Genomic DNA, 210,947 nt, shown 5'->3' on the forward strand with positions numbered 1-210,947 from the left:
GGAGATGTGGACAGATGGAAACAGGTCTTTGCTCGGTGTCATAGGCAAACCCTCTTCTTACCTGCCTCGCCTCTCCAGGTGCCCTTATACAATAAGCTTAAGGCTCTGAACTCCAAGGACAGGTAATGTCTCTCGATGATATCTGAAAAGTCGTGGCAGTCAGGTGACGTCCCAGCGACTGGAAAAAAGCATCACCACATCCATTTTGAAAGTAGAGTAGAAAGGAAGACCCAGGGAACTACTGACCTGTCAGCCTCACCTCTGTGCCGGGGAAGATCATGGAGCAGATCTTCCTGGAAGCTATGCTAAGGCACAGTGTAGAGGAGGTGATAGGGATAACCAGCATGGCTTCACCAAGGGCAGGTTCTGCCAGAGCAACATCACTGCTTCTCATTATGGCACCAAATCAGTGGGCAAGGGAAGAGCCACTGATGTCACCTATCTGGACTTCAATAAGGACTTTGACACGGTCCCCCATAACATCCTTCTCTCCAAATTGGAAAGATGGATTTGACAGGTGGACTGTTCAATGGATGACAAAGCAGTTAAGAGATCGTACCCAGAGAGTGGTGGTCAAAGGCTCAATGCCCAGAGGGTGACCAGTGACAAGAGATGTCCCTTGGGGGTCAGTAGTGGGATTGGTGCTCTAACATCCACATCAATGACATCAGCAGCGGCATCGAGTGCAGCCTCAGCAGTTTGCAGATGACACCAAGCTGTGGGTGTGGCTGACACACCTGAGGGATGGGATGCACAGACATAGACAGGTTTAGACATAGACAGGTTCCAGCAGTAAGCCCAGAGCTTCTTGAGGTTCAGCAAAGCCAAATGCAGGGCCTGGCACCTGGCTTGTGGCAACCCCCACTATCAGTACAAGCTGGGGGTATAAGGATGAAGCTCAGCCCAGCGAAAAAGGACATGGGGGTACTGGGTAGTGGTCAGCTGAACATCAGCCAGCAATGTGCTCTCACAGCCCAGAAAGCCATCTGTATCCTGGGCTGTGTGAAATGCAGTGTGGCCAGCAAGGCGAGGGAGGTGATCCTGCCCCTCTGCTCTGTGCTGTGAGACCTCACCTCGAGTACTGTGTCCAGATGTGGAGTCCTCAATACAGGAGTGACATGATCTGCTGGGAGTGTGTCCAGAGAAGGGCCAGAAAAAATGACCCGAAGGATGGAACACCTCCCTATAAGGACAGACTGAGAGCAGGGGCTGTTCAGCTTGGAGAGAAGGTGCCAGGGAGACCAGAGAGCAGCCTGACAGTATCTAAGGGGGCTGTCAGAAAGAACTCTTTAGTGGGGTCTGTGTGATAGGACAAGTGGTTTCAAACTAAGAGGGCAGATTTAGATTGGATATAAGGAAGAAGTTTTTTACAGTTAAGGGCAGTGAGGCACTGGCACAGGCTGCCCCGAGTTGGTGGATGCCCTGTCAGCGCACCCAAGTCAGGCTGCACGGGCACGAAGCACCTGATGGAGCCGACGGTATCCCCATTCATTGCAGGGGAGCTGGACTAGATGGCCTGCACAGGTCCCTTCCATCTCAAACAATTCTATGACATTTCTCAGGGTCATTAACAGGAAATCTTAGGGCAGAACCAGTGCTTTGTGAGAACCCTTTGCTAGCACACAGACACACTGCACCTCAGTGCTGCACCATCTCTGCACAACTGGCAGCAGAAATGAATGCAGAGAAGAGAGAACCACCAGCTATACACGGATCAGCTGCCTCAATTGCAAGCAATAAAAATTGTGCTGGCTCTTCATTTGAGACCCACGTTCTCAGTTAGGGCACCAGGGAGCGCTGGTACCCAGTCTCCAAGCACCTCCCAGCTACCAAGAGCTTGTTCTCCCTGCTCAGTGTCCAGCAGCCCTGCTGCCAGGAGCCAGGCACTTCAACAGGCCACAAAGCAAGGAAGTGATCCAGGCGTTGTGCACAAGTGTAGCACAAGCCAAACTTTCATCATCATTTGTGGAAGAAATCAATGCTTTTTGTTACACGTGGGGCAATGATCTGGATCACTTTGGCGTACCTCCACATCCTAACTTTAGCCATGCTCATGTGGATAGCTTGTCACCCTCTGGTGCACGTGCAGAGCTTGGTGGCTTGGTTACAGAACAGAAATGAGTGAAATGACCGTCCTTCCAGCACATGGCACACAGGTGACATCTCCCATGTACTTAACAGTAGCCAAGATTTATTTTTATTGACATCACTGCACGGCAGTGCCTGGTTTGTCTCTGCTACTGCAAAAGGAGGTAAATGATGCTTTGGAACCTCACTGGAACATGAGCTTGGCTACACCTCCAAAACAGACAAGTGAAGAATAACACAACATGGATTCCACTATGTGAAATACTACGTAGGTAGAAAGGGACATGATCCCAAGAATTTAGGCAACATGAGCCCCAGCATGGCGGCTGCTACACCAGGAAAACTGCTCCCCTCCAGCTCACTTCGCTTCTGAAGGGAGAGATGAAGAACGATTGCTGTAATTTGCACAGAACACAGCTGCACTGCTATAAACTGCATCCACGAGAAGCGCAGAGCTGCTAATACTGCTCATGTAGACACAACATGAGATCAAAAACGCTCAGGGCAAGGCTGTTTTTAACAATGTGTGTCAGGCACTAGAGTAAACAGATGAACATTTAGATAGAGACAGCAGACAATAAGGGCGGGCCCAGACAGAAATGCTATTTTGCTATCAACCAAGTATAAATGAGTAACTATTCGTGTTATGTCAGTGCGATCCATTATGCAGAGAAAGCTCCTGCATAACTGCATCATGTGCTCTCAGCGACAAGGAGCAGAGCTGATCATCTTACATCTCACACACAACACCGAGGCACCTCTGCAAACATCCGGGGCTCTTTTTCTGCTTAAACTCACTGCCCACGGCATTTCCAAGGAACGCTTCCATCTTATCAGCTACGCTGCACTTCAGAGCGGGCGTCTGAACAGCAGTGACACGAGGACGGAGCGCTGCTCCGACCAGCCGTGTGGCTTCCCAGCACGGGCAGCACGTGGAGGCCTGCTGCTGCTCTCCACCTGCGGCTCTCAGGACAGCGCGGACGCAGTCTGCTAACTCAGGTGCTTCGTTTGGGCGTAGGAAAACCTTTATTTACAGCACGTACTTAAAAAAATATTCGACAAAAAAGGCATACAGTATTTTATACTAAAAGAATAAAGATTTTTATTAAGCACTGTAAGTTGCATTCAATAGCCTTCAAATACACCACACCACAATCCATCTACAACCAATCAAACCCAACAGTAGTTCATTCTTGCACAATCCATGAGTTGGGGCAGAACTCCCTTCAACTTACATTAAGATACCTACTTAGCTCTTGCGGGCAGGGAATGGGGAATTACACCTCATTTCTGATCACTAATGTGTGATGAAGAGCATCAGGAGAATTATATGAAAACGAATATAAAGAAATGATTCTGATTTTGAAGTACATTAAGTTTGGAAACACTAACAAAAACATCAAAATGATACAGGTATATTTGCTTATACTAAATTCTTGATGGGAAAGTTCTCAAGAACAAGCCATTTGTTTCCTGCTACAGAAGGGGGGTACTTTTTTTTTTTGAAGATTAAAGCTTTTTTTTTTTGTTTTTCACAGAATTTCATATTTGCTAATATGAAGGCATAAAACAGCAACAGAGAACAATAATGCATACAGCAATGAGTACACCAGGGTAACGTTGATATTCAAAACGGCTAGATAATTTTTTTTTTTTTAAGTTTTAGAATAAATGCAACAGAGGTCAATAATCACAAAATTTTAAGGTTAGAGCAAGATCAGTCAATGACTAAACATAGTTAACATCTTTTATAGGACTATTACTGATTATTAGCTTTTTGTTTTGCAAATGGGCACAGTACTTGTAAGAATGGAAGAAAGAGGACAATAACATGCATAATATTAACTACACACTTTAAAAATTATGAACCATGCAGAAGTTTAGCTCAAATAGTAGTACTAATGGTCTACGTCTGATTCAAAACCACATAGTTCATTGATCACGGATGCATGGTATTAGTCACAAAAAGTTTCAGAACACATTGTGTTTATTTTGAAAGGTCATTTGCATCTTCTATGATTTCAAGTTTATCTCCATTTAACTTGCTTGTAAAGTATGTATGATGTATATTTAAAATCAGCAGAACTGCAATATTACTCTATAATTTTTAGTTTCGATAGTTTGCACATTTTAACACAAAAGAACCACATCAACGGTGATGAAATTTAAGAAAGAAAAACTGTGGTTGTGCCTTTTTCCCCCCATAATCATGAAATCAAAGCCTTAAAGAAAGCTTTATTGTGACACAGTAATGCAAAATCAAATATAATGGCATACATATGGTGCCAAGTACTAAAAATTATATTTTAAGCTATATATACTTAAAGACTGCCAAAATTTGTTTTCTTTATATTTCAAAAAACAAAACTACAAGCTTTTGTCATAACCAGTTTAAACTTTATGTATACTTCATTTTAAGTGCGGGAGTCAAATGCTCTTCATTCTCTTTCTTTTTTGTTTTATTGTAGCATTTTGACTACAACTGGTTAAAACTAAAAATGTGTTGTTTAAATCTCTGACATCAAAGAGGGATCCGAATTTCCAAAGTCCTCATTTTTCTCTTACGGAAAGGAAAAAATGTACGTAACTGTAGGCTCTCTTTCTTTCCAGATATTCCTAATCCTGACCCTTCCCAACATCCTTCACCCTCTATAAAAAATAAGTTTACTCTTCTTTTTTTAAGACAGTGGCCTCAAGAGCATCATCTTTATGGCAAACACTGTCTGCATTTAGTGCATTTAAGTGAGGATTTGTATTGCACATTTTAGAGTCATTACTCAAGGCACTTTCAGACTGATTGGAAGCCCTGATGTCTCCTGTATTCCCATTCATCTGGGAAGCTGGTTTTTCCTCATTCACAACTCCGTTTTCAGCCAGGGATCCATCTGAAGACACAATTGAGGATTTAGATTCCTCTGATTTTGACTTAAGTTCTTTGGCTACTTCTTCTGCTGAAGCAGCATAAGGAGGTTTGCCCTATTTTTTAAGAAAAGAAGAAAATTACTGAAGACCCACCACCACCATATGTTTACAATCCCATACAAGGCACTACGAAAACAGGCAGCATGCAGAAGTACCACAAGTGAGCACCGACCACTGAAACAAGAAGGGGCACACAAAAGGAACGGCACAGCACAGCTGTTCAAGCAGGCTCAGTGTCTGAGTGCTGCCTGGCCATGCCTTCTGGTGGTCAAATGGTGGTCCTGTGGTAAAATGCTCTTTCTGCTCTGACACCTCCCTTATTCCACAGCACAGCAGCTACAAAAGTGTATGGGAATATCAAAACAGAGAATCAACATACAGCTTAGTTCTGCTTCTTGCTTCATCTACGTGATAATTTTATGATTACATGTTACTCAAATACAAACCAAGACTCATCTTTGCACAATTTTTGGAAGGTGCAAAAGGCACCGTGCAATATTCTCTATTCTAGTCTATATTCCTGAGGGTAGAAAAGCAATTTCATACAGTGAGTGTAGACTGCCTGTAACAACAGAAATCAGACTTATGCAACTTAAGAATGTATATTTAGTTTTTAAGCATCTGTAACAATGAATCTTAGTGCTCCAAGAACCACAACAGGCTTTAAACGACAACACAAGTGGGCTGGGTTGCTAAGAAGCAACGTACTTATCTGGTATGCTGTTAACAAAGTCAAATATTAAGAAATGACTAAGATCTGGACATCTTACACAACTCACTGGCACACAGCTTCATGCTTCAATAATCTTAATTTTTACATGCTGAAATCAGCATGGTCATTACTCTCCTGAACTGCCTCAAGACTCTGAAGGTAAAATACAGATCAAGACAGAAAGACCTTATCTTGGGAAGATACAGGCACATTTTCTGTTTGATGAATAGAAATTGCTTATTTCAGTTGCATTCTCCGACCTTCCTCATGTCACCTCACAATTAGTGACAGTAAAGCCACTGGATTCTCCAGGGAGGACCTTGCGCATTTCTCAACCTGGCCCTACGAAAACATTCTTCCCTTAACTGCTCAGGTTTGTAGGACAGAGAAGTATACTGTTGCCAGTTAATCTTTACTAGGTAATAAAATCCACTTGTTATGCATTAAGCTTCCCAAGTTATCCCTTCCTGTTAAAATGAACATACACTGCAGTATAGTGACTGACGATGGTGGAATCTGATGAGCTCAGGACTAGTTTGTAGAAAACGTCACTATCTGTCCTCTCTCTCTAGATCACAGGCACAATTTTAGATTAAGATACATGTAATTAAAAATATTTATCATCCAAATTACATATTATTAACTGTGACTGCTCAAATTTGCTGTCTGTTGAGACTGTCTTCTTATCTACAGGTACTTCCTACACTGCACTTACACACGTAAGCCTGCAGGAAGCCTGGCGTACTTGGGAGCTCCTACTCTGGGCTTCCTTTGTTTTGTGGGTTTAGGTACTTGGAAACAAGATGCTGTAATTAACGTAGTGCTTTCTCTTCTATTCAAAGTACACCAGATAGGTACATCTGTACACAATACACAATCTGAGTGAACAGGAATTTAGCAAGGAAGAAAATTATTTCAAAATATTTCAGTTTTTACACCTGGAATAGCATAAGTTGCTGTGTTATCTGCTGGAGAACATTTCTGCCTCCTATCTGCAAGTACTTCCCCAGACTTAACAATCATGTCTACACGACAAATTGAAGAACCATATGTATATTTATTGTGAAAGTTCTCTGCCTGTTTACTACCCACTCATCCATTACCCCTGGGATCAATAACATTCAAAACTGCATAGCAGCAAGAACAATGAAAAAGGGAGGAAAACACAACTCTGAAGCAACTGGCATTTAATATGAAACATCAGTTTGCTTCAGCTATATTTAAAGGATCCATGGAACAGACAATAATTACAGTCCACAGACTCTTCTTATATTGCCACTAAAAATGAAACTGTGTTCAAGCGACAAAGGTTGCTGGGTTGTTTCCTAGAAGTTTAGAGTAACTTCTTAGATTGGAGCCATGGAGCAGCAAAACGATTTCCTACTGCTATTATTTGTTTGTTACGACTTTGGACTGTGACTCCACAAAAAAAAACTGAGAAAGAGCGGGGGCGGGAACAGGAACTGCTAATTTGTTTCAGCTTTGTATTTCTCTCATTTTTCCAAATTACATTCTATTCCCACAACTGGTTAGAACTATGCAGGCACAGCCTTCACATCCACATTTTCCACTTGTGTTTTTATAACCAAAGTGTGCTGGCGACTGAGATACAAAACTAGCCTGCCATCCACCTCTGGTTGTGCAGCTTATAGCTTCAAATTGTAGGCAAGATCATTGCAATAAACACATTTGTATTTTGAAGCTGTGCTTGTCAGTTTTAGCTAGTCTGGAAATCCATGCTACACTAGCCTGTAAATGAGTGTCAGGCACATGGCTTTATTACCTGAATTGCTCCCTGGCTTTTATAGCCTCTCCCATAGTACCTTCCGCCTCTTCCAAAAGTTCTTATCACTGGAGTGGAAATAACTCCTCTCGGACGCCTATAAGCATTGAGAAAGAGGAAATAAAAATAAACAACAGATTCATACACAAGTACTTTCAATTTCATTTCACTTTCAGAGCGCTTTTTTCCAGCCTTGCTGCCCAGTGGCTAACATTTTCATTTCTCTAACTAACCAGCATGACTGCCTAAACAAGAATTAATGTTCTACTACCTGCAAGTGCAGGAAATGTAACAAACTTGTTCTGCTAGCAGTAAGATGATGAATTCTGTGTTTCACTTTTTGAGAAACAATAACTGAGCACTTTCAAGCTTTGCAGAAATATTTTCAAAGTATCAAATTATCCTTACAGTACTTTCAAAACAGAGCTCAAAGTACTTTTACATTAAAAAGGGGGCAAGAATTTTGAACCATTTATAAACACTGTGTCCTCCATTCACTAACACTCCCCACGCACAGATATGCTCACACATCTATAATTTTGAATTTCCCCCATCAAACCTGAAGCAATTTTGTATTTTGCCTTTCCTTCATTCAATTTCTTCCAAGAACATGGGAGAAAAAAAAAAAACAAAACCACAAAGCTTCACAGCCAACATGTAGCCAAGTTTGGATTCTGTTGAATGAAGTCAGGTGGTGCTTTTGTCTGTTTTGTTTTTAATTGATTCAGTAAAGATTAGATCAGATGGAAACAAGTTTTCCATCAGTTACAACTATTTTAATGCAATCAATTACGGAATTACAACTTTCTTCATCGCTGTGTCAAGAACCACAAATCATCTGAAAATTCTTTTTGCTACCTCTGCTGAAAATACACGACTGCTCTACTTTCCTCCAGTTCAATGCCCAATACGAGGCAGTCACAGCACGAAGACTGACTCCTCTGAAGCGAGCACAGAGTAGCTGTATGCTGCCTGGTGCTCCTACATACCTCATGTTTCCTCATACTTACTGTTCATGTATTTATTGTTGCATTCCTACATGCCAGTGAAGTCCTTGTGAGCTGTACAAAAGACAGCCTAAGCAGCAGCTAAAGGTGTTGCTCGGTTCTGCTGCTTCCTGCTGCGCTACAGCAACCCAGTTACACTGAACTGATGCTGCAGAGAAACACTGAGCTGTGCCATGCAAGTCTTTCCGCATTACTAACCCCCCCACGGAGCAGTATGAATTTAAATAGTGGGTATTCAAAGCCAAAGCAAAGGACACAGGTTAGAAATGTGTTTTACGACTCTTACTACGCTCTTTCCAAAGATTTTAACAAGAATTACCCCTCCCTTTTACTTTTTATGTGGCGAAAGTACGTCCTTCAGAGGGCTGAATAATAGATTTTTCCAACTCAGATTCACAGCTCACTAGATATACTGATGGATCAAAGCTAATAAAAAGCAGCTGGTATAACCTTAAGAACATTCAAGTTTAGTGTTGCAGAGACATAAGACAATGCTGTAAACAAGCCTGACATGATACCCTCTGCTGAAACAGATAAAAAAATGAAACAGAAGTGTGAAGAGCTACATGATAAATTGCAGTCAGTGAACTGTGCACCTTCCTAGGAAAGTGCTGGTTAGTAGGAAATCCACAAAGAGCCCAGGCTTCATAATACATGGCCTTAGATGGAGTAACAGCAGTAACACTTTCCTACTAAGAAACAACAAACAGTAAGAGATGCCCATGGTAACCTCTCATCTTTGAAGAACTCTTTAGTAACACTAGACTTTAAAAGTTTAATGCCAGTTAGGACTTGATGGAGACAGGAAGATCTAGCATTGACAACTTCCTTGTCTTTCTGAGGTGACAACTTGAATTCAAACCTACCAGCCCCAAGATAGTGCTTCTTCAGAAAGAAAGGGTCAAATATTTTATACTCCGTACTCAAAAGCTACAACTGGAGAACAGCATTTCCTCTGCCACGAGGGCATTTTATGGATCAGAAAGGAGCAGCAACACCCCTTCGTATTTCAACTGATACTCGGCCGAGGAAGAAGCTAACTTGGGACTTTTCAGTGCTTGTCTCTGGTTACTGATGTTATCCATAAATTCAGGTATTTACTTCTTCATAAAATGGAGGAGCTGCTATTTTATGAAGTCAAGGGTAGGTATGGATGTAAGACAGCTCTGAGCCTGAAGATGCCTCCAGATAATCACTCAGGGGGCCTCAATCCGACAGCAGTCTTGACTGTGGCAGTACAAATTACCTGGACATTTTTCACAAACAGGCCCACAGCCAGTGCATTCCACTGAAAAGTAAATATGCAGTGGAGTCGTGTGCCTCAGCATGTCCCTGAGCTTACTCTGTCTCCCACTGCTGCTGTGGAAGAGCAGAGGTGTCCTATGGGTCCTGCTAACCTGCACAGCTGTTTACCTTAGGATACCTGCCTGAAGTGCCTGACACAACACTAGATGCATGTGTGCACCACTTTAATGTCAGCTCTGTTCTTATACCTATGCTGTTTTCTGCTCATGAGCTCTTCTTCCTTGTTTCTGCTGTTCTTACCTCTCCCTGTACACACATCAGTAGATCACTTCTGTCCCTGCTCCCACACTGCCAGTGCTTCAGGTCTGACCATTTTCTCACTCAGTCCAACAAGACTGGTGTTCCAACAGCTCATACTGACTGTAGCACCATGCTTTTGATACTGCACATTTCTTTTAATTGATGAATAGAGAGGAATCTATACAGTTCAAAACTTAATTCTTCCAGATGCTTCCTAGGTCATGATGGCATAAATATGGCTACTTTCCTCCATTACTTTAATGCAGTCGAACAGTGATACAATACACAAACTACATAACTTCACCACCATCGACCATAATGGATGCAATCTTAATTACAGATGGCAGCTCTGCAATGCACAGAACAATAAACCCAGGGAAAAAAATATAATCTTAAAGTAAAAGACTACATATTTTACACAAATTACTTTGTTTTCAGAAATGCTGTACACCTGTAATTTCAGCTGTAGTGAAATGGAATGAAAGAGCTGAAGAAAATATTCTCTTAAGCACATCTCCCATCATGACTGTAGCAGAGAACTATTAAACTGAGAAACATCCTTGTTTGCTGCTTTGCAGAAAAATTACATAATGAAGTTATTAAAAAATTTATCACACTTCATTATAAATGCTCTACCGTGACAAAGAAAATAATTGAATGCTGTGACAGTTTTGATCAGGTATAATGTATTTACTGATTTCATGTAAGGAAAAACCCTCGAGCCACTTCCTCGCACTTTCACATTGTGTGAAACAATTCAGTGCATCTCTCAGACTACAATTTTTTTGTGTGCACAAAAATGCTTATGCTCATCTGAATAACTGATTAAAAACATCTTAAAATGAGTGTAATTGCTTTTCGTGAATACTTAGTGGGCTTAATTTACCCAATGTATCTTCAAACGTATTGCATGAAAGAAAAGCACATCGCACAGGCGGCACTTACCCTCGCGCTGGTCCTCCCACAGAAACGACCTGCAGAGGGAACGGCCCTCTACCCCCTCGTCCACGTCTGCTTCCAGCCCAATGGCCGACTACAGTGCCGGCAATTTCAAGTTTCCCTCCCTGAGAAGGAATAGGTTGGACTCCTGCACATAAAAGCAAAACCAAAACTTGATCTTTTGCAACATTGAAGTTAGTTGAGCACAAAGCTTGCTGGACCAAATTTTATTACTTGTACACTTTCCTCTTTTTGGCAGTGGTAAATTATTTGTTCACACTACGGCCTTTCAGAATAATTGTAACTTCAAGAGTCCTTCTCACACAGCCTTTTAGAAAAACATATACAGTTTCTGAAAAGCAAAGTAATTGAGTACTTCAGTTTCAGGAACTAAAAATGCAGTTTAGATAAGCATCAAGAAACTGAAGGGAAATGTAAGATACCTGAAGTTTCTCTCCTGCACTCCTCATGAAGTACTTTTTGAAAGTTTAATAACTCATTTTTAGTGAACACGAGCTATTAGCCTAATACACAAATAGCAGCCTAAGATACCTCCATAAAGAAGTTACTAGGCAGAATTATCTGCACTGTTGCCACGCTGGTACAAAAACACAGTGAAATAACTGATCTCACTGTAAATGCAGGTTGACTCTTTCACTCCAAAAAAAGTGGCTAAAATTGCAAATGCCCAAAATCTGATACTAGCTATTACTCACGCTGCTCATCTATACCTGTGTTTTGCACTTACAAGTCAAAGCCAGGGTAAAACATGTATTCCAAAAAGCTAAGTGCAGCTGAGTCAGGAGTTACTGGCAAGACCATCAGCACCGAAAGGGTTACAAAACATTGCGTTTACACAGCCACAGTTAGTCTCCAAATGTTAATCAATGATTTAGTTCCCACTATATTAAGTTCAAAAAGGTTTGTACTTCCCTGTGTAACTCTTTCAGTTTCAAATATATATTGTTATGAGTTACACAATGAAGCGTTAAGAGCTACGCTTGCTTCCAGAATAAGAGCTCACGGGCCAGAAAAGAACAGCTACATGTACGGAAAAATTCCATCCTAAACGAGGGATCGGAATTTACAGATCTCCACTGTCTCACCTAGTGTAGCAGAAAAGCAATGGACACACAAATAGACCAGCCTCACACCTATGTCCAGACTGACGCTAATGAGTTAGCAGGAACACAAGCCGGTAACTTCTACACTACGTTGTGTTGCAGAAAGCTCAAATCGTCCCCACATTTTAGGAAAGGACTGTTAATACAATCCAGCACAGCTCAGCGCACGACAGGCTGCACCCTCATGTTTCAAAGCGCAGGAGACAGAAGGGCTCGTTGCGTTTGCAGCTATTTATTCTGTGCCCAAAGGAGGATTTCTAGGCGCGAGAGGCTGCCGCTGAGAGGTGTGCGGGCCGGGACAGGCCGGCAGCAGAGCAGAGAGCGCGGCCTCGCAGCAGCCTGAGGCTGCGGAGGGGAGAGCCGAGACAGTTAGGGAGAGAGGGAGACTGGAGTCAGTAGGAAGCCTCAGACCAAACCATGAAGTGAAGGAAGCTGTTGGCAGAAGCTCTAAGAAAAGGGTTCGGGGTATAATTACCGCCCTGAAACTTGCTAGTCCTGTTGCTGTCATTGCCAGAGAAGGCTCCGGAGTGTCCTGCCGCTGCCGCCACCCGGAAGGCCCGGTAAGCGCCTGTGGCTACTGTTTCCCCATAAGGGCCTCCGAAGCCATAGACTCCTGTTAGACCCAGGGTAAAGAAAGACAGGGGAAAAGCTGTGAGGGGAGCAGGCATCAGGGAAAGCCCCTAGCAGAGCCGCTGCCACCTCCTTCCTTCCTCCCAGCACGGCGCAGGGCAACGCAGTGCCTCTGGGACAGCCTGGCCGAAGCCCTCCCGCTGGGCTCTGCCACCTGCAGCCCTTCAACTGGCTTTGGAACAGCCATCCCAGCCTCCGCAGCGTGATGAGCACCAGGATACTCACAGCTACTTTTTGGTTACAGTGGTGGCACCTGAATGACGTCCTACTCATAAAGCCCAGCATCAATACATCTAAGGCCCTCTGTGACCGGGGGTGGTTTTGAGGAAGGAGATGATACCAGAAACAGCCAGGAATGGTTTAATCAGTGCCCTCCAGTATTTACGCTCGAGGGTGCCAACTGCCCACAGCCAAATGGCTGTGGCAAAACAGAGGAGAGGGAAAAGCTGTCTTCAATCCTGTCAGACCACGTCCCCATCATTTATGAATCAACATGAACGTTTTGAAGCAAAGTATGGTTCAAGTAAGAGTCTTCTCAGATCATCCAGTGTTGACTTGTTCATCTTATTTTTTTGCTTTTTCATACAGTAGCTGTATAAATATTTTGATCTGGCACAGCTACTAAAAATTCTGACGGAAATATGCAGCAATACAGCACATTCCATAATGCCAGGCTATAGCTAATAAAAGTAACAACAAAACGCAGTGACTGGCACAGGACAACGCATGCCAATCACTTCTTTTTACATATCTTTCCTATGAAACCAAACACCAAACCAGTTTGGTTTGGGGAATGCGAAGACAAGATAACCCTTCACACCAACGAGCTTTACACTGCTGTCCCATCACTTACCAGCAAAGCCTCTCCCCCTGCCCTGAGGTGGTGGGACTGGCCCAAAGTGTCGAGGATACATAGAAGCTGGATAGAAAGGCATGGCAGGTGGAGGTGGGAAAGGGAGAGGATGGTTCTGCCTGGAGAAATTTAATCCTTCTAGGATGCTCTGACGCATCTTTTCAACCTTGGCTGCCTGCTCAGCCTACGAATAAAAAGAAGGTCATAAATGGATGTTAGCATTCTGATTTCAATTCTCTAAAGCTATATTTATGAAACAAATTCAGACAAAACCAAAAGAACAGAAGGGTAGATAAGTACTGCAAAAAACTTTCATAAAGCCAGCTAGTAAATTACAATCATCTATCTTGCGTATCTTCTAACAGTTCAACAACATATCAAATGTTCACAAAAAAATCACTGTGTATCAGCAGAGATGAAAGTCTGAATTCTGAGACAGTTTAGAAGTTGGCAACGTAGGAATCTTAAAAGGAACTGAGAAACATCAGCCTGTAGCGTCCTGAAAACTTAATGCAGTCCTTTAAGCTTTAAAGGGAATAATCATCATAAACTTGGGCTGCAAAGCCAAATTTATGTCTGGAGGCTAAGGAGTCCGAGTGTGACCACAGCCTCCATCAAGATTTAATCTAAAAGGGGTTTCCCTTGAGTCAGAAATAACAAATAATCTCTTTTGTTAAAAGACTTCTTATCTCCCTAACAGTCAGCAAAAATAAAATGCTTTGGACATTCCGTAAACTATCAACTTCATCTATCTCCTGCTTTCACAGTTAGATAATAATTTTGCACAAACTACGTACATCAAAAATCTAATTCGTCTTTATCTTATGATGGGTGCAAGAATTGTGAAGGAATTTTGAGCTTAAGAATCCTAAGATGACCTCACAACCTGTAAAATAAATTAGAAATTTTCATTAATTGTAAAACTCCAGCAGCTTAGTCCTTTGTGACGCTACCTTGGCACAGGAAGATGACTTGAATGAAGGAACAGAAAGTTTTCAACTCAGAGTAAGTGCTTTAGATCATAACTGCATTCAAATTTCAGTTTGCAGAGACAGAAACATTAAAAATGGACACCAGTTTACTTTTCCAAAGCCTACCAAAATGCCATTTCAACCATCAGCAACAGAGCCAAGATTAAATAGAGCTGACAGGTCACTACTGACAATTCATTTTGCATTTCCCTCTTGAGGAGAGATGAAACATGAAGTAAACAACTGATAAACCAAAATTCTGTACACCTAATATTCTGCCACACTTTTGCAACTACACACCTGACCATCACAGAGGTCAATGAGCGGAACTTTCTCCCGGCTTGCTTTGATGAGCTTGGTCTGGAATAACTTTCCATCAAAATACATCCATGGACAGCAGTGCTCCCATGGAATCGGCTGTCCGCAAGCATCGTTTGCAAAAAGTGCCATATCGACACCACTCATAAATAAAGCAGACAGCTGAATTCCTCGGGGATCGAGATTCTCAATCTGTTTTGGAAAGAAAAACTAGTTCAGTAAGAAAATAATGCGATGCAATTCAGTTATTCCACCAGTTGCATTATTTGCTAATTGAAAACATAGCGATTTTAAAAAGCTGTCAGACTTTTCACATGTAAAGGCCAGTTTGACCAGAAGAATCCATGTGAAGCTATAATCTGCATACGCAAAACTGCAGTGCTCTGGAAGGCTGTTCCCATCCCTTCAGTCTGTAGGTAAGAAATAGAAGTGAGAAACTATTTCCTTAACAACAAAGCTTGATAAGCAATTTGAATACAACTCATTATCAAGAAGCCAGCAGAAGTTTTACGTAAAATACACACCTTACATTTGTGGCACACAGTGCCTGCAACACGTACAGTGCATATTTAAGCATTAAGATCACCGATAAATACCCAGTGCAGGGTTTTTCTAAACAATGCTAAAGCTATTATAGCAAATAAAAGCTTTAAAACACGTACAGAAGAAATCACAAGTAGACATTTTCATTGAAAAATTCATTCCTTCTGAGATACCACTTTTCACAAAGTTCCAGGAACGAGCTCAATGTTAGCATTCAATTTTTCTGCCCATGTACCACACTTCCTTTCCAATGTTTTTAATAATGGACGTTATAACTTGGCTTAAGACTATGTTATTTCAGAATGTCTCATTGATGATGTTTTAATGAATACAACAACTTTATTTGGGACAGATACACAAGGGCAGAATTACAGAACAAACAACTGCTGACAGTGATAGCAAAAAAGTGTTTGCTTGCAGCAACTACATTCTTAGCTGTAGAATAAGGAAACAGCAGCAATGATGTTTTCTAAAACACTTTTGGAAATACCAGCAACTTCTTGGGAACACTTTAAACATCTTGGCATTAAATTCTAAAATTAAACTGCATTACCTTCCGTATGCATAACCTTTTATGTCCAAAAGACTATCCAATCATTTTGCAGATATACAGCTGGGATCAAACTCAGCTTCTTTCTGTCAGCAGCGAGAGAATGACCAAAGAAGTTTTTCCTGCTTATTTTGATGTTGTTATTTGGTATATGGAAAGACTATTCAGTTGTCCAGTTAACTCTGCCACTAACATTGCTAACATGAATTATCTACTTGCTGTGTGACAAGTTCAAATAGATTCTAACGTGTTTTCTTTCCCTAACATTTATAAGTACTTCTATGGCTAAGTGTTGGGGTTCCACAAGCAGAGTGATTTGGTTTACTTCATTGAGACTGAGAAGTCTTTGCCAGGTTGCCATAGGAATGCAAGTCAGACTCTGCTTTCACACACAGAAAAGAAACTGTCAGTTGCTGGTTTTGAAAATGCTCTTGCTGACCAAGTTGTAGGGGCAAATCATTACTTAGAAAAAACTTATAGCTGAAGTCCGCATGAGCTTAATTATAGTTTCTTTTAGGAAGAACTCTGCTAGGATTGCTGCTTTTGTCTGTGCCCCTTGGCAGTGTATATACCCATGAATATGAATAATTCTGGGATGTAAGTACCACATCTTCCTCCCTAATTTAACTAAGGAGAGCATATATCCAAGCATGGCTCAGAACAGAACCAGTCACTCATCTTTCCTGACTTAAGTCTTGCATAAAAGTACCTGCAAGACTACCTGAACTGACTTCAACAGGCTATATGACAAGGTGATCAGCATCTCCCCTCCTTCACTACACTGATTAAAAACGAAGAGGGGTTATTAAGCTCCCTATACATCCAGACATCCCTCCGAGCTTCCATTTAGGAAATACACTGCCAGGGAAATAAATGTTATGTAGAAAAATGTAATTATAACTGTTTCCATTCAGAAAAACGTTTACTTCAAATTAAGTAATAAATTATACTATTTTGAGTACAGAACTTAGGTTCAGAACAAATTTCTGATAGCAACATAAAAGCAAAGAACAAATCTTGTTTATTTAGTTCAAGGCTAAAGGCTAGAAGAGGAAATTTCCATGTGAGCATGTGAAAGCTAGGTGAGGAAATAGCCCAGAGTAAGATGTGGCACAGAGTGATAGGCATTGCGGATTTACAGTTACAACAGCACACCAACAACCCTATTTGTATCTACTTCCTATAATACCGTTGCATTAGAAAAAGAGAAACTTTGAGATCTTATCTTTTAAAATACTGAAATTAATTTTTCCTACAGTTCTGCATTTAATACTTACTAGGTAGGACCCACTAAATTAGCAACGTGGGCAAGCTGAAAACAAATCTCTGAAGTTACGGCAGTGAAGAATTACCTTGAGTTCCTGAAGCTGGTCAGGTTCATAGAGCTTTGGAGACAATGCTTGGGCAAGAAAAGCATCAAGTTCCTGGCGACGAAGTATACGAACCCCTGGCCACTGTACCATGTACCTGCAGATGAAGCCAGCTGTTATCCACAAGCTTCCTTCCATTGACAGATGACAAATCAAGGAGCATTTTACTTGATCAGAAGTCAGCAGAAGGCAACAACAACAAGAATTTTTTTTTTGGTTGTCTAGACTTGAATAATTAAAACAGACAAAATACCAAAGAGATTTAAAGATTAAATTAAAGATCGCACTGAAGACAGACTAGCTGTGAATGAATTATGAAATTCACAAGGCAGTCTGCTTCCAAAGAAGGAGAAGATAGGCCACCAAAACAGATAAGTGATAAGCCTTGTGACATACCTAAAAATTAAAAAAGATTGCCTTTACAAAAAAAAAAAAAAAGAATAATGGTAAAAAGGCTTTGTGAATGTGGTCTCCAGATAACATATTAGTCAGAAATTACCTAATCAGTGAATTTAATTCTCGTCATTTATAACAAGTGTCCAATAAAACTTCATGTCTTAATAAACAAGAACTTATACACGCCCTATGCTACAGGAAAGAAACACTGCCCAAATGAAAGAGGAGCTCCACTTTGTTCAAGATGCTATTAAGTCCGTTTGTTGTTTTTTTTTGTATTCTTATTATTCAATGAGGAGAAAAAGAAACAATCTTTAGTCTTCCAAAGGCAAGACAAAGTAAGGTAGAACTGGAAACAAACCTACATTCATCATTCTTAAATGGCTTAAAAATTCTCCTGTGCAGCAAGTTAGCTTGTAAACCTGGCTGAAGCCAGGGTTAGTCATACTGACACAAACCTTCCCAAAAAGAGCAGCATCTTTCATTCTCAGTTCAATTTTCTATCTGAAAATTAAACACAGCGAGTGATTTGAATCTTGTCACCTTCTCTTTAATAGTATACTTCAAATGTTGGTTATCACCATCTCAACCAGATGAGTAACTACCACAAAGAACCTGACAGAGCATCATTCACATGAACCATCTCAGCAAGCTGCTAAGCAGCTGCTCTCTGAAAAGCTCACTCTTTCACTTTACAGCCTCATCAACCTAAGATGCCAAATGTATGGCTTTTTTTTTTTTTCGAAGCCAAAACCATGAGTACAGTGAGGGTTAATTAATTCAAATGCTACAGAGGCCTCTTAGCAACACAAGATTTTTTCCTTCTTCAGTTCCTTAGAGACTGAAGAAAGAAGCCTTGAAGGATACAGCACGCTTTAAAGACTACCAAAAGCGACGTTCTAAAAATGATACAAGACCCTTCTTCCAAAGCTGCAAGTGTTGTGTTAAATATATCACAGACATTAACCTGTACAGTAAAAACTTTATTTCATTCTGTTTTACCTTCAGATAACACTGACCTTAGTACACAACAAAGCACCATAAGATGAGTGGGCACATTAGTTGGATTGAGCATTGCTGGTGTATCTGATCTCATACAGGCCAAAAACGCCCTCATTCTTCGGTTCTTGTCTTCTACTGCTTTTCCCAGCCACAGCTTCTTCAGATTAGGACACGTCCATTCCCTGAAGGCAAGAGCTTCCACCAGCTCAGGGGTTTGCGGAGACTTTCCTTTGTAAGCAGCCCATTCCTTAATTATCACTGGTGAAACTATAGAATGATAACAGATGAGAAAAGTTAAAAAGGTTTACATATTTAAAACCTTGTACGCAAGAGATCCTGATCTGAAAAGTATCCCTTGGACATCGCTCTGGATCACACTGTTGAACTGGCAAGTCAGACTCCGTGTGGACCATTTCTAATTGCCATCACTTACAAAATAAGTACATGCAGCCAAGAGTACACTAAGAACATTACATTAATAATTCCAAGTTGATAAGCAACACAGAAGAGACACATTCATTTTCTAAAAGAACATAATTTGAAAACGCAACTTTCCTCTAAAGTTGATTAAAAACCTACAGAGATACAACACATTCAATACAAATATTTTCCATTTCCAGCCTTTTAGGAACAATATGATTGTACTGATGATAACTTAAATGAGATTTAAAACTTCAGCCACGCTTGCCTGTAATTCAAGTAATGCAAAGGAATTAAATCTCAAATATGGGCTTAATTAGTTGGGTTTTTTTAACCTAAAAAGATCAGAACACAGTAATTTTTGTAAGCCTTTCGATAAAAAGCAGTGCTGTAAATTAAGGGGCTACTGTTTTTGTGTGTGCTGTGCTATCATCTATAAGAACAGTGTTTCACTCTACACAGATGCTAAAGCATCTCCCTTTTTCACATATGAAGACAACTAAACCAGAACACAAGTTTAAAGTCAGGACTGATAAATGATACCTTTGGCCTTGGAGCGACCCCAAGTTTGACACAGCCCCAAATTTGTTTGCACTCCTCTTAACTCAGAGCCCAGTTATGCAGTGTGGAAAGATTCAAGGAGCTTGTTAGTGAAGCTTCAGGTTACAGCCCAGACAAATCGCTTTGCTAGTGAAGCAGTGCATGAGACCAGACCTGCTCTTTCTGCTAGAAGCCTCCCTGTTACAGATTGAGAAAAGAATACTGCTGGTGCCAGGATAGCTCTCACAGCTACAAAGTCTCCATCAGCAATCAGACGGCAGCCTTACACGTGATTTTATGATTAAGGTCAGGCAAACCATGGCAGAGGCCACCATCTGGATTTAAAAAGAAGCTCTGGACCATCTTAAAGCAATCTCTCCTGCTTATCTGGACTAGAACTACTACAGCACTGTAGCTACACCTCACAGACAGCAGGCTAACTTTTACAAAGATAATGTGCAGCAATGAAAATAAATATGCTGATATATTTAGTTGGTAGCCTCACTGCAAAATCACGTTCTATTTTGGTTGCTACCAGATTTTATATGCTGCTAAGCTATTCAAGATGGGCTTTAACAGCCAGCAGAGCACTTTGTTATTTGCAAAGGATCTATCACACTGGTGTTTACTTCTTGTTTAGGCTTGGGACAGCAAGCATGAACACGTAAGATGCATCTTCTGAAGGCTTTCAAATAATAGGACTGTTCCAAAAGTAATGCCTCCTGTTTTATGAGTTGGCCCACGATGTCAAAAGTAGATGGTCATAAAGCAGTAGAGGCTGAAACTTTCTGCCAATATTCCATTACATTTTGTTGCCGTATGACAGATGGCAGCAAAGGGGCAGTCTGACAAAATGGTGCCTGACAAAGCAGTGCAGATGAAGCAAAGGGGTGTCACTGAATTCCTTCATGTGGAGAAAAAGGCCCCTACGGACATTCACTGATGCTTGCTGAACATTTATGGAGATCAAGGAGCATACCATAGAGCACACTGCCCATCCTGGCTGTACTGTCCTACAGGCCAGATTTGGTGCCTTCCAAATTTGATCCACTTGGACCAATGAAAGATGTACTGCATAGGCAACATTTACCCTAGCAATATCACCACTGTATCAGCTTTGAAATGGGAGTAACCTCTGCTGCTGCAGATTTTTACAAGCATGGCATGCAGGCCCTTGTTTGTCACTGGCAAAAAATGCAGAGCTAATGGTGGTGAATATGTTGCGGAATAGTGTTCTGCAGCAGATAATTTACTCTACCAAGAAGTGCTATTGCACTCTTTGTGCCTGTTGTAATTTCCATGGAAACAAATAGGAGGCATTCCTTTTGGAGCAAGCTACATAATTACTCTGTATCTTGGAAGCAAGAGATTCTTTCAGACCAAAACTTCTTAGTCCTTTCATAAACAGCTAGGGATCACAACGAGGCTACTACACAGAACAGTTCCAGTCAAAGACCTCAGTTCAGCAATGAAAAAGCCAACTGCTGACAACTAAGTTGTGTTCTGGAGTTCTACTCTTCTTCCCTTCAAGCTCCTTTTGATACTAGAGGCACTATTGCTAGCTACACTCCACATCTCTCTTTGGATGCCCTGTCAGAGCCAACCAGATGCAAACTCTGTAAGCGCCACATTTAAAGCATTCCCAGAAGACCACTTACCCAGCTTCCATCACTTCCTTACAAAAGACAACTGCAAGGATAAAGACCTTTGCAGAACACAAATGTTTCATTACCTTCATAAACTTTTTGCTAAAACAACCCCAAGGTTAAAAGAAGAAAATATTTTGTCTATAATTTCTATCCGAAATCTTATCCTTCAACATTCAAGTGCTGTTCAAAACTTTTAATCTTCGGTATGGCAATTTCCATGCTTCTATGAGATCAAGATCAAAGAGTGAGTTGGTTTGCTCTCAAAAGATACCTTCTTCAGTAATACACTACCTGTAGAGGTTACACTGAAGAGGTATCTTGCCTTCAGAACTGTGCAATGCACTAGTTATTTTAGGAAAGGCAACCATTCTTTTTGGAGAATTGTTCAATATGGAGTGGCAAACAGCCTCCCTGCAGTGAACAATGGGAGGACAGAATTACAGTTGTATCAGCTGACAAGCAGTCGCAGTACTGTTCACTCACATTTAGCATTTAACAGATGAATCTAGGACTAGTCCGTATCTACTTATTTCACCAGAGCATTTCTTACACATTGACAACTCTGCACTGGGACTGCTGCCAAAAACACCATCTTCCTCAACTGCTGAGTATCTCTGTCCTCAGAGGAACGTTTTGTGTTTTCCTTCCAGGACTTCCTCTTTGAGATAAGAAACGTCTACCCTGAAGACGACATGAGCTACAACAAACACTCAGGATAAGTGCACGTTCAGTCACAACACCACAGAACTAATTATACTGTTTTTCATAATAAATTTCCTCCTGTTGCTGATGAGTAGATTTGAATACTCACAGTAGCCCAAGGAATGGTACAATACACTGATGCCTGTTTTAAACATCAGCGTCAAGACACTTGAAGGTCAGTCCAAGTGCAGAAGTTCAGCATCAACCTGCATTAAGGTAACCTGCTTCATAAACATGCATGAATGTCACAAGCTCCAAAGTCATAAGCAACAGCATGCAGCATGCTCCAGCTGCATGTTAAAACCTTCACTGCTACCCGTGCCTCAGATGTTTTCTGACAAATTCTGACTCAGACATTCTCTCGAGAAATTACAGGACAGGGCAATCACCAACTGCATGAAGTTTATCAAAATCATGCACCAGATTCTGCATCTGGGACAGGGCAACCCTGGCTATACTACAGGACATGGGACAAGAGGCTAGAAAGCAGCCCCATGGAAAGGGATCCATGGTTCTGGTTGACAGCAAGTTGAATCTGAGTCAACAGTGTGTCCTGGCAGACAAAGGGTCACCCGTACCCTGAGATGTATTGAGCTCAGCACTGCCAGATGAGGGAAGGGAATGTCCTACTCTGCTCTGGTGCAGCCTCACCCTGAGCACAGTGTGCATGTTTGTGTGCCACAATATGGGACATAAAGATACCAGAGCTCATCCAAAGGAGGGCTGTGAAGATGGGGAAAGATCTGAAGGACAAGATGTGTGAAGAACAGCTGAGCTCCTGTGGTTTGTTCAGCACAGAGCAGAGCAGGCTGAGGGAGGACTCAAGGCCCTGCAGCTCCTCACAGGGAGCAGAGAGACAGGGCTGAGATCTGCTCTCTGGGGACAGGGTCAGAGCCCGAGGGAACGGCTCGGAGCTGTCAGGGAGGGTCAGGTGGGGATTCTCTTTCATCAGAGGGCAGTGGGCACGGAGCAGACTGCCCAAGGCTGTGGGCACAGCACCAAGCTGCCAGAGTTCAAGGAGCGTCGGTTTGGGTGGTGCTGTACGGAGCCAGGGGGGATCTTGATGAGCCTCATGAGTCCCTTTCCACTTAGGATGTACTATAATTCTGTGATATTCTCTTAGCATTTTTTTCTCCCCACAAACTGACCATGAGCTGTGAGACATCTCGGCAAATGAGATAGCTAATGCGGATTAATCAGGACTCTTTTAACCTCATAATCTTCACTGACAGTACAGCTTGAGCAAAGCATGTTTGATTTTGCAAAAGGGCAATTGCTCAAGATACTGTTTTCCTTCTGGCAGAAACAGTGTCAGCTGAGTACATCCTTGATGGAGAACAGTACATCACAAGGTGGCTAGGCTTAAAATAACAAATCCTCAGATCCAACCAACAGTTATGGCAGCTTGTACAAGCGTGCATTTCTCCACAGAGTGGAAAGGGCAGATGGTTTCAGAACCTGAAAAGAAGAGCAAGTCAGACACTTTGACTACCTCCTCTCACAAGCAAGGGGAAAGGAGCCAATAGCACGCCCTTGGCACTAGAAGCACAGTGAAAAATGTAGCAATTCAGCTCTTCATGTCCCCTGGGAGCAGACATGAGAACGCGTCCAGAAAAGGCATTACTTAGCAGACAATTATTACTAAAAAGCATCACTACTTCTAAAAACAACTGATCTGTTGTTTTTAATTGACTTTTCAACTACATAAAAATAATGATAATAAAAGACAGAAAAGATCTATGTTATGATAGATCCATTATCTTACTGTCTATGTATTTAGTAATAATACCGACACCCCGAGTTTATTATACACTTTTCACAGCTTCCTATAACTCTCTCACACAACACACCTACTAATTATTCATGTACAATTACTATGTTCCCAGAATTTTAGATATATAGGATCACATTACAGAAATACATTACAGAATTTTAGACATATTTGTACAACTGACTGTCTGCATAAACCTAGAGACAGCACATATCTTTTAGAAATTTAGTTAATTGTTCTGATTTTTCTTTCTGCTCATTACTCTTGCATGCGTACTTGTTTTTTGAGAGCACCAATAAAAGCAGAATCACAATCATTTGTCTGTTGTCGCCTGTGCTGTAGCCCTCAGAGAAGTCAGTAGGAGCTACTGAGTGTGACAAAGGATGTTTCAGAAATCAGCTCTTGCTGCTTAGGACACCATTCTCTGTATCCTGCACAATCTGCCCAGTTCTTGCTATTCTGTAATTGAGATGACCAAATGAAATTCATTCCTGTAACTTACCCCCTTCCAAACCACAAGCTACCATCTCAGCTAAAATCTATCTTTACCAGCAATTGAAGCTTTGTGGTGAAACTACTAGAGTTCAAATAGATGCTCCAATTTTATTTTATTTTATTTTATTTTTTTTAAGTTTATAAAGAATGGCCAGTTCTAAAATAGAAGTAGGTCAGGTAACTGAATGCATCCTGCAACAATATTTGCTGGAGCTCCTGTCACTAAACAAAGTTAGCAGTAGCGTTCTTAGTCTCCACTGAGAATAAACCTCTGAAAAGCAGCATAAATGAAAAGACCAATTAGATGGGGATTCCAACAGTCTACAGAGAACATTTCAGGTTTACAAGGTGAAAATATCCTGAAAAATCAAAGCAGACCTTCAGCAGTTAGTTACTTTGCTACTACAAATGTTGTAGTACACTTAAGGACAAAACTAATGAGGGCAAGTTGGTGCTGCAAGTAACTTCATTATTTTAGTCCTGAAATAACCTCATAACCTGAAATACTCTTATTTGAGATAAGACTTCAGCTTTTGACACTGTGTGATGAGGAAATCGAACAGGGTGAATATTAATTCCCACAACATAACTAAGAGCAATAGTTTTTCAACTGCTGGAAGATTGTCACTTTCCTCATGAATGTACACAACAAATGATTATTCTTTTATACATCAAGACTGTAAATAATGCTTGCAGACATTCTCAATATCTGCTTTTTAAGTTTCGTACATAGACAGCAGACTTACATACAAATACACACTTCTGCTGCTGCTATCCACTTAGTGCTTCAGCAACGCTGTAACCTTTATAAGATGCTACTGTAAAGTTCAATCATTTCGTTGCATGCATTTCATTATAAATAAGTAAAACACTCCAGAATGAGGAGAGTGAATGTTCTGGAATGAAAGTAATTCCTGGAAGCAGAGAAGTTAAGAAGATAACTTCCAGATTAATGTAGGGATTAACACTCACCTTTTTGACTGAACCAGCAAAAAGATCTCTTGACAAGCCTGTTCACAAGTTTAGTTTGCTTTTATTTACACCACACCTAATTTCTGCAGATTTTAAACCACGTATTTATGTTGACACTTGGAAGTTCCTACACAGAACTGCTCAGAATGCAAATTTTCTCAAATCAAGTTCTAACATGTACACAGAAAAATCCATCAAAAATAACATTACTTGCTGCAAGTCTGAGAGCAGTCTGAACACACTTTTTGAAAAACAAAGCCTGCAGCTTGCTTAGAAAAGGACAGCACTTAAAGTTCTTAAGCTACTGCAAGAAATAAAATCTCAAATTAAAAACATCTTTTTCTATTATCCATGGATCAAATAAGCCACAAATTTCCCCAGTTCTACAGCTACATTCATGAAACCTTATTAACTATTCTCGTTCAAATTACAGCACCAATGAAAACACAGCAAAAGGGGAGAGCAATAAAGAACGGATTCCACAGTACGTACATTCTGGTGGAAGTCTGTTCTTTCTAAAAGCGAGTCTTTCCGTTTTCTTTCTGCTTTCTGCCAAACTAAACAGGACTCCGTAAACATACTGACGAACTGGCCTATAAAGCAGAGCAGCAGGAGGCAGGTCTTTGTTGGCTTCATCTTCTATAGAAACGGCAATTTTGATTTCACCCTTTTCCATGAAAGAAATGAGAAAAATAAGAGACGTTAGAGTGAGCAAAAATGAAGCATTTAGGTATGCTCAGTAATTCAATCCAGCTCTAAAGCGAATCCCATCTTGTCAGGAACATGATTCAGCAGTAATGAGGATCTTACGTACGTGAAGGTAACTCCAGAGAAGGATTACCCTGCTACAATCCACTTCCTTTCTTCCATTAAATATCCAGGCTCCAATTATTCCCATCACTTACCTATTGTTTTTTCACATTTGTTTTAGTTTTGCTTTTTTTTTTTTTTGGCCTGGATTACCTAAATACTGATTTTTACATACAGATACTTCTAGGAGCAAAACAGTATATATGACAGTAACATAACTTGCCTATAGAAGCAAGACGCTCAAAGCACATTTGAAGAATAAATGACTATTTGCAATCTAGACTGATTTTTAGCCTTTAAAAAATATTCACGCTGCTTAAAAACACCAGTTGGAGGTTTTGGTGCAAACAATACTAGGGAATCACTGTAAAAAATAACATTATGAGAAAGCCTGGCCAAAAAACTGCAACTGGGGATTACATAAATAATATTGTTTTATATGTGGGTAAAGCATTTTACAGTTTCTTTTTCAGAAACAAAACATGGAAGACCTTCCAGCTCTCTTAAAATAGCAGCACCATTCTACATTTTCAGTATCTGTGCATCCAACCATGCTAAGTTTTTCCTGGAAAACAACTCATTCCTATTACTGAAGGTGTCAAGAATCAATAATGTCTTTGAAAGCTTATTCATCATTCTCCTTTTCTTTCTGGCATCAGTGATATCAACAAAAAACTCCTTAAGAACAAACCTCATCCTTTGCCAGAGATGCATCTCACAGACTAACCTGCTGTTTCCTAAAAGGGCATTTTCTTTCCATTTTAAAATGCCACCAATTTGTCCTTTTTATGCAGTAGAACAATGAAAACCTGTAATGTAATTCATTAAAGTTTAATTCCTTCTCAAGTAAACACAACCTGGAGAAGATCTCCATCAATCCAATTTCTTTTAGTGTACAAGAAATTTTTAAGCAAATTAACAAAAGTTATTTCATGTAAGGAGAACACAGATTTACAGCAACACTTAAAGGAGCCACATTCGTGACATTACCAAATCAACTCTCCAGTCAAGTCATGAGGTACAGGAAAACACCATAGCATTCTGTATGCCCAAAGCCTTTATAATCAATGTAAACCAGATTAGAAGGCAGAAACCGGTGGAAGCTGTAAATTGCTGCAGGTGTATATTTACACAGAAGTTACTAGCTTGCCTCACCCTCTTTGTATCACTTTAGCTTACATAAAGATCTCTACCATATCCACAGCATTGGATATATGGTTAAAGTACGGGTAAAGTTAAAGTATGGGTAAAGTATGGTTAAAGTGTTTTTCTTGTATACAGACAACATTAAGTTAGATATAAAGGATGTGTAAGAAGTCTCTCTGTATGTATAACAACAGCATAATCCAGGCAATCTTTGCGTGCCAATTTCTAAAGCATCTCAAAATCACTCAATGAGGTACCTGCCAACATACTGCTGGCATACCTGAGGTCCCTAGCGAACATTCAAAAGCATTTCAGGTAATAGAGAAAAAAAAATTAAGCAGTACTGATTTGATTTATATTGCAACAGTCTCTAGATTTATTTTTTCTGCTAGGATTGAATTCCCAAAATTCAGTTGTTTAATTAGTTTCTTCCCATTGTGAGACAGGAAACTTCCAGTAGTATTTAGATGTACTGAGAGTATATGGCCAAACAAACTATGAAACAGAATTGGCACTAATGGTCTTCATGGGTCTCTTGTTTCTTCTCCACTTTTCCTTGATAAACATGAAATGTACAGGAACATGACAGCAATACCAACTATGGTGCTAGATGTACAGGAACCAGTACTGAGTATTTTGAATGCTACAGTGGAAAAGGATTAGTTGTCTCATTCTGGGACTCTTCTGTTTGCGCACAGAAGGAACAACGAACAGAATTCATTTCTTCTGGAACTCGTGTAAGTCAAACACAGGGCTGTGCAGAACACTGCTGCTCTGCCTCCTTCCACTACTTACTTTGGCAAGAAGCCGTCCCATTGCTTTTCAAGATGTTTCTATGTGGCCACCGAGATAATTTCCCCGCCCCCCCCCACTTAACCTACTGCAGAAAAAGCAGCCTAAGCTGCATGGAAGGGCTTGCAGCTTACCTGGGATCTAGCACATAAAATAAATCAGTGACCAAAGAACTCATAGCATCATCAAGTTCTATAATTGCATTTTATGAGACAACAAAAGGGATTTATTACAGGTGCTACGTCTTTATTGGGGTTGGCTATTAAGGATAGGAAGGATCACATTACAAGGGAAAACAATCTAATTATTTTTTAACACTGAAACCAGAAGAGACTTGGCAGAGACACCAAAGCACACATCACACTCTAAAAATGGGCAATACATACGTACACACATGCACAAACAAGGACATGTAAAAGTACAAAGATAAAATATTAAAGACAAAAGAGGTTTGTTTTTTTCAAATAAATAGTGATTACAGTCATCTCATACCTAGAGCAACAATGTACGAGCCAGATCAGTGGCTGCATATCGAGTGAAAGAAGTGCTAGAAGCACTAGAACTAGACCAAAACTCAAAGCTTAAAATGGGATGTAAAACTACAAAATTATTTAGCCAGATATATAAGTGCAATTATCTTTACAGAAAGATTATTTTTTAGCACATAATTTTACAACGTCGTACCTTGGTTAGGACATGAAAGATGTAGGGGTACATTAACCCCTTCTTGTGCCTGTGTTCTGCCACTCTTAATACTTCAGGTGCTACTGGAGGTAATGGAGGGGTAGTAATATCCATGTGGTTTCTGGTGGGCATTGACAACAGGCATGGGATTTGTGGATTACTGGTTTGATTCCCTTTGACATCGGCTGCCTGGCTTCCTGAAGAAGCGCTAGAGGAACCTTCTGCCTGTAACAGAACACACAACATCAAGTACTTTTTAATGCTTACAGAAGATAAGCCAAGAGAAATCGCAGATTTTCTTCTTCATCCACAATGAAAACAGTGAAAACTCACATCATGTTCTAGCAACATGCAGAATACACCACATAGTGCTGACTAAAAGATTTTCGGAGAATATAGGCTTTTAGTCCTTGTCTGCTGGCAGAAGACAATTACTAAATATATAAATATTACCCACAGTGAATAAACCTTTTGTAAGCAGCATTTGTGTTACACCTCTCACAGATGCTATTGGAAACAAACAAACAAACAAACAAAAAAAAAGGGACTTCATTCCTAAAAATCCTCATCTTCAGAACTGAAAGCTGCTCTTAGCTTCAGAAAAGAGTTCATACTAGTTTCATGTCTATAAGCTACCATAATAGTTTAGGGATTACTTCTGAGACTGCCATTCACTTCATGCATGTGATGACACATTATGCATGAGTATTTTCATAACTTGCACATAACATTTCAGATTTTACAAATTCTACAGAAAGTACAAGAATGGGGGGTGGAAGAAGTCCTGAACAAGCTATGCTTGTTCACCAGGCACTGGTGGAAAATACAAACCTGTGTAAAACAAGAAAAAGCTCATCCTCCAACAACCTCCTAAAAGAAGGCGAATTTAGTAAAGTAGGCTCTAAAATACCAAAGGGGAAATAGTATCTTAAGAGTACATTTAAGCACACAATAGAAGAGGATGCTACTGTAAGATTATACTTCGGAGTTGGTAGACTGGACTTTTAATTTATGATGATAATATAGGGAATAAATGGTTAAAGCCTGTGGTACAGAACCCTTTAACAGAATGTAATGTTTTCACAAACACAGATTATCATTGCTCTTTTATATTTTCACAGCTCTTATATTATCTCTGTCAGTTTAAAGATTGCTGTTCCTCTCTTCTACTACTCCAACAATTAAAATGCAGTGTGACACTGAAACATGAAGTTTACAGGACTGGCCATTACAGGGGGACATGGAGGGAGGAAAAATTCCAAACCATATCGATGTTCTCCCCATTCTCATGACCCAAGTTCTTCCTGAATCTGCTACAGTGATCTTCAAACACTTAAAATGAGAAACTACCACAGCTGAAAGTATTATTTTTTTCAGTGCTATACATCCACCCAAGTGAGATGAGCATGCCTTTGTCACGTCTAATCCCAAAGTGAGACAACTACAAGGCGAGAATTTTGACATGCAAGTCACAGTAAAAGGAGCGTCAAGACTGGTGCTGTCTGATCAATGCTCGGTGCTCCAAATTACCTCAGAAACTCCTACAGCTCATCCCAAAGTGAAAAATTTCAGGAAATATTTATTTTTCTAATCATTTTGTAGATACACCTCTTCAAAAAATAAGATGTACTTATAATTCTCCCCATTGTTCCCAAGAGATGGAACTGCCGTCTTCTACAGAGGGCTGAAGAAGTGGTTTGACATTCAAGAAAAGTATGTAAGTAAAACAAATTAAATTGGTTGCACTCAAGTTGGACTGCATGCATACATCTCCTGGAAAGCTGAATCACTGCTTTTACAGCCCTAATTCTGCATGTACACAGGGGCAGGCAGCCGTGTCCTGCTGCACGTCCCACCAGCCACCACCCAGCTGTGGGAGCAGTGCCCCGCCGGCTGCCCCCCATCTCTGCTCTGCAGGGCAGCACAGAGCACGCAGGGCTGCAGCTGGGGTGTGCTGGGCTCGTGCATGGCCATGGTACAGACAAAAAGGAATGCAATAGGTCACATTAGCATTTGCATATGGTGACTAATCCACAGGCAGATACAGTTATCGTGCGGGGCGTAGTCTGCAAAAATAACCACCACCGATGGATGAAATCACCAGCTTGATATTTTAAGCACAAAGCCAAAGTTTACTGGAATTCCTATACCAAAGATACAGGGAAAACGGTCTGTTCTTCTGCAGCACAAGTAACTTAGGACTGCTTTCTTTTTTGCTTTCTTTCCTTTTTTTTTTTTTTAAACAAAACTAATGCTAGAGCACAGTTCCATCACAAAAATGCCAAAGTATCACATGGAAATGAGTAGAGCATTCTAAGAATGGTTCAACATCATGAAACAGATCATCACACTTTCAATTTGACAATGATTCTGTATCTTGAAGAAATCAAATGGGATGAGAGTAAGTCTTCAATAATGGCTTAATCACCCCACCTTTACTTAGTTAAACAGCAATACACTGTAGCTGGTCCCACGGAACTAATTCAATATGTATTATGTGACAGTCTTATCAAGCACTTGTGAAGGCCTTTCACTCTTCAGCTCAGCTTTAATACACCTATAACAGTCCGCAGCTAATGCTAGAACACTGTCAGAGCTGTTCTCACTATACTGCATCTGACAGGACACGGACCCTGTACGTGTGGATGTAATGCCATACTCCTTTGTAAACATGCAAGGATGAGGCTGTTACCTAAGGGGTTCATAGGTTTGTTTCTACTTCATATTTAGTATTTTCCAAAACAGCATACTTAATTTTTATGTATATGCTAAACAACATTCCTTGGGAAACTTCTCACTACGTTTTAAAGCTACTGTTTTGTAATTCACAAAAACAAGTAAAAAAACCACAGTAAGTCTCACAGATCAATTTTGAAACCTCTACTCAGCAGTTCATTATAAAACTTAAAGCACAAAACAATAAACTGTAATATTTGGAACTTCATTGTTCCAAGGAATTACCTTTGTTTGGTCTCCCAGGTCTCCACGTGTTTGACTTTCTGACTGGGTTCCTGTTTTTTCCCAGCCTATTTTGTTCCCACTGACATGGCTGAAGGATAGCATAAAGAAAAACACAGCATTAAAGTACCACGTAGGATGCAATAAATCCTTGGTTGCTGTTAATTGAACTATTAACCAGAGAGGACTTCAAGGTATGCTATGTATTAGAAATGTCAATTCATAGATACGAATTCAAGATTCCTACTTTTATTCATTCACAGTGTATCAACACTTAGATTGCGTTTCAAAGTAACAGGGAATCCTTTACGAGGACTAAATAATGTTCATGCAGGAAAAATTCTTGATTGATCTTGAAATAGCTGTCACCATGGCAAGTAATTTCCCTCGGTCAGAAGACTGCAGTGACAACACCTAGACTTCCATTTCCAAACTAATTCAAAATGTATTCCATAAAATCGTACTATAAAAAACACCGAAAAATATTTTATATACGTGTAAAGTGGGTAATTTTCCAGTTCAGCACTGCAAAACACATGATAATTTATTTAAAATTGACAGACTGGATCAGGAAAAATTAAGTCCAAAGCACCATGCGTAATCGTAGATATGTGCAGAATCAGTACTGAGTGGCAGCGTATTTATACTATGACACACGATCTTCCAAAGGCAATCACAGACCTGCTGAAGCCACAGGTTTTGATTCTCACATGGTAAGCCACTACACCCAGCATGACAAAAGGTAAACACAAACTGCCTCTGTTCCCGCTCCCTTTTTGTAGGTCAGTAAGCAGTAATTACAAGGAAGTCTGCACAACTTTATTGCCAAGGACAGACATACGATCTACTGCAAGTCTTAAAACACTTCAGTGATAAACAAAGCACATTAGTAAAAGAGAACAAAACCAATTTCACGGCAGCATCGTTATACATATAGCCTGTCAGTGAGAGCTCTTAACTCACAGCATTAGATCTTGGGTTTCTGACATCAAGTTTCTCTGCAAAACCACACTACCCCAAAATATTTGAAGTGCAGACACTACAAAATTCAGTGATGTTGCAGACAGCTCTCAGTTACTGAAGTTTTAATGAATGTGAGGTGGTATTTCTTTTATACAAAGAAAAGAACAGGAAGGTTTTATGACATTTACTAAAATCTCACTCCTTCCTTCTTTCAATAAAATATAAGACCAGAAGTGGAAAAATGCTGAACGTTATTTGGTTTTGGATTTCTGCTCATTAAGGAACAAGGTGACAAGAGTGAACCATGGATATATTCACAGTCACAGTGAACTAACACTGTTTTCTGAAAGTCTACCACATCGTTAATGAGCAGATTTTGTTACTATCGGCATACTGAACAATTCTGAAAATAAGAGTAGGAAAACATCCTTGTGAAAAACTTACTTCACTGCACCTCCATTGCCTTCATCATTGTCGGAGGAGGATGATGTAGAAGAGGCAGGAAAATAGGTTGAATCCACATGATTAGGACTCCCACTCTGAGCTGGATTTATTGGAGAAGATCGTTCATACAATGGTGTATGTTTTCCTTCATGAGGAATGTTACTGTAGTTGTTCTGCTCAGAAAGATTTTTTCCACCTGTTTCCAAGGTGATGGCTGGCTCAGAGAGAGTGTATGGGTATGGACCCTGACCTTGGGCACCACCCTGATTGGACATCTGCTGGGCCTAAAATACAGCAATATTTCCTAAATAAAGGTAACAATAAGGATCTTCTCTAAAAAAAAAAAAACAAACAAGCATACTATTTATCCAAGTACATTTTCCAAACGTGCACAACAAATCTCAGCCATCTTGGGCATCCATATAACTTGTTGTACCACCGTCCTTGGCTTCTTTTTAGCTTCAGGGTGAAAATGCAATCAGTGAACACTCAGGCTAAAAAAGTTAGGCGTAACCTTTCCCACTTAGATTTTAATTCAATGAGCATGATAGGTTTCTCTCAAGGAGAAGGGCAGAGGGATACACTTACCACAGGTTTTGCTTGTAGTGAGGTCTGTGGAATGTTAAGCATCTGAGAAGGAACATATGGTGGCACTATCCCAGGCATTCCAAACTGATTTGGTCTGGCTGCTGCATTGCAAATGGGGAGGAGAAATAACAAACAGGAGGAAAAGAAAACCACTCATGAAAACGCTCACTATTTATTTGACATAATTTTTACCATTTTTTTTTCCTTTTGCTTTCATGGTTTATTTTTTTCTTGCTCCGTTAACAGTTCTCCACTGTGCCTTAAGCAAGTTTCATTCATTTTTTAACTCACAATAGAAATATTCTGTAGCTCGTGAAGTCTGTTTTACTTGCCACATGTTTTCCTCTCTCATTACTGTACAATAATTTTATTCTACCTGGAAACCAAAGGAAGCTTCAAAAAAAAAAAGCCCAAGAGATGTGATAAGCAAGCAGCTGGCAAAAAACAGTGTCACAAATACATGTAACACTGGCACATTCTATCACTTGAATACTGGATCTAGCACAGCTTTAATACACTTTTCATTGTAGCTTGTTGAATGCTAAAAAAAAAAAAATAAAAATAGCATACCAGTACAGAAACAAAGTCTTTTGAAAATTCCAGCTCAAATTACATTTTAATGTTAAGAATGAGGTGTATGTGCTAAGTGCTATGGTCACAGGGTTAGTCTGTAAACCTTGGAACAATCTGAGATGGGTATCAATTAGTGTATAGCTTAAGAACATGTGTTGTGACATCAAAAAAATGAAAGACTAGGAAAGGATTTCTAAAAAGCATCAGGTAAGTCCAGTGAGGAGTATGAAATATATTTAGTGGAAAAGAAATGGCAATTGTCTTCATGACTGGAAGTAGACATCAGTTTTCATTCATTTCCAGCACTACGTGTGGATGCCACCTAATGCTTAGAACTGACTCAGCAGTAGCTAAGAGGAAAGTAAGTTCAGGCTGTTACTCTTTCTGGTGTAAGAGCACAACCTCTGCAAAGACTCTGTGAAAACTTTTTCTAACACTGTATTCAAACGTTAATGAATACTGCCTGAGTGTATGTTTTTGTAAGACCCTACTAATAATCTAGGGTTATTATAGTAATAATTTAGGGTTACGTCAGGTTTTAGTTAAAGTGAGAAGTTTTATTTTCTTAATTACTTACCTATGTAATGTGGTGGATGAAATGGCATAGGTTTATTAGTTGCTGAGTAATAAGCAACTGCTCTCTTAAATCGAGTAACTTTGTCATCTGTTCTAGACTAAAATAAATAAATACAAAAAGAAATATCTATCAGGATCAGATCCAGGCATGACATCTACAGGTAAGCACAGCACTGCAGAGTAGTCAACTATAGCCAACTATATGTGATATATCACATACAGTATTAATGCCTATGGAGCCATGGAGATTCATCCTCACAAAAAATACTACATCAGCCCCTGTAAGGATGAAGCTTGAAAAATACTACATATCTTCACGTACACGAAGCCAGACTACAAAACCTCTTTGGTTATCAAGCAAAGCACTGCAACTAAGTGTAATAATTTTGCCTTCCAAAAAAGCAGACAATTACATTAGGGCACCTACGACACTGCATACAACAACAGATTCCTATATCACCTGATTCAAGACCCTATTTTTACCGAATGTAATTGTGCAACCCAAATATAGGGCACAATTGTTTAAAACAAACAAACAAACAGTATTTTCTTCATACTTTACCTGTGAGTGCTGAAAAACGTCTTTTGCTATGGCATCCAAATCAGTGGTGTCCTGAATATTACGGACGTAGTCAGCTACAGCTTTGATCACTACATCACAAGGTGGTAAAACTAACTGGTGAGCACGTACCTATGAAAACAAACATGTTAATGTGAGATAACAGGATAGATAACGTAACCCGAGATCCTTCAGTTGCACAGTAAAGAATTAGCCCAACTGTTTACTGAAAATATATTCAACGATGTCTACGTTGGCAGATTTAGGAGCTAAACATTTTGGGGGTTTGCACCTTGCTTTCAAAACTTCCAGTCAAACAATGACTCACGTATTTCACATCTACAGTACGTATATATGTATCTACATGTATGTAAGAGAAACCTCACCTCTATGTAAATATTTGCTGCCTAAGTACCAGGTCCAACAACAGACAAGGTCAACAATGCTAATTATTTTACTGCTTTCCAGTTGCACACTTCCTCTAAAACAAAACACTTTAACAATATGGACATGTGCATTTTATAGAGAGAGAAAATAATCAATTTTCTATCCTCAGATGTCTGACACCCTATACTGACTGACTATTCTGAAAGCACAAGAAACATGCAAGTAGAAGCGTGCTAAAAATTTCCCTCAAGCTTGTGACTGAGCCCCTCCAGACCATACATTTTTCTCTACAGAACCCAGAATACAGGCTACTCAAGATCTTAGGAAAATAATGAATTCCCATTGATTCACTGGTCACTGACTCAGGCCACGGGTTTGAGAAGATAAGAATCGCTCTGGATGTTACAGCACAAGAACTCTGTTTGTAGTAGGAAGAAAGAGCTGGAAGAACTTTGTGGGATGACTTCCAAAGCCTCTGCAGCTCCCACAGTTCTGCAGCTGACAACTGCAGATGGCTCCGCTGCTGTGCCAGAAAGTTTTAGACTCAGATCTTCGGCCTGAACCCTTCCAGTGTTTGCATGGAGAAAGGAAGGAAACCGGATAGCCCTGGAAACCCTGGCCTTCCATCTCAGCTCTGTCAATAGGCTCCTCTATATCTAGCGTCCTGAAAATAATCTAAGGATTATTCAGCGTACGATTACAGGAATTACCTCTCTCATATGCACTACATGATCCTGTGTGCACTACAGGAAGTTCAGGCCAAGCAACCACCACAGCCCACTGCGAAGTTAAAAGCTGTGGGCTGTGCTGGAGCTGGGTCTCAAGAGCCGCTCGCTGCAGGCAGGTCACTGCCTCCCCGCTGCTCTGTGCAAAGTGGGCAGAAGAAAGGCCTCGCCTCCAACTGCATGCCCTACATTTCAGGGAATGCCTAAGGAGCTTGTTAAAATGTCTGTCTGGAACAATTCTGGAGCGCTCCACGAGCAGCTCTACGGGCTGTTAGGTTTTTAACTTTTATCTGCCCGCTTCAAATATACTGGAGATTCAAGATCTGAGAGGTCACAATTATTGCTTAAGAGTTCTAGTTTTTAGATACGAGAAAATGTAAAAAATCCTTCTGCTTGCATTCTACAGAGGTACCACACTTTACTAAAAATACTGCAATTCAGCCTTGTCAGAAATGTTTATGCAGAATTCCTATTAACACTTCACTAGGTTTAGCTTTGCAACTTGAAATCCACAACACAAGCACTTTTTCTTTCATATGCAGTCTTCCACATTACTTTCTCTCCTCTGCCTGCATTTGATCATTTATTATGCGCTCTCTTACACTGCTTTAATATTTAGACCATGGAAATTTTGCTCAGATTCCCATTCGTATTAATTTCCTTCCCCTTGTCTACTTTCTAGAAGTGTCAAGATATTCATTCTGTATCTGCACATTCTCTGCCTGGAATGAGCTCCACATTTTATAAGCCTGAACGAAGAACAGTCTGATTTAGTTTAGTCAGTGGCACAACAGTTTTTTTAATTATTATTTTTATTTCTGCAGACAGTAAACTTAAATTTCCAGGGGCATGCAATCCAAACGTACAGAGTAATCCCAAACACAGATCACATTCACACATAAGCTTACAGATAATGACTGATAAGGGATTTTTGCTCCAATCTGCAAGCTGTTCTAGGAACACCTACCATTTTATTTGTACACCAATTACACATCTCTAAGGCAGCTGAGTCATAACATGGCTGTGTCATGTTAGATGTGCTCTCTGCAGAGCACCTTGGAGAAATCCCACGTTACTGCCTAAGTGTTCTTGCAATGTCTGCTTCAGAATTCAGATGGCAAAGAGAATAAGCAGTACCATCAGGTTTATGTCATTTCCAGTATAGCAGTATTTTTAAAACATTAAACTGCATCAAGAGAAGATCCTGTGACACTCAGACATTCAGCTCAGGCTGTGCAAGTCCAAAGCTCAAGTGAGATGAATTAAGGGCTCACTATGTGTACCATAGCTGCTCTTAAAACAACAGCTTGAGGACCTCAGTGGGGCACACTCTCAACTCCTGATGTGAGGCTTTCTTAAAGTGCAGATTCACAGCATTACAGATTTTGAGATATTTCAGACATCTGGTTTTTCTTTTCTTTTTCTCTGTTTTAGAAGATACCTGGTCTGTAAGTGAGAACACCTTCAAAATGAAACGCACTGTGAGCTCCTCAGAAACCAAAACAGACAAGTGGAGAAATGAGATCAACTTTCCCATTAGTAAGAGGATTTCTACTCATTTTAGAATTTTCTAGCAATCCAAAATTTCAGTTTTGCACTGGGTCAGAAATGAGTTTCTAATCATGTGTGAATTAAAATGTATTATTAGGCATTTATTAGGTATGGGAAAAATAAGAGAGCAGTAAAATTCACAGAAAATCTGTTAATTGTTCAAACTTGCTGCTAGCTGCACTTAAAGAATTTCACAACAAAATCAGAATCTACTTCCCCAGGTTTTTTTAGGCTTCCTCATAGAAGCTGTTTTTTCCCTTCTCATCTACAGAAGAGTTTCATACAAACAACATGACAAATGAATTTTGAAAAGGCAAACATGCAGGTAGATTACATTTTCTAACCTCATTCCTTCAACATGTGTGACACCTGAAAAATGCATTTGCTTAGTTCTGAAAAGACTCATTTTATGAAGGACCGCTGACAAGGATCGCCAGCAAGCTACCAGTGCACTTTGGCAGAATTAAGTTGGGAGAGGAAATTAATCCTACAAAGGTATTTGTCAAAGTGAGAGGCTGAGAGCAACATTACAAGCCTCGAAGCTAAAAGATGACATTTTTTAAAAAGCCTTTGTTTTGACAAAATCAACTTGCAAAACTGCATTATCAGAAGGGAAATGGCTCACATAGACAGAACTCCGCTGGATTATTAGGATAGTGTAGGAAGCACTTAAGCTACACTTGGAAAAACTTCCCCATTCAGGGACAACTAGAGTTGCCACCATCTCCTGGCCACAAAGACTTGAGAGGCTAATCAACACTACTACTAGAATTTACCATTGTGCTGCTGGAAACAGATAATCAGTTTACTTTTATTTTCAAAGCACTGAAAAAAGAGACTTTGTTTAGTTACTGTGCCGTGACACACAGGGAACATTTTTTACATCGGAGAGAGAAAAGGCTGAAGACCTGAGGAATCCAAGTTATCTGGGTTTTGTTATTTTTGTGTAGTAATTTCTACTGAGATGCCATCCAAACAGTTTGCATCTTGTCTCAGCCTGTGAAAGTTAAATACAAGGGAAGAGCACAAGCATAAACTCAAGGGATGACACAGGCACATAGAGTATAAGAGGATCTGCATGACACTCCTGAACAGCAGCATGAACTTGAGTTGCCATCCTGGAAGACCTAGACAAGCAAGTGGAACAGGCCACCAGGAACCTTAAGCAATTCAGCAAGTACGAAAGCAAGCATTGCATCTGGTCACTATGCAGGCTGGAGCTGTGCCATGGAAGCCTGAGGCAAACCAAAGATGAGCCACCAAGGCAGAGAGCAGAGGGCAGCTGGGGCCAGGCCGGCATCCCAAGAGTACAGCTAGCTGACCAATCTTGGGATGGTTCCTGCTCCTTGCAGCTCATTATATCACCTCCCTAACAGCGCATTCAGCTTTGGGCTCCCAGTACGAGACTGAGGTCAGGAAAGCAGAACAAGCTCAGCTGAAAGCCATGAAGACTGTGAAGGAGTTGGAGAGCTTCGTTTGTAAGAAGAGGCTGAGGGACAGAGGCTTAGTCAGCCTGGCTGAGACAAAGCTTTGGGGGTACCTTGCAGCAGCCTTCGAATATCCACTAAAAGGCCACCAAAAGCACACAGACTTTGCATAGTTGTGCACTGCAGAAGGACAACAGATAAAAGGCACAGAGAGAACAAGATGGGTCCAGCTCTTGTGCCAGGAAAAACATTCTTCCCATGGGGATTGTCACGCTGTGGAACAGACTGCCCAGACAAGTTGTGTAATCTCCAACCACAGAGGTTTTCAAGGCAAGTCTAGGTAAAGCACTGAGCAACCTGTTCTGACCTCAAGTTGACCATGTTTTGAGCAGGAGTTTGGACTGGATGACCTCTCAAGGCCCTTTCCAGCCTGAATCACCATTGTGATGACCCTTCACGTTCAGCATGAGAACACTTTAAGCACATTTTAAGCGTTGCATCTGATCTGTAGCACACCAAGCACCTACTCAGCTTACTCGTCTCCCTCTGGCAGACATCCTCTGAAGTCAATGGAGAAAGACAAGAACCTGGAGCAATTCACAGAAGCAGCCTAACCTGAGTATTTCTGGATGGCCTTCTGGAATCATCTCTTTTTGTCCCTGTACTGAGCAGCCAAGGAGATTAGACAGATAATTTTGCTAGGTAAAAATAGATTTGATAAATTGTATGGTGGGCATATCAAGGGCTTGCCAGAGTTCAGCAAATCCATCCTTTCAAATCCATCCTAACAGGAAGATAATCCATCACAAATGAAGACATCCATCTCATACAGTTTCCCCGCATATTCTTCTCTTTCCAAAAAGGGAAGTTTGCTAAGGCTCATTTCTAAGATTACCTTTCCCTTGTATATACAGAGTTTGCATTTCTCTGATGCTGTGTTCTCCCAGATCAACACCAACTCATTCTAGAGATAAGAACTGTTCCTCCTAATTCAATTCTGATGCAAAAATACACTGACTTTGAAACTTCACCCTGTAGCAAACTTTCCAGAACAGGAAGCAAATTTTTTTCTAAATCTCTCAAAAATAAATCCTGAAGCACACAGATAACACACAGTACAATGCTAGCTTCCAGACCAGGTCTAAACAACCAAATTTCTTCTCAGGAGTTCTAACAACTCTTCTCATTTCAATTTTAAGTAATCTCATTTGAATTTGTTGATAGAACTGTTGCTGCTGTTGGCACCTTACAACAGTTGCTGCCATAAGATGCTGTCATTGACAGTTAGGCTCATTTCCACTCTGCCAGACAAGCCAATTTTCTACCAGTGAAGACTGGTAATCTCATACTTGATGAACTAGTAAAGCTTCTCTTCTAGGAAGAGGAACCATTCTGTCTCATTAAAAAAAAAAGTTTGAGAAGAAATGAAGAAAATAAACTGTATGTTACTATCTGTCATAGATCTCACTGACAAGCAACTAATCAACCACTAGGAACTGTAACTGTTAGCGCTGATGCTCAATATTATACTTAGATATAAAAGATTAAAATGTTTATGCAACAGTAAGATTTTAAATACTAAATGAGCTGAACGAGGTGTGGAGTAAGAGCCCTGGGTTTGCAAAATCCTTAATAGAAACTCTAGGTAGAGGCAAAAAAAAGCACAAATTGACAGTATAGGCCCTAATTCCCACCCCTTTCTAACTTTCATGATAGCTTGTGATTTTTAACTGTACTGAAATTACTTCATGCTTCTTTAACTTTAACTTAAAAATGTGCCTCAAGTTTTATTAAGCATCCATAAAATTTAGAAGCAGAGTTGTTTTCTGTACATCTGCAATTAACAAAAGCTGCCTCCACAGAGAAAGATGTAATGACATGACTGAGAAACATCATATGAAATAAAACTGAGTGAAGACCTACTGAAGCAAGTTATGATTTCAAACCACGAGGTACAGCTGAAACTGAAGCTTAAAAACCCACGTTGTTCCATGACCAGTAACTAAATGGGAGACTGGCGCCACTTCTGTTCAGCCCAGCTTCCTTGACTCTTCCGACATGGACATCAGTCAGGAGACAGTAATGCTGCAGCTAGTTTGGGGCTATGCATTTAATAATTGACCAGCCAGCTGCTGTGAAACGAAGCAATGTGTTGTGCTAGCATTTTCCCTCAGTAAGGGCAATAATTTGGGTCTTTTTCATCAATAATAACGTATCAGCTTTCACAGAGCTCACAACAAGCAGATGGGAACTGCTTTCAAATCTGATTATCATTGGTCAAGAGATTAAACAAAGGGAGGACTGCCTAAATCAGCCCAATGATTTCTAAGGAAACAACTATCATTTCCTTAGGATGTCAGGTAAAAAACTCAATCAGTGCTTTCACTGGAAATGTAAACGCAAAAGCAAAGATGACAAAGTCTAATTTGCATTCTAGTAGAGTAGCTCAGTAAGCATTTAGAAGGCTTTTCAAAAGACCTCTCCAATCATGCTCCGAACTTCCTACAATAGGCATCTACTCAGTCTGAAACTCAAGAAAATACCCTACACATCTGAAAGCTTTATCAAGCACCTTGAGAGCAGTCCCACATCTTACCCATCCTAGACAAAAATGAAAACAGACACAATCCTTCATTCTTTCATTTTTTCACCTCAAATATCAGAAGGTTGTGGCAAATGTGCATGTTTGTATTGTTTTATGACCACGACATGCTGACGCCTTCCTAAAATCAGGAGTGGTAACAAAAAGGTGGATGAGTGTAACATCAAATTGTCACAGCTATTTGCTAAGCAATGCATGCGAAAGCCTTAAAAAAATCTGCTCAAAATCTTGAATCAGTTTTTAAGTTCTACCTTGAGCAAAATAAGTTTAATTTTTTCAGTGCTTAGGAAACATTAGAAGTATCAAAAAAAGAAAAAAGCTTACAGAATTTACAAAAAGCAAATTCATTTGCTATATGGAACACCTTAAGAGTAAAAGACGTGTCTGTTGTGGAAGAGAAAAAGAAAGATCACTATTACTCCATTCTCAGCGTGTCCACATTCCCTCTTATAGCTTCTTGGCAGATGCACAAAGCAAGTTTGATGAAGCAGCAGAACAGACTTACTGTAAACTAAGAGCATCAGACAAGCTACTTGCCTCAGAAAAAAAAACAACCTACTGAAGACAGAACACATTGATTTTCTTGCACAACCAACACTGGTATGCTTCCACCTTAATTTAACAGGTTCAGGTAACTGACAATTACACACAAACTCAGATTAGCAGAATATAATTTAGTAGGAAGATACCCTGCTAATTATTTTTGATGGCTGAAGGACATGACTAGAGTAAAATATTCTCCTTTAAAAAAATAATAAATAAACAGAGAGAAGCTACATCTCAAAGTGAAACCACTTAGTGAAGCTATTGGGAATACAGCTTACGTAGCTGAAGGGCAATGAGGGAGATCACAAAGGCAAAGTTAGCCCGGTAAGGCTAATCACCCCAGGTATCCTCTGCAGTCAACAGAGAGGAACACCAGAGGATGACTGAGAACAAGAGCTTTGCATAGTTGCTGTGACTCAAAAATCTTCATGAGCCATGCAGGCTAACCTGAGCCTTTCTGAATAAGCTTCCTCTTGATCTTCACTGTACTAGCAAAACATCTAAAGTAATAATCTATTACACAGCTCTGATTAACTGTCATGACTGATTTTAGTTAATTGCTAGCAGTTACATAAAACTGTACCTTAAGTGAAGCTAGTGGATGTTCTGGACCAAGTAAACTCCAATGAAATGAAGCCAAATCTTCATCAGGTAGAATATGGTTACCTAGAAAAAATACAGAGCTTTATTTCAGAAACGCACCTTAAAATATTACATACTGATTCTACATGCAGTCAAACAAATCTGCAATCAGTCCTCAGTTCCCAATAAATATGTTTATCAACAAGGGATTGAACCTGCAGGTATCTTTCTGTTACTCGACAAAAGCCTCACTACTATTGCCACTCCCACAAAACACACTTCCCTCTGTCCAAGGAGCACCGTTCAGGAAACCCAGGTCACCTAAAGAAGCAGCAGAGCCAATACAACACACGGCACCAACCTCATCTGGCACGTCTCATCAGAGGATCCTTAAGTGCTTTCGTAATTGAGGTGTGGTGGTACACAAACACACTCTGCTGCTCTCCAACAAGTTGGAAAGCCCATCCTGCATCCCAGCACATGCTGTTAGCAATGCACATCAGAGCCGCTGCTCCATGACACAGCAGGCACGTTTACCCAGCCCTCAGCAACACCAGCAGCTCCAGTAACAGTCAGCAGGACCCCAGTTCCTAAGGATTCTTTTACTGACCTACCAAGTCAGACAAGAGCCTGGGCTGATGGCATCAAAGTGATTTGGAACTTCCTTACTTGCCCCAATGAGCAAAGATGATAGCTCCTAACTACCAGACTGTTCACACCACATGGAAGATCACTTAAAAGACTGTTTTGTTTTGGAGAGCACATTATGTTCATAAAAAAAATCTTAGAAGGACACACTTTGAACACGTGAATTAACTGAAGGCTAACTAATCATCCTCTGACAGAGTTCAGTGTCTGTGACTCCAAACTTCATAAAGAACAAGACAGAACACGTTGTTGTACTTTTGGTAGAAAACTTACAAATATCCTCAATGCTTGGTTTTGACAAAGTAGCAGATGAGCAGTGAATGCATAATTTTCACTGCTATCAATACGCTTGTAGGTGGCATGGTTTGGGTTTTTTTTCTGCATTCCAGTCTGTACAACATCTCAAGCTCACACCTAACTCAAATAATGCAACAGTGCTAAATTAATCACAAGAATTTTCTTAATATTTTGCCTGGAAAATATCTGAATTTGCTTTTAATGCTCTGGAACACGTGAAAATTAAGAAAGCTGTCCACTGTCTGGTGGCTAGAGGGTATCTTCTAGAGAGGGAAGTCTTGTCCAAACAGTAGTACTTCACCTCTTCCCAAGGTCTCCAGCAGGAAGATATTATAATCTTTATTTATCAGGAGCTGAACTTGAAACCTCAGAAAGATTCAACAGGTTTGTCTGTAACAGTCAGATTCTTACTAATCTAATCAAGGTAGGATTAGACAGCCATCATAAGGCAGGTCTGGGAAAAATCAATTACAGCCAGGCCATTACACATTTTCGTGCTAACTAAAGGCAACTCCTGCAGATTCTAAGATTATCTTAAAATAGTCTGAGCTTCTCTCTCTTCTACCAAAACTTCAATCCTGTTTGGTCTCCATCTGTCATTTCAGTTAATTCCATCCTCTCCAACACACATATTTGACAGTCTGACCATTTGATCAATTCCCACAACGTGCAGGGTTTTGGAGTTCAGTATGCTGAAGCGCAGCAGTATCTGCCACGCTCAGGTCACAGGTGATGCTGTACTTACCTTCAGTGGCTCTAAAATTTTACACAAGGAGCTACACACCCAGACACATGTTACAAAGTACTGCCACAGCAGGAAAGGGATCAACGTTATATAAGCAACCTCTATTTCTTGACCTGGCTGAACAACCTCAACATATATTGATTTTCCCCATTTTAATGGTTTATTATGATGTATGCCTTAGGTTGTTTTAATTTTTTGTTTGTTGTTGTTGTTTTAAAGCAACTAGAAACTAATTACACTGCCCTTTTTAAAGAGTTCACTGATGTACAGCCCTAAACCTCACACTGTTTGTTTTTCTTTATTACCCCCCCTCACCTTTCTTTTGTTGTTTTGTTTAAAACAATTCTTAGGTACCTGAATCAAAAATTACAAAACAACCAAAGTCAGCTCCCTGTTTACATCAACAGGGATTAGGACAGAACTTTAAATGGGAAGCTGTAAGAAGGAAAAACCTATTAGAACTAATAAACAAACCCTTCCTTTAAAAATCCGCCTGGTTGGCACATTCACCAAACCATGTAGCTGGATACTCACATACAGAGATGGTATCCAGAAATGTAACTCAATCCCAAAGAATTTGCTATCAAGAACATTTTCTTTTCCTGCCCATTTAGGCACCCTTTCACATGCCCCTCCTACTGTTGAATGTTTGGCAAAATCCTTCAGGACTTTTCACCTCTTCACCCTTTAAGTTAATGACAAGAAAGTACCTGAAAACAAGCAGTTGAGTTGTGTCTGCACAGGGAAAGTGATTTGCAGACCTGAGGCTGAATATCGATAGTGCTCTTCTGACAGTTCTGTCCACCACTGCATAACTGTTAAGTGTTAAACCAGCAGCTTCACTGCCGTCATTTCAGAATACATTAATTTATTCCAAAGCAAACCACCAGCACCAGCAGTAGGTTGTGTCCTTGTGCCCAGAATTGAAGAGCATACACCTTCCCATGTAATCAAGTGCTCAGTTATGCTTCCCCATTGTGCCTTCCTTCATTCTACTCACAACATTCTAAAGACACCCAAAGAAGCCATGGGAACATAGGCAGAATAGACACTCAACTCCTCAGATAGACAGATAGATAAAATAATAGATCTGAATAAGCCAGCCTGCTTAACACATTGCACACTATGCACAATTACGTGCAAATATGCATTCAATATTTCATTAAAAAAACAAGTTACTTTATTTCTACGGATGTGGAAGTTGAGAAACATTGCTGGTACTTCCAATCAAACAGTACCTGTTTGTTGTAAGCTTACACAAACTTTGTTTATATCACCGAATACCTAGCTTTCATAACATTCACTAATATACCAAATTGCTCATTGCAATAAGAACTGAATATCTTCTGTTCTATTTTGCTTACTCATACTGAATGCACACACCAAGGAACACACAAAGCTAAACTTCTATCATCTGAACTGCTTTCTGAACCTCTGTACCTATTTGGGGAAAAAAAAGCTACAAAATGTCTTTACTAATGATCTGAAGTGACCCAGGGTTTTTTTCCCCTGTTCCAAGCATATAGAAATGTAAGACATGAAGAAAAAATATTCAGAAGCTTCTTCCAGAAAGTTTCAAAACCTTCCAAAAAAAGTTACTAGTATATTTTTTCCACAACATTTAATGTAACATGGCTCAATTGGCCAAGCAACTGTAAGGCTCTCACAAGTTAAAATAACATCATTAACACATACTTCAAATTAATTCTCTAAAGCATATCTGCAACTGTGAAACTGCTTTTCAAACAGTAATTCTTACTCACTGAATTGGCATTCAACAACTTATTTATAGAATCCAAAACAAAGCCCAGCAATAATGGAGTGCAGTATAATTTACGCAGCTTTTGTTTTAAGCTGCAGCTCAGCCAATCATCTGCCACTCTTCCCCACAGCCAGGAGAGCAGGTAACAGCTCTCAATAGGCAAAAATCACACTAACAAAACGCAGCTCCAGCTAGTCACACCTGTGGCTTTTCTGCTCTGAGACAACTCTGCTCCTTTCCTTCCTACACAGAAAGTATCTGCCTGCGCTAGAAACAACTTCATATTAAAGACTATTAAAATATCATGATGCTAAAGCAGTATCACATAAGCCCTTCTCATCCGCAGCTTTCAAATAAGACATGTTTATATCACGCACCAAAATACCAAGTCGGGGAGAAAACAAAATGAAAATCCCTTCTGCTCAACTTCTCTACTCAGTTCCACATGATCAGCAACATGGCTACTCTGTGTTTATTAACCCAAATGAAGTCAAAATACTCTTAGGAATAAATCTTACTCATTGGAGTGAATTCTTATTAGCCATTAATTCATTCTTCCACCCAAGACTGTCTGACCAACCACTATGCCATAGCACTGCAATACAGCCTGTTAAAACCGTCCCATTTAGCAGAGATGTGAAACTTAAGTAAGCCTCATCTGTGGTCCTTAAAAATCCTGCCCCACTTAGCCTTAAAAGCAGGAGGACTAAAGAACTATCCAAACAAAGCTGGTGTAGCAGAGGGAGGCTGATCATTCAGACTTTGTGGTGATCTACTGAATTTTACTGAGTTTCTAATGCAGCTGTCATATTCATTCAGTATTTATCTGGAGAGGGAGAAGTCCCTGCAATGCAAAAATCTGCACTTCAAATACACTATTTTGAAGATATGGAAGTACACTTCTCCAGTCTGAAAACCGTATTATTAAAATCAGACCCTGTGTGCTACGGCAGATCAGAGCCAGCAGAACCAAGTGTCCTGAATTCCCCTCTCCGCCCCCAGCACTGAGAACATTTTGGCAAGGCAGAGCTTTGCAAAATTCTTACTTCCTACTCCTATTTCCAGACAGCCACAGTCCGCATCACTCACAGGTCGCTACAAATCTGGCATCTGCCTGACCTCGTTAAAAAATAAAAAAAACAAATTGCATCCTACCTCAAGAACAGCCAGAATGACTAAAAGACAGGCATGGTTTTGCTGAGATGCTCTGTCACATCATGCATGCTTTAAAATGTTTAATAGCAACTGAAATCATAAGTCTGACTACTAGCATCAAGTTCCTTTATTACTTCACTTACCTAAAAGAGCAGCAAAAATAGGAAAGCGATTTGGATTCAGGTCCAGTTGCTTGGCAACTTCGTGCATTAGGTATTGGCTTGTTGTGAGACTTTTCCCATTACGGCTCAGTTTTAGGGCATGGGCACTGAAATAGTACGGGATGTTGCACAATGCATAATCGGAGTCATATGCAACCAAACCATGGAAACCTTTTTCTCTGCAGAAAGCAATTACTTCTTGATGATGATCCTCAATGCTCTGTGCAACCTGTAGTGGAAGACAGAGTAATTAGCGACAGTGCAAAATGGCAGCACTGATTCAGCACATGTACTACGATATATTGCGTCCTTCTGAAACCATAAACGTGCATTTGAAACACCTGCAGAATATTTACAGTAATTAGAAAATCCGATGACACGGCACAGACGGACAGGCTGCAAGGAGCGCTCGGGAGCACAGCGCCAAGTGCTGCAGGCCTACACACTGGAGTGCGCTATGCATTGCTCAGCCCATCTGAAGTAACTGTTTATTAACAGGAACACTCAAGCTCTAAACACATTACTGCAGCAAAGCCTGCGTTAGCTCCAGGAAAACAGCCCTCTGGCTGCGGCTACTCAGCAGTTCCAAGGCAAAGTGCCCCACAACAGCACCCCTACCACGAGATCACTTATCAAGCTTCATAGCCCTGTTCTAACAGTAACAAACTATCCAGAGGCAGTAGGGCTAATTTTCTTAAACTTCCAAATGCCTGTGTGCACTGGGAAATCCAACTGCTTCCTCTTTCCACCTTCAAAACCCTCTAAGACCACTCAATGCCTTCCCCATCTACACCAACAGCATCCAGCAGTTCAGAAATCTTGCACGAGCTGCACGCTGGCCCAACCCAGCCTCACCATGCACTTCTCTGTGACAAGGTACACAGCAAGCTGTACCAGAACAGCAAAGCACAAACTGTGAGTTGAAGCCACTGCATGCACTGCAATGTTGGTGCCAGTGCCAGAGCTGCTGCTTGCTTGCAGTCATGGCCTAACCCCAGCCAGCAGCTCACCCCAACAGTGAGCCCCATGTGACCATCCTTTGCCTGCTGCTGCCTCGAAGGCACTTCCTAATCCAGCACTGACCACAGTCTTGCACACAAGCTGTTCACACTGCTTCTCCCATGCAGCCTCTCCCTTTCAGCAATGTCCCCAGCACCCAAAGGCAGCACCCTGCACAGACCTGCACCCATTGCCAGAAGCTCATAGAGCTCTGCTCCCAGCGCTACCCTCCTTGAAGTGCTAAGAAAACAGGACTTCTTTGGAGACATGCATATGTCACAGTGGCTCTCAAAGTTAATTGTGTTTGTGAGGAAGAGTGTTCATTCTCCCTGTCCCCTGCACACCACACATGGCACTGCACACACAGCAGGAACAGCTGTAAGCACCACAGCAACAACTAGAAGGTGTCAGGTACACACCACGACCAACTCAAGGAAGACTGCTCACCAAAAACTTAGGTCTCAGTATGTTTTAAACTAGGGCGTTCCCAGGTGCTTTTGGTTTTGTTTTGTTTTTTTTTTAATTTATTTTAAGGGTACATCAATTTAAATTACATACAAGTATTTAAACCAACCATCTCTGAGTGCACACCAAGAAAGTTTCTGCTATGATCTCTGGCAGCGCTGTGAGGCGGGCTGTTAGAAGAGGAAGCCTGCTCGGATCTGCTTCCTCCTTCCATGCTCCCCTCCCCTCCCCTCCCGCGCTCTGACACAGCGCTCCCAGCCCAGAGCCCTTTATGTAACACCACAACTCATGCTCCAGTCACTGGGCAGCTGCAAGGAGGAGAGCTGTGTGTCCCAGAACAGACAAGCTGTAGTACGGTGCTTGTGCAGGGCACGAGCCGGGGCCGGCAGCTCCCAGAGCAGAGGACCAGAGTGTGCAGCCACAGCCAGGCAGCCACATGGTGGGAATCACAGTGGGTTTGGAGACCAAATCTCACATGAACAGAGACGCCAGGCCAGAGAAAGAACTCTGCGAGTAGCAGGCACGTGTGTGTTCTCACAATGAGAACAAAGTCTCACCAAAGAAGGGAAGGTGTTAAGATCTGTGGTGATGAAATATCGAAGTTTTCGCAAACGCACTTTGTGTTAAAAAGCTCCTTTTAGGAATGACTGCCCCTCCCTCAAACAGACAAACACCAGGTCACAGCACAGCCAGGAGCCCGTAGGATACGTGTTGTAGCTGGGAGGAACCTGTTATTTTTGCATCCTGCTGAAACCATCTGCGAGCGATTTGTAATTGTTCTGGATGGAATACGCTCCTTTCTCGCTCCTCTCTAATTACCAAATTAGATTAAGCCCACAGCCAGTCCCTAGGTCTGCACAGACGCCTTCCACTCAAGGCTCAAATGTTTCCTGCAAGTATGAAAATGAGTTTTGTATTTAAAGTGAATCAGTACTCTCAAATTCAACTGCTCAAAGTAAACAGTAAGAAAACACTGGAATTGGCAATGGAATTGGTATCTGCCTCGTGCACGTGTAAATAAAGACACCCATACGTGCAAACAACAATCACACGTGTGAGGTCCTTCCGCTGCATGCCCACCAGGGGGGCTGCTGGGAAAAGAGTGGGGGGAGAATGGGAAAGATCCACGCAATAAAGCTGACTTATAAAGAGATTAAAGTGTGTAAGAGGAAAAAAGAGAACAAGAATATGATTCAAGCGCAACAGTACTGAACAGACAGTATTATGTATGCTGTCACCATAACCATGAAATACATCACCTACCCTGGACGTGAACCAACCCAAGCAGCTCCCCAACAGCTGCACGGAGGCATCACATAGAGCAAACCACCCCCTGTGCAGCACAGCACAGCCCTCCGTCCTGCCTCACAGCCAGCACCAGGGAATGGCCCCACGCAGCTGGCTGTGCCACCCGCTAAGTGCTCACCTTACACAAACATCACCCTCCACTCAGCAAAACTGAACTCCCTTCCATTTTTATACGAGGATTATACATGGGGCCCAGCATGACACATCCTAAAACTGTTTGTGGAGATTAGGGACAAGGCCTATTACCGCAAAACGGCAAAGCAGCTAATGCTGCCGCTAAGCCTGAGAGCAAACACGGAGCTACAGGTGACACCGCTGCCAAGAGCGGCACTTCAGCATTAAGGAACTGGTGTGTAGCACTGCCCGTGTCAGAGCCCAACGTACCCAAACATCCGATTCCTATCACCGTTAGAACAGCGGTTTCGTATTGCATGCTATTTATTGCGATACTGCAGTAACATTTATATTTTAGCGTGGATTTTATGTCACGCATACGCCACTTTCACTATGGATCCCTACATCTCCGTAACAAGCCGAGATTGACGGTGCATCCACAACCAGAGCGAGGCTACCACCCTCGCCGCACGGGGTCTGTAACTTTGTGCTCGGTGAACGCAACAATTTCCCCGCTACAAGAAAGCGCGCGGGCTAGGGGCCGCCTCAAGTTCCCAGCAGCGCTCCTACAGCCACGGACATCGCTACGGCCGCGGCCTCCGGGCCGAGCGCGGCTCCCCCGGGCAGGGCCGCACCCCGCCGCCGGGCCGCCCTTCCGCCCGCGCCGACCCGAGGCGTTCAGCGCTCCGCTCAGGGCCCGGAGGAGCTCCGCGGCAAGTTGGAGCGCGCCGGCCCGGCCGGGACTTGTTGCAGACCCACGCGGCCGATTTCTTTTCCTCCCGACTCCCGGCGAGCAGCGGCGCCGGGCCGAGGAGGGACATTTTGAGCGCGCGGAGTCTGGCCCCAAAGAACATGGTGGCCCAGGGCCTCGCGGCTCCGCTCGGGGCCCGGCCGGGAGAGAGCGCGGCGCTCGCTCGGCGCTACGAACGGCGGATCCCCGCGGATCGTGGCCGCCCCCGCGGGCCGACATCCTTCGGCGAGGGCCGCGCGGTGCCCGGCGCCGGGCAGGGCCAGGGCAGGGCAGGCCCGCCGCTGCCATCTTAGCGCGGCCCCGCAGCGCAGCCCGCCCCGCCCGGCTCGGCCCCGCTGGGAGGTGGGGGGGGGGGGGGGGCGCCCGCGAGCGGCCGGCCGGCCCGCCCGGAGCCGGGGGGATCGAAGCGGGCCCGGGGCTCACCTTGATGTGGAAGCGGATGAGGGCCAGGCGGATGCAATGCGCCATGCAGACGGGCGGCAGGAACCAGACCTTGGGCGGCGGGGTGCCCTTGTTCTGGACGTGGCTGACGATCTGCTGCGCCGTCTGGCGCTCGTTGCCCTGGCGCTTCACCCACTCGTGCAACCGGGCCTTCTCCAGGGCGCCGTTGAAAAAGACGAAGAGCTCGATGTTGCCGTTGAAGCAGGCCTTGGCCAGGGCCGCCAGGTAGCCCAGCATGTGGTTCCACTGCCCGCCGCTCACCCAGTCAGTGTAGAAGCCGCCGTACAGCCGGTGCAGGCAGTTGTCGGCGTCGATGAGGAGGCGCAGCGGGGTCTGCGGGGGCCGCTGCCGCCCCCCCCCCACCAGGCTGCCCCGCGCCAGCTTCTGCAGCTCGACGGGCACCACGGCGCTGGGGCAGTGCTTCTCGATGTAGTCCTGGAAGCCCTGCACTCCCATGGTGAGCACCGGGCGGCGGCGGCGGCGGCGGCGGGCGGGCGAGCGGAGGCCCCGCGGCGGCGGCGGCGGCGGCGGCTGTGGTGGCGATGGCGGCGCGGTCCGGGCTCGGGCCGGGAGTTGCGGGCGGGCGGTGGGAGCGGCGGGGCCGGGCGGGCGCGCTGGAGGCTGCGGGCGGCCGTTCAGCGGGGGGTCGTATGGATCAGGGGGGGGCTCATGGCTGCCGCGGCCGCCATGTGCTGCTCTCACAGAGCCATGGCTCGGGGATCCGGGCTGCTGCCGCTGCGGCTCCGACTGCCGGGGGGAGGGGGAGCGGCACAGCGCAGGAAGCCAACCCGCCGCCGCCGCCGCCTGCAGCAGGGAGAGCGGAACGGGCGGGACTTGGCGGCGGCCGCCGCTGCCACTCACCGCGCGGGGCGCGCGCTCCGGAGCCGGGCGGGAAGGGGGGGGGAGGGGCGCGCCTCCGACACCGGTGCCCGCCCGGTAGCCGCCGCCGCCCTCACGGACCCGCGCGCTGCCCTGCCCTGCCCTGCGGCCCCGGCGCGGCGCGGCCCGCGCAGCCCGCCCGCCGCGGCTGTTGCATAACCCAAGCATGCGCGGGAGCGCGGGGCCGCGGGCGGAAGCGGGTGGCGGGGAAGGGGAGGGGGCTGCGCGGGGGCGGAGGATTGGGGCGGGCGGCGGGAGCCAGCGCGGTGCGGTGTGTATGCGGTGCGGTACGGTACGGCTCCCCGCGCCCCGCTCTGAGCGCTGCCATCGCGGCCGAAGGGGTTCCGCGCCTCGGAGCGGGGCGGGCGCAGATCCGGGCTGCCGCTTCCCCTTGGGTCGGGCGGGGCAGCGCTGCCGCCGCCACGCAGGGCCGGGGGCTGCCGGCACCTGTTGCCCGCGGCTTGGGCTCCCCGCCCTCGCGGGGCCGGGCAAGCGCCGCGCGCTGTGCCGGCCTCGCCGCTCCCTCTGGCGGAGCCGCGCGGGCCCTCGCGGCCGCTATCGGGCAGCGCTACTTGCGGCCCGTCCTCGCCTCGCGCAGCCCAGCAGTTAGCGCTGCCCGCGCGGCCTGAGGGTGCCTGGGAGGAGCGCTTGGATTTAGGCCCGGGCCCTCGCCGTGAGTGCAGATAAATGTACGCACGAACTGCCGGGAAGAGCCCGGCCGGCTGCGGGGTAACCTCGTTGTGGCTGCGTGGAGCCGTTTGAAAAAGGCGCAGAGCTGTGCTTGAAGGAGTAACGCTAGGCTCAGAGCACATCGAGCTGTCTGTGCTGTCTGTTCACACCGATGTTTTATCAGTCAAAAAAAAAAGTTACGAGACTGTCGAGGCTGGATTGGCGCCTAAAGTGAATGCCCCACCTGACAACAGTGATACTGACAGGGCTGTGGAAGTAGTCAATGGGAAATACATTTCTTCCTAGAAATCCGTTTTCATAATGGTCTGAGTGTGGTTCTCTAAGTAAACAATCACATGGACTTGTTTTCTATAGCAGTCATCACATGTTACAATAACATCTAAGTAACAAAGCACAGAATGTTCTAAAAAGCATAGATGGCCGCACTGCTAATATGAGGACAGAAGACATAGGAGAAAGAACAGTTCTATCTACTCCAAAATTGCCCAAAACTTGGTCAAAAGAGCAAGTGCCGCCATGCATGAGGTGCACAGAAAGCAGCTGCTCAGACGTGCCTCCGCATAATCGACGCTGCGGCTGTGTGAAGTGCGAGGTTTGATCACAAACAGCCAAGGGACAGTTATGTACTCCTTCAATACACTATTCAGAATCCAATCCTTAACCATATTCCATTCTTTAAAACAGGCATTTAAGACATGCTTTTTTCATCTTTTTTTGGCCATACGGAGTGTAGTCTGTGCTCAAATTCTTGAGGAACAACTGGTCACTGATCAAAGGACAAATCAACATCTGAGCACTTATTTCACAGGATATTTATGTTCATTACTGTTAGGAATGACAAGTCACATAAAAATAAAACATTTCTTAAGGTTACTTTGGTGTTTATTTTTTGTTTGTTCATTCTGTTGCTCTTGTTTTGTAAAAAGGAATACTAGTCCAAAGCACCTGAAGTGGTAACTTTGTGATGCTTCCCATGGAGTAAGGTGGGCACAGCATTACTGAGTGCTGCAGGCTCACTGTGTGAAACTGGACACAACCCTCCCTCCTCGGGAGAAAGAGAAGAGACAGGTAAAGCAGGATGGGAACACAGTGCTTGAAGAAGTCGTTTGACACAAATAGCTATTTTTTTGTTAAGTAATATTTGGCTGGACAAGAAGGCAGTTAGAAAAGCAGTATAATTCATGGAGAGCAAAATTATGCAGGAAAGCAGGTAGAATAAGATTTAAAAAGCAATTAACTGAAGGCATGAAGACAAACAAGGCATTTTTTTCAACAACCAGCAGCAGAAAGCCTGCAGGAGTCAGTCGGCATGTAAGAAAATGGCGTAACAGAGGAAAGGCACTGAGGAGCTTGTTTCTCAGCACAACACATGGCGGTCTGCTAGCTGTGTAAGGGAAGGGTTAATAAAAATTATTATTAAAGTCAGTGACTCATTAAACAACCTGAATAGAAGAGAATTAGGAGTGGCTCCCTAGAAGGAAGGAACTGAACAATCATTAGGAAGAACTAATGAATAACCATGTCAGGGCAAGAACATAGAGATGAATGTTATCATTTCAGTCTTTGTTCGTCTGCTAACGAACTCGGGTCCCACCGTGAGATGCATGTGGATGTAGGCAGTGGAATGGGCTATCCAGGGCAACCTTGGTGGGTACGTGTGCCTGGAGACAATTGATACATATATCCGTGAGAAATACTGGTTTTATCTGATTTCCCTTATTATTTCTCCTTCTCTCTCACCCTGCCGCACATCGTCAAGTTCCTGCTGCCACAGAACTTCACAGTCCTCACTGCTGCTGCAGTAGCAAAGCTGTCTGCTTGCAGCTGGGATGGGGAGCGGGCCACAACTTGTCCTGATGCAGGGCACCCGCACACATTGTCACTTCAGTGCACAAGGGGACATGTGTCTGTTCTACTAGTATCTCTGTGTGGAAATACAGACATTTGGAAGTAAGCATCCAGGAACTGCTGAGATTCTTGTGTTGGCTGAGATGTTAGCTGCCCTATTTCCCTTTCCTGTAATCTGACTGTAGTAGGGGTAGATTGTATGCAGTGATAAAATGGACCCTATCTTCTCTCGCGGTAAATTTTTTGCATATGTACTTATTCAAATTTTTGTTTACAGAAGCTTGCAGACTCTTGGTGTGGATTATGTAAAAACAACAACACTTCTGCTGGGACACTTGTCCAGGTTGACTCACCTCCATCCTTAGTATGTGAGTTCAGTAAGTTATTTCATTTTTTTCCCTTTTTTCCTAAGTTATGGGGCATGCCTACCACTTACCCTAAAATACTTCCAAAATGAGAAAAATTGAGGTAGAAAATTACTTTGGTTAGAAAAATTGTCAGTCACTGGAGTCTGGCTCCAGCTTCGTACCACAGCAGTTTCTGCCAGGTGAGTGTCCCTTTCATGTCTCTTAGCTCAGTGCAATTAAACTATATAAAATCATACAATTTATACAACTAAAGAATTCCTGTTTTCAGGTATCCCTGTAAGCTTTCAAAATATCTACAAAGACCATCTTGCTTTAGCAAATAGTAACTTTTTTCAAATGTTTAAGATAGCTAATGGTGGAACGTTTTCTTCTTAGGACAAAAAGATGTGCATATGGGAGGCACCTGAGTCATTGAAATGCTCATCAGTCTCTCCATCAGCATCAGCTCTTAGATGATTTTCAGGCTATTTCTGGAACTTCTTACATTTTCAGCTTTCTGCAAGATGTGATTTGAGAAACCTATAGGTGATTGTTCAGCTTAAACACATTTAATGCTAAAACAGTTCAATATTTCCTTAGTCTACAGGAAGGAATGTTATGCTTCCAGCAAAGGTTGGGTAATATCAATTCTCATCGTTTCATTTATAAAACTTTATCTTTGCAAAGCACTTTCCCAAAATTATTAGTTTCTACTGACCACAACCAAATTCCAGTATTTCAACTTAATTTGAAATTCAGCTTCCAAGGGAATTTAAACTGGTGAGGAACTGGTGACACTAGTTGCCAGTGAATATGCCTTGCATCTTTTCACTGGTATCAGCTTTTTCTGGTGGCTGTGTCCGTATCCAGTCTGGTTTGGTGCAGCATTGAATTTGCACAGGAAGGCTGGTGCTCAGTAGGAGAATATTCTTCTGCACGTTCTCACTGACAGCTATGAACTGCATCAACTAATTTTGCATCATCATCACTTGCTTTTCAGTCAACCACGTTGACTTTCTGCCTTTCTCAAGTTCTCTGTCTCTTAGTGTAAGACTGACAACTGCTAGCAAGGACTTTAAGAGATGCACAGTAAATGACCGTTTACTGACTTCTTGTTTTTCTTCCTTCCTTCCCAGCTGGCCAAATAGAGCCTTAGTGTTCTGTGAAAGCTGTCAATAAATTGTATGTCCTCTCTGCCTAGACCTCTCTGCCTATCCGAGACACTGTTCTGTTCTGGTGCTGAGGAAGTCTGCTCTCCTCACTTGCTTCATGTAAATGGTTGCTGGTGGTGACTGTACAGGAAGAAGTCGTGTTTTTTTCCCTCCTACTGGCACATGCTTTTTCACTTACCTTAACAGAATGTATGTTTATCCGAAGTACATTCTTCCTCATTACATTTTTCACTCTTAGTCAGAAGCCATGTTGTGGTAAGCTGTTTTATTTCATAACTCTTCCTTTACTGTCATGACAAACACTGTTGTCTCTGTTAATTCCTCCCAAACTGCTAAGTTTTCCCAAGCTGTTGTGCACTCAGTGTGTTTTCCACATGTGTCCCGTGGAACATTCCTATGAAGAAGTGCATCCCGATGGCCTACCTACACTGTGCAGTGGCCCACCAAAGGCACCAGTGGTGGAGTGATTCCTTACTACTTGGGAATTCCACTTGGTGTCTTCATTTTGCAGGTCTGTTGCTCCTGTGACAGAAGCAGCACGATTACCTCCCTGTGTTGTGGTGGTGCCCAGCAGCCATGCTAGCAGTTTGGTGCCAGCTGCTGCCCGCGCGCCTGGAGCGCTGCTGTGGTGATGAAAAAACCCCACCTACATCACGTGTTGTACTACCTGGTGCTTGTTCCTCCTCAGACAATACCTATTTTATGTGTTTGAAAAAAAGCAGGTTTGGGAAGTCTGTTTTGCCTGAATGATCTGTACAGCAGTTCACAGTTCTTGTACAGAATGAGTACTGAGGCAGAGAGGCTGAGTGTGTCACAGCAGAGGGGCCAGGAGGAGCTTGGTGGCTGCCGTGGTGGGGATTACACGGCTGCTTGCTGGCAACCACTTCTGCACTGCACTTTTTTTCTGTTTTCCTGGGCCAGCTGACCTGCTAACATCCCCATCTAGTGTATTTTTTTCTCTTCCAGTCTTTTCCAAAGGCATCTGCCACTTTCCAAATACTTTCTTTAGGCCATTCAAGTACCAGTAAAATATGCTAGGCCAACATTCAAATCCTTTGTGGATGGAACATATCTGAAAACATGCCACTTACTATGGGAATGGCAGAGGAGGAGAAAAGATCCCTGCAAGCCTGCTGTGAAGGCCGTGTGCAGATGGAGCAATGTGTACCCCGAGCACCCAGGGAGAGGATGGTGCCTCGGCAAAGCAATCACTACACCAGCAGAACTGCAAAACACTAAATTATGCTTAGAGGCAAACCTGCCGGGCACAGACATCCAGCAAACCATAATATCACTGTAGCAAACCTCTGGGGCAAACCAATGACTGGCAGCAAGTCCCCTGAGTGTATGGGAAAGGCGGCCGCACGGGGAGGGGCCATGGGACGCCAGCTGGAAGAATTACTCCTTTCAGAGAACAAGCAGTGCTTTCACTGTCATGGTGCACACTATGCAGATTACATCAGGTCCATTTGCCTGCCTTAATTATTTTGAAAAAACAAAAGCATGAAAATTTTCAGATCTAAATTTGAATTTTCAAGAGTAAAAACATAAATAATAAAGGCATTGTGGATCCAGCAACAGGAGCTGGTGGAGAGCGATCGCATTAGTTCTTAGAAAACCTGGAACAGTAGCATGCTGTTCCCTTGGTATTAATGACTACTTGTGTGAGACACACAAAAAGCCAGTATTTGAAGTATATTCTACAGTGCTTTATGCAGAGGAATCAGCAGTAGTACAGCTACTGACACGTTACTATAGCTAGATGTGACAAGAAATACGATACCTTTGCAAGCGGTGTAATCAGAAGAGATTGTAGAAGCTAAAAATATATGCTTGGACCATTTCAGAAGAGCAACTCTAACATTTTAAAAACATGCCATTTCTGTTGACATTTATGCTATTAACACAAGCATCTAAAGCACGTGAGTGAAAGAGTTCACTACCTAAGCGTGGAGTAAGAATGCTAGGTTCAGGAACACCGTCCAAGCCAGACCTTGGTTTTCAGTCTGCTAGAGTAACTCAATTCTTCATCTTACCCAAACGTGGTGCCCTTAGATTCCAGAATGTCACCCCTGAGACCCTTGCCACTGTATCTTCTGCTGCTGCAAAAAGCCAAGTTCTCTATAAATCAAGCAAAAAAACAAAACAGAACAAAAAAACCCACCTGTTTTGAAACACAGAGTGGTGGAGCAGTGGATGGTCAGATCTGCAGGCACATTCCTTACAGCTCTCAGAAATCCCCAAGTTCTGGCATGATGGGCAGGACACAAGGGGTGCTTTGTGCCCTGCCCTCAGTCCAGATCCATGCAGGGCTGCAGCGGGCACAGGGTGAGGAGAGGCAGCAGTGTCCCCTCGCTGCCCTGCAGCCCCATTAGCGTGCTCTGGGCTGCAGTGCACCGATCAGAGGGCTGCTAATTGTGTCCTAATGACAGCCTAAATGACACTGCTGATCATCTCAGAACCATCAGATCACTAATCACTAGCAGTCTGTGTGGTGCTTTAAGCACAAGGAGCGCTGTAAAAGCATGAAGTGACATAATTAACATTCACAGTGGCCTTCAGTGCCATCCAGGTTCCAAACTCTTGGTCTTGTGCTCCTCACCCAGCCTCTTCCCTGTCCACAGGTGTTCTGCAGCACTCCAGAAAGACAGGAAAGAAGAGCAATTAAAGATTGCTGACATGTTAAGTAAAACTCTACAAATATTAATAAAATCTGCTAGTAACAAATATTAACTAAAATCCTCAAGACTTCCCCAATGTAGAATGTCTTACCGTAAATCAGATTGGATCTCAAACGAGCCTCAGTCAGCAGCGCCAACAACATTGGCATAATTTCTGCCCACAGCTCTGTGGGACCCACGGGTGCCCAATTTCAGTTCCCAAGGCTGGCATGTCGGCACCCGCCAGCAGCAAGCTGCTCTTGATGGAATGTTTGCTGGAATTCCCTCCAAGATGCCCACAGTCTGTTGAGGAAGCCATTTTCCAGAAAAAATATTTAGAGTGCAAGTCGCAGTTTTCCCCTTCAGAAATTCAGCCAAAACACACTGACTCTGCTAACCGCTGACAACACGGTGCTGGTCAAGATGTTTATACGTAAAACAGTGTGTCAGTGAGATGAAAGTACGCATCTTGCCCCTGTAATAGATATCTAGTAATGAAATGGAAAAGCTTGCTAAGCCCTCCTCTAAAATACGTGCTTTTAGCTTTTTATTTGAGCTCAAGAATATAGGTTAACTGTAGTGCTGGGGATTTTAAATGCAAAACCAAAGCCATTAAAATTTTGAAAAGACTTTTACTGTTCCACGACAAAAGGAGGTTTGTTTTCTCATTGGAAAATAAAATGCATGTAAATAAATACTAATGTTGATTTTTTTTTGGTGAAGATTTATGTGAGATTAATCCCTTTACAGTCCTAGAGCGTATTAGGTTTCTCTAATCTACCCTCAGTTTATGTGAGATTGCAGCACAGCAGGGAGCGAGGAGCAGGCTGTGCTCAGTGACCAAGCACACTGCTTGGGTACACGATGCACCTGGAGCCAGGGAGTTTATAACCTGCAGTTGCACGAGCACCTGTTTGTGTGAATGAGCCCTGAAACTGCTTTAAAAGAGACCCTTGGTTGTGTGGATAAGGTGTCTGGTCACAGAACAAAATAGGCACTGGGAATGAATTTTGCAAGTGATTTTTAAGATACCTATTTTTCAGTCCTTTGACCTGGGAGTTCTGCTTGCCATGCAAATGATCTGTCTGGCCTGCTCAGGTAGTGCTGTTGGCAGGTTATTGGGTTCCGCTCCTTTCTCTGTAAGGCTGTGCAGCCATGGTGTCTTTGGAAATGAGAGCCTTGCACATTGGTACTCAGTGATTGTTGGCTTTTTCTTGGGTGTTGTTTTTTTTTTCATTTGTTTGTTTTCCCTTTTTACTACATCAGTGATGTTTGAACCCAAATAGATACAAGACAAAACCATTCCTGCCTTTCTGTTTCAGGTAATGCTCACAGATCTGCCAGTGTGCTCCTACAGACCCCACAGCCTATACAGAACAGCTGAGCAGGTGTCAGGTAAGTACTGGTCTGGGAAGAGGTAACATTTAAATGTACATGCACATTTTAAAATTTATGATTCAATTTTTTTAGAAGGGTCTGAGATATTTGTGCTGTAGCTTTTCTGCCTGACAGAAGGAATATTGATTTACACAGATCATTTTCTCTTCATTTATCCCTTTAATGCTGTTTCACAATGTTTAACCTGTGATCTCCTCAACTTTAATGTCAGTCAGAAAAACAATTGAAACGTATTGAATTGAATATTTATGAAGAATGCAAGAAATGAAGAGCTAACCAATAAAGTTTGTCCCTGGAAAACCCCACTTAAGAAACTTGTACAAATTTGTATCTTAGTTCTGGAGGGGAAAAAAAAAAAAAGTAAATATTACATAGTTCTCAGTAATGAGAGCATTTGTGGTTTCCAGAAGAATCCAGTTTGGTTCTCCAGATACTCTCTGCATATAGACTTTTGATCCCCTCCTGCATAATACAGCACGGGAGCATGCCTCTTAAAGTCCTGCAGCAGTTCAGGGCTGTGGGTACCTTTGATGTGCTGCTCTCCTGGCACAGAGGCAAGTGGGCTTGGTAGCAATGTGGACAGGATGGTGGTCCAGGCCAGGCCAACCCACCAGCACGTGGCTGCTGAGCTGCTTGCCCACCTCGCCAATTGCACCCCCAACTTCTGCTCTATTAATAGCCATGTTACAGCCAGATCAGAATATAAGGTCTGGGATGGGCAGCGCATGCTGAAATAGCTACGGGACTGGGCTGCAGTCAAAATGAGTCTGTGGTTTTATTTTTAAACCGGTTAAGCATATTTTAAATTGAATAAGCATTGTCAGAACTAATCATATCTCATACCCAGCGTTCTTCTGAACACTTCAAATACATTTCTCACAGAGCCTCATCCTGGCCTGCAGCTGAGTGGTTTTGGTGCCATTGGGCTGACTGACTCAGTGAGGGTCACCCGCTTACCTGCTGGGAAGAAAAAGCCCGTATCTGCCTGAGTGGTTACCAGGCTATGGTAACCAGGTAACAGCTTAGCAACTTTGAAAAAAATATCAGCAGAGTAACTTTGAATGGAGGTAGATGAGCAATGCTCAGACAGCCTCCCCCATTCCCCAGCCATACGCCAGCAGCATCTTGAGGAGCTGCAGGGCTGCGGCTCACCCACCGCGGCCGTGTGTCCAAGCAGGGCTGTCCCAGGGCAGCCATCCTTCTCCTGTTCCCTTTGTACCAAAACACCAAACCCCACAGCATGTCTGCAGAGCATCCTCCCACAAGCTGATTGTTGTTCTTACACTGTTGTGAACAAGCGTCAGAGCTGCACGTGGAGCTGAAATCTGGCACCAGTGTGACGTGACACGTCCACCACAGTGAGTGTCCAGCACCAGGCAGCATGATCCCCTGAGGGCTGTGCTGCCTGCAGGAAGGGAACTGCAGCACAGAGCTGGGTGTGCCTAAGAATGATGGCGTTAGTGCAAGTGCTGCTCACTTCAGTTTGTTTCATCTCACACAGCTGAAAAATACTTCACAGTTTAATTGTTTTGCTTAGGTATTATTCTAGCAATCTTAAAGATTATCCTTTTTTACATTTATTTATTTGTTTTTATTTTTATGCCACTTCTTTGTCCTCACCACCTGTGCCTTACTGCTGAACGTATTACTGTGCAGTTAAGGAATCCCTAAGTGCTAATGGCACACAATACTCCCAGAACTCTTTACAGGCAAATCTCAAATTCTGCAGTAAAGCTGCAGATTATGAGAGCAAATGCCTACCTCCATCCACAGACTGGAAGCTTATCTAAACTGGCATCTGTTATGTACTCTGGCAATTACAAACATACTTGAAACTAGACATGTTTGAAATCTGAAGGAAGACTTATCTTGTAACAAAAGTGAGAAATGACAGCCCAGAGCTCATTAAAATAAAAGTTTTTAAAAATAATGTACTGAAGATCTTGTGTACTAAATAACAGTGATTTTAAATGCCTATGTATAAAAAGTGTACAGAATGAACAGTAAAATCCTGCCTCCAGTGAGTTCTGTAGGAATTTCACTAGTCAGTGCAAGGGCACCTGGACTCTACCCACGCTCTCTGAGAGTGCTTTTTGTATTGGCTTATGTAACATGGTTCTCTGGCAGAATTTAATTAAAGAGAAATGTGTAAAGCATTTGGCATGAAGTAGTCAAAGTTTTTAACATACACTATTTAGAATGAAATCTAACTTAGAAGCAAATAACACTAACTTTGTGCATTTCAATACGAAGTACTTAATGGAGAAGCATTTTTACTGTTAACAAATACGTCCTATAAGATTTCATTTTTAAGATCTAAACAAATTTAGAGGCTTTCTTTGAAATGTTGCAAGCTGAAGCAAACTCACTGACTTGACTTTATCTTTGCTCTCAATTATACCACAGTCAACAATTCTTTACTGTAACTTAATACTGAATAAGTGTTCTTGCTGACTGCTGAGATCAAGTGGGAGGAGGAGCCCGGCAACAGTAGAACTCTGTTACTCGTGCTTTTATTTACAGCTGCAGTTCATATACTTGGTGGTTTTTATTTTTAGGCAGGAGAAATATAAAATATCCGTGAGGCTAAAATTACTGTGTTTGAAGATTTTTGGTCTGAAAAGTTCTGTGATTCCCCTCGCAGAGAGGGAACATCTCTGACTTCTCAAACAATCTGCAGACTTTCTGAGGCAGATAGTTTAAGGCATGTGTTTTGGACTGCACTAACTTATAAACATGTACAATTAACATAGCTTTCTTGTTATGGCATTCAAGTTACCAGATCAGGATGATACATTAAAAAAGCATGCAGATAAGGCATCATTTGCCCAAACATGTCATCAGAAACTGCCTTTCTGAAGGTATGTCTCAAGCAGAAGAATGAAAACAGATATATGATACGGTTCTGTTCCAGAGCAGTCATAGTACCACTATGATGCAGACTGCCTTCACGACTTCCTAAACTCAGCACTGACAAAGGGAGACTAATCTGAATTCTCAGAAGCGTTATACTGAACTCTCAGTTCAGTACAAAAATTCTTGAACATATATTTGGTGGAGAACTGAGCCCAACTGACATTACTGGAGGAAATAAGGTTTTCTTTGGCATGGGTCACTGCACCATGACAGCCTCTGTTCTTTAGAAGTGTCTCTAAAATATATCAGATTATTTCTCTCCCTTATAGTCTCCTCCTAAATAAAAATAGAATGATTCAGCTTCTTCACAATGCTCAGGAAAAAAAAAGGAAGTTAAAAATAAATCTCAGTTCCTTTTAGCACACAGACCACAGCTGTCTTTTTACCTTTAAGGATAAAGCGTGCTGGTCCCATTGCCCTCTTCAAGGCAGCAGGGTTATCACACGACGGTTTTTTGCTATTTGAGGGGCTGTTCCGAGTTAATTGGTGCTTACAGCAAGGAGAACTTCAGCAGTGGTAGAGAAGCTGGGCATCTTTGCTGCCTGCAGGACTACCACAACATGTCTGACTCCATCACCAGAGAGCTGGCATATAAATGGAATGAAAAATTCACTGAAATGCTTTGATGTTGCATATGAATCTGAAAGGAGTAGGAGAGTTTGTTTTTAAAAGGAAATTAATGAAAGACCTAAAGATATGCAAAGTAATGGGTGGTATAAAAGAAGATAGGGAAATTCTTGTTTTTCTCCCAAGGTAAGGAACCCGGGCATTCACAAAGGGAGGTATATTATGCAAAAAACAAAGCAAAACACAAAAGAACCCATTCCCTGTTTGATTTCACGCTGTGCTGTTGCTTCTGGGGACCCCAAAGCAGCTCTGCTTACTGCTGCCTGATTGCAGTCACCACAGGTTGCATCCATGAGATGTTGCTGCGCTGAAAGCTCATGACTCGAAGTGAAAGACTTTGCAGGAGTTAAAAAAAAAAACAGTGCAGAGAGGTTTTTTCATCAGAAAGCCTGCTGAAATTATGCCATTTTCCTTGGAGGAAGTCCTGTGTACATGAGGAATTGATATCTACCAACGGCCGTGGCAGAATATTTCTGAAGAAGCACCGTGTTCATATTTTGTCAGCATGAGAGTGTTGGGTTTTTTTCCCAATTGCAAAAGTTGCTCCACCTGCCACAAAGCCAATGGTTCCAGCCTGCCGCCCTCATTCCATGGTGTGTGGGGCTGGGGTGAGCACCTTCCATTGCAGCATGAATCAAACCTATCCACTGTGCACCTGGGGCCGAGCACGTGTGTGAGCCATCGTGCCAGGACCGTGGGCCCCCCAGCCAAGGGACCACAGGGCACACTGCTCACCACATCCCATCTCCCTGCCTTAGTTCAGCACAGCTGATTTTTCTTTTCTGCTCTTTTATTTATTTATTTACTTATTGCTATCCATTGTAAGAATAAAAAAAAAAAAAGGAATATGATTCCTTAAAGGATACATCCAATGGAAAAAAACAAACTCAACTCTAAAATGACTATTTCAGTGATGACTTGTAATCTGTGCAGTTTCATCTACTTGATAATACCCAGCTTAGCGTTAGATCTAAAAAAAGAATGAAATGAGAAAATCATTCCTTTGATATGCATTAAATTATTCAGATAGTAAATTAGTGAATCTTATTCTGAGTGTTATTAGCTATTAGCATGTTACACTTCTTGATGTTGTTTATGAAGAATGCATATGAAAATGAGGAAAAGATTTCCCTTTTGAAGTTGTTGCCACTTGAATTGTTGACATTTCTCTTAATTGGTGGCTGTCCTCTTGAATGCAATATTCTGCTGTCTGTTTTTGTGAGATTCCTAATTTTTAATTTCTCCTCTCATTGAGTAGACTTTTCTTTTTTTCTTTTTGAACGAGTAACTATCAAAATAATTAGCCTTTTTCGAGGTAACCATGTTCTCCTAAGATATTTATTAATGAGTGTTTTCCCCACTCAGTATACTTAGGCTTTTTGCATTAGAATTCCAAGGTCGCCTGTGGGCCGGTCGAACCACACCTGGTACCACTGCTGGCAGCAGGAACTGTGCTGTAGATTTCAGGAGGAACAAAATTAGTCCCTAGGAGTTAAAAAAGAGCTTGGCCTTCAGTTTGTATTAGAAATATGCCTATTATGTAGGAAAACCTGCAGACATTTCTTCAGGCTCCAGAGTAGGGTTGAGGAGGGAGTGAAAGCTGGGGAAGGACAGCAAAGTAAATCCGTCAGAACAAGGACACTGCCTTTAAAGGACCTGTTGATTTCAGCCACGGGGCCAGCAAGCCTCCGTTACACCGCTGGATCTCCAGCACTGGAGATGTGTACCTCTCTTTTATTTAAAGTCAGTACAGGTTAGATAAAATTGAATCCATTCCAAATAACAGTCCTTCTGCATAAGAAGTTATTTTCTAATGTAGAATCAAGGAACTGCAATTTGAATGCATTTTGTTTTAGAAATGATTGACCATCTTGCACTTGCAACTAAAGAGCACAGCAGATAACAAAGCTCTGTGGAATGTTATATGTTGCTGCAGTGATCTAATCCCACTCTGTTCCTGTTTGGCTTCTATAAACCTTCTTGCCCCTTTCCTTGCTCTTGTCTTTAACCTCAAAATCTGCCTTGCATGTTGCCAGCTGTTCTCTTCCTGCTGAAATGCAATCTCATTTTGGCATGCTAGGCTCTCTCCTGCCTAGTTGCTCTTTCAAAACAGACTGAACATCATCACCCTTTTGCTTCCTCTGCCTCCCTGCCTCCTCCTGGTCTCTCTCCCTGCTTCCTTGACCCTTCATCTTTAAGGAGCCTTCAACACAAATGTAAATTCACTCGCCATTCCTAGACAGTCTTCCGTTCCAACTAAAGCCTCACCTTGCGTCCTGGCATACCTTCTTGCTACTCCCTTCAACCTTCTTTTGGTTTGTGCTCCCCTGTCACCTGAACAAATTCCAGTTCTTTGCTTTTCCAGCAAGACCAGCCTCCTCCAGCTCCCTCTTTTCCTGATAGCCACTGGCGCTACCTCCAGCCTGAGAGCTCACGCTCACATCAGCTATGAAGCTGCCTCCTGACCTTACTTAAACACATCAACATCACCTTTCAGATTGAAAATCAATATGGAAATAGGAAAAACAGAGGGAAACAAACAAACAAACAAACAAACAATCAATTAAAAAAAAAAAAAAAAAAGCAAGATAATCCAGTGTGGGTGCTTATATACAGCTGACCCCAAACCATTACAGAATCATATCTTACAGGGAAGCTTCACTTTGGAGAAAAGCAATGTTTATAGAGAATTATTGTATTTTGTACAATGCTACTGAGGTAGCTATTAAAAGTTGTATGTTGTAGTCTAAAATACTGCAGTGCGGCTCACAGAAGAGCCAGCACGGGCTGTGAAGCGGCCTTACATGGTGATCTATTTCTGCCAGAATATAATATAAGCTATTTCAAGAACCCATTTACAAGTAAGCTGCCTGGGTAGAACCCTGCCTCACTGAAATCAATAGGAGTTTTGCCAGTGACATCAGTGGAATGAGGTTTTCCTCTCATTTTTAGCTTGTGCAAAATTAAATATTGGGTCAGGAAAACTGTTAGTTCTATTGCATGCAAGTGCCAGTGATTTTAAATACAGCATTTGCTTAGGAGGATTACTAAATGGAATTTGCAAAGTGATTTGTTAATGGAAGTTATTTTGTTAATTCATCCAGATTTCCTCCTTGGTTGAAGTGCTTCAGCATACCTCTGCTGCACCAGTAAGAGCTGTGTGCTCCAGCTGCTGGCCTGCAGCTGGGAGAGCGCCGTGCTTCCCTTCCCAATGGAAGAGCAACAAAAGTGGCACTTAATAGTATAAATTCATAGCTTAAGAGGTTTGCAAGCATCTAAGTGCTGCATGTGCTATGATCATTTATCTTTGAACTTGTTGGTAACAGTGCGTAATTAACAACTGTAGGAACATGCAATTGCTGCGTATTTACATGGTATGTGCCAGGCATTGTGGTGTAATCACAGGGTCTATACCTGCTCTGTAGAATGAGGTGCATGGTGCACAGTGTGCTATTTTATAGTATTTCCCACAGCCGCCCAGTGAAGCAGAGCACAGCATAGCAGGGTTTAACGACACGCTTTGCTCCAGTGGAGGCGATCCCTGAGGATGGAGCTACACAGACCTGCACCCAGCACCGGCATTTTGGCATCACCGTGTGTCCTGCTCGCTTGGGTGGCAATGCACATGGAGCTCAGGTTACTTATGCTTTGGATTGCTGCTCTTTCAGTGATATAAATGGAGTCGACTATGCAGTAGGGCAATTTTTTTCCTCTCACGTATAATATGATGCATCTGTATAATAATTACAGGTAAAAGAATGCAGGAAAAGAAACTATTTCCTATGAAGCTTTTTAAAAACACATGCCAGCATGTGACGACTTCTTTGCCCTAAAATTCATTAGGATCAGATTACCAAATGTGAAGTTGCATAATGTAGGCACTGGGGGGGGGGTGGGAGGGGAGGAGGGGGAAACAGCTAGTGGTGAAATGTGCAAAGAAATCTGATGCAACTCCAAGCTAGTCATCTTTTACTTGATTCAGCATAAATCGCATGTAAAAATAAATCAAAATACTGTATTTGAGATTCACTTTCGGCAGGAAAAGGAATACTGTGCTTGTCAAAGTGACACAAGAATTTCTGTGCCCAATTTCTAAAATGGTGTCATCAGAACACAGACATGAAGTATTACCCATTCTGAGCAGAAAATACAGACCGTGATGGGCAGCAACACAACACTACTCTGGGTGTAGTACTGACTTGATAGAAACACTGATGTACCTGTTGATGCTTATGAAGTAAAATGCAACTTCAGCATACAGGGAAGCAACCTAAGAGTGGCCTAGTCTCCTCTGTGTGGAACAAAAAGCTTCTTCCTGCAGCTGACCGAATGGTCCAGAATTAATGAATCCCAAGTCACTTATTAGCACCAAGAATTAACATTTCAGTCTGTCTCAGAAGATACAGCTCAGGAACACTGATAAGGTGCACTAATTCCTTCTTATACTGATGAATTTGCTGATTTGGAAGGAAAACATAATCTCCTTTTGGAAAATTCGTATCTGGAAAAAACGTTAATTGTTTTTTGACTTGCATTCCTCAGTCACTCTGTACAGATTGTTTTTTAATAATTATTTTTCAAGATTTTCATAAAGTGTACCTTTTGCAAAGGACCTGGGAAGGGATGCCCACACATGTCCTAGGCACAAATGCAGACGCCATCAAGATTTCACGAGTTGTTAATTTCCACTTCTCCTATGAACAATCATGAAGTGCCTGGGTGACAGTAGCAGCAACTGTTTACATTATCTAAAATACCAGCACAGTGTTTTTGCTGCATACCAACAAGAGCCGAGGTCCATATTCTACAAACGTTTTCAAAGGAAATATTTGAGGCAAGCTGCCAGCCTGGGGTTTGAAATTCTCACTGTGGTTAATGGTGGCATGCCGGGCTGGGGTTGACTTTTACCTACTTTTCAATATTGCATATGCATTCCAGTACTTTCTTTGTAAGAGGACACATGGTAAATACTCAAATCTCTCTTTTAAACTTTTATCTGAAAAGATGCTATTTTTCAAGCTGAGAAGGGCAGTTTCCTCCCTCTGTTCAGGGGCAGATAATTTCAAAATGAGGACTTTCCACTGTCTTCAGTAGGATCTGGATCACTTCTGCCAGTGCTTTGATAGAGTTGTTTCTCATAAAGATGCAACAACAACCACAAGAATCCTCTAATTATTTCTGGAGAACTAATGAATAATTTTTCAGTGGTGACATGTTGCATACTTTCAGTCGTTATTTGGAGCCCAACCACTCTATATGCCATTGAAGGCCTTGTCTCGCATAGACAATTATGAGACAAATTGGGATGATGCTTTTCAAAAGCTCTGGCTAGGAGCAGCTCCCAGTTGTGAAGCGTGCAAATGCTGTTCTCTTCATGGCTAGAAAAGCTATCTGCTAGCTGATGTGAAAATCACAGATGCTGATAAACTGTGAGCCTCTCAGTGAACATGTCTGCCTAAGACTGACATGATTTTCTGTAATTCCTGCTTTCTGTGCAAGATTTCTAGGGAGGGGCTTCGAAAGTGCGAATTTTCCCAAGGAGAACAGGCAGTGGAAACCCGGCTCTTTGATGTGGCCATGGAGCTGAGGAGCAGATACCATGAGATGCAAGTTCATGGAGGCTGAGCAGAATTAGGACAAATGTTTGAACACTCCTCAGCAAATCACTCACACATGATTTATGGAGGGAATTACTTGCAGAACGGTTACAGCACAAGTTTTCCAAAAACATAAATTCAGGAAAATCAATCTGCTAACAGACAAATAATGAACAGAGGAAGAGGAAAATATTCTCAAACAAATCTGAAACTGGAAATTATTCACTCAGCTCAGTTTACAGTGACCAATTTTTACGGTAGTAGGAGCTTGTGGAGTAGGAGGTAACTGTAAGGAGAATGATTGATTCGGTGTCTTATATTGCAATTCTGGAAGGGGTTCAACATCTAATTTAAAAGCCATTTTCTTGCTCTTACCCAGTAAAAAAATCAAAATGATAGTCAATGACTGTGAGTTTTGGGCAGATAGCATCTATTTTGTGTCCCTGAAGTCCTGTGGTCACCGACACAGGCTGGTTCATAACAAAGAGCAGTTACTTATTATGAAAGGCTTCTCTTGCCCGAAAATAAACCTGCCTGAGGAAGGAAACTGCTGTCATAATCCTCTTTGCATCTTCCCATTAGAAGGGAAAATATTTGCCCTTCCAGAAAACACTCAGGATTGGTTATAAACTTGGTGCTTTCCTTCAGCCTGTGAGTTGGGGAGACCTGAATAAACTACATCTTCTCCAGCCCATCTTCATTCCTTCACGGTAATTAAGAGAGCAGTGATTTACTTCCCCCTAGGAAGAAGACTTTGGGCATCCCTCTCCCAAGGCCTAGCCACAGCCTGGCACAGGTACTTCCTGCTCCAGACAGAGGTGGCTCTGAGCATCCTGCTTATGCCAGTGGCACGATGGGTGTGCAGCCAACAGCAGATCTCCTTAACTCCTTAACTTCTTGATTCCGTATTTAATTCCTAATTCCTGAGCAGGCAGTGCTGCCTTTCACAGGGATGGCAGATAGGAAGGAGTCCACTTCAGGCCTACAGCTCTATACCGCTAATATGTCAGCTTCAACAATTTACATCTACAAGAGCTTTAACTCTTGACAACAATCTGAATGCAGACAGCTCTCAGCCAGCCTCTGTAGAATGCTTGACCCAGCTCAAAACTTACCACTAACCTTTGCCTTTATCCTATCCAGAATCCCCCAGACCATATGCATTTGGGAACCTGGGCTAGAGAGGGTAAGAAAGATAGTCTGTTGCTGCAGCCCCCCAGTCCTGCTAGCTTTTTTGTCTGTTGTTTAATCTGTTACACATGATTAACTCCTCTGTGTTTCTGCCTGGCAGAATCCATGACTAAAAATATCCTGTGAGTATACGGTGCGTGCTGCAACACTGGCAGAAAGTAAATAAGACCATAGTCCTCATAATCACTGTTTTTGCTAAGAACTACTGCTCCCAGCAGACTGGCTATTTTAGGCTGTAAATGGAAAGCCGAAAATGAGATTTTCTTTCCCTGCCAGTTCTTCTCCTGGGAATTCTACTGCTTTCTGCTCTGCACCTACTCTGGGTGTTGATGGCAGCATGCTGCTAACACTAGTCTCATAGGGGATGGATCACTGGAGCTCGTTCTGAGGGATACATAGGAACATAGGAAATAATTTCCACTGGTATCATCATATCATTTGGATGAAGTGTTTGATCAAAAGTGGACGGGGATATTTTGATTTATTTCATGAGTCAGGTGGCAGTTCACTTATATTCAGTCAGAAAGGTATTCTTTAGCCCTCTGCACTTCCTGTTCTAATACTGGTAAATGTATTTGCCTCTCTCTTAATTTTGCAGACCACCTTTTAACCTCTCATTTGATGATCTAAACACAAACACTCTTGATTTGTAGCCCCATTGATACCAGCGATGCCTGGCCTTGTCTCCATGATATAGCACCTAGATCAAGCATATCATATAGATCTAATGAAAGATCTTTGCACGGTGTGCAAATCTGAGGAGCACTAATTATCATTCTTAGACTTCATGCATTATGCATCTTCTGCTGGAAAAAGCTTTGTGTTTTCAGGAATTCAAAATATTAGGCTTTGCTACAGCAACATGCAAATCTAAGAACTTGAGAACAAATCATAATCTTTAGCATTAGCTGTATCTTTCTGATGGCTCAAACATTGTTTAGAAGGATTTTCTAAGAAGGATTTTCCAGGAAACACCCTAGCTATTTCGTGGCATGGACACTGCTGTTGTGTCCGGTCTGTATATCCCCATTGGAATACCACTCAAGAGCATCCTTTGAGTTGCTGAGTAGCTGCTGATTTCTTTTAATCACCTGTAGTACTACTGTGGAGTGGTCTGTGCATATAAAAAAAATTAACTCTTAACTTCAGAAAAACATCAGTCAAACTATTTTCTGCACTGAGGAGAAGGAGTGGGTTTTTCTGGGAGCAAACCTATGGGATGACCTCAGTCAGCAAGGGTCATCCCTGGCACGAAGCGGATGAAGGAATTTTAGATGACAGGAGAGAAAAAAAAACAAAAAACAAAACAAAAAAACACATCAGGAAACAGAAGGTTTTAAAGGATAAATAGAAAAACTGCTTTGCATTGTGCCAAGACATCACATGTGATAATCAGACATCACTAATTGTCATAATTATGATCTGTTCTCATGGTATTCCCTTTTGCTTTGTCATTTACAGTTATCATGTGCTTATCTTCGAGCAGTCTGATACTGTTCACTGCTTGGTTGGTTAGTCCTTAAAAATATTATTAGCTTTTTAGCATTTGGAAGGTTGGAAAACTATTATCTAAGGAAGTGTTTGGAGCACATCACAAATGGCAAGTGACTGAACAACTCGCTCTTGATCCACTGTTTTTGAAAAGGCCCTTTCCCTCTGCGTTTCCTTACACAACACAAGCTGCAGCTGCCTTTTCTAATGCTGCTGCTTCTCTGCTTTTTGTGGCAGGCTCTTTTACCCTTAAACAACTGGTTCAGGCATTGCCTTCACCCTCATCCTTTTCTAGTCCTTTTTCTGAAACAGTGCAACACTTACCTCCTGCTTGCTGCCCACCTTCTTGCTCTATTGTCAACTTCCTCTTCTAGAAGGAGGGTCTTAGTTACAGTCATGTCACTCGGTCTTCCTTTTGTGCAGCACTTGACACAGGAGAGGACACCACCTTTTTCCTCCCAGGGATGCTCAAGGCACCTTCCACATCCCAGGTCCTTGCCTTCCATGCTGCAGACTCACCTCTTTGCCTTCTTCCTTTGCAGCCTCAGTTGGAGGAAAGAGAAGTGGGGAACAACGTCCCTGTTGTTGTCAGTTTTGTCAGTTGCTATTGAAGTAGAGAGTCACAAAAGAAAACAGGAAATAGTTCATTTGCTGGGAAACAAACAAACAAAATACCAAATGCTTGTTCTTACTGTTCAAAATTATAACAGAAAAAGGGCCGAATTGGAGACAAGCAGCAAAATCAGAATCTACCAAATGAATGAGGAGTGTCATTTTCATAGAAATATCAAACATCAAAGAACATTTCTGGTGTTAAAATGTAAACAACAGGTTGAGGCTTTGGAAAAATCAAGCAGTGAAACTGTTACAGTCAATATGGTAGGAATAAAATAATGTAATATGTCATTAAGGGATTTCCAAGAGAGGTGGAAGTGTGCAGTTTGTTACAAATCCACACGATGCAGTTGCCTTTCAATTTACTGTTTTCTCAGCCAATATAAAAAGTCTCTTAAATAGAAAGATTTAGGTTTTGTTTTGTTTTGTTTTGTTTTTTTCCCAAGCTAGGAGACACCAATTTGCAACATTGAGATGTAATTAAATAGCTTGACATATTGCTTTAGGCTCCTTCAGTTCTTTCAAAGATTTCATATCACTCATCTTTTGCCTGGACTGTAAACTGTAATTTTACTTACATTATATGAGTAATGAATTCATGTCCATGAAATAGGAGATACTCAGCTGAGTACACTTTGAAGGTACGTCTTAAACTGACCTTCAGACTGAGCACCCAGAAACTGTGTCATCCAAAACCTATACCCACACAAGCTTTCCATCCCACACAAATAGTAGCCAGCAGCATTCTGATGTTCAATAAAGTCTGCAATTCTAATAATTACTGAAACTTTTCAGAGTTGTGCCTAAATAGAGGCAATTATATATCCATACCTGTATTTGCAGTGTTCTTATGGTGTCTTATGGCTTGTGTTGGAAGGGTGCCTTTAATGTTCATTCATTTCCAACCCCTCTGCTGTGGGCTGGGACATCTCCCACTAGATCAGATTTCCTGATGACCCATCCAGTCTGGTCTTGAATGCCTTCAGTGATGGGGCATCCACAACTTCTCTGGGCAATCTGTGCCAGTGCCTCACCATCTGAGGAAAGAATTTCTTCCTAACGTCTAACACAAATCTCCTGTCATTTAGTTTAAAGCAATTGCCCTTTGTTCTACCACTATCTGCTTTGGTAAAAAGTTGGTCTCCATCTAGTTTATAGCCCTCTCTAAGTACTGGAAGGCCACAACAAGGTCTTCCTGGAGCCTCCTCCAAGCAAAACAAGCCCAACTCCCTCAACCTTTCTTCATAGTAGAAGTGCTCCAGTCCTGCGAGCTTCTTAGCAGCACTCCTCTGGACTTGCTTACCCAACAGCTCCACATCTGTCTTGTGCTGGGCGCCCCAGACCTGGACACAGCCAGATGGGGAAGCACTGGTCAGCACTACAAAGTCCCAAGGATGCCCAAAGCATTGGTAATTGTCTGCCTTCGGGGATATCTGTCTATTACTCAGGTTTTCCCCAGTTGCAGACTTTCGCTCCTCACGTTACTGTGAACAGTCCTCTCGTCTTCAGTCTGCACTTATTCATGACTAATTTATACCCGCATGATCACAGGCTAACATTAACCTTTAACTCCTGCAGCTCTTCCTGCTTGATATTCACCCCTTAGGGTATTTATAAATAGTTACAGTCTCATGCTTAATTTGCCGTGCTAAAAAAGATGTACTGATGTTTATCAGCAACAGAATCCTTCTGCAGAATCATAAGTGCCTTCCTTCATCTTGAAGATTAGCTCCAAACAGGCCCCTTGCTTTGCAAAAACAGCATTCCCATTCAGATGCAGAAATTGATCCCATTTTGATCTCCTCAGTGTCCCCGTGGTGGTGTGAATCAACATGGCGCCCGGCCCCTCACACCTGGGTGAGGCCTGGTGGCACCGCGCTGCTCCCGCCAGCATTCCACCTCCACTGAGGAGATGAGGTGGCAGCCTCTGAAGCACACAGAACTGGTTCCAGCTGATCCTGAAGTGGTTGAGAGCAGCCCTGAGGCATGGTGCATGCCTGCTGACAGCACCGGGCTGCTGAGGTTGACCCAGCCTCAGCTGAGAGTCAGATGCACGCTGTGTGAACAGGCCCTTGGCAGAGGAGAATTATTATCTTCCCCAGTTGGCGCCTCCTTCTTTGTTAACAAATACTTGGAGGGAAAAAAAAAAAAAAAAAGAAAAAAAAAAAGTGTTATCCTGCCCCATAGAAGGTGTCTATCAAAGAGCTGCAGCTTTGGGAGAACTTCCTTTGGTGAAGACTACACTGTGTCACCAGGTGCATCTTCCCCACAGGCCACACATTCCTTGCCACCTTTTCCTTGCCTTCCCTCAGTTCCCCCTCTCCCAGCACCCACCCCTCACTGACACATGGCATTGCTGCCATGAGGAGAGGCTCCCTCACAGAGCACAGGCTGCTCCACAAGGCAGCACGGTACTGTCCTTCTCCATCCACACCACCTTGGTGGGCACTTTTCCCAGGCAAAACCTTCCCTTGTGCTGAGCTGCACCGTCTGGAGGAAACATTTCTACAAAATACCTGCCGGTCCATTACAGAGCACTACTCTTCTTCCATTTTTGCTGCTTTTGTGTTCTGCAACACAATCCCATGGGTTGGACTCAGAAGTGCCTGGACCTGGTGCTTCACAGGGTAGCAAACAGCAAGGTGAAGATGTTCCTGAAAAGCTAACAACCTCATTTTTATAGTTAAAGCCTATAGCGTTACTGGTCTTGCAAGCATGCAGAATGGCAAACATCAGTGCAAACAGGCTCCTCCAAAAGAAACAAGCACTCCGACTTAGGAAAACCAAATATTGAGCTTCGTGAAGGGACAGCAAAAAATTCTTCAGAAACTCTTCTCTTCGAGGTAAGCTCCCTGCAACAGAGCTGCTTTTTAGATCACCTTGCTGAAAATAGTGACGAGAGTGTTTCTAGCCATCATTCACAGAAAGGAAAAAGAGTCTTCACTCCGAGGTATTTATAGCAGCACATTTGAATACAGGGGATTTAGTAAATTCAGAATTCTCAGTGCTGAACTTTACTGAGAAACTGACTTTGCAGAGATGAAGTTACACCTCATCAGGCTGCCTAACTGTGATAATTAACTTACTTGCAGCACAGCACTGAAAAAATTCTCTGCTTTAAGATGAAATATTTCACGCTGTAATTGCTCTCAGCACACAGATGTCAGGCAGGAGCTCAGAGGTTACAGACTGCATCTGTGGAGCATCACCCATCAGACAGCACCTCAGTGTGTGAGGTGGCCACTGTCATTGCTTCACTGCTGGCCTATAGGAAAAGGAAAAGCAGGCATTGCAGGATGAGGCTGCACATTCGGATACAACAAGCTGCAGCAACAAGGCACTGCAACACCACTTTACTGAATTAAAAAAATAAGCATCTAAAGAAGCAGACAATAATACAATTGTGCCAGTGATGCAGACTCCCAGTTGGTCTACGTGAACCTGGATTCCCAGCTGTACTGGCGCTGCTGTCACTATGGCTCCCAGTGCTCCATTCCCAGGGCAGGGATGACACTCACTGGAACGCTCCCATATTTCCCCTTGTGGAAATCTCATTTAAGGTCTGGCCTCGTCCAGAGGCAGCGAGATGGGTTTTATTTATTCATGGTTTTGCTTTGAATTCAAGCAGCCAGCCTCAGCAGTGTCCACCCAGGGACTGGGGTGCAGAGGGGCAGATTTTAGTGCAGCCCATCGGCACTGCAGGTCCAGTTGGCACATGCTGGTATAGTCCTGGTCCCCATGGTTCCCCGGCACCTGCACAGGGCAGCAGAGCCCCAGCACCCACTAGCCCCAGTCCCGTGCTCCCCTGTGCACTGGGATGAGCTGCTCAGCACAGTTTCCCCAGCACATTGTAACTGCAGGACAGGAAACAATTCCCACTGTGTGCTGAGGAGGAGGAGGGCTGAGGGAAAGAAGGGTGACCCCGCAAAAGCACTATTCTCCAGGGACGAGATGCCAGAGCAAGTGCATCATCGTGGAGAGATACCCAGCGAAGGCAGAAACAGCTAATTTTAGCAGGAAATAGGTTTCTGTTCTGTTTCAATTTATCCTTAAATTCCCCCTCGCCCATAGCACACAAGGATGACTGCCAAGGGCAGAGCAGCAGCTGATCAGCAAACAGGGCACCAATCCGGGACACTAAATCTTCCAACTCATTCCCTGACAAAGGCAGATGCCAGGGCAACCGTTCCTGTCTCACACAGAAACCACCGGGTTCCCCTCGTTGCTCTCAGGGATTGCAAACACACTCTGTGCTTACACCGGTTTTTAACAAAAACAGGATTGCAGGAGACCATTTTTGCAGCCACGGAGGGCGTTTTGCTCACAGCCGCCCCCACTGCCCCTGGGTGCATGTGGGCAGAGTTCCCCCAAATCGTCCTGCCAGCAGTTGTACACAGCAAAGCATGAACTCAGAAACCAAACATTTTGATTGGGTTTCTGCCACGAGCAGAGCAGCGATAAGGAATGCGACTGGGTTGAAACACGCTGGCTCCCAGCTCCGGCCTCGCTGCTCAAAAGAGCTTTTCAGAGACCCTCGCAGCTTTGAGAGAACGCTTCTGGGTGATTAAATGATCAGTGAACTCTGCCCACTTTCGGATACTAAATTCATCCAAGGAGATCAAGCATAGGTCAGGTTTTTGATATTTGGAAGGACTGCAAAAACAGAGCCCATCTGATGCTGGGTATTACAAAAACAAGGCTCGGGGAAGAGGCTGTTGCTTTCAGTTTACTTAATTAGTTTATACACTGAAACTATGAATAAAAGGGCTGTGCAATTGCTTTGGCTTCAGTAGTAGCCCCGCAACCATGACAACGGTGAAGCATTACTGAATCACCATGACAAAGAGCTGAGACGAGGCTGCTGCAGCAGGAAGGGAACTCGGGCCAATCAGAAGTGGCGCACGCATGGAAAGCACGGCCTGCAGGAATCGTACTTGAACGCCTGCTTCTTAGCGCTGTATGAAAATAAAGATGTGGGAATGGGTCTCGGGCCCCTCGAAGCATCTACGGAGGTTCATTTGGATCATCGCCTTCACTGCTGGCTAACGACGACGTCCTGCAGCTGCTGCTACCTCCTTAAAAGAAAAACAGAACTGAAAATGCACGGAGCAGAGCTCTGCTCCTGCCAATGGCAGCGAAATGCAGCCACAGTGCCAGCAGGGCCAGCCGATGGGTGTGCCAGGCCTGGGGTGTGCACCAGTCCTGCCCCAGGGACCTGAGGGCAGCACCAGGGCAGCACCAGCTCAGCGCTAGCAGGCCAGGTGCTGCTGCTGTTCCAGAGGTTCGCTCACAGTGTGCTGCTCAGTGAGCTGCTGCACTTCAGCCCGTGGCTGGTGGCTGCTAGCACTTTGCCCCATCCCATGCCCTACGGGACACTGCTGTCAGAGTGCCCGGTGCTCCAGCACGCACACTGCACACCTTTTGTAAAGACAATAAAAAAGAAAAACATATATGCTGTTTATATACAATATAATCATATTGTATATAATATGATATATTATATATATATAATATGCTGTTTATAAAGAAAAATGAAAAAAAAATCCCATGTTCATTGCCCGCCCCTCCCTTCTCCATCAGACTACACTCTCATGAGAAATAGGAAATAAGTTTGAAACCAGAGGAAGGGACAAAACATTTGCATGGTACAGGTTTCCACCACCACAACGTGCCTTGCCACTTTCTCCTCTTGTGGCCCCACCAAGCAGCCCCATGCTGGTACCAGAGCCCACTCCTTGGGCAGCAGGCACAGCCCCTGCATGGCCCCAGCAGTGCATGTGCTTCTGCTCTGGGAGAGGATGGAAGAGAGAGGGAGAGGAGCACTCAAAGAGCATCTGCCCAGCACCAGGGGCAGGGCAGCAGTGTGCAAGGTGAGGGTAGAGGCTTGGGGAGCTGCTCACAGATAGGCTCAAGGCAGGGGGCAGAGGGGCTTTTAAAACTACATGTCCTTGAGATCACTGGGCACAGTGTTATTATGCTCTTTCACGGAGTCTCCATCATTTCTGCTGATGGTCCATTTATTTTAGGGGACTCATCCAGTCCTTACACAGCAAACTTGGAAAGAGGTGATGATGCCTCTGCACCAGCATAGCAGCAGTCAAACCAAACTGGCTTTCACAGCCTGCACGGCCATCCCAGACCACAGAGGGCAGGCAGAGCTGTGCTGAGGCTGCTGCCCCTGCAGCAAATGGTGTCGGCATTACAGCCAGGTGTGCTGAGCTTTATTTGGAGGGCTGAAACAATAGGAGGCATCACCCAAAAATAGCTGAGGGCGGTCAGGAGCTGAGCTCAGTGGCAGGAAGGCTTCCCTGTCTGCAAGCATGGAGCTGGGGTGTGGGTGCTGGCTGCTTGGGGGGCCTCAGCCCCATGGGGGAGCTGAGGGCTAAGTGCCCAGAGGAGCATCCTGGCAAGAGAGAGCTGCTGCCTGCTCTGTGCACGCTCAGGGAAGCTGAGCCCTGCGCAGCCTCTGGAAATAAACAGCACTGCACAAGACATGCAGCCGATCCATCTTTCCTGCAGAAAGAGCTCTATGAGCCTGCAAATGTGGGCGAGGTGCTCGGGTCAGGGGAGGTAACTGAGCAGTCCTGCAGTTTGCTGAGCAGCTATGGAGCACTGCCCCATGGAAGGCCTGCTCCTGCTCTGTGCATTATAACACACCATGGCACTGCAGGGATGTGGCTGCAGCAGCACTGAGGTCACGCTGGTCCTGCTCAGGGGAACCTGTGGCTCCCCCACACAGCACCCATGGCTTCTGAGTGCTCTGAAACCCTTGGGGCAGGTGGTGGAGCTCCTCCTGTGCTTGTACCTCTCTCACCTTCCTTGTACTGCCAGCACGCTCGCAGCACTGATACCTCTGGGCTGGAGATGGGACTTCTGTAAACAGCCACAACTCAAACTGAAAGAGAGTATTCAGTTTTGATTTTTTAGCAACCACGTTTTCCACTGAAGGACCATCCAGAGAGACAATCTTTAAACAATTCTACTTGCCCAGTTTTATAATAATTGATGTTAGAAAACAGTGAAGAATAATGGCAGGCAGAAGCAGAAAGAAAGGCTTCTGAGCAGTTGGCTCCACCAGACTTGTGTCCCTTCACTTGCAAACACTGGTGAGCAAACAGAAACATTTTTCACATCACAGTGCTAATTGCCATCTTGCTTTCATATCATTAGTGATGAACATTCATCAGCAAAAATACCTGGAAATACATGCCTAGATTCCTATTGCAGTGCAATCATTGACCTTGCACCAGCATGAGCAGAGCCACAGATCTGTCCTGCCAGCACTGTGGGCTCATCAGAAGAAGAATGCCCTCCTCCTGCTGTCTCCCTCCTCCCCTCCTCACTCCCCCAGTACCAGACAGCACCACCAGGTACACAGAAACAAAGGTTCACTCTGCCACCAATTGGTGAGTGCAGCGCTGCTGAGCTTTCGCCACTCTTATTTACAGGTTTGTTTTTTTCTTAAACTAAAACGGACCTCCAATTAAAAAGAACAGCAAAGCCAGGTTAAGCTGGACAATAACTCCTCCAAGTGTCACGTTAAAGTCTGTGAAGTCTCCTCATACACCTACATCCCAAGCACTCCCCACGTCAGCTGCTGCCAGGACCTGCACCCGCAGCCAATAGCCCCAGCAGCCCAAGCTCTCACAAGCAACAGCAAATATTTGAGAATTATTTTGCTGTGTTTGATGTTTTTAGCTGAGTCCCAATTTCCGTGACTATGCTAACAGCCCTTGGAATCCTCGTTAAACATCTCACAGCCGCAAATATCTCCATGTGTCCCCAGCATCAAATCAGCATCTCGCCAAGTTTATTCCTCCCTTTCTTTCCAGAGATTCTCCTGCTCCAAGTGCTAAAGTGCCAAGAAACTGAGGACAGAAAATAAACCATTTACACATGCTCTCAAATCTCGCTGAAACTGTTTAATTCCAGAGAGGATTTGAAAACTGCTCAACATTTTTTCCCTAAGACAGTAGCAGTTAAATTACTTTTCTGCTTCAAAAATCACTGTTGCAGGAAGTTAAGCTGCATTTTTAACATTTGCAATTACTTCCCTCTATTGCCACAATACATATCTATATTTTTGTTCAAATTAAACTGTGTTTCCTAGGTGCACAGTCATGCTGACACACTGAGTGTTTGCTCTCTCTGCTCTGACAGCAGCAAGGGTGTCAGGGAGAAATGCAGCATCTTCCACAGCTCCTGTTGCTAAGCACCCTTGCCTCCCAGCACTGCGTGCTTCTCTGGGCTCTCCTGCCTTAGAGCACTGCCCAAGCTCTGGCAACACCACTGCCCCCACTGCAAGGTCACACTGGCCTTGGGAGAGGTGGGGGGGGGGGTCCGGGCCCTGTCAGCTGCACGTGGGATCCCTGGGGCCATACAGGCCCTGACCATTCCCTGCTCTGGGCCAGGCAAGGCAGCAGCAGGAGGCGCAGGCCCACAGCTGCCAGTCTTTGGAGGCCTTGCACCGACTTACACCTTGCTATGCTTTACTCAGGGAGCCCAAGAGAAGATGAGCTGCTGCCAATGCAGCTCCATCCCATGAACCACAGCCAAACAGCACTTTGGTACTTACTCTGTACCTTATGAGAGGATCTCAGAGGAATTTGACATAAATCCCATTGTTCTGCATACCTTAGCTAGGGTACAGAAGTGTGATTCTTCTGCATACCTGCTCCATTAGGTTTTGGGAAGCCTTGGCTCTTCAGCCAATCAACCCTAAAGCCAGGCTACTTCAGCTTACAACCATCATTTCACCTCATCTCAGCAGTCACCACACTCCCTGTGTTTACAAGGAAGCTGTGCAGCAGCCCAGCTGCCATTTCTGCTTGTCTTCACTGGGAGCCTTCCCACAAAGCCTGAACAGCTGACATCACCAGCCACCTCTCCTGGTGGTGATTAACCTCAGATTGATTAACATCTCTGAGGACGTTCCCAGGGACAGACTGAGCATATCCAGATGCCCATACAATAACCCAGAAATTCTTCACTGCAAATTATTCCGAGACTTCAGTGGCTCACGGGAACAGAGGCAGCAGGAAGAACAACCTCTGGGAGTTTGCCCACAACTTAGCTAACAAGAAGGTGGTTTTTGCCTTAACTCTTGTACAACCCAAACCTCACAGCTACATTATTAATAGCAAGATTGCAAGAAGTAGTTTATATACTGTTAAACCCTTGTTTTACACTCAAAGGAGTTTCAGAATAACTGGCAAACACCAAGGAGTCCCATTATACTGGGCATGGCTGCGCCTACAGCAGGTGTGCTGGATTGCTTTCATAGCACCCAGTGCCAAATGGAAGGATTCATTTCTCTGTTCTTACAGTTGTTTTCCCAGGAGGCAGCACAGGCCCTGAGCTGGAAGGACTGGCAGGTGGCATGGAAGAACACTTCCCAAGGGTCAGCATCAGGCAGTGGCTTGCTGGCACATGACAATGCCAGCATGGAGCCCTGGAGCTGCCCAAAAAGTTGGGCCTAGCCCCTATGAAGCATCAGGAGCACTGCAAGCTCCAAAGTAAGGCTGCAGGTACTCAGGATGCGTGGCAATGACCAAGCCTCAGGGCCCCACTGCAGCAAAGGCACAGCCTCCTGCTCACAGCACATGTGGGGCTGCCCATGGGGGGGTCCCAGCCCTGCTAGGAGTGAGCTGTGCTGTCTCAGTCCTTGCTCACATCACGGAGCTGCTGGCACTGGCTCTGAGGCTTCCTTCTTCCGAGCTCCACTGCTAACACACAGTACTGCACCTCACAGTGATCCCTTCCCTTGCCACCTCAAAGTCATCAGCTAAGGCTTAACACTTCAGCACACTGTAATTCAGATTTAACTTTAAATTGTAACACTAGCTTTGCACTGAGCTGACAGGGGCACACTTGCTACTGCTCTGTGAGGAACAGGGGCTGGAGGCAGTAGGGACAGAGCTGCACCTGAGCGCACCCTGAGCAGTGCAAGCACCCCTTACTGCATGAGCAGTAAGTACACGAGCTGCAGCCAGGAATTGAGCAGAAGAAAATGAAATAAAGGTGAATATCCTTTGCAGAAGGGGGCAACAAACATCCTACGTGCTACATCTTTCAGTCCTCATACTAACCCCCGTATTTAATTTGAATACCCACAGATCGTTTTAAAATACTTATCTGGAGATGGGGGGCTCTCAGCTTCTTGAAGTTGTGGCCATGAAGGAGCTCAAGGGTTTGCAGAGGCAGCAGTGGATCCAGGCATCAGAAAGGCAGGGGGAAGCCCTGGGAGGTGGGAGGTTGTGAGCACCTGCCTTGCAGCAAGGAGCCTTCAGGACTGTTCGGGAGCGAAATGCCAGGTGGTGGCAGAGCACAGTGATGCTGCGCTCGATGGCACAGTGCTCACCCCAGAGCAGTACACCAGGCTGTGGCACTGCCATCCCCACACAGAGCCATGGGATGGGGAGCACTCCATGCAGACTGGAGGGACCAGGAACGTGAAGGGAAGGAGCGGTGTGCAGCAAACCCCTGTGTGTCCCCTGCTCCAAAGGGAACAGAACCCTCCTGCGTCAGGAAAGCCGAGAGCAAGCAATACTTAACCAACAGCCCTCAGCACCTGCCTAGCTCTGCTCTCAGCCAGGAGGTTATTTCCATTTCCTTAGACACAGGCAGGACAGGAGGCAACACAGAGCAACACGACGTTAGCACAGACATCTGTTTTGCCACTGGGGCTTCAAATTTTGGATTTCCCAGGCATTTAACAGCACCTTGCTTCACGGTTCCTGAGCTCAGCTGTGCCAGCAGCACACCCAGACCCGGCTCACGGGCAGCCCAGAGCTGAAGTGGTAAGGAAATAGTGACCAGCGGCATCAAAATAAGATTTATTATTTAGAACTGAGAGCTGGAAGAGACAAACATGGCAGATAACAACAAAACAATATGCCAGGCTCCGGATGCGAGAAGGGATGATACGGAAAGGCTCGTGGGCAACTAGAAATTCGTATTTCTCCAGTACCAGAAGCAGAGTGAACAGAACATGGGCTCTGACCCTGCTGAGGGGAAGCCACTGAACTCTGAGTGCACGGCAGTGGGTTGGAAGAGCTTGGGGCCAGAATGCAACAGCGAAAGCAGCACTCCTGCTCCTCGGGGACTGCACTAAAAGCCACTGCTCTACAAAAAAAAAGTTGAGTAGTCCTTTGTAATAAATGATTACTCATGAGATTATTGCTACAAACGGCTCTGTACATCGCCCCAGCCCAGCAGACAGCTGAAGCCTATTGTGAGTGAATCAAGGAAAAGAAATCTCCCACCACCATAATTTTTGCTTGTTGAAGGCACTTGAAAGTCTTTTAAAAATTGCTCCAATTACTGACTCGTCTGCAGAAGGATTTCAGGCTTACATTTAAAATTAGAAGTGACTTGAGAACTGTATTTAACGGTGGCAAGAAAATGCGGCCAGTCTCAAAGAAAAAGAAAGAGCTAAAAAAAAAGGAAACGACAAGTACAAAGTTACTCTCCAGTGAAGTCTCTGCAGGTTTCTTTACTTGATTTAACCAGATTTTAAGTATTCTCTTTACAAAAGAACAGCTCTGACTGCGAGAAATTCAAATGGACTTGGAACTTATCTTTTTTTTTTTTAGTGGAACCTGAATACATGTGCCTAGCTTATTTTTTTGGATAATCTCTTAAATTACAATTAACTGCATGAAACAAAAAGCATTTGAAAGAATGCCTCCTCCTCCTCCTCCCTCTTCTCCAGAAACTGCTCACAGGAACCTGGCTCACAACAGAAGGGAACGATTTGGAACAAAGTCCTTTTCCCCCAAAATAATTTTCCTTTATTTTTTTTTTTTCTTTTTTTTTTTTGCATAACATTTTTGTATTTCCAACTATAAATAAAAAAGGAAAATGATTAGAAAGAAGTTACAAAATTGTGTAGAATGGACCAGAACGGCACAGAATTTCTCACACACGACAAATCATTTCCCATCTTCCTCTTCCTCCTCTTTAGCTGCAGCAGGACCTGGCGCTTGGCACCGGAGCTGCGGGGGCCACGTGTCAGTCGCTGGCGATCGCATTTTCAGAATCTAAAAGACAAAATGGCCACGTGAGATCACAGACCGCAGCGTGCCGAAGGCGCTTCCACGAGAGCCAGTGCAGGCTCTGCACGAGAACAGAACCCGAAATCCTCAGAGAGCATCACGTGTGCCGTACTGAGAACGTGGCAGCATAAACATTCCTAAAGCCCTTTGTCAGAGCCCAGAGCCTGCTGCTGCAGAACCAGAGCACCTCACCCATTCCTTCAGAGCAAGGCACCCCTCTGGGGGCAGGAGGCTACGCAGCGTCCGGGGCTCACAATGGACTTGGAAGGGAACGTACTGAGCACCAGGTGGGAGAAAGCAGCAGCTCAGGGCCAGCGCACGGCCTGCTGCTGTGCACCCACTGCACCGTGTCATCACCAGCATCCTTCACTCTACATCCCAGCAACACGCACACCGGTTATTGGGTCTGCAAGCACATACATTTTTATACAGCATAAAGCTTGCTAGATTCTTCCAGAAAAAAATGCAGTGAGTACTTCAGGGCAGAAGGGAGTACATGGGACATGGGGGAAAAGCATGCAGTGCAAACAGTCTGTGTTTGGCATAGCTCCTGGGGGATTCCCTGTTTTGGGCTTTGCTCTCATTAACTGCAGCCCCAGTTTTCTCCCTCCCATCTTTCTTGCTCTGCCTGTTCATAGGAAGAATTGCTTTAAAGGAAGTAAAGCTGTAGGAAGAATTGCTTTAAAGGAAGTAAAGCTGTCTTGGTTGCCATCCTTCCACAAGCTACTGCTCAACATCAGTTCTGCACGTTCACCTGCAAACCTGGAAACCACCACAGTTCTCAGCATCTGCCCACTAATAACAACTAGTATTGGGCACAGGAGAAATGAAATGAGCCAAAATTTATGATCTCCAGGTAACAGGGAAAAACCTTAAGGTAGCAATGGGACATATCCCAAACACATATACAGCAGGTCAGCCATCAAGCCAGAATCAGAGCGAGTTCTGCAGGTTCCTGCCTCTTGATAGAAACTCTCACAGATACTCAGCCCATGTCCCAGTGGACAACTTCTTAGCTTCTTATTCTGAAGGCAGCCTGAGCTTTTGGTCAAAAACTGAACTGCCCTCTCCACAGCACTAAAGGCATCACTGAATTCAGTTACACACAACATTTTCTGTGTTGGAGAAAAGGATGGGAAAAACTGCGCCTTGTGTCTTGTAGCTGCTGACCAGAGGGTAGGAAACAAACACTAAGAAACGTTGTTAGGCGTGCTATATCTGGTTTGATCAACAATAACTGAATGCTGAAGAAGTTTCTAACTTATTTACAAAGTAACTCAAAAATCCCCACCAAACTACAACACAGAAGTAAATACTTTTTATAGGCCTTCAGAGGGAAAAGAAAGTTCTACCTTTTCCTTCTGCCTTGTAGGAAGGCTGTCAATGGGCAGCTGCAGCAGTGCGCTGAACGTATGCTGCGCATCCATTCGGGGCGCGACACTGAAGTGTAAACTGAGTGCTCCTTCCTCCACAGAATTCAAAAAGAAACCTCTACAGACAAGAATTCCCTCCACTCACAAGAATTCCACCATTACAGCACATCCCTAATCACACCAGGCCTTATTTTGTACATGGCTTCTCCACACTTAGCAAGAAAAATCTAAAGTTTAGTAAGTCTGTGTATATAAAAGTGAAGGCTTGAATTATGCACCCTCTAGACTTCTCATGGGGGAGTTACTTCAGGGGGGAAGCTTTACAGTCAAATATAGATCCAAGCATATGTAACAGCAATCCTGATAGCAGGCTATCACTTTGGATGGAAAAAATATAACAGAAGGGACTGCACACTACAACAAGAAGTTGCTGCCTTCTGGAATGAGCCTTCCAGATGAATCAGTTACAGGTACTCTATTTAGTGACACAGCTATCATCAGCACCACAGTACGTCCAAGTCCCTTTGAGCAAGAAATTCTTTCAAAATGCAAATTTGTAACCTGACAGCTCCTAAAATCTGTTTTATTACGGTGCACTTCTGCAACTTATCTGCATTAGTAACAGATCACAGAGCCAAGGCCGGCACAAAGCCTTCCTGCTGCACACACAGGAAAAACAGACCTTAGGAAAAAGCAAGTCCTGCTCAGGCAGACCTCACCAGCTCGTCAGCCACAACACGGTCTGCATGTGCTCAACAGTTAGTTTCAGCAATATAGACAGGAAGATAATTGCATTTACCAGGCTCATTCAAGAGAAGCGCAGCAATCAGCACAGCAGTCAGCCTGCACAAATACCCAGCTGAATCTCAGCTCACATCTGCATTGGTACAGCTGCATAAGCAAAAGTCAACCCCATAAAAACACACGCACACAAAAAGAAAAAACGGACAAAAAATAACCCGTATTCGATTCAATAAATACCCATGTCAAGAGATCCCATGTGGTTATGCTTTTGCCATTTTATAAATTCAATCCTATAGCAAGAGAGTCACCCATCCGTGACAATGGGACTCAACTTGTGATAGTCTCTGATTCTGTGGCCTCTGCAGAGATGTCAGAGATTCAGCAGGCACACCTCTGCTGCACAGCCATCGTTTCCACAAACATCACCACAAATCAGGGATTGAGAGAGGAACCAGAACACAAACAATTTCACAAAGGAATTAAACGGTCACAAACTACTGCATCTCCAAGCCAACACTGTCAACCACATTACTGAAATTCAGGCGGGGGTCCTCGCAGCAATGCAGAAAACGAAGCAGGTTTTTGCCATATTATCTAACTTCTGAGATGCCAACCTTGCTCAAAAGTCATGAAATCTTTGCCATTTTTCAGGCAGGACAAGGAAAGCTATGCTGAGGTCAAGTAATTTCAGAATGAAGACTTCTATTCAAAACTCTCCAGGGCTGACTTTCAAAGAATGAAGAAGGATGCATTTACCACTCAAGCAGTGCCCATATCAAACTCATGCTTATTGAACAAAGCCAACATGAACACTCTGAACGCTAAGTCTATGGGGAAAATCTCACTGTTCTCCGAACTGAAAGCACTGCACTAGGAAAACCACAAAAACACTTCAAGGGAAAAAGCAGCTACTGAAAAAGCCAAGTTAACCTCACGAATGACACAAAGGTATTAGTGACTTTCTTCCCCAAATATCAAATGGCAAAACCCACATCTTGATTAAGAAGTTCATTTCAGACATACTGGCATTTAGCACTACTGCCTCTTTCCAAAGAGGAATCAATTTGCAGGAGCGCACAGACTGCCACGCTTGGCCAGACAACCAGCCCATTCAGTTCAACAGCCCATTTTTGATAACCATCAATGTCAAATATCTCAGAGAAAAATGAAAGAAGCTGTGCCAGACAGTGATGGAAGAGGGGTAGGTGTAAAGTAACACCTGAGTAATATTAACTCTAAGTTACAGAATGAGACCATGGTTACACAGGGCAAGTTTTCACATCAGCTGTTGAACACACGGGCCAGGGAGGCTGAGCCGGGGTGAACAACGAACCTTGAAGGGTGCAGGATCCCCTCCCATGCTGCCCTGCAATGATGCACTCTCGACATCAGACCAGTCGCACTCCATTTCCTTACTACCAGGTGTGTGACTCAGCAGCAGGAAGTCCTCTTTCAATATCTTGTCCCTCCACCAATGCTGCAGCACCAGCCCTGTGGTGCCTCCTGCTCCAGGCTAAGGCTGGATGACAGGGCTCAGCACAAGTTGGTTAAATCCAGCAAAATGCACAGATCACTGGGAGCCAGCCCTGCTGCCTGTGCAGCGCCGATGCTGGCTGTGCAAACACCTTTTGCTTTCCGAAGGCTTCATATAAAGCACGGGCACATAGCTAACAGTCAAGTACTTGCCCACTGGTCCAATTTAAGTGGACTTCTTAGGAACATAGCTCAGTTTTTAAGAAACAAAAACTGTTTCTTAAAACACAAGAAAGACATCCAATGACCAGCAGCTCCCTGGAGCAGGGCATTCTCTTTTTCCAAAGGTGCAGGCAAAGCACCTTTGCTCACATTTTTCTCAAGAAGTTGCCCAATTTGTTCCATCCCAAGTCATTTGCTTAATTGCTATCAAGGCCCAAAGCTCCTTTCAGCATGATCAGGGACAACAAAACATAGCTGGAAGTTCACAGCCTAAAGAACTGAAGCCAAGATGGCTATCACAAAATTCAAGTCATGAACACTGAAATGAAAGCATCAACCTCTGGCCCCACCGCCAGCTAAAAGCAGCCCACTTAGGAAAGCAGGCACTAAAAAGCTGAAAGCTTCATTTTAAAAGTGAAAGTGAACACGGTTAGCTCTGGACCAAACCTGGCACCAGGCAGCCCCACGAGCTCCCACAGCTTTGGCCATGCTTGGGTGGCAGGCTCTGATGACCAGCAGCACAGGGCTGGCACCTGACACGCACGCAGCACCCACAGCAGAACTGCACGTCAGATGTGCAGAAGCACAGAAGCAGAAGTACCAGACCTCTCCCTGCACAGCCCTTCCTCATTTCTACTGCAGCCTACACCGACATCAGTGACTGCCAAGAGTGTGCAAGCAGCACAAACTTGTATTGGGGCCAAGTATCTTCGATGCCCTCCCTCACATTTAAATTATGCCAGGCTCATGCTAATGGGGCTTCCCTGGTACTGGCAGTGTGGGATGTGCACGGTCCAAACGCCTCATTTACCACCTACCCAACTGCAGTATTGCTGGCAGTACGAATGAGATGCTAAAGATACCATCTCCTAAAATAACCCATTTAATGTTCTGGCCCGGCCTGCTTTGCAGCAGCGGAGCACCAGAAATGCTGCAGCAGCAGCGAGGTTCTGTGGGGTGGCACTACAGCTCTTCTGGAGCACCACTGCACGTCTACAGCTGCAAGAGATGGGATGCAGCCCTGGGCAGGCACCGAGGAGCAGTGGAGGCACGGCATCTAATCCTTTGCACAGAAGGCTGGAAAACAGGCGCAGTTACCTGGGAGAGCGGGGAATGGACACGCTTCTGTTTTCAGAAAAACACTGGGTTTTTCACACAGTTTTCAAGCACAAAATGTTTATTTTTTCTTCTTTTTAATCTATACAATTTCTTGGGGCTTTTAGTGCCGCTGACTCTGTCAGTGTACAAGGGATGGACTATACAACAGGCAATAGCGACAAACTGTAGGATTCAGTGCAAGCCGAAGGAAAACTGGTGTGAGAACATATTTTCCATGTTTGCTCATGAAGCATACAGACATGAATCTAAAAAACCCAAACAAATTAAAGATACATGTTACAGAGAACAGAAATCTCTTACTACAGTAAGTATTTTGCCCAGGCAGAAGACTCTGCATAATTGTCTATAAAACTCAATTCTAACTGAATTGATGGAATAATATATTCAAAGGGTACAAACAAAATAATTTAGACAGAATAATGCTCGAAGTACAATAGAACTATACAATTCACAGCTCGGCAGCACAAGACATCTCTGCCCGTCAGACAGTAAAGAATGTCATTGCAGTAGAGATACAGAGCAAGGCGCCTTCAGATTTGGCCGCTCGTTTGGCTCCCTGTGCCTGAAGGGATGGCCCTTAGTGCCGTCCATAGAAGTGGAACTTACCATCAGCAAATCAGTGTCAGTGGTTACCTTGTGCCTTTAGACTGAGAGGTGCAGATGCAGACTCTAAGCACAGTAAAAGAGGCAAAAAGCAACCCGCAAACAGGAGAGAGGTGTCCGAGCCGCCTACGGTGCAAACTTGATTAAAAAAAAAAAAAAAGAAAAGAAAAAGGAAAAAAGATTCAAATGAAAGGTGGTGAGATTCCAAAGCTGAAGCATTCATTGCTCACAGAGGAAAAAAGAAAAATAATAGCTTCACATTTTTATTCCATTTCAATGTGAATTCTGTTAGCACTTGAGTGGCAAAGCACGTTCTTAGCCTCTGTTTTGGAACTGAAGGCAGAGCACATGTGTGTACTTACATGGCTCCGACAGCGACCTGCGGACGTGCTCCTGCAACCCAGATTTCCATCAGGCTTCTCACTTAGGAACACGCATAGATTTGTAATTTAACTAAATTATAAAAGCCCGGCAGGGAAAGAAAATGTAATCCAATTGGCTACTGTGGTCTGGAAGAAAGCAGAACTCGTGCGTCCGCTACAGCAGCGGCTGCAACCTGCAGCGGCTTTAGCAAAGGCTGTAAGGAATGGATTGCACTGCCCGAAGCTATTATCTGTTCTTATACACAGCTCACTAGGATCACTCTGTCAATGCTCCTATTTGCAAATGTGCATTTCACTACTCCTTGTACAAACACAATAAATTTCCATCAGTATCTCAAACAAACTTCACCTCACTTTTTTTTTTTTTTAAAGCCTCGGAAATGAAAATTCAACACATCAGTTAAAATTAAAGCATTTACAGCAGAATGAAACTGATGACGAGCTTCGACTGTAAACCTTCAGTATCTTTGCAAAGAAAAAGAACTTTACTCACAAGCAAATCATAAATAAAATACACCTTTCAAATATTTTTACATCTCTTTCCAGCTGGAACTGAAAAGCTGATATTCAAGGCACTGTACTCCTGCAGGTTAGTACAATTTCTAGTCATCGATTCAAGTACATCAACTTCAAGGCTTGCAAGTGTAAAACATCAGAACACAACATAATAAAGTGTCTTCAGCAATGACATATATGCAGATATTGCCGTAACAAACAAACGACCTGTTGCGAAACCCATCACAGTGATTGCTGGATGCGGTGTATGGCTGTGTAGGCTGGCAGGCCCGCTGCGGACCCGCGCCTCTCTGACACATATGGCATCTACAGATGGACACGAGGTCGCTATCACCGTCACCTATCAGAGCCCGCTGAGCTATGTCAGTCTCACACGTGGGCCGGGCGGGTCGGCCGCAGGCTGCTGCAGTGGCACAGGGTACATCTGCAAGCAAGCTTTGCCGAGAGCCGAGAAATGAGCAACGCTCTGCCCTCCTACCAGCCCTGGCCGTGCTGCCGGCCCCGACCACTGCACTCCGTAAAGCGGCGTAGGGAAAACTCCTCCGTACTGACAAAGAGGCATCGCATAGGGTGTTACTGTGCCAGAAGGGGTAGTACCTGGCATAGGCACTGGCATGGATGGCGAAACTCCAGGAGTTAGCGCAGACATGGGACAAGACACTGGAACAATGCACCTTTTCCCCAATCCTGTTCTGACTGAATTAACCTACAAAAAGAAAAATAAAAAAGCATGGCTATTAAGTGTCTATCTTCCCACCCGTGGGACGCAGGGGTGGCATGCACAGGAGGACAGCCCAGCTCTTGGCCTCCTCACACCTCTTACTTGTATTCTTTTTTGGAAATTAATAGCAAAGGTTGACACAGGGAAGGATGTCTCAGTATAATCTTACTGTTTAAGGAATCAGGAAACATTACTGGGCAGGTAAGAATGTAATGCCGCAAAATCCCTGGAAAAGCTTTAACGTGCAAAGTAATCCCCCTGTTGTCCCTCAGCGCTACTGCATCTTGCGTGCAGAAGTAAATAAATAAAGCCAAATGCAGAATGAAACCAAATCTCACTGTACTTCTTACAGCCCTTCAAACCTTTAGCACATTATTGCTGTAGAAAGCTGTTCATGCTGGGCCGTTCGCCCAAGCACAACCAAGGGCAGCAAAGAAGGGAAGACATTGTGTAGAGGTTCACTACCCAGCACTGGGGCTGTGGGATCAAGTCAGGTAAACCAGAAGGACTCAGCAGGAGCTGACCCTGCCCAGGGGCTGCTGGAGCCAGTCCTGCTATTTTGCTGAGATTCAATTAGCATTCACTTCAATTACTCTGTTTTTGCATGCTAAGCTCAGAGAAAGAGCTCTGTCTTCCTAAACATGAGGATGGCAGGGGCACCCGAATTACACGCTTCATAATGCACAATGCCACAGAAACAATAATTATACAAAACGCTGCCTGGTCTCAATCTGGATGAGATTTACAGTACTTCTTTGCTTTTTAAACTTCACATAATTTGCAACTCCCTGCCATGGGTCTCATCAAGCCAGCACCTATTCACGACACAAGAAAAAACAATACTCTCACTTTGGGAGTGTCCCATTAATACCAAAAATATTTCACATCAAACAACAGAATTAGCACAAAGGTGAAAATTAAGAGGAAACGAATATATGTATAGAAGCGAGTGGAATGCTTACTCTAGATTCTGGTTTTAGTCTCTCAGTTAAAAACAGAAATGACAATGGCACTCTGATGCACTGCTCTGGGGTGCTCACCTGTGCTCCAGAGCAAATTTTAGAAGCACACAAACATCCAGTGCCTTCCACTGCTTTTCTAATTTCTGATCTGAAATGTGAATGCGATGGCAAACGTCAAAGTAAGAAATAGCTACTTTGGTACAATGAATTTAAAATCATTCATCCATAAAGATTCACCAAAACTAACAGCAGAGAGCAAAGACCAACAAACGGAGCGACTGAGGACGTGCACATTTACACAACATGACGACTTCTGATGGCTGTTCTTAGAACCACGCTTGGCATCCTCAGAGTGATGGTTTTCATCTTGCTAGATGGTTGTGAGTGAAGTGGCTGACCAAGAACGCCGGTAGAGGTACTGAGCTTATATAGGGAGTCTCTTCTAAAAGCAATGGGCTTATCAAGCAGCACTGAAAACGCAAGATGACGTTTTAGCAAGTTTAAAACTTATACAACTGAAAAAAGCCTTCTTTTCAGATCTTTTCAAATGCTGAGTAATCTACTTCTTTACCCGATTTATGCTGCTTTACCGTTCCTTGCTCAGCTAATCAACTCAGTAAAGCAGCGGCTATATTTAAGGCCACGCATGTCAGTCAGGAATAAATGCCATCGTGTTGCAAACCTAAACGTTCCACATACACATTGAAACCTGTTTGTATGATGACAAAGGCACGTTCACAATGTAAGGTTGCACCCTCCACCTTGTGGCACACTTTGAACAAGCAAACCCATGCTGTGAGCAACAAAGACAGCCAGCCCATGACTCCCCCTGTACTGCAGCCCCTTAAACAAACTCATTTTTCAAACCACAATCTTTGGACAACCAACAAATCAACACCGACGGAGGCTGAAACCCTTCCTCCTGCACACAAAAATTGACTGGAATATTGAGATAAGCAAGCAGTGGTACAGTCCTCAAAACAGAACTGGATTGCCCAGCTGCAGCAAAGCCACGGAGACTGCAAGGCACCTTGCTGACAAAATTTGTAATGAAGTTATCTTGGGAATTGAAAGCAAGGGGCACAAGATCTGAATCCCATACCAACTCAAAGAGCCCATGTTTAGAGCACGCTGAAAACAGATGTAAAAACAGCCTGCGCTCATACAGGACCAGTGGCTTCTGCTTGTTTGTTTTTAATCCTCTAGTTCTCCAGTTGGTTCTTATCCCTCCTTTTTCAGTGTACCAAAAGTTAAGAGGTGTTACTGAAGATTTGTGTTTCTGATCTTCAAGCTTCCAGAAAGCTGCTCTGACATTCAGAGCTAGCAGGCAGCATTGATCAGCTTCAATCAAGCACAGATGCATCGTATTTGTAGCATTCTTTCAACACAATGGACGTGGAAGACACAGCCAAAGGTGATAACAGTCCTGTTCCATTCTCACACCTGCAGCTATCTCCACAGCGCCCGCTTCCCAGGCAGGCGGCTCATTAAAATGAGGATGCACTAAGTGCAAACAGATGTGCAGTGATTACTAATAGTGCCTACACCACCACACACGTCAGCAGCTGGCACGGACTGCCATAGATACAACCATATCACAGACTCAGAGCATGTTTACAGCTTTTCTTTTTTGGTAATAATTTTTCTTTAATGTCCATGCAGTCGTGTAATGGTACAAAGGGACAAAACACGTTTGCTACACTCCTCGTTCCCAGACATCTTCACACAACACCTGTAGCCACACAATATCCAGTGCTTTTTACACAGAAAGCAGCTCACGGTCCTAGATATAATCCCTGCAGTGGTAACCACAATTACTTGTAAGAAAGGATCACTGCATAACGCCTTCAACATGGATAAGCATGAGGGAAATTGCTATTTTCAGGCAGATTGACTTAATTCTGCCTACTGTCTCCTACTCCCCTTTCACATTACTGACAGTAAGAATCCCTGCATATTTCCACGTTTAAATAAAACCTCTGAAAAGGAACATTTCATTGCTCTAGTAACGAAACTGGAAGCCTCAAGGTTTCCCCACAAGCTTCTAATATGCATTAATGGAGATTTGCAGCCAAACAAACTGGCTTTTTTTTTTTTTCCCTGATGGAATTGTTGCTTTCACAGAAACAAAGCAGAATTTCAAGTCCACCTTTGCACCCAAATTATTGCTTCCTATACCTGTGACAATAAAAAGGAAGAGAATAAAACCCCCAAGTCTTTAGGCAGCTTAGTGAATACCTAACTTCAAGATTTCACTTCTGTGCTTTCAACCTTAAAAGCAGCCTTCATTTAATTTAAAAAGACATTGATAACACATTGTATTCACACACCAAGCAGATTTGCTGCTGCTGGCTAGAAGCATCTTAGAATAATAGAATCCTTAGGGTTAAAAAAGATCTCTAAGGTCATCAAAAGTCCAACTATTAAGCCATCACCAACACGTCCACTGAAAGGGCATCTTGAAAGGAGGTGGGGGGAAAATAAATACCTGTTTTCAGGATGAAAGAGAAGACTTGAAATGAGCCAAACTAGCTTATATATAAATAGCAATCTGCAGACAGCAAGAGAGTATTAAAATACTAATACCCTTAGCAATGAATTATTGCAATTTTATCTGTGGGAAAAAATGGACACAAAGAAGAGAGCCATCTGGTTTGATGTCTTCTTTGTCACACCTTGTATGGACTGCACCCCAGGAGGATGCTCACTGGCTGTGTGGAAGAGCTCAACAGCTCCTACTCCTGCCTAAAAACTCTTCAAGGAGACACTTTCCAATCCCATAACCTCCAAAGGAATTCAGAAATGCCTACATTTCCAATTAGTACAACGGGCCAATGTTAGCTTCTCTCACAACAAAATACTTGGTTGGACTATGAGACAGCTGGCCCTACCACTTTCCTGCTGGTTTGTTCCAGTGCTTCATCATTGGCTCTATCAAAGATAAAAAGAATGATAAGCATCACCATGCTTCCAATCTATCTAGCTTTTATTTCCAACATAAATCCTTATTAAAAATTTCTCTGATGAGCTGGGAATCTGTTTAGTGCTCCTTAGTTCTTTTATTGCAAAGGTAATCTTGCATTTAATCAAAAAAGACAAGAAGATGGTGTTAACAGATGGTCTGAAGAAGTACAGCCTGAGCTTTATATGCTCCCTGTTAGAAAGCTGTTTTTTTTCAGTCCTTTGTGATTTCTTGAGTGCTTTTTGTCTAATACCATTTTGAAGTGTGGATTCCATACTGATTTATTGCAAGTACAACATCTCCCCATATAACTCCAAGAACTGGTGTCACTGGGTCACTCTCCTGGCTGCCCAGGCTAAGTATCCTCTCTGCTTCCTCCCTCTCCTCCTGGCTGTTTTTCCTCCCAGCATCATGAAGCATTATTCTTCCTTCACTTCAGAATCCCTTTAAGGTGAATCTGAAAAGGTACTCAACTTCTACAGCAGCCCTCACACAGCTTTAAAAGGCTCCTTCATCACATTTGTGGCCCTGCTTTCTGCTTCCTATGGCCCAGGAGGCTGGGTGGATGCAGCACAGTGGCAGCTCCTGCTCCCGGCACAGGGAACGCAATTCAGCAGTGCTGGTCAATACTGGAAGGCCTGAAGTAGCCTGCGGCATGCCGTGCCACTCCTGTGTCCAAAACACCCTAACAACCCTAAAACAGGAGCCATCCACATTTACATCTCTTCTGCAGCTCACATCCCCACTAGGACTGGTGCATGAAGTCACCTGCCACCAGCTGGCACAGAGCTCTCAGTCCCCAGCTATGAGTGTTCCAAGCACCAAGTGTCAATGTGAAGAAGTGCAGGGAATCCCAACCTTTCTATCTTCTTAGTCAATGATCCAAGTTACTTCAGCCTTGGTAAATCCTTGGAACAGACATATTCTAAAAAAACCAACCCTCTAAAACCCAGCATGTTAAGACAGCACATGGCAGAAGGTAAAATTAATCTTAAATTGATGTTTACATCATTAAGATAAGAAGACTCCCCCACATCTCTTTTCCAGAGTTGCAAGCAGGCAGAGCACCCCCACCAGATCCTTCTGGCTACCACAGGAGCCTCACGGAAAAGACAACGAGATGTGAAAAGCACATCAAAGAGAGTAAGTGACAACAAAGGAACAGAGCTTGTGCCCTCACCATGGCTTCCTAGAGCATCTCCAGAAACCTTCTATTTGTGTTTACTGGCACCTTCATGACTTGTTTTCTGAGAACTAACGGGGTCTTGACGTCACTTCTACTCCAGAACACGTTTATGCTGTTTAAACCATCACTGTGGAGAGGGATTATTTACTCTCCAGCTTTTGTTCATTAATGGCCGCTATGAATCGATACAAAACTGCTTAATAAGCTCACACAAGTGCTTTTCCCTGTGAAGTCAGTGATCTACAGAGACCAACAGGTACAAAAACAGACACATCAGCAAGTTCCTGCTTCAGCAGGTCCCACCTGAACAGTGACTGAGCTGCCACTGCTGCATCCAAGCCTCTTCCCTCCTACATGCCAAAAAAGCAATGGTTTTCTACCCAGGTCCAGTTATCTTGTTTTTAAGGGATTACCACAGAGTCCTTCACTAGTTTTACTCTCGCAATTTCTTTGCCTTTAAAATTAATGTTTTCCTCTATTTGGCTCAATTTCCACTCTTCCAAAAGAAAAAAGAATCCAGCAAAAATAATTAGTTGAGGAACCATCAGTCCGTGAGAATGAGAAAGGGATCTGGAAAACCAGACCAGGGTGGGAGAGAATTCTGAACTGGGATTCTGGCTGTGTCCTCAACACTGTCATGCAGTCACACAAACAAGCACTGAACGCTGACACAGACACAGACACACACCATGGTACTGTTTGCCTGCTACGGAAAATAAGAGAGGACAAATGGGGCACCACTGAGTCTGGCTTCGTTGCACTTCACTTCCACGGAATTCCTGAGATGGCATTTCTATGAGGCAAAGGGCCTTACAGATGCACAAGATTAGTACTGCACAGTGCAGGATATCAAGCAAGGGTCAGAACAACACTGAGCAGTGCCCTGTCTTGGCGCAGTACCTGCAATGCTTGTGCTAAGATAAAAGCTTGCTGCCAACAGGCCACTAGCCCAGGCACTGCCTGCCTGAGGAAGATTCATGTTAAACATCAAAAAGCAGAAAATGTTAGCAATAATAAAAACTGAAGTCAATGTACGGTTAGTGGTATTAAGTATTGCTGCATGTTACTGTTAATGAGCAGTTTGCAATTTAAAAATATATATTTTAAAGTATATATATTGCAGCCCGTATAGCTCCCAAAATTATTCCAAAAGACAATTTAAAAAAACCAACAAAACTGTTTTAGTACTTAATGAAAAGAGTTGGACATTTATACGAAGCAGCTATCTGAAGTAATTTAGTTTATGTCCTCCTCCAAATCTGGGTTCTGCAAAGGCTGTCAGACACATAGCAAAAGGAACGTTCTTCAAGGAGCGCCACTTACTCCACATGTCTCATTCTGTGTTTGCATGGGATTTGCCTTTGGCTCCATGTCCTGCCTTTTTTGGTTCTGCTTCAGTTGGTTTAAAGAAGGTTTTGCCTGTGCAGCTCCAACAGTTTTGCTTGTCCACTGGTCAACCAGCTTGTGAAGATCATCGGTGAACGTTCCCTTCTTGTTGTTACTGTTGTTGGCCTGAACCTGCAGAGTTGATTGCGGAAGGGGCTCAGGACACGTTACAAGACTGTTTGTAGAGGATCCTGGAAAATCACACACAAAGAAAGTTGACAATGGCGTCTCCATTTCACCACTTATCTGCTCACATAGCTTCCCACACACTGCAATTCAAACAGTGGCTTTCCTGACTTTGCCCTCCCCCTCCTTTCTACAGAACACCTTTGCTTAAAGAAATGGTCCAAGTCCACTGGTCCAAATGCGTTCAGATTATGTCTCATTGTGTTACCTGCCCAGAACTTCTCTCAACTGAAATTCACGACCAAGAGAGAAGGACTAAATGCACAGAGGCACCCCCAGTGCCACCGACACTGCCAGGCTTGCAAAGTCTCTCCGTAGAAGACTGCCATGGGTATGTTACTTGCTGCAGCTTCATGCGTTTTAAAAATGTATTTTATTTGCATAAGTGTTCTGCCCTCCTGGAAAAATTTAATTAGCACACAGGTTAAGAGTACAGTTGGCCTCAATGTCTCAAAGGCTCCAGGACCCACAGGCTCCCTCTGCCATCTTGACATTTTGGGAGAAAAAAAACATTATGTGAAGAAGAAAAAGGAGAAAGGAGGCCATAAGTGGGCATGTGAGTTTCTGACACAGAGATACAGAACTTCTGGGACAGATGAAGGCGGATGGGAAGAGCACTAACAGAAACTGAATTTTATAGGCTTGCATGTCTCTAGGAAGAGATCTGTCTATTTATCTGTTGGTAACTACAAGTCTGACACAGCAAGACCGGCAGAAAACTGGAAGAAAGTTTCTACAAACAGATTTACTGTATCTAAATATTTTAAATAAGACCATCTCTCCAAGCAAAAAGTTCATGGAACTGCAGTAAAATTGTTACAGAAGCAAACACAAATATTCAGTTTTCCATTTTCTGCTAATGAGCTACCAGTCAATGAAACTGAATAAACTAAGTATTCCTACGGTCATATAAAATACATTAATAGCCTTTAAACGATCATGCATTCAACCTGCAACACAACTTGTAAGTGAACACTGCTCATTTCCTTTTCCTTTTCTCGGGGGAAAGGGACCAGTGAGAAAATAAGTACTTGGACAGGAAAGCTCTTCAATTACTGCTACATTTCATGCATCTCCACAGGAACAAGAGAGTTTTAAGCTATAAATTCCTCCAGCAAAAAACTGCAGTCATATAAAAGTGTGTATTTAAGGGAAACAAACACACACTCCAGTTTTCTGGCAGCATGCGTGCACAATCTCACACACAAAGAATACCACGACTGTCTTGCAGCATGCGTAGATCCCAAACATCACAGCGCATGCATTATTAGGAAAGTATCACAACTTAGATAGTCTAATTTCATACCAGTATAAGTGCATCAGCTCTATTCATTAAACAACTAGCTTTTAGTAAAAAGAAAAAAGAAAACTCAAAGAAAAAGCATCCCATGCCATGAAGGAAATACTGAGAAACAAAAATGGGATAGTTACTACTACTGTGATCTTTGCCTAGACATAGTCGTTTCAAGGTGGACCCTACAAGGTAAAACAATACAAGACATACAGAATTAGGTAAGACTGAACATAACAAATCTGACGGACAAGCTTCTGTACTTTTAAGCAATCAGAGAGTAGTTATTATGCAAGAAAGGACAGACAAAGTCAGCAGTTCAGGTGAGTAAAGGAAGTCTAAGTAACTGGACAGCTCAAACCTTTATTAATGTGCAGCCATTCAGAAGCTTTGAGAGGTACAATAGCATGCCAAAAGCAAGGTCCCATGACTTAAAGATGCATTTTTTTGTTTGTTTCAAATTGCCTTGGCTTCCTAATAGGAGATTTTGATTCCTATTTATGCAGGAAATGATGTCAATTCAGTTTGTGATAGGAGGCCAAAAATGCTTTCAGGAACAAGTAACGCTAGTCTGGCTGCAAAGACAAACTGTACAATAACCCTGAAACATCCCGTTTTACAAGTCCAAAAAGATACATTGTTCTGCAGGTCTGAGGCCAATTTTCTCAATTATTTATTAGCATGATTTGTGTCTAAATGTGAGATTCTGAACGTTAATTAAAAATGAGTTTCCCTTCATCTCGTCCAAGTGCAGAAAAACAATCCAGCAGAGTAGCTGAGTTCTCATTTAACCAAACTACGTGTTTTTTCATTATTATCTTGTTAGAGCCTTCATTATTTTACATATTCTGTTGGACAGTTATCTACAGTGCCAGATGTGTATAGAGAACCCTATTTGACAGTTAGGTCTCGCCAGACATTGGCACCATTTCCATTGGAGTGCCAAATTTCCTGAAAGGTATTTTGGACTTGATAAGAAGAATATCGTTATGGTATGGGAGGAGATGAACATCTGATATGGGGCATGGTGAGTTTATCGTGAAGAAGCACTTGAACACATGAGTAAAATCAAAAGGCTGGGCAGAAAGCAAGATACAGAATGTATGTGCTTTTCTTTATGCTAAACTGGTGCCACTGTTTAATTTTACTGTGCCAGAAATGCAGCTTTAAACTCAGAGATTGCAGGTCCAGGTTGACATGGGCTCTGAATGAGTCTTCAAAGGAGAAAGGAGAGACATCACTCAGAGACTGGAGAAGAGAAAATAAAGAAGAGAGGGAGGAAAAAAGGGAGAAGAAATGTTTGTGTTCTGATATGGGTGGCATGAGGAGGAAAAGAACGATTGGTTTGAAAGAATTTTTTGTTATTTCCTATAGCTTAATGAAGTTTATATTTCAGGAAAATCAGAAGGACATGACTACAGTAATGTCTTATGCAAGCATGACCAAAAGCTTAGTTTCTCAACTCAAAGCTTAGATGAAAAGTACAAGTCACAGTCACAACTGAACATTGTGTTGCATTTTTTGGTAATTTTTTTCTCTTTTCCCTCATATATTTTACAACACCTATCTTTTAAAGTTAGCTAGCAACCCCCATTATAGCAACATCGGCGGTAGTAATATAATAATATAATGTTAATTTCTTAACTATCCTGCAGCATTCTGCATGTAGCAATAGGTAGAAGTTGGCACAGTCTGTATGCAAATGAAAAATGCCTGCAAAAACTAAAAGCAGGCAGCTGACTTCAGTACGTGCTCAAATGCATGTAAAAATGTTTAATCACCAGCCCCACTGCTTCCTGAGCACCAAGCCACGAGCTCTGTGCACCCCAGGTGCCAATGCAAACCTTCTGCTCCAAAACATTTGGGAAGTGACAGCACTGATTCTAGACATGCACAAGGTACCCATGCTAAGGGAGCCTGCTTTAAGACAAATACTACAAAAAGGTGAATCACCAAGAAGAGCTGTTTCTTTCAACTGCATCACTGCAGCGCTGCCTGGGAGAGGGGAACATTACCTAGCAGGGACTGACGAAGACCAGCTAAGATTTGATTTAAATTCAAATTCAATTAAAAGTGCGCTTGGTAAACCTAATTCACCAGATTAATTGTATTACTTCCACAATAAAGGTGTTTAATAGCTGGAAAAGAAAAGGAGATGAACCCTAATTAATTGAGATTTAATCTCTGACTGTAAAAGTTAAGCTAAGTTAAGCTTTATTTCCAATTCCAGAGGTAACATCTGAAAAATTAAGAAGCTATTGTATCTTTCAGGACAGAAAAAAATCCACCGTCCCGTATTTGTGCTGTGACGGCTGTCAAAAAACATGAAAGCTAAAACAAAATTGAAATGGCAGTCAGTTGTTAGACCATTTCCATAATCCCATTCACATACAATATATTAATTACTACAGACCTGACGAGAATAGCTTTGCATGAGATTACAAGTCTTAGCCAAGTGGAGCTTTTGAAAATCCCACTCACAGTCAGTGCAAACTCCTCTCTCTAAGACGCCCTTGCAATTTAACCCATGGGAAAAGGTTGGGCTAAAATTATGCTGGAGACCATCAAAAATATTTTACTCCACGAGAAGTTGAAGAAAAAAGCAGTACTGGACAAGGGGACAGACCAGACAGCAGTTCTGGGAGAACCTGAAAGCGTTCAACCTTGGTGGGCTTTGTAGCCAGGCACAACTGTCTTTAAAGCATCTGAGCACTACTTCATGGAAGCATGATGCTAATTTACTAATACAATACATCTGAGCTCCCCTCCCCAGAGTGCTGTTATTCCTCAGTCAAATGTGTAGATGTAGAACATTCCTGAAAATGCAGCAACTCCTCCCAGCAACTCCTAAATAACAAAACAGCGTTGATTTGTGGGACGGATCCAGCTGAACTGCCAACTCTCACAGAACTACCTGCACCCAAAGGTTACAGATCAGGCCCACATGCGCTTGCTCCCCGTGTTTCAAACCCACTCTTGGTGCTCCTGCATGCAGAGGTGCTCACACAGAGCACATGCAGGAGCTGCTGCAAACCCTCACGTCTCCTTTGCACTGGGCAGCCCACGTTCCTGACAGAGAAGAAGGGCCACAAGCCAGCTGGCCCTCTCCTTGCCATCATGGTCACTTTGCACTGTTCCCTGAGGCCCATGGCTGCTCTGGACACCCACTAGATGGAACCACCAGACACGTCTGCGGGCTCTGGCCACACAGCCCAGCTTCCTCACAGGTCCCCAGTTTGGTTCTGCTATGACTCACAAATGGGGGAGTGCAATTCTCTGAACACTTTGCCCAAAGAAACTGAGAAGAGAACATATGGGCTGAGAACAGAAAACCAATTTGTTGCGCTGCTGATTACTTAAAATATTGGGAAGCTTCATAATTGGAAGAATTCACTTCAGTTTCATTCACAATATTCATGCACCCAAACTTCTTTAATACGCTGTTTGTGAACTGCCACCTCCCAGAGCTTTTGTATCCTCTTAAACAGTGGTTTTGTGAAAGTAAATGAAACCACTTTGAGATTTATATGTGCAGGAGAAGAACCTACTACATCCGTTATAATACCAGATGGCCAAAATCACATACTGAGATTTCCCTCAGGTACTCAGAAAAACCTTGCGGGCAAAACTGTTATTAAAAACTGGTACGAAAATAAAAGCAGTGTGCTAAGCAGTAAACATCAGTTTACAGAACCTGAAAGCTTGGATTTAGGACCTCAAACAAAATCAAGATTATTCTTAAAAGTATTGTTTATTTGTAACATTAGGGGGAGTGTTTTTAAGTGGTCTTGTGCCTTTGATCTATACCACGTGGGTAATGATGAGCAACATCGCACTGCAATGGGAGACTTGGTATCAATGCAAACAAACAGTGGGTTAACCAAACATTTTCTCCTGAACATTATCAGCCTTCCTAATTTTATATTTAAGTGGCCTATAGTACCTGGTCAGCCCAACATATCTTTATTGTACAAGCAAAATCTGTTTGCCTAAAGGGCAGCAAATACTGCTAGGTAAAAAGGTTTGCACTTTTTAATTAAATAGCTTGATATCATTTGGTTGAATCGCCAATTACTTTAGAAGTTGTACAGATAAGGTATAAATAATAGGTGCACAATTATCTGAATTGAGAAATACTGGATCCTAACAATCCATTTCAGAGTATCATTTAATAATCTGATACTGCTTTTTACTGATTTCTGCTTTGATGAACTGCTAATTGACTTCATCTCAGAGGTCACATAAGGTCATAAGAAAATAAACTGAGCGCAGTGCTTCAGCCAGATCAGTTTACACACAAAGTCGATGGCACTCTCCTTTGGAGTAACCGGATCTTCCCGCCACTGAGGTGTACATGAGAATTGCTCACTTAAACTGATTGAAGGGAATGCATGGGGAAAAGCCCACCTAGAAAAGACATTTTGAAAGAACTAGCTGGAGCACTATTGTCTCAGCATTTCCACATGCAAAGAGCGGGGGAAAAATTAAAGAAAATAGAGTGGATATAAACAGTACTGTAGATCGTGTTAATACAGCCCTTGTATGGAAGTTATACCCTTCAGTGACCTTCTAGTATTGTATCAGCTTGCTACATGCATGTCTTCATAGTCCAAACATGTGTGAAAGAGACCATTCGTCTACAGAAGGATGGATTTCTTTTTGTTGTCGCTGGAACCGGGACAGCAGACATGTATATTTGCCACATTGCAAATAAAAAAATTACTTCAACATAAATCACATAAAGTACAAAAGCTTTGATAAGTCCAGGATAAAATTTACCATTAGGCTATATCATAAATGATGAGATCTTCCACACATGCTTTTGGTGCCCAGGCATGAGCCAAAAGCAGTGCAAAAAAAGCTTTCATATGAAAAATTAATATAAATAAGGTGTGTTTGTGATGATTACTTAAAAGAAAGATAAAGAAAGATAAGATGGCTCAGAAAAAGGGGCATCCTGCCAAACATATTAGAGATATAAAACATGAGATTGGAAAAAGGGGTAAAAGAAAGATGGACTGTGATAAAATACAAAAGAACAAATACAAACAGATGGACAAAGACACAGGTCCACTGAGGAATCTGGTACGAGGTTTGCTACTAGATTTATAGGTCACTCTCTCAGACGTTTGGTGGAAAACCGTCCAGCCTGTAAATGAATATAAAGGGAAGAAAACAAAGACACTTATAAAGTACAAGTAGCTGTGATCAGATGTCCTATACCATCAGTCAAATCAGCTTTGTTAGTTAAACATCCACATCTCCATTTTAACTTTGCCAAAGAGGATTAAGTTAATTGACCGTACACAAAGGATGCAATAACGGCAAAAGAGAACAGATAGATATTTTGTAGATTAGTTTGGCAGGATGTGCAATGAGAGGAAGGTACTTTAATCATCATTATAACTTCCACTATGCATGGCAACAAGATCAGTCAAAGCCTACAGAGGTATGCACTACACAGAAGTACCAGAAGTCGGGACTGGGGAACAGCCAATCTACTGCTCTACAGTCATTTAGCTGGGCTTCCAAAAGCATGCACAACGTTAACCCCTTAGATAAAGGAGACATAACTTGGTTCTATTTTTTTTCCACACCTCAGAAGGATTAGTACTTTATAATGAGGATCTCCAGGTCTGGCCATATCAAGGCGCTAAAACAACAGCCCAAAATGGACCATGGAAAACAGTCTCCTATCCGTCTTCATTTGTTAATTTTTTTTCTCTTCCCTTTCTATTTTTTCCCTTTAAGAAATCCACAAGGCAGACTCCAGAAAAAGTGTCAGTAGCACTGCCAGCAAAGGTAGAAGGTATTTCCTACCTAAAATCTAGTGTGCCTCCTTGAGTGTTGACTCTGAGTACTTTGTGAGATACTGTATTTTTGTTCTCCTGACAATACTGCAGTGATATTTTTAAAGATAAGCCTGTAATTTGGATTGCCAAATCCACTCCTAAAAGTTCAAGCATAAGGGAAGCAAATTGATTTTAGCATGTGCTGGAGGATACGCTGAACAGCTGGTAGGAAAAAATCACCTTGGCCAGAGCTTGCGTTCACATCACCTCCTTCGGGGCCTAAGCCGGAGCAGATGTCAGAAGACAAAGAGGCTTTGACAGAGCACGGCTGCTGTGTCTGAACAGACTTCCCAAATGTAGCTGACACAGAGGAAGTTACTCCTGTGGTTTCGAGAGATCCAGGCTGAGCTTTAGTTGTTTCTTTGTGAGGTGAGTCTTTAGAGTCTGAAACATTACCTGAAAGAACAAAAACAAAATACAAGCAACAGCAAATGCTAGGAAACTGCTGAAGAAATATCAGTGCCTAAAAACAACTGCCCATCTGTCTCCAAGAACAGCAGTCTACAATTCTGAAGTACCATATGAAGCACAGACTACACAGATCACCACCACCACCAAATAGTTTACACGCACTGTCACTGCTCTTGATCCTCCAAGAAGCTTGTGGGTAAGTTTGATTTTTATAGTTTCTTTTCTGAGTTTTTCAGAAGGACTGGAGTGAAGAACTCAAAAAGCACTGTTTAGAATTGCAGAAGTACCTGATTAGGACAACAGAGGCACAAGACGACTGAGCAGAATAAGTAGGTTTGCACTCAAACCTGAGGTGAAAGCAAGTCAGTGGAGAAAAATAAAAAGCTGCTGAGAAGACATGAGGATTTTTTTCTTTATAACTATCTATCTATATATACACATCTCTATACAAAAATTTGTAGCTATATATCTATCTATATAGGTATATTGGGTAAGGAGACATTTAGCAAGATAGTAGCTTCGTAATCATTTGTGATACAGATTCAACAACAAAAACAACTAACGGAGGCAATGCTAATTAGCTTATATCCATAACTGCATGAGACTACCTGCCCTTCATCTCTGAGAAATGACCTCAGAAAGCCCCAGAAATGAGGAGTCTAACTAGGTAAGGGTGAGAAGACTCGGGAGTGCATACAGGTTCTCAGAGTAATGAGAACTTCAGTCAGTGCCTCAGAATAGTGAAAAATAATAAAGAAGAAATGCAGGAAGGAAAGCATGCACCAAAGAAGCAACATAACTGAGCAGACTGCCATTCTCTAATTTAAATGGTGTTTAAGAGGAGGACATTATAACTCAGAAATAGGCTGAAATTCTTTGAACTAAGGCTTTTACCTTGGCTGATATGAGCCAAGGCCCATGAGCAGAAACAGAGAGATATAGGTTCTCTCTGTTAGACAGAAAATGGCTACAGACAACCCAAGAACAAACTGGCAAATGGATGGACAAAATCACAGACATTCACAGCATCTCACCACAAGGAAGAGAGATAAAACCTACACCGGTTAGCCAAGCAGCAGCAAAATGGTTATGAAAGATTGAACACTGCTTCAGATCCTGTATGCAAAAATACTCTGATTTGAGATGGAGCACAGAACATAGAATCATAGAATCATAGAATTACAAGGTTGGAAACGACCTATAAGATCATCTAGTCCAACATTTTGCCTCTGAATCTGCTTTCCGTGTCTTAATTGGAATCCTTAATTAAAAGCAAAACCCTCTAAAACAGTCTTATAAGAATTCCACTGCATCAGCCTTGCTAAGCAGATCTGTAAAAGTGATGTTGCAAACGAGACCCACCAGATTTGAAATACGGGGTCAATATGGAAGCATGCTACTCTCCCACATAACCGTATGAACTAAGCTGAAGGAAAATTAGCCTATTCTACATCCTGCTGAAGAAATAGGCACTGGAGTGTATCAATATTTGTTATCTGTAACATCATCTTCCTACTTTCCAAAGAGATCATGACTCAAGATTGTCATATTGCTTGAGAGCATTTGAGAAAATCTCAAAGTATTTCAAAGATGGTCGAAGCATCCATCACAGATTTTATTAACTGTTTTCTTATCTCCCACTCTTGGGGGAGCAAATACAATCCCATCTTATTTATATAGCATATTGTAGGAAAAAATAAACAACAACAGGATACAGTACCCAATCAATAGAGGACAGCAGCTCCTAAGAAGTGAATACAAACATCAATAAATTGCATTTGGAGAAAAGATGAGAAAATGTAACCAGGCTGTATTCCAAATTAAAGTGGGATATTGTTTGTCTGCCAAACACTGTCAGCAAATGCAGGGAAGGTACAGTTCAGCATGGGGCACTGTAACAAGATGGTCTCAAAGGAAGCCCACTTCAAAACCATGCAAACTTAAGACACCATTTTAAGAAGAAAAAAAAAAATCAGTAACTTTTATGCAGTCCATGCAATTACACAGCAAAACCATAACAGCCAAAACCAACAGGGAAGTGGAAAGTAACCTAGTACACCTACTTGTGCTTGATGTTCCACTCCTGAGCTGTTGAACCAGAGGGTTTAATAGTTTTCCACCTTTCAATTTATTTTTGCTGGTTCTTCGTCGACGGCCGCTTGGTGGGGCTGAGTGAAGGAACCCCATGTTGGGAGGGAGGGGCTTCCCTAACCGAATGTACAGAGCCTCTATCTCGTTCTTCTGCTGAGTCTGAAGTTCGGCGATTTCTTTCATATGCCTAAGCATAAAAACAAAATGTTTGCTAGCGTGTATTTAATAAAGCACCACACGTTGGCAGCAGAACTAGCTGTGAGATGAAACAAAACAACCTTCAATCATAAAAGCTACCCCACAGCGTGCGAAGTCAGAACCACCTACTTAGCAAAGGTGGCGGCTGACTTCTCATACACCGATTTGTAAGATAGAGCCCTAGGTAAAAGATTTCAAATATGCTAAGTAAAAGCAATCAATTTTGGAATTCTGATTTAAGGTTGCCATAAAGTCAGTTTTAAACTTTTTGTATTAGTGTAGTTCTGTATAAAAAACGTGTAGCATCTATATTCAGCAAAACCATTACATCGTACATTAAAGATTTTGCTTAGATTACCAACTAATGCTAGCAATTATCCATTATCCAGGAAAGAAAGGAACATTAATGTTTTAATAAAGCTGTGAGAACTGGCAGCACAGCAGACTACTGAGGCTTCTCAGACCTCCCTGAGATTGGGCAGATTGCTGAGGTTTAGGCATGGTGTGAGGTGAAGATTTTAATTCAGTATCTGTTAGCAGGTATCTCTCAAAAGAGTGACATCAGGGACAGTGGTGGGTCTGTAGGTCTGCCAGTCTGAAGCACTCTTGCAGAGAAGGACATGAAGAGAATGCCTTACGGCTCTCTATGCAGACATCCACACTAGTTATGCGACCTTACGCAGCACCCACACTGGATCCTACAGACAAACACATCACAAGTGCTACCACTTGCTGCTATATCATTGCAGTTTTTAAGCAGGGAAATTGGATATCACAGCAGAAGTTCACTGATTTAAAAAGAATTATTCTACTTCCAAATGGAAATGGAAAATAAAGTGAGGCATAAAATGATGCAGGATGACATTCAAGGGAAGGTCTCAGTGATGCCTGATTTGCTCAGGAGCATTTTACTCACTACAGCTACGCAAAACACATTTGCTTAGCACACGCAGAAATGCCTAGGTATCTCAATGCATTCTACCCCAATACTGTTCACAAAACCAACATACTTTTCTCTCAAGTTCTGCAGTTCTTTCTTCATGTCTGCATCTTCAAATTCAGAGTCATTGTCACTGCTCATGTATGATGACTGCGAGTGGAAGGACGTTATGTTGATGGTAGGAATCTTTGTTCCCTGCCCGTTCGGTGAATCGGGGCCTTGGGAGCCCGCTTTTCCAGTCCTTTGCAGAAAAGCTGCTGCTTTTTTAATTAAGTCAGAGGCTGCGCTGCTGCTCGGAGGGGACGGCTGAGCCGCAGCAGCCTGTCGATGGAAGGGTTCCTCAGCAGAATCACTCGAGCCCTGGTCACAAAGGACATCAACAGATGAGGCTGTCTGCACCCGTCGGACAGCTGTCTTCTGGTCGGGGCTGGAAGGGAGCTCATCCAAATAGACGTCCGGGGGCGCAGAGAACCTTAAGCAATGCGGCGCTGCTAAAGTTAATTCATCTTGCGTGCTGCTTACTGAAAACCTGCCAATAGTTTTGGCTGGTGTACCACTATCATGAGTTCCAGCCTGTTTTCCATAGGAACCGGAGTCTAGAGAGTCATCCCTTTGAAGGTTATTTATCACCCCATCTGCTGTCGATAGCTGCATTACATTATCTGTGTGCGTAGATGAAGTTGTAGCCTTTGCCTTCTCGTTCGTTTTAGAAGTTTCCATCTGTTTAGCTATGCTCGATGATGTAGGTGCAACCTGGAGAGAATAACAGAGGTTAATTTTGAAAGTAACTGTAACAATCAGATATAAAACTATGCGTGGTTTCTGGTTACCTGGAGGAGGCCCTTTGCTGGAGTCACAGGAGCTGGAGTGATGCTCGTAGCTGATCCTGGTTTACAAGTTGGAGAAAAAAACAAATTAATGTCTGGAATGGTTTTGCATAAAGCAAGCCAATGGCAAACTCAAGGGTAACAGTGCAGTACTAAGAATGATGTAAATACCAATTCCTTGTAATGCAGGATCTAGGATTTTTATTTATTTATTTATTTTTTAATGCAGGAGACAGTAATGATAACAGTACAAATTACCTGCAGGTAGACACTAGCTTCAGTCTATTCATTTGGGGAATTCAAATAATAAAAAGAGTGTGAAATTTCTTAAGCCAACTGGAAAATTTTGGAGGGGAAGTAGAGTGAAATTTGCATGGTGCACTAGACCTGTATGACCAAGGTATTCTTCGTGTCTTGAAAAAATAAGTAATTCCTCTCAGATATTCATGCACGTAAAATGCTGCATTTGACCACAAATGGACCATTACTTTACACCTTTCATTTCACAGGTACCCACACCAACAATTCAAAGTGTCTGAAATGAAGTTAAACATCACACTGCTGAAAGCAGAAATCATAAGCTTAGAAAATGCCATTTGAACCACAAAATATGTGAAAAAGCATAATAACATAGACATCACTATTTCACCACTTGGGCCTCTGCTTTTGAAGTTAAGGCAGTGTACACAAGCTTTTCAGAAAGCTGCTTTCTTACGGCACACAGTGAACATACAGCCTTCATATTTCTGAAACAGTGAAATACATTCTTGCTTTATGGTATCCAAGATACATTAATTCTACTACCCAGTGCTACATTTCACTTATACACGCTCTTTTCCACCTTTAGTGAGACAAATTAACACATGAAACTCAGAGCTTTCCTCTTGCACTGACCTAAGTGATGGACTCCAATGAGCCATGAACATATTTGGCAATCTACATGACTCGAGGTCCCTTATTTATTCTAGGAGTACTGCACTTCCCTGCATCTTGAAGAGGCAGTGCGTGAGCTCCAGCTCTGAACCAGCCAGAGGTGCTGCAGGCTCCAGGTGTGCCAGCAAAGAGCTGTCTGCCATCACACAAATGTGGCACTGCTTTGCCATCACAACCTCAAAAAAAAACCAGCCCTTCCTCACCCCACACCTGTGACAGGGGCAGGAGTTTCAGGCTCCTCAACACTCAAGGCTTCCCATGACTTGCAAGACAGGTAAAAGGAGCATTACAACCGCTCAGTTTCTTACTGCTGCTCCTGCTGCGTTACTTTGGAAACTGCCATTATATCTGCGAGTACTTAATGAAAAGAACTTCTTCCTAGCTCTCCATAGGAGTCTCAAACATCTTACAAGCTTCTCCCCAGAGATGTTACCCTCAACCACACGATTTTCATCAGCTCCTTTTTACGCAGCCGCAGAAATCCAAGGGACTTTCTGTTCAGATGTTTTAATGGCACCAGAAATTTACTGTTGAGATCACAGACTTCCACACAAACACCCTATACCATAGGCATATATTACCTACTTATGGTTTAAAATAAATCTGCCTGCGAGGCAGTTTATTTCTAGGAAGCTTGGCAGGAGCGAGCTATTTAATACTTGTTACATTACAGCAGGGTCAGCACTGCGCCGGGCACGGCTGGGCAGTTAACCAAGAGCTAGCAGCAAGGAGACACAGGAGAGGACCGGGCACAAGTACAGATCCATCACTGCAGTTCAGCACTGAAAGGAGCATTACCTCTTTGGCTTGCTGACCCACCTCTTGCTTCCAAGGACTCAGTCCCAACGCCTGCGGCCTCAGACTTTTCAAGCTTTCAGTAAAAAGAGAAAAGAAAAGCATTTCAGCCTCCAGCACAAAGCCCGTGCATTCTCATCCTCTCTTTCTCTCTCCCCCCCATCCCTCTATACTCACACTATCGTGCAATGTGAAACTATTTTATATTGTTTGTGGAGATGGCCTCTTAGCTTTTCCTTTAACTCCCCCATTTTTTTTCTCCCTTGGAAGACAAAGAGGAGGCAGAATCACAGAGGAGACTGCAACCTAAGTCAACATGGGCACTGAATTATAAATGAATTTTGGTTTTGTTCTGCTTCACTTTTCCAGTAAAACCACACACTTTGCATTCATCTCTTCAGAAAGTCCCAGATTTCAGAAGGACTAGATTCAATTACTGGAGAGAGACCACCTTTCATAAACAAGGCATTGTAACTGCAGTAGGTGGTCATTAATCACCACATAGTTCAAACCAGTTGTTCAAATGCAGCCATACTTCCATAAAATACTGCTTCTTTCCAACAGTTCATTCAGCTGACACTTTATGAAACTGCCTCATCCTTGGCAGTGGGGATGGGATTATCTCCAGAAGTCTTTTCAAAGAAGGTAAACATTGATCTCCTAGCAGAAAGTGCTGCAAACCTTTTTATTTCATGAACTCAGCATTTAGTCTGAGAAACTGCAACACATATCCAGAGCGAATGGTGACCCAAGCCACCAGTAAACTAAGTAAAATTAAAAACACAACAAAACCAAAACAGGAAAGCTCAGCTTTCCTTAGCTATTTCCCAGGAAGTCAAAACAGGTCGCTCCTGGAAATGGGCAATCATCTACCTATGGAGTCTTCCACCAGCTGCAGCACTTGTGTGAAGTGTCCTGAGGTGTTTATTTTATTCTGACTTAGAAAGCAGGTATTGTAATCCCTGCCAATAATTTATATTAGAAAAATCCTATAAATATTTGATGTTTGGTGCTACTTACTGTACCTCATTTTCTAAGAGAGAGCAATATAGGCTGTGTTTGGAGCCTGTGCTATTTCAGTAAGCAACTACATATTCTAAAATTGGTCATAAATGCATAATATGCAAATTAAACATTTACTATTGCTAACTTTTTGATAACGATAGAAAGCAAAACTATTCATAGACTATAATCAGTCTTCAGAGGAGGTCTGTGAAACTGCTGTGATTCCACCTCATTCATAAATGGGACACTCTCTGCCAGCTCCCTGCTGCTGTGTGCATTTGCTGCGGTATGAGGCAAGGGTGAAGCAGAACATCCCCATGTAACCAGCTACACATGCAAACGAGGCACAGACAATACCACGTCAGAGCCAGCTGACCAGACAAACACTTTCTTCCCTCTTCAGAACTTAACGACTATTCCCATGATGCATATTACCGTAAACTACAAAATGTCATGTTTCTGCCTGCTTTAGAAACAGGATATGATGAGAAATGTGAATTAAGATATTATATAGCTTAAAAACCCAAAGGAAAAAATTTGGCTTTCACTGGTAAATGCTTATGTAAAGTGAGTCAAGTTCTAACTTTACGAGATGCACTCTAAGAGAACATTCACAATGGAAAGCAAGCAGCGACAAAAGGTAATACAGAGGAGCAGATGTAAAATGTTTAGAGAAGCAAGAAGCCCATACATAGGTTATACTACAGTTAAACCAGACTGTTTCTGGGCTCTACTTTGGTGGTGTCCATGATTTAGAGACACAAAGGGCGAAGTCACTGCACTAACCAATGCTGGGTAAGGTGCGACCTCAGGTGGCACAGCTGGCACAAACTGGGCCTCAGCAGCTTTCACCTCCTGGCAGCTATCCGTGGTGTTATGGCCTGGTTCTCTCAAATCCAACACCAACTTGGGATCTTCGGTGAATGGTGGCAAGTTAAATTCACTGTCTGCCTGTTCCAGTGGCACAAAAGCATCTGGAGTTCCTGCTGATGCAGAAGAAGTCGGGACATATTCCTGGTAAAGTAAGTTGCGCAATTTCTCATCGAGGCTTTTTATTGTGTTGTCAACGAAATCCACCCGGGGTGGCCCCTCTCCATCAGACTCCACAGTGCACGGCTGCTGCTGCTGCTGCAGCAGGCTGATCCCCACGCTGGCGCAGGTGACAGGCTGTGTCTGGGACAGCATCACGTGCTGCTGGGATGTGGCCATGGACACCTGAGTGGGGCTCTGAAGTTGAGATCCTGCCAGATTGAGAGACTCGGATGCAACAGATGCAGGAAACACTTGATTCACAAAGGAGTGCTGCACCACGCCGGGCTGGCCAGCCTCTGGCAGTTGAGGGATCTGGGCCGCAGGCTGCCGCTCCAAAACAACAGCATCTGAGAGCACAGGGAGCGGGCAGAGCTCTGCTGCCTTGGCAGGAGCTGGCGGGACTGCTTTGGGCGGCCCGACACTGCAACACGCTATCTCCACGTCAGGGATACACATGGCCTCATCCGCCTGCTGCTGCGCCTGCTGAGTAGGCTGGGCAGCCAGGGGAGCATCAGCAGGCTCCTCCAGAGGGGCGGCACCTGGGGCTGGAGTGCCAGGTGGGGCAGGTAATGCTGCTTGCAGTAGAGAACATTCCGGCTGGCCTCCGTTAGCAGCTGCCTGCTCCAGGATGTTTGGAGCAGGTCCTGGCGGCGCTGGAGCTGAGAGCTCTGCCTGGCTCGGCAAGCCAGCTGAAGATGCTGCAGGAGGAATTTGTGCCAAAGATGGAGAGGCCCCAATGGGGCTGTCACAGATGCTTGCTTGTAGAGGAAGCTGCTGACAAGCTAAGACACCAGGCGCATCCGGCACCGCAGAGTTTGCTTGCTGATCATCCGACTGCTCCAGGTCTAGGAAGGACACAAACAGCATTTGAACTCCTGATGGGCTGTACGAAGTGAAACAAAGTCACTGCAGAGCCTCTTGACTAGCTGCAACGACAACTACACCTAGCCTGAACTGTTCCCTACAGAAAAAATTAAGGCTGCAGTGACCCATCTGGATGCTTTTCTGTACAACTTGCTCTAGGGAACCCGCTTTAGCAGGGGTTGGACTCATCTCCAGAGGTTCTTTTCAACCCCTGTGATCCTGTGATTAGAATTTCAGCCATGCTATAGTGAAAGGCAGACACTTAAAACTCTGGAACTTCCCCCAAACTCAGATAAACATTTCTAATTTGGTTCAGTGCTCTTCATCGAAAAAGACGCAAACTAATTTTGTGTGATAAGTGTTTCGTTATCAACAGGAACGTTACTCAGCTCAACACTTGACCAAGGACAGGATAACATGGATTGTTCAAACTACGTGATGTCTCTGGCACAACTGTCTTCAATTGTTACAATGACAATGAGGCCTAGGCTTCATCAAGTGCACCTTTTATAGGGTAAGGAAGAAGAGCTCTTCTACATCTCAGGAAGTTTTCTTTATCATCCTGGAACTAGAGGCTGATGAGTACACCTCTAAGCCAAGGCATCAGGGTCCATTCCTCCCTTCACCCCTTGCCCTTCTGAAGCCACCAGAGTTTTCTGAAGGACTAGGGTACTGAGGATCAAAGCCAAGAGACTTCCTTTCCTTCTGAGACAATGTTTTCTAAAAAATCTAAACTTTGTAAATACCTGGACCTTCAGACTGTTGTGCACCCTGAGGAACTGGTGGAGAAAATTCTGGTGCATCCGTAGTCGGGTTTTCCACCACAGGGCATATAATAAACCACCTTTTTCCAGTATGCAAAACTAGATATGAAAATAAAAAGTAAACAATAGTTTTGGTTTATTCCAGATCACCCGTCATAAGCTAGTTTTAATTTTTATATTTATATTTAGAAAATCCAAATTCCTGTGGTAACAGCCAAGATTATAAACAATGGCTCCCATCTGATTCTCATCCCTGAGAAGCCAGTTTCTGTAAGGGAGACTGACACCACCTGATTCTGCCACACATTTATAGTAAGTTTATTCTCAAGTATTAATTATCCTTAGAAAGGTAATAATTGCATACAAGACAAATTTATGAACGGTTCTGCAAACAGTTAGCTTACTATGGAAAGAAAATGCCAGTCTGGTAAAGTTTATCCATTTTAACTTTTCTAAGTAGGAAGTGTTATAGCTAACATTTCTTTCAAGTCTCATCTCAAGGTCTGGCATATATAAATAGCAAACGAGAATTATACACACTTGGTAACATCCAGCATAAGTAAAAATGTTAAAAAAAAAAAAAAAGTGCTAAAAAATGATATTACTTTTCTAGGCAAAAATAAACCAGGTATTTTTAGCAGAAGATCTAGTCGGTAAAGATCATCCAATTTCTGCATTCATTAAAGAAGTCCTGCGTTATCCTTCCTTCCCGTAATTAAGAATTTTTGAAACAATGCTTCCTCCATCAGAGATTTAGCTTTTTTCCCACGAACACACACTTACACAGAGATAAAAGGACCATCCCCTTCCCTTCCACTTGGCTATAAAACCCATAAGATGCAATGGCATGCAGACGCCCCAAACTCCCCTCAATAATAATGAGGTAGTTGAAAATGTATGGGTTAGAAATTTCAATTAAATTACCAGTGCAAACATATCTTTTAACTTTCTCTTGCAGATGTAGTTATGAAGAGTATGCTTCTTGATTTTTACACCACTGATTATCTACTGATGTAATTTAGGGCTTCCCTAGATGTCCCAGGTGTCAGTCAGCTTAGCCCTATGATCGTGAAGGTTGCTAACAGCAGAGATCACTGTTACACCCTTATTTCTAGATACAACCACCAGTAAAACTGGTGATATCTTCCTCAATCTAGAAAACTTCTGCATAAGTTAATCAGCAACTTCAAGCTAGAGATTAAGCTTTTATTCAAAAGCACATTTACCATTTTGTTGATACACAGGAGTCTTCACTTGAGATGGCCGCTTCTCCTATTCAAAGAAACAAACAACAAAAAAACACTGTCTTAGTATCAATGCAAAAGCAGCATTATTCCAAGGAACCTTTATATTTAAGTTTTAACTGAGTTAAAGAATTGTTTTTCCAGCTAATAAACCTTTTTTTTTTTTTTTTTCCTTTTGTTCAGTGCGGGTTGTGAAACTTCTTTACAGTAATTGGACATTAACAAAAAGGTATCAACCAAGAACTCTAACATTTCTCACCTCATTCATTTCTGTTCCATCAGTATCCTGCTGGGGACTTGTTCCCTGATCAGAACTCCGTTCCCCTTCCGTATCTTCACTGAGCATATCTTCTGCTTTATCGATAATATCTTTCATTTGTTCAATAAATGTCTCTTTCTCACTCTGCAATATGAATTCATTCTCTACCTACAAAGTCACATCAAAACAGAGAAAAGAACTATAACTTTTTGGCTAATGCCCCATTCGGCTTGTAGCAAGCCCACATGAGAATAAACTGGTTAAGGCAACATGTTACATCAAGAGCCTGTGGGCAGCTGCATCACCAAGTCTTACCATGTAAGTAGCAATTTCCTCGGGTGCATCACCATCCAAATCAAACTTAAAAGTCACCATTTTGTGATTGTGTGTTTCAAGCTGACACTCCACCATCTTATCTCCTGTGTTACAAACCTGCAAACAAAGATTAAAAAACAATTATTTCTGGCACAACTGAACTAATCCTGACTTTATCCCTAAAGAAAGAATACTTGCATTTAATATAGTCAGTTTGGGTCTGTTGGTTTTCTCCTGGCGTGAACGAGCACGTGTAGATTTCTTATGTTTCTTTGAAGACTTTCCTTCTTGTTTTCCACTTCCTATTGCTCCTTCAAAGCTGTCACTCATCTCTTTACCTGAAGCAACATCTGGACTCATGTAGCTTTGCAAGACAAAGGAAGAAATCCCCCAGAATGAAACCGCCATCACACAACAGAGTTACATATAGATAAGACAGAGGAAAATCAGACTACAAAAAAGTGTATATTCTGGCCCAGATTGAGCCAGCTCCTGAGAGATGCTCAGTAAGTGAAAGGAGCTCCTCTAAGTCAGGCATGTACTCTGGCTATCACACCTAGCAAGAAATGACCTCTCGAAGTTTCTGTCAGTACCATAAGGAAGTGCCGTCATTATTTCAGTAATTAATGCATTACTCGGCTTGAGTTCAAACTTGTGCACTGCAAAACCTCAGAATGAGCTCTGGCACGTTTTAATTCTTGTCATAATGATATATCTGAGTGGCTCAAAGTACAACTTTCACCAATACATCATCTCCTGTATCACTCTTGGGGATGGATCATTACAGAAGGTGATATAGGTGCACCCATTCCAAAGGGGAAATAAGCTACATACCCAATTACTCAAGCATAAAATGCCTTTGTACAGATTTAATGGCATCAAAATCAGGGATCATACCACTTGAGTTATTTTAACAGAAATAAATTACTTGCTGAACTGAAATTTGTTGTACATACATCAAGGTTAGGATGCAATACCCAATCCAAAGACCAGGCATTTCAGTTAGCCTTATAAAGACAGAAAATTCACCCTCTAAAAAGAAAACATTTTTTTGCTGAAATGATGATAATGATACCTTTCACAGCTCTGTGACAGAGTTTGAAGTTTGTCCTGTATTGCCTGCTCCTAAAACATAAGAAAAAGTCATTTAAGTAAACATGTTGTACTGCCAGACAAAAACACCCTTAAGAAAGGTTTGTTGTTGAGATATTATTAATATCCTAAATCATTCTCTTTAACCTATTCATCAATTTTGAAAGTGCCCCATTTCACCCTCCTATCATCATTTGTGCCCAGACTCTCTTAGGACACCAGTGCGCCAGCTCCCTTCCCTGCTGCTGCTGCTGCTAAAGCAGAAGAGGCAGTGAAAGAAAGGAAGCGCTCCTCACCACAATGGAAAAGTTTTACTGCAGGACAAATTCACATCAACGCCTGATTCCTTTTTGAATGAACGTAAACTGTACACCAATGTGTTTTATTGCTTTGTATAGTCCACTGAAATAATATTAGGTATTTTAAGCATGCTTGGCTTATTGTGAGAATTGCTGACGAACTTCCAAATAAAAGACAGAAATCCTTTTCTTAAAAATACACTCTTCATATAATGCCCTCTTGGTCTCGACACAACAGAAGTTTACCCTAAAAACTTGCCTGTTCCCTGGTCCAATGCTAGCCCAAGCATCAGTGATGTTTCACCATGCACAGACCTGATAGGATGATGCCCTGCTACTACAGCCTCATTACATGTATGGGTAACAGATACACACACACCTGTTTGCATATAGCAGTACATGTACATACACACACATCAGCTTAATAAATATATATAATCATATATATTTATAAACATGTATAACACTCTTCCATAGACACGGTTACAAACAAACCCCTGGACTGACACCACTGTATACTCATACCAGAAGAGTTTTTAACTGTAGTTAAAAGCTTTGAGGTTTAACCAGCCCACACCCCTCATTGCTCATAACGCCACTCACTGCCATGCCAAAATTGACCGCAGTTTCTATAAAACTGCAAAATTAATGAACAGTGAGAACACAGACATAATGTATCTAGATTTTAGTAATGCACTTCATCAAGTGCCTCACAAAATCTCATTTGCCTGATCAATCCAAATTGGTTTGGATGTGAGTACTGCGACACAATTTAACAAAAGACAGATAAAAGCTAATGGCAGAGCAGTAACAAAACATGACATTTGGAGTATCTACAGGCATGAAACTCCTCTTACATCCCAGAAAACCTTAGCAAAATATGTCATAAAATCAGCACGGGGAGTACTTGGACCAATGTGACCTTTGCACAGAGTCACAATGTGATGCTCATGTGCTTTGCTCAGGAGCCAGCTGTGATGATCAGCACTTACAGCTCACTACAGCTGTAGGATACCAGCATCTCACATATCAAAGAGCTCCAGAGGCCAGCACCTGCACTCTGGGCTTGGCTCTGACTGAAGATTTCACAGGTGTGAGTAGAGGGAGGGAAGCTTTGAAAGAAATAAATCTGGATATCATATTGTCACTCAAGAATTATTTTTTTTTTTTAAATCACACCTACTCAATGCCTTTTCTGCATTCCAGGAAAAGAGGACAAAAGTGTGACACTAGATTGATTTCTCAAACTGCATAAGAGAAGGCACATAACTTACAAGTGAAACATGAGAATGAAGTTAACAAAGCAGCCATTACTTGTTCCCAAGGATGCGACAAATTGCCAGGACGGACTTGTGCCCTGGAAGGCACCCATTTCTCACTTAACATGGGACAACTTGCACCCCCCCTACATCATACTGAACCACAGCAATGAAATCTGTTCATATTTCCAGAAGCTCAAACAGGAGGGGCCCTGCAGGCAAGGCTGTAGCTTTAGCATCAGCATGGATTCTGACAAGAGCTGCGCACACAGAAAATAGGCAGGTTGGAGGAGAAGCAGCTGGAGTAAGGGATGGAAGTAGGGACGGAAGTAGGGGATTGAAGGAGTAAGGTCTAGTGTGGTCAGGCTTTACTTATGGACTCTGCACACGAAGTGTGAAAGGCGAGTCCTGCTAGTTCTTCTACCTATATCTAACCTACAGTACATGCAGAAAGTCACCAGGAAACATCCTATAGCACAGCATGATTAATTTCTGACAAGAACTAGGCTGTCACTGCATAGAAGGGCAGGCAGAATGAGGTATCAGAATCCCGTTTCAGATTTAGTCTCATTCTCATGCTACAGCTTCTGGAAGAGGATTTAACTGGATGCCTAACAGAATTCTTAGGCTGCACTGCATAGGAAAGGATCACAACAAAATGCACTGGCTAAAAAAAAACAGTTTGAACAGATGTAAATGCTTACTTTGGGAGGAAAAGCCTCAGAACAGAACCTCAAGAGAAAGCAGAAACAGGAGAGCAGAATTGTTGAGGGACATTTCCATTCAGAAATGGAAAACTTATTCACCAAAATCTAAAATGCCAAAACCTTTGTTTTGCTTTGCTTATGGGTATCTATCAAAGAACTGAAGAGAAGGAAACATTCTGTGACATTCTGTCAAGACTGAAGCTTAAACAATCACGGGAGTGGTAAGAAAAGCCAAAAGAGCAGACAGGGCAAGCTGACAGTTTCAAAAGGAAACAAATAAAATCTATCTTGCTTATATGACCATTGAGAATTGGTAATGTTTGTGAGTATTTGGAAAAAAAACAATCCCAGGGCCAGGCTAGAACTCAGGCAATACAGGAATGTACAATACCAGACAAAATACAAACAAGACCCAAACTGCGGGGCACGAAGGGTGAAGAATTGGATTATGAAATAATTTCTTAAGGCAAATGATGATTAGTTGCACAATTGCTTGACACATTTAAAACAAGACTGGACAAAACATGGATGAAACTCTGTAGAACAGCTTCTTACTGACCCACAGCACTCAAAGACAGTCTTTTAAATTCTGTTTGTGCTCAGCTACTGACAAAGAGGTGCTTTGTAGCTGACTTGTCCTGCAGCCTGATCACTTCAAGGAGATGTTTCACAAGCAGTCAGGGTGCAGCACGCCGCTGGAAATGGCCAATTATTTGCTGAGTTAGCATCTAGAGCTGGCTCTCTATCGTGAGAGTGGAGAATCTTCCTAATGAACTAAGCCCACAGGCATACAGGAGGTTAAGGGCAGGCTGGTGAGTGACTGAGGAGGAGACGGCTCTACCTCTTGCGATGTCTCTGCCACCGCCTGCACGGCTGAGCCAGGAGCGGGGAGCTGCTGAGCCAGGGGCTGGGAAAGGTCTGGCTGAAGCTGCAGAACACCCGAAGGCTGTAGAGGCAGACAGTGATCTATGGGCACTGGTGGACTAGCTGTAGCAAGGCTGCCATGAATCTGTGAAATGCTTTCTGGAGCGACGCGGGGAGGCAACAGTTCAGGTTGCAACTGCAAAGGCGGTGACATGACTAGCGAAGGCTGCACTGGGAGTACCGGCACCTGGGCTCCAGTTTCCAAACCATACTGAGTATGTCCAGTAACCTGCTGCAACACAACAGACACCTAATTAAAACACAGCTCTGCTTAGCGTGCTCCTGACTTACATATCACAGCGCTGATGTCACTCTGGTTTATGGAAAAAGGATTTTAAATCTACAGTGAGAATTCATACGTGTGGTCTCTAATTGAAAGGGCAACTGCAGTTGAAGTTGGCTTTAAAATGATCAAATCAAATCAAAGGATTCTTCCTAAATAATCATGACAGTGTGTTTATTTAACAAGTGCTACTTAGTTTATAGAACCAAAACCATCTTTCACTAAGAAAGCGAAATCTTAAGTCCAGTTTGCTGTTTCCAATATCACAACATACAGAGAAATATATACTTTATCAGTAATTTAAATCAGCACTTTTCAAATCTGCTATACATAAACCACCTGCAGACAAAGGCTATGCAATTAACTCTTTTTATATTGAACATATGCAGTGTCTTGCAGAACACACTGTCTTCCACTTGAACATTTCAAACCAAATTTCAGTCTTGGCACACTAAACATTGAGGTCCTGATCCTGCAAACACTTCCTTGTGTAACTTTGCACAGAGGAAGTTTCATTTATCTCAATGGATTTCTTCAATGCATTAAAATAACTTCTGTGCGTGAACACTTTGTGGGAACTGGACCTATGTGATTAGATGCCTTAGAGACTGTGTTGTTATTCTGCATAACAGTTCTGTGAGTCGTATATTTAAGAACAGAACATTCTCCTTTTAGGAACTTTGTGTATTTTTCCAAGGGGACCAAGCTCATAGGAAGAGGAAAAAGGAAAGAAGAATTAGGGAAGAAAGAAATTTTTTCAGAACTAGGTAAAACTGCACGACTTGTTTGAGGAGTATCTACCATCACCTGGAGATTTAGAGCATTGGATAAGAAAAATAAATAAGTAAATCAGGACTCAAATGAGAATTAGGGCTCACAGTTTCATCACCGTGTGCTCTGTGCAGAATGTAGGTAGGAGCTCACATTATTATCCCAGGTTTTAAGTGGATAAAAGTAAAGATGCAGTGGGCCTTGCAACACACAACTGTTACAAGACTGCCTAAGTGGAGGTTTTTAGAACAGTAACTGCAGTGTATGGAGCAGAAGAACAGTGACAACTTTTTTTTCATCTTTATGTAACTCAATTCACAAAATGTCTCAAAGTATAAATTACCTGAGTATAACTGAACACAGAGGCGCTTGAAATCAACTGCAAATATAGCTCTGTGTAGGAATGCCTCTGTTTACAGAAATGCTTCCTATGCAAAGCGTTTTAAAAGACAGAACAGTGTATTTTTGAATACCCCTATGCTCTTGTCTGTTTTTTTTTATACTATTTTTTAAATCCTGAAAAGTATAATTTTTGTGTTTTGTGTGTGTTGTGAAGTTTTGTGTGTACGTATTTGGTCTGCTTCTGGTGTTTGCCATGCCCAACTCAGTTCTTTCTAAAGGCACTGGAAAAGCTGTGGCTAATGAGCTCAATGGGAACTGCCTCTGGCTCCACATTGCCTACACTCCCACAAACAATATTTCTGTACCAAATATATGGCTGAAGACAAATTTTAAAATGATGCATTGCTTTGAAGATGCCATGACACGGCAGGTTGAAATGGGACGTTATGAATTTTAATCAGCGTGTTACAACAAAGTGATGTAGTAGAGCAGAAGTTTTCAAGAACACTATTATTAACAGATTTACTGCTCTCTCCTGCTTGGGTCAGGCAGCATTTCATGTTGTCATATCACAGATGTGGCAATGGAAATGTTTACAGACTCTTAACAAGCCCTGAATCAGCTCATTTGTAAGCAGCGCTAACATCTGAAGCTTCATGTTATGCTTCATTTCCTTTAAGGGGAAGAAAGGGTCTGCGGCTTGCGTTTGTTCCCATCTGATAAACCTCTTCCATAGAGTTTTCTGGAGTTGTTATCAAATGGTCATTTTTCTTGGCTTTACAAAGCAAACTTCTAAAGCAGTTCTATGTCAAAACAGCTCTCAGTTCAGTTGCTCCTGCCAGCTCATCGGTATTTTGCCATCTGTATACAATGTCCCTGCACCGCGAGCGTACCGGCACAAAGACATTAGCATCACCAGTGCCATGCAGCTTCTGCCAGGGCTTAGTCACTCCTCCTGCCCCAGGAGAACCACAGCTCACACTTCCCTGCCACTCTGTTGTAACTGAGATGGGAGAGGGAAGACGGAATTCAGAAGTGGGTACTTTGCTCGCTTTTCAGTCCTTACACCCACAACATCCATCTGCCCCCACGTAAAGACCTCAGTGCTTCACACGAGTTCAGCTCTAGCCATCACCTCCAGAACCAAGGACAAAGAGTTAACAAAACATCTTAATGCAGGAAACCAATCTCCCAATTGCATTTAGAGTGGAACGAGCCCCCGGAACGTTCGACAGCCACCCTACAGCCTAGCACCGACACAGCCCAGCGCCGGGCAGATTACCTGGTTACCGGCCCCAGGGGCAGACAGTGGCTGTTCTGATGGATGAATTACGCCTGGCTGAAGTGACTGAGGAGGTGGAGGCTGCTGCGGCTGGGAAACGGCTTGCGTGCTCTGAGTGTGATGGGGAGAGGGTGCTTCGCTCTGGATTATCTGCTGGAAGGTGGTCGGGTACATCTGCTGCTGGGGCAGCTGGGACACCGCGTGGTGCGGCGGCAGCGCTGGCACTCCCGGCGGAGCCACGGCAAGCAATGGTATTGTAGCAGCCGACATATTTGGCACTATTGTTTGGCAGGGCAAGACCAGAGAAGCCACAGTTGTATGAGGAAGGTTCACTGCTTGCATGGGGAGGGCGGGGGAGTTTGGTGCCATGGGCAAAGTGGGGTTCATGGGGAGGCTCGGTAAAATCACAGCTGGAGCGAAATACTGAGAAGGAGCAGGTATGGGGGGCACGTTTGCAGCAGGTATATCAGAGAGGTTTGGAGGAAGGTTGTCAAGTCCTGCCAGAGGAGTAATTGCAGGAATGACAGGAAACTGAGGCATCTGAAAAAAATATAATATCATATAAATCGCAAGAGCTTTCATTGGTGGTACAAAGCAGTTTCATTTGCCATACAGTGTGCAAAGATCACCTGTGCCATGATAATTATGTCTGTTAATCACTTCCATTTATTTCCTGAGGTTTACAGACAGTAATAAAACCTTAATTATTAAACCATTAGGGGAAAAAAAATTAAAATTTCATTTTAAGGGGATATTTTCGGGAGTTTAAAACTATTTCTCATGATAATTTGATAGCCTTCAAGCAACATCCTAGTTAACAAAGTATTGCTTCCATTTTAACAGAAGGGAAATGGAATCAGACCAGACAAAACACTGCACTCTTTCATGCAAAATACAACACGATGATTAAAAATCTTTGTTTTCATGTCTGTCTGCATCATAGGCAGTAGGGGAAATGCTGTAAAATGGTTTTTAACACCAAAACCTCCTAGTGATACTGCAGACCATGATAACTACCCCATTATCATGGAAGCAGCTTGGTTCTTCCCCTTGGGATAAGCTGTTTCACATCACAATGGCTGCCTCTAGCAAGCACACCAGCAAACCATTCCAGGCATAAGAAGGGTCCATCCCTACCAATGAACCTGGGAACAGAGCTGGGAGGGAGGTAGAAATTGTGGGGAAGCCAGGAGCTCGAAAACAAAAAAATGGACAACTTCTCATGCTCTAAAGCCTGGAAGGGGGAAGAGTACACCATGGGGGAAAGTGCAAAAAATATGCAATTATAGCAAATTTGTAACTAACTGGATTATCTCAGCATGGCACAGGATTATTCACAAAGGATATTTTTGGTTTTCAAAACAAAAACATATGACAAAGAAAAATAAAAGTATTAGGGGAATGTTGAATACCTATGGTCTGAATTGCATGCATGCAAAATAGCCACACACACACACAAGAAAAAAACCCAACAACTGCAAATCATGTTAATTATTAGCTAGAAAGCTTTACTCAAACAATGTATTCACACAGATTTCAGGAGATATTACCTGGGAAGGGGCAACTGGAGGAAGCTGTGGCACAGTTGAAATCTGAAGGGGTTTCAGTGGTGTACTACTGGCTGCCACCTGAGAGGTCTGGGGCTGGTACTGGGGCAGGAGATGGGGGGCAGGCTGGATGGGGCAAACCGGCTGGCTGGCAAGCACCTGCTGCAGAGAAGTTTGCTGTGATATGGGTTGCTGCCAGGAAAGAAAGAAAGAAAGGAAGAACAAAGAAGGTCATAACATGTATATTATGAAGGAATCAGATCACTGGACACAGCCATGCTGCACAGTCAGATCAGAACCAGCACACAGTAAAAACGCTTTACAGAAGGGAAAGGTACTCCTAATTTAAATACTGTACAAGAGCCTGTGTTTAAAACACATTTGAACTTCAGATACATTACCTGAAAAGACAAGCTCTAGCTATTTCGGAAAGGTTATTTTTAATGACTCAATCTTTAAATCCCAGAGATTGTTCTGGTTGGCCTTGTAAAATCCCCACCTACTGGCTTCAAAGAGTCCCACTATGCAGATTACGCCCCGTTAATCTGGCATTTAAGAGCTGACTATGTAATGCATCAGGCGCTGAAACAGACAACACATTATCTGAGATGTGAACAAAACAGCAATTATCATAAAAGCTCCAGCTAGATCCCAGTTATGTGTAAGGTGCTGCAGTAACAACGTGGCAGCCAAAAAAGTAATTTTACCATTACCTGGGGAATGGCGTTCCACTGGCCTGCCAGATTTCATATAGCATAGCAGGAAAAAAAAGCTGCATAAAAGCTGAAAATAATTAGCAAAAAAGTTTCACATTTTCTGTGATTCTGACATCTCCTTCTTCACTTCTGTTAACACTGAAAATACTAATATATATATGTATATATATTTTAAATCTTGCTTCGGAAACATGGTGCTGAGGCACCAAGCTGGCTCTGGATATACTTGGACATACATCAATCAGCCTGAGCTCTGCAGCACATAAAATCTAATACCATGCCTGGTGTTCAAAGGTAAGTTCAAAATGAACAGCCAAGCAGCATTATCTTTCATTTTTGCCACTTGTGCTGTAAGTCAGTAGAGCAATATTTTGCTCTGCGCTTTTTCAGCAGCAGGATTTGTCAACCAGAGTTTCTAGATACATTAGTACAATAGAATGGAGCCAGATGCCACTTGCCCTTAAGCATCAAAAACTCAGCCACAACTGCTAAGTTTCCAATACTGGGATCAGTGAACAAACAAGCATTTGGCTACTGGCACGCCGTGTCTGGGGCTGAATGCCCTGAATGCCACAAGCAGCACTGGAGGTGGCACTGAACAGGCACTGATCAGCTCTGCACAGCACCAGCTCATCTCCTGCATTATTTCTCAGTCCCAGCAGAGCATTCCTCTCGCACCTCCACGCAGCGTATGCTTGGGCTGATAAATCTCACCAGCACAAAGCCAGCTCAGGTATCTGGGCATCTGCAGCTGGGTTAATCTGCAGCTCAGACAGGCTGCCAGCAGCTAACTGGGAATTGAGTCCACTGATCGCGGCTGCTCGACCTGCCTGCACTCAAGGGGATGCTGAGCAGAAGGCAGAAAAACCGTGCTCACAGAACTGAGGTAACTTCCTAGGGCCTCCACCTTCAGTCTACAAAATGCGTGTGGTCTGGATGAAATGCAGTGAGTGGAAAGAATCCAAATGAACTGCACTAATTCTGGCTTAATCTAACCTCAATGTTATAAGTAGACAGATACCCAAAATGAAAAAAATAAAATACTGAGGAGATGCAATATTGATCGCCTCCATCTGAGTCATCAGCTTATATTCATAAATGATCAATACATTTCACTGTTTTATAGAGATGAATTTATCACCCTGACTTCATGTACTCGGGCTGAGAAACCCTACCGTCCTACAAAAACCTGCAGTTCTCTGCTGCTGAGAGTAGCAGGAAGATTCTTCATTCAAAGTAGGTCTTCCTAAACAGAACCAAGAGTGATACTAACATTTAAGAGTTCCTAAAATTGGTAAATGCCAATTATCAAAAGCTGAACAGTCACTGAGCTACTTCTCCCACAGTACTGTGAGATGGACTCAGGGGTGTTCTTACACTGCAAACTGGATGTGTTTTCTTCACATGTCTCTGCTTCTTTGGACTACCCTGAAAAATTTAAGAATAAAAAACTGCGTACGTCTAGCCTTGATCTGGGACTGCATCCAGATTTATCCTGAGGGTGATTCCATTTAATGGAACTAATGGCCTCAGGCATGAACTTTGTCCCAGAGCTTACATCACGGCCCATCTTCTATCAGTGTCCAAAGGAAGTATACATGGGCACAAACAGAAAAGGGAACTATGCAGCCCGACTCACTAGAAAACAGATACAGTGACTGCTCTGTCTTTACTAACAGAGATGGAATTATTTCAAGAAACAGCAATGCTGGGAAGGAAGAGTATATAGAAGAACTTAAGTTAGGTAAATACCCTATCCAAAACTGTATTTGCCAGGGGAACAACGTGTTTCGATCTGTCAGCATAAAGCTCCAGAGGCCACTAGGAAGATCACTGTGATCAGTAACGTCCTCAGTGTGCTTGAGAAAGTGTACAATTTTTGGCACAAAGAACCATATCATCATCACTGTCCATTAGAAAAGAAAAATCTAATGCATCATAAAATTTCACATAAGCAGGCATTTTTCAAGGACACCAAATTACACTGTTTTTATACTGATTCTTTCAGAAGAATAGGGCATGTTAAAAAAAAATTAACACCAACACATTTTGGTAACTAGGAAGGTATGAAGAGACACAGTATGTGCCAGACACAAAACACGCAGGCATTCCCCAGCCTCATCAACAGTTTCTACCCAAGGAAGCCAATGTTTTGCTATGATCACAAAAATGAGCCACAGATCAACTGTTATACAGGTCTGCGGCTACATTTCTTACTGCCTGACATCACCTTCGTACAAGGAAGCAACTGCAACCTTCACAGCTGTCCCTGCTTGAAAGCCGTGTTGTGTAAACACTGTGAAGGAACAGGACTTTTTGGGGAATTTGATGATCCAATGTGCATTATTTGGAGACAATTCAGAGAGATTCTTTTCTTAGAAGATTAAGAGATTTGACAGATGCTTCTACTGAATTACAATTAAAAGGCCCAAATCAAAAAGCAGCACCCCCAAGTACCTGAAGACAACTGATCCCAACATCAAAGTTGCTTTCTCACCTTTTAGAAATATTTTGAGCACAAGCTGCCAAATAACAAAGTGAAATTAATAAAAGCCTATTGTAAAAAACAAAACAACAGTGAAGTACTATACTGAAAGCAATGTAAGTGCTCAAGAACTGAAACTTATCACAGGCGCTGTCTTGAGTAGAGCACGGACAAGGTGTGAGGTGAAGCCCCTGGGCAGCAGCCCCTCACCTGCTGGCTGGCCAGCACCGGCTGCGACTGCCCCAGCTGCATGGAGGCCACGGTGGTCGGCTGCACCACTGGGAACGTCATTGCTGGCTCCTGGTAGTGCTGGGGCCTCTGGGGCACCACCGCAGGTGGAGCCTGAACCACGGGCAGGGCAGGCTGCAGAAGGAGAAGGCAACGTTAGGGAAAAGAGAAGGCTTCCTGCTGAAGGAGTCCCTGCAACTGCCAAGAGTGTGCATTCCAACTAATGGTCAACTTAATACTTAGGTCAAAACAGAGGAAGACGACATAATGACAACTTATCTGCAAGGAATGGAAAGATCATTAATCTAAAAAGGTGGAAAAAAGCTGTCATTCCAAAGGCCAATAAGACAACCACACTGCACTGCATTTCATCTGGAAGCAAGCATGCAAGCCAGTAAAACCACTGAAAGCATATACACAGTGACAGAGGATATATCAACAAGCAGCCACTAATGGAGTAAAGCAGTAACTTCACAAAGATTTTCATTATTTCACAAAGAATCTTCATCTTTGAAAGAAACAGGTAATTTCCTTGAGATGGATGCCAAGAAAATAAATAGAGAAATGAAAAAAATTAAAACCATGAAGGAAATTAAGACAAAAAAACAGCTTAGGTAAGGATTGTACCAGTAACAGTTCTGATACTTCAGCTCAGAGTAGGTAAAGATGTTAAAGCTAAGCAGTTTGTCAGACTGATGTTTATAAGCCTGAAACAAAAAAGCTACTTCAGCTCCAGTTCTGAGCTGGTGTTATCTTGATAAATAATTTCCCAGGAAAAACACAATGATAACTCATCTTTCTTACAAAAATCATCAAATTAAGGAAAGCTCCGAGTCAGATTTTTGCCCATGAATAAAAGTTATTGTTCTTCCAAAATCTTCCAATAAAGAGAAAGTAATGCATTTATGTCCAAATTAGAGACCTACCAATGAAAAGAATGAATCTGCTCTAAAACAGTATGCTGCACGGCATAATGTAATAATAAAAACAATCTTTAAAAGATGTGCCTTTCGAGTGCTATATTTAGAGCTAAGTTAATGCTTCATGCGAACAAGAAACGAGGAAGGATGCGTCTCGGCAGAAGTATGCACATGGGAAAGGTGGTTTCCACAGTGGAGGGATCTGGCTACGGGTTTTTCCTTCAGGTAAATGGAGTCATGTTTCAGTGCATTCACAAAATACTGTTCACAATTTCTTGCAGGCATTTTGGAAAACATAAGGTAAAACCAGGGAAAATGAAGCACTCCCAAAGTATGTTGGGTAAATCTGGATCAAGCAGGAAACAACCACTGGTCCTGGATTTGACTTTTCTTCTCTTAAGTCAAATAGCATGAGACAAAGAATTAACCTACCACATCATTACTGTCATTTTTACTGGGTAGGCTGCTTCCACTGCTCAGGGTAGCTGCAGTCACCCAATTGCTCTTCTCTGCCAGCAGGGTTTTGCCAGTGCAAGCTTCAAGACAGGGCTGGAACAGTCCAGGCATGTTGGCTTCTCCATAATCACAGGATTCAAAAGGCGGAATATTTTCTGCAACTCTTGCAGATCTCATGGGAGAAGAACTGGTCTTCTGGCTAATTATGTATTGTAAAGATTCATGCAACAAAGGCAGGTCTAAACTTCTGCCACACGGCCCTCTGGTTTGGGGTTGAGGTTGAGACACTGACTTGTCTGGGATCCGGCTGCCCAGGGAGTGAGCGCATTCAGCAGGCATCAACACTTTTGATGTGTTCTGGTCTTTACCAGACTGAAATAAGCAGGCCAGGCACATCTGACAAGCCTGCTGGAGAAACATCAGCTCGGTGGGGTTTGCTGAGTTCCCGAGTGCCATCAGTGGTGACATGCCTGCTTCCCCTTCCCTGGTCTGCAGGTCAGAGCTCCCTTCCCTTAACTCCTGGGGACAGGACATCGCATCCGGAGCCAAACTCACAACAGAGTCACTGTGGCGACGAAAAGCACATGGAGCATTGCCTGCCACGTGCAGCAAGCGTGGGCTGCAACAGGAACACGGGGCAGCTGTGGCTTCTAAAGGGAACACTGCACTGTGCCTCTCAGTGGGATCACCTGAAGATTTGTGTTCACTCACATTTGTTTGTTCTTTCACCAGTAATTCCATTAACTGCTTTTGGTCAATGTCACAACAGTGTGAAAGCCTGACTGGGCTACCAGTCCTCGATTTTGGAGCCTCAATAATGGAAGTACTTCGCCGTCTCTGTGCAATATTAAATCCAGAGCCAGAAAGGTAGTGAACGGATGTTTGACCTTTGTCACAATGGGGAGAAACATCACACCCAAGAAGGTCTTGAACAAGTGAAGGAGCAATAATGTGTGGCTATATTGACAGTGAATGAAAACAAACAAACGTCCTCAAATTTATGCACAAGCTTAAAAGCAATAAATTAAAAGCTGTAAAAACAGCTACATTGTTACTGCAGCTCAGTGCAAACAGACTGATGAAAAACTCTTTAATTGGGAAAAAAATAAAAAAGACAGCTGCTAGGAAAGCACATCTTAAAAATGGCACAATGAACTAGAAGTACGCTGTCTACTCAATGCACATTTTAGATCAACTAGAGACATAAGTACTAAGCAAGTATACACTGCTACAAACAAGCGAGAATTATATAAAGCAAGCCCTGCAATCTACACCTACTGAAAACAACATAAAAGCAGTCATTAAGTATGATCTAGGCTACAGCACAGCTTCGAGAAGCTTTAGACTTACTGCTGAGGGCTGCTGGTAGTGCCCCAGCTGCGGGAGGCTGTGGGGCAGCGCCTGGCCCTCGCTGAGGGGTGGGCTGTACACCCGCTGGATTGCGGGCGGCACGGCGTCGGGCACAGATGAGTAGATGACGCTTTGCTGGCTGCTCTGCGAGTCTGAATAAACAGTGGACCCCTGACCACTGTCGAATGTGCTGTCAGCTGAAAAAAGAATTACATTTTATTTATTTATTTACCTATTTATTTTGAGCTCAGCAACTTAAAGTGTTCAAGTAATGATTTCGGAGCAATGTCAGCTTTTGTTTATGTAATTTGAATTTTACTACCTTAGACCTTGCCATTCTAAAAATACGTTATACAACACAATTGTTATTTTCTACAAAGGGCACGTACTGCTCCTTCTAAGCCAAACCCCAAGAGTAATCCCCACGGATTTCTGTGCACAATGATATTTTAAGCACACTGATATTTCCTTTAAAGGGCGCGCGTATGGTTGATAGCAAGAATTGCAGACCTTCATGGATTTTCTAGGATAAAAGGATAGAAAACTCCCATTGTAATGTTCACAGCAGATCGTGGCATCCTGGAGTCAGTTCTTCTAGAGAGGCACTGATTTTAGCACCTTTTTGATCAGTGGCGTAGAAAAATACACAACCTTTTATATGCTTTGCATTAGCTCCTCAAATAACCACCAACTTGAGTATACAACAATACCTTGAGATGAAGAATAGGTAAAATAATTCAATTGGATTAGGGGAAAAACACACCATGAAGAAGTCACAGGAAAATGTACTATGGATTTTTTGACTGATGTATGTGACAGAAGGTAAAGCAGCATTATTTAAGCAAGCCTATAACATGATGCCCTGCATTAGGCAGCAGCAGCAGTAGGGCAGCTCTCACTGTAAGCAGGCTATGCGGCACTACAAGAACAGATGCTAGAGGAATTATAACCAAAATGCATCCTGATTTTGTAATCTGTAAGTGAAAAGCTTTTAGCCACCTGTGCATAAAAACAAAATCAGAGAATGAAATGAAACAGCTACCTCAGTTCAGGTTGGTGATCATTTAAAAGGACGATGCAGAGCTCTACCAGTGTTTCTCATGCCCACTGTTAACCCAACGAACCAGCAGAATCGCACAACCTGACACTGGGCAAGCATGGCATCTTTTACTGCAGAAAAACAAATCTTCTAACTGTACCACTGAGCATTACTGGTTTAAAAATATCTTTTTACAGTGTTTGAAGCCTGCGAAGTGCAGGTGCTCAGTACTTCCTCAGTATAAGCTACCAAATTTTCCATGAGAAGAATAACAAAAGACAATTGAGAAGGTAGCTGCAAGCACCCAAAAGGCAAAGAGCTTATAATAGAAATTTGAAACTCAAAGAGAGAACAGTTGTATAGTTAACAAAGAAGGCTTAAGTTACAGATGTGTTTAAATCATCTTTCCACTGTAAGGGGTAGGGATTTCTGCAGCATATACATTTTCACTTTATTACAAACAATTATTCAGGACACCAAGGAAATGAGAAGACTATGGCAGCATAGGATTAATTATTATAAAAGCCACGAATCTCTTAGGTTTTATGAAACAACATGCATTACAGTTCACATTATTAACTTACATTTTTACATCTGATCTTACATTGTTATTTGAATTGGTAGAAAAGTAATTTAGAGAGCTCTTAGGCACTAAGAAACTGTTGAAGACATTTGATAATACCAAATGTTAAAAGCTGAGGAGTAGTAAGTAAATAAAGAAAGAAAGTCATATTTACTAAAAAATATGCTAGTTAACCACCAACAGAACTGTGGGAAGCATGATGTCATTGCACCATCAGAAATAAGGAATAATAATCATCGTGCTCCTCAAAGGATTAGTATAAAGTACATTATCTAAAATAAATGAAATAAGATCGATATGACTTGAGAATAAGCTTTGTAATACTCCAATATTCTTGAGAATTATGCAAATACTGCATTTCTCACATCTGGTAAAGATTTGTTTTCTTGTAGAGGCGTGCTTGGTTGTTCTAGTATTCAAAGCAGGCCTCTGTATGGCAATTTATACAATGCCTGCATTAAAGCAGCAGCTGTCTCTTTGCTAAAGTAACTTGACTTTAAATATGCTTACATAGAAGTCTAGAACAGTAAAACAAAACCATCATGATAATAGTTTAATAGCAAAATATGTACATCAGATTTTAATCAGAAAAAGTGGTTAAAAAAAACTCTCACAAAAATTCAAATATTCTAATCTAAAATTATCTGGCAATATTTCCTTCAAGATGTTTAAAGGTATAAATGAAGATTTCAGTAGCAGGCAGAACCTGACTTGCTAACAAAGACTGATTTTAGGGGACAGACAAGGCTGAGTTATTTTAGGCAATTATAAACACTGCTTCCTCATGCCTTGCTGTTTGCTGGAGACGTCTGATGCTCAGAAGTGAAACGAAGAAACACAAGATCTGCAAGGCCAGGTAGTTCCTTACTCCAAGACAGAACAAAACCAGTGCTTGGATTTAAAACAGGAGGCACAAACCCACCTGCCTTGAAATAGCCCAGTGATTATTTTCAAACCAATCACCCTCTGAACATAGAGAAGGTAGATCGTTGGCTTGTGGCCATCAGTGCCAGGAGGAATGCAAGCAACTACCTACTCTGACCCTCCATAACATAGACCAAGCTACTGCCTCATTTCAGGTCCACAAGCTCAGGATAAAACAGTGAGCCTGGATGGACAGAGAAAGCACCTGCATGATGACTTAAGAACCCAATAAATGTTGTCAGCCCACAAGGTCTGATATTGTCAAACTAGTCCAAGTTTTTTCCCATAGAAAAGGGAAATCCTGAGTTACACCACGTAACATCCAGAGAGCCTTTTTTCTCTGCTCTGGGTCACTGCACAGACTCACAAAACCACCATATAAGCCATCAAGAGTAACATGCAAACGCAAGCAGCTTCAACATCTTCAGCAAGATCTGGCTTTGGATAAACACCCCCACATTGCAAACACCACTTGAAAAGGCAAACAACGAACACCACCAGCCACTGCAACCACCTTGGTGCCAGTTCAAGTTCTGCAATTGTTTCACACAAACTCAGTAGCAATCCCACCAACTGCTCCATTTGAAAACATATTTGTCTTTTCTGCATTTATTGCTACTGAAGGAGTTATCTTTAAACAGTGCTTTTTCTTGAAACCATTTCTTTCAAGCCTTCTGCACTTGCCGGATTCACTTGATGCCTCTGAGCTAACACGCAAAACCTGCATGGCGTCCAGCTGCTGAGCTCACATACTTGTTAATTTTCATACTGGGACATTCATTATCATGCGTACACAAAGCAAACCTGAGACTTACATGCAACGGATGTGATGCTGGTGGGCAGGTTTTGCTGGAAGGGATGCTGGTCCGCCTCGGGTTCCTCTGACTCGGACAGGATGTGATGGCCCGTGTGGGAAAGGTATGCGACTTGAACCTGTTGTGGAGGCGGCGCCTTCGACTTCTCCAAGCACTCAGAATCTCGGCGTTCCTCTGACTGTATTCTAGGCCAAATTCTCTCTCTTCTCCACAGTATCAATGCTACTCTGTCACGTATTGACTTGGCAACTATCTTGAGATCGTTTTCATGAAAAAATCCAGAGTCAATCTACAGAAGAGGCACAAACTTAGCAAGACCATGTGTGCACAGCGGTGCACTAGCAGAAGCGCACACGGGTTTTACTTGAATCACTTCCTAATAGAAAGCATTACTTTGAAGAAAAACCCAACATACTCATTGCTCACAAGAACAGGAATTCAGGAGCTTGATGGGTTGTTATTTATTCATTTATTGCAAGGGGAGTTTTCGCTTTTTGGGGGAATTAAAACTTCTTTCCCTAGTGCTTTTAAGAACAAGTAATTTTAATAAGACTTGACTACCTATCTGATTAATTTATTAGCCAGTTAATCTCCGATGATGAGAAGAGAATAAGCTTAACTGCAGTTGGTTTGTTTGGTTTTGTTTTGTTTTGTTACAACTAACAAAACAGTCAAAAGAAAAAAGCATCTTTGAAAAATGGTATTTCGACAACGCAATTGGAGTAAACCTCATTACCTCTAATCAGAATTTATTGCCTTAACCTTTCCAGCATACAGAGTTTCCCAAATTGGTGTGCTTGATAACACTGCAAGTCAATATGTTAACAGAATTTAGACTCAAATTAACTTCTAACACAAAGTCAGTATTGACTTACTTTCATAAAAGATTTTGGCTAAACTCAACTCAGACTGCTCACATTTGACTGAAAAGGGGAGCAAGATTTCTCAGAATTCAACTCCTCAGAAGATAACATGGAAAATTTGTTTTTATGCTCTTTGCATGAAATTCCTAGTCAGACTCCTACTCTTTGTTAGCCTACTAATGAGCTGCCAGAGAATTGCACGTTAAAATCTGCATCTCCTGAAAGATGCATATTCGTCAAATTTATCTACGTGAAGAAAGTCCAGAAGTTCTCATTTTGCTCTTGCCCAAAGACTACAGTTTTACAGCTTATATCTTTTTTACGTGTAAAATCAAATAGGTACAAAGGAGCTTAAAATACACTTTTACAAATGGTTGTGGTCTTTTCCACTGCCAATGTGCTCAGACTTTACTGATGCTCCTGAACAGAGGATCTGCAAACTAATGGGTGTGAGTTACTGTATCAATGGACCAAACAGGTCCAGAGAGCCTTGCACGGCATTAACTAAGGGAAACAGTGGACTTTTCTTGTCAAAGCTTAACAGGAAGGAACTAAAAACCTGGCATATCAGCAAGTTTCTACACAACTCCTATTCTGACATCACTACTTAGGGAATGATCACCATTTAATTAAGACATACTATTTCATCACACAACTGACTGTGAAACATGTTCCAAACAGGTTCCAAACCCAGCAGCATGTTTCAAGTTTTTTTGCCTACACCATTTGGACAAGCTGGAATATCTGTCTACTAAAAACCTATCAATAATGATAAATAATTCCTTGCACTCAAGAGATCTGCATTTTTCACTACCATAGCACACAAAGCAACACGAACTGATGAAAATACATAAATTTGGTGTTTTGCTCTTCATTTGGACTAGCAAAAAATATCTATGATTGCTTGTCCCTCTAACAGACTCAAGTTTGAAAGCAATTAATTAATTTGGGTATCACAGTAGTTAGATATCTTGGAAGCATACTTATACTATAAGAATTATTTCCCATGAAAAACAAAATATCACAAGCAGGGTAAACTACAGAAGTTCAGAACTCCAAATACTTCCATAGATATTTAAATACAGATGTAAAATACAACAGTAAGCAACTGTAGTAAAGCAACTTTTAAATGAAGTTCTGTAACTTCATTTGGAAAATGAATATTGGAAAATATATTGGACCTACTGCAAACAAGTGACAGGATGACAGAGGAGCTTGATTTTCTCATTATTTTTGGGATACATGAGATGATGACTCCAAGAATGGTAAGGTGACGTTAGCAAAGTGACTGCTTCCTAAGCAGTAGGAGTGTTGATGACAACATCAATAAACAGGATCCTTTGGGATTTAGGATATAATAATAGGAACACGTGCAAGCACAAGAAAATGCAGACCCTTGCCTAAGAGCTTACTTGCTCTTTGCATTCATGACATTAAAAAACCTAAACTGCATTAGATATATTTCAATAGATTTCAGACAAATGTAAAGAGATCAACAGCTAAGATAAACTAGCAAATTAATTTTCAAAATATAGAGTAAAGAGACTTCTTTGATCCTTGAGTGACTTGCTGTTTTGAAACAGCACTTCATGTATCTGATTCCACATCCTTTTTCAGTTTTCCTAGTTCACCTTTTTTGTTCTAGCATTCAATCTCAAGATCAATGCAAACTGCTTAATCTAGAGCGGTTTAAACTGAAGTTACTTTACCAGACTTGCTCCTGCTGTCCTTTGAGATTTATGCACTAATTATACATATATTTGCCAGGAGAAGTTTATTTTACCATTTCTTGTGCAACATCATCAGGAGTTTCCTTCTCCAGATCAAAAGTAAACTCAATGGCTCCATTATCTTTGGGTTTTCCTTTCAGTTTCTTAGGATCTTCTACCCAGAGTCTTAAGGCAATAGAGGATTTCCTACCATGGTCTTCTTCTGCAAGTTCCACCCTTACCCCAGTATCTTCAGCAAAAAAGGCATGGCTTAATAAGTCTTTAATTTCATATCTGCAATGGATATAAAGAACAGTCAAACACTGCAAGTCTTAAGGACATTCTGAGAAACTTGTGACAATAAATTGCTATTAGAGGCAAAAATTTACAGTTTTCTTCATGCTTATCCATAACTAACTTGTATTCTTAGCAGAAAGAGGCAATATTTCTAGAGTTGCTGAGGATTGCTGTGTTTGCTATTTAACAAAGCTTCTACAATATTCATACATCTTAAACATACTCAGAAATGCAGATTACAGCCTCGCTTCATGTTCCTTGAGTATCTGAGCTTAATGAGTTCTAAAACAAGGTTCCCTCTAGACAGTCACCTGAAGTTCCCAGGAACTACATTTCTGAAAGTCAAGATATACACAAGCAGACCAGGAGAGACCAGCATAGAAGAGTAGTTTCTAAAATCAAAGCTGAAAACAAGTCCACAACTTTGCTTTTTTACATAATTCTTTCAACTTGAGAGAAACACAGCAATTGAATTTATTCTATTATCTTCACATTATACAGCAGGAACATAACCATTTGTATTTCCATTCCACTCAGAGGAGACCCAGAATCTAGATTAGGAACCCACACAGTTCCAAAGTCTCTGCATATACATTAATTGAACAAGACTTGACTATGTGATACAAACCTTTCTTCCTTATTTTTGCAAATGCACTCCCCAATTATCTCCTTAATTTCAGGATCTGTAACTTTCTCAAAGCTTGCTGGCTTTATACCCTAAAACAATAGAGGAAAACAATTCAGTTTGAAAAAATATATATATACATTCTATCTCTTAAGTAAGGATGCTTTTATATACTATGTAGTCAAGTCAGCTACTTTGAAGAAGATAGTTTTAATTTAGTACCACTGCATTTTTAGCACATTGGCTTGTACGTTACTCAGTCTTACATCACACACATGTCCTTTTTCTTTACAAACAACTGCAGACCTTACTTTTGCATCCTGTGGACTCTGAGGTCATTACTCAAGAAACAGACTTAATACTCAAACAACTAAAAAATTAAAGAAGAGTAATTGCATTTTTCTTCAGATAAGCAGTTTCAAGAATGAGTTGAAAATACCTTCAAAGACCCATGCAGAAATCCAGATTTCTGTTTCCCATAAACCTCTTGTTTTTCTACATCCCCCAGTACTCTCAATCGCTCCTTTTCCCCCCCTCAAAACAATCTGAAACAAAGCAGGTTAGAGGGAGAGCATGCCCAACAGCCCTATGTTGCTCTTGCATTTCCTAAGTATGTTGTCTGAATCTTACTGGAAACAAATGGAAGGACAGGCATAACCTATGAAGAAACTAAGTTGCATTTCCATCAAAAGCTAATTTCTTCTTTCCTGGGAATATGGCTCACTTCTAGATTTGGAAGTGTTAGCCTATGAGCGCGTCGTTTCAAGGAAAAAAACCAACTGTTTTGTCACAGAAGAAAGCTTACAGAAGCAGAACTACATTCCCCATGTAGGGAGATTTGGCTCTATGTAGCTGTAAGAGGAACAATTTATATTTCTTTCAGGTTAAGTGGGGCTGTTTTAAGAAGACAGAGAGGATTAGAAGAAACACATCTACTTGCAGGGTAGTCAAAGGTCACTTTTCTCTACTCTCTAATATTTCAGGACAAATACCTTCACTCAGCAAGATCCTCCTCAGGGTATTGAGCCTCTGAATTACAAAAACACACATCTTACCAACATAAAGAGAGACTGCAGGAGAAGCAGCGTGCAAGTACTCAAACTAAATAGCAGCTTATATATCATGTCATCTCTGCACATACAATCAAAATGTACTGTAAAAATAATTAGCAAGGAGACCTGGGAAGTTAATGGACACGTCTAGCTGCGCATTTTCAAAGCTCAGGCTGATGTTTCCTGATGTGAGGTTGTGGACAGGGAAGAAGGGAGGCTCACTTCAGAAAACAGCAGCCACCCCTCTGTGCTCCTGCCCAGGCAGAGGAACTACCAGACACTCACCTTCGGTAACATGCAACTCACCTCCATTCCCTTCAGCAGAAGTAGTCATTTACTGTGAATACTTGTCATCTCCACATTCAGTTACAGAGAGTAACAGTGTTAACACTAAAAGTTATCCTTTTTATTTCTGATGTTCAGCTTAAATTGGAAGCAAAAACTCATATTTGAAAATCTCATATACATCTACTAAATCAAGGTATGTATGGACAATAGTTCAGACATGAATTTTGAACTAGGTTTTGCAGTTAGACCCTATTACTTAAGGACTATTACTTGCAGTGAAGTCAGTAAGCAGGGAAAAAAAAACCAACAAGGAAACATGATTTCCTTTATCTTAATAAAGACAAAATCCAATTAGGCACATGACTGAATGGGATTCAGACATTGAACTCCATTCAAACCCTTTTAAAGTTTCACCCTGAAAGGACAGTAGCTGTGATTGTACAGCAGCAGGCAAAGAGGCCTGAAGCCCTGAGAAGGGCTCACCTATCCCTGTCTTTATTTAAAAGGATCAGCCCTTACTGAATTTGGTCTTGAAGAAATGTCATGGATGAATTTTGGTGAGGGCTGGTATTTCCCTGGGTATTTCTGAATATTCGAACATCAGATTTTACTTTTACCTCTGTATTGGCATTCTGTTGCCACTTCAGCCTTAGATTTGAGTTTAAAATCAGTTCATCTTAACTTCAGGTCAATCTTTACCTTTACACCTTAAGGTTCAGAAGAGTAAAATATGTAATTCATGAATTTGGAAAACCTCACAGAACAGCTGCAGGCTCTGCTTCCTGCTTCTGCTGAGGCACAGAGGTGCTGCCATAAGAAACTATCCTGAGAAGACTGACTGACCAGCTAAAAGGAAGCACTGGATTAAGCAAACTCAAATCTTGCTTACAAGATGAGGCTTCAGTTTTTTGTATGTATGTAAACTGCACCAAAATGAGAGCCTTGTTGACTAAAGCCCAGACTTGCCTAAAACAAGAGTGCACCACAGTGCACCAAGATTGTTTCCCAAAAGAGCTCCAGTGTCTGAATTAGAAATGGAAGAAAACAGAACCACCAAAAGAACAGGTAAAGCTCTAGGAGGTGATCTTCTCAGAGGGGGAGGACGTTAAAGCAATCTTTGCAAAGGACAAATCTCAACATATTTTCAGACGCTCCAGTTTGCTACAGGAAACCACCTATTTCTTATGTTAATGACACTTATCAGGAAGAATGGATAATAACCATTATAACGTACTAGAGCTTCATGTTTACTGAAAGATATCCCCCCAAATGTACAAAGGTATCAATTTAACTGCAGGAAAAGAAAAAAAGAAAGCATTATAACTAAGAGGCAGAGACAGCTTCCACCACAGCACCTGAGGAGCTTTCAACCCTCTGGAGAAACACACTGCTCCTAGATGTGTGCTCACAGGAGCCTGCCAATTGCTTTTTAAAATGGAAGTGTGCCTCATGGGTGTTTTGGCACAACTTGAGCTTATGAGAGGCAGGAACAGTATAAGGCAGGTCACTGTATATTTCTTGGCTTAATTGTCCAGAATCCACAAACATCCCTCCATTTAAGTGGTCTGATGAACTCCGACACAGCTAGGACGGAGCAGGGCAGGATGTGTTGGGCAGCTAGGAATTAGGTTTGTCTCAAAACGTACTTTTGACAGACCTGTGATGACTGACCCTGATTTTTTTACCTTACAAATCCCTTTCCTTCCTACAAATACCATTAAACTTTGCACTTATTTTGAATCTGCTGAGCACCTAAGCTACAAAAAAATGATTAAAACAAACGAGGACATAAGATGCACAGTGAAGTACTGCACAAAACTGCTTTTCCAAGGCGTTTTCTCAATGCCCATATGTTACAGGATGCTTTAGCTCCTTACTCTTCATTAAAATCTCCAAGGCCATCTCATTGTAATGCTGAAAATCCTCCCTGCAGCACTGTGCCCTAACGCTTACAAGCCTCCCAACAACGGAGGGGGTTGGTGTGAAACACAGGTTTCTAGTTGAAATCAAAGGATCCATCTCATTCATTTATTCAAAAGCCATCTGTCTCCCCTGAGCATTCCCAAGGAAACATGGCACCAAAATTCAAAATATACTAGCTAAGAAAACTGCACAACTGTCTCAAACAGAAGTAAACTCAACATCCATACTTCTGAAATGGAGGGCTAATTAACTGACATAAGATGGATATGGAGAATTTCATACAAGTTGTTTAAATACAAAAAAGAAATAAAACATACCAAGTCTAAGGATAATCTAAGCAGATTAATTGCAGATCTAAGAAAGTATCTGGAATACACAATTCAGTGATGTTCATAACACTGTCTGATAGGAATTTACCTCATGTGTATAAGCAATATGTAACCTACAAATGCAGAGAAAACATTTGATACATTTAAAAAGGAAACAATATGAACATTTAACAAGCTAGACAGAACACTATAGGCATTTGGGTTGTTTTCAAGGGTGAGTTTATGTAGCTTAACCCAACAAGGTAGCCACGACCCCCTAGCAAACACAATTGGCCCACAGTGAATTCTGCAGGGCATCAGTAAAAAAACATTGGTCTGGAGCCTCATGGGAAGGTCACAGGCTCTGATGTTTCATCACTAAATATGCCCATTGTCTACATATAAATCTCTTGGCAGAATGATTAAACACACAAAAAAAATAATCTGACTAAGAAAAACCATCAAGTTATGCATGAAAAATGAGATTATGGCATCAGAATGAAGGTCACTGCAAAAATGCTGACCAGGAAATCTCTTCAAAATTAACTGTAGTAAACGTGGCCTTGACCTGTTGCTTGAAAAACACGTTACATATGTCCTCCTACCACACGTAACTGAAATCAGCCAACGAAAGTTTTGCATTTATTATCTCTTGCCTCATTTACTTTGTTGGGTGCAGCGCTGCAGGAAGACCTAATGAGTACAAGATCTTTAACTGCAATTCCCGCTTCTCATCGCAGACTCAAACAAATTTTAGTTCCACTGGCTGTTATTTAGGATGTGACAAAAAACATAAGAAATCATCAGGAGAGGACCAGAAGAAGGAGATAATTTAAGCATGTTCGTTTACACAGCAGATCTCTGGCTGTATGGGTGGAGGGAATGGCTGTAACAACCACACCTGCTTGAGCACAGCAACAAGCCCCTCTGTACGCTTGGGAATCAGCTTGGAAGCGATTGTCGCATCACCCTGGACTATTATATACTTTCAGTTGCACATGTACAAATAAGAGGGGAAAATTAAAGCAGCGATTGAACTATGAATCTACAGGCAGGGAGCATAAAAGGTGAGCAAAGTAAGAAGTATAATGATCTTTCAATATAAATACTTGTAATGCTTAATATCTTACAATAGTAATGTTTACAAAAGGTATCTGTTCCCTGTATGAATATGGGTTACCAACGCATGTGACTTTATAAAAGCTATGACTTCAGATGTCCCTTGCAACCTATTAGCGTACACAGATTTGATGCAGCGTTAGGATGCGGAGTGCAAGTGGTTGCAAATCCAAGCTGATGCACTGAGTGTGGGATGCGGAGGGAGTGTGTGTCCCAGTGCAATCCAAGTCAGGTTGGAACAGGCAGAAGAACAAAGGAGTTACTGCACTTTTGTTGCAAGCAATCACCTGCATGATTCTACTATCAGCAAGCAATGCCATCAGCACCACTGGTGGTTGCCATTGAGATAGGCTGGTTTAGCAATAGGGATCAGTATGTTAGAGAGTTTTCTTCCTGGATGTCGGATGACACCACTGTGACACTCAGCCCAAGGCAGGAACAGAGTTATTGTATTTTATATTCTAGAAAGAAAAGCATCAAGAAACAAACGTAAAAAATGTTTACTGTTCAGTCTCGGTTTAACAGAAAGAATAACGTTTACATTCCTGGTGCAAAGAAATTCAATCAAAAACAAAGTACATCTCCCGCTGAGGGGTTGTAATACACGCAGCATTCTGAAGCACTCCACTGCTGATCCTGCCCACGTGAGAATCTCAGCAACCCCTTCTGCCTTAGTGAGAAGCTCAAACTTTGGGTAATCCTGGGAATAAAACTGTGTAATTCAGCCTCTCAATTTTCATTTATGCTCTCCTTCTATATCAATGCCAGTAATGGGTACAGCACGACAATGGCTACCCCATGAGCAGTGCTTGTACAATACTCCCTTCAGGTGGTCCCCAGCCCAGCAGAGTGGGCAGAGCCAACTGCTGTGTGACAGCTCAGGCCACAGGCACAGCATGCTCCCCACACCCAGGTTTCTGCATCTGAGCACAGAGGCAGTGTCCCCCAGGCCCAGCAGTGAGCTGTGGCTGACTCACATGGCTCCAAGCGGGGTCCCTGTCTGCCGCCAGCTCTTCTGCAGGCACAGCTTCTGGCAGAAGCTGCTGAGCCCCCAGGAGCTGCTCCCTCTGGGACCAAGGACCTTCTGTGGGGCTCTGCTGCTCCTCTCGCACCCTTGCCTCAGAGGTCCTCCCCCTGCTCCTCCTCCATATCTGACAGTCCATGCAGCTCATGGCATGTGACAGGGCATTTTCCTCTCCACAGGGAGAGGTTAACTCTTTCCTTGTAATGGCAGCAATGTCATTTTGTCCACCAAAGGAATCCTGAGGCCTCTGCTCCAGTTGCTCTTGCTTGAGCTCAGCAGAAAAGAGCAGTACCAGTGCCTGCACCCAATGCGTGCTGCTTTGTCCTATTAGTCAGATCTAAAACACCTCTCTTATGAGCAAAGTGACCTTTTAAAACTTATCCACAACAAACATTTTCTCTCTCTCTTAAGTTGCAAGAATAAGACCACTCTTACAAAGTTATAACTTACATACAGCTCTGCTGTGTAAAGGCTATTGCCACAGAAAATGAGTTGGCTCAGACTTTCGTCAGAGTTTAAAAATGACTACTTAGGTCTGCAAATTGAAATGTAGTATCTAGTTAGGAATCCTCTGATTAATACTTACTCTTTACCATCTTGGATATTGTTTTGATAAATGAGGCTTATGAAGCCTTAATCAGCAATATTCCAGATGGCTAAGAGTTGTACACAAAGGTTTTCTAAGAATGTGGAACAACAGAAGACACCTATATTGTTTGTGGCTCTAATTCTTTATGTCCATGCACAGGTGAGCTTACCATGAGCCAACTGCTAACAAATTTGGCATGCTGCTCACGTAAACCTCTGCCCACTGCAGCAGGTAACACACCAAACTCTCCTCAGAAAAACCATCACTAGATTGATCAGTCCAAAAGTGCACCCACTGCTACATTCAGGAGATGAGGCCCCCATGACCTAAAGCCAGAATACTGTTCTACCGTCATCACATGAAGCACCAAAGCATAGGGAGATCTTTCCTCAGATATACACAAAGATGGCATTTAGAGCAGATACTAAAGGACCACATACCTAAATTAAGCCAACAAGCCATGGTGCCAACAAAACAAACTTTTCAGCAAGGATTCAGGCAAGTGACTGCACCAAACATCAGCTGTACTCCACTTCTTTGAAAATATGTAGCACTCATTTCCAGCCAGCTCATACTGCAGAGCAGCGGGGCTTGCAGTCAGCAAACCTGATGACCCATCTTTTCCTCATTCCCTTCCCTACAGGGGTGGACCAGCCATTAGTGCAGGAGCTAGCAATGAAGTTAACTGCACTGCAGAACAGCTTCTGATGTCTTTTTCACTTCCCTCTCTGAGTAGCAGTGGGTTGAAATCAGCACTCTAAGAAGAATTAAAGTAGCCAAAATCAGGGCCGCAGTCCATTGGGAAAGATTCAGCTTTGCCAAGATACAAATGTCAGCTTGCAACAATTTACATAGAAATGAGATAAAGCTGTTTCACTCTTCAGATGCATCTTTCTGCTTTCAGCACATCGTGACATCTCTTTCATTTCCAGCAGGGACACCCTCCTGTTTCTTGTGATAGTGACTTAAACTTTTAAACAGACTCCTGAATCATTTGCATCCTCCCTCTCCCATCAGGGTTAGTAATATCACAGCTGGTTAGCACAGCAATCCACAACAAGAGCACCAGATTTGTTCTTGATTAACATCTTCATCAGTGACCTGGATGAAGGGACAGAACGCACCCTCGGGAAGTTTGCTGGCAACACAAAGCTGAGAGGAGTGGCTGACACACCAGAAGGCTGTGCTGCCACTCAGCAAGACCTGGATAGGCTGAGAGCTGAGCAGAGGAAACTTGTGAGGTTCATCAAAGGCAAATGCAGGGTCCTGTACCTGGGGAGGAACAACCACATGCATAGTACAGATTAGGGGCTGACCTACTGGACAGGAGTGCTGCAGAGAAAGACCTTACGTTCCAATGGACAGCAATCTGCCCTTGTATCCAAGAAGGCCAGTGGTATCCTGGGGTGCATTAAAAAGACCGTGGCCAGCAGGTCGAGGAAGGTGATCCTCCCCATCTACTTTGCCCTGGTGAGGCCCAATCTGAAGTACTGCGTCCAGTTCTGGGCTGCTCAGTTCAAGAAAGACAGGGAACTGCTGAGAGTATCCAGTGGAGGGCATCTCCCATATGAGGAAAGGCTGAGAAATCTGGGGCTGTTCAGCCTGCATAAGAGAAGGCTGAGAGGGATCTTATCACAGTGCTTATAAGTATCTACAAGGCAGGAGCCAAGTGCACTGGATCAAGCTCAGTTTGGTGGTGCCCAGCAATAGGACAAGGAACAATGGGCACAAACTGGAACACAGGAAGTCCCATCTGAACATGAGGAAAAACTTCTTTTCTTCAAGAGTAATGAAGCACTGGAACAGGCTACATGGAGAGGCTGTGCAGGCTCCTTCTCCAGAGATATTAAAAACCCATCTGGAAGCTTTCCTGTACAGCCTGCTGTAGGGAATCTGCTTTAGCAGAGGGGTTGGACTACATGATCTCCAGAGGTCCATCCAATCCTTACAATTCTGTGACCTCTTGGCAGACTGGTTCTCAGTGATATTAGCACAAAATATACCTAAGAACATTAAAATGCACATCATCTGGCACATGCAAATGTATGGGTATTGATGAAAGCATCTCTATAACCTGTGCAAGAGACTATCATTCACTAAGTCAGAAACTGCAATCTTGAGCTCAAGCAATTTTAGCCAACCACAGTACTTTATCAGACTTTATCTGTACTAGCATGATCCACTAAACTAAATGGAGAAGGCAAGTGGAATCAAATGCATTTCAAAATTGACCAGTTTTTATTTTTCATTTGTGAAGATTTTTGCTCTCTGCAAGCAGTGGAAATAGAGAAACACTAATTTAGGACCGTGCTTCTGGCTGAGATGGATTCACTCACTACGTCCACCATACTTTAAGTCTAACCAATCCTTCTACCTTATAGATGAAAAATATTATAACCACCTGAACTGTAGCTATTTTTGCAAATTGTAGCCTAGCCTACTTCAGAGAACTGTTCTTCACATCCTGAGTGTGCAGTCTGCATCTTTTGGTGATGGGAATGCACAAGGGTCAAGGCACATAGCTCATTGCGTCCTTTTGTAGAAACTGGATGGAAAGAAGTACCTGGAAAAGCCTTTGACAAACCAGACTGTTTAGCATAACCTAAGGGGCAGAAACTCCCATATTCTTGTTTTTACTTATCCAAGCAGAGCAGAAGATAACCACCACTGCCAAAGCATTTGGCAAGTCCCTTTTCTCTGCAGTCAGTGATTCCTCCACTGATTTTCAAGCTGACAGCATCTTCCAAACTCAGATTTTTCAGGCATTCACAGTGCAGCTCATGCAGACAAATATATTTGTCACATGGAGGCGAGGGTGCTGGGAAGGATACTTTTTTTTTCAGGATAGAAATCATTTTAGATTGGCTTCTTCTATGCCCCGATTTCACCTGCAAATGCAGCAAACCCATTTCCATGGTTCCAGTCTGGGAATTAACAGAGCTTGCAGAACAGATAAGCTCAGACATAAAGCTCCTCTGGCTCGTTCCCAAACTAAACATTGCCATATTTTCCCCTTTATATTTTCAGATAATTTATTACACATACAAGGTGCAAGAATGGCTGGAAATCTGAATCAAACATCCTACACCACATAAATATTTAGTCTCCGATCTAAAGGTTAGGGCTTTGTTGGCTTGGTGGGAAACTTGATCAATTCTGACAACCCCTCTACAGGAAACAAGACAACAGCAAAGGTTCTTCCCTGCTCATTTTCCCCAAGTCTTGCACACCTTCGGCTGAGTGAGACAAAATGGGCAAAGATTACTGAAAATACCACATGCAACTGCAGTGCAGGCAAACACAATTCAACACACAACTGCAAGCTCTTTGAAAAAGCCTGCAGCAGTTTCTGCATCTCAGAACTAAGACACCTCCATTTCTACAACAAACTGCACACATTGGACAGCAATGACATCTCACACTGAACTACGCTTTTAAACTTTCTGATCAGCAAATTCCAAATTACAGACGTAACTGAAATTAAGGAAGTTTACTCACACAGGTTACTTTCCGGTAAATTTGAGCAGCATTCTGGCATTCTGAGTAGGGGTATTCTGAGGTAGCCATTTCCAACATGCACATTCCAAACGCATAGACATCAACAGATTCATCGTAGTGTTCCTCATACATTTCTGGGGCCATAAATTCTGGTGTACCTACACAAAAAAGATGGTAAATTATTCATGAAGTCTGAAAGGTTTCCATCACAGTCTTGTTCTGCCTACAGAAATGTGTCCATTGCAAATGTGCAAAGGGGGCATGCGAGATTATTTCAAAACAGGGAAGTAACTAGAATAAGCTCAAGCATCCTCCAGGGAAGAAACCTAAAGTCTACACACACTCATAGATCTCACTGGTAGTACACACAGAGGGGGAAAACATACTGAAGTTTCAAAAGAGAATACCGAAATGAGATATGGCATGGTGTCTGAATACACTGAAAGCTACAAAATGGTTTCCTCCTCTGGATGAAGAGAGGGACATGCATAGAGGTCTGTGGTGGTGAAAAGGACCAAAGAAACAAGAAGCTTCGGTCTTGTTTTTGTCAATGCAAATTTGCATTTCTTCCTCCAGGGAGATGCGCAGCAACCACCGAGCTGATGAGACAGCACTTTGAAAGCCAGTGGTATCAGAAATTCATCTAGGAAGTCATGCACAAAGCATTAAACATGATTCTACCTCTGCTTCAATAGTACAGATCAGTGAGACTACTTGCAGAATAAGGTCCTACTCCAAAAGGGATTAGGGTGTCAGGAGATCAATAAAACTGGATAAATGAAAGGAAACATTGTACTTACTGCTTCATAACGGGAAGTTGAAGCGTTATGACAAGTACAATGCCTGCAAAAGTTCTCTTATATGGAAAAACGTGAATGAATGCAAAATGTTTCATCAACAACCTCAGAGTAACTCCTACGCTTCACACAGACTCAAGAGCAGCTCAGCCTTTGTCAAAAAAAAATCTCTGCCCCAAAAAGGTGTGGTCTGGCAGAGCAAAATTAACACTTAGGTAATTCATTCCAGGAACTTTATCTCCTAAAGTAGTGCATGCTTGGGAGTCAAGAGCGATTTTTGTTTTCACGTACAGAAAAGATGAAGGAAGGAGATTAACACAGTTGTTTTCTTCGGGAGAGACAGTTCCAGTGAGCAGTAGGCTGCCAAAAGGAAGGTGAGCAATCCCAGACCCATAACCTGGCCTTCAGCACAGCGGGATCTGCCTCAGCACCCACATCCCCTCCCCAGAGCCCTCCGCCAGCTGACATGCACTGGCAGCTCTGCTTTTTGGCAAGGACATCTCTACCATTGGCACAACTGTAATTAAACAACAGACATCAGGAGAAACACTTCTCAAATTTATATACGATTGGTGACCTGATTTAAGTTGTTGGTTGTTTTTTTTCCTAATGGTAGCATAAACTACGTCTCTCAAAATTAGGGTTTGTCTCTGAAACTGCTTTTGCATGCATCACAAAGTAGGTTTGGCCTAACTCACTAAACAAGCCTCAGTTCTGGCACTGCTGTAACATTCACAGAACTCTGCATCACTCTCTCCTTTTGTTGATGCTCCTTTCACCTTAAGGACATTCCTTCCTTCAGCCTTCATAAATCAGCTGGATCCCTGTCGTGAGAGCATAGCAGCCATGCTCTGAGTTCAGCTCTGACCCCAGGCCTTTTCTTCCAGCTTTCACAAAGGCTGTGGCTGCTGCTCTGAAATGGTTAACAGCTGTCAGAGCCTTTCCCAGAGATGCTACATTGTTTGAGAATGAGCAAGACATAGACAGAGAAGTGGATCTCATGAATTATGGAGCATTTAAAGTTCCTTGCACAACTGAAAAAGTGATAGCAAGTAGTCTAAGAAGCAAATGATATTCTTGACACCATTCCAAATCACCATGAAAATGACATTTTCCACCCAACTCTTAGGGGCGGGAAGGAATACATGCAAGTACTCCTAACAAAGCAGACCACGGAGAAGCTGCTCAGCAGCTACTCAGCTGCACTCTGCAGCACAGGCTTGGCCCTGGCTGGCCTGCCTGAAGAGACACACCGCAAGGTCAGGCAAGCATCAGCGGTGGCACAAATGCAGCAAGGGAAAACCTGGAGCTCAGCCACACTGACTTCATCATTAAAAATAATGTAGAATTGCAGCTACTAATATCCATTTAGAGCTACTCCGTCTAGGAAGGTGAGCAGTGAGGACAGCAGGGTGCATGCAGCTCTGGGACATGCAGCAGGAGGGGGAAGCCAGACGCTGGGGCTGACACCTGTGGGATTCCCTCCCCACCCTGCCTTCTCTTTTCCAGCCTTCCCATTTCCCTGCCTGCACTCCCAAGCCTCAGCTTCCTGCTCTGGGACAGGGGGGAACTGCATTTTTTTCCTATCCTGCTGTAAAGGTGGGATCTGGCCCAGCATCACCAGTATTTGCAATCCCCCTAATTCTTTCCTTGGGGCAGCACAACTTGTGAAAAAGATGAATTTGGTTATTTTGCCAAAAAGAATACAGATAGCTTGCCAGAAACCTGCAGCCCTTTCCATCATTGAATTTGTTTGACACAGCTATGGTCTGACAGTGCTGTTATAGGAATTCATTTTGCAAAAGCTAATATTGATATTTCTGATATTCCCAGCCCATGAGCAACGGTTACACTGCAAAATAAACTATGGGAAGGAATAAAAATACACTACTACAAAGTAAAAGCTAGGACAACTTAACAGATACAAACTAACATGATTTCACTGAAATCAGCAGCATTAAGGCATCCCACAGCAGCCAAGCTTATATCTACAGCATCAGTCTTACAGCAACTTGAAAAATATTGGGTTCTCAAAGTGTGAAGGCTGAAACTTGCACAGAAATCATACTAAATATAATCCCTAAATGTATGAGGCCCTGTAATTACTTCGGCAACCACCGCTTTAAAGATAGCATGCCATTTTCATAGTTAGGAATAGTGGCTGTCACCAGCAGTCTGCTAATTCTAGTCATCTCAAATCTTATTTCCATTTACATAAGGAGCCAAATTATGACTGTGGGCACAGTAGCTTCCCTCACTTTCAGCATCCTTGCTCAAGGATTTATAACTTTCTAGAACCATCACCTACAGACCTGAACAAGGCCAATTTGCTGAGAAAGATTAAGGTAAAACAAAACAAAACAAAACAAAATGTTTGAGAACTCAGGGAAAGGATATCCCATATGTGTTCTTCACACAGAAGGCATTAAATTTCACTTTTGCAAAGGAATGACCTCCTTGACACCATTCAGAACACATCCTCCCAGTTCAAGCAAAATCAAGCTCTAATACATTTCTACGTGGTACCCACATGAATCAGCTATTGTGTAGCCTAGTGGGAATTTCCTTCAATTTTGTAGCTACTGATTTTTAATAAATTGCAGCTGTTTCAGTAGAACTCTGCCAGGATCACACTGGGGCATAGACAAGCTCTGCAGAAGCAATTTATTTTGCTGATGCCCGGTGACTGGGGATAAGCTGTTCCAGCCAGGGCAGCTCTCCTGTGACCTCCCTGCAAAGACAAGAAGCCTCCTTCTGCAGGGCACTGCTCAGAGGACAGGCTGCCAATGCCTTCAGCTGAAACAACTGTACTTATCCCCACTCACTGGAAGCATAAGATTTCTCAGCACCACCTTGTTGGTGAGACAGCAAGGCAGCATGTGGCTTCCATCCCCCATCCCTTCTCTTTTCCCTCCCAAACAGGCACTGAGCCTGCTCTCAGGGGGATGAGATGCACAAGCTGTTGGGAACTGTTGCTGCTTCTCTTGGAAGAGAACAGAGAAGAATTTGTGGATGCAAAACTATATTTCAATTAAAAATTTACCATTGTAAAGGAAAGAGAAGGCCAAGGTAACATTTCCTAGATAGGCCTTCCAGACGGACTTTTTCATAATGGTATGAAGGGAACAGCCACAAAACCACCTCAATCTCTACCACCAGCCAACACGCAAAAAGCAAAACAACTGTGAAGTGTGAAGGGCAGACAAATTAAAAAGACAACCATCACACCAGCAGAAGGAAGCCATAGAGAACAGACTGATTACCTATTACACTTTTGGCAAACGAAGCTCTCTTGAGGGTTGCCAGACCTAAGTCTCCTATTTTCACAGATCCAGTTGGTCCAGTAATAAAAATATTGTCACATTTTAAGTCTCTGTGAATTATTGGTGGAGTTCTCGTGTGCAAGAAAAGAAGACCCTTCAGGATTTGCCGGCACCAACTACGCAGGACTTTTGGTTTCATCACTTTAAATCTCTTCAGATACCTACAGAACAAACAGGAAGAGAAGCTGGTTATAAAGAAAGCAAAGTGTTATTGAAGATTCTCGGGGCTTTAGCAGCTGAAGTTTATTTTTTATAAAAGCCCCTTATTAGATATCATAATAGCAGCTTAGAAACATCACCAAATTGGAAGAGATCTTTTCTAAAGGAAGAATTAGAGCATTCATTTGGGGGGAGGAAGATAATAAGCATTTTTGGTGCAAATACAACCAAATATTTGCAAGTCTAATAGCAAAGCAATTCACTCCATGCAGAAAACTGATTTAGAATATGTTTTATATATCCAGAACAGAATAATACTGAAAGTCAATGCATGCACCTACATTTTTACTATATGTCTAGAACATTGAGAAGGGGGAGGGTTCGTTTTGGAAGAACATAAAAGCTGCCAATGCATTAGCAGAGCAGCACTCTGGATATACTCAGTGATGAGCATTGCTCCCATTGGGGCTGAAAATCTGCTCCAGAATTCATGCCAACTGCTTTATATCAACCTTAACAAGATTGTCAGTAGCAAAGCTATTAATATTGTTTAGTAGATAACCTAGAGCATCTCCTGCTTCAAAAGGAGATGCTACCATTCGAGTGCTATTCTGGCTTTGATAACAAAACACACAAGCACAAGAGCAGAAGCAATCACAGAAACACACGCTGACAAATGGAAACGTCACAGGCACACAATGAAACAAGGCAGAGAACTGCTTCCAGTTACATAAGTGAAGCAGAAGATCGGGGAAGGGGAGACAGAGGCCGAAATTCTTCCTGTCAAGTCCATGCAGTCTAAGCACAGGGACGAATGACAGACACCAGAGAACAGCTCCATTTTTATCCTTTATCTCGAGGTGCCTTTTTTCAGTATGCAAAAGTAGGATTTTTCTAAAAATTTCCATAGCTATTCTTAGACTGCTCGCCAGGAGCACAGTACTTACGTCTTCAGTGTTCCAGAGGTCATCAGTTCCGTAACCAGCACGATGCACCTTTTTCCTTTTACACAGGATTCCCAGAAGTCATAAAACCTTACAATGTTTGGGTGCTGTAGACCTTTCAACATTTCTGCTTCTTCTTTAAATCTCTGTCTCTCTACTTTTGTTAATTTTCTGTCCTATAATCCAAAATAAAACACTATTAGTACGGAATGGACAGAAAACAAAGCCACCACGCTGCTACAACAGTCAGAATTCTTGTTATATGCTTGTATCAAGAACACTTACAAAATCTTTTACGTAACAGATGAGCAATGTGTATGAACTAGGGCACTCGCCTTAAACCCAGTGTCAAGAAGACAAAGACTTGCCTCAGAACAAAGAGCTGTCTGTGCTAAGCTACATGACAGCATTAATATTTCAGGCAACATAAACATACCAGTGTCCTGATGTATCAACACACGGCTATTTACTTCTTGTTTTTGTCAGGATCATTGTCTGAGAGATTAATAAACACAGAGTTTCACTTCCAGGTGCGCAACATCGTCAGTAGCAGAGCTACTGCCTCCCCTTACAGCCCTGAATACTGGACACAGTAAATGGCTGCACCTGTGAACACCTGGCAAGGGCTTCCAGGTGAGGTCCCTTGAGTAACCCCACTGCCTGTGCAGCTCCTTCTGTTTCTCCAGGGATGAATTAAGACAATACCGCATCAAAAACAAAACAAAACTAAACATTTTTTTCCTATTCTCTTTGCTTGCAGCCCTGCTTAATTTCAGAGCTCTCTTTAAAACTGACAAAAATTGACTCAAAAATTCTTCTTCACAGTTTTCTTTGGCTGCATGGCTACACTTATAATTTTAGCTCAGAAGCGTGAGCTTCTATTACTGCCTTTTTTCCCTGAAGAAATCTGGGAGCATTTACTCCAGGCCGTAAAGCATAAGTTTAAGCAGCACTGAAGCCCAAGAAAAGCTGCTTTCCTTCAAGAGCTCCTGGTGCCAGGAACAGCCATATGCAACTCAGAGACATCAACCAAGTCCCCCCCAACCATTGCCATGTTTCTCAGCCCCTTCTGCAGGCTCAGCACAGGAAGGCTGCAGGGGCAGATATCCCAAGTGACGCTACCTGGCCAGCAGAAGCCTTCCTGCTCTAATTAGCACCACCCTACCTGACAGCAGGCACCTTACTCCACACCTGGCCCCTACAGAGGTGTTTCACCTGGGGCCATGCAGCCACTTGGCTCACGTCCCGCGGACAGCAGAATGTGCCGGGAGCAATGCAGTCCAAAACTGCCCTAGAAATGAAGCGTTTTAGTTCTCTAAAAGGCACAATTGTGTAACTGTTCTTACTTACAGGAATGCGGGCTCACAAATCACTGAAATTAATTAGTTCATATAGTAACCTCGGACATTCTCTTTTTCCCAGTTAACCGGGGATGTTTGCAGCAGCGCACACTTAGCAAATTAAATTGGCAGCCCACTCGTTTGTAACCGAGATCCAGAGCGGCAAGGTCACGGCCATTTTTGATGCAGCCTGCCCTCAGCTGTGATTCCAGAGAGCTCAATGCAGCCATGAGAATTCACAGGGCTGCAAACAAGCTGGCTTTGCACTGAGATCTCACTCAGAAAAGCCTGGGTGGCAATGACGATGTTTTATCTGGGCTTGGAAGCCAAAAGGCTGCTGCTCCACGGGCACAGGGCAGTATTGCCCTTGGAGAACCCAAGGAGCTGGCCCCATCACCAGGGCAGAGGGGAGCACCTGGTCCAGCAGCTCTTGGCACACCGCAGCTCCTGCTGCATCGGGCTTCCTGCATTCTCTGTATTAAAAAATAATAACAAAAAGGTTGCCTAATGAGCCAGCACAAGAGAGCCTGAGAATTGCTTTCAAATCCATCACTCCTTCCCCTACTGCTGAGTTTCCTCTTAATTTAAGCCCTGTAGGATAAATCAGACACCGCTGTTAGGGAGGAAAAGGAACGAGCCCTTGTGTGAGACAGGAAGAGCTCAGCCAGGGCCAGCAGGGAAAGGGAAAGAAAGCAACGCAGATCTAGCAAATTTTGAACAGCCTTCTAATTAAATGAAGTGATACTGAACCCCTCAACTCTTGTTTCCAGATTTCTGAGGACTGGGAGAAATTTTCCACTGCTACATTATGGACGACACTTAAAATACACTCTTCAGACTTTACAGACCATCATAGTTTATATATTCTACACATTAGGAGCATTTAGACTGACAACAGAATATGAAGTACTTAAACACAAGCTGAGCAACAAAGTGATTTTGGAAGACATATTTTCTATATAGCTACAGGTTTGTTATATTTCCTCAGTCAAAAACCAGCTGAGCTCACACTCCTCAGGAGGCAGCCTGGGCCCATTTCTAACACAGAGGAGGGCAGGATGAGGCTGTGGGCTCAGCAGCTGCATGGGCACGAGGGTGTCCCCAGCACAGAGGTTGCTGTAAGGGCACGAACCAAGCTCTGTAAATTCCATGAGGCTGAGCCTGACATGAGCTGTTTGCCAAAACATAAGCTGTTCCTGAAAGGGCTTAGCAGTTCAACCGCTTGCTACTCTGGAGCAGCAAAACCTGAAGGACTCACTCAGCATTTTGTCCAAACCCAAAAGCCTTCAAAGGAATCACTGACCCTTATTCCCTGTCATTCAGCCCCCCTAAAGTGGAATGATTTTGTGCTGGACACAAGTATATAAGTCAGAAGCAACTTTAGGACATGCAGTTTTAAGATGGCAACAGGAAAGGCCATGCCAAAGATACAACCCACAGAGCTGGATGTAAGGCATCACCATGCATAATCCAAACTCAAAATCTATGAAAACTTGGGGGAGTGAAGAGAGTTTCCAGATTCACCCACTGAGTCACCAGTTGTCACGCTGCCTGCATGGAGAAGGTTTGCAGCCCCACGCAGCCAAACACGCGGCTCTCGGGAATGCCGCTGTAACACAGCACACCTCCACTCAACAAGCTCTGCTTGGAGCTGCCCTGCAAGCTCGTGGTCGGTCTGCTGCACCACACTGATGGCACTGCTTCTATTCTGATCTTCCTCCAGACACGAGACTTGAACAGAAAATTGGAAGATGTTTTTAGTGTGATCTGAGAGATATCAGCTGGCAGATACCCGCGCACTTTGTCTCCTTTTAAGGTACCCCAGCTGCTCGACTCTCACCCTCATGGGGACGCAGCCTTGGCTCAGGAAGCTGCATTGTACTCCCATTTAAAATAACCAAAGGTTTCTAAGTCTACTACATAGCACCAAGGTTTCTAAAATAAACTTCAACCTTCGAAAGTGATCACACTGAGCTGGTTTGGCCCTTCCAGACTAACTGGCTTCAAACAGAACCAGGCACAAAGCAAGCCAGCTGCTCAGTCTGCATTACCCCTAAGAAGGAATCTCTGAATTTAACCTGTTCTTCCATCTTAATTAAGATAGAAGTTCCTGTGAGGAACAGTCAGCTTAGAAGGATTCAGCCAAGATTTGCCTACTGCAGAACGAGAGCAACAGTGAGACCAGATAAAAGCAGCTTTCTCACAGAGCTGCATCAATTTTGCACATACACACACAATACAAACTCTTATGTTCATTCAGCCTGTTATTTTACTGCAGTGACATAATCAAAAGCAGACCTAGCAGCGTGGAAAGCACTAAGATATAAGAACAAATTCACTCTTGTGAGCAGACAGAGGATTGCACCCGCAGGATTGTTAGAAAACTCATTCTCAAGTGCAGCACTGTCAATCCATGGTCAGCTGCCTTAGCTGTGTTTAAAATTTCCCATTTTGTTATTACACCTATTTTGAGCTCCTGCAATTACCTATTTACTGTGTGCTCCTGTAGGAGCATGGCACAGCAGTGTGCATGGCTGGTGCAGGCAGGCTCAGCATCAGCAGGTGCACAGGCACAGCCCAGTCACACATGCAGCCAGGCTGTTCATGCCTCCATAATTTAACCTTTCACATAAATAAACAGGCATTAATTGGCTTGGAGCTACACAATGTATCCTTCACTATGAAAGGCACTCTGTAGCAGACAGATAGATAGTAAGTATTAAAAAAAGGCTATAAATTGTAAGCCACCTTCTCAATGTTAATTTTCTTAGCGTTCAAATTCTTCCTGCTGCAAACCATACGGTAGCTGCACGAGCAGCCTTAAACATCAGACTACTAAAAGCTATTCCCTTCTTTTTGAGGAACAAACCAACTCCCAATTAGTACTGCATATCATTGTTCTTGGTAAATTACATATCAGTTCACAGAGACTTGAGGAACGTGGTGTTTGTAGCAGGATGATGCATACAACTAAATTTCCTATTTGTAACTCATATTTCTACTAACCAGCCACCACCCAAGCATACATGCTCTGTGCTTCTCCCTGTTCTTTCCAGGCAAAGCTACCAAAGCCTTCTCTTTGTTAATATAAAATCTAGCCCTTTATTAATTTCCTTGGTGAAGTACGCTAGCGAAAACTGGCATCAGTACATAAATGTGTTAATAAAATCAAAGAGAAGGCTATGAATTACGTTTCTGGAATGACACCCAAATTAACAGCAGGAACATGTTCTGTTAGTCATCCCCAAGCATAATTTCCTCCTGGCTGTAACATATGGGCTCTGACTAACTCTGTGAAAGTTATACAAGCAGGAGGCCAGCTTTCACCTGAGCTTGTAGAAGATTCCTAAGAAAGATTAAGAAGTCAAGATTTCTTGCCTCCTACCTGTGAGAGTGTAACGGATTTGGGAATGAACTGTATTATCAACCAGTAAAGAAATGACATGAAATGGAAGAAAAATTAAGATTATACCAAGTTTTACTTTGACACAGTAATGCCTAATGATGGTTAGAATTACAGAGCTGTACTTATTGCTAGCTATTTGTTTTTGCCTAACCAAACCAAGTCCACAGGTTGGAACATACTTCAGTCAGCCTGGTGAAACAGAGGTGAGCCAGGAGCAGCAGGCCAGAAGACAAGGGCGGATCTCACCTCAGCACACACTTCACTACATCAGCTGCGCTCCTGTTTAGGGCTGTTTTCATCTTTTATCCAGGCTAGCGATGAAGAAAAGAAAACTGAAGAGGCACTTAAAATGTGGGAATAGAAATCAGATAGCTAAATCAGCAGAATGAACATCTGTTTCAGACTGTTTGATTTTTATATCTGTGTGCCAGAGCTGTACATTTGCTCATGCTCTCTAAACAGAGATCAACCTTGAAATATCAATCAGCAGCAGGATTCATTGACAGCTCTCTCCCACACAGCTATAAACTGCTTTGCTGCAAACTTATCACCAAAAGTGCAGTTCTGGTCTGGCCTGTGAGTGTGAGAGCCAGACACCAGGTGTGGTGGGAGCGCACAGCACACACCAGACACTGCTTGCTTTGCTCCTGCTGTGATCTCGGGACATGTCAGCTGGTACCTGCATATCACTGTTAATTCCTTAAATTCTGCACTAGCAGTATTGTCTTTTCCTGAGAAACAGCATGGTTTTGGAAAAGTTCTCAAAGTAAGTAGCAAAATAAAAAGGTCTTTGAGTAATAGAGATTACACCTGTGCAAGGCAGATGATGTGGGGTCTGTACAGTGTTACAGGGGGTGACCAGACTTCTCACTTCAGGTCAGGGCTGAAGGCAAGGTCTGATACAACGGGAGTTATGCAGTTTGCAATAAGTGAGCATTTTCAGAATAATCCTGTGCTTGACAGAGAAACACATAGTACCCAGATGCTCTGTCCCACCTCATGGCTCTCCTCTTTCTCCATCAATGCTTCACAGTTCTAGAAATTAATTCTCCAAGTTCTGAAGAATACAATTTCAAAACCTTTCACCCATGCTAGAGAAGATTGTCAAGAGTGTTTTCCAACAGTTAAGCCTTTTTTTGTTTTGTTTTGTTTTGTTTAAGTTATTCCTTATGAAGAACACTATATTAAATAATCTTTGAGAAATACTGGTAGAAATGTATCATTCTTATTGGCTACGGAGCAAGATAGAGTGTACTACAAAATCTGATCTCTTCCATCTTCATAACTTTTTGCAAGTTCTTCTATAAGAAGCAACTTCAACAGGAACAAATCTGGCTTACTTAACCTTTAATACTGTGATTCAGAGATCTTAAAAATTCAAAGGCCTTTGGAAATAATGATGAGCATTAACACATTCAAGAAGGAACCAAAAAGCAATTCTGTATTTAAAATGAAAACTTTGCTCCTGTAGCACAATCACTTCTCACTTTTAAGATTAGTCTCATCCACTATCATAAGAATCAGGATTTCTCCCAAAGACAACTGGGAGCACAAGCAGGCTTAGACACGCAGCTCTTTGGACTGTGAAGAGCTCGAGATGTTACCAAAGTAGCTCCTCTCACGTACCAGGTTTATGCCCTTGTTATTATTATGCCTATGCTACCAATTTTTAATTGCACCCAGGATCCTTTATTCCCATTCCCCATACATCCAGTTATGAACTTGTGTCACTTCAAGCAGTTCTGAAGTAGAAAATCCCCCTTCTGCAAACGGCCAACAGATGCCATTAGACAACTTGCGAATCAGGAAAGATTTTTACAGCTTCATTGCACATCAGCTTTCAGCCAACATTTTTTCTTCACTAAGTCACCCTCTGTGAAATTACAGCCTACTATTTGTAAGCTGTATTAGCAAAGCGCAGGGAGGTTTCCCAGTGGTAGCTCATTTTCCAAATGCATTAAAAGCAATCCTTGCCCAAAAGGATGCTCACAATTCAGTGAGCAGGTCCTACAGGAAAGGCTGCAAGAAATTAAACTCATTTTCTTTAGTTGCTGCTAGAAAGCTATTGAAAATTAGGAGCTGAAATCAAACCACTGCAGCTAAATCTAGCAATGCAAAAAAGCTGAGCTTTCTTTCCTGCTGGATGGAAGTACAGTTTGCCCCTTTTTGAACTGCTTAAGGGATATGTCCTATGGCAGAGTGAGAATGAAACTCACCTCTTCTGCTGAACTCAGAACTTAAAAAACTCGCCCTGCAAGGTGCAGCAGGAAGATGAATCAACATCTCAAAGCAAAGCTGTATTCAGGGGTCACGAAAATACATAAGAAACCAAGGTGTTGACCTTGGGCAGAGACTGTTTTACAGATCAAAACCTCCAAACCCAACTATGGTATGATAACCTACAGTTTATGAAGTAAAAAAAAAAAAATGTCGCAAGCAATTGAACTAATTGCAGGCAGCACTTCATTAACTCTCTTAATCACCAGTACTTCACAGGTTCCACATAAGCTTATAAATCTAGATGAAATACCAGAAACAGTTCAGGCATGCCTGAAAAAATGACTTTTTCAAATGAAACTGAGATAAATCTGTGTGGGGAAAAAAACCAACAACCAACAGATAAATCTTGTGACATGAGATCACCAAAATACAACCTCTGTTTGTCACTGAACATAGAATTAAAATAATAACTAACAAACAAAACAGAGAGGAAAAAAAGAAAACACAGACCACTTCAGAGCTGTCATGAGATTTGATATTTTGCTGTTTTCTGGAATTCACTTCTGAACTAGCATTCATTAAAGTTTATGCAACAGTTCATGCTGCTTTTAAAAAAAATCTTTTGCTTCACTTACTTCACGTCATCCATAAATACAGTATTTGGACACGTAAGCTGCCTAATGCTAGCAGACAGCATCTCTGAGCGATGAAGCCGAACTCCCACGTGCCCGTGGCCCCACTCCTATGTCTCACCCATAGTGGGCTGAGCACAGGAAAACTATCCTGACTTCTGCTTTTATTTCCAGGAGTTTTTAAAGAGTACCAGCTGTAGGTTGGAAGACACAGAAAGATCATGCAAATAGCCGGAGGTACAGCGGCTGATGCTGGTTGCTTGTAGTAGCTTGGTCACGAGGTAATCTTCTGTCAGAGCTGGGCTCTGCCACACAAAGGCAGATAGTGGTGGCTGCAGCTGTCTCCTGGAGGGGGATATTTCTGCAGGACTCCCTCCCGGGCTGGGTTGCCACAGCAGGAATGGAAAGAGATGTTTGAGGGCAGCTGCTGCCCAAAACCATCTTCAGGTGTCTGAAAGGGAACGCCAGAGAGATGCCACTGCCTGCAAAGGGCCGCCATCTCCTCAGCCTAGTTGGGAGGGGGAGAGAAGCCAGGCTGCCCATGACAGATAAATATCCATCCATCCATGCTTTTTCTTCAAGCTTCTCTCCTTACTTCAAGGCAATTTGCTAATTAGCTCATTTTATGAAAACGAAAACCCCTCGAGTTTCTCTCCTCTGTGCACAACTCTGTGCTTTCCATAGGGCCTGCTAGGAGAGGAGCGTTCCTCCCTGAAGGCCGCGGCGCCATTTTGGGCTGTGGGAGACCCAGCCCGAGCTGCTGCCCACCACCCAACACCAAGAAAAACTGCTATTCATCCCACGTTACCAGTCAGCTTGTCAATGGCAATGCTCATTCGGACAATTAACTTTGCCAGTGAAATTAACCAGCACAAAAAAGAAATAGCAGAATAAGCCAATTTTTATTTAGACTTGCCCTGGCAAATATAATTTAGCTGCCTCTCACGTAGCATGCAGTCCTGCATTTCTAGCAGCAGATTTCATTTTCCTTTCAATTTCATCCCATTATCGCTACCATTTCCCATCCTGCTATAATATATCAGTTTGGGACTTCAGTTGCAAAACACGAAACACTTCATAAAGTGAGGTCCTTCCCTGTGAATAACTTACAATCCCAATAAAAGGACAATACTCACAGCCACCAGCATTCAGAAAGAACAAACCATTTCCTCAGCCCAAAGGCAGCTACCTAGCACAGATCTCCCAGTGCTTGTCAAACGCCTGGTTCTACAAGGAAATCTGCTATGCACAGAGATGTTCTCATGGGTTTGCAGCTTCATTAAGGTATTCTGTAAATGATTAAGATGTCCTTTGCATTAGTAGCAAAGGTAAGAACCAGCTAAAACACATTCATTACAATTTACTGACAACTGGAGAAGGTGACATCCGTATAATGATTTTTAGGTAAACTTCTAAATGCTTTCAATATTTATTAGTTTTTACTACACTAATTAGAACAGTCCCTTAAGATAAACCACTATCTTTAGAACTTGCATCTAATCAGAAATGCATTAAGAGGAAACACATTTAACCTACTGAGAATGGAGTACTGTTAAGTGGGAACATGTATTTTCTATCTCTAAACCTCTTGAAACTGTGCTGTATTCACGAAGCACAGGTTTATGCTGTCTCATCAACCTTAGAGACACTCACCAAGGAGGCCTTCAGGCTTGGTACATAATTGCAAACCAACTACAACTATTACTCAGTAGTTTTTGTTTTTATTTATTTATTAGCTATTACTAACTCAAAAAAATTGAAACTAGCAGAAAAACATAACACACCCCAAAACTTCTCACCAAAGCAGACAGCTGGACTGAAAAACATTTAATAGCCTTGGTTGCAGGAGGTCAGAGAAGCATTCACAAGTTCTCCAAATTTTTAATCCTACGCAGTGATGAATGCATCTTATGTTCAATTGTTCTTTTCATAAAAATTGCCTCAAGACATGCAAAAAAAGAGTTAAAATATCTTTCTCACTAGTTGCTGCCTACCCAACACAGCAGGGTACTCTAAGATGAGAAGACCTGCCTGCAAAGGCCATCAGGAGGCCCCTCTCCCCATCAGGAGGCACCTTTCACCAGGAGAAGGGCATTCTGCAGACAAGTACCTCTGCTTCTGAACACTCACACAATCATTTATGTGGTGTCTGGAAACAACTTGGGAAAAATTTTAAATGCTAAGGAGAGCTGCCACTTTTCCTGCATTGCTAACACTGCTTGACAACCTGTTAGAAAACACTCAAAGGCAAATGCCTCGCTCCTGGCCAGGATATATTAATCAACGTCTGCCACAATGGTTAAGAACTAAGCTGAGAGCATCACATTCATAACCAAATAATTTTTTTTTCTTTTTTGCAGACCCTTTTGCAAAGCATGACATTCTGCAGCCTTGCCCAAAAAAATAATACTAGCCTGACAGCTAAAATGTACCAACAGCTAAAAATTCAAATTCACATCCCTTCAACAGCAAAGCATGAAAGAGTAACAACAACATAGTTTCATGAGAAACAGATCCTGGCTACTCTCCAATGAGATTATATGTTTGGGTTGATAAAGATAATAGCATTGACATAATAAACTCAGATGTCTCTAACACATTTGTTTCACATTAAGTTAAAAAAAAAAACAAAACAGTGATACAGAAAATATGTATTTAGGCAAGTTATTAAAAAAATTGGTTCAAAATCATTAAAAATAAAAATTATACACATAGAAATTGCACCTCCTTGATGACATTCAGGAGCCTACGTCTTTTTTCTAATGAAGTGATTCACATTTTTTAATAAACTGTGAAAAAAGCACAGTTACTAATACATTTTACACCTTGGAAAGAGTTAGAATGCTGAAGCATAAAGATGAGAGGTCACAAAGAGACTGAGATGATTGCATAAGCCAGGCACAAGCACTGCCAACACTCCACCGATCATGGGTTGTGTAACTCAGGCCGCAGGCTGCAGAGGCAGCCATGAGCAGGATAGCCAGCTTGGCACGGCTAGAACAAAGACACGGCAGCATCACCAGCCAGCACGGCCTCTGGGCAACAGGAACGAGAGGTTAAAGTGGGAGCATGGAGCAAGAAGGGTCTTTGAATTTCCCTGCTGCGAAGAGCATCTCCATTGCAAAGCACGTTCTTCAATATGCTATTTAATGTGGGTCTAGAGATCAATGGGCCATGAGCATCACTACAGAACTGGGCTACACTGACCGTGAGTCCAAGGAGCTCAATCTGCTCCATGTGTCAGAGAGAGAAAGGAATTATTTGCTGACAAAGTTCAGTGTGGGAAAACTCTTCTATCAAATGCAAGGCTATTCTGCAAGCTGAGATTCCCGTCAGCAAAAAATCATTCTTCCTCTTTCTTTTTTCTTTCTTTTTTAAAGCACAGCAAGGTGGCCAGCAGCCTCCATTCTGCTGCCCGTACCTCAGGGCTGGGTGTTCTCCTAAGCAGTATGCTTCACTTCATTCAGCAGGCCTGGCCTTGAATCAGAGATTAATCTGATCTAAAACACGTACGAACCAAGGTCCACGGGAGATCCAATGAGATGATCACAGTGCTACTTTCTGACTTGAAACCTCCACAACCATACTACCATCAGTTGCTCTTGGCCAAAGTCCTGGAATACTAATTTGAATGCTGGTTATCAAACACGATCAGGAGCACTCAAACCTTGGCTAGACAAGACGCATGAAAACATGAAGTCAGCAGCACCAAGTCTCAACAAATTTGAGCTGTGCTAAGTGATAGGAGCTCTTGCAGCTAATCTTCCAGCACTAGAGCTGGAAAACTGGACAAGCAAAAGAACCCAAAAACAAAGAAAAAAATAAAACATTTATTCATCTATATCTTGCACTGATACATTCCCAGTTGGTGGGCATAGATAGGTATTTTATAGGTTGGTGTGTTCAGACCTCCTGAAGGCAAATCTTCAGTTAGCTAAATATCTCAAGACTGCATAAGTATGTATTTTAGAATGTAATGCAAGGAATGTTTGATGTACTGGATTTAACAAGCAGCATCAGACATTCAGAGACACTGCAGAAACTCAGTATCAATCAGAAAATTGAGGACAAAATATGCAATTTTATTAAAGATTTCAAGAACAGTATACTTCAAATACTTTTAACTGAGAAAAATCAAGTTATAGATAGGAAAGTAATGGCCTGGTAGCCTGGTCTTCAATCTCAGATTTAATGTGTAGGACAGATACAAGATATTCTTATTAAAGAAGCATTATTTGTCAGAAAACCCAAAAGACTTAAGTATGATTAACTACATATTATTTCCTACACTTCTAAAACCCAACAATAAACATAACTAGAAAATGAAAATATCCAAACCAATCAATTCTCCAAGGCAATCATTTACTTTTTTTTTTAAATATCACAACAGGCAAGATGCTTGATCACACTAAATAGCAGTATTTAATAAAGCATTTATTTTCATTGAAAGGAAGTATTTGTGTTTCCTTCCCACGCTTCTACTGACTCCTTACCCCAAGACAGCAGCACTACCTGCCTTAGATCAGTTTGTACCAAAGACATCAAAAAGCTATCAGGAAACTCCTTTCAGTTTGGCCAGTGCTTGACTTCAAGTGCACTAACGAGGCACTACAGAAGAGAAGAACCCAGCTTCAGAGAATTAACCCAGTGGAAGTACTTGCTCTCTACTATTAATTAAAGCAAATAAAAAGATGGAAATTTCTTGCAATGAAACAACCAAAGAAAAGGACAATGTTATATTAATTTGAACAGCATCACCTGGATTATTATTTTTTTTTTAAGACAAATTGCAATGCCTGCAAAATTTAGTACTGAACAACCATGTGGTTCAACACACATTAAACAAAATGGTTGTGCATTCAACAGATGAATAATATTAGTGTTAAACACTCACTAAGTTGTTACAAAGACTGTTTTTACCCCACGTATACACCTCTCCAATCAGCACATGTTAAAAATGAAGAACAGCAAAAAAGTTTCCTAGAAGTTAAGATGTCTAGGAACAATGCCCAGCGTTCACACAGTTTAAAAATGCACTATAAATATTCTTTAAACTTTCCAAAATTCAAGTATTTCATCTCTCCTTGGAGATTTTCCTATTAATAAGACCAATCAATATGCCCTTTTAAGACTGAAAGTGCTGGTCTCTCTGAAGTCCCTGTGGCTTGCACAGCATGAAAGCTTTTTCCTAGTATGAAACAACAGCTTAATTACTAGTGACAGAGAACCAGCAATTCAAGTAAGACTTATTTTAATCTCCAGTAGTAATGGACACTCACTGTAAAGAATGCAAATCCTGTCATTCTGTTTCCCACAGTCACCAGCATAAGTGACAGGCGAGTACACAGGAAGTTTCACTGGTCAACAAGTTATTGTTCAGTCATGGGAAAATGGTACTCATACAGAAAAATGAAAGCACAGATGTCATAGAGTAGACAGATAAAGAATGAAGAGAAGAAAGCAGAATTTAACCACATCAGGAGACATACCAGCAACTGCCCGGGGACAAAGCATCACAGGATATGGCCTTACAGGAAGATGGTCAAGGCTTACTGAAACTAAAAGCAAACCAAACACCCTCAAATTATTGTATTTACCTTTGATTTCTGCTTCAGTCAGATAACTGTTCCCATACAGCACTGCCTGCCTACCAGGCACTCAGCACCAGCTTCCCCCAGTGCTCACCTTGCAGCATCACGCTGCAGGGCTCCACGCTCTGAGCAAGAACAGCTTGCAAGAGGTTAGGGATGCAGTCACATGAGGCTTGGTCCAAGGGTAGGGTATTGTCACCAACAATCCTTTCTAAGGAGTTTTCTTGGGAGAAACCAGTTGGAATATGTTCCACATAAAGTGCTTATGCTTGAGACTTCTGAACTTAAACCACTTCTCCCCTGTGAAACAGCACTAACAACAGGCTTCCACGCTTCCGCATGTGCATTCATGACCCTCAGTTAAGGTGCAAGCATCTGTTATATGTGCCAAACAGCAAAGGACACCCCTGTTCTTTAGCCACCCACACTGATCAAATGGGATTCTGTTTTTAGGTTCTGCTCTCTGACTTACCTTTCAGGTAGGGATCATTTATTGCCAGCTCATGAGAAAGAGGCAGCTCGCCCTGTGGAGTGGAATTCACAGAGCTGCTTCCCCAGAGCACAATGACCCAGTGCAGCCATGCCACCTGCCTGCTCCTGGGAAAGAAGAGGCAGACCTTCCTCTTCAGACCCCCAAGATATCCTTTTCATCACACCCAACCTTTTCCAAGCAATTCCACTCCACTTCTGCCACTGCCAATCTGGTGCCAAAAAGAGCAAACAGAGCTTGCTACCAGCCTGCATAGCTTCTCCTCAGGCCAGCAGCAACTGGCTGGGCTTAAACACCCCCAGATCACCAAAATATGCTTGCTGAACACTGCTATTCCACTGTACTACAGCAAACAGATCCTAAAGCAGTTTGAAGAAAAGAGGAGGGGGAGAAGAGGGAAGACAGAAAAACTACTTTCCAGCTCCATGTATCAGCTCTCTCAGTTGATTCCCGCTCAGTCATTACTTCTGTCTGCAACTCTACTGCAGTCTGAAGTGGTGGTTTTGTCTCTATATGGAATTCTGGAAATTTATAAGGTATCAAGACTTGCACCTCCTTCAACAAACAGCCTCACTTCAACCAAATCATTTCACTTGGGCACTGCTGTCCTTCTGAAATCAGAGTACGTAGACAATTAGCTGCATAATAAACTCAGGTGAGACGCCATGATAAATAACACAAATAAGGCATGAAGATATCTTGAAAGCTTATATAAGAGGACAGGGCTGTCTTCAAAACCCATCATCACATTAAGGTCCAAGGCTATGCACTCACCCAGAGCTGGCCATGCATGAGCCCAAGGCGTGTGTTGCAGTCTCAGTCCCCACAGCTGCATTCAGGAACAGCAGCTTGTCTCTTTATTAACAACTCACACTGATATGCATGCTGGGGTGAGAGTTATGAACAGAAGTTCATACATGAAAAGAATATGAAAAAATATTAAAAATCACAGTGCAAGAGAAGGTTAACTTCGAAATAGCAAAAAAAAAAAAAAAAGCATGCAAACAGATTCCTTTACTCCGATTGAAAGCTGTAAGGAATTTTTGAGCCTTCATACAATTTCTAAATTAAGCTTTGTTACAAATACCACACAGTGCATTAGCGCACATTTCTCAGGCACTTGTGGACCACAGAATGTTTCAAAATGCTAATCACACCTGATAGATCACAGTTTGTCAGGAGGAGTCAGATGCAGCAACGATGCATGGTGTTTCAGAAATCACAGCAAGTCCGAGCTGATTCGGGCAGCCCTTTTAGGCAAGAAAGTTTCTCTCTAGAAACTGAGCCTTCCGTTTATCCTACCAGGCAGAGCTTACAGACACCACAAGGGCACATCCCAGGAAATCTGGGCACCTGACTGCGCTGCTGGTCTGCGGGAAGAGGTGCAGGAGTCCTTTCTTCCAACTGGTGGCAACTGTAGAGCTCTCAATCCTATAAATTATTATCCTGTTAGTATGCCAAGCAGCACCAGCTTGGGCATATGCTTATCTGATTTATTTAACACCATCTGCCTTCATGCGCGAAAGAACAGTTTGAGTCACACAGGCTCTGAGTTAGTTTCCAGAAGAGCACTAGTGGAAGTGATTCACGCCTTCACTAAGTAATACCACACAACTGTTAACAAGAGCACAAAGACTCAGTTTTGGTTAAGAAAACACCGTCAAGGTCCACTGGCTTAATTTTATCCTGAAATGGGAGCATATGGAAAATCAGCCTACAGGGATTGGTGGCATTCTCCTAAACAGATGTTCTTGCCATAGGAAACATTCAGAAGGGAAGCAGGTGTGATTTGTGAGATGGCCTACAGACATAACCCTTTGCCATAACAAGAACACCATTTCCATTCAATTCTTGCACTGTGCCAAGACTTTGGAAGAAAGAAGAACGATCATAAAACACTGACAGAAAGACTGGGAGGCGGAAGGGCCAACACTCGCTCTGTTCTCACAGAACAGATGGAATATATGTTGTGCAGTAAAAATTACACCCAATAAAAACTGCAATAATCTTTCCCATTAGGTGTTATTTCACAAAAAGATACTTCAACACAAAGATACTTTTGTAGCCAATTTAGAGCTGATTTGCCACCAATCGGATTAGTGTCTCCTGCTATTACTGCTGCCTCTCTCAACCACCCTTCAGTTAATAACCAGTGATTTCTCCTGGTCTATTTACTGGGCTGTTTTGCAACCCACGCATCAGTCAGCAATGCCCTACTCACACACATGAGGCTTTGTGAAACCTAAGTGTTAGCTTCCATGTTTCAGCCTCAGCCAAAACTTCATTTATTTTGACATCAAGTGTGTGTTTTTCCCAACTAATACCAAAAGCAGTCACGTATATTCTGAAAGTACAGACGCCAGCTTTATGTGTTCAGGTTGCTCTGAGCACACTGGCAAACTGTTTGGTAAGACTCAGCAAGACTGCAGCCCTGCAAACAGCCACCTTGGAGAATGCTCAAACGTTTCAAGAAGGTATCAAGAAAAGGCTCATCCATTCTGCAGGCCCTCTGTAAGATGCACTCTTTCAAAAACAAGTCAGACGTTATAATCTCCCCCATTCTTGACACTTAAATTAAAAAAAAAAAAACAAAAAAAACATTAGTAAAAACAACACCGCTAGGGTACTTAAAACAAAAATCAAGATGATAGCAGGAAATGGCAAAACCTACACAGAACATCCCCACCACTTCCACAAGGTCAGCTGCCACGCAGTGCTGCCAGCTCCCTGTTTCAAGAGTGGCTGCTCCAAGGAACCCCCATCACCGCTTCCACCTGTGAAAGTCAGGCAGCTGGTTTGCCCAGATCACTGTTTCACTTAAAAATAGATTTCATGTGCTCTGTAGTAGACAAGTAGCCATCAGATTACATCAACTCATCTGAGCGCTCAAGTTCAAGGTTCCACTGCCATCATTTTGGTTAGTGTTCTGACTCTGAGCCTCCAGCTACTGACGAGAACATACATACAAAAAAAAAAAAATAATCAAATTTATAAGCAAAAATGTGAATGCATCAGCTGAAAGGCATCATGATTCACAAACAGAACGAGAGCCTTCCTTTCTGGTTTTAAATAGGAAGCACTCTCAGGGAAACAAAAACCTCTGTATTTTCACAGGTATGTGAAAACTGATTCACACAGTTGTAAGCCTGACTAACTTGAGAGCTAACATAGAAGAAAAAAAGAAGGATTTGCTAATAAGCATCTCATTTCCACGTTCTTCTTTCCAGACTTTCTGCTTTATGCTATGGTGTTGCTGGTGCTGGATGAAACCTGAAAATTCAAGGCTCCAAGGTCAGTGCCAGGACACATCATATAGCCCTGTTCAACAATTTGGCAACAGTCATCTTAGAACAATCACAATTTTTGTCACGCCTTTCCTAAAGCAAATTCATGTTCAAACTCTATTCCTCCTCTGCATTCTGCTTATTTATGGCCAGCTTAGATACACTGCTTCTTGAGTCAGTTTCATCCTCCAGTCTTGCTTCCATTCCTTTTGCAGCCCGCCCTCGACCTGGATTTTCAGCTTGCCAGGCTAACCAGGCTAAGGTCTAGCCTTTCCCTACAAGCAGTTATCCTTCATGCAGTCCCTCTGGTAGTCCTGCACAACATGTTTTTCCTTCTTGAAGACGGCGACCACAGCTGCAATAGTCTGCACCCAAACAAGTCACTGCTTCTCATGTGCTTTATCCATCTGGATGTGAAATGAGCACAATTTTTGTTGGCTTGGCTTTTATTTGAAGTTGCACCATAACCCTTGCACTGTCTGAAACCAGTTCAACACACTCATATTTTAATTAATGCAAACGTAATTTGCCAGCAGCTCAATTTAAAGATGACTTACGACCGTTCAATTTACGTTGGCTCCTTCCCAAACTAAACCAAACTTACATAAAGCATGTGTTGACTGAAATAACAGTGCTCACAGGTCCCATCAAATCAATATGGATGCAAACATAATCTTGAATATATAGCCAATGCCATAGCGTAGAATAAATGAACGAGGCTTAAGACAGGAGCAATGATTCCTGACAGACCTGTACATCAGCTCCAGCAAACCTCTCTAGGCACTATTTGTCAGTACATAAATGCTCTAAGTTGGAAACTTCTCTTTTACCCAACCTGCATCTCCCCAGTTTCAATTTACACCCCTTAATTATTTTCTTCAACATAGCAAGCATGAAGAATCACTTATTCATCAGAGGCTGAGCTCAGGCTTTGGGGATTTTCCTTAGAGATATCTGAAGAATAATATCTAATGTCAGTTGTCTCTCCCCCCCAGCACCCCAATCTACTTCATCTCTCACAGCCAGCTGCACACTGCAGCTCTCGGTTTGCAGTCCAACCAATTAGTCCACATCTTTCCCCAAGTGAGATGCACAGACAGCATGCAGGCAGTTACCAAATGGAGTCATCCAACACTTTGTGTATTGCAACTGGAAAACAGAGAAACATCAGTTGAAACCAGAGTTGATGACTCACTTCAGCCCACTGCTGAATTACATCCCCTCTCTTCTGGGGAGAGCAGAGATTCTATGGTCATTTCACAGATTCTCAGTTCACGTTCAAAACCAGACAGTTTCATTGGTCAGCAGGCCCCTGAGGTTCAAGTGTTGAGTTATTAATTTAGGTTAACTATGAGACCTGAAACCCAATACTGCTCCAATTTGTTTTCTGGAAAAGCTTTAGGGTATCTCAATGCACTTGCTCAGCATTAGAACCATGTGACAGGGCACCCCAACTAGAGGAAAAACACAGAGAAGCCTACAGGCTTTGCAGTACTTGGGATATTAATCCTTCAGCAGATTTCAGAAAGGTTTGAAGAAGCTCACACACCCCAATTAGACACTCCTGAAACAACACCTCAGAAAGGATTGTGCTTATCATCACCAGGCTCCCTGCCTTCTCATGACCGTGCTCACACTCACACCAACTGGGCAGGATCACTCCCCTTCCCCAGAACACTGCTGTGCACACAGCGACTGCTCTCAACTCCCCAAGCAGCCGCACTTAGCTGTGCTGCAATTCGCTAGCAGACAGTGGCAGCTGGTGCCCTCTATATCCATGTTACATAATTGTCCCTCTGCATGTGGACAAATTCCTCCACTATCAGCTCTAATCATGTTTTTCAGTGTACATTCATGGCAATTCTGAGAGGAAGGAACACTAGGAACGCACTCTTGTGAATCATCATCTTGCTTTAATGCCGCATGTGGCTGCATCGTCAGAGCCTGCCCTTCAAGAAAGCCTTTGAAGAAACAACCGTTGTAGTGGGAGAGGTCCCCATGGCAATCTGACCTGTGAGAGGACCCAGCAGAGAGGTCTGGCCTGGCTCCTCCAACACCCAACTCAATGAGCTTTTTGTTATCTGCTGGGAGAGCACCTGAGGGGAAAAGCCAGAGCACTTCCCCTCACCGGGTTTTGTTAACTGCCTTCACAGTCAGGATGCCAAGAGCACTTATCTGCACATCTATTTTTGAAGCCTGCTCCTGAATTGTAGTTAACACGGCTCAAACCCCTGCACAATCTTCTCTCTGCCACGTTTTCAGCTTTGGCTCCTTATGATATTCACTCTCACTTTGCCTTCTTCCCCCCAGGACAGAGCAGCTCTAGGAAACGCAGAGAGGTGTCACTGCTTCATGTTCCAGTCAATGCTGCAAAGGTTGCAGTCAATGCAGTCAGTGCTGCAATAGGAACCCCTCTGTCAGACTCAGCAATTTCTGTAGGATCCAATGGGAGTATGGGCACTGCTGCCAGAAAGCCCTGTGCCTTGGGGACACAGACATTAGCACAGCACCTGCTAAAACCCCACCTGCCTTTGAGCTTTGTTTTGAAAACCTGTGATGCTTTTGCCTCGTAGGTTATCACCGGTTCCACTAAATAGTGCAAATATTATTTCAAAGTGGGTTTTCTCTGTGCTCCCTTACACAACCCAGGGCCATACGTGCCTGTGGTGCTCAGACTGTTTTCCACCTGCTGCACACACAGTGCTCAGTCTCAGCTGATAGAGCTCAATTTCTGAGGATAAAAAGGATACCTGAATAAATTCCTTCTATGCTGACAACCTCCAACTGCAACAATTCACAAACGTTGTTGTGCTTTTATCATAGACAAATCTACTTAAAAATTTTCATAATTTTGACTTCACACTGACAACTTTTAATGAGCTGGAGAGCATTGTACAGCACAGCCAAGTACTACTGCACACGTTGTCCTCTTTATTATAAGAAGCTGGATGTGAGACATGCCATTTACTACAGGTAAAGCGAGGGAAAATTTCCTCACGCAATTAAATCTGCAGGTGAATGAGAAAGGAATTCTGAAACATTTCAACAGAAACACTGAAATGGAAAAAGATACAGAAGAAACATAAACCCTAAAAAAATGGCATGCACCTGAATTCAGAAGAAACCATTCCTTAAGCTCTGTTCAAATTAACTGAATTGAAGCAAGACTTGGAGGAATTTATGTATAGGTCTTCACAGAATTCAGATAACACATCGATATTCTCTGCAGGCCCAGTGAATTGTGCTTTACAACACATGCCCACACAGAGGAATGGATTTAGGAACCACTAGATGCAAATAAAGGGAGAAAGCAGAGCCAGTTAAGCCAGGACAGCCTCAAATCCAGCTCCCTATAAATTGCTTCCACAGCTGAGATTCAGCACAGCATCACTGACCGAACAATCCCAACAATAACACACAGCAGAAGAGACAACCAGGCACCCGAGCAAAGAGCAGCTCAGACCCCAATGAGAGAAACAAACAAACAGGATCTGCAAGGCAGAGCCAGGTGTCTGGCACTATGCAGTTGCTGGACGACTGCTGTCATCACCTAAAAGCTGAGGCATTTAACTTACTGCTCTCCAGCAGAAGAAAAACCACATTTATAAAAAGACATCACCAGCCCTTAAGCGTTAGCTCAGAGGACGTTCAGTTAGACTGCAAAGAGGATGTAACTGATCATTGTCTTATTATAGCTTTTATACATTGGCTGCTGTTCCACGGAAAGATGGATTAAATACCACGTCTATTTGGTTGGACTCCAAATTAAAAGCCCTGATGACCTTTCATTCTCAATAGTGATTTTTTTTTTTTTTTTTTAAAAAAAAAAGGCCTGATCCTACAGAATAACAGCCTTAAAAGTACATGGCTTAAAGTGCAGGGGACAAAAGTAGGATAGAACACGCCTCTGCCAAAAAAAGATCCACCCACAAATCCACAAAGCCCAATCCTGCAGCTTTCTACCCTCCACACCCCAATGAGAGCCCTGGGTACCACGGCAGACCCAGCAATAGGAGCTGCTGGGCTCCACGTGCTCCCAGCACTGCAGTCCCTGCAGGGCTCGGCATGAGCAGGTAGGGCAGTAAGCTGGCAAAGAGACATTAAGCCCCTGTAACATCGTGTTAAGAAGTTTCACAGAGAGATAAAATTTTGCAACTCATTAAACACACACAGCTGATATTTTTGAACACTGCCGCAGGCTCAGCCTTTAATAGGATTTAATATTTCCTACTTTCAGCTACCTAGGCGAGCCATGTGAAAGGACTAGCCATAATCCAGGGCTTCCGAGGGGAGCCAGGAAATACATCTGTAGGAAATGGAATGCCCTTACCTACTGAAAAAAAGAATTAAAAGCTGGGGTCATTCTCTCACCCAAACATTACATTAAATCTGGAAAATTTCTCTTATCTCTTCCCACTCTTTCAATTAACCCAATTCCAGAAATGTGACCTCTTCACAATTGGTTTTACCTTTCCTAAGCTCCTGCTAGCTCCATTTCTGCACGCAGCTTGTTTGTGCCGAGTTTCTTAAGAAATGAAAAGTCTGCATGCTGCCAGTCTGCTGCATCTCTGGCTTGCCAAATGCTCTGCGGTAACAAGACACAAGGGCAAGCAACCAAAATTCTGTGCAAGTAGCAGCACAGCCTTTCTCTACTGCAAACAAGCCAAAAGGTACAAGTGCAGCTCTCACTGCCTCCCATCTCTCTTGAGGGAAGTAGGGATGTATTGCTGCCCCTTCCAAAGCAGGACAGTGATCTGCAGCAATGCAAGGAAACACAGCCAACAGGCAGTCTTCCTGAGAATTCATTGCTCTCAGCATACTCTATTGAGCCTTTTATTTTGATGAAAGCTTGGTTTTTAGCTGCAGATGACAAAGTTTTCCAAGAGCACTTGTTTTCTACTAACACTCCTGAAACCAATACGTTCAGATTTCCTACAAATAGTACTTAAAAAAAAAAAAAAGGGTAGAAAACTAAAAGTTGAAACTCAAAGAGCCTCCAAACAGCTGTAGTGAAATTCTAGGTATCTTAAAAGAGATTGCTAAGCGTTCAGCAAAGGACTTCTAGCAGAAGGAAGCTGGATTAGCTGCGCCAGCACTCACCCAATGGCCAATGCTCACAAACAACTCAATGGTTGGAACACTGGAGTAAAACATAAGAACCTAAAGATGGATTCCCTTATGAAAAAAAAACACACAATGAAGAGTTCTTAAAAGTCATTTAGGCATGCTCTGCCTGCCAGAGGTACATTTCACATTCTGCACAACAATTACCGCAGTCACATGCTGCAATTTATTTTAAAAACCTGCCTACTTTAAAGGGTCTTTTAACAAAAATACTCCTTCTGAGATCTTATCTAATTGCTACTAAATGTAAAGAGGACATTGAGAATTCCAAAATCCTGTATTTATCTCATCTGGGCAAACTTTTTTTTTCTTCTCTTTATTAATATTATTGCATGCAACTCACATCCATCTCAGCTATAAAATGGGCAAAGATCAAGTGCCTAAACAGTAAATTGTTGCTATGAAGGCAAATAGCAACTCAACAGGTAGCAGAAAGGCTATTTAAATCAAATGAAAACAGCCGTTATTTAACGAATTCTCCTATCTATCAGTAGTATTGTTACTAGATGCATCACATTACCTACTCAGTAAGGCTTAACACTATAAAATGAAGACAAATCACTAGCATAATGTTCTGTAAAACAGAAAGCAAGAGTTACTGGATTGAAGAAGAAAAGAAAGCTAACATTGGAGCATATACTTTCACCTGAACATCTAGGATTAAGTAGAAGTCAATCAGCTGAAACGGTTATTGCAGATATGTTTATCTGGATATATATATTTAGGTATATATTTACACGTGTGAAAAGATGTACTTAGATATTTCTATTTATTTACAAGTACTCTGCTTTGCTACTGTGCTCTACATTGCACCGACTGCAGTTGTACTACAGCCCCATACCCTGCTGCTGTGCACCATGTATCATCGCTTTCATTATCTCTCTGATAAAAAATTGTTTGTTCACTTACATGGGTATTTTAATCTTGCAAGATAAGTATGATTCCGAAGTCCTGCTTTCATCACATCACTATCAGCACAGACAATTATTTTTAAATCAAGTTTGCATGGCAATCTTGGGCAAATGAAAAAAAAAAAAAGCCTGCTGCTCTAGGAATGCTCCTGCATTTCAGATACAGAGCATCATTAAAACAGCTTAAGTGCAAGGCTTGTTGCAATGCATGTATAAGCCATGGCTCAGCAGTTTTAAAATTCTGCTACTCATTTGGTTGGTGTATGAGCATTTTAAAAGGAGTATACAGCTATTTTTTCTTAATGAATCCATTAAAACAGGTGCACAGGCTTCATTAACAATTTTTCATCCTACTGTCTTAGACTTCTGAGATAATTAACATTTCAGCATGTTTAACATCTTCTAGACAAACCAGTCCTCCCATTTTTCCATTCACGCAATTAAACAGACTGCTTTGCCACAGTCTACAGTTGATGCCAACCTCTGTGCATGTATCCTGAGAAAAATACACACACAACTGCACTGAGGTGAAGGAAAAATCGACTTTTTCAGAACTGATGCAATAGCAACAAGCGGGTTTCACTTCATTCACCCAGGCTGGGTGTTACTTTAGAACAGATGAGAAGCATTCCATCGCATCCACCACATGAACTGCAAAATACTCCATCTTTGTGATGCTGTAAATAACGCACGCATTCACAGAATGACACAGATCAGAGCGCAGCAATGAGCTGGATGCTCCAAGGCAGGGCTTCCCAAACGCCAACCCAGCAGCAGCACCGCGGGATTCAGCACTGCCACCCTCCTCATCCTCATCCACAGCCACCCCAGGGCAGTGAGGGAACCGCCAGTGACACAGGGCCTAACAACATGACATTCCGTGCTCAGGAAAATGGATATAAAAGGCAAAGAAATTCTTCTGCTGCTCCCAGTAAAGGAAAAACTGAGAAAAAAGCATGACCCCAGTAGCTGTCAAATCCCCTGACAAGCACATTTATAAGTAACCCAACTGCAAGAAGCAGCTTCACTGGGAGCCTGCATCTTATTAGGAGCCAAGGACTCCAAGATGACTCCGTCAGCCCACAGAAACCCATTTCCAAGTATAAGCTCTATGTCTCTTAAGGTACAAAAGTCACCACTCATTGGAAATTACAGAGTTCTCTCTTCCTACCCACATACATTAGAGTACTGGAAATGTTTTAATGGCTTTTTCTGCCTTTCGCTAACAGATACCTCAGCTTCAGCTCTAAAAAATACAGAGATAATACAACGAAGAAGGAAGTACAACAAGGACAACAAACACTTCAGTATAAATAGAATACATGCTGCGTCAGTTTTGTGATTTCTTTTTCCTTTAAAAACCCAACCAACCAAACACGCACATCACATGTACCGTCAAATTAATTGCAACATCTGAATTAGTGGAGCTGCAATTATCACTCTCTGCTGATCAGCTGCTAGCAGCGCACAAGAGGTTATGAAATGCCTTCTCACTTCTTCATATTGGTTTCTACTCCATTTTCCATCGCCCCTCTGCAAACTCTGATATTACTTTCAGCCTGAACTATCACATCATGCTGGTTAAAATGGCAGTGAGTGCCCCCTGAAGCCCCACAGTGCAAACCCCTGCCCCTCAGGCTGCATTGGGACAGCAGGTCTCAGCTGAAGCCCTCAGTGAGAAGGCAACTGACTGCACTGAGCTGCTGCTGATTTACGGGCTCATTGCTGCACACAGAAGCTGTCCAGGAAAATGCTTTGAGGAGATTGCTAGTTATAATAGACAGCACTTTAAGGGATTAATCAAGGAAGATGATTTCATGGGACAAATGGCCAGGTGCACTCGCATACACCCTGCAGTGCAGGAGGTGCTGCAGACCGGATCCTGCCACTAACTTTTTGTGTTTGAAGTATGGGCAGAAATACAGCAAAAGGGAGAAACGAGAGGGAAGATGACTTAAATTCGTATTTAAAAAAAGAAAACAAACAAAACAAAACAAAAAAAAAAAAAAAAAAAAAAAAAAAAACAACGCTGGAAAGTTTTCATGAAGCACCATCCATTTTTAATGAATCCTCCCTAATGGCGCAGAGAGGAACCCAGGTACCAGCTGATGAGTCAGCCTGTAATCAGCTGCAACAAAGCCAGATCAGCACCAGTCACACCTCTCACACGGATTATCCGGGATTTAACAGCCACACCGATCTCATTTTCAGGTCCCAGGTCAGGAAGTTGAGTACTTTGTTACGCCCTCTTCCTACGAAGCTCGTCTCCCAGCCACAGAGCCTGCAGTTTCAACGATCCTCCCAAGACGAAAGACTCGTTCCCCACCTGGGCTGCACTGCAGAGCAGTACTTTTTATATACATCGAGCCCTCGCTCAGCAACAACACAAAAACAAAGAAAGATAAACGAGGACAGAAAAGTGTTTGTGTGCCAGAATTCGATAAACATCCCCAGTCCCCTTCTTTGCAGCGGTTACTTCCGAATGCAAACAGACTCCATTGTTTACCAAGTATCTCATTTCAGGCACAGGAGATCACTGCCACAAAACAAAGCTATGTAGAGGGAGGTTGTTCTTTGAAGCCCACATGCCGGTGTACAAGAGCCTGTTTTGAAGGAGTGGAAGAACACCTGAGAGAGAGCTCTAAAAGAAATACACACTCTAATAAACAAAGCTTTGTACTTCACACCGGGAGGCAGAATTGCCTGTTTCCAATAGTTTTGTAGCCTCAGCAGTTACAAACTTGTAGCACTGGCTCTATTTAAGCAAGTAAGCAGGTATACATTTCAGACAGCAGATAAATGTTGTTAAATACTCGCTGTTTCTCATGGCTAGTGCAGCTGGGATTATTTATTGCCACCTTCCCCCCAGCACAGGGAGCCTTCCCTGGGAACTGCCTGGTGGCTTTGCTGTATGGCTCCTGGTTGGGGTACAGACATGGGCAGAGCACTCTAGGCTGCAGGTGGAGGAATTCAAGTGGCACAGCAGTGAAAGAAATCCCACAAAACGTTCATCATTTATTTATTTCCACCCACTAACACACAACCACAGGTATCACTGCAGGTCTTTTTCCCATTTTTTCTGTGGTTTGAAAAGGGGGATTAATCCCCTTCCGCATACAAGGACACACTGCGTTGTCTTTAGCATAGAGGAAGCCACAGGGTGCCTTCATAGGAGTATCTTGTGTCAGGTAGGAATCTATCCCAGTTGGCTCCATTTAACATGAGACTATAAAAACAAGGCATAAAATTGACCCGAGGCCAAGTAGGCTCTTCTGAAATCATTGCTGCTCCACCACCCAGCCTGGCAGCTGCCAAGGAACTGAAAGCAGCATGCTTTTCCTTAAGACTGAAGGATGATGGACTCAGCTGCAGGCTCCCCTCCTGCAGGGCAGGAGACTTGCCCAGCTCAGAGAGGTGAAACCGACTGCAAACATGGAGGCCTTCTGGCAGGCCTCACCCCACAGCAAAGGGCCCAGGCTGTGGTGGAGGATCCGCTGCTGTGAGGCACAGCCTCCAGGCCCAAAAATGCAGGCTCCAAAGTGAGATTTCTATTTAAAGGCAAAGTGATCTTAGCTACTTGACACCAATGGGCTCAGCAGCGACTGGCAGCCAGGGCAATTTATAGCTCCAGCTCGCTTTAGTCCAGTTCAAGGGTCACTGCATCTGAGGATGTGCAGATTGACAGCAGAAGCTTTACCCCTAAAATAAAAAAGGCAAGGAAGTTATAGAAAATCTCTTTGTCTCCTACAGCAGTCACCAAGAGAACTTTAAATAAATGCAAAATATCTCAGTGTCTCCTGATGTTTGTCCCCCTCCCTGTCCTGGTTCTCCATGCTGCAAGTCACACAATCACAGAATGGCCAGGGTTGGAAGGGACCTCAAGAATCATGAATCTCCAACCCCCCTGTCACAGGCAGGGCCACCAATCTCCAAATTTAATACAAGACCAGGCTGCCCAGGGCCCCATCCAGTCTGGCCTTGAACACCTGGAGGGAGGGTGCATCCACAGCCTCTCTGGGCAGCTGTTCCAGCACCTCACTGCTCTCTCTGTACAGAACTTCCCCCTGACATCCAACCTAAATCTTTCCTCCCTCAACTTAAAACCATTTCCCCTTGTTCTGCAGTTATCAACCCTTTCAAAGGGTTGATCCCCCTCCTGTTTGTAGGCTCCCTTTAGGAGTATACAGGCTTTGGTCAGGCTGACCTGCCACAAGTACTATTTGAACTCATTAAGGCCAACAAAAATTGGGATAAGTTAGTACAACTCACACAAGAAGCTGAAGAACAGCAGGGCTGATGCTACAACCCCAGCAGCATGTGCCAAAACAACACAAAGGAGAAACCTGGCCAGGGGGATGACAGATGGGCTGTGAGGGACCTTTCTAGCTCATTCTTATCAATTCATTTTACTTAATACACAGCCACCTGTGTGAAGCAACAGGGTATTCCCTTTACTTCCACTAATTTCTATACATAGATGAACACAAAGTTCATCCCAAACCACCTGTGTTTTTACAATCACACTGTTGCCATAGGACAACACATTCTCATCCTCCATTAGTTAGCTGAAGGCAATATAAGTCTCCTATGGCAACTGAGAGAAAAGCAAGTCTTTTGTTGCTAATAAAGCCACAGTTGTACTAACATCCAAAGCAAGTTTAGTACTAAATAGAAACAAGTCAAAATCCACATAAACATGGCAATTTCCCTCAGTTAATCAGTAAAACTGAGAATAATGCCAATGTACTGAGCCAGTTTTACAGGAACTAGATATCAAGCATTTCAGCAAAGAGCTGTGCTGGTCTGCAGCAATTGGATACATCTGGAAATGCGATTTCCCCCTCCCTCCTGCACTCTTTCTATTTTAATAGACAAAATTGATTCTGCTCAGTCAACCACCAACAGCTGTATTAGCTCCAGCAAGTACAACGGGTCACCCTAAATGTTCCTTTAACTGAAAAAATCCAGACAGCCTCAGGAAAAACAACATTTGAAAGCTGCTTATTGTACAAAAATCTGGAATAAACACCATAATTTTAATTCTTGAACCACACAGCAGAGAGAAAAAAACCCATTCTAGAAGCAGACTCTGGCAATCTTTTATACTTCAGTACATAGAATTCAGTTCTCAACACATGAAGTGGCCAATTGCCATGTTTTAATACCATTATTTGATAGATATTCTCAATTATTAACCTTCCCCACCTGTTTGGTCTTTTAAAAAAAGCTTTAAACAGTCAAAGCAAACTGACTGGTATTTGGGCAACATCTGCAGGGACTGCAATACCACTGGGCTGTTCAGAACCACAGATTATTAAGGTCCATACTTGGCTAAACAGTTAATGGAAAAAAAGACAGTTGCCCCAAAACGTGAACAGAACTGGGAATAGTCAGCTATCATCCATGCAGATGCAAACACAACTGCCCTGGATTAAGATGAAATAAAAAGCCTTCTGAATAGTTTTCTGGAGTGCTGGGCTAAAAAAGGCCTTTGAGCACCTCAGAAAGAATTGGTAGCTTTAGTATTTTCTATTTACAGCTTCCCTTCTCAAAAAAAAAAAAAAAAAAGCATTAAAATAACCCTCAGAACAGAGACTAGTATGCAACAGAAAAATGCATATTTTTTAGGTGGGGAAGGGGATTAGCTGACTTTCTTAGAAGCTATGATTCAGCACTGTTTCAAGTTTGCTTACCTCACCAAAAACAGCAGTGATTTCAAATCAACTTGACTAAAGTATGCTGAGTGACTTTTTAATAACATCAAAGACTACCTAAAGTGTTTTCATTTTCTTTGAAGAAATTTGGAATGGAGATCAGATTGAGTTTACAAGAAGAGGCCAAAGGAAAAAAAAGCAAATGTTACTTGAGCCCATATTGGCCTGTTTTCCTCAGAGTTCATGAACAGTGTTTTGTGTCCCTCTGTGGCAAACAAGTGAAGAGCAGATGACATTAGTCTTATGTTACTTCTTCCTTAGTAGTTTGACATATATTCCTATGCCATAGCACTTCAGTTTACCCATTAGTCCCATGGCATGCATAATAACTAGTACGTAATATAGTAGTTATGTATTAACACAGCACAGCCAAATTATTTTCCAGGAAATCTCTTAATAAAATTGGATTGAGTAGACTGCAACATGTGATATGAATTAAAATGCATGTGCTGTTACATGGAAGATTCTGGAGTACAAGGGAACAAGTTTCATCAGCTCCATGACTGCGCTTACTCGGAATAACACTGCAGCTATGATGGGTTATGCAAGATGTGGCATAGTTGGTAGAGGGCTGTAGAAACATTTTTAGAACGCAATACTGGGATTTTGTGAACTGAAACCCAGGTAAGTCCTTTCCAGTCTAAAATGGAGCTTCCAAAAAACAATTTTTGAGTAGAATTGTGCCTTTTTTTCCCTTTCAGCAGCTGAGCACAATGGGTATCACACCCAACTTAGCTGTGCATGTTTGGAGAAAGCCATGTTGGTATTAGCAAACAGAACAGTCACTCTAGAGAGGTTCTGGTAGAAATCTATTGGAAACTGATTTACATGTCAGTCTAAGCTAATCAATCTTAATAAAGGATTAGGACTTGGTTCCTCCATTTCAGTGACTGATAAGTGGTAAGATGAGAAATCTACAGTGAGGAACCGCCTTCATTTCACAACTCCATGGAAAAACAAAAAACAACAACAAAATACTGGTTTCCCTCCTCCTGCCAAGCTAGGTTTCAGGCATGCTGAAATCAAGTCCCATCAGAACAGCATCCTTGTCTTCCAGTAGGCCAACATCACTTCAGGGAAAGGATGCATTTCCAGATGTAACTTCAATTCCACATGTACAAACTTAAGCAATTGGAAAACCTGTTCTGCTACTGCATGACTGCTTCAGATATTCTCCAAGCATTACTTGCATAAATCACTCCTATTCCAGAGCAATGAAGATGTCTCTTCCAACAGCAGTGCCAAGCCCCATACATCTCACACAATGCATTTGGCTGCACTCTTACACACCCACAGGCTGTTTGGGTATCATCAGCACTTACCCTGGCCTGAAAGCACCACTGGTATGGTGTGTACACACGATATACGTGTGTATAAGCCTGCCACAGACCCCACTGAAGCTGTAGGTTGGTATCCTGCTGCTCATAGCAAACAGCTGCGAAATGGCAAGTCTAGAAACAGACCTTCTTCCAATCCAACAGCTCTTGTCAACACCTACCCTAAAGCCATCCCTCCAGCTGGGCTCCTGGGATGCAGATCCATCCACACCTCCACCACAGCCCCTTCACACCCAGCGATCCACCCTCCCAACCCCTACCACACCTCTGATACCGCAGAGCATGGAGAAGCCCTGGCAGCAACAGAAGCTCAGCTGCTGCTGCCATCCTTCTTTTAGCACATCACCATCAGCACTGCTGAGCTCTCTCTTCAGCCCTCTGTCACGCTCTAACCGCAAAGCAAAGCAACCAGACCACAAAAGCAAGCATGTTATACACACGTGAATCACATTGTGTACCAACTGCAAGCATTAAGATGACAGCATCCAAAAACCAGTTTCCTCCCCCCAAATCAGCTGCAGACAAGAGATGGACCAAAGGGACCTGAAATATCCTTTACACCAAAACCCGATTTTATTCACAGGCTTCTCCTCTTACTGCAACAGGACCACACACATTTAGAGAGAACAGCTTAAACAGGACTATGGGAGCATACAGCCAACCTTTAGGGAAAACACACTCAAAAAGCAGAGGAAAGGAGTCTCATTTCATTCAAAGGAATGAATCTGAAGCCTGGCCCAACATATTTCCTATTTCATATAGTGAATTTGAGAAGCAGTCTATTAATAGTTCACTACCATGTTCCTATTCCTGCTTCTCTGTATCATGGAGACAGCTCTACTAACAAACACCAGTAATGCAGACACGTTTTCATATTGTTGCCATGAAGCAGAGCTAAACCAGTTGTTTAAGCTTAAACAGCAGCATCTTAAAAACTGACTTGGGAGAGACAAAACTGGTCTTGGAGATAACTTAATGAGCTCATAGTAATACCAGATTCAAGCTTGCAGAGGAGTTCTCCCTCCTTTCTTCTTCTTTTTTCTAAATCATTCTGTTCATTTACACTACAAAGTTCACCCAGCCAATAAATTAACAGCCCAGATAGTAACAATCTGCTCTTCTGACATCAGACAAATGCTGTCAGCCAACAAGGACATCATAAAAGACAGAACTACCACACCAGTGACAATCAGCAGAATACTGCTTTACCCATACAGAAATTTCATGAATACTTAAGGGGTGGCAATATATAATATATATACATATATACACATATAATCTCCCTGCCATGCCTGTTTGTGTTTGGCCATTTCAGCACCCTGTGTTCGGTAGCTCTGCACAATCAGCTATTTTTAGCACCCCAATTTCTAACTTCATGTGGAGATGGAGAAAGCGCTCGCACAGAGCACCTCAGTAATCAGCACTGAAGAAGGAACCAAGACAAAATGAGATCTTTGCATTTCAGATAGCACTGTGTGAGACTGTTCCGCAGCTTCCCCATGCGCTCCCAAAGGAGAGCAGGATGGGGATGTTGGAAGCCATTCATTTAACTAGAAAAGCACATTTGGCTTGCCAGCAGCAGGTTGGCAAAGGCCTGCAGTCCTTATTCATGACCTAACATTTTACTTAGGAGTACAACACTTGAAATACTGTTACCGATGCCTCACCACAGAGCAATTGTATGACACCAATTAAAATTAATTATAGCTGTTGACAACCTTAGAATGCAAATCCTTCCAAACTGCAAGGCACAGTAATCCCATTCCAATAGTTCAGTTTCAAGAAGGAACAATACACTTATTTTCTCACTAGAATCTGACTAAAGCTTTCATGTCTTCGCAGACAGGTCTAAAACCCAGATTGCACTTGGTTATCACTTGAATCCTGCTGTAATCCTAGCCACGATTTTGCTTCTGAACCCTAAAACCATCTTTTCCCTGAAATAAAAAGCACTGAACAGGACTGGCTTGCAAAGGTCTTGGTACAGATGGACAAAAAGAGGCAGGCACCAGGCAGCAGTACCAGTGGGCTGAAAGAGCTGCTGAGCCAGGGCAGGGGACTAATGCCTGCGCAGGACCTCAACTGCTCACTTTTAGAGTCTGAGAGTTAAAAACAAGAGGCACACGTGCACCTGCAGGAGAAAGACAAAGAACAACACAATGCAGTTTCCCTACAAAAAGGTCCTCCAATTGTGTGAGTCTGTAAAGGACGTCATTTTGTCTTCAGCAGCTCAGCAGTCATGGCTTCCTTCAGCCTACTGCTAAGTATATCTGAGCATAGCATTCCTACAGACAGAATCACAACAAAACAGTGCAGCATACACAAGAGCATCCTGAAGACTGTGACTGAAGCCATTCCTTCACAGCACTCTGATGCACACAGTAAGAATCCCCAGCTGAAACAAGTGCTGTACAAGTTAAAAGGCTCCAGACAACACAGAGCAACACACCTACTGACTGCCTCCTCCTTCCAATTAACCCTGAGGCAAAGGCCTCACATGCCAATGGCAGATTCATGTCATCCAGCTGCACATTCTCACTGCAGACCACAATTCACACCCCCCTTCCCCCCCCCATACACTGCACAGCCTCTGGCATCACCTGCACACCTGAGAAACCTCCATCTTTAAAGAGACACTGCAGCTGTAACACTTCAGGTGATTGGCACTCATTTCTCTTAAGTACCTTAACAATAAAGATTGTTCCTGCAGTCAGAGGCCTAAATCAAGCTCTGCACTGCATTTGGACTACCCAGTAGTAAGACCTGGCTTACGCTGAAGCACAGGCTGTAACTGAAACAGGTGGGCACTGTGGAATTACTACAGCTGATTTCTCTACAAGCAGTGGGCTCAGGAACTCCTGAACAAGCATAACGAGGAACATGAAAAACAATCACCAGTCAAACCTCACACTTCACTGCAAACTTCCCAGCCTCCACCTTCGGTTAAAATGACCCAAACAGTGGATGTCAATAAAATGGGCTCTCCAATGTACCAGGCAGTCCTCTGTAGCCGAAGTTATTCTGTTATGAAAAATATGTTGGAAAATCTCTAATCTAATTCCCCTACTGAGGATACTGAGAAAACCTGGCAGCAAAATGAATTCCTGCTCTGTGTGATGGCTCTGTTATGACAGAGCTCGCATGCACCGGTCGGAGCAGACAGCTCAGCAGCCCCAGCCCTCTTCTGCACACACACACATTCCCCCAGAGGGGATCTGAATTACTGCCCTAAATGAATTACAGGAGTAAAAGCCTCTCATCAGGGCTCAGTCCCCAGCAGCAGCCAGAGATGAGGGCCTCTCAGCCCCTCTCCCAACACCACAGATGCTGAGCTCTCCCTTCAATCCTTTCGGCAATCCTAGAGCCTCCCCACCCGGACCGCCAGCCCCCAATGATGGGAGTTGAAATCGGACTGAACCCCTCCTCCACATCGTGGCCATGATGTGCCAGGCCTCCTCACACCTCACAGCTCTGCCTAATGACAGCCAACGATGGCAAAAGCTGAGGAGTGCTGCCTGTGCTTCCTAGCAGGGAGCAGCACTGCAGTGAATCACAACCATATTGTTACAAGCAAGCCATTGGGGAATAGGGATGAGGAGGCAGCACATCCATCTCTGCCCATCCCATCAGGCTGGTGGTAATTTACAAAGAGTTTGTGCCAGCCCTAATAAAACAGACAGCTCAAGCTGAGTGCATCACAGTATTCACGTGTGAATAAGTGTGGTGTACCACAGTATTTATGTGCTGCTCACACTCTCCCATGGCCTATAACACTGCCACACAGCAGGAAGCTCAGGACCAAGAGGGTCCAGGGTCAGAACCAGGAGTCAAACAGCCTGATTCCCACCCAAATCATGGGGTGGAACTCTGAGTAATAAGTCAAGGGAAAAATAAAATTAAAAAAAACATATAGATTACATGTTTTCCTAAAGTCCTATTTGAATGGATGTTAATGGAAGTAAGGTAAGGAAAAGGCCCTAGAAGATTCGCAAAAGAAATAATATCCTGCTTTATATATATTCTCACTTCAGTGAACATAGCAGAAACATAAATCCAGAAGGGAGAACATACATGCACTACAAAATAAGTATTTAAAAACCACATCCTAGAACAGCACAAGGCACTACCTGCATCTTCTCAACTTTACCAGGTGACTTCACTACAAAGAACCAGAACCCAAAGCAGAGCTGCTATTTTTAGCCTTAGTTTTAGATGTATCAGAGCACAAAGCTGAACTGCAATACGGGCTCAGGGCACCTAACAGAAGACACAGCCTGAGACTCACAACACAAACCACCAGTGTCAGGAGAGATGAAAGGGCAAGGAAGGGCTGAGAGAGACAGAACAGCATCTCACACCCATATTCGCTGGGAAAGGACAGCGTGCTTCTGCAAATGCACTGCAGTCAGCGTACACAGCGAGCGCTTCCAGCCCAGACCCGCTGCCAAACGCAGCTCTGCCTCGGCACTGGGCTGCGGGGCCGGGGCTCGGCTCAGCTCCCCGCAGCCTCCGAGAGCCGTACGGCCCCGCGGGCAGTGCGGGGCGGAGGGAGTTAATGCGAGGAGGAGTGCGCATAAGGTGGTGGGTGCGGAGCCAATGAGGGCACTGCGCTATAGTTAGACGCTGGGTACCGAGCGGTGGGGGCTATAAAGGCTGCTCGGAGCCGAGCTGCCGGGGGTGACACCGGCACGCTGCCCTTAGCGCCGGGGCTTACGAAGCAAAAAAACCCGAAACCGTACGGGAGGGTGAGCTTACCTGAAGTTCACACCAAGCGACTTCCACCCACGTCTCCGTGTCCAGTCCCTTATAGACCGTTTTGAAGGATCCCCTCCCGAGTTCAATATCAAACTTGAGGAACCTGCCATCCAGCGAGGTGGCGACCGCTTTCATGTCAGCCTCCTCCTCAGGCTCCTCTTTCTTGGTTTTGCCCTGCTCCCTGGCCGCGTCCGACGCCTCCTTCCTCTCCGCATCCTTGCCGGCCTCCTTCTGCTCCTCGGGCCCCGCCGCACCGCCGGGTGCCGGCCCCGCCCGCAGCGGCCCCGGGGGCTCGGCCTCCAGGCACACCTTCTCAGCCGCCCCGTGCCCTGCCTTCGCCCTCTCCGCGATTATCCTCCTGGTTTTGGGGAGCAAGATGATTTTCCTCTGATGCTCCGACTCGGGAAGGTCGAACGCGGGCTCCTCCTGGTCCGAGTCCACCACGCTCCGCCGCAGGAACCGCTGATGGACCATTTTGGGGTCCCTGGAGCACGGCGCTCGGGGCGGCGGCGCGGGCGCTCCCGGCCCCGCAGCGGCGGCCGCTCCGCTCCCGCCGGGCCCATCCACGTTCACGCCGCCGTCCGCAGCCGGGGGAGCGCCGGGCCCGGCAGCGCCCGGGATCCCGCCGCCTCCCCGCCGAGATGCCGCTCCGGCATCGCTCCCGCTTTCCATCGGCTCTGAGGTCTCGGCGCCCGGCCTGGGGAAGTCACCGCGCTCCGTGCCCGCGCCGGGCCGCCCCGGGGCCACCTGCGGGGGGAAGGCAGAACGCAGCGCCCTGACGCACCGCCTCGGGCCCCGGCCCGGCAGTCCGCCCCCCTCCCGGAGCCACCTCGGGACCGGCTGCCGCCCCGCCCGCCCCCAACCCCCCGGCGAGGAGCCGAGAGCGGCGGGGGCAGGTGCACCTGCGGGCACAAAGGCGCGGCGGAGCCGCTTACTTACGTGCGGAGCGGGGGGCCGCCGTCCTCAGCGCCATGGACGGGGATGGGAAGAGGGGCGGGCACCGCCGCGTGTGCGCGTCGCCGTGCGCGGTGCGCGAGTGTGAGTGTGAGTGTGTGTGCGCGTTGCGTGTGCGGGGAGCGCGATGCCGGAGCGCGATGCCGGAGCCCCGCGGCCCGCCCCGCGCCGCAGCGCTCCCTGCCCGCAGTGCCGCCCCCGCTGCTCAGCCCTGCGGCAGCCCCCGCCGCGCCCCCATGGGCGATGGGCGCCGGCCGCCCCCCGCCCGCCCCGGCCCCGCTCCTCCGCCCCCACCCCGCGCCGCCGCCGCGCTTTTGTCAATGAGAAGCGCTCCGCGGCGAGCGCCCCATTTAACGCACCGGCGCTCGCGGGCCGCCAATGAGGCGGCGGAGGGCGGACCCCCCCGGCACGGCCCGCCCCCGGCCGCGAACAATGGGAGGGCCCCGGCCGGCCGCCACCGCGCCCCGCTGCGCAGCGCCCTCCGCCGCCGTGCGGGGCGGCAGCGGGGTGGCGGGGCGAGCGATCCCAGCGATGCTGCGGTGGCACCGCGGAGCGGCCTCGGCCGGGGGAGCCCCGACGCCGTGTGCGTGCACAGGTGACTGCGGCGAGCGGTCGCTACGGCAGGTGCCGCGAACCCAGCCCCCTTCGTGCTCGTCATTTTTCATAATCGATGAAACGACGAGCATAACTCATTCATAGTGTTTGATAATTCACTGCGGCACCTCTGTCGGAGCTGCGGGTCTGAGCGCGCCGCCCGCCACATGGATCGGGATTTTCCTTTGTTTGCTTCTTCTCTCCATTCCCGGCGGCCGACACTGCGCTGTACGAGCGGAGAGCGGCCCTGAACCGGACGGGGGACCCCGAGCTGCCGCCCGGGGCCGGGCCGGGACGCACACGCGGGGCTGTGCCTACCGCAGAGGGACGGGGCTGCGCGGTGCATCCACAGGAGGATCCTGCACCCCGCCCTTCACAGCCCTCTGTCGTAGGCGTGAAGTTCCAACAAACAAACTCAATATGGTTTGGTAATTAGGATTTAATTAAATAAATCTGAGAATTTATTGTTCATTATTACCTGAGATTTCTGAGTGCGAAGAAGGTGTCTGCCAAGCAATCATAATCAGTTTTTTTCTTTTAATTATTCATTTTTTGATGGGACCATTGAAAAAACGCCAACTTCACAATAAGAAAGCAGGTGTTTCTTTTAATTGAAGCTCTGCTGTTTATTGTGAAGACGTGGCTGGTGAATAATAACTCGGTGTTTTGAAACATTCCATCTTTCAGTGGTTTGCTTTTTGAAGCATTCCCATACGATGCAGTGTTTGCAGGACGTGCAGTCGGGGCACAAAGCACAGCTCTGTGAGCACACACAGCGTGAGGCTATAAAGGCACTGCTGGCAGTGCTGCCCTAACTGCCCAAACAGGAGTCCTGTAAGCAGAACACAGGAGGAAGGCACCAAGAGGCAGGCAAGGAAGGGTAAATGCCCTGAATCTTCCTTCAGTCCCAGGAGAGAATGGAATGGCTCTGACTTAGGGCCCTGCTATGCTGGGGCTCCAGAAAGAAGAGTGCAGGTGAGGACTGGTGCTCCCCTCATTGCCATGGCCCCACAGGTGGAGGTCTTGCCAGTGGCAGCACCATGATCTGTTCCGACCGCTGCTGGAACGCACCACCCGCCCCTCACTGTGCCAGCATCCACTGTTTGGTCTCCATAAATGCTCAGTAAGCACTGATGAATGTTAGTGGGTGTCATCTTTTTCCACATGGAGGAATTCAGTTCCACCCCTTTGCTTCATACACACTTCGTGTCAGACATCATTCTATCAGACCACTCCTCTGCTGCTACCTGTCACATGGCAACAAAATGTCACAGGATATTGGTGGGAAGGTTCAGCCTCTAGTGCCATACCACCATCATCATAAAATAGGAGGCGTTACTTTCAGAGCAGCCATCATGGATAGGTAGGTAGATAAATAGATAGATAGATAAATAGGTTGGTTGATTGATTGATCGATAGCTATTTGTTAGTTTGCAGTAAGAAAGTTTAGCCCAGTTCCCCATGCTAACAGCTTGACCTCCCGGTGCTTGGATACTGAGAAATTTTGTGTCTGTCTAAAATACATGTTGGCAGTGGACTGTGGAAACATATATATAGGCCTTCGGATTTCTACTAACTTGTTTTCTTTCTAATTTATTACTTGATTGAAAGTGGGTCACGTACTTACGGAAAGCCACTTCCAATTGTATGGAGGCTGTGCTCTTTCTGCTGCATGTATGCGACCAGCCCCAATGCCATGTTGCACAAGGCTTGTGTTTTCTTTAAAAGGATAATAATTTAAAGACCCACTTTCACAATATAGCCTCAGTTAGGTCATTTCTGTTCTGTTCTGGCTATTTGTTTATAGATGCAATAGTTCAAGTCATCAGGTTAGTACAAACGTTTACTGCAGACATATTAAAAAGGGTCTCTGTGCAGTGAAATCGTGGATGCTGTGGCAAACTCAGCTGGCAGGAAGAGCAGAGCAGGCAGCAGCAGTGGGGAAATGGCATCACCTGAATCCAACGTGCAGAAATGCCTCCATTTGTCTTTTCCAGTGACACAGGAACCATTTATCGTTGTAACATGCATCCCCATGCCATGTCCTGAAGGTGAGGTTCCCTTTCCAGGCAGGCATGTTATCACCTCCCCCACCAAAATCTGACCCAGGATCATTAACAGTTGTTCAAAGATTGCTGTGTTAATTCAGAAGTTTGTATTCAATTATTTATCTGCTTTTTTTTTGCCAGGAAATGATGGCGTTGAGCCTACAATAAACGCAAATGGGCTGCCCAATTAATTTCCAGATAATTCTGTGTGACCACGAGGATTGCAGGAGCTCAGATAGCACAGTGGTGTTTCTTAAACCTCTCTCCCCTTACTTGTGCCACTTGCTGTTATGATCCCTGCCATACTTTAAAAACACAATTGATGGATAGACCTAAATAAGGTGTAGAGGCAGGTAAGGAACGGAGCAGAACAGGCAGAAATAGCAAGCATGCAACAAACATGCCAGCAAATAGGCTTGTTTTACAAACAAGAACAAGGAGCAATGGCAGGTCTTGAGGCCACAGGGGCTCGTAGCCACTCTCCTGGCTACAGGCACTGAGCCCTGCTGTGAGCAACAGCTGAATTCCTGAAGTGCTTCTGGTGCAGTGGTAAACTGAACTGAGAAAACAGACACCAGGTAAACAGCATAGGTAATGTAGAGACTGGCTGAAAACAAACACCTGTGTGTATGGAGAGCTAGCACCAAGTGACCAACGTATGGGATTTCTGGCCTTCCACAGGCTGTCCTATTGGAACACCACGAGGCCATCAGAAAATACATGACAACCTGAGCTGACAGGGCCTGTCAGTGCAGGCAGGGCATGAGCGAAATGAGCACTGTGCAAGGAAGTTCCATGGGCACTATGGGTCAGTTAGAGCTCTGTCCTCCTTCTGGGCACAATTACTCTGCACTGCTCTTTTCTGTGCACTAAGTACTAATGGCCAGACAGCAAACATCAGCCAATAGTGTGGGTGTTAGAGATGATCACAGCCAGCTCCAGATGGATCCCAGAGCTCCTTGTCGAATGCCAACCAGAAGAATGCTAATACAATGTCAGTTTCGGTACTTGATAAATATGTGGTGGTATGTTTTTTTGTTGAGAACATGAGAAGTACTCCAGTGACAAGGTGCTGCACAGTTATTCCTTCCAGTTCCTGTAGGGAAGCCGAAAACCCACCACCTGTCCTGAGCTGTCTCCATAGATGTCATACCCTTGATTTCCACATAGCTCTGAGCACAAGTGTGTATGTGGGCACATAATTAGCCCACATCCCAGCTTCAGTTTTATTACACTGACTAGTTCCTGGTGCAGATGTAGGCAGATGTGGGGTGTGATCAATCATTTTGATAGGATGAGAGGAAACGGCCTCAAGTTGCACCAGGGGAGATTCAGGTTGGGCATCAGGAAAAAATTCTCTTGAAAAGCAATCAAGCACTGGAATGGGCTGCCCAGGGTGGTGGGGTCACTGTCCACAGAAGTACTCAGGAAACGTGTAAATGTGGCACTGAGGGCCATAGTCATTGGGCATGGTTGGTGGTACATGGATGGTAGGACTGGATGATCTTAGAGGTCTTTTCCGACCTTAATGATTCTGTGATTCCATGATTCTCCTATTTAACCACTGATCTGCTCGCTCTTCGCATGCGAGTTGAGGAAAAGCACACATCTGAACTGCTGTGAGGTCCTTCACGCAGATGCATGCACACGTTGCCCTTGTTACAGAAAACTTTATAAAGATAAAACTTCAAAGGCAAATTTCCTAATGCTATTTTTAAGCTTAAAAATAAATAAAACATGACACAATTCAACACCTCTCTCCTCCTATATAGCAAGAATGCCTTAAGCCAGCACTTTATATTCTTATTTTTTTTTAAATCGAACACTGTATATTTTATTGCTTTCAGGAAGAGCAGCGATGACTACCAAATTCAACTGGAGTCAGTATCTTCTTCACCAGAACTTCTGGTGCACTGCTGCTTTTAGTTCTTTAGCGGGGATGTTGTCAGTTTCCAGGGCCCAGTGCCAACTGATTGTGTAACCAAAAAAGAAGTGCAAAACAATGTCTGTGATAGCTGAAATCACTAAGCTCCACCAAGTGGCACCACGGAGAACGCCTTGCCGTCAGGCTGGGAGCTGTGCTTTGGAATGGATTCAGAGGTGACTGTGATCTCCGCTTAGCCTGCCTTTATTAAGCATTCAGCTATTTTTGTTTTCTAACTCCTACAAGGAAGACGAACAGGGCGTTGCAGAAAGATGCTCTGCAATGTAATTATTACTTACGTAACGCTCAGCTCTTGATCCTACTCATCATCCCACTGGTTACGAGGTTAATTGTCCAAGTGTCACGCTCCCGCGCATTCTGCAGCAGTGTTTGCAGAATGAGTGCCTGCACAAACATACATGGGGGGACTCAAACATCTGTTGTTACTCATTTATATTCCGTCGGTGCCTAAATAGCATCAGGCATGAAACGAATGGTGTTACCAGCACAGAAAACAAAGATGGCTCCTGCCTTGAAAGGTTTCCAACTGTTAAATTAATCCGCATGCCCGTATGAAAACACTATGAAAAGAAGATTGCACGCAACATATGCTAACAAAGCCAATGGATCCTGCAGTTCAAGTTTACTTTTCTGCTCTGGTTCAGTAGACGACTCTTCAGTTACGAATAGGTTGAGCTCTAAAGCTCGTCTGCTTTTTCCAGTTTATAGCTGAAGTGCTAAAGGCGATCATCTCTGCCCAGAGATTGAACAGAACTCTTTTCTTGCTCATGAAGGTACAAAGGATGTTACCTTATCTTCTTAACAGAGCATTTTCCCCTCTCAGTGAATCTACTGAGAATTGCAGGACTCACCCAGAGCAGAATTCTGCCTCCTGGAGGTGCCAGACAGAGAGGAAGAGCTCTCTGTTCTCATTAACACATGTGAGGATGCTGAAGCTGAACATACAATGGAAAAGCTCCAGCTACACTAGGGCACGTCACATGGGGATATTATTAACAAAAGCCTATAAATACAGCTCATGATGTTCTTATCTGCAGTGCCTTTCTTAGGGAAAGGAACTACTAGAACCAGACTGGGGAGTCTCATCCCAGCAGAGAACCCCACAAACTGTTCCTCTCTTTTCTAAGGATTTCTCTGCTCAGGAAGTAGGTTTTTAACGTCAGCAAAAATAATAAAAACTGGCCTCAAGAGATCTGATGCACGGGGATTTTTAGAAGAGTTTATATAAGCTACGAAGAAGTGTATACAGAATTTTAATAAAGCCAGGAAACAATGCCAGAAAGCCTGTGGATGAGAATGCAATAGCCTGAAGGGATTTTATCAGCTGTCGTTCTCTCCAGATGGTATCCTGTTGAGTTTTGCCATAAGCCAAGTTATCTCCTGGTTGGACTAACTAAACCACGTATCTCAATTCTCATTCCATGAAACATCTTACCAAACAAAACATGGTCATCTTTGTTTATCAGTCTCTTTTTAGTCAAACCAGAAGGACTAAAGCTCAGCTAAATGCGGCAAGATATCTAAAAATAATCTTAGATTTTAATCTTTGCCCCAGGCAATTCAAGATATTTTTCTTCCTTTCTCATGCTGCTTGTCTAAGTAACGTCAGGGCTGACACTGAAAGTACTTCCCCAGCATGGAGGAAATGCTGTCACTGTGTTCCCAAGGTTTAAAGATGAATGCCTTTTAATATAAAAGTTTCCTAGCAACATGTGTTCTCAGCCTAAAATGTGTTCCAAAAACGGTGATGCTTTCAGTGCTGTCTCTATTCCCCTGTTGAATGTAGTCTCTGCGCTGTGTTGTTATCCCTGACTTCACAGCCCATTGTGTCACTGAACAGCAATCTTCCTTTCCCAGGTTCAGCTCCTCACGTCTCCAGCTTTGGTCTTACACACAAAACCATCTGCCTGCCCTCTTCCTGCAGTGGGTGCGCTCTGCCTTTTTCTGTAACTCAGAGGAAGAACCTCCTTTTTATTTATTTATTTTTTTTCTGATGTGGTTGTGGAGTTTATCAGACTCCTGAATATTTCTTTATCTTTTGTTGTTTAGACTGTAAATTCACCCAGACTCAAAGCTATTTTATCCATGTCTGCAGGCTTCAGGCAGCACCACAGTTTGCATCTTCCAGTGTTCCCTATGGCCAGCAGTACAAACAAGCACACGTAGCTTCCACAACAGGAGCTGCACCTTGCATGCAGAGAAATAAGCACAGATAAACTCTTATCAAATCGGGTTTTAATATGCTTAGGAAAGCAGTAAAGGAAAGGAAGAGGGGAGTGGCAGAATATCCTAGGATGCAGTTTCCTCATGCCCATGAGACAACAGAGAACGTGACCATGGATAACCCAAATCCTGCACATCCATTGTCACTCTGTGTTCACTCTGACAGAGCAATTATAGGCAGCACTTGTATTGTTGTGTGACAGCCTGTCCTTACATGCTTTCCTTCAGCTTTTTTTTGCAAGAAAGGCATAAAAGAAAATGTTCCAGGTCACCGAGCACTGAGGAAAACCTTCGGATTGCTGGGGGCACAGACCACACTGGTAGCAAATGAGTCCTGTACTGCAGGGATCACACCCTGTCCCAGGCCACTGCCCTTTCCATGCAGGGCCTTGTGAGTGCCGTATGTATGGCAGTATTGTATGGCAGTGTGCAGCACAGGTACAAGGCTGGTTGTGGGGGAATTACCTTGTGCCTGAGAAAAAAAGCATCCCATCCCTGACTACTCTTGGAGGAGTCAGGCTCAAAGGCCTTCTTTGCAAAGCCCAGACAGACTGCTGTCTCCCTGGTAACCAGAAACACTGAAGGAAGAGAAGTAGGTGTACTGATCCTCCCTGTGATAGGGCTGGGAGCAGAAAGGGATGCTCAAGGACCAAAAGGAGGAAGTGCGCAGCCTTCAGCACAGGGGAACGTGCTTCACACTCTGCTATGGCCAATCCTCAGCACTTCACAGGGGGCTGTGGGGCTCCTGGTGGATGTTCTGGCACCCCTGGCCCCAGAACGCTGGAGTACAAGGGGCACTGGGCTCTGCAGGATGTGCAAAGGCAATCCCAAAGGGAAATCAACCTGCTGTAAGTACTTGGGACTCATTAACACACGGTCTCAGTGGAACATGAAGCCAAGGTGATTCAGGACATCTCCTTGTCAAACCCATCTATTTCTAGTAGTCTTCTTTATGGGAAGAACTATTAGAAAGCTGTGCAATTTGCTCTTTGCTTGGTTTTAATCTCAATTGATAGCTATAAAAACCTCCAGCCTGGCAAAACCAGGAGGCAGATCTCTAGAAAACGCATCCCAGAGCGGAACACAGGAGTAACATCCGAGCTCCTATCATACCCCTTTCTCACTTACATACTGTAGAAAAACAGTAGTGAAGCTAAACCAAAAAGCTGTGCAGAAGCATAACTCAATTTCTTCATTTCAGCAGAACAAGTAGCTCGTTCTGTTAAATAAATACACCTGAAGCTCACGGTGCCGTGCAGTTCGCTGGTGTCACAGGTAATGCAAGGCTGAAGATGATGGCTCAGCACACACACCTCTCCTCAGGAGCTCAGACACAGCTTGCCAAGTGGCCTCAGTGTCATCGGTGCTCCAGAAACAGAGGGAACTTACTCCATACCCTAACCTGCCCTCATTAGCAACCACCCCAGTCAGCCTCATTCATGAGAGCTCATTGCGGAGGAGTCAAGATTGCCTAGAAAACATCCAGCACGTGCTCTGCGAGGAGATACATGAACCCACTCCAACTGCTTTGAGAATTCAAGCACATACAGGAGAAAGGGGATCTGTGCCCCCAGTTAATCAAGACACGAGCATTTTTTCTTTAATTAGGACAAGTGTGAAGCACAAATAACTTTGCACAAGGGTCCTCCCTTTGCACTGGGGGTAATGCAGGGGGGAGAGGCCGTGCCTTTCGCTCTGACCCCTGAAATCTCCACTGCTTGTGAGCCAGCAGCTTTCTGAGCACAGATTCCTTGGTGCTGAATGTTACCAATCCAGTAACATTCTCACAAGGGACAGATTTGGACTTGGCACACAGCAGGCGTATCTTGGATTCCTTCACTGAATGTCAGGGGTGTCTCACCCTCTCCGTTTCTCTCCCAGGGGAACACGCTGCAGAAGGATTCCTGCCGACTCTGTGTTTGGCTTTTTTTTCCTTATTCTGTTAGTTCTGGGATAAAAGGGACATGTCTGCTTCTTGCTAGTTAAGGAAAACACTCAGATAACTTTCACAGTGATAACTGCACTGAACACAACCAAAGCTTAAGCCATATATTTTCATTTGGTTTACAACACTTATTTTTCTTGCTGTCCTCTCCTTATCAGCTTTCACATTTTAGGTACTTTATTTGTAGATATCTGCCTTCCCCCATACTTCAGTAGCTTCAGCCCTCACCAGGCTTCTGCTCTGCTATTCGCCACTTACCCTTATCAGTCATATATTTCACCTGTCTATCATCACACTTCTCTTTCCAGCCATTCACAAAAGCCAACCCCAAGATCACAGCTCCTAAACACATTTATTCTTGCCTTGAAGCTAACCAGAGAGGTTTGTAGCCTTGGCATTTTACCCACAGCAATGTGCTGTGTTAGAATTCCACTTCATCTGCATGGTTAGGAGTCCCAATGACTTTTCTTGTTACTCTTTGGAATGCTAACACTTATATTTGATTTGTGTTTACTTCAGAGAATACTGTTGGAGAGCAGCATTTGCAGTTATTTCATGCTTTTTCTTTCTGGGATGAAGACAAGAAGAAATGATGGGCAAACATATATTGGTGAGATACTGGATTTGTCACGCCTCGTTGATTAGTTACAGCTCACTGTTTTTGAAACTTAATTGGCTCTGTGCAGCCCAGTGGTACAGGACATTTTGGATCATGTTGCTCACAGAGTCCAACAAAAAGAAAATGTGTATCTTCTCTTAAAACAAAAACCTCCCATTTCCACACTGGATTCAAGTGCTTTGATGTTAAGATGACAGGTGTCTCATCTGGATTCTATCTCCCCATGCAAGAAGCCCTTAGGCTTCAGATTAGATCAGACAACAATACAGTTAGAAATACAGAAGGATATAAACTATGCCATTGCTGACTACAGCTTTCCCATTGTAAGCTTAGGAGCCCTTTTCGGTCATTATTTCCCTCACTCTTTACAAAGTCAATTGAATCCATGTGACTCTCCTTCTCCATTTGCTGCTGTGTCATGCCAGCCATCATTTGTTCTGTGGCACAGAGCACATCAGTGCAGTGAAGCACTGTAGCAGCAGGGCGAGGTGCTCCTGGTGCTTTGCAGTCTCAGCGCCATGGAGTCCTGTGGCTGCTCAAGAAGGTCTTCATCCTTAGCAACCTGAAGGCTGCTTCAGCTCCAGACAGCTTCCAGCCATCTCAGTGCTGTCACGACCATGTGAGACACAGGCCAAAAGTCTGCTACTTTTCTCTCCTGCTGAGTCCTGCATTGCTCTGGCACAACAAAAAGTTGCATTAAAAGTCCAAGTCCTTTCGAGCCCGATTTTGCTGACCAGGAGCACAAATGAAGCTCCTTGAGCCTGTTTTATTTTTATGGGGTTTGTTTGTTGGTTTTTTTTTTTTTGCAGAGATTCTTGTTCTTAAGTTCTCACCTTACATCTTCTTTCATTATTTCTACTCTATATTGCTGTAAAAAAAAAACCCTCTGATTATTAAAAAAATCAGTAACGCACTCATAATTTTCCATTGCCTTTGCAATTTCAGAGGATCACGTTATTATTTTTGTTGGAACAGCTACTTAATGCTGTTTCTGCTCTGCATATCAATGAGATAACAGCAAAATAACACAGCACCTTCAGTGGGAGGAGGGCTGAGCACTGCCATCACTGCAGCTCTTGCTAAGCGTTGGGAGTGCAGTGTGCTGTAGCAGTTAGAGAAACCATTTTGCTCATTTCAGCCGTCTGCATTTTCATTAAGTCGGTGTGGTTATTCCTTCCCCACGGGGCTGTAAAACTGTAAATAGCAAAAGGAATGAGAACAGGCAGTCAGTCAAATGACAGAATATTAAAAAGGTCATAAGTAGTACACAAGGCCAAAATAATTGAATGGATGTATTAGAATTCTCTAATGGAGAGAATTATTAGAGAATGGAATTCTCTAATAATATCAACATGAAAAAATGGCACAGAACCTTTAATTCAAGTATTGTTGAGTTTGGAAATTAGTTTAAAGTACAGTTTTTTTCCAGCACTCTAAATTATTTTCCTGATATAAGCTAAATTCTGCCAGCAGGATCATCCTTGCACTGGGGGGCTTAATGGCATTCTGTTCTGTGACAGTGAAGCAGAGTTAGGAAGAGCCTCAGCTGCTCTCCTGGCCCTTCCATACCCAGAAACACACTTTCCTTTAAAGGCTAACATGCAGGCTCTGAGAAAGCTGGCAAGTAACCTGCATCACTCACAAGCATGAAGGTCTGCTCAGGGCAAATCTCCCCATTGGTACAGAATTGATGCACACTGATCATGGCACAACCCCAGGGAAAGAGAAGTAGAGGGAGAAGATCAGTGGTGGGAGATGGATGCCTTGTAAGCCCTTCGCCCTGGCACAGGCAGCCCAAGCTGCTGAGTCACTGGTTATTGCAAATGAGGGGCAGAGCATTTTCCATTCCCAAGCACAGAATGGGCTGCCTTATAGACAAACTTGATGATTTCTGCTATTACCTTCCTGAAAAAGAAGCCAGGTCTTCGAAGATTTCAGCATCTGTGCTACTGCCATAGCCGTAAGTATTGTCACACCTAGCAGATTTTCATTTAAAATGATAGATAAGCTTTTAGGGCTTCTGTCAGGATATCATAAGGGAGAAACCCGCGTTGCTACTGGAGACCAAAGTGAGGAGCAGAATCAGGCATTCTGAAGTACCGACTGACAGCACGCTGCAAACACAGTCCTAAGCCATGAGAATTGACATAACCCGAAAATCACCTTTTTAAATAGGCAAAGTGTATTTCCATGGGGAAAACAAGTGCTGTGTAGCTTTCACACTCAGCTGGTTCTCAAGGTGCAGGAAATTGCAGCTCCTGCTCCCCCCAGAGCCACTGGTCCTGCTTGTTCCTACTGGGGTGTCCTTGGCCAGCCACTTAAATTGGTTCACAACATCCAGTGCCATTTAGTTTCAGTCTGAGCTGCCAGGAGCAATAATTTCCCAAGGACACAAGGCAAAGCCTGGCATCTTGCTGATTCTGTGATTCTGTGATTCTGTGAATGGTGGAAACCATTGCAGGAAGCAGTGCTGGGGTTCAGCAAGGAAGTCTGGTTTTCCTTTGGCCTTCCTTTGGCACAGAAATTGTAAAATCCTCCTGTAGGAGGCATTGCATCCTGATGTGTACAGCAAGCAGAACAGCTAACACTTCTGCTGCTCCTTTATAAGTGATCTGCTTCATTTTCAAAATAGCGATATTTAATATTATCTTTATTTTTAACATGCTTCTGTAAACAAGGGCATAATGCAAAAAAACCAACGTCCAAATTATAAGCTGGAAAAGTAATTAAAGCATGGGGCTTTCAGGTCACACATCAGCAGATCAGAGGGGCGCAGTAATTAATTTTTGGCAGCCTTTGACAACGGGGCACGAAACATTCTTTAGTTCACTTCGGGTTTGAATGAACTTGAAAAATAGAATACTTGGTACAGAATTTCCACTGAACTGTTATAGACGAATTCAACTTATTTTTTTTGTTAAATAATGTAGGTGTTTGCTAAAAAAAATAATGAAAACCAATTATAAAAATATATATTTTTTAATTTTTAAAACAAAGTCCTCAGTCTTCCATTTTGTGTACTCCCCAGCTACAGCTGAACCTTTGCAATTTCATTTGTGAGGCAGATTTCTCTGTATAAGGCAGTAAAACAATACCTCAGTGGGGAATTCTTCAAGATCTTTCGCTTAAGCATTTTTATTTTCTAAAATGTTATTCCAGTGCTAGCAATACAGTCCAACTTCAATAAGTAATTGAAACAGTATCTGTACTCAGTAGATGGACATCCCTGATCTGCACCACAGGGAAAGAAAAATATGCCTCTGTTCTCTGCACTGAAACCTGCCCATGGAAGCTGGCCCTTCTTGCTGAGCTCTCAGTATTTGCATCAGGATTAACTGTTCTGTGCCAAACCCTGCTATCGGGCACAGATCCCTTTGGATTAATTACTAAATAATAGGACTGTTGGAAAAATAAAAGATTCCAGTGTTATCTATTGAAAGATACCTGCTTGTCCTGAAGATTATTTGCACCAAAAGAGTTAATGAAGTAGGCGCAGGGGACTCTCACTGTAAGATCACCTCTGCTTGGACATGCATTTTACCAGTGTGACAAGTACTTGTTTTTTCTGGTTTTTATTTTTGCTAAATCATAATATCATAGAGTCATTAAGGTTGGAAAAGACCTCTAAGATCATCTAGTCCAACTGTCCAGCTACCACCAAAATATTGCCCTCTAACCATGGCCCTCAGTGACGCATCTCCACATTTCTTGAACAGCTCCTGGGACGGTGACTCCAGCACCTCCCTGGCAGCCCGTGCCAACACTCAACCACTCTTGCAGAGAAGTTTTCCCTGATGCTCAACCTGAACCTCCCCTGGTGCAACTTGAGGCCATTTCCTCTGATCATATCAAATAACAGCGAGAAGGAGTGAGCCCCCTTCCTCCCTGCCCTGGGCTCCCTCTCCCACACCTCAGCAGCCCAAGAGAAGCAGGCAGAGCTGGCAGAGCTGTGTGTTGCTCAGCCTCCAGCCATGTGCCATGCACTACGGTGTGGCACGGTGCCCTAACAGGGGAGCAGGCAGGAGCTTGTCAAAGGAACGTCACGAAGATAAGAATAAGTGATGCTTTGCAGGTCCTGGCCTGCTCAGAGGGATGTGGGCAGTTAAACACAAACAACTCAGCACTCGTATGAGGGGACAGCTGGAGCTGGAGCAGCAATGAAAGAATACGAGGAGGTGGGGATGCCATGTGGGGTGCATACAGCAAGGCAGTTCGGTCCTGCTTGGGGAGGGAGGAGATTGCTGGGAAAGCAATATTCTGGCACAACGCGGATGCCCCAAAAGAACTCTCTGCTTTAATCAATATACCCCAAAACATCTTAGCTGCACTTGTGTGGGTAGTTGCATGACATCAGGCTTTGCTTCATCAGAGCAATACAACACAGGCTTTGCAGAGCCACCTGTTCAAGGAGATGCTAGATAACAGGCATTGCTCATGCAGCATGGGGAGCAAGGCAACAGTAAAGGCAGAACCTTTTGCAAGTACATAGCTGGATTCGGTGCCTCTTCAGACACTTAAAATAGCTCAATTTGCTTTGCTTTTCTTACAACAGTGCCTTCACTCCCAAGCTGGAGCGGAAGAGTATTTTCTCACTTGAATAATGCCCCTCTAGCAAAATGAATTATAAATAGATGGAGAGCAAGTGTTGCTGAAGTGTAGAGGGCTTAAGTCTGTCTGCCACTTCTGGTTTCATAACCACGAACACCCTGCTTTCCAAGATTTAGCCCTCCTCGTTTCCATTCTTCTGACTCAGAACTGGGCCTGTGTTAGATCCTTTCATAACCGCCATATGGTGCCTAGAAAGTCTTTCAGATATTTACAGTTCCCCAGGGCCTGCTCTAGATTCAAGACATGAATTTGAGGATGACAATCATTCACGCCAGGGCAAGCAATTTTTAGAGGGCTTTTTCCCACTTCTCCAGTGCTCAGTGCATTTATCCAGAAAATGGGCAGCATCTCAAGACAAGCAGATCCTCAGTGAAACACTTCCCAACAGATCAGATGTTATGTCTTCTGATTTAAGATGTTTGCTCTTGCAATAGAAGTATATGGAAGTACAAGGTTTCTCATTATTTCTCTAAACATCTTTATACATTCCCTTCTATTCATACTCTTCCTACCTACCATTTTTCTGACTTATTTCTTCACCGCTTTTCTCAGCAAATTATTTCCAAATTCCTTCTGCCAACAGAATCGAATGCTGTCCTTCAGGTGAGGGTGTGTTGCTGATCTCAAATATCACATGGTCACATTTGCAATATTACTTATCTCGGCCATTATCCACGTTTTACCAGTTTATGAGTTGGCCATACCATCACACACTGATCAGCTTCCTTTAATTTCATCCTGACAACGATCTCCTCTCTCTGGTGACCAGTGGCAGAACCCAAGGGAGCAGTGTGGATCTGTGACAGGGAGGTCAGGCTGGGTATCAGGAAGAGGCTGCTCAGAGCAATGGCCATGGCACCAAGCTGCCTGATTTCAGGATGTGTCTGGATAACGCTCTCAGTCATATGGTCTGATTTTTGGGTGGTGCTATCAGGAGCCAGATGTTAAGATCCTCATGGGTCCCTTCCAACTTGGGATATTCCACGATTCTATGGCTGTTATGTTTTTAGGTGCTCCAAGTTTCTCTTCATTGTGGTTGGTTTTAATGACCCTTAGTTCTATCAACATCATGCCTAGGTTTCTTAGTCTTATCTGAAATATTTAGGTTTTCCATTTTTCTAAATCTGCAAATAGAAGCCTCGTCTTTTGAATTACATTCTTTTTTCTTGAGCATTTTAAAATGGGAGACGTCCACATTTATTTCCTTGTCCTCTGTGTTTTAATGGCTTCTATAATTTCTTCTATTCCAGACAAGGATAATTAGTAACCGGTCTTGGATTTTATAATTTCGCAGTACTATTGTTGCTAAAACGAATGTTCCCATTCTTCTGAAGGCATTTGGAGACAGCTGGAGATGGGCAAATTGATCTGAAGAAATAAACAACTGACGTTTCCTACAAAAAGATCAAAGATATACTTTGAAACTCAAGAAATGAATTTGTTTCTTCATGTTCTTTCTGAAAGTTCCACTTTCTCTCTGGTTTTGGCCTCCAATGGAAGCAGAAATGCTTAACAACAATTGCGTGAGCCAGCTTCCTTAAACCACTTAAATCCAAGGAGATGCTGCAGATGATGCAGGCAGGTGGTTTTGGGGAGATTTGTGCCTGTGTTATTGTCCCAGGAGTTTGAGCAGATTTTCTCCAGGTGTCTAATATGTTGCTGCCATTAGTTACAACATAAATGAGCATAAATGAGATCGTGGTTTTGCTTCAAAAATTGGTTAAGCCAAATACAGCAGCAGAAGTGATCTAACCTCCAAAAGCCAACTGAATGCTGGGATGAAAATCAACGGAGTGCTCTAAAGAGCATGGACTTACTGGAAAAAAAATTGGAAGCAGAGATCTTTTGCAACAAACTGTACTCTGGAAGTCATATTACATTTCAGATGCTAGTTCTGGAAGAGGCTTGGCAGCTCTCTAGCTGGGTTGGTTTTGCATAGCCAGGTTTAGATGCAGAGACCAACCAACTCTTGGACAAGGCCACCATCTGGCACACAGGGCTGTGGAAATGGCTGCTGGTTGCAGAACCTCCTGGGAGCCAGGTCTGCCAGGAGTGCCTCACCAGGACGGCCCCAGTGAGGAAATCTGAAGCAAGAGCCACCTCTCATCTGCCCTTATTAAACCAGTGCATAGGAAATGGCCTGTTTAAAGCATGCACCAATCCTAGATCATGAGCTGCTTTGCTGTTCTTCACTACTGTGAAAAATACCATGAACCAATGGCGATGGGAAGATGCAGCAGGGTCTTGCAGCCTCGCTGCCAAGTATTGTTATTTCATAGGGAAATATGGGCAGATTCCAGCTGCTCATTCTGGAGGTGAAGTTAATGAACATAACAGCAGGAAAGAACAGCTTCAGATATGGAAAAAAAAAGGAAATGCAGCATGGAAACACACGGGGAGGAATAAAACTTGGTGAAGCACACTGTGGCATTATTTCTGCTGACAAAAAAAGGATGTGCCTTAACCAATAGAGGCAGCAAGTGCCTCAGCAGACCGTTGTTTTCTGCTAGAGCTGGAAAATGATTCATGCTATTCAAAAAACTGCTTTGTGACATCAGTAATAAACAACATAGGGCACTTCCTTCAACGCAGTTCTATTTGTCAGAAGTTCTCTACTTTGTTGTATATTTTTATAGTGGCTTACAATGGTGCACAGCTTTATTCATAACCCATATCAACATTCTTCACACCTTTTTTCTGCAATTCTTCTGTCATTTCACACAATAACCCGATGGTAAGAGTTAACAGACCAGATTATCAGGGAACCATCCCCAGTATCCATCACAGCCGAGGAGTGAAGTAAGCTTTGTGTGTTAGCCATGCTTCCTCTACACAGATATTCCTACAGCATTCCTGAATCCAATGTATAAAATAGCTGAATAACACATGTGCCATGAGGTTGCTGTATCTGTGAAGTGACATCAGTGGTTAGTCTGCTCCATTGCCTTTTCTGGGAGATGCACTACTCATACAGAATCTGAAACAGAAAAACTTTACTCAGAAACATAGGATAAGAATGTCCAAACACAAACATGTATGAAAAAACTTCTGCAGGCACTGATTGCTCAATGCTGTTGTTCTTGGGCTTAAAACTGGAAAATCTCCTTTGTCACATTCATAACCAATTGATAACCAATTATTAAAATTTTTAAAATAAGACTGTATTAACACATGCAAAAGAGCAAAGCTGAGTTGATTAATAATTGTGCAAGGATTTTTTTATTATTTAGACTAGATAGACATTCTAGTTTCATGTCATTATTTTATGTTGAACACATTTTTAATAATGATGGGATACCCTACTAAGGATAAGAAGAGCTGCCAGCAGTTTCCATTGAATGCTGTGACATATCCAGAGTACTCCAAACGAGTCCAGAAATCAAAGAATGCAATCACTTCTGGGCAAAATCCTTTTTGTACTGTTACTAGCTAACGATGGCTCACAAAAACAAACAAACAAACAACACCTTTTGAGGGTTCAATTGCCTTGAAGGGGAAGAAGAGAGCTGTGTTTTTGCTACATTTTGACCCCAGTCAGCCAAAGCCTGAATCAGGCCAGCTTCCTGATGAGAGCTCATGGGTTTGGGCAGTGTGGCTGGGGATCCCCTCCATCCTAGCTGTGCCTCTCAGGAGAGAGGGTGCAGCAAAGCAAGGGCTACAGACTGCTTATCTGCACTAAAAGATAGAGGAGAAAAGGCCAGGCTTGCTGTCTCCAAGCTCTTACTCCATGGGCCTGGAAATGCCTGATTCTGCTCTAGGTAATCTTGTGTTAGACAGTCGTACTCTGACCAGCAATTCAGCTTTAGAGACTGAGCTCTCCTTTATGCCACATCTCTGACCCTTGAGAGCCCATGCATAGAGCACACAAGTACAGCCCCATGGCCAAGCATTCCTCTGTATTAGCATCAATTATATCACTTTGCTGCTGGCAGATTCTTGCTCCACAAATAAAAAGAGAAACAAAAATAGAGAGAGTTTTGATAGCTGTGCTTGTTTGGAGGGAGATTAACAGCACAGAAAGGGAAATAGAAAGTTTTTCCATCATAACTCCTGATGTATCAAAGCTTAATCGGGTTCCTTTGAGCTGGACAGAATGTATTTAAACAAGGCACTGCAGTAACATAACAGCACATCAGCCGCTGTAGATGCTGTATTTCCCAGGCAAGAAAGGCCCCATCTAACTTCAGTCATTTTAAGAATCTGAAAGACTTGAAATTAAATTAGAACAAATTGCGATGCAAGCTTAAAACAAAGGATTTTCATTTTTGATGCAAACTCAAAGTACCATAAGGGCAAGCATCAGTTTGAAGAGTTCTGTGATTCTGTGCATTGACTCAGGGTTTCCTGGAAGAGATTCAAATAAAATTGAAGTGGATGTCAAAGGACCCACATGGAACCGAGCTAAGCACCTCTGTGTTCCTCCATGTCCTCTGCAAGCCAAGGCATCTCTGCTCACCTGTTCAGCCACACCTAAGCTTGGAGATAGGCTCCGGGAGTCTCAAGAGTATGTTTTCATGAGAAAAGCACATGTTCTTTATTTTTTATATCCTTCTAGGAGTTGCACAATCCTCACTGCTTCTACAGCCTGCCCCTGGGGTCTGTGTCAGCCTCAAGAGCCATAATATCTGAGACAAAAATGGAAACAACGATTTTGGGGGACAAACCTTTAGGTCTGCTTGGAGACACGTTGCTTAGCTACGTGGACATTTACATCTGTGTCACTTGTCAAGCAAGACAAAAAGACTGCTATATTGGATCAGTAGGAAAACAAGCACTTGAGGGGAGGTCATCCATCCACACTGGTGCTCTGGGTCAGGCTTGCGGAGGCAGATAATGCTCCTGCCAAGTTCCACAGTGTTCCAGCCTGTTCTTTAAAAACCTCCAGTGGTGGATAATCCACGTCTCACAATGTGGGCCAATGGCCAGAGCCTTAGCAGAGGATGATTCCCTGCGCGAACAATGGTCTCTTCTATTATGTTTTGGCAAATGCAGAAAGGAATTTGCTCTATCTCGTAGATCAGGCTAATTCCCTTGCCTGGCTAGGTTCTGTCAGCTGAGCTTTGAAGATACCCAGTAATTTTAGTCCTAGGAGAGCATTATGAGCCGTTCTCTGATGAACGCATCATCAAGGACAACACTGTAATGGGTTTTTAAATTGTTTCCCTTAGTCATAGGCTTAAAATAAAAATTAAAAAGAGGCGGAAGAAATAGTACAAGCATTAGACAAATGTAACAGGAATGCTTAGGCACTGTGAAAACCAAGGGAGAACATAATTACAGACCATGTTTCACAAAGTGTGAGTCACTGGAGAAGAAAAAATGCTTTACGCTTGTATACGATCAGCTGTTTGGCTGAACAGTCTGGGGCTGGCCTCCTTGGGTACCTCTGATCCCTAAGCCCAGGAGCACAACCTTAAGCAGCAAAGCTGGGAGTGCTGCTAGAACCACAGAACATGGAAAACACCTGCAAACTCAGAGCATGGTGAGAGGAGCAGGCCAGACACCATAGCACATCATATTTTTAACTACAGGAACGGCTTTAGCCTGAGATATCATTTAGATATTGTGAAGACTGGGAGAAATACTATTATTCCAAACATGCAAGAAATAGCACATGCACAGAAGAGCAGCATGGCTTAGATTTTTAACCCAGCTCCTAACAATGGGAAAGAATGAGCAAAGAGTAATACTAAGTGTTGGAAGTCGAGGTCAGAAGCTTTGAGGCTAAAGCAAACAGCTGTCTGAAAAACTGCCCACATCAGCACTCACACTTTTGCACAAGTAGCTCCTACCCTGCTGACTGCAGGGCAAAACCTCAGTGCCATGCTCCTGTCTCATGCCTCCTTACCAACTGCAGAAAAATGAGCACATTGTATTCAGTGCATTACTCCAGCCCTTGTGTTTGGTGTCCTCCACACAGTTCACTAACTCAGCTGCTGCCAGATTGCTTGCTTCTCTGCTGATGGCCTCTGCGGGGGTTACATCAGTATGTAATGCTGTCTGATGCAATCTGTTGCAAATTTGCATCTTGGCCAGAAAGTTATCCTACAAAACTTGCAATAGGGCTCCATCATGCCAGTGGCTGTGGACAACACTTCTTAGGTATGATGAAGACCACACATGTATACCTGTATGCAAATACACAGACCTGAGCAGCCCCAGCTGCACTGAGGATGCTAAGGCGCCACACTGCGTGGGGAACAGCAATCCCTCATGGGCTGCATTGCCCACCCCTAAGGAGAGCCTGGAGGATGAAGGAAACGATGTGCATGGGAATCAGCTACAGAGCTGTGAAAAGATCCTCCCCACTATTGCAGCCAAAGATACTAATCAAGTCCTCAGCCCCCTCAGGGCAGGCTCACAGAGCAGGAAAATGTAGCAGCAACCCCAACATACCCGACCTCCAGGCCACAACTAGTCACAAGGCATGGGCTCCCTCCTAAGTCCTTGTGTCAGAAGTCT

The 210,947-nt window shown here is 43.2% G+C and overlaps 2 protein-coding genes across 11 annotated transcripts; both read right to left on the reverse strand.

Annotated features, from left to right (window-relative positions):
* Positions 1-3,162: 3,162 nt before the first annotated feature.
* FAM120A (family with sequence similarity 120A) lies at positions 3,163-52,560 on the reverse strand. Of its 3 annotated transcripts, none has more exons than XM_048957158.1 (18): positions 52,044-52,560; positions 47,966-48,212; positions 43,217-43,299; positions 35,399-35,527; positions 34,838-34,934; positions 33,688-33,785; positions 33,100-33,383; positions 31,696-31,783; positions 28,735-28,959; positions 25,795-25,969; positions 18,771-19,020; positions 17,338-17,452; positions 14,875-15,084; positions 13,604-13,787; positions 12,596-12,733; positions 11,003-11,144; positions 7,506-7,602; positions 3,163-5,064 (listed from the first exon to the last, which is right to left on the reverse strand). In XM_048957158.1, exons 1-18 carry the CDS (start codon positions 52,515-52,517, stop codon positions 4,753-4,755), a joined length of 3,348 nt encoding a protein of 1,115 aa, XP_048813115.1. In that variant the 5' UTR covers positions 52,518-52,560; the 3' UTR covers positions 3,163-4,752. The 3 variants fall into 3 exon arrangements, with proteins under 3 accessions (XP_048813115.1, XP_048813114.1, XP_048813116.1); XM_048957157.1 differs by having other exon boundaries at positions 33,688-33,788; XM_048957159.1 differs by lacking the exon at positions 12,596-12,733 and having other exon boundaries at positions 33,688-33,788.
* A 31,619-nt stretch (positions 52,561-84,179) lies between these two features.
* Positions 84,180-190,709, reverse strand: WNK2 (WNK lysine deficient protein kinase 2). 8 transcript variants are annotated; one of them, XM_048957154.1, is made up of 30 exons: positions 190,489-190,709; positions 189,550-190,296; positions 154,749-154,921; positions 153,583-153,803; positions 149,523-149,680; positions 139,725-139,813; positions 138,874-139,093; positions 136,228-136,516; positions 132,867-133,063; positions 130,123-130,275; positions 126,715-126,903; positions 125,165-125,704; positions 122,404-122,718; positions 119,281-119,330; positions 118,404-118,569; positions 118,206-118,322; positions 117,891-118,058; positions 117,614-117,659; positions 116,370-116,486; positions 114,514-115,604; positions 112,747-112,798; positions 110,998-111,053; positions 110,238-110,920; positions 109,002-109,216; positions 106,708-106,923; positions 105,726-105,824; positions 100,816-100,860; positions 99,136-99,389; positions 92,579-92,687; positions 84,180-85,533 (listed from the first exon to the last, which is right to left on the reverse strand). In XM_048957154.1, exons 2-30 carry the CDS (start codon positions 190,219-190,221, stop codon positions 85,505-85,507), a joined length of 6,729 nt encoding a protein of 2,242 aa, XP_048813111.1. In that variant the 5' UTR covers positions 190,222-190,296; positions 190,489-190,709; the 3' UTR covers positions 84,180-85,504. The 8 variants fall into 8 exon arrangements, with proteins under 8 accessions (XP_048813111.1, XP_048813112.1, XP_048813108.1 ...); XM_048957151.1 differs by lacking the exon at positions 84,180-85,533 and adding an exon at positions 86,320-91,220; XM_048957155.1 differs by lacking the exon at positions 92,579-92,687 and having other exon boundaries at positions 84,183-85,533.
* Positions 190,710-210,947: the final 20,238 nt, after the last annotated feature.

Source organism: Lagopus muta, chromosome 11, assembly GCF_023343835.1.
Source record: "Lagopus muta isolate bLagMut1 chromosome 11, bLagMut1 primary, whole genome shotgun sequence".
NCBI lineage: Eukaryota > Metazoa > Chordata > Aves > Galliformes > Phasianidae > Lagopus > Lagopus muta.

Coding starts and splice junctions, on each gene's coding strand:
- FAM120A (XM_048957157.1), bottom strand. CDS start 52,517: ATGGGAGTGCAGGGCTTCCAGGACTACATCGAGAAGCACTGCCCCAGC. Junction 25,970..28,734: donor TCTTTCATGTCCTAACCAAG/GTACGACGTTGT, acceptor TTCATGGAAAAG/GGTGAAATCAAAATTGCCGT. Junction 11,145..12,595: donor GACTAGCAAGTTTCAGGGCG/GTAATTATACCC, acceptor TTTTATGTGCAG/GAGTCCAACCTATTCCTTCT.
- WNK2 (XM_048957148.1), bottom strand. CDS start 190,221: ATGGAAAGCGGGAGCGATGCCGGAGCGGCATCTCGGCGGGGAGGCGGC. Junction 149,681..153,582: donor GTTTGCCAAAAGTGTAATAG/GTAATCAGTCTG, acceptor TTTTTTGTGTAG/GTACACCAGAATTTATGGCC. Junction 139,814..149,522: donor TTTACCGGAAAGTAACCTGT/GTGAGTAAACTT, acceptor CTATTGTTTTAG/GGTATAAAGCCAGCAAGCTT.